Here is a 215,092-nt window from a genome sequence, read left to right as displayed (position 1 = left end):
TAGCCACTGGACCGCCAGGAAAGTCCTAAGAGTAGAAGCCTTCCTAAAAGATCTACAGTTGATAGGCAGCTAAATGTTAACCAATGTTAAATTATCCTTTCCCAATTACACTAGATTTGAGAGATTAAAATAGGCCTCCCCCAACATTTTCCCATCATCATTGTCCATGTGAGGTAGCCGATGTGGTCCTGCCCTCCACCTAGGTATGCCCCCATCGCTCAGCCTTACCTTTTGCTGTCCCTCTCCCCCTTCGTCCCTTTCTTCTTGGTGACACCCACCCCCAGGCCTCCAAGAGTACATGCCCCTGGTCCTGCAGTGTACCCTTAAGGTGTCTCTTGGAAGAGCTTCGCTTACTGGCTGCCCAGAGCTACCGCTCCATCGCTTCCCACCCGCTTGGTGCCACGTCACTTAAGTCTTTTCTCCTTCCTTACCCTTGTATGTAATGTTCCTTCCATACCCGCATCAAGCCTGCTGACTTTTCTCCCACCATCTCTGTAGCAATCTCTCTATGACGTCCAGTGCCAGTTGGATGACAGTAAACCTAACTGTCCCCGGGGGAGGGGACCGAGGCCTTTCAGTGCCTACTCTTTTCTCCTCCAAAAGCCACACTTTACAGTGACTTTCTGGAGAGAGAGCTCCGTCACTGATATATTTGCCAGTTTCCTACTGGCAAAGAGACAGCAAAGTGCCTTCTGATCGAACAGGTATAATATGCAAAGGTCCAGAGGATGGAAGAAGCTGGTTACTTTTGAGGAACTGAAAGACTAGAGAGCCAGATTCATGAGAAAGAGATGGACTGGGACTTCCCTGGTGGTCCAGTGGTTAAGACTTCACCTTCTAAGGCAGGCGGTGCAGGTTCGATCCCTGGTCAGGGAACTAAGATTCCACCTGCCTTGCGACCAAAAAACCAAAACATAAAGCAGAGCAATATTGTAAAAATTTTAATTAAGACTTTTAAAAAGGTCCACATCAAAAAAAAAAAAAAAAAATCCAAGGAGTAGGGCTGATTATCAGACTCAAGGATGCTTGAGAATCACCTGGAGAGTTTTAAAGCAAATGTTTCAGATCCTACCATGAGAGTCAGTGCTTAGAGGGCTGGTGGGCCCTAGAGTCTGCATTTTCCCCAAATATCCTCAGAGATTAGGGGACTCCCAGGCCACCCCTGGAGAAGCACTGGTCCAGCCCAGTTGTTTGACGCCCTGGCTGCACAATGGAATCGTTTTGGGAGATTTATAAGATGCTGGCGTTTACGCCCTGCCCTCTGAGGATCTGATATAATTGATCTGATGGGCAGGCAGGGCAGCTGTATATTTAAAAGATGTCCAGATGGCTTTTATTGGCAGTCAAGTTTGAGGACTGATGGGCTACCGCATCTTTAAAAAGCAGAGAGACCAATAAAAAGGAGCAATGGTTAGAAACAGGGAGTGAGGGAAGGAAAGTGTTTTAAGGACAAACCCTGCTTTCTTCACAATTTAACCATCCAGCCAACAAGCATTTGCCTGTTTGGGTATCTATTGTTTGGGTAACAATCGTGGTGCCACAAGTCCCCAACTCAGTATTTGCAGCCAAAGCATCAGAACCTGGGATGGAGTTCTCTGCCTTCAAGCCTCAAATCTCCTTCAGTGACTCCCGAATGGCATCATCTTTCCTCCCCTTCAGAAACACAGGGGGCTGGATACACCAGCCCTTTGTGTAAATTATAAAACCTTCGCTCTGCATGAATAAACATGAGAGAGGGTGCGTGGAGGGAAAAAACATTTATCAATTATGTGTCTTCCAAACCTCCTAAGATTATGCAGCTTTAATGGCTGAATGATTTTGAAAGGAAAACTTGTAAATTGAGCTGCACCTGAACTCATGATAAAATGCCATGAAATTAATTGACTCTCTCAGTGATTACCTAACAGGACGCCTGAGCTGCATATCCAAATCCAGGCCAGGCTGGATCATGGTTGTTATTGTCGTCGTTCAGTCGTGTCCAACTCCTTACAACCCCATGGACTGTAGCCCTCCAGGCTCCTCTGTCTGTGGGATTCTCCAGGCAAGAATACTGGAGTGGGTGGCCATTCCCTACTCCAGAGACCTTCCTGACCCAGGTATCAAACCTGCACCTCTTTCATCTCCTGCATTGGCAGGTGGATTTTCTACCACTGAACCTCCAGGGAAGCCCCCAAAACAGAAGTTTACAGCTCTTGAAGAAACACTTGCTGTATTATTTTTGCCATCTAGTGTTCCAAATTGACTCAAGAGTAAATATACAAATTAGCTGGGCCCCAGGGGGCATGATTCATTGAAATCAATCCCCCAGGACCAGATTGGCTTCTGGGGCTGTGTCTCATCCTTTCTTTGGGAGCAGCAAAAGGTGAGGACAGTTGTCCCCAAGGTCACCATGACCTGGATAAAGCTCTGGGCAGAGAACACTTTGGCCCCTATCAGCTCCCTTCCTGACTTACCTTTTTCTTGATGATTGGGACATACTGAACACCCGTTTTGCCAGTCACTTTCAGATGAGATACCTCTGAATTCCCACAATAGTCCTCAGAGATAGCTTATCATTAACCTCATTTTTCTGAAGGGGAAACTGCACCTCTGAGAAGCTAAGAGATTTGTCTGTGAGCTAGGGTGGATGGAGTCCTCCTGATAAAGCTGTTGTGTTTTCACTCTCTCTTTCTGTCTGTCTCTCTCGCTCTTCATTCAATATATTTAAGAGTTAAGTCAGGAAATTTGAGGAATTTTGGCTGTACACAATTGTGTAACTACCACTATAATCAAAACACAGAATTTTCCCACTACTCCAAAAAGTTCTCATGTACCTCTTCATAGGTTAATCACTTCCTTCCTAGTCTCAACACCTGGCAACAACTAACCTATTTTCTGTATCTGCAGTTTTGCCTTTTATGGTGTCATATAGATAGATGTCGGAGAAGGCAATGGCACCCCACTCCAGTACTTTTGCCTAGAAAATCCCATGGACGGAGGAGCCTGGTAGGCTGCAGTCCATGGGGTCACTAGAGTCGGACACGACTGAACGACTTCACTTTCACTTTTCACTTTCATGCGTTGGAGAAGGAAATGGCAACCCACTCCAGTGTTCTTGCCTGGAGAATCCCAGGGACAGGGAAACTTGGTGGGCTGCCATCTCTGGGGTCGCACGGAGTTGGACACGACTGAAGCGACTTAGCAGCAGCAGCAGCATAGATAGATGTCCAGGGCTTTCTCAGGTGGCGCTAGCGGTAAAGAACCCACCTGCCAATGCAGGAGACATAAGAGACCTGGGTTTGACCCCTGGGTCAGGAGGATCCCCTGGAGGAGGGCATGGCAACTCATTCCAGGATTCCAACCCATTCCAGTAGCACCCATAGATGTCCAGAGTATATAAATACCTCCTACGAATCAGTGATAAGACAAACTATCCGATTAAAAATCTGGCAAACAATTGGAATGCACGTGCACACGCACACACACATATAATTATGGCCAATAAGCACAGAAAAGTTTCTCAACATTATCAGTCTTAGAAATTTAATTTAAAGCCCAAACTAGACACCACCGTGCACTTACTAGAATGGCTAAAATGAAAAAGGCTGCATCAAATAACAAGGATAGAGACCAACTAGAACTCTGACACATGGTGGTGGTTATTGTTCAGTCACTCAGTCACGTCTGACTCTTTAAGACCCCATGGACTGTAGCCTGCAAGGCTCCTCTGTCCACAGGGATTCTCCAGGCAAGAATACTGGAGTGGGTTGCCATTTCCATCTCTAGGGGATCTTCCTGACCCAGGGATCGAACCCAGTTCTCCTGCATTGCAGAGGGATTCTTTACCACTGAGCCACCTGGGAAGTCCAATATATGGTTGGGGGCATGTAAAATGATACAACCATTGAAAAAAGACAGTGGAGTTTCTTGTAAAACTAAGCATCTCTGACCTAGCAGTTCCCTTCCCAAATATTTATGCAAGAGAAACAAAAACATTAGTCCATCAAAAAAGCTCTGTGCAGGTATATTCATAGCAACTCTATCCATAGTAGTCCCCAGCTGAAAACATCTCAGATGTTCATTAGTAGGAAAATGGATAAGCAGTGTTATATTACTCAGCAATAAATAGCAATGAATTGCTCGCATATGCAGCAACATGAAAGAATTTTTTAAATACCCTGAGTGAAGAAAGTTTAACCCAGAAGAGTACATGCCACGTGATGTAGACTGAATGTTTGTGTCCCTGCCCCCGACCTGCCCCTCATTTACTTGTTGAAACCTAAGCTCCAGTGTGATGGTATTTGGATGTGGGGGTCTTTAGGAGATGATTAAGTCATGATGGTGGAGCCCCCATAAATGGGGTTAGTGCCCTTATAAAAGAGACCCCAGAGAGCTCTCCATCTTTCTTTCTGCCACAGAAGGATACAGCAAGAAGGGGGCCAGGAAGCAGATCCTCATCAGACATTGACTCTGTGCCTTGATCTTGGATTCCCACTCTCCAGAACTGTGAGAAAGTGTTTATTGTTTAAGCCACCTAGTCCATGGTATTTTCTTTTCAGTAGCCCAAAGAAACTAGGACAACATATGATTCTTTGAAGTTCTAGATCAGGCAAAATTAATCAGAGCAGCTATTGTTGGGGTGGGGGGTAGTAATTCATTGGAAGGAATATGCAAAATTTTTCTGAAGTCATGAAAATTTTCTATACCAGACAGAAGTGTGGGTTACTCAAGGTATGTGTTTTTTGGAAGCTCTAACTATATACTTAATATCTGTATTTCATTGTATGTACCCCAATTTTTAAAAGACATTGCCCACTGCTGTCTAGGACAGTTTATAATGGCTACTGGTCTGTAGGAGACAAAAAAGTAACTAGACCAGGAGTAAATAAGGCAGTGACTAAGTCATGTCACATGACTGATTACTGGATCTTTGAAGGTCACAGTGTTACCATGGCATAGAGACTCTGAAAACCGCTGTGAGACCTTTGGAAGCCCAGGGGTTTCTTGAAGACTTGTGCAAAGCAGAGAGGAGTGAGCAAAGAGAAAGAAAGACAGAAAAAGAAAACAAAAGGCTTCCAAATGAGTTTAGAAACCCAGGTTCCAAAACACAGAAGAAATCAAATGCTAAGGGAGGCAGCCAATAAAACCAAAGTCCAGAGCATAAAATCATCCCCAATACAATTAAACTTCTAGAGCAGCCTGGAACAGACTTAAAGATAAGTATTCTGACGATTCTCAGCAAGAGCTCTGAAGAAACAGTATTCATAAAAAATCGAACAATAAAATATTTTTTATTAGCATATAGTTGCTTTACATCGTTGAGTCAGTTTCTGCTGTACAGCAAAGTGAGTCAGCCACACACGTACATGTCGCCCCTCTTCCTTGGATTTCCTTCCCATTTTGGTCACCACGGAACACGGAGTAGAGTTCCCTGAGCTATACAGTCTCATCAGTTACCTCATTACTTATCTACTTTATTTATCTGTTTCATACACAGTATCAATAGTGTGTATATGCCAATCCCAATCCATCCGTCCTACCCCTCCTTCCCCCTTGGTATCCATCCATTTGTACTGTATGTCTGTGTCTCTATTTCCGCTTTACAAGTAAGTTTATCTTTACCATTTTTCTAGATTCCACATATATGTTTCAATGTGTGACATTTGTTTTCCTCTTTCTGTCTTACTTCAGCCTGTATGACTCTAGGTTCATCCACATCTCTGCAAATGGCACAATTCCATTCCTTTTTATGGCTGAGTAATATTCTGTGATGTATATGCACATCACAGCTTCTTTATTCATTCCTCTGTTGATGGACATTTAGGTTGCTTCCATGACCTGGTTACTGAACAATAAAATATTTTAAGTGATACTTTAAAATGCAGATGTAAAAACAACATGGATAAATGTGAAAAAGAGCCAGTTGCAAAACTTGGAAAATACTTACATAGCTATTGACATTTTTAAAAAACCCACCTCAATTGAGTATGAGTCTAAACAAGACACAGAGCATGGATTATTGTATTTGAAGATAATGCTAAGAAATGAACCCAGACCTCAGCATGCCAAGACAAAGATGATGGTTTGGGGGCTTCCTTGGTGGCTCAGCTGGTAAAGAATCTGCTTGCAATGCGGGAGAGCTAGGTTCAATCCCTGAGTTGGGAAGATCCCCTGGAGAAGGGAATGGCTACCCGCTCCAGTAGTCGGGCCTGGAGAATTCCATGGACTGTATAGTCCATGGGGTCGCAAAGAGTCAGACACAACTGAGCGACTTTCACGCTCACACACTTTAAAAGCATGAAAGGCCATGGATCTCCAAAGGGAAATACTATAACCTTCCATACAAGTGCTTCTTCTCAGTCATAAATTTGAAAAACTCACCTTCGGTGTTTTCGCCTAGGTTGAAAATATTGAAAAAGACAAAAGCGAGGGAGGACCTCCTTAGTATTCCACAGGGGACCCCCCCCAGCATGGGCTGTGATCCAGGGATCAATACTCTATGGCTATGGTTCTTCAACAAAGCAGACACGTTTCCGCCACATTACGGTCTTTTGTGTTCTTGGCTCATCTCCCCTGAAGAGTTGAAGACTTTCTGGATAGTTTACACGGAGAATAACAACTCAGCGTACTTTCTCTTTGAGGGTGGAAATGGAAGTGAGGTCGATTGATCACAGAAACAAGAGGGAACAGGCCATTACAGTTTAACCAGTGTGTAAAGAAGGCTCTTGTGTAACCAGCTATCTGGACCCTTCTCTTCGGAGAGTTTGGTTTTATAGCGAGTTGCTGTGGGGATGAAGCTTTATAGCTTGGGAGTCCTTGTCGCCACTGTCCTGTTCTGTGGGGAGCATGCCTTCGCCTTTCAGAGGTAATCCGCTGGGCTCCTAGGTGGTGGTGGGTTGTTTTCCCCATTTGCTTGACCCTCCTGGAATCTAGTCAGTGCCCTGGGCTAGGGAGCAAAACATTCGAGTCTGAAGGTCACCTCTTCCTGAAACTTTCCATATGTTGCTCTTCCAAATTGTAGATTTCAGTACAATAAGGCTCTCACTAGATCTAGGGTCTTTTTTTTCTTTTCTGGCTCTAGTTTTATTACTGAGAAAACTCTGAATGATATGTATATTCAGCAGCTATGCAAATTAAAGAAATTGAGTCTTCTGATTTTTTTTAAGTATTTAACTACTTGTACCTTAACACTTCACATGATTTATATTGTTCTTGTCTCCACATATATGATGTGTTGACTGCGGATGATTTATTTATTTTCGTACATGGAACCTGGGAGGGGAAGAGGGTAAAGTTATCGCACTGGAGGTCTGGGCTGTGCGTGGGTGTTCAGCATGGAACACGAAAGGAAGAACAGGTGTGGCATAAGAACACATGTGTGAACATATCTAGTTCTTATTTTGCTTGGCAGAGTGATTCCCTTAGGACTTTCTACTATAAACCACTCGAAAGTACTCTAGCATATATAAACATGATGTAAATACTTCTGAGGCTAGACACACTATTGTTATTAACTAGTCAGTTTTTAAGCTTTTCTTTTTTTTTTTTTTTAAATTTTTATTTTTTTACAAATAAAAATTTCTAAAAATAAACCCTCCTCCCTCCTCCCTCTCCATACCATCCCTCTGAGTCGTTCCAGTGCACCAGCCCCAAGCATCCAGCATCGTGCATTGAACCTGGACTGGCATCTCGTTTCATACATGACATTTCACATGTTTCAATGCCATTCTCCCAAATCTTCCCACCCTCTCCCTCTCCCACAGAGTCCATAAGCCTGTTCTATACATCAGTGTCTCTTTTGCTGTCTCGTATACAGGGTTATCGTTACCACCTTTCTAAATTCCATATATATGCGTTAGTATACTGTATTGGTGTTTGTCCTTCTGGCTTACTTCACTCTGTATAATAGGCTCCAGTTTCATCCACCTCATTAGAACTGATTCAAATGTATTCTTTTTAATGGCTGAGTAATACTCCATTGTGTATATGTACCACAGCTTTCTTATCCATTCATCTGCTGATGGACATCTAGGTTGCTTCCATTTCCTGTCTATTATAAACAGTGCTGCGATGAACATTGGGGTACACGTGTCTCTTTCCCTTCTGGTTTCCTCAGTGTGTATGCCCAGCAGTGGGATTGCTGGATCATAAGGCAGTTCTATTTCCAGTTTTTTAAGGAATCTCCACACTGTTCTCCATAGTGGCTGTACTAGTTTGCATTCCCACAAATCAAAACCACTATGAGATACCATTTCACAACAGTCAGAATGGCTGCGATCCAAAAGTCTACAAATAATAAATGCTGGAGAGGGTGTGGAGTTTTTAAGCTTTTCAAAATTGATATTATTTCCTTTGGAATTATCTTTTTAAATTTTTCATTTATTTTTTTAGTTGGTAGACAATTGCTTTACAATTTTGTGTTGTTCCTGCTATACAACAACAGGAATCAATCATAATTAAATATGTGTGTGTGTGTGTGTGTGTGTATCCCTGCCTTCCTCAGCCTCCCCTCTTCCCCTCAACACACCCCTCTAGGTCATCACAGAATGCCAGGCTGGGCTCCCTATGTTATTTAGCAACTTCCCACTATCTATCTTACACATAATAGTGTATATATGTTAATGATTGGAGAAGGCAATGGCTTAGCAGCAGCAGCAGCAGCATGTTAATGATACTCTCTCAATTCATCTGACCCTCACCTTCCCCTGCTGTGTCTGCTAAGTCTGTTCTCTGCTAGGTTCATCAGTACTGTTTTCTAGATTCCATATGCATGTGTTAACATACAATACTTGTTTCTTTCTTTCTGATTTACTTCACTCTGTATAAGAGGTTCTAGGTTCATCTGCTTCACTACAACTGACTCAAATCTGTCCCCTTTTATAACTGAGTAATACTCCATTATTTAAGTGTGCCACAACTTCTTTATCCATTCATCTGTCAATGGATATCTAGGTTGCTTCCGTATCTTGGCTACTGTAAATATCACTGCAATAAACATTGGGGTATATGTGTCTTTTAGAATTGTGGTTTTCTCAGGGTATATGCCCAGTAGTAGAATTGCTGGTGGAGAAAGCAATGGCACCCCACTCCAGTACTCTTGCCTGGAAAATCCCATGGACGGAGGAGCCTGGTAGGCTGCAGTCCATGGGGTCACTGAGGGTCCGATACGACTGAGCGACTTCACTTTCACTTTTCACTTTCATGCATTGGAGAAGGAAATGGCAACCCACTCCAGTGTTCTTGCCTGGAGAATCCCAGGGACGGGGAGCCTGGTGGGCTGCCGTCTATGGGGTCGCACAGAGTTGGATACGACTGAGGCGACTTAGCAGCAGCAGCAGCAGCAGAGTTGCTGAGTCATAGAGCAGGACAGAACTGAACCGACTGAGCATGAACGTATAGTAGATCTATTCCTAGTTTTTAAAGAAATCTCCATAATGGCTGTATCAGTTTACATTCCTACCAACAATGCAAGACGGTCCCCTTTTCTTCACATCCTCTCCAGCATTTATTGTTTGTAGATTTTTTTTGATGATGCCCATTCTGATTGGTGTGAGGTGATACTTCATTATAGTTTTGATTTGCATTTCTCTATTAATGAGCAATGTTGAGCATCTTTTCATGTATTTATTGGCCATCTCTATGTCTTCTTTGGAGAAATGTCTGTTTAGGTCTTCTGCCCATTTTTCAATGGGGTTTATTTTTCTGATCACCAAGTGTCAAGTAACAAATTCCACCACCAAAGAAGGATTGTTAAGAAATTGACACAGAAGTCAAATTGCTAGGGTAATTGGTTCCTTATATCTCTATGTAGTATCAAGAAATGAGATGGCTATGATTTCTAAGGTTCTTGCTAGTTTGAATATTGAATTACTTGGGTAAAGGATATAGTTTATCCAGGTAATTGGATATTACTTGGGTAAAGGAGAGGGATAGAAGAACTGCTATCAACACATCCAACCTGGATACTGTAGGCAACGGCAGCATCATTCCCAGAGAGGGAAAGGGGAGGAAGTGCACGAGGATTTAGCTTCTGTGTTGTCCCAGGCACTAGGATAGGCCCTTGGGAATGTTATCCTGTTAAACCCCCCAAATCCTCCACTCCAGGGATAGTTTCCCTGACATTCTACAGAGGAGGAAAATAGGCCTCCTGGGAGAAGAACATTGGCCCCATATCAAGCAATAAACGTACAGTTTGGACTCAATCCCATTTTTTCATCATTTCAACTCTTTTTACTGCGTAGCACTGCCTCTAAAAATTACAGAAATTAGGAAGAGAGCCAATTTGAAGAGGTCAGATTTAGTCACAGTGAGACGGCACAGACGGCTGGTCTGGAAGGTAGCCTGGGAGACGGGCTAGTGTTGGGGGTCTACTGCAGCAGGTATGAGGGTGACCTCAGGGCTTCTCAGGTGGCTCAGACAGTAAAGAATCTGCCTGAAATGAAGGAGACCTAGGTTCAATCTCTGAGTCAGGAAGATCCTCTGGAGAAGGGAATGGCAACCCACTCCAGGATTCCTGCCTGGAGAATCCCATGGACAGAGGAACCTGGTGGACTATAGTCCATGGGGAAAGAATGGACATGACTGAGTGACTAACCCTTTCACTTCACTTCACACTTTTAGCCCAGCCCAGCCCCGCCTAGGACAAGCATCATCACCGCTGGCTGTGGCAGAGTTTGGTGGGCTCACCTACAGACCCCCATCTGTAGCCTAGAGTGAACTTAACTCCTTGGTAAGACAGCCATTAGCAAGATATACCAAAGCTTGAGCATGTTTTTACAAAATGAGTAAGTTTATAATAGTTCAGTAGGACTAAATATTAAAGAAATACACTGAAAGAAAGTAGTAAATGAATGAGGAAAATTCCCTCATACATGGCTGTTCTTACTTTTTTTTTTTTTGCTTTGGTTTGGTCAGAAAATTTGTTCAGGTTTTCCTATAAGATGTTTTTAAAAAATCCAAACAAAGCTTATGGCCAACCATATACTTTAACATCTGATTGGTTGTTGGTCAGTCCCTAGGTTGTGTCTGACTCTGTAACCCCATGGACTGCAGCAAGCCAGCCTTCCCTGTCCTTCACCATCTCCCAGAGTTTGCTTAAACTCATGTCCATTGAGTCGGGAACGCCATCCATCCATCTCATCCTCTGTCATCCCCTTCTCCTCCTGCCTTCAATCTTTCCCAGCATCAGGGCCTTTTCCAATGAGTCGACTCTGCACACCAGGTGGCCAAAGTATTGGAGCTTCAGCATCAGTCCTTCCAGTGAATATTCAGGACTGATTTCCTTTAGGATTGACTGGTTTTATCCTCTTGCTGTCCAAGGGACTCTCAAGAGTGTGATTGATACTTATGCTTGAAAAGAGGGAAGAGACTATGACTATATCTTAATCAAATTATATTATATTGACAACACTGAATATTTTGTGCCTACCATGCAGGTCCCCAAGTATTGGGGGAGGGAGGAACTGCAGCTTTGTAGGCAGATGCGTATCTGATTCTTGGGTTCCATTCCTCCACTAGAAATGAAATCACAAATCTTGATTCTGAGTAAAAATAATTTTTTTTACCAAATGTTTCTGAGCATCACTCTTCCAGGAATTGTCTATTACTGAAGCTAAAAGAAAAATCTAATTTTATTCAGGGTGACAGACTTGGATGAATTATTTCTGGGGGTAAAATATATAACACCTCCTAAAAAGAGCTAGAGGTCTGGCTTTTTTCTAAACCTGCTCTTTGTTATCGTTTTCTTGGCATGATCATTTTCCTAATAATGCTTAGTGTTCAGGCAATGTCTGAGTGGCTGATTTGTAGGTGTGTTTTGATAAATCTCATCAGTGAAATGCTCTGGAACGGAAACAAAAAAAGTTTTAAAGGCATAAATACCATATGCCAAAGAGAAAGGCAGCCAAAAAAAAAAAAAAAAAAAGGTCTCCATATTCACTTGCTTTTAAAGGCCAAACACTATAAAGGGTAAAAATAAAATACTAGCAAGAATCTTGTAAACAGTCGTTAATTGCATTGTGTTCTGATTACCTAAGTGCAGGCAGTCAGCTGAGGCTATTTATCTGGAAAGAGGAAATGAAAAGAAGTAGGAAGAAAAGAAGGACAACGAATTGGAGAGTGAAGAAGGGTTGAGGATTAGAGGGCTTTTGAATTATTAATAGACGAGAGGAAGTGTTCCTTCTGTTGACTTCATATACTATCTGCCACCTGGAGACCAGCTTGTTCTCTTTCACTTAGCTCCCACTGATATATTATTTTCATCTTAGAGAACAGGGCACTAGTAGCTTTAAAATGCTGTAATGCAGAAAACAAAATTGCAGCCTTGGGCTATGTTCTGCTGTTCAGAGGCATCTCACCAGCTTTTTAAATTACAAAACAATCTTTCAGAGCTAAGGCAAGTGTGAACCATCCCTGTAAACCATACACAGGACAGACCTTGAGCAGCATAATCATATTCTTAGAGGGGACTCAGCAGTTCAGTTCAGTTCAATTCAGTCACTCCATGTGTCCGACTCTTTGCGACTCCATGGACTGCAGCACACCAGGCTTCCCTGTCCATCACCAACTCCCAGAGCCTGCTCAAACTCATGTCCATTGAGTCCGCGATGCCATCCAACCATCTCATCCTCTGTCATCCCTTCTCCTGCCTTCAATCTTTCCCAGCATCAGGGTCTTTTCCAAGGAGTCAGTTCTTCACATCAGGTGGCCAAGTATTGGAGTTTCAGCTTCAGCATCAGCCCTTCCAATGAATATTCAGGACTGATTTCCTTTAGGATGGACTGGTTGGATCTCCCTGAAGTCCAAGGGACTCTCAAGAGTCTTCTCCAACACCACAGTTCAAAAGCATCAATTCGTCAGCGCTCAGCTTTCTTTATAGTCCAACTCTCACATCCATACATGACTACTGGAAAAACCATAGCTTTGACTAGATGGACCTTTGTTGGCAAAGTAATGTCTCTGCTTTGTAATATGCTATCTAGGTTGGTCATAGCTTTTCTTCCAGGGAGCAAGAGTCTTTTAATTTCATGGCTGCAGTCACCCTCTGCAGTGATTTTGGAGCCCCCCAAAATAAAGTCTGTTACTGTTTCCATTGTTTCCCCATCTATTTGCCATGAAAGGATGGGACTGGATGCCATGATCTTAGTTTTCTGAATGTTGAGCTTTAAGCCAACTTTTTCACTCTCCTATTTCACTTTCATCAAGAGGCTCTTTAGTTCTTCTTCACTTTCTGCCTTAAGGGTGGTGTCATCTGCTTATCTGAGGTTATTGATATTTCTCCCAGCAATCTTGATTCCAGCTTGTGCTTCATCTAGCCCAGCATTTCGCGTGATGTACTCTGCATATAAGTTAAATAAGCAGGGTGACAATATACAGCCTTGAGGTACTCCTTTCCCAGTTTGGAACCAGTCTGTTGTTCCATGAACAGTTGAAAAAGCAGGAAATGTTGCCGAGGTATTAAAACTCAGGAGCTGGAAGGTTGAGTTTCAACCTCAGGACTGCTACTTGTCATGAGCAATTTGAGTTGTCTTTGAGCCTTGGTTTAAAGTGACCTGCTGTTTCACTGTGCTTGTATTTTTCACTCTATTTTTGATGCAAGCCTTCCCCCACCACCAAATAATTATTGCTTAAATCCTGTAACTCTATCCCTTCAGAGATGTCATCAAAACATATCTTTATTTTTCATCTCCCATTCCCCCCAACATATTCTACACGGCAGAGTAACCTTTCCCTGCCCTTCCATGGAAAGTTAGAAAATTCTATGGCTTTTTAGCCCTCTCTTAATTATCGACTGGGAGATTTTTGCAGAAATGCACACCTATGGTGATTTTTCTTTTGGCCAGCCAAAAATTAATTCTGTTAATCTACTAACACTTTGCAGGTTATTACATTCAATAGTTATGCCTGACACACCTGTGGTGTCTAATTTTTGTGAAATATTGTCTTCAATCCACTCTTCCATAGAAGTAAAGGAGCATTCTTCAGCACTGTGAGCTTCATTTTCACTTTCTTTATCAGAATCAGTCACTAAGGTTTTTTGTCTTTTTGTGGTCTAATATTCACATTGTCTGAATCAGAACTATCTTCTGAAGAATTATCATCTTCATTAGTATACATGTTGCTTGGACAATCAGAGAAAGGATATGCATAAAATTCACCAAAAAATTCTTCTTCACTTAAAATTTCACAATGTGTCATTTTTGAAATTTTTTCACTTATAATATACACTGTGTGTGTTATTGGCTCAGTCATGTCTGACTTTTTGCAACCCCATGGACTGAAGTGCACCAGGCTTCTCTGTCCATGGGATTTTCCAGGCAAGAATACTGGAGTGGATTCCCATTTCCTTCTCCGGGGGATCTTCCCAACGCAGGGATCAAACCCTTGTCTGCTGCACTGCAGGTAGATTCTTTACCATCTGAGCCACCAGGGATACAAGGTTGGAACAAAAACCTAACATAGCAAAATGTGAATGGGAACAATAATCCTAAATTCTGTAATGAACCCTTGATTAATCTTCAGCTCTAACACCTTCGCATGGTGATGTTAATTGTATCACCCTCTACAGGATAAAGTTACCTGTTTCTAGTCAGTTGTGATTCCATCTTCAATTCTAAGAATCTCGCTTTTACCTCCAGATTCTTGCCGCTGTAAGATCTCGCCACTCCTTTAGGTTGGCACTATTGGATGGCATCTGAGCAAAAACTGCATCCCATGAAGTGATTTTTCTTTGGATTTTATTTACCAACCTGGACCCTTTTGGCTCAGCAGTAAAGAATCCACCTGCAGTGCAGGAGAAGCAGGAGATGTGGGTTCGATCCCTGGGTCTGGAAGATCCCCTGGAGGAGAGCATGGTAACCCACTCCAATATTCTTACGTGGAGAATCTCATGGACAGAGCAGCCTGGAGGGCTATGGTCCATGGGGTCAGAAAGAGTAGGACATGATTGAATCAACTGAGCACGCACACATAGACAACTGGAGGCCAGCCTTTGCAGGTTTAGCTTTTCTCAGATTTAGCTTTCTCAGGCACCAGTCCTTCTGTCTATAAACTTGAGGGCTGGCCCATCATCCTCCCTACTAGGCTGAGTTGAAGGAAGTAACACCCCCAAACTTTATCCCTTTGGAAGAGTGGGAATTGAGAGAATCGCAGCAACTTGTTGCAAAGAATGTCAACTTAAAAATAAATGCACAATGTGAGAGTCTCGAGTTAAGTTTTTTGGGGGGCACAATGAGGACTGCAGCCCAGGACACAGCACCCCAGAGACCTCTGAGAAACTGCTCCAAATAGGTGGGGTGGGGGGTAGGGGGTGGAGTTCAGTGTATCTGTGATTTTTGGTGAAGTGGAAATACATGCAATCAGGCACATATTTTTTCCAGATTTCTGCTGGTTTTGTGAAGCCTTTGCTAGTCATGAGGAGCAGCTGTTGCCATGAAAGATTTTGATGCTTTTTTAGATATGAGGAGATACAAGAACTGGGCTCTTAAATCTGGTCTGGAGAACGTCTAACCATCTGAAGACCTGTCCTGACCATTTTTCCAGTTTGCCTCATTTCTCCTCTCCACCCTGAACTCCCTTCGCAGGGGTTGAAGGTCAGCAGCACCTGATTTCATGCTTATAGAAGTAGATGGCAAGCACCCTTGGCAAGTGCCAATTTGTAGTTGACAGAACTATTTTCACAAATCCTCCTCCTCTCTCCCCTATGACCACTTTTCCTGGTCTCTAAGTAAGGGGGCACAGAGCCAGGAAATGGATTTTCAAAAATGGAAGGCTCGACATAAGGTGCTCTCATTACTAAATGAGACGAAAGGCCCCCATCTTGAAGTCTGGCTGAACAGGAAGTCTGGCTGGGTCAGGAAGCTCTTTCCCTGCTCTGGTTCCTGTTGCCAATGATGAACCTGAGTTTGATGCAAGCAAGACAGGCCTTTATTCAATGGTCAGAGGATGGAGAAAGAGAACTCAAACTCCAAAGGTACTTTCTCTCTCAAGGGAGGGGAGTACGGGAATTTAAGGGTTAAGAGGCAGCCTGGTCATTAGGGCTCAAGGAAGTGGGCGGAGAATTCCCTGGGTGGAGAATTCCCTGGGTGGAGAATTCCAGTGCCAGCCCTCCTGCAATCTAATACTCCTTTGAACCCAGCAAGAATTGTGCCAGCAGAGTACAAAGACCCCCTTCCAGCAGAGATCTAAGCATGGTGATGAAGCAAAGTTAACTCCAGGACTTTATCTGCGTGGGCGTGTTCTTGTGGTCAAGTCAGAGCTAGTTGGAAGTGGTTGACCCTTGTATGTCTCAAAACACAGCTGCAAAGCACCTCTGCCTAACTCCAGTACTTCTGAAACAAACTCAGAGAGAAATCAAGGCCAGGACAGCCTTTAGCCTATTTTGCCTTCTATCTAGGATCTGGCCTGTTCAGTCTGGTTTTGTTGTGGGCCTCCCTAGCGTCCTGTTGACAAAACCCAGCTAGACTGTCTGGTTAAGACCAGTTTCTGTGCCTGGGGCCTGGGCTACATAGCATCTGACTGACCCCATCTCATTATTTGATTCTGCTACATTGCCCTTTGGTCAAACTGGAGATAGGAAGAGTCCAGCTCACCACAACTGGAACTTGGATGTATTGTTATATTAGTGGTATTATGGTAATTACATATTAATGGATGGTGTTACATATTAATGGTAAATTTATACCCCCATCATTGTACTCCTCCACATTTTTTATTTTTCCTTTTGTTGACTCATTTTAGTACTTTCTTGTCCCTTAATACATTTAAAAATGCCCAAGCATCTTATCTTCTAGTCAACACAAAATTTCCTTTACATGGAACTGCAATTCAACCTCTGTTCGAATAATGAAGAGCTCGTTGTTTTGTAAGGCATTGTATTTCATTGTTAGGTTAACTTGTAAGGAATTTCATTTTAAAATTTAGAAGTAAATTCTAAAAGTATAATGATTTAATTATACAAATCCTCACATCCTGTTTTTAATTGAAGTATAGTTGATTTTACAATATTGTGTTAATTTTGGATGTATAGCAAAGTGATTCAGTTATACATTACATATTTTTCAGATTCCTAGTTTATAGGTTATGACAAGACATTGGATATAGTTCTCTGTGCTATGCACTAAATCCTTGTTGTTTATTTGTTTTATATGCAGCAGTGTGTATCTGTTTATTCCATACTCCTAATTTATCCCTCCTCCCACCCGTCCCCCTTTGGTAACCATAAGGGACGGTTAACAAAGGGAAAACAAAACCCCCTTTGTTTTCCGTCTGTGAGTCTGTTTCTGCTTTGCAAATAAATTCATTTGCGTTATTTTTTAGATTCCACATATAAATGATATCATATTCCCTGTCTGACTTATTTCACTCAGTATGATAATCTCTATGTCAATCCATGTTGGTGTAAATGGCAATATTTCATTCTTTCTGTATTACTGAGTAATATTCCTTTGTGTGTGTATGTTGTTTGTTGTTTAGTCGCTAAGTCGTGTTGGACTCTTTGAGACGGCATGGACTATAGCCCGCCAGGCACCTCTGGCTATGTGATTTCCCAGGCAAGAATACTGGAATAGGTTGCCATTTCTTCCTCCAGGGGATCTTCCCAACCCAGAGATTGAACCCACATCTCCTGTGTCTCCTGCATTGGCAGGCAGATTCTTTACTGCTGAGCCACCAGGGAGGGAAGCCAGTGTGTGTGTGTGTGTGTATCACATGTTCTTTATCTATCTGGTGATGCACACTTAGGTTGCTTCCATATCTTAGCTTAGTGCTGCTATGAACATTGTAATACATATATCTCTTTTCAAATTAGACTTTTCATCTTTTCCGGTTATATGCATAGGAGTGGAAATCTTGAATCATATAATACTTCTATTTTCAGTTTGTAAAAGAACTTCCATACTATTTTCCTTCATGGCTGCACCAATTTACGTTCCCACCAAGAGTGCAGGAGGGCTCCCTTTTCTCCATACCTTCTCCAGCATTTGTTTATAGACTTTACCATGAGAGCCATCAGACAGGTGTGAAGTGATGACTCACTGTAGTTTTGCTTTTCATTTTTTAAATAATGAGCAATGCTGAGTGTTGAAGAAAAATTAATCTCTTTGATCTAAGAAAGAAACAAAAAATTTTATTTGAGCCAAGTTGAGTATTATAACCTAGGAAGAGCATCTCAGAGAGCTTGGAGGATGGTCCATCTGTTAGAAGTTAAGGCACGGTTATATTAAATATAAGTTTCTTTTGAGATAGAGGGTTGACTATTAAATGACATATTACTGACAGTTTACAAAATCCAGATCTATGCATCATCGTAACCCTTATAAGATCAAGAAGGAGTGTTATCTTTTAAGGAGTTGTCTTACTGATGTTAGGAGTATATTGCTCTTTAGACAGGCATGTCTCCTGATTGGGGGTAATTCAGATGAAAGGTATGGGGGAGAGAGGAGGCCAAAGAACAGAGAAAATTTTTATGTTTAAATTTTTCCTGTCCTGCCATAAAAAATTAATTTTATTTCACATGAGTATCTTTTCCTGTGCCTGTTGGCCATCTGTATGTCTCCTTTGGAGAAATGTCTATTCAGGTCTTCTGCTCACTTTTTGATTGGGTTGTTTGGTTTTTTTTATATCAAGCTATATGAGCTGTTTGTATGTTTTATAAATTAACCCCTTGTCTGTTGCAATTTTTGCATGTATTTTCTCCTAGTCGGTAGGGTGTCTTTTCATCTTTTCATATAGTATTGTCTGAAGTCTGAGAGGATTGTGCCTCCAACTTTGTTCTTTTTCCTCAGGACATATCCCTACTTTTTTATGAAAGTGAAAGTTGCTCAGTCATGTCCGACTCTTTGTCACCCCATGGACTATACAGTCCATGAAATTCTCTAGGCCAGAATACTGGAGTGGGTAGCCTTTCCCTTCTCCAGGGGATCTTCCCAACCAGGAATCGAACCAAGGCCTCCAGCATTGCAGGCGGATTTTTTACCAGCTGAGCAACAAGGGAAGCCCACTTCTTTATACTTCACTTCAAAAGAAATCTTTGATTTGGTCACTTTTTTGTTCAAACTTCCAAAATGGTACCCAGGATTTAAGACCTTCAGTGATCAGATCCTAGGCTGCCCATTTATCCTGGTTATATTTCCTGGTATATCCCAACGTGCGCCCCATATTCCTGCCCTCCTGGGTCACATGCCGTTCCTTGAACTCTGATTTTGTTTCCACTTACGCACCAGCACTTAACACCATTTCATCTCCAGTTCACTTGCCAAAATTCCATCTGTCTTAGTGTTAGGCCATTCACTGCCCATTCACCAGTCAAATCCTACCTATTTCAAAAGTCCAGCTCAGAATGTCTCCATCCTCTGACTACCCCAGGCAACAGTAACTTCGGATGTTACATTCTTATAGCAGAGTATTGATACCATTTGTATAGCAATTTTTCATGTTTTATCTCGCACAGTAGGCATTTGTACTTCTGTGGGTTAGTTTCCCCAGGAAGCAGGCTCTGAGATAGAGATTAGCATGTAGGGAATTTACTGGAATAGGATCTCAGGGGCAACATGTGTGGAGGAATAAAGGAAGGAGATACGAGCTGAGGAGGAATTGAACTGTGATGCAGTCTTAACAAGGGCCTCAGCTGTGCCTTCATGACAGATTCTTAAAGACATCAACCGTAAAGATGTCAGGATGGTTGGTCTAATGAGAACCTACTGTGTAACACAGGGAACTACTCGGTGGTCTCTGGTGACCTACATGGAAAGGAAATCCAAAAAAAAAGAGGGGTATATGTGTACATAATAGCTGATTCACTTTGCTGTACAGGAGAAAATAACACAGTATTGTAAAGCGAATAGACTCCAATAAGAAAAGGAAAAAAAAAAAAAAAACCCACCTCCGCATGCGTAACTATTCCTCTTTCCCAGTGGGCAGAGTGACCTGAGTAAACAGCCATAGCTTTCTTTCGGAAAGGACTGAGGAAGCACGTTCTCTCTACCGCAGCAGGTCTTTCTTTGTGGGGACCTGACTCCTCCCTCAGGCAAGAGATCCTGGGCTAAGAAGTGGCCCAGGCCTGGGAGCTGGACAGTGGATTGAGCGTTTTGACTAGTTCAACTGTCCTTAGCCACTGACACCCTCCCTGACTTCTTTCGACTGTAAAGATTGAGCAATACCTTTGTTGGCTGCCCTCTTTCTTGCCCCTAAGAACTCTGTGTTCTCTTAACTAATTCCAGTTTTCTGAGGGTCACGTCCCTCTGGGTACCACTCTGACCTTGCTGCTTTTTATAATAATTGTGTCCAGCGTGTTACAGCCGGTTAAGCACTGCCACCTGGCTTCAAAGCAAAGCAATCTCATCATCCCCGTTGCTATCAGGACTTCTCTCTGTAGTGTCATCTCTGACCATCAGCCTTCAGCGTCTACTCCTACCTCCCCCGACTGGTTTCCAAACTAATAACTAGGGTTAAGTCATGACAGATCTGGGTGTCCAAGTGCTGAGTGTGTTAATAAGAGAAAAGATCTCTGTCCCTAAAGGGCTGCATTTGCCCATGATACTAGATTTGACATTCTAGTTAGAGCCTTGGGACGTGGTGCTAACGTGACCAGGATGACTCTTGGAAGCTTGGAGAAAATAATGGCCTGCTCTAAGTGAACCAGGAATGTCAGAACTATTGTGGCAGATGTTGAAAAGGGGGATCAAAATGTTCCTAGGGCATGGGACTTCCCTGGTGGTCCAGCAGCTAGGACTCCGTGTTCCCAATGTAAGGGGGCCCGGGTTCCATCCCTGGTCAGGAAACTAGATCCCACGTGCCATAACTAAAGATCCGGCATGCCGCATTGAAGGCTGAAGATCCCATGTGCTGCAGCAAAGACTCAGTGCAGCCAAATAAATAAATACTAAAAAAAATTCCAAGGGCAGGATATGCCAGAATAAAAGTACTATGGAAGGCTAGGAAAGTCACCAGTAACTATGTTCCAGTGATGAGCCAGAGACATTTGAAAACAATAAAGAATGTGCTTGTGAGAGGGCCACCAGCATTGTTAAGAAGCTTGGTAGTGTTTTTTTTCACAGCCAGAGTAACTTTTTTAATGTAGTTTCCCCCTGATTAAAAAATAAAGAGTTCTTTTTGGTTAGAGAAGTAAACAATATGGAAAATTATACAATTAGGAAGAAAAACACTGAAATTTCATCACCCTGAGAAGATATCACATTCTGGTGATTGTTCTTTCATGCATTTCTCTATACATTTATGTGAAAGCAAAAGTCACTCAAAAAGTCATGTCCGACTCTTTGCGACCCCATGGACTGTACAGTCCATGGAATTCTCCAAGCCAGAATATTGGAGTTCCCTTCTCCAGGGGATCTTCCCAACCCGGGGATGGAACGCAGGTCTTCTGCATTGCGGGTGGATTCTTTACCAGCTGAGCCATCAGGGAAGCCCAAGAATACTGGTGTGGGTAGCCTATCCCTTCTCCAGCAGATCTTCCCAACCCAAGAAAGGGTCAAACCAGGGTCTCCTGCATTGCAGGTGGATTCCTTACCAGCTGAGCTACCAGGATACCTGTGTACAATTTCACATTAGTTGAGTATCATCTCTCATGTGGAAGTATGGAGACCTTTCTTTTAATAACAATTTTTATTTGCTCCCTCTACTTACCTACCTAGTCCAATGATGGTGGTCATTCCCCACCATCCAAATCAACATTAACAATGGGCTGTCCATTTGTTTAGAACTTTTCTCCTGTTTTCAACACTTAATAATTTTCTTTTTGCTTTCCAACTTATTATTTTACAAAAATGGGATAATATTTAATACAATTCTCCACTTATTTCTTTCTTCGGTCTCTTAATAAATAACGTAAATCTCCCTTAGGTTAACTGTTCTATTTATTTAATTTAATTTATTTATTTGGCCATGCCATGGAGCATGCAGGATCTTAGTTCCCCTACCAGGAATCGAACCTGTGCCCCCTGCATTGGGAATGCAGAGTCTTAACCACTGGACTATCAGGGAAATCCCTTAAGTTAACTATTTTAAATTGACTCTTTCTTAATAACAGCAACAAAACATTCTAGAATGTGGAGACACCACCAACATTTAAAAATTCACTTACTGATAAGTGCTTGTGTGGTTTCTGGACTTCCCAGGTGGCACAAGTAGTAAAGAATCCACCTGCCAAAGCAGAAGACTCAAGAGACGCAGGTTCAATCCCTGGGTCGATAAGATTCCCCTGGAGTAGAAAATGGCAACCCACTCCAGTATTCTTGCCTGGAAAATTCCATGCACAGAGGAACTGGTGGGCTACAGTTAATGGGGTCTCAAAGGGTTGCACATGATGGAGCACTCATATATGTGGTTCCCAGTTATTGTTACTATGAATCATCCTGCAACACATATCCTTGGACATACACCCTTAATCACTGGTTGAAGAGTTTATGCTTAAATTGTACCAATAATTGACACAAAACCTCTGAATTTATTGTTTCTGTGAGCTCCTCTTTATCTCTTTTGATAATCAAGTCTCCATAGATTTATTTCTAGAATTTAGAATCCTTTAATCAGGCTTTTCAAAATAAACCATCCTCCACCCTGTTGTCAAAATTAGTCTTACAAATCACATGTCACATGATATCAGTTTCCTAACTCCTAATTGCCTACAAGATAAAGGCTAAATTTCTCACTGTGCATTGGAAAACTTCTCTAGGGGAGAATGAACGTCAGTTTCCAAATTCACTTCTGTTTGGCTACCATTATTCTCTTGCCCTAAACACTTAAATCCTACACTTGGCAAGAATAAACATCTTTCCATCTCCCAAACAATGCCCTTTTGTCTTCTGCCAGCCTGCCTTTCAACTGCTAACTTACCCAGTTGCCTCTTCCATGGAGCCTTTCCTAATAGTGACAAGCAGAAGTTATCGTAACCTTTTGAGCTTCTAGAGTTCCTGATACACGTTTTTGTTTTAATTTTTAATTAAAATTTTATCTGAAATATTTTTAGAGTTACAGAAAGGTTGCAAAGATATTAGAGAGTTTTTGTATATACTGCACCAAGTTTCACCTAATGTTAGCATTTTATATCATCATGGTATTATTTGTCAAAACTTGGAAACCAACATGGGTACTCTACTATTAACTAAACTGCATGCTTTATTTAGATTTCACCAGTTTCTCCACTGTTCTGTTCCAGGACCCCATACAGGAAATTGTGTTTCATCATGTTTTATATGTTCAATTTCTTGAGTGCATTGTTTTACATGTGTGTGTATATGTATGCACACATATATATTAGTTTTCAGGTAGGAGGAAGGGTAAACTTGGTTCCTATTTCTCCACCTAGAGTGAAGCAAAATCTAGCTTATTTAAAAATCTATGGTGAGATCCTCTTTTATTTCAATATTTTGTTTCCTTTTCGTAATTACCTAGAATCCCTTCCCTATATAATTTATCTTATTTTCATTTTTTACATAACCTCAAAATCCTGTGTGTGTTTTTCTCCCAGGGGCCAGGTTTTATCTGCTCTTCCTAGAACCTCCAGGCAAGTTCAAATTCTGCAGAATGTTACTACAACATACAAGGTAATTTCTCCATCATTTATCTTCATATTTCGTATCTTCGTATTAAGTTTATGAAAGAATGGTGTGCCCTGTTTTCGCCTATGTGTTGTCTGACTTGTATATATACAGTTGGTATATACCCCTCTTCTTGTAATTTTCTCTTCTTTCCCCTAATCACTTGATTCCCCAAATAACACTTTGTTCATTTGTGCTATTAACTTTACAGCCAGTTAAAATAATAGTGACTTGTGATTGAAAGTGCAAACTCACAAAGATGCTACAATAACAGAAGTCAATAGATGTTATAGCAAACACCGTCTTCCAACAACACAAGAGAAGACTCTACACATGGACATCACCAGATGGTCAACACCAAAATCAGATTGATTATATTCTTTGCAGCCAAAGATGGAGAAGCTCTATACAGTCAGAAAAAACAAGACCAGGAGCTGACTGTGGCTCAGATCATGAGTTCCTTATGGCCAAATTCAGACTTAAACTGAAGAAAGTGGGAAAAACCATTAGACCATTCAAGTATGACCTAAATCAAATCCCTTATGACTATACAGTGGAAGTGAGAAATAGATTTAAGAGACTAGATCTGATAGACAGAGTGTCTGATGAAATATGGACAGAGGTTTGTGACATTGTACAGCAGATAGGGATCAAGACCATCCCCAAGAAAAAGAAATGCAAAAAAGCAAAATGGCTGTCTGGGGAGGCCTTACAAATAGCTATGAAAAGAAGAGAAGTGAAAAGCAAAGGAGAAAAGGAAAGGTATACCCATCTGAATGCAGAGTTCCAAAGAATAGCAAGGAGAGATAAGAAAGCCTTCCTCAATGATCAGTGCAAAGAAATAGAGGAAATCTACAATGGGACAGACTAGAGATCTCTTCAAGAAAATTAGAGATACCAAGGGAACATTTCATGCAAAGATGGGCTCAATAAAGGACAGAAATGGTAGGGACCTGACAGAAGCAGAAGATATCAAGAAGAGGTGGCAAAAATATACAGAAGAACTGTACAAAAAAGAGCTTCATGACCAAGATAATCACGATGGTGTGTCACCTAGAGCTAGACATCCTGGAATGTGAAGTCAAGTGGGCCTTAGGAAGCATCACTACAAACAAAGCTAGTGGAGGTGATGGAATTCCAGTTGAGCTATTTCAAATCCTGAAAGATGATGCTGTGAAAGTGCTGCACACAATATGTCAGCAAATTTGGAATACTCAGCAGTGGCCACAGGACTGGAAAAGGTCAGTTTTCATTCCAATCCCAAAGAAAGGCAATGCCAAAGAATGCTCAAACTACCACACAATTGTACTCATCTCACACGCTAGTAAAGTAATGCTCAAAATTCTCCAAGCCAGGCTTCAGCAACACATGAACTGTGAACTTCCAGATGTTCAAGCTGGTTTTAGAAAAGGCAGAGGAACCAGAGATCAAATTGCCAACATCTGCTGGATCATCAAAAAAGCAAGAGAGTTCCAGAAAGACATCTATTTCTGCTTTATTGACTATGCCAAAACCTTTGACTGTGTGGATCACAATAAACTATGGAAAATTCTGAAACAGATGGGAATACCAGACCACCTGACCTGTGTCTTGAGAAACCTGTAGGCAGGTCAGGAAGCAACAGTTAGAACTGGACATGGAACAACAGACTGGTTCCAAATAGGAAAAGGAGTACGTCAAGGCTGTATATTGTCACCCTGCTTATTTAACTTATATGCAGAGTACATCATGAGAAACGCTGGGCTGGAAGAAGCACAAGCTGGAATCAAGATTGCTGGGAGAAATATCAATAACCTCAGATATGCAGATGACACCACCCTTATAGCAGAAAGTGAAGAGGAACTAAAGAGCCTCTTGATGAAAGTGAAAGTGGAGAGTGAAAAAGTTGGCTTAAAGCTCAACATTCAGAAAACGAAGATCATGGCATCTGGTCCCATCACTTCATGGGAAATAGATGGGGAAACAGTGGAAACAGTGGCTGGCTTTATTTTATGGGCTCCAGAATCACTGCAGATGGTGACTGCAGCCATAAAATTAAAAGACGCTTACTCCTTAGAAGGAAAGTTATGACCAACCTAGACAGCATATTAAAAAGCAGAGACATTATTTTGTCAACAAAGGTCCGTCTAGTCAAGGCTATGGCTTTTCCAGTGGTCATGTATGGATGTGAGAGTTGGACTGTGAAAAAGGCTGAGCGCCGAAGAATTGATGCTTTTGAACTGTGGTGTTGGAGAAGACTCTTGAAAGTCCCTTGGACTGCAAGGACATCCAACCAGTCCATCCTAAAGGAATTCAGTCCTGAATATTCATTGGAAGGACAGATGCTGAAGCTGAAATCCCAATACTTTGGCCACCTGATGTGAAGAGCTGACTCCTTGGAAAAGACCCTGATGCTGGGAAGGATTGAAGGCAGGAGGAGAAGGGGACAACAGAGGATGAGATGGTTGGATGGCATCGCCGACTCAATGGACATGAGTTTGAGTAAACTCCAGGAGTTGGTGATTGACAGGGAGGCCTAGTGTGGTGTGGTCCATGGGGTGACAAAGAGTCGGACATGACTGAGCGACTGAACTGAACTAAACTGAATAGGTGTTTGTTTAAAAAATTTAGCTAAAGTGTAAGCATAAAAACACAGAAGAAAACTGGCTAACATTTTCATGCCTGGAACTGAACTCCCCTGAATGTAGAAAACTGTTAAGAATTACAAAATATCATGATAAAAAAAATTGCTGGCTCCATGGATATCGGGCTAAGGTTTTCTGAGAAGATTAGAGATATAAGAGACTTGTTATGGGGTCTGCTTGTGAAGGATGAAGAAGGAGCTGGAGATGGCGGGGAGCACCCGCAGACCATTGAGCAGCCGCCACTGTGCAAAAAGGAGGGTCATGCCTGGACAACCTCTAGACTGCAAGACAATCCCGATGAAAGTTTGACTGGACCACGTAAGTCCTTAAGACAACGTCAACTGCAAGAGGAAACCCTAATCTGGCAGGAATGGGCCTGCGAAATTATGCCTGCAGTATGCCATCATTGACTGGCTGCAGCCCTGGAGCCGTGCAACCTCAGCCTGTAGGGGATATAGACGGACAGCAGCACACAGGGTCAGAGAACTAGGCATTTCCCAGCAGAAGAGCGGCCGCTGTGTTTCCACAGCCGCCACACTGCAGGCAGAGGAAGCACTGCCAGAGGAAGCATCACAGATTCAGCATTTAGGTCTTGTTTGGCCACTATTTGGCCTGTGATTTTTAGACGACTTAGCTTGGAGCCTTAATTTCTTCATCTGAACAATCAAAATAATAACTGCTGCCTTGATTATGGCAAAGAATTAGTAAAAAGATCATAGGCAATGGGTGTGAAAGTGCTTTGAAAAAGCACAGTAAAGCCAGAAAAAACAAAAAACCAAAAAACTCAAAACTGTAAATATTATGGAAAGGTTTTGCCCAAAGGCCGCAATTAGATTAAAGGAAAGAAACACCAATGTGATGTTAGAATCAAGGATATGGGATTTTTATTAAAGAAAAGCGCCATTAATCAACTTTCTTTCCAGACCAACTTTCATTTCTCTTTAAACATCTGACATACACCTCCAGTCCTACAGTTGGACTCTAAATATTCATGCGTTCATTTATCAGTTCATTGCCTCAGCAAATATTTATTGAGTACCTAGTAAATGCCAGGCCCTCATTAGCCACTGGGGTTACAGAATAAAAGAAGCCCCGTACAGAATAAATGTTTACACTACCACATGTGTGAATGGGATTGGTGACTGTGAGTGGACCAGTGACCAGAAATTATTTTTTCATTTCCTTTATAGATACTCTTTTATGGCGTTAGCTACAGATGAGAACCATGTGAAAAACTGTCTTTATCAATTTTCCTTCTTGAAACTGCAGATTGTTCTCTGGCAGCCAGTAGCAGCTGAATATATTGTGAAGGGATACGAAGTCCATTTTTTTGTGAATGCATCTGATGTAAGCAATGTGAAAGCCCATTTAAATGCGAGCAGAATTCCATTCAGGTAGGCTTAATTCCATATTTATTGAGTAACTATTATAAGCACTAGGAAATGGAAACCTGCTCCAGAATTCTTGCCTGAAAAATTCCATGGACAGAGGAGGCTGGTGGGCTACAGTCCATGGAGTCACCAAGAGTCAGACACGACTAGCACCTGAGCATACAGACATTATAAGCACCTGTGATGCATTTGGGGCTTCCCAGGGGGCACAGTGGTAAAGAAACCTGCCAATGCAAGAGACTCAGGTTTGACTGCTGGATCAGGACGATCCCCTGACACAGGAAATGGCACCCCACTCCAGTATTCTTGCCTGGAAAATTCCATGGACTGAGGAGCCTGGTGGGCTACAGTTCGTGGGGCTGCAAAGAGTTGGACATGACTGAGCAACTGAGCATACACACACGCAACACACACCGTGCATTTGCTAGTGGATGGTCTCATTGCTTCCTAGAAAAATGTATAGTTACATTAAGCATGCCACATGGAAAGCCCAAGAGGCTGGCTCCATGACCTTGAATGAGTGGTTTACTGCTCAAGACCTTGGTCCCTTGTCTGAAATGGACTGTTAGACTCAGTGATCTGTGGAGCCTCTTATGGTTTCTCCCAGTTCCTTCTTAAAATTCCTCTACTCTGTTCCTGGACTTAGGAAGCAAAATGTCATTCACTTTAGTAGGCTTTGTGATATCACTTAAAAAAGCAGCTGCTAAAGGGAATTTTGCTTCAAGAGGTCAGCAAGCATTCTGGAATGTCTGGCTCTAAACTAAAATATGCATTAGGTATGCTTTCTGTTCAAAGCCCATGCCTTCTTCCTTTTAGAGTCTCCTGTCCATATCTCCTTTCGCATCCATTACCCAAGCATCAGTGTTTTCCTGCCGCCCTAGCACTTCCTGGATGCCAAGCAATCTTTGGATAACGTATTATGATTATTATAATAACATGTTATTAGTATCTGATGCCTTTCAGGAAAGGTACTGAGCTTTTCTATACATTGTATCTTTTAACCCTTATTAAACCCTGTGAGGTAGATACTATCCTCACTGTGTGTAAGAAAAAATGTTTCAGATTTACAAAGGAATTTCTCAAGGTCAACCAGCTAGAATGTGGCACATCCAGGACTCTAACTCAGAACTTTCTGATGTCAAAGTCTTGGCTTTTACCTGTTGGTCTAAACAAAAGTCTGAGCCACCAGGGAAGCCCCTGGAGAAGGGAATGGCTACTCACTCCCCTATTCTTGGCTGGAGAATTCCATGCAAGAGAATTCCTCTTCCATGGAGTCACAAAGAGTTGGACACGACTGAACAACTAACTCTAAATAAAAGTACAGAAAGCTTTATTAGAATGGCAGCTAACTTTTTCTTGTTCATTCCAGGTGACAGAATGGCTCAATTTCGTCTTAGTTAAAATGTTTGTGCCTAAGTTAACTGTGTGACCCCTTGCAAGAGGAATTAAATGAGATCACTTTCCTATACCTTCCTTATTCCTGTGTTCATTTAAAAGGCATTAATAAGTCACCATCAAGAAATGTTGATAATGTTGGAGAAAGGGTCAGGTTTTGAAGGCCCTGAAAGCATACTCTACAGGAGCCACTGTCTCTTCAGCGCCCATGCGGCTCTATGCAGAGGGCTTGTGAATTTCAGCCCGTCATGCTAGTGGTGTTTTCACCTTGAGCTTGCTAGATTTCTTAGTGACTTTCCCCCCACACTTGCCTGTTGTGTCTGCGATGGGCCACGAGGGAAAATTAGAGCCCTGTTTGGAAACCAGCTCATACTCTTGTTTCATCACCCAGGGTCCTGGTGGAAAATGTGGAAGATCTTATCCGGCAGCAGACTTCCAATGACACCATCAGCCCCCGGGCATCCTCCTCCTACTATGAACAGTATCACTCACTAAATGAGGTAAGTTGTCAACGTTTCTCTCCAAACTGCCTGTTTTCATTGAATGAGCATTGCCATTTCAGCCATGGGAAATTATTAGAGAATCATAATTAGTGGAAGAGGGTGAAAAAAAATCACTATTAGATTGATTATACAGAGGTAATTGGTCCTTTTGTAGACATCTTGCCTGGAAAGATTGCATCATATTTTGGACTTTGCCCCTCTAAGCAGGCTATTTGTCCATAGCTAAGAATATCTCTGATTGTCAGGAGTAACACTACATTCTAAGGAACAACAGAAAATTAAAAAATAAGACCTTTTTATTGAAACTGCCACACACACAAAAAATAGCACTCCAGCCATTATCCTAAATGAATTCTTACCGAATAACTGCCACATTATCTCACTGAATTAAAGGAATTTATTCACTTATATTTAGGATGCAAAAGTGTTTAAGTGTATTTTATTCTTTTCAGAAGGAACCTGTTTAAAATACTAATAGTAATAGTAATGATTATGATGATGCCTGTATTTTAATATTTAAGAAATTGGTTTCTTTTCCTCTTAGTACTTACGGGTTCCAATTTTCCTAGAGGAAACCTAAGCTTGATACCATGTTCAGTTGACCTCAATAAGCTTTCACATCATACTTTAAGAGCCATTTCCCTGTATTTGTTCCCGTAAAGGCTAAACCCCTTTCTTTTCAATATAATACTCTCCAAGTAGTACAAAATCCCTTGATACCTTTTATTCTTTCATAGGAGTACTGCTATATTCCTTAATAGAAGTTGTGTTTTTTTTTTTTTTTTTATCATTTTTGGCTAGGCGCCCAGAAACTGTTAAGAACCATATCCATACTTTTGTGACATCTAACACTTAAATAATAAGCATCAATTTTCTATTTAATCTTCAAACGCATCTGTTCCTTTCCAGTTAGTTAAACCAGAACTCAGTCTTCCCTAGTGGCGCAGATGGTAAAGAATCTGCCTTCAATGCAGGAGAACTGGGTTCGATCCCTGGGTCGAGAAGATCCCCTGGAGAAGGGAATGGCTACCCACTCCAGTTTTCTTGCCTGGAGAATTCCAGAGACAGAGGAGCTGTCAGGCTACAGTCCATGGGGTCGCAAAGAGTCGGACATGACTGAGTGACTAACACTTTCTTTCAAACCAGAGATCAGCAGGCTTCTAGGACTGATGTGCCGGGCTGGTGGACGGGGATCTTAACATTTCAGCCCTCTCCTTTCTCTCTCCTACCTTGACTTTGTCTGTTCCACCTAAACTATCTCCATCCAGCCGCCTACATCAGCCCTGCATGAGTAACCTTGAGGCCTGGAGTTGAGAGGTTGGGTAGGCAGGATTTACAAGTGGAGAAGGTGACAGTGTCACTGCTGTGTTGGGTTTGGTGGGAAGAATGAGATGCCTTAAACAGAAGTATTTAAAATATGTTGCTGGGTTTTTCCTGGCAGACCAGGAAAAATTCCTTGCGTTAAGTGCCAAGGGCCTAGGTTCAATCCATGGTCAGGGAATTAAGATCCCACAAGCTGTGTAGTGCAGCCTAACTAAATAAACAAAGGATTTGAACATTTAAAAAGAGTATTTTTGGGGGTATATTTTAAATATTTTGTTCAAAGAGGTTATTTTTTTTTTTCTTATCCTCTCCCCAGGAAAGAGTTGGAAAGACATGGGAGGAAAACAGTATTAGTTAGCCACAGTAGTAGTAGTTAGTCACTCAGTCTTGTTCGACTCTTTGTAACCCATGGACTGTAGCCCGCCAGGCTCCTCCATCCATGGGATTCTGTAGGCAAGAATACTGGAGTGGGTTGTCATTCCCTTCTCCAGGGCAACTTCTTGACCCAAGGATTGAGCCTGGGTCTCCTGCGTTGCAGGCAGATTCTTTACCACCTGAGCTACAGTCTGTTGTAACAAAGTGCCATTTATTGAGTGGCTTAGACAACAGAAATTTATTCTCTCACAGTTGTGGAGGTTGGAAGTCCAAGAACAAGGTGTCAGGAGAGCTGGTTTGTTCTGAGACATCTCTCCTTGGCTTGTGGATGGCCACCTCCTCACATGGCCTTTTCTTAGTGTGCGCACATCCCTGAAGTCTCGCTGACCATTGTAGTCTCCACTTCCTATTAGAATCCCAGTCGGGTTGGGTTGGGGCCCACACTGACACTTCAGTGCAACTTAATTACCACTTTAAAGGCCCTGTCTCCAAATACAGTCATGTTCTAAGGTATTGGGGATTAATATACACATTTGAGGGGGAACACAATTCATTTCATCACAATGACATTTCAGAAAACAGTTTGGACATCTTCATCCTTCCCATCCTGAATCTTTTCTAAGAGGTTTGTAGCAATTGCGGCAATCTTTCTCCCCCAAATTCTGCCTTTCTTCCCCTTCAGCTCTGCTCTTCAGTCCGCATTCATGTTCACTTGGAGAGCAAAAGGGGTTTCTTTTGTCATTGACTCTCACTAGGAAATTTTAAGTAAGCTACAGTAGGCGAGAAAAACAAATGACCAAAAAACACGTCTTAAAACAAATGGCAAAAGAAGAGCATTATTCAAAGGATGTAACCTTGATTACTGCAGATTAGATTTAAAGTTTTCTATAAAGCTGCCTTACTATAATTAATATAATACAGCCTCCCTTGTTGGAGGAAATCTACTGAACTGTCAGTGCTGTAACACAAAATAGGTGGATGGAGCAGTTCTCTTAGATGTGTGCGTGCCTTAGAAGAGTAGCACAGTAAACAGAGGAAATCACAGATGGTTAAATTTTCAACACCACAGACACTGACAGCATTGGTACTTGGCAGAAGGTAGACCTTCCAGAAGCATCTTAATTCCTCGCACAGAACAACCCATCACACATACCACTCGCCCTAGTTACGCTCCTGTAAGAAGACCCAAGGATAAATGGTACTCCTCTTCCCTTCAGCTAGGACTGCTATTTGAAATTACCTTCAGCAAATTTCCTAGAAATGAGGCCAAGGGTTGGCTATTTCCATTACAAAAGGTGTAAACATTTTTAAATGGCCCCTGAGAAGTTGGTCTACTTTAAAACACGATCAGGCTCCACCACTCAACACCTGCTTTGAAGTGGGGGCTAGCCTAAAGTCAGGACTAGAAATTTATTTGTTTGTTTCCTTCTACTATAATCTTGTCAGAATCGCAAACCACTAGACTTCCACCTAGGAGAGAGTTTTAGAATCAAACTCCTTCCCTGGATAGAAGAGATTCTTTTTTCCTGCAGACTGTTCTCCCCTTTGCTTCTCATCATTTCACACCCCTTGTTGTGAGTCCATAAGTCTCCACTGGGAAAAAAAAGGCAGCTCCATTTATCCTGTGCAAAGACAGTGCCCGGGACTTCCTTAGGTTACCCTTGAAAAGTGAATATTTTTTTAAAATCTCATATAAAAATGAACTCTTGAATGGTAAATAGGATTTCATACACAGAGGTGAGGATTCGACATTATCAGCCTTTAAAAATAACTTAAGGAGTTATCCTTTAAAGATGATCTTTCCCTACTTTGTCATAAGTTTCTTAGTACATTTCCACTTTCCCTAAACCTTGATACTTCTCAAAAGTTTAATTTTATTGATTTTCCTAAGCAGCAGAAGAAACACTCTGCCTCAAGTGTTTTAGTTCCTCTTTATCTCCACAAAATTTTTTCTAGAGGGATAACCCTTCCTGGAAGAATTTGTCTGTTTCCTTTGTCAGGGAAATGCTTTGAACTTGCTCTGTGACCACTGGTTTCTGCTTTGATAGATCTATTCTTGGATAGAAGTTATGACTGAGCGGTATCCTGATATGGTTGAAAAAATCCACATTGGATCCTCATACGAGAAGTACCCACTTTATGTTTTAAAGGTATGGGAAGAGTCGTTGATTTTTCAACTTTGGGGAGGTATTAATTCTCCAGTGGTGCTTGTTATTACTTGGATTTTCTTTTGAGTTCTGGAAATATGTGTATTACAAATGATCCTCAACTTTAATATCCAGATCTTCAGTGATTGGTGATTACCTTTAAGTTGTTTTCCTTTGCTACTACAGTGTTGACCTAAGAGTAGTAACCTCAGTTTTAGAATCTACTCTGTGACATAGATAAGTCATTTAACCTTTCTGGGTTTCAATGCCTACCTTCATAAAACAAGGAGAGTGGTCTGGATTATCTTTCAAGTCCTCTTTTATTTATACCACCACAACCACCACCCTCAGCACCACCACTGACTGACTGACTTAGGCCAAAAAAAAGGAAAGGGATCTGTTTTGAATAAACATTGACATTACTATAGTTTTTAGAACCAAAGGAGTTGAACAACAGGAACTAGGAAAGAATAGGAACCAGAGCAATGCTGGGACTCTTGGCAGTAGGGCTGATATGACCGTTTCTGCTTCAGTTACCATCTGTTTGGTTATTTATTCTCAGTTGAACAAACTGGTCTTAGTAAAGTCAGTGAATTGGGCCACAGGAAGAATATTGGGAACCATGAAACCAAACTGATTTCTGCCTGTTCATTTCTAATTCTGCAGTTCTGTTGCTATTTTTAAAACCACTCTTTCTCCTAAAAAAAAAAAAAAAATTAAAAAGAAGGTCTGAAAAAATTTAATTATTGGAGAAATACATTCGATTTAGTAAAATTTCATTCACACATGGTTTCCTCACATGTTCTAAACTGTGATAGGTGAGGCTCTTTGATTGTCCAAAGATAAGATTTGGAGTCAGGATTTCTGGGTTTTAATCTGTTCTGACAAGAGCTTGCAGTACAAAGTCAGACCCTAGGCAACATTGGGTTCTCTTGGCAGCTGAGTTAGTCTACTGGGCTGGATCCATGTAAACATGGCATACCCACCTATGACATTTACTTTTTGCCCTGTTGTATGTACTGTTTGGAACTTGTGTTTCTGGGACCTGATATACATGTTGGAAAACCATGCTTCCTGCAAGCTTTAGTCCCAGTCTCAATCAAGGATGTGCACATCATGGGAGTCCCTAGGGTTCCTCAGTGTCAGAATGGGTACCAAGAGAATTTGCTCAGCCACAGTTAAACAGAAGGTCGAATAAAGCAACTAGTCAAAACAACTCAGGATTGTCTTTTAAGTTGAGGAGATTAAATCAGTTGGGAAATTCTCTTTGTACAATTTGATCCTTTGTGGCCAAAGCTTTCCACACTTGCCTTTTTGTTGGACATCAGTAACTTCAGGTTTGTTAAGAAGAAAACTCCCTGAGTGGTATAGATGGCAATTTAAAAATGGAACCCTCTCTTTTTCTTGCTTTGGAATTCCAACCCCACATATTTCTTTGATTTTGCAACACTCTTCTCCCTTCCCTCCATACTCTAAAATTGTGTAATATTTAAAAGTAGATGAATGATGATTCATTTTATATAGAGGTGTTTGTGAGAATTCTTCTAAAGTCATCAAAGGCTATCATTGAAGACAAGTTGGTAGTTCTTATTCCAGAAAGTTGGCGGCTTACACTAGTACCCTAGATGGTAAATCAGAATAAGGTCTCTGTCCCCAGACCTGTTGATAATAAATTGATGTCAAGTTAGATGTGTGTTTATTTTTGTGTGAAATAAGGAAATGATCTACACGTTAAATAAAAGTGTGCACCCTGGGAAAATGGTGAGGGAGTCCAAGGTTGTCTTGGGCACCACTAACTTCCCTCTCCCAAGCCTTTCTTTGTGCCCACTTCCCACAGAGAGCTGCCCACCCAACACAGGCTCATTTCATTCTAACTGCAGTGTGAAGATATGGCCTGAAGCACTAGTTCTTGGGTCTCTACTTCTGCAATTTCTCATGTAGCTCTGGTATCATCGGGTATTTGTTTAGGAATAAAAAGAATTTTAAACCAAGAATTTTCCAAGGAATGAAGAGAATAGGGGATATTTCATAGATTTGCTAAAAGGATGAAATCGAAGCCCTGGTATTCAGGAAGTTATTATCCTAAAGCTGCTTCTTACTTGTTTTTTGATTTTCTCTGAGCAGGTTTCTAAAAAAGAACAAAGGGCCAAAAATGCCATGTGGATTGACTGTGGAATCCACGCCAGAGAGTGGATCTCTCCTGCTTTCTGCTTGTGGTTCGTGGGCTCTGTAAGTATTCACATTCTCTGAAAGCCCAGAGCTTCTCAGGATGTGGCCTCAGACCACTTGCAGTAGATTCAACTGGCCTGTTTATTAGATGCGTTTTCCTAGGTCACCTCCTAGAATTCTCAGCTTGAAATCTCTGGGGGTGAGACTTGGGAATCTACAATGATCTCATGCTTCTTAGGTGACTTTCATGCATATTGAGAACCATGAATTTAAGCATTTAAATTACCCTAAAGATTATCTGCCTTATCTTTTCTACATTTCCAGCTGGTACTAAACACTGGCTTCCCCAGTGGCTCAGATGGTAAAGGATCTGCCTGAAATGTGAGAGGCCTGGGTTCGATCCCTGGGTTGGGAAGGTCCCCTGGAGAAGGGCATGGCAACCCACTCCAGTATTCTTGCCTGGAGAATCCTCGTGGACAGTGGAGCTGGTGAGTTACAGTCCATGGGGTCACAAAGAGTTGGACACGACTGAGTGACTAAGCACACAAACACTGGAGGGCTTCCCCGGTGGCTAATATGGTAAAAGAATCGGCCTGTAATGCAGGACACCTGGGTTTGATCCCTCGGTTGAGAAGATCACCTGGAGAAGAGAATGTCTACCCACTTCAGTATTCTTGCCCAAAGAATTCCATGGACAGAGAGAGCCTGGCAGGGTACAGTCCATGGGGTCGCAACTAGTTGGACATGACTGAGTAACTAACACACTTTTCAAACACTGCAACATAATTAAGAAATAGTATCAGGAAATGGCAACCCACTCCAGTATTCTTGCCTAGAAAATCCCATGGACAGAGGAGCCTGGAAGCATACAGTCCATGGGGTTGCAAAGAGTTGGACGTGACTGAGCGACTGAGCATACACACCTGCAGTTGTAATACATTTACTAACTAAAAGAAAGAACTGAAGCAATTGTCTAAATTGAGTCCCAATTAATTTTTTTCTTTTGCTTTGAATTATCCAGGTATCTTTTGCCATATTCTGCTCTTAGAAATTGAACATAAAGTACCCCATTGCAGAGCAGATTATATATTTTTTCCATATATTGTAGTAGGTACTTTTGTCCCTAAAGAAGGCCTTGTAATAAAAAAAATCCATGTATGAGACAAAGAGTATGTCATAATAGTAAAAATTATAATGACTGTAAATCTATATAACAAATGAAAACAGTAAAAGTCACTTTTCTGTTCCCTATAACTATATTTTTTGGCCCACTTAATCAGTGCTCAACATCCGCTTCCTGCATTGGAAATTTAAATTAATGTTGCAGGTTTAAACTGAAATACAACTCTGGGGTCCAGAGAGGACTTAAACAGTACCTACTATTGGGTTAAATAGGTTCTTACCATTGGATAAGGTCTAAATTATTCATCCACACACTAAGACTTGGATAGCTCTTTGTTGTATTTTTAATGGTCATGAGCACGATAGCTTATTTCAGAATCTTCCATTCAAAATGTCTTATATGCTTTTATGTACAGATTTATTCTTTGTCGAATGGTTATTGGTTAACTTATTGGCAGGCATTGTTATTCTTGTCTAGGATTATAAGAAAGACAAAGCTTCAGTGTCCCCCAGGCAAAGAGAGCTGAGCGATCGTCTGTCACGGGATGGGAATTAGTCAAGCCTTTATCTCCTGCCCTCTAATTGCTCACTCGCTCTTGTGCTCTCTCCTCTGCCACCCTTGCTCCTCATCTTTATTCTTGTTTTTTGCTTTTTTAACTGCAAGACAGTGGTTTCAGTTATATTACTTATCTTTCTGGTGAATCATTCCATCAACGAACATTTATGTGTTGTCTTTGTATGTCAGACATTATTTCTGTAGCGATCATCCTCACTGAGTGATTCATTCACTAGATATAGAACCATAACTGTAAATATATTTATAGATTACTGTGAAAACTCATCAGAAAACATATGCTTGGAGAGCTCCGTGATACACAGATTAAATTCATAGTAAAGAATTAGATTCATGAACATGTTCAACTTAGTTGAAAATGTTATTTTTAAAAATCATGTCTTTCAACACAGTTAAAATACACCAAGTCAGAATTTTAAGGCTTATAGAGAGAGATTACATGACTTCAGGATCATGATTAAATATCTAGATGGCATACTTTTGAAGTATAAATAACTGGATAAATGGCAGATATGAAAATATTTTTATAAATAACAACATCATTCACAAAGTTAATTAAGAATATTGATTTCGCCCTGGTAGCTCAGATGGTAAAGCATCTGCCTACAATGCAGGAGACCTGGGTTCAATCCCTGGGTCGGGAAGATCCCCTGGAGAAGGAAATGGCAACCCACTCCAGTACCTTTGCCTGGAAAATTCCATGGATGGAGGAGCCTGGTAGGCTTCAGTCCATGGGATTGCAAAGATTTGGACACGACTGAGCAACTTCACTGGTTCACTATCCCTCCTTGTTTTATATTTTATTTATTTTAGGTAGGATTTTTTCAGCGAAATATATGACTTTATCCATTTGGTTTTTATTTATTTAAAAATATTTTGATTATGTATTTATTTGGCTGCGTTGGGTCTTAGTCGCTGCACTTGGAATCTTAAGTTTTGGTGTGCAGGATTTTTTTTTTTTTTCTTTTCAGTTGTGGCAGGTCAACTCTTAGTTGCAGCATGTGGAATCTAGTTTCCTAGCCAGGGATCAAACCTGGGCCCCCTACATTTAAAGTGTAGAGTCTTGGTTGGTGGACAACTAGGGAAGCCCCTCCAACCACTTTTTCTTATTGAAGCATAGTTGGTTTACAATGTTGTGTTAGTTTCAGGTACACAGAAAAGTGAATCAGTTTTATATACTTTTTTTCAGATTATTTTCCCTTATAGATTATTAGAAAATATTGAGTATAGTTTCCTGTGCTATACAGTAGATCTTTGTTATCTATTTTATATATAGTAGTGTTCAGAGAAGGCAATGGTACTCCACTCCAGTACTCTTGCCTGGAAAATCCCATGGATGGAGGAGCCTGGTAGTCTGCAGTCCACGGGGTCGCTAAGAGTCGGACACAACTGAGCGACTTCACTTTCACTTTTCACTTTCATGCATTGGAGAAGGAAATGGCAACCCACTCCAGTGTTCTTGCCTGGAGAATCCCAGGGACGGGGAAGCCTGGTGGGCTGCCATCTATGGGGTCGTACAGAGTCGGACACGACTGAAGAGACTTAGCAGCAGCAGCAGCAGCAGCAGCAGTGTGTATATGTTAATCCCAAACTGCTAATTTGTTCCTCCCCCACTTCCCATTTGGTAACCATTAGTTTATTTTCTATGTCTCTGTATGTAACCCTACCTTTAATCCCCACATGCCTGAAGGAAACACAGGTTGCCCCATTACCAAGTTCCCTTGGCCAATCAGAAAAATACCCCAGGTCCTGAGGATCCTGAAACGTTACCTGACTAATCCATTCAGGTCATCCTTCCACTGGGGCCCACATCTCCACTTACAGGCGTTAAGAAGTCTCCTCATTGCAGTTTCTCTCTACTCTCCCTTTCCTCATCCGTTCCTCTGAGGTCCTGGTTTCATTCTGTTGTTGCTCCACAGATTGTCACCGATTCCCACTTGCTCTGGACTGTCATCTTCTTTAATCGAAGACCTGAAGAGGCTCTCCATCAGTCCAGATGGTGCCTTTGTGCATAATCAAAAGGGGGCATGCACTGCTGAAACAATCATCTCCCCATATGCCAAAAAAAAAAAAAGAATCTGGACTCCTATCTCACACCATATGCAAATATTGACTAAAAGTGGATCAGACACCTAAGTTTAAAAGCTACAATTACAAAAATCTTAGAAGAAAATTTAGAAGTAGTGAATCTTTGTAATTTTGGATTAGGCAACGAACTATTAGATCTGACACCAAGAGCATAGCAACCAAAGAAAAAAGAGATAAATGAGACTCTATCAAAATTTGGGAGAATGGCATAAAAACCTTTCTGCTTTTCAAAGGACACTATCCAGAAAGCTAAAAGACAACTCACAAAATGGGAGAAAATCTTTGCAAATTATAGATGATGAGGGACTCATATCCAAAATATATAAATAAATTTAACAAATAAACAATGCAAAGATAAATAATCTAGTTTTTAAATGGGCAAAATATCTGAAAAGACAATTCTCAGAGAAGATATACAAATAGTCAATAAGCATATGAAAAGATGCTCAACAGCATTAGTCATTAGGGAAATGTGAGTCAAAACCACAGAGATACATACCACTTCCTACCCAATGAAGTGAAGTGAAGTAAAAGTCGCTCAGTTGTGTCCAACTCTTTGCGACTTCATGGACCATACAGTCCATGGAATTCTCCAGGCCAGAATACTGGAGTGGGTAGCTGTTCCCTTCTCCAGGGGATCTTCCCAACCCACGGATTGAACCCAGGCCTCCTCCATTGCAGGCGGATTCTTTACCAGCTGAGCCACAAGGGAAGCCCTCCTACCCAATAGGATGACAAAAATTTTTAAATAGCAAATAACAAATATTGGTAAGAGTGTGGAAAAACTGGAACTCTTATCCATTGCTGTTGGGATCATAAAATGGTGCAACCATGTTAGAAAACAGTTTGACAGTTCCTCGAAAGTTTGAGCATAGAGTTTCCATTTGACCCAGCAATTCCGCTCAGGTATATAGCCAAGAGACTTGAACACATATGTTTACAAATGTTCATAGCAACAGTATTCATAAGTCCCAAACTGGAAACAGGGACTTCCCTGGCAGTCCAGTGCTTAAGAGTCCATGCTTCTAAAGCAGGGGGCACCATTCAATCCCTGGTTGGGGAAATAAGATCCCATATGCTGCATGCTGCAGCCAAAAAATTGAAAAAAAAAAAAAAGTGGAAACAATCCAAATGTCCATCAGTTTATGAGTGGACAAATAAAATGTGGCATATCCTTATAATGGAATACCATTCAGCAACGAGAAGGAATGAAGTACTGATTCAGGCTATAACATGGATGAATCTTGAAAACATTTTGCTAAGTGATAGAAGTCAGACAGAAAAGGCCATATATTTGATTATTCCACTTACATGAAAGGTCTAGAATGGGCAAATGCACAGAGACAGAAAGTTGATTAATGGTTGCCAGAGGCTGGGGGAAGAGAAGGGAGAAAGGGGTAACTCCTAAGGGAGTTTTTTGTATTGATGGGGATTGTGAGAGCTGGACTGTAAAGAAGGCAGAATGCCAAAGAATTGATGATTTAGAACTGTGGTGCTGGAGAAGACTCCTGAAAGTCCCTCGGACAGCAAGGAGATCAAACCAGTCAATAAGATTGGGGAGATCAAGGGAGATCAACCTGAATATTCACTGGAAGGACTGATGCTGAAGCTGAAGTTCCGGTATTTTGGTCATCTGATGCGGACAGAGTACTCACTGGAAAAATCCCTAATGCTGGGAAAGATTAAGGGCAGAAGGAGAAGAGGGCATCAGAGGATGAGATGGCTGGACAGCATCACCGATGTAATGATCATGAACTTGGGCAAACTCTGGTAGATGGTGAGGGACAGGGAGGTCTGGCGTGCTGCCGTCCATGGGGTCACAGAGTCGGACACGACTGGGTGACCGAACAACAGCAACATTGATGGGGGTGGTGATGAAAATATTGTATAATTGGACAGCGGTGATGGTTGCTTAATTCTGTGAAATATAAAACCCGCTGAACTATGCACTTTAAAATGCTGAATTTTCCGGTATATGAATAATGTCTCAATAAATTGCTAAAAAATAATAGGTCCCCCTTCCTCTGGGATTCCAGCTGCAGCCCCACATGATGCTGTATTTCAGCTCTCACTCACCCTTTCTGTTTGGAGCCCTGCTTATTAAACAAATTTCCGGGCTAATATTTGATCTTCTCTCAGAGACTAACTTTTTGCTGAAAGACTTCCATCCAACCATTGCTAAAGTAGGAAGGAAATAAGGAGAATGAAAAAGACAAAGAAACTGACCATGACATACCTATTAAAAGTCCAGCAATCGCTGTAGAAATAAAAATGATACTTTCTCATTTTAAAGAAAATAAGATCTCCCAATTTTTTTCTGATAATGAATGCGACATTATTATTGAAAAAAATGACTCTAACATAAATTTACTGATTTATAGCATAAAAATGATTTCACTAGTTGCTCAACTACTTAAAGTATTACTTCTTTCGTTCTATAAAATTGCTTCCTTTTCATTAAGCTTTTCTTTCTGACCTATAGTGGGCCAAAAATTAACTTGTACTTTTTCTTTCCTTTCTCCCATATTTAGTAAGCGGTTCAGTTCAGTTCAGTTCAGTCACTCAGTCGTGTCCGACTCCTTGCGACCCGATGAATCTCAGCATGCCAGGCCTCCCTATCCATCACCATCTCCCGGAGTTCACTCAAACTCACACCCATCGAGTTGGTGATGCCATCCAGCCATCTCATCCTCTGTCGGCCCCTTCTCCTCCTGCCCCCAATCCCTCCCAGCATCAGAGTCTTTTCCAATGAGTCAACTCTTGGCATGAGGTGGAGTTTCAGCTTTAGCATCATTCCTTGCAAAGAACACCCAGGATTGATCTCCTTCAGAATGGACTGGTTGGATCTCCTTGCAGTCCAAGGGACTCTCAAGAATCCTCTCCAACACCACAGTTCAAAAGCATCAATTCTTCTGTGCTCAGCCTTCTTCACAGTCCAACTCTCACATCCATTACATGACCACTGGAAAAACCACAGCCTTGACTAGACGGACCTTTGTTGGCAAAGTAATGTCTCTGCTTTTCAATATGCTATCTAGGTTGGTTATAACTTTTCTTCCAAGGAGTAAGTGTCTTTTAATTTTATGGCTGCAATCACCATCTGCAGTGATTTTTGAGCCCAAGAAAATAAAGTCTGACACTGTTTCCCCATCTATTTCCCATGAAGTGATGGGACCAGATGCCATGATCTTCGTTTTCTGAATGTTGAGCTTTAAGCCAACTTTTTCCCTCTCCTCTTTCACTTTCATCAAGAGGCTTTTTAGTTCCTCTTCACTTTCTGCCATAAGGGTGGTGTCATCTGCATATCTGAGGTTATTAATATTTCTCCCATATCTGAGGTTATTAATATTTCTCCCGGGAATCTTGATTCCAGCTTGTGCTTCTTCCAGTCCAGCGTTTCTCATGATGTACTCTGCATATAAGTTAAATAAGTAGGGTGACAATATACAGCCTTGACATACTCCTTTCCCTATTTGGAAGTAGTCTGTTGTTCCATGTCCAGTTCTAACTGTTGCTTCCTGACCTGCATATAGGTTTCTCAAGAGGCAGGTCAGGTGGTCTGGTATTCCCATCTCTTTCAGAATTTTCCACAGTTTATTGTGATCCACACAGTCAAAGTCTTTGGCGTAGTCAATAAAACAGAAATAGATGTTTTTCTGGAACTCTCTTGCTTTTTAGATGATTACCTATGGCAAATAATATAAATTTGACTATTATGGTTGTTCTAGGGAGATAAGGATATAGTATTTTAAATATTTAAAGAAAAATGGTAACATTTAGCTATAGCAAATGTAAGATTTAGAAGACATTTTTCTTGGATATTAGCCCCTTATTGATCATATCATTTGCAAATATTTTCTCACATTCAGTAGGTTGTCTTCTTATTTTGTTGATGGTTTCCTTTGTGGGTGTATGTGAACCTGTATTATACACCTGTAACTTATATAAAATTGTACAGCAAATATACTTCAATTTTTTAAAAAGACATTTTTCTTCTATCAATAATGAAAAATGTTTCTTAACAAACTCTTTTGAGTAAGTTTAAATCAGCAAAAAATTGTGAACTAATTCACGAATTTAAATGTAGCAATGTAACCACAAATGAAGAATTCATGCCAAAGCTTTGTTGTTGTTTAGTCACTAAGTTGTGTTCGACTCTTTTGGGACCCCATGGACTGTAGCCCACCAGGCTCTTCTGTCCATGTGATTTCCCAGGCAAGAATACTAAAGTAGGCTGCCATACCCTTCTCCAGGGGATCTTCTCAGCCCAGTCATCTAACGCTCCTGCGTCTCCTGCATTAGCCATGCAGGTTCTTTACCTCTAAGTCACCAGATGAAGTCATTTAACTACCTGAAATTTGTCTTTGTGGTTCTCCTGCATCTATAGTCAGTCATTTGGGGATTAACTTCTTAGTCACTGGAATGTGGATGTCCTTGGATCATGTGAAAATATGCGACCCTAGCTGGGTATGAATCTAAAGCACAGAAGAGCAGTGTCAGATAATGTCTGATAGGAAACTCATAATCAGTACCTAGGAAAAGCTACCACCTACTTTAAAGCCAAATGACTGAATGCTTGGGAAATACACTCAATTCTAGCAAACATTTAGCTCACGACTTATAAGACAATGCAGAAAATATTATCTAGACATGTCTGGGAATGAGACAAGGTTAGTTTAAGTGGTGACTGATACAGATTATTATAAAAAGAGTAGAAATATATCTAGGTTTTGTTTCCTTAAATCTTTGTGGTGGGCTTTATGTATTAATAAAGAATTCTGTTTCTTGAAGGAAGTTTTAGAAAACATACAGTTCTGTCTTCTGACTCCATTAAATAGGAGGACCAGTTGTCCCATGTCCAGGACATTCACCATCACTTGTCAGCGTAGTCAGAGAAGGCAATGGCACCCCACTCCAGTACTCTTGCCTGGAAAATCCCATGGACAGAGGAGCCTGGTAGGCTGCAGTCCATGGGGTCGCTAAGAGTCGGACACGACTGAGTGACTTAGTAGTAGTAGTAGTCAGCATAGTACCCTAAGTCTAGACTTTCCAAAAAATTAAGACTCTTCCTGAAAGTTAAATCTGCAAATCTAAATGTCAAATTAAAAAAAAAAACAAACAACCATAGACCAAGTTTAGTGGATGTTAGCTAGATGGATATTAACTAGACTTATTGCGGTGATTCCTTCACTATATATACAAATATTGAATCATTAGGTAATACACCTAAACCTAATATAGTTGACCCTTAAACATGCAGTGGTTAGGCGCACCCACCCTCCATACACTCAAAAATCCTCACATAAGTTTATGTGTGTTTATAAGTAGACCCTCCATCTGTGCACAGTTCTGCCTATGTGAATTCAATGAACTGCAGATCGTGTAGTTCTCTAGTACTTAATATTGAAAAAAAAGTCTACAAGTGGACCCACACAGTTCAAACCTGTGTTGTTCCAGGATTATGTGTCAATTATATCTCAATTAAAAAAAAGAAACAGTCTAAGTTTAGAAGGAGGTAAATGATACGTTATCAAATATACTTGGTTTAATCCGTAGGTAACTTATTACTACGGGAAAGAAAAGATGCATACCAATCTTCTGAAGCACATGGATTTCTATATTATGCCAGTGGTTAATGTGGATGGTTATGACTACACATGGAAAAAGGTAGGTGAAGGCAAAGAAAACAAAACACACTCCTTTAGAGCATACAGGATACACAGACAGAATTATTCATAGAATCCTGGATCCCAGCATAATGGTTTTATTATGAAAAAAAATTGTTTAATTCATTATGGGAAAGTTCAAACATATATGAGTGGAAATAATTGTATGGTAAACTCTGATGTGCTTATCACACAGCCAATCAATTCATGGCCAATCTTTTTTCACCTGTATCCCCAACTCCCTTCTATCTTACCCATATCCTTTTGAAGCAAATCTCAGATATCATTTCATCAATGAATATTTCAGGATGCATCTAACTGAGGTTTTAAAAAATAGCAATACAATTATACCTAAAAGTGAACAATAATTATTTACTATCATAAAATTTCTAATCAGTATTTAAATTTCCTATCATACCACAGCTTTTTAAAAATGTTCATTTCCTTGGTGCAGGATCCAAATAAGGTTGATATATTGTGATTGCTTTATAACCTTTATTTTTATTTTAATCCATAGATTCTCTCCCCATATCTCTTTTTCTCTATTTCCCTGCAACTTGTTTCACTGAAGAAGAGAGTTTCCTGCCTGGATTTACTCATCGTGTTGCCGTGTTGTAGTTTAACACATTCCTTTGTCCTCTGTATTTTCTGAAACTTGATATTTGGATTCTGGAAGATTAATAAGATGTAGGTTTGGCTTTTTTGGCAAGGCTACTTCATCGTAATGGGGTGTTTTCCCAGCAAGAGTGGCGCAGGTCTGGTTTTATCTCTTTTTTGATGTTAGCCGCCTTGATACATGGTGCCCCCATCCGTTCATTCTTACTAGTTGTTTGGATGGTATTTTGATTTATAAAAATCATGAATTGCAAGAATTAGAACGGCATTCTAATGGAATGTGCATCAGAACAGAATTGCACGCTAATCAATGTGCAAATTTAATCCTAGTACGCTTTAACTCAATCATGAACATATGTAGGAGTATATTGGTCAGTCTTGTCTACACTGGAAACCGTTTTAATCCAACAGCATCATGATTCACGTAAAATTACTCAAGCAATATGAAGTACGGCCCTTTCTACTTTAATGAGGAGCACATAAAACTCTGGCCTGTACACTTCTGCAAACTTCTTGCTTGAGTTTATTAATAGGTGTGTGTGTGTCCAAGTGCAGGCATATAAAAACTTCAATTTCCTGACTTGTGAATGTTGGTTGAAATAAATTAATTCTTGTGTGTAAAAAAAAAAGAAAAAGAGTACATTGTAAAGAACTAAACTCTAATAATAATTTTTTATTAAAAAAATTTTTAATTATAAAAACAGTCAAACATATATGAAAAACATACTTGAATAGCACATTTGAACACTCAGGGGAATGGGCATAATTGCTGTGATTAGAAACATAAGGAATTATACAGGAATTATTTTATGTAGTGGTTAATTTAAGCAGAAGAGACAGGAATGGTGAAGGAGATTGATGAAAAATCTCAGGGAAGCTGAATACTGTGAACAAAAGTTTTTAGGTAGGAATGAGCAAACCCTGAACTAAGTAAATGGGAAATACCTTGTATAGTATCTAACATAAAATTGGAGTTCAATAAATGGTCACATTTATGGATTGCTATTACAATAAATGTATGCCTTCACTGGACTCCCAGTGGAGTTCAGCCACGCTTTAGATAGTCTTACTCTGCAACCGTCCTTTGTATCTTAACTCTGCCAACTAACTCCTGAAGTATGAGAACCCAGTTTCCTCAGAGCAGCTGTTGCTGCCAGACTCACAGGCCTGGGGTTGGAAACAGACCGGGAGGCTGGGCAGAAGGGTCGGTGGAATAGGGGAAGGGTGCCATGGCATCCGGGAGGCTGGGCAGAAGGGTTGGTGGAATAGGGGGAAGGGTGCCATGGCATCCCAACCCGGAACTCAAACAAAGTCTATGCAACTGTTTACAAGACTAAATTCCCAGATTACTCCAAGAACCCAATGGGCTATTTTTGCTTTACATTTAGAAACCGGAGTTGAATCACTACAATCACAGGCACCACCAAACTAGAGGTATTTTCACATCTCTGCTTCCTGTAGGTTTTAAGTGAATGTTGGATTCAATCTAAAAAGAGCGCTGAAACTCATGATTCAACAACATTGTATTATCATCATCAAACTTGCTAAAAGACTTGATCTTAATCGTTTTCACCACAAAAAAGAGAGAATTAATGTGACAGGTTAGAAGTGCTAATTATCCCAATAGTAGTAATCATAATATGTAAATAAATCAAATGAACATGTTGAACATCTTTAATTTATACAATGTTGTATGTCAAATACATTTCAATTAAAAAAAAAAGAAACTCATGACTCATAGTTTTGAGTTGAAACACCAAGTTATTTTACTTTTCTTAGAACGACAGAAGATAGAAAATGGCAATGCATAAAATTAAAGGGAACGAGACCTAACAAGAAGGCCAGTAAGCAGCCTACAAAAACCAGCTGACATTTTTTTTTTTTGGTAGGTCAAAGCTCATCAAATATCACCATTTCATTTGATTCAAGTTTGAGTGAACCCAATTAAGACCTGAATAGAACAGGGGCCATGCAAGAAGTACTGTGAAGACAGTGACCGGTGAAGAGATGGGGTTAAAGGAGAGAAACACAACGCTGGCCACTTTGTCATCAAAAGTGGCGTCTTTTCTAAACCACAAACATGGGTGCTCTGGTAATCTGTGTTTTGTTTATTTAGGATCGAATGTGGAGAAAGAATCGTTCTTTACATGAAAAAAATGCTTGTGTCGGAACAGACCTGAACAGGAACTTTGCCTCCAAACACTGGTGTGGTAGGTTGTTTGCTTAAACTCTAGCAACATCTCTTCATTTAAAAGGCAATATTCCTAAAAACCCATTGCTGCTGCTGCTGCTGCTAAGTCACTTTAGTCGTGTTCGACTCTGTGCGACCCCAGAGACAGAAGCCCACCGGATTCCCCCATCCCTGGGATTCTCCAGGCAAGAACACTAGAGTGGGTTGCCATTTCCTTCTCCAATGCATGAAAGTGAAAAGTGAAAGTGAAGTCACTCAGTTGTGTCCGACTCTTTGCAACCCCATGGACTACAGCCTACCATTAATTCAAGCTAATTAGAGGGGAGGACTATCTGAATCAGGAAATAATTGAAATAAGAAACTTTTTGCTTAATGCAATGATGTGAAGGTTGGCTAAAATCAGCAGAACATCCTTAACCTGTGCTCCCTGTTTTAATAGCCATGTCTTTAAAAGAAGCCAGTTGGACCAGTTCTGTAAGGTTCTTTCTAGCTTCAAAGTTCTAAAATTCTTTTTCTCTAGAATCATAAGGGATTGACCGCTAAATTTCCTACTTTCATAAACAAATAGCTTTCATTATGGGGATATCAAAGACAAGAGCTGGATAGGTACCTCTCGTTTTCAATTGTTTAGGAAAATATTTACTTCTATAGTGTTGCAAAACCTTTGTTTGTTTGTTTGGCTTGTGAAATCTTAGTTTTCCCGACGAGGACTAGGGATCAGACCTGTACCCCCTGCAGTGGAAGTGCAGAGTCCTAACCATTGGATGGCCAGGGAAGTCCCCAAACATTTTGTGTTCCCTCTTACCATTCACTTTCTTAAGTTCTTTCTTTCATGAATATCATAAACAGAAACTTGTGTTCAGCACAGTAGGAATTCCTTGTTCCTTGATTCAAATGAGTTACAGTACTCAGTGAACACTGACTTGGGCTTTCAAGGATATTGTCTGCTCTCAGGGAGGTAGGTGTTAGTTCGCCCACCCTCCAAGGATATTTCATAGTTGCTACATTTGGGAAACAACTACAAAGCTAAACAATGAGCTGGAGTCATCTATATTTTTGAAAGTGGGAGCATGTGGCTCTATGAGGACACCATAGAGGGAGCAAAGCTGTTGAAGCCACGCAAATAGCCTCTTCTTCCCATTCCTTTACCGTACGCAGTCATAGCCACATGATCCTCTGTATTTCCTTTAGAAAAGAAGTGCTGCCTGCTAAGCTGCTTCAGTCGTGTCTGACTCTCTGCAACCTCACGGACTGTAGCCCACCAGGCTCCTCTGTCCATGGGATTCTCCAGGAAAGCATCCTGGAGTGGGTTGCCATTTCCTCTTCCAGGGGATCTTCCGGACTCAGGGATTGAACCCATGTCTTTTATGTCTCCTGCATTGACAGGTGGGTTCTTTACCACTAGTGCCGCCTGGGAAGCCCAGGTGAAAACTCATAATTTCATCATTGTCACAATGTATCGGGTTGGCCAAAACCTTCATTCCAGTAAGAGCTTAAGGACAAACCTGAATGAACTTTTTGGCCAACCTAATAGATACAAAAACTTCACAATAGAGTACTTTTTTCTTGATTTCCTCTTCCCTCTTCAGTCAGAAACTCCATGAGAGTAAGGACGATTATCCATTACCTAGCTCGGTACCTGGCACGTAGAGCAGGTCTCAGAAAGTTATTCAAATGAGTCTGTGCATTCTAAGAAAGCCACAGACATAGTAAGAAAACACAGGAAATAATAGCTGATCCTGCCTCAGGCTCAAGGGAATCATTTAGTGGTTTCTTTGTAAAAGCCATCATTAAGATTGTCCAATAAAAGTGCCCACCGAAGCATAAAGACCCCCATGGGCAGTAATAACTGGGGAGGGAGTCAGAGAAGCAGCAGCTAATTATCAAAGGCCTCTGAATAAACAGAGCTGACAGTTGCTAAGTGGTGAGTAGTTTATATACTTCATCCCCTGGGTTTCATTATCTACACATCATTGATGAAGAAACCCAGACTTGAAAAGGTTAAGTCCCTTGCTCAAGAGCACAGAGCTAGGAGGCGGCAGAGCTAAGATATAAAGCCAGGCTGCCTGGCTTCAAATTTGCTGAAATTCTTCTGAGTCTGACAATCACTCTTCAGATATAAGTTCCTTTTTGAAACTCCTTTTATCTGCAAGCTTTTTTTGTTTGTTTGTTTTTTACTACTCTATTTTACCTAATGTTTTTTATGGTGAAATTAATGTTACCTAATTTGAATAACCAAGTAGTCAAAATATCTTCTGTTATTGTCATCAAAAAATATCTCAGACCCCTGATTAGGCCTGCGGTTGTATTATTATATGTCACAAGAGTTAAAAGCAGGAACAGAAGCAGCAGTAATATATTATACATAAGAGAGATTTCCAAATTAAAAAAAAACAGTAAGGAACTCTTTTTTTTTTTTTTTTTTTTTTTGCTGAGTGCCCCAGAATCTCTTCAGTACTTTATGAGCAAGACAGTGAGAAAAAAAGAATGAAATTTTATCTCTTCCTTGTCCCTACAACTATTAATAGAATGTGTCTTTATAATTGGAGAAGGCGATGGCACCCCACTCCAGTACTCTTGCCTGGAAAATCCCATGGATGGAGGAGCCTGGTGGGCTGCAGTCCATGGGGTCGCTAAGAGTCGGACACAACTGAGCGACTTCACTTTCACTTTTCACTTTCATGCATTGGAGAAGGAAATGGCAACCCACTCCAGTGTTCTTGCCTGGAGAATCCCAGGGATGGCGGAGCCTGGTGGGCTGCCATCTATGGGGTTGCACAGAGTCGGACTTGACTAAAGTGACTTAGCAGCAGCAGCAGCAGCCTTTATAATACTTTGTAAAGAATCTGAAACAGCACCTCACTTAGGAACAGGAAATGATAATATCAAGCCTATTTATTATTTTTTTAAATTTTTTATTCTTTTTTATATTTAACTGAAGGATAGTTGCTTAACAGTATTGTGTTGGTTTCTGTGAAACAACAACATGAATCAGCCACAGGTATATATGTCCCCTCCCTCTTGAACCTCCCTCCCACCCTCCTCCCCATCCCACCCCTCTAGGTTGTTACAGAGCCCCGTTGTGAGTTCCCTGAGTCATACAGCAAATTCCCATGAGCTATCTATTTCGCATATGATAATGTAGGTTTCCAAGCTACTCTCTCCATACATCCCACCCTCTCCCTCCTCCTACCCCAATCGTGTCCTAAAGTCTGTTGTCTATATCTATGTCTCCATCACTGTCCTGCAAAGCCTACTTACTCATTTTATGTTCATTTTACCTTTCCTCTGCATTAAAATTGTGTGTATGTGTGAGCTGGAAAAAGAGGTCAGTTCAGTCAGTCAGTTCATTCACTTGGTCGTGTCCGACTCTTTGTGACCCCATGAATCGCAGCATGCCAGGCCTCCCTATCCATCACAAACTCCCAGAGTTTACCTGAACTCTTGTCCATTGAGTCAGTGATGCCATCCAGCCATCTCATCCTCTGTCGTCTCCTTCTCCTCCTGCCCCCAATCCCTCACAGCATCAGAGTCTTTTCCAATGAGTCAACTCTTTGCATGAGGTGGCCAAAGTACTGGAGTTTCAGCTTTAGCATCAGTCCTTCCAGTGAACACCCAGGACGTATCTCCTTTAGAATGGACTGGTTGGATCTCCTTGCAGTCCAAGGGACTCTCAAGAGTCTTCTCTAGTTCAAAAGCATCAATTCTTCGGTGCTCAGCTTTCTTCACAGTCCAACTCTCACATCCATACATGACTACTGGAAAAACCATAGCCTTGACTAGACGAACCTTTGTTGCCAAAGTAATGTCTCTGCTTTTGAATATGGAGTCTAGGTTGGTCATAACTTTCCTTCCAAGGAGTAAGCGTCTTTTAATTTCATGGCTGCAGTCACCATCTGCAGTGATTTTGGAGCCCAAGAAAATAAAGTCTGACACTGTTTCCCCATCTATTTGCCATGAAGTGATGGGACCAGATGCCATGATTTTAGTTTTCTGAATGTTGAGCTTTAAGCCAACTTTTTCACTCTCCTCTTTCACTTTCATCAAGAGGCTTTTTAGTTCCTCTTCACTTTCTGCCATAAGGGTGGTGTCTTCTGCATATCTGAGGTTATTGATATTTCTCCCAGCAATCTTGATTCCAGCTTGTGCTTCTTCCAGCCCAGAATTTCTCATGATGTACTCTGCATAGAAGTTAAATAAGCAGGGTGACAATATAGCCAATCTGATTACACAGACCACAGCCTTGTCTAACTCAGTGAAACTAAGCCATGCCATGTGGGGCCACCCAAGACGGATGGGTCATGGTGGAGAGGTCTGACAGAATGTGGCCCATTGGAGAAGGTAATGGCAAACCACTTCAGTATTTTTTCCTTGAGAACTCGATGAACAGTATGAAAAGGCAAAATGATAGGATACTGAAAGAGGAACTCCCCAGGTCAGTAAGTGCCCAATATGCTACTAGAGATCAGCAGAGAAATAACTCCAGAAAAGAATGAAGGGATGGAGGGAAAGCAAAAACAATACTCAGTTGTGGATGTGACCGGTGATAGAAGCAAGGTCCGATGCTGTAAAGAGCAATATTGCATAGGAACCTGGAATGTAAGGTCCATGAATCAAGGCAAATTGGAAGTGGTCAAACAGGAGATGGCAAGAGTGAATGTCAACATTCTAGGAATTAGCAAACTAAAATGGACCGGAATGGGTGAATTTAATTCAGGTGACCATTATATCTACTACTGCGGGCTGGAATCCCTCAGAAGAAATGGAGTAGCCATCATGGTCAACAAAAGAGTCTGAAATGCAGTACTTGGATGCAATCTCAAAAACGACAGAATGATCTCTGTTCCTTTCCAAGGCAAACCATTCAATATCACAGTAATCCAAGCCTATGCCCCAACCAGCAACGCTGACGAAGCTGAAGTTGAATGGTTCTATGAAGACCTACAAGACCTTTTAGAACTAACACCCAAAAAAGATGTCCTTTTCATTATAGGGGACTGGAATGCAAAAGTAGGAAGTCAAGAAACACCCGGAGTAACAGGCAAATTTGGCCTTGGAGTATGGAAATAGAGGTAGGGATATCTTAGTCTGCTTGGGCTGCCATAACAAAATATTACAGGGTGGAAGGCTCAAACAAGAGAAATGTATTTCTTGTAGTTCTGGGGGTTGTAAGTCCAAGATCAAGGTTATCAGCAGGGTGGGTTTCTCTTGCGGCTTCTCTCCGTGGTGTGCAGATGGCTGCATTCCTGCTGTGTCCTTACACAGCCTTTTCACTGTGTGCATACAGCCCTGGTGTTCCTTTCTTCTTATAAGGACACCAGGTATAGTGGATCAGGGCCTTACTTTATGACTTTATCACCTCCTTTAAGGCCCTATCTCCAGATATAACACATGATGTCTTATGGCTTCAGCACAGGAATTGGGGGTAGAGTGGGGCTTCCCGGGCGGTGCTAGTGGTACAGAACCTGCCTGCCAAAGCAGGAGTAGTGAGAGACTTGGGTTTGATCCCTGGGTCACGAAGATCCCCCAGAGGGGGGCATGACTACCCACTCCAGTATTCTTGACTAGAGAATCCCATGGACAGAAGAGCCTGGTGGGCCACAGTCTATAGGGTCACAGAGTCTGACATGATTGAAGCGATTTAGCACACATACAGGGGAAAGAAGAATTCAGTCTCCAACAGGGGGTATTTGTGAGGACCTCTGGTCTCAAACTTCTTTTAACAAGTTTTTTGAAACGTGAAGTTAAACTACAAGGTTTTGCAACTGGTGTGAGATAGAAAGTATTTCATTTCTTTTCCTAGAGACCATATGGTCTTTTAATTTTTCTAATCATAGTAAAACATATATAACATAAAATTTTGCCACTTCTACCATTAAAAACTATAGTTTAGTGACTTTGACTGCATTCCCAATCTTTTGCAACCATGACCAACATCCATTCCCCAAATTTTTAATCATCCCAGACAGAAATTCTAAAACAGTTAAGCAATAGCTTCTTGTTCTCTACCCATAGGAGCCCCTGGTGGTTTCTAACTGACTTTTTGTATCAATGAGTTTGCTGTTCCAGGTATTTTTTGATCCCACTTTTTATAGATCAAAGAATGATTGAACATGAAGGGACCTGGAAGACCAAGCACCTCTTGGTACAGATGAAGCATTTGGGCTGAGAGCGATGCAGTGGCTTGTCCATATTAACATCCCTATTTAAAGGCAAAAAAGAATCTGAAAAACAGATTGACTCTAGATGACTCTTTCGAACAAAAGTTTGAAATCTCTAGAATGACAGTCATAAAATGAGAATCTGAGGTGACACTGTTCATTACAGTAGCCTCTAGCCACATGTGGCCATGGAACACTGGAAATGTGGCTTGTCCAAACTGAGACATGCAATGAAGGTGAAATATACACCAGACTCTTTGAATGAAAAAGTAACACAAAATATCTCACAAGTAATTTTTATGTTGATTACATTTGAAATGATAAACTTGTACCTATGGGGTTAAATAAAAGTATTCAAAGGTAACTAAACTATCAAATATGGTTTGTCCAATGACATTATTTATTAAAAACTAACAAAAATATATGGAAAGACCTGAGCACAACATTTCCTTGGGTGCTGGGTTGGGGGGGCGGAATGTTTAACAAACATTAAGTTTGTTTCTGTTGCAATAAAAGGAAGAAAATGAAGCAAGCTTAAGTAAGAAAGGCAGACTCTGTAAGGATAATGGAGTAGCCCATGGAACCCAAGGACCAGGATTCAGGCAGACTTTGGAAACAGACTGAAACTGGGCCTGGAGCACCTTAGGGGACTCAGTGGGTCCTTTCTCTGCTCATCTCATCTCTGCAATGCACACTGGCCTGCTCTGTGTCCCAATCCATGTGATGATGACGACAATGATGATAAACAACAGTTACTGAACACTCCGTATATACCAGGCACTGCGCAAAGCATTTTATGATTTTTCCATTTAATAGATAAAAGAAATTAAAGTATAGATAGGTTTGTAAAAAATCAATATCGCTTTGCCTCTTAGGGCATGTACAAGAATTCTACTCTTTCTCACCTATTTGAAAAGACTGTGACACTGGGAAATATTGAGGGCTGGAGGAGAAGGGGATGACAGAGGATGAGATGGTTGCATGGCATCACCGTCTCAATGGACATGGGTTTGGGTAGACTCCAGGAGTTGGTGATGGACAGGAAGGCCTGGCGTGCTGCGGTTCATGGGGTCACAAAGAGTCAGACACAACTGAGCGACTGAACTAAACTGAACTGAACTAGAAGACTGATGGAAATACAAGTGAGGGATAAACAGCTTAATGGCCAAAATAGAAGATTAGAATTTTTTTTGTTCTTGTTACTGTTGAGTCTTAACAATTAGCAGTGCCTTATGGAGTAAATGGCATTTTAAAAATAAAACCAAAAAATATATATTTGAAATGAAAAGTTCTAACTTGTTAGAAGTTGATGGTGCCAAATACCCATGTTGTGCCAAAAGTGGCTTTTTTTTTTTTTTTTTTAAACGTAAAGCATCCATTGAATTAAAAGAATTTGTCTTGCTTGGCTGCTTCAGAAAGCCAGAGAACATATGGGCAGTCAGATTTCCTGTGGGGCTAAGTAAGTTCTCTTGATGTTACATAGAATGGAAATTCCTGACAGTCCTTATAATGAAAGTCTAAAAGTGGTGTTCAATTTAAGGCCTCATCTTTAATTACCATTATTCTTTTCTATAAAGACTAATTTGGACAACTTTTGACTCATAGGTTAAAAAAAAAAAAATCACCCAAGCCAGATAACTATTAAATAGCAATGCCAAGATTGAAATCAAGTGATAAGCTGATTAACAGTATGCTCCATAGCATCTACTGTAAACAATGGTCACCACCCCTAATGCCCAATTTGCATCTCCTAAAATAACAGCCTTTGCTTCATAGATTTGCTGTGAAGATTGAATGAGATATCCCTATAAGTTTTAGCAGAGTTCCTGACATACAACTTGTGTTCTTTGCAAGCCAGCTGGCACTGTTATTGTTATCTTCTTTGTTTTCAAGAGAGCAGCTTAAAACTAGAAACTGCATTTCCACTTCAAGCTATCGGTGGAGGATTCTGATTGGCAGAACACAAGTGAAGGAGGCAATTTGAGGCTAATAAACTGTTTCTAGAAGAGATAATCTTTGGGGACAGAGGTGGCTCCCTGGGCCCCAACCCTTGACTTAGGTACAGAAAAGTGTTAAGAGTCAGGCTGCCATCTAAAATGACGTTTACTCTAATTTCTCAAAGGAATAGACGTGCATTATTCTGGCACCAAATATTGCCATCCCATTTTATTTACTAATCTTTTTAGCAGGTTAGAAGAAGCACTGAAAGCAGACCTGAGTTCCCAAATGAGACTTTTCTATTGTGGGCTATATTGTGGGTGATCTTTAAACTACACATATCTGGCTTTCCCCGTGGCTCAGCAATAAGGAATTTGCCTGCAGCGCAGGAGACGCAAGACACATAGTAGGTTCGATCCCTGGGTCGGGAAGATCCCCTGGAGAAGGAAAAGGCAATCCACTCCAGTATTCTTGCGTGAAAAATCCCATGGACAGAGGAGCTTATAGTCCAAAGTGTCTCAAAGAGTCTGACTCAACTGAGCACAAGAACAACCAAACTATACACTTCAGAAAAACCAACCTTACAATGATTAGAGATCTTTCTCATGTAACCACACATTCAGAGGCAGAGGTGGCATTTCTGACATTCTCACAGCCACTTTCTTGAGGCTGCAACATAGCTGCAAGATAGCAAGATAGGCCATAACTGGTGGATTGTTTGCTATGAGGGCATATAAATTTTGAATTCAAAATAAACACAGACAACATTTTAAAAAATAATTATTTATTTATTTGGCTGCACTGGGTCTTCGTTGTCTCATGAAGGATCTTCAGTCTTCACTGTGGTATGTGGTTTCTTTGTTTTTCCTTTTTTTTAGTTTCAGTATGTGAACTCTTAGTTGCTGCTTGTGGGATCTAGTTCCCTGACCAGGGACTGAACTCCAGTCCCCCTGCATTGGGAGTACAGATCATCGATGACATTGTCACAAACATGTTTAGAGCGCTCAACTAAATCTGTTTATCTAAAAATGTTACTCCCTAGATATTAGGAGAATACACTGCCAGGGAGATCATAAATAGGATGTGTGAAAGTTGCTCAGTCGTGTCCGACTCTTTGCGACCCCATGGACTGTAGTCTACCACACTCCTCTGTCCGTGGGATTTTCCAGGCAGGGGTTCTGGAGTGGGTTGCCAATAGGACATGTAGCCCCTTATAATTCCACTCCATCGATTTCACTCCAGGAGAGGGTGCCTCAAGTTCCTCGTGCTCAGAAATCTACTGTGGAACTTACCCTGAGTCGGAACCAGAAGTGAAGGCGGTGGCTGATTTCTTGAGAAGAAATATCAAGCACATTAAAGCTTACATCAGCATGCATTCCTACTCCCAGAAGATAGTGTTTCCATATTCCTACAGCCGAAGCAGAAGCAAAGACCACGAGGAGCTGGTAAGTGCTGCTTAATTCATCTTTTGTTAGCATTTCATAAGTAAAATAATACTTAGTTCAAGAATCGAAAACTGTGGGGGAAACTATTCTCCCATAGAGTACGAAGGGGGACAGATGTTTTCTATCTTGATCTAACTCTTTTGAGAGTCACCCTGGGCCAGGGTTCATTGAGAGATTGTGAAGGACTGAGCCTTCCTCTGAGGACATGAACTTCTGTCCAGCAGAGGGGCTACCTAGGAAAGCGTCAGACAAGCTCTTGGGATGTCAGGAGGGAACCAGTCCACCTTGACCTGACCTGCATATGAAGCCAAGGACAAGACTTTCTGAAATTAATGGTCTGTTTGTGGTGACTAGTTTTCTATGGCAAGCCTGCCACAGGTCAAGTCTTAGCACAGTACTTACTGATCTGATATTAGCATTGGGAATTGCTTTTACACTGACCTCCCTTACTTGCAGGGATTTGGTCCTATTAAAAGCAACTCCAATTTCAGCATTGAGGCAAGACCATCCCTCCTTTTGTGGAATGCAGTGGATGGTACAGTGAGTTCAAAGAGGACTCACACAGCCTGCTAGTCCCTCAACCACTCTTTAGTCACAGATATTCTATGCTTGGGTAAGATGACAAAAGATGAGGATGCAAAGGTTCTTGATGGATTGTGATTAGGTTTGAGCAAATCATCACCCCAGATGCTCTCTAGTCAATGGAGGTGCTGTGGCAACATTCCAGTTCTTGCCCAAGTTCTGATCTTTATGTAGTGGTTTATTTCTCATTGACTTGTTTTGTCCTGGTTCTCTTAACAGAATAAACTATAGCCATGTTAGGGGCTAGCAATTCCTGATGACAAATGTAAAGTTCTTTGCAGTTGCTAAAAATAACTCCTTTAGAACAGAAACATACTTGATACTTCAGTTCAGTTCAGTCGCTCAGTCGTGTCTGACTTTTTGTGACCCCATGAATCGCAGCACGCCAGGCCTCCCTGTCCATCACCAACTCCCGGAGTTCACTCAGACTCATGTCCATTGAGTCAGGGATGCCATCCAGCCATCTCATCCTCTGTCGTCCCCTTCTCCTCCTGCCCACAATCCCTCCCAGCATCAGAGTCTTTTCCAATGAGTCAACTCTTCGCATGAGGTGGCCAAAGTACTGGAGTTTCAGCTTTAGCATCATTCCTTCCAGAGAAATCCCAGGGCTGATCTTCAGAATGGACTGGTTGGATCTCTTTGCAGTCCAAGGGACTCTCAAGAGTCTTCTCCAACACCACAGTTCAAAAGCATCAATTATTTGGCACTCAGCCTTCTTCACAGTCCAACTCTCACATCCATACATGACCACAGGAAAAACCATAGCCTTGACTAGATGGACCTTTGTTGGCAAAGTAATGTCTCTGCTTTTGAATATTCTTAGGATTCCTTTTTCTTCTCAAGGGGAAATTTTTAAGGAAAGCTCCTTGATTGGTGATTGGAGAAGTGAGAGGGTATTTATCATGATCTGTAAATAGATTTAATGTGATTTTGAGTTATTTTTGGACTGCTGTTTGATAACTCAACAAGTGTTTGTTGAGTTATTATGTGTAAAATACTGTGTTTGATGGGCACTGAAAGAAGCACTGGGTAGGGCCCTGCCCTTTAAGAGAATATTATATGGTTACAGAGCTCATGCATTAGCAAATGTTACAGATTGCTATACTCTAAGGCAGTGGTCCCCAACCTTTTTGGCACCAGGGATCGGTGGGTGGGGATAGTTTTGGGGTGATTCAAGCCTGTTATGCCGCTGCTGATCTGACAGGAGGTGGAGCTTAGGCTGTAATGCGAGTAATGGGGAGCAGCTGTACATACAGATGAAATTTCACTAGCCTGCCTGCCGCTCGCCTCCTGCTGTGTGGCCTGGCTCTACTCTGTGATCCGGAGGTTGGTGACCCTGCTCTATAGTATGAAAAGTGGAAGTGTTAGTTACTCAGTCGTCTTTGACTCTTGGCGACCCCATGGACTGTGGTCCTCCAGGCTCTTCTGTCCATAGAATTCTCCAGCCAAGAATACTGGGAAGGAGAGCCATTCCCTTCTTCAAGGGAGTAACTGTTAAATAAGTGGCACAGATGGTACAACTCCCTTCTGACTGGGATAGCTAAGGGTGGCCTTATTAATTCATTCAGAGGGAAACAGATAAGTGAGGGGATAAAGTCTCCACCTTGAGGACTTATAATGGCATCTGGTCCCATCACTTCATAGCAAATAGCTGGGGAAACAGTGGAAACAGTGGTTGACTTTATTTTTGGGGGCTCCAAAATCACTGCAGATGGTGATTGCAGCCATGAAAAAGATGCTTACTCCTTGGAAGGAAAGATATGACCAACGTAGATAGCGTATTAAAAAGCAGAGACATTACTTTGTCAACAAAGGTCCATCTAGTCAAGGCTATGATTTTTCCAGTAGTCATGTATGGATGTGAGAGTTGGACTGTAAAGAAAGCTGAGTGCCAAATAATTGATGCTTTTGAACTGTGGTGTTGGCAAAGACTCTTGAGAGTCCCTTGGATGGCAAGGAGATCCAATCAGTCCATTCTAAAGATCAGTCCTGGGTGTTCATTGGAAGGATTGATGTAGAAGCTGAAACTCTAATACTTTGGCCACCTGATGCGAAGAGCTGACTCATTTGAAAAGACCCTGATGCTGGGAAAGATTGAGGGCAGAAGGAAAAGGGGACGACAGAGGACGAGATGGTTGGATGGCATCACCTACTCAATGGACATGGGTTTGAGTAAACTCTGGGAGTTGGTGATGGACAGGGAGGCCTGGCGTGCTGCGGTTCATGGGGTCCCAAAGAGTTGGACACGACTGAGTGACTGAACTGAACAGAACTGAAGATGTAACGTACTGTAAAGAAGAAGGAATGGTAAAGTGCTAGTGAAGTCAAGGACCAGGTACGGTTTCAGACAATATTGAAAGATAGGATTTCTGTAAGTAGACAGGGAAGCGAAGACATTCTAAGCAGAGGCCATAGCTTCCCCACAGGAATTACGTTCAGGGAAATGTAGGGGCAAGAAAAGGAAGTTGATCCCTCAGAAAGCAGATGAGGTCCATTTGTGAAGAACAGTTAGCTTGTTTGAATGTCAGAATAAATTTACATTTTATTCTGTAGGTCATGTGGTTCCATTAAAACTTATTTTGAGCAGGGGGTGACACAGCATCATATCCACTGATATTCCTCGGGGTCATTCAAAGGAGTGACAGTAAATACTATAATGTTAGTGCCAGTTTCAGGAAAGATCTGCATAAGCTAGAAACAAAAATAACGGAGCAGGGAATTTAGTTACCATCTTGCTGCACTCCAGGGATATAATATTTTTTATTTGATGAGTCTTTGCACATTTTACACACAAAAAGAAATAGAGTGTGTGAGAAGGATGAGGAGGGAATCATCCATACCTAAGATGTGCATGTTGTTTAGAGAAGCTGAGTTTAAAGCTCGGTGATAATTTTGCCTAGTTGTTTGTCTTTGAAATATAGTTATACTTTGTCTTACAGTATAACTTTGTTATGCATGCTTTGTTTTACAAAATAAATGAATTCCTTAAAAAGGCATGTTAGAATTCTTTTTTCTTCAAATTAAATAAGAATTTCATTATATTGGAAGAATCTGTGTTTTTAGCCACCCAACTGTGATTTCCATAAAGAGAGAAACATTTTTAAAAGTTAATTTATTCTTTTCAATTTACCTTTTGGATAAATGCAGATTTTCATTGTACCATTTTCCCTCAGCTTTATTGAGATATAAGTGACTTTTAATTTTGTGTAAATTTAAAGTGTACAGTGTGATTATCTTATACATATATATATTGTGAAATGATTACAATAAAGTTAATTAATATATTCATCACCTCACATAATTCTTTTTTCTTTTGTGGTGAGAACCCTTAATATCTATTCTCTTAGCAGCTTTTAAGTATATAAAATAGTATTGTTAACTAGAGTCATCAGACTGTATTTTAGATCCTTAGAAATTATTCACCATATAACTGGAAGTTTGTATCCTTTGACCAGTATCTCCATTTTCTTCCTACCTCCACCCCAGCCCCTGACAACAACCATTCTGCTATTTCTTCATATCTACAGCCTGATTCAACTACTATATGATTTTTTTTTTAGAAACTTGTACCTGTCTTGTTTTAAAGCTGCACATTAACTGAAATTCCATATTCTGTTGATTTCAGTCTCTAGTGGCCAGAGAAGCAGTCTTCGCTATGGAGAATATTCATAGAAATATCAGATACACACATGGCAGTGGTTCAGAAAGTTTATGTAAGTATTTCTTCTTCAGATCTTGGGGGACTGTGAGGTACTAAGAAATTTGTGTTTGGTTTTTCTGTGTGGATTTAATTTTTCTAAGCAGAATCTTTTAAAACATGGTCACATGTAAAACAATTGGATTATAACAACTGGAGATGGAAGAATAATAGCTATGACATTGTTGAACAAAGCTACATTAATATACATACTAAAAAGGAACCAAAATGATACTTAAGAAATTATGCTCTTTCCTATAGAGTAGGGATTATAGAATTGGTATCACATTAGTTGACTGAAGCAGAAAAGGTCATACAAGTTCAAAAGAATGTTTAAGATGTCCAAGGCCACCATGTAAGGTTGTGCAGGTTGAACACTGTAGAAATCTAGGCATGCCATTTACATTAGGTGTTTTTAACTGACAACCTGTGTCCAAGAGTATACTCATGGCATGCTGGAGTTGAACATCCTTTGTTTATATCACACTGATGAGAACATGTATGTGGCAAGTTCTTAACAAATATCTTAATCTCTGCCGGGAGGTATTTATTGAGGGATTCCTTTGTATCCACAGAGGGAATAACAAACAATTTAGCTCTTTTTGAAACTGGAGGGGTTTCAACAGGAGAAGAGAAAACAGAAAATAAGCATGTAAGAAGCCATCAGCAAACTATAATCCACAGGCCAAATCTAGCCCACTGCTTGTTTTTGGATAGCTTGTAAGCTAAGAATGGGTTTTTCCATTTCTTAAATGGTTGAAGAAAACCAAAAGAAGAATAAGATTTTGTGACATGTGAAAAGTACATAAAATTCAATGTCCACAAATAGTTTTATTCGAGCATACCACACTCATTCATTTGCATATTGTCTATATAACTTTCATGACAGTGGAATTGAGTAGCTGTGTCATAGACTATGTGGCCCTCAAAGCCTAAAATATTAATTATCTGGTTCTTTACAGAAGAAGCTTGCCAATCTCTGATGTAAACAATTAAATAGTAAAATATAATCCCATTGATAATGAAGAACATAAAATAAGCATATTTGTTGTTCAGTCGCTCAGTCATGTCCAACTCTTTGTGACCCCATGGACTGCAGCACACCAGGCCTCCCTATCCATCACCAACTCTCAGAGCTTACTCAAACTCATGTCCATTGAGTCAGTGATGCCATCCAACCATCTCATCCCCTGTCATCCCCTTCCCCTCCTGCCTTCAATCTTTCCCAGCATCAGGGTCTTTTCCAATGAGTAAGTTCTTCACATCATTGGAGCTTCAGCATCAGTCCTTCCAATGAATATTCAGGGTTGATTTCTTTTAGGATCTACTGTTTTGATCTCCTTGCAGTCCAAGGGACTCTCAAGAGTCTTCTAAATAACTGTAAAGGTTTGAAAATGACTGCCAGAGAGAGAGGCAACTTAGCCCAGGTGGCCTGGGAAGATCTTTCTCGGTAGGTGACGTGTCTGTGAGACCTACCCTGCAAGTGGCTGCCAAACAAAGGTGTAGGGAAGATACAGGGAGTGGGAATGGCATGTGAAAAGGCTTTGAGATGATATACTTGAAGTCCCAGAATTTCTTTCAACTGGAATGATCTACAGGGGGGTGAAAACATTCATACTGAATAAATTACCTGAGTACATGAGGCTTTATTACCAGAAAGTTCAGAATCTTCCTCTTCCTCCTCAGTCATTCCAGACAATCTCAGTACAAACTGAGGCCAGACTGGTCCACATGGTATTTCTGTCTCTTGCTGTCACAGTCTGTCTCTGCCTTTGCTGACCTAGGTCCTTGCTCTGGGCCACAGCTTCCTTTCACAAATCACCCCTTTCTTGATTCCCATCGTCTTCTCTACTATTGTTCCTTCAGGGCTGGAGGAACTTGTAGACAAACATCCTGTTTTGATGAAATAATTCCATCTTCATGCATGCATTCATTCAATACAAATCTGTGTGTATGTGTAAGTATAAAAATATAGTTGGAAGAATAAATGCCAGATATTAATAATAACTATTAGAAACATTTGCTGAATGAGTAACTTAACTAATGCACTGTTGATTAATATTTTTCAGCACTTCAGTAAAGACTTGTGTAATTAATTCAAGTACAGGTATTAGAAAGAAGAAAAGTGGTCACTTTGCTTATTATATGATTGTCTACCTAGAAAACAGTAGGAAATCAACCAAAAATATTATTAACATTCCAAGAGTTGAGTAAGATGACTGACTATGAACTGCTGCTGCTGCTGTTGCTAAGTCACTTCAGTCGTGTCTGACTCTGTGTTACCCCATAGACGGCAGCCCACCAGGCTCCCCCGTCCCTGGGATTCTCCAGGCAAGAACACTGGAGTGGGTTGCCATTTCCTTCTCCAATGAATGAAAGTGAAAAGTGAAAGTGAAGTCGCCCAGTGGAGTCTGACTCTTCGCGACCCCATGGACTGCAGCCCATCAGGCTCCTCCGTCCATGGGATTCTCCAGGCAAGAGTACTGGAGTGGGGTGCATATTCAAATGCAGAGACATTACTTTGCCAACAAAGGTTCGTCTAGTCAAGGCTATGGTTTTTCCAGTAGTCATGTAAGGATGTGAGAGTTGGACTGTGAAGAAAGCTGAGTGCCAAAGAACTGATGCTTTTGAACTGTGGTGTTGGAGAAGATTCTTGAGAGTCCCTTGGACTACAAGGAGATCCTACCAATCCATTCTAAAGGAGATCAGCGCTGGGATTTCTTTGGAAGGACTGATGCTAAAGCTGAAACTCCAGTAGTTTGGCCACCTCATGCGAAGAGTTGACTCATTGGAAAAGACTCTGATGCTGGGAGGGATTGTGGGCAGGAGGAGAAGGGGACGACAGAGGATGAGATGGCTGGATGGCATCACCGACTCGATGGATGTGAGTTTGAGTGAACTCCAGGAGATGGTGATGGACAGGGAGGCCTAGCATGCTGCGATTCATGGGGTGGCAAAGAGTCAGACAGGACTGAGTGACTGAACTGAACTGAATACAAACAGCTGCTCAGGATAGATTATGTTTAGAAATGTTACTGAACCGCTTGCACAGAATGATCTTATTTATGTAGGAAAAAATTATGTTCAAGTATGCACTGAAAAAGAAAGCACTAGAATATAAACGGTGATCATCAGTTCTTGGTAGGGTTACATGGATAATTTTTCTTTTCTTCCTTAAACTGCTTTCCTTCAATCTCTACTTTCTTCCAGAAACTTATATAATAATCAGAAAAAAAGCAAGGCTATTTTCATTTTTAGAAAAAAAAATCCACCTTATTAGTTAACTCGAAACATCTGTATTTCAGAAAGTAATTTCTTTTTTTTCCTTTTTGTAGATCTAGCTCCTGGAGGTTCAGACGACTGGATCTATGACTTGGGCATCAAATATTCGTTTACATTTGAACTTCGAGATAAAGGCAAATATGGATTCTTGCTGCCAGAGAGTTACATCAGACCCACGTGTTCAGAAGCTCTAGTTGCTGTCGCTAAAATAGCTTCGCATGTCGTCAAGAATGTTTAATGCCCTTGATTTTTTCACTCTGTTCCCATATTTTAATTTACTGATTTCAGCCAAACCATTGTACCCATTTCTTTTTGAGTTTTATCAGTAGTTTTGATCAAAGGTTTTCTCATTCTTTGGTTTTGTCAAAGAACAAAATAAACGGTACCTTGAAATTAACGCCGACCAGGGTTTACATTTTTCTTTTTTTTAATTTGTGAGAGGCTAGGTACTGGGTTTTTCTTGATCCGTGACATTTGACTAGCCATCTCAAGCAATTTCAGTAACTAACTTCATGCAGATCATTGTATCCTAAACAAGGAAAGAAGGTTGTTAGAAGTACAGTCAAGGTTTCTGCTCCCAATTTACAGTAAATTTCTGCTGGCTCCTTTAAAGACGCAGTCGTGCTTGCCTTTTGCTCCACAGTAATAGGCGACAGCTGTTACTGTCTGAGAAGTCAGAGGGGCATGAAAAACAACACAAATACCGCTCGTCTCTCCAGTTCAGCTGCTCAATAAAAACTTTGAGGGAAATGAATGGCTGCAGTTATTTCGACAACAAATGTGCCATTCTGCACATTTACAATAGCCGTTTATTGTAAGAAATTATGTAATAAAAGGAGAAAGCTCTTCCTCTTAAATTCACTTTAAAAGTGGGAGTTTCTGCTCTCCCGGATTCCTGGTTTCTTCTCCAGGGTTTTCAGGTAAAGTACAGATTTGTAGCACAGATTTGTTGATTTCACCGAACGCCTCGGGGCCGACGTCACGCCAGGGAGGCGTGTCCACAAGGGAGGCGGAGCCTGCGCTCTGACGACTAATCTGGAGGCCGGAAGTTGCCTCGGTCTTCTGAGGAACAGGGCAAACTCTTGACTTCCGGTGGCGTTTTGAGGCCTGACAGTGTTTTCCTTGTCTTTTCTTACTCCCCAGTCTCTTTCTTTCTTTCTTTTTTTTCCCTACGTCCCAGGCTGGCTCGACCCTGGCAAAGCGGCGAGCAGGCTCTGCTTCCCAGCCGTCCCGGAGTCCCTCGCTAGCCGAGGGCCTGTTCCCGGGGGCCGCGCGCGCACCTCCTTCTCGCCGTCGTCTCCCCGGGGCCGGGCGCGGGGACAGAGTCGCCTCCCCCGCTCCTCGGAGCTGAGGCGGCCGTGCCACCTCCGAACTGCGCTTGCGAAAGAAGCTCGGGGAGGAGGTAAGCTTGAATCCTGTGAATTGGTGTGGGTACCGGGGGGGAAGGGGTTGGTTGGACGCGCCCAGGATGGGGAGGCCCAACCGGTCCTCCATCCTGCTTGGGTCACGCCGGGCGTTTCATCCCTCCGTGAGCGTCCCACCCTTAACTCTGCAGAAGACCCTTGTGCTAGTGCCGGGTTTCTCGCTGTCATCCTGAGGGGGCAAGTGAATTCAGACGGAAAACTTTGCTAGGTCACTACCATTTAATGTGAGCCTGGGAGCTCTTGCGTGGTATTCTCATTTGTGTGAGATGGAAGGGTGCCGGAATATGGTCACGCATTCCCCAGACCTCTTAGGGAAAGGTGTTTTTACTTTTGGTTATATTTGGGCTTGCTTATTTCCCGGCAGTGATACCGACTCAATGTTCTCGGAGTTAAGGAGTGCTACTTTGTCTTCATAGTCCCTCGGTAGTTACTTTTGGCAGCTATCTGTCAGAAACCAGGAAAGGCGGGATGAAAGGCGAGGCTCATGTTTTGGCATCAGCTCTTTCTAAACAGGTGCACACAATTTATGTGGCTGGAACTTTGAGTTGATGAGACCGATGCTGTCGCTAGGATATTGGTTGTGGAGCCTAGGGTCAAACCACTGGGTTATATTCTGAGATTTTCAGATCATTTGAACTGCTTTGAAAATTGTGGGCGTGCTCACCCTCTTTAGGTTTTTTATTTGTTTTTGAAGAAATAATTTTAAAAGTCTGGAAGGATCTTCACACCTCAAGTTTTCAAAGTTTTGCCAGACATACTGTTGAAGTAAACCCAGATGCTTATGCAGGACAGTTCATTCGTGTGTGGTGCCGGCTACCGGGGTCTCCTGCAGTGTTTCAATTTACTGACTTTAGAATCTACGCGTCAATATTTTGGACAGTTTTGTGGACATATCTCTTGATTTTCGAATAATTGAGAATTTAATGAAGTATTTAGATGATAACGACAATTTCAACAGGAGACTAAGAATGTAGATGCTGGGATGTAGCGATTTGTGTCTGCAGAAATAGTTGTGAAAATTTTGTGAAAAATATTGTGACATTAAGACTGGGGGGATCTGGGAGGATCTAGTTTTGTCAAATGCACGCCTCTTTCTCGCCTCCGAACTATTGGTGTTTTGAAATGAACATTGCGGATTTTAAGATATGCACGTTTATCTGATTTGCATATTTGTAAATGAAAACTAAAATCCCACAGGTGGATGCTGTTTTAATTTTTGTACAAGTTATTGAAAATTTAACAGTCTGGTGTTAATTTGTATTGTAATATGCACTGACATTTACTTATAGAAAGCAGTTGTTTAGCATATTTATTTACAGAATTGGTTTTCAGTGTTAGTCTTTCCTACCCGCTCCCATCCCCGCCCCCCACCTTGCTCTCCTTTTCCTGTAGAGTTGAGTTGGAGCTATTTCAGCAGGTATTTAGTAGCAGTTGAAATGTTAACTGGTTGGTTTACAAAGTGTCTTTTATTCTTTGTTTTGGTAGTTTTGTTTGTTTGTATTTCACTTTATAGTAGTTGCCAGCATGGGATACTCTCCCTACATAGTCTTTTTAACAAAATGTGTCTTCCACACAGCACTAGTATGCTTGCATAGTCAGTTTAGATCTGACAATTCTGTTCAGAATTTGCTTTTATTAAGTTGTTTTAGTCTATCCACATATAAGCAATCTGCAAGATCGTTTGTGAAAATTCTTTTATTCTAAAATTCTGAAGGAAAAACTCACAGTATGCATCAAATAAACTTTTTTCTTTCAAAACTGAGACATAAATATGATGAGATCTTTAACACTTTTAGAGTGCCAGTGGATAGGGATTTATTCTCCTACCAGTTGGTACCAGGAATTCTGTAGCTGTAATTGCTTAGTTATTTGACAGTTTCCTAATATGTGCTTCTGATCCAGATTGAAGTGTTTTCATGCTTTCATTTATGCTAGTGGAGGATGAGATCTCAAAGATGTAATTGTGGATTGAAGTGAGACTACTAGAACTAATGTTTTATTGAAAGGTTTTGGTTATCAGGCTTCAGAAATAATTGTTTAAAAAGAGGCCCATTTGTGTTTTTCTTTTCACAAATATTTTTGTAATATGAAGCTATGAATACATTGTGATATTTGTAAGTTTCCGGGGGAAGGAAGACATTTCCCATTTATTAAGACTTTTTGTTGTGTCTTAATAGATTCAAACTTTGTGGCCATGTTTTCCAGTTTTTTGTTTTTTGGCCACACCTCGTGGCTTGCTTGATCATAGTTCCCTAGCCAGGAATTGAACCTGGGTCCCTAGCAGTGAAAACGCTGGGTCCTAACCACTGCACCACCAGGGAATTACCCTTATTTTCTTTTTCAATTGAAAAAATATTAAAGCTTCTGATATTTATTTCTCTGCAAATGGAGAGAAAAATATGAGAATTACTCAATGGACTTTCATCAGTGGCACTGTTAATGCTGGTGTTTGGTAAAGGCATGATAATGTGAGTGGGAGGGTGATGCCAACTTTAAAGAATAAATTGAAAACTGAGGGGAGGCCTTCAAAGTCTCTGAGATAGGGAAGACTTTATTTACATTTTAATCATATTTCTAATTTTTCCCATATACGTTGAAGCATTTACTTATTGAAGTCTGTTCATATATTAATTGAAAGAATTTTCCCCTTCTCAGTCAAATCTACATTTTATTCTTTTGTGGTTTGTCTTTCTCTTTGTGCCAAATCTTTAGATTAAAAATTCTAATTCTCACATTATATGCAACCTAATTTTTAATTAATATATATGAGCAAATGCTTTTCTGTTGTACTGTAGATTGTGTATATTTAGATAAATAGGATTTAAAATTATTTTATATTTTTAATGCAAGCTTAAGGCATTTTATCTGTACAAAAATCATAAATGCTTCATAGTAATATTTAGATAATTTGTTGACTACTGATAAAAGTTCCTAGATAGATGATCAGAAAAATTTCTCTATCAATTAAAAAACTTCAATTTCTACTTTTTCCCCCGCAGGGTTTTGTTTTTTTTCTGTCTAGGACCTCCCTGTAACCTAGACCTGTTTCTGAAACTCAGTGTTATTTTAGGTCATGTTTTGGTACTGTTGACTCTCTGAGAGAAGTGACTATGTCTTTACTTTGTTGCTCATCTTCCCTAAGTTGGAAGACTCAACAATAGCAGAAGTAGAATTCTTGGGATAATCACCCTATAGGTGAATCTTGTAGTACTCCATGTCTCTGGTGAAAGCTACTTTGTTTCTATGGGAAGAAACTTTTACAGTCAAGAATACAAAGGAGGGGTAAGGTTGGATCATTAGTCCTCACTACATTGTCTGTTGCAGTCCAAACCCCTTGAAGACTTCAAAGCTTGTGTTAGGGATGGATCTAACACGGGAGAAAAGCTGTGGGACCATGCTTCCCAGCAGTAGGTCAGAGAAGGAGAGGGTCCTGATCCAGCTAACAGGTTATAGGCAGGGAAGAGAGGCAGTTAATATCTGGAGCCCTCAGAAAGACAAGAAAAGAGATAATTGATGACCAGTGTTTCATGTATACTAAGAAATAGCTTGTTACCCCAATTGTGGAAAACACTACTGTTGATTTTTTTTTTTTTTTTTTTTTGAGGAGGGAAGACGTGTTGGAAGTGGGGTCTGGTTGGGGATAGAGGTTTGGGGGGCAGACATGATCATTTCCTTTGATACTGGAAGGAAAAATGTAAAGTTAGGGTTAGTCATCTTGATGCAGCGTGGTGGGATAGTGTGCCTACTCCCAAGTTGCAGATAACTAGAAATAGCTAATCAACTTTTAGAACACATTCATTTTTAAGTTACTAATGTTTTTCAATTAGTGAATGTGAATTTCAGTGTATGCCTATATATTTTTATAGTAACAGATGATGAAATTTAAAAAATTTATCTTGTTACATATTTCTTATTGAATCTCAGTTATAAATTATAAAAAAGTTGTTTTTCTCAGTTAATCAAAGCTCTGCATTTTCTAGATCTTTTTCAACTTCATTTATCACTTATCTTGGCTTTTAGTTCTTTAGTAAGTCAAATGTGTGTATGGAATTTACCCACCTTTTCCTTTATAAATTCACATTAGGACTGAGAATGAGCTCAGGAAAAGTTAAATCAAAGATGATAATATTCACTGTTGTGTGGAGGCTGAAGAACATTTGATACATAAGTGATTTTATGTTGAACAGATTCTTGTTCACTTACGGATGCTTTACATAATTTTTTAAAATTTGTAATTTAAAGTTACTTTCTAACTTTTTTGAATCACTAAAAATAGATTCTAACCCTAATGTTTACAGTGTATATTAGAAAATAATCATACATATTTCCATTTTAAAACTACCATATTGTATCATATCATATATTTTTCTTTCGGTTCATTACCTGTTAGTTTGTCAACTGTTGTCCTTAATCTTTGGACATTTTTAAAATGTGACTTGACAAGAAGTATCTAACTGGACCAAACATTGTTTGTAATTTTTTTTTATAAGTTTTGATTCTGTACTACCATGATTTAACTTCCTTGCAAGTCATGGGACCTTACTTTGACATCACAGTAACAAACGTTGTAAACTTTATAGAGACCAGTTCTTTACCAAATGGAGTTTTTACTTCTTTAGCTGACATCATTCATTCTAGTAGCATTTGACTACTAACAAAATTTCAACTAATGTTTAGTGTATAAATGTGATATGATTGGTTCCTTTTCTTTTTCTTAGGCGTTTCTTGCCCATCTAGATTATTCTAGGTCTAGAATTTAAGATTGTTTTCTAACATTTATCATAGTGCTTTTATCTGATATTTTCATTTCCAGTTGAATCACCTGATTGTATGTTTTAGTTTCTAATGTTTTATTTGCTTTTGTAAAATATTTTCATAATTTCTTTTCTTGTTACTAATAATGGTAAAATAGCCTGTTTATTTCTTTTAGCACCTTTGGCTTTTATGTCAGTGCAGTATAGATTATCAAAACATCTCCACTGTTTCTAGTTGTTCATTCAGCCTGTCCTATTTTGAAAGAAAGTCATTTTATCAATATTGAAGGTTTTTTCTGTTTTTTGTAATACTGCAAAAGAATATTCCTGATTATACTGTTCATCTTTGGCTTGTGTAAAACAAAGAAAATACTTAAAAATTTCTCCCAGGCTGATTTTTGGAATGTACCTGATGTTATCACTTAAGTTGTATAAAACACAATTTCTACTCTAAAATTGAAAGAAATTTTTGGCATAGCTTTCTTTTCCAGTAGACCAGTTGATGAAGAATGATAGCACACTTTTTCTTTAAAAGATAATTACTAAATTTTGAAACAGCTTTTATAAGGAACTTAGAAACTTTTTCATAGTGTGTTCTGAAATTGAATGTACTGTGGAAACTGTGTGAGTGGAATATTATTCATTCTGTAGAAGAGGTAAAATTCTAGCTCCAAAGAATCAAAGTCCTAATAAATTCATTAACAAGGTGTGTCTTAGAAGATAGTTTCTTCTGTTCCTCTGTTTACTTGTGACCTCTTCTATGTCTTTTTTCCTTCTGAGAAAAATCCCTTGTAATTTTATAGTGTTATTTACCATCTTATTTACTTGTAAGTTATTGGCTCAGATATTTAAAACTAAACAATTTTACAGTTTGCCTCTCTCTTTTTTGGTTAAAGTAGTACAAAATGTCAAAAATTAGAAGGAAGGTCACTGTGGAAAATACCAAGACCATATCTGATAGCACATCCCGAAGACCCAGTGTATTTGAAAGGCTTGGACCCAGCACTGGCAGTACAGCAGAGGTGAGTTGTCACTAGCATAGTCACAGGGGTTCTCTTGAATTACTGTTCTTCAGATCCTTATTTATATCACAAAAGTGAATAGGATGTTGTAGGAATATTGGTTAAATGTGTTTCATAGCAAAGGAGTGAGATGGGCATTAGGGTTTATAGGCCTCTTTTTCCTGATGTTTTCATTATTTGGGGAGTAATGTATCTCAGGTTAGCTGGATTTTTGATAGCATTTATTTTAATTTTGTCCCACTAGCATTTTTTTTCCAGAAATAAATATGACTAAATATGAAATTCACATAGTAATATCTGTCTCTTAGACACAGTGCCGTAACTGGCTGAAGACTGGCAACTGCCTCTATGGAAACACATGTAGATTCGTACATGGCCCTTCACCCCGTGGTAAAGGTTATAGCAGCAATTATAGAAGGTAAATTGAGAACTTTGAATTGTTCCTATGCTATTAGAAGATGGCTGTTGTAATTTTTTTTTTTTTGGCTTTTGTAATTTATCTAATATAAAATTTGAAATACTGCTATATATTTGGTCAGGTTTTCTATTTTGGTGGTAGTCTTATCAGTAGTCAAGATTGACAAGATTATTTTACTTGTTAATTTCAAGATTAATAAAAATGTTTGCTTTAAAATTTATTTGCTTAAAAATTTGTTTTTGTAATATGTGTATGGCTTATTTTCATGCCCTGCTCCCCAGTTATATATGTTAAAATGCTGTTTAAGATGGCAGAATTTCATGGATTTGTTTTTAGTGAGGAGAGACTACTTTCAACTCTTGAAATAGTAAAATTTAAATGGAATATAATTTTTAGCTTTTTAAGATGTTCAAAATTCAAAACTTCATTGCAAAAAATAATATAATGCAAGCTTCATAGGTTAAAATACATTTGCCAAATCTCTTATCACAATATACTGAGGTAGATGAAAGTATGTATTTATATGTGGATAAGTATACTACCTATTTAGAATGTCATTTTGCCTTTAATAAAGGCATGGCTAAATTAGACCTTCCTAATAAAAAATCTTTTATTTTTCTTTCGGCTCCCTCATGATGATTTTGTTACGGTGTTTAAAGATGTCACATACATAAAGATTGTCACAAGAGTTTAAATTTAAACCAATTTAAACTCGATTGGTAAACAACTAATTTACCTAGTCTTAAAATTGGATGTGCTGATTGCTTTGGTTTCAGCATCAGTATAAAAACTGCACATTAACCTTTGGAGGTGTGTTTTTTAATTGGGTGAATTTTTGTGTATGTGTACTGAGTTTGAAGTTTAATACAATTTAAAATTCACCATAACATTAGCTGATTTTCTGTTCCCTTAAATGTACATTTTAGTTTACTTGTGATGCTGAATACTCTGTTTTATTTGTATTTAGATTATCATCTGTCCTTTCTGTCAATGTGGGAAAATTAATCTTTATAAGTTTAATATGTATAAGTAAATACATACCTGGGGAAACTGTTACAGTAATTTTAATGTCTTGCTTATATTACTGTATTTTTAGTACATGCTTTATTTCATCTTTGACTTTTATTATCAACTTACTCAGAATTTTTATACAAGTGGTTGTAAGGAAAATGGGCACAGAAATTTGTCTAAAATGGAAAAAAGTAGTGTCATTACTAGATATAGAATAAAGGATTTCTGTTATAATTTTGCTATTTTGTGCATTTTTCCCCTGATAACTTTCTTTCTATTTGTGTATTTTCCCTTTTTTTGTAAGGAAGGAAGAAAAATATAGTTCATAATGTGATTCAAAGATGAAAAGAAAAGCATTGTGTTTCAGAAATACTTGTTTAGTCACAAATGATTTAAGGCACTGAGCATTTACTATATGTGGAGAATTCTGTTAGGTACTATTTAGGATAGAAACAAGTTATCATAAACTGTCTTATTATATAAAGGAAACTAGGGTACATAAAATTGACATGTGCATCATAATTATAATTTAAAGCAGTTAAGTGCTGGTTCTTAATAAGAAATTCCATTTACCAGTTCAGCTTTAACTGTTAAAACATTTAATATAGATCTATATAATGTGCATGTAAATGTAAATGTTAGGAGATCCCTTAAAAAGAATTGACTAAAATTATTTTTTCACTAACCATGTGATTTGTATTAGTGATTGATAAAGGAGTTGATTGATCAACTATTACTTGAAATAGATGTGAATATTTATGTAATTTGTTTATATCTTTTAAAAATATTATATACAGTATTCTTTGGTGGCTAAAGAGGGCCATAGCATTTCTTAATAATTCTTGCCCTCTTTTACTGGTGCTCTAGGAATATTTTTTAAGGCAGTATGTTTTCTGTCTCTACTTTTGTTTTTCTTCTTAGTGATGGTGTGAAAATGATTGAACAGCCATTTATCAAATGGCTAGTATAAATTATGAAGCTTTACCAGTATTGAATATTAATATGTGTATTTTCCCTAAATAAAACCAGTCCATAGCAAAGTATAAAAAGTATAAAATTCAAATCTTACTTTGAATTTTTCAACTGCTTTTTATTCTGAAATAATTTCAAATTTAAGAACAATTAAGAATAACATTAATTAACATTAACATTAAATAACATTAAAAATATAGGAATATTTGCTTTGATTCTTGAGATGCATAAAATATTTTCATAGTTGATGTTGCATCCAGCCACATACATGTGTAAATAATATTGTTGTTTCTAGATTAATTTTGCTGTTTGCTTTCAAATATAACTAGTATATTTGTGTGATTAATAGGAAAACAAACTGTTAATGACAACTTCCTTTCTCTCAGCTCATGTATAGTTCCTTATTACTATCACCAGCACCTGCCACCCCATGGAATTTTAATGTATGCATTTTGATTGGTATTGGGAGAAAACTTGTAAGTGATGCTCATATTTTTTATATATTAATGTTTAAGCTGAAATTTACTTTTCTGAACTTTAGTAGTCATGGATAGTAGAAAAATTAGAGTTTTGTAGGGTTGTTTCTATAAATATATTCCTATGAAATGTTATATAAATACAGATTTTTGTTATTTTGTTTTTTTGTTTTGTTTTTGTTTTTTTGGTTTAAAGGTCACCAGAAAGACCTACAGGGGATCTTAGAGAAAGAATGAAGAACAAGCGCCAAGATGTGGACTCTGAGTCCCAGAAACGAAATACAGAGGAGTCATCCTCACCTGTTAGGGTAGGAATGAATTTCCTGAAACAAAGTTAAATTTTAGCAGTGATTTATTATATATGTTCTATTTTAAATATTAGCTTATGTGCTAAATATATGGTAAGTGTGTAATATTACATTATAATGTTCTATTTGGATAATGTAGTTTAGAGGAAAAAAGTCCTCTGGGAAAATTCATAATTTCACCATTTTAGTTCTTGGTTAAGATGATGGGAACTGGTTGGCAGAGCGCCAGCTGCACCTCATAGGATTTCTGTACCTTGGTGGACATCATGAATATCTAAATGTATTCTTAAGTTTTCAGAATGTAGCCAGCCATCAATTCCTGCCTACTTCCAAGAAAGACTGAAAAGGCTTGCAGTAAAACACTTTTAAATTAAAACAATGAAGGCAAGGCATGGTGGTGGCAGAAACTGAACTATGATCACAGAATTTAGTGTGAATTTCCTGCCAGTGAAATGAAAAGAGAGCACAGTTTATGATGTAGTTTATTGATTAAAAGAAAATACAGATATTTGTCAGGAATGGAAATTTCCCAGAAGTAAATATTTTTAAAAGAAATATATCATGCTCTTGTGTGTGCATTTGAAACAAATTTATAGAGATACAGTTCACCCATTTAAAGTGTACACTTGGGTAGTTTTTCATAAATTCATAAGAGTCCTATATCCATTACCACAGTCAGTTTTAGAACAATTTCATCACCCCAGAAAGAAAACCCCATACCCTTTAGTGATCATTTCCCTGGCCCCTCAACTGACCACCAGCCTTAGGCAACCACTGTTCCAGTTAGACTGTCACATAGATGTGCCTGTTCTGGTTATTTCATATAGAGTCATACTGTATGTGGGGTTTTTGGTAACTGGCTTCTTTGACTTAGCATAGTGTTTTCAAGGTTCATGTCAGCTTATGGGATGTAGCAGTATTTCATTCTTTGTTTTTGCCAAACAACGTTCCATTGTATTGATACATCACGTTCTGTGTATCCATTCATTCAGTTCAGTTCAGTTCAGTTGCTCAGTCGTGTCCGACTCTTTGCGACCCCATGAATGGCAGCATGCCAGGCCTCCCTGTCCATCACCAACTCCTGGAGTTCACTCAGACTCACATCCATCGAGTCAGTGATGCCATCCAGCCATCTCATCCTCTGTCGTCCCCTTCTCCTCCTGCTGCCAGTCCCTCCCAGCATCAGAGTCTTTTCCAGTGAGTCAACTCTTCTCATGAGGTGGTCAAAGTACTGGAGTTTCAGCTTTAGAATCGTTCCTTCCAAAGAAATCCCAGGACTGATCTCCTTCAGAATGGACTGGTTGGATCTCCTTGAGGTCCAAGGGACTCTCAAGAGTCTTCTCCAACACCACAGTTCAAAAGCATCAGTTCTTTGGCGCTCAGCCTTCTTCACAGTCCAACTCTCACATCCATACATGACCACTGGAAAAACCACAGCCTTGACTAGACGGACCTTTGTTGGCAAAGTAATGTCTTTGCTTTTCAGTATGCTATCTAGGTTGGTCATAACTTTCCTTCCAAGGAGTAAGCATCTTTTAATTTCATGGCTGCAGTCACCATCTGCAGTGATTTTGGAGCCTAAAAATATAAAGTCTGACCCTGTTTTCACTGTTTCCCCATCTATTTCCCATGAAGTGATGGGACTAGATGCCATGATCTTCGTTTTCTGAATGTTGAGCTTTAAGCCAACTTTTTCACTCTCCACTTTCACTTTCATCAAGAGGCTTTTTAGTTCCTCTTCACTTTTTGCCATAAGGGTGGTGTCATCTGCATATCTGAGGTTATTGATACTTCTCCCAGCAATCTTGATTCCAGCTTGTGCTTCTTCCGGCCCAGCGTTTCTCATGATGTACTCTGCATATAAGTTAAAAAAACAGGGTGACAATATACAGCCTTGACATACTCCTTTTCCTATTTGGAACCAGTCTGTTGTTCCATGTCCAGTTCTAACTGTTGCTTCTGACCTGCATACAGATTTCTCAAGAGGCAGGTCAGGTGGTCTGGTATTCCATCTCTTTCAGAATTTTCCACAGTTTATTGTGATCCACACAGTCAAAGGCTTTGGCATAGTCAATAAAGCAGAAATAGATGTTTTTCTGGAACACTCTTCCTTTTTCCATGATCTAACGGATGTTGGCAATTTGATCTCTGGTTCCTCTGCCTTTTCTAAAACCAGCTTGAACATCAGGAAGTTCACCATTCAAGTATTGCTGAAGCCTGGCTTGGAGAGTTTTGAGCATTATTTTACTAGCGTGTGAGATGAGTGCATGTGAGGTTGGTGAATATTTGGGTTATTTCTGCATTTTGGCTGTTACGAATAACGCTGTTATGAACATTGGTATACAGGTTTTTGCGTGGCCATGTGTTTTCATTTCTCTTGAGTTTATGTGTGGGAGTGAGATTGCTGAGTCATATGGTAACTATATTTAATCTTTCAAGGAATTGCTGGGATGTTTTCCAAAGCAGCTGCACTATTTAAAATCCTTAGAGTAGTGTGTGAGATTTCTAATACTCCACATCCTTGCCAACATTTGTTATCCTACTTTTTGATATAGCTGTTTTATTGGTAATGTCATGTGGTTTTGACTTACTTTTCTCTGATTGCTAGTGATGTTGAGTATCTTCTTGTGTGCTTATTGGCCATTTGTTTATCTTCTTTGGAGAAATGTTCAGATCCTGGGTCCATTTTTAGATTGGGTTATCTTTTTATTGTTGATTTGTAAGAATTCTTTATGTATTTTGGATCCAAGTCCCTTATATATACAGTTGGCAGAAATATTCTTCTATGGATTGTGTTTTCATGTTCTTGATGGTGTCCTTTAAAACACAAATGTTTTTAATTTGATGAAATCCAGTTTATATTTTTGTTGTTACTTCTGCTTTTGGTGTCATATTTAAGAAACTGTTGTCTGATTCAAGATCAGAAAGATTTATGCTTGTTTTCTTCAAAGAATCTTAGAGCTTTAGTTCTTGCATTTAAATCTTTGACCCATTTTGAGTTAATTTTTAATGGGTTGACCAAAAAGTTCGTTCAGGTTTTTCCAGAGGTGTTATGGAAAAACACAAGCTTACTTTTTGGCCAGTCCTTTTTTTATGGTGTGAGAGAAGGGCTCAACCTCATTCTTTTGCATGTGGATATCTGGTTGTCTCATTATAGCCTTTTTATGAAAGTTACTGAATTGTTTGAGCAACAACCTCTTTGATAGTTTTAGAAATATAGAAGCTTTCTTATGGCTGTTTTGATCCTGAAAAAAAAAGCTGTGTCACAATTTTATATTGTAGCTTGTAAAGACTTATCTTTGGGGACTTGAATACAGTCTTAAGTATGTAGTTTTCTAATGTCTGATGTGATATGTTAAGCCCTTTTAGAAATCTCACATGGTAGTTCTCGGCTGGTGATATGTATCAGAATTCTTTTGGAGGAGAGATGGTCTCTTTCAAAACACACATGCAGATACTCTACCCTTTTTTTTTTTTTTTTTGATACTCTACCCTTAATCTACTGAATCAGAATTTCTGGGTAGGAGCTGAGCAAGCATGTGTATTACATATTTAAGGGACTTGGATCCAAAATATATAAAGAATAATGAAATGTATCAGGATAATGAGTGGACACCGTGGTTTGCTGGTAAATGTTTGACAACCACTCAGAAAAAAAAAATTGTAGGATTTACCAGTTTCTTTGGTGTACATACTCCCATCATGGTTAGTTTCAAGCTACTAAAATGGTATCACTGAGTACAGAGTTGGAAAGTGTGGGAATACACACACACACACACACACACACACACACAAAACCACAAAAGAAACTATAGTAAAATATTTAGAAAGTGAGTTTTGAGTAATTATTGCCTTTGTTTTTAATATTACTTAATTGTTAGTTTATATGATTTAATTTTTAATTACAGCTTGTGCATTTTCTAAAAATTTAACAGTTGCCTCTTATGAATCAGTGTGAGCTGGCTCTAGCATACCATTAGCTGGATTGTACTTAATGTAAAAGGCAGACATCTAGAATTCATATTCTGAACACATTACTTTAGGAATTATTATTTAATGCTACTGTCATTTTTCTTATCTGTAAAACGGAGGTGATATCCATATTATTGTGTTACTGTGAAGAAAATATATGTAAATCAAGTAACATGACTGACTATGATGACAGCTTAATAAATGGTATGTTCTTGTATAAGAATAGCTCCTTAGGTTTTTCTCTCTATTATAGTTTGAGGCTGTTAATAGAAGATGAATATAGACATTGAAGATTTAGGTTTTTAACAGATACCTAAATGTAAGTAGTTATTGATCATAAAAGTTTATATGTTCATATCATTTTAGTAGACAGCAAAGTTGCTATTTTGTTAAGAAATTCAAAGCCTGATTCTCCCTTTTCCTTGATGAGAAAGCCCTCAAAGACACTGAGCTTCATGTACACCTAAGGGATAAAGTCTCAAGATTCACAAGTAGTCAGGTTTTAGGGAATTCATTATTCAAATTTAGAGAAAACTGTTAATAAGTTAGGATGCCAGGTATTAATTATATTGAGTTACATATCTGGCATGAAAACAGGTGTTGATCATTTCTGTGATACATTCCCTATTGTAACATGTATGACTCTTGATCTTCACGTGATGAATTTCTGTGGGCAAATCAGATGTAGTTTAGGTGGGGGCAACTATAGCAGATAACATAGCGTAACTAAGATAGCATGTGTGTGGTTTTCCACAAACTAACTGTGAGTCCACTGTTTCTCTGTCACTGGTCTCAACTCCAATGTGTCTGAATTAGGAGGTTGACACACCCTGATTTTGTGGAGAGACAAATTCATAGACTCTAATTCTATAGAGTGTGGTAGTGTTAGAAAGATGAGCAAAGCTCACAATGGAGGGGAAAAAATAACTGCCCGGGGAAGCAGAGTACACTTCAGAGAGAAGTGACATTTGCAATGGGTATTGAAGAATAGATGGAGGGGAGAGGTGAAAGTCTAGGAAGAGGAAGAAAACCAACACGTTATAACAATATGGGGTTTTAGAGGACTGGTGTGTTTGAGAACCTGTGAAACTGAATTGCATGCGTATGTGAGATGAGGGCTGACGAGATCTATCTTGTTTACCAATTCTCCTCCATACCCTGGAACTAGTAAGGTCACTTATTAAATGAATGAAAAGTCATTCTAATGTGTAGCCAGTGTTGAGAACTCCTGATGACCTAAAATGTAGCTAGTCTAAATTGAGATATGCTGTTAAGTATAAAAAACATACTGAATTTCAAAGACTTAGTATGAAAAGAAAGTCAAATATCTTGTTAATAACTTTTATGTTGGTTGTGTGTTGGCAGTATTTTGGACATATTGGCTGGTCTGGGTGATCTAAACCAAACTTGATATAATGGAACTGAATTTAACATGGTGAGAGGCTTATACGAGATAGAGCAGGTAGGATTTGATGACTAACAGAATGAGTGGAAGGAAGCTGTTAAGTGTAACTACAGGCTTTCCATGCCATTAACCAAGATGGAAATGAGAGAAAATTGCTTTCTGGCTCTTTTGTACACTCTGCTCATAGCATCATGGACAACTATTTTTTGACACTGTTTTCTGTATTTGCGCAGACACTGTTATGTGATTTTAGAACATTTATGAAATAATATGTGTATTCTTACGGTGCTGGAAACTTTCACCCAATCTGTACAGCTTTCCAGATGCCGTAGTTGAATTGTGTTTTCTCTAACAGAGGTTTGTTATTTTATGTAATTCGAAAACAAAGATAAATAGCTTTGAAAGCCAAATTCTGTTGTAGAGTCAGGAGGAATATTTAAGCATTTGTTGATGATTAAGGCATGCATTGAGAACTGATTTCTAACGTGAAGTTTTCTATCTCTGGGATCTGTACCTCCCAGAATGTATACAGAATCATTAGTTTTGCTTCATAGTCCCCCACACAGTTCATTCCTGTTCCCCATTGCCATCCCCTCATCACCTAAAAAAATTTCCTTCTTGTTTTTCTGCATCTTGGTGCATCTGCCTAGATGAAAAAGAAGTCGCACTGACTAAGGAAGAGCATAAGACTAGATCTGTTACAAAAAGCTGACTCATGTAGTGGAGGACTTTGAGTCACAAAGGGTAATTAAAGTTTTATATCTATTCTTAAGTAAGTGTCTTGGCCTTGCTTTTCATCTTTAGAATAAAGATACCTGCACCAATATGTCACAAGTTATAGTGAGAACATAACTATAACTGCATATATGTGAAAGTTCTTTGGAATTTACATACATGTGAAAATTCTCTGGAAAGAATAAAGCACAGTAAATGTAAAACAGGAAGAGTAGAGAGTCATCAAATTAAAAATTTGAGAAGTGAATCTATAGGATTAAGTAGAATGGGTGAGTAGTCTTATTTATTTCAAAGGAAAAGGTTTAGAAGAGAAGGATAAGGGTATAAGTGGAAATACAGTATAAACCACCTGGAGCCTCTTGATGAAAGTGAAAGAGGAGAGTGAAAAAGTTGGCTTAAAACTCAACATTCAAAAAACTTTAAAATCATGGCATCTGGTCCCATCACTTCATGGCAAATAGATGGGGAAACAATGAAGCAGTGAGAGACTTTATTTGGGGTGGGGTGGGGGGCTCCAGAATCACTGCAGATGGTGATTGCAGCCATGAAATAGACTCTTGCCCCTTGGAAGGAAAGTTATGACCAACCTAGACAGCATATTAAAAAGCAGAGACATTACTTTGCCGACAAAGGTCTGTCTAGTCAAGGCTATGGTTTTTCCAGTGATCATGTATAGATGTGAGAGTTGGACTATAAAGAAAGCTGAGCGCCAAAGAACTGATGCTTTTGAACTGTGGTGTTGGAGAAGACTCTTGAGAGTCCCTTGGACTGCAAGGAGATCCAACCAGTCCATCCTAAAGGAAATTGGTCCTGAATATTCATTGGAAGAATTGATGCTGAAGCTGAAGCTCCAATACTTTGGCCACCTGATGCAAAGAACTGATTCATTTGAAAAGACCCTGATGCTGGGAAAGACTGAAGGTAGGAGGAGAAGGGGATGACAGAGGATGAGATGGTTGGATGACATCACGGACTCAATGGACATGAGTTGGAGCAAGCTCCAGGAATTGCTGATGGACAGGGAGGCCTGGCTGCAGTCCATGGGGTCACAAAGAGTCAGACAATACTGAGCAGCTGAACTGAAGACTTTGATAATGTATAGTACAGGAATGATTATGGTAATTTTTAAGTGTAGATAAAAACGTTTATTTTATATAAAAAATTAGTATGTTTTTTAGTCTTGCATGATCTGCAAATACTTCTTTGATAGCATTAAAAGGAGTTCCAGTTAGCAAACCTTGGTGTAAAACAACCATTTGTTTTGTTCATGTATTCTGTCAGGAAATCAGAAAGGATACAGTAAGCATGACTTACCTCTTCCTTTATGTCTGTAACCTCAGTAAAGTACTAGAATGCTGGAGGTGGGAGTCATTTGGAAGTTTCTGTACCCACATGTCTGGTTGTGGATGCTGGTAGTCAGCTGGTGTCTTTAGTTTCCATGTGGGCCTATTTGTATTGGTAGCACAGGGTTTTTCGCTGATGGCTGCTGCTGCTACTGCTGCTAAGTCACTTCAGTCTTGTCCGACTCTGTGCGACCCCAGAGACGGCAGCCCACCAGGCTCCCCCGTCCCTGGGATTCTCCAGGCAAGAGCACTGGAGTGGGTTTTCATTTCCTTCTCCAGTGCATGAAAGTGAAAAGTGAAAGTGAAGTCGCTCAGTCGTGTCTGACCCTCAGCGACCCCATGGACTGCAGCCTTCCAGGCTCCTCATCCATGGGGTTTTCCAGGCAAGAGTACTGGAGTGGGGTGCCATTGCCCTCTCTGATGGCTAGGAGAGAGCAAAAATCTGGGTGCTAGGTGTGCTTGTTCCTGCTGGATTGGTCTTCCTTTTAGGCCCTCTCAGCTGACAGAGCAAAGAAATACATGTGTGTATACTAACTGATTTATATCCATATATCTATAAATATTACTAGTAACAGTCTTTATCTGTATTGAGCTAAACATGAGTTCTTATTGATGTCTCTGACTTAATCTAAGACTGCTCAGATCAGAGATCAGATCAGATCAGTCGCTCAGTCATGTCAGGCTCTTTGCTACCCCATGAATTGCAGCACGCCAGGCCTCCCTGTCCATCACCAACTCCCGGAGTTCACTCAGACTCATGTCCATCGAGTCAGCGATGCCATCCAGCCATCTCATCCTCTGTCGTCCCCTTCTCCTCCTGCCCCCAATCCCTCCCAGCATCCCAGTCTTTTCCAATGAGTCAACTCTTCTCATGAGGTGGCCAAAGTACTGGAGTTTCAGCTTTAGCATCATTCCCTCCAAAGAAATCCCAGGGCTGATCTCCTTCAGAATGGACTGGTTGGATCTCCTTGCAGTCCAAGGGACTCTCAAGAGTCTTCTCCAACACCACAGTTCAAAAGCATCAATTCTTGGGTGCTCAGCCTTCTTCACAGTCCAAAAGACTGCTACTATTCTTTTATTCTTTTTTTTTTTTTGCTCAAATGTTCCTTCCTTAGCTTGTGGGAGGTCTTGGTATTAGATCCTGAGCTCTTAAAAAGTTTGCTGTGAATAATTTGCAAAGAATAAAATGTATTTATTTAAAGTGTACCATTTGAGTCTTGTCAAATGTACACAGCTGTATAACCACCACCACAGTCAAGATATGAGCATTTCCATCAACTCCAGAACCTATCTTCATGTCCTTTTAGAGTCAGTTTCCTCCCAAACCAGGCTCCTGACAACCTCTGGTCTCTCATTATATGGAGTCAGATGTTATATATTCTTGTATCTTGGTTCCTTTAGCATAATACTTTCGAAATGCAGCCATGTTGTAGTTTGTGTCAACAGTTTATTCCTTTTATTGTGGACTGGTGTCCTATTATACGGATGTAATGGGACAAATGGATAAACAGAATTTGTTTATCCATTCCCCAGTTGATGGATACTTAAGAGTTGTTTTCTAGTTTTTGGCTATTATGAATAAAGCTTCTATTAACATTTGTGTACAGGTCTTTGTGTGGATGTATGTTTTCTGTGGGTAAATACCTAAAAGTGGAATTGCTGAGTCTTACGTCATGTGTACTTTTAGCTTTATAAGAAACTGCCAGATAGTTTTCCCTAATGGTTATTTCATTTTACATCTCAGCCCGTAGTGTATGGGAGTTTCAGTTGCTCTACATTTTGGCCAACACTTGACATTGTTCTGCTAGGTATCTAGTGGTTTTAATCTGCATTTCTCTGTGTTTAGTGATGTTGAGCATCTTTTCATGTGTTTATTGCCTTTTTTTTGGTGAAGTGTCTGTTTCCATCTTTTGCTTATAAGTTGTGCTGTTTGTCTTATACAGATTTATGGTTCTTATATGTTTTGAATAACACCAGTCATATGGAAGATATATGTACTGCAAATATATTTCCTGGTACGTGTGTGTGTATGTGCACTCAGTTGTGTCTGACTCTCTGCCTGACTCCACCACTAGGCTCCTCTGTCCATGGAATTTTCCAGACAAGAATACTGCAGCAGGTTGCTGTATCTTTCTCCAGGGGATCTTCCTTACTCAGGGGTGGAACTCAAGTCTCTTGTGTCTTCTGCATTAGCAGGCGGGTTCTTTCCCAGCTGAGCAACCAAGGGAGCTGTTTCCCAGTATTGTGACTTGGTTTTTCATTTCCTTGGTCGTGTCTTTTAAGATATCTTTTAATTTTGATGAAGTCCAATTATTAATATATCCTGCCGTATATTGACACAGCTTCAGTAGTCCTTGATAGTTTCTTTGTTTCTGTTAAGATGTTTGCAGCTCATTTTGTGTATTTTATACCCTCTGTTCAGTCAGCCATTTTCCCCTATAGTCCAGGTTCTTTTATTGGGGGACGGTATTTCAGGACCACTACTTGGAAACCACTAACTTAGTCATTTTTTAGGACTTTTCATTGCATTTCAACTGAGAAGTACAAAAGTACAAGTACTTTTTAAAAGTACTCTTTAAAAACTTGCAAACAAGCACAAATTCAAATAATTCAAATTTAGAATTGAAAGGCTTTTACCTAATTCTTTGATTTTATAGTTGTATCACTTTTGTGCTAAAGATTTTAGTCGCTGCTGACATTCATTTGCATTATCTTACTTTTTAATAGTTACAGAATAATTAACAATAGTGTTACTAATAATACGATTACTTAGAACAGTTTAAGATCTTTGTAGTTCTTAGACTATAACCCATGGGGGAAATATCTGTGAAATTGATGTTAGGGATGCTGTGCTTAGTCACTCAGTAGTGTCTGACTCTTTGCGACCCCATGGACTGTAGCCTGATAAGGCTCCTCTGTCCATGGGAATTTTTCTGGCAAGAATACTGGAGTGGGTTGCCATGTCCTCCTCCAGGGGATCTTCCCAACCCAGGTATCCAACCCAGGTCTTTCGCATTGCAGGCAGATTCTTTACCATCTGAATCACCAGGAAAGCCTAAGAATACTGGTGTGGGTAGCCTATCCCTTCTCCAGGGGATCTTCCTGCCCCATGAATTTGTTAGGGATAGATAGTCAGATTATTGTATTTTTAAAAAATTAATTTTCATTAACTTACAGTGTGTTTCTGCTGTACAGCAAAGTGCAAATTATTGTATTTTAAGTCACTTGAGCAGTCTGTGTGGTTAAACCACAAATATGATGTGGTTGAGTTGATTCATTACAGTTTGATTTTAGTTTTAGGGTTTTTTTAAATTTTGTTAAATATGTAGAACATTTCCGTGGTTTCAAAGTTATGAGACTGATTCCTACTGCTCTAATGAGGACCTCATGGTTTCACAGTTAAATCTACAGAATGGGTTACATTCAGAAAAATCTACCTTTTATCTTCTTGATCTCTCTACTTGTTTCTCTATAGGTAACCTAGAAACTAAATGATTGGATTATCCTGCCACTTCAGTATACCAACATACATACACACACATATACCTGACTATTTGCAAGTGACATGGTAGTATATATAGAAAACCCTAAAGATCCATCAGAAAGCCGTTAGAACTAATGAACAAATTCAGTAAAGTTGCAGGATATGAGTATACAGAAATCTGTAGCATTTCTATACACTAATGATCTATTAGAGAAATTAAAAACCTATTTACAGCTGGATCACAAAGATTAAAATACATAGAAATAAATCTAACCAGGGAAGTAAAAGATCTATACACTGAAAACTGTTAAGACATTGATGAAAGGAATTGAAGACAACACAAATGGAAAGATACATTGTACTCATGGATTGGAAGAATTAGTATTCTTAAAATACCTGTGCTATTCAAAGCAACCCACAGATTTGTTGATTCTTTCTACATAGACAGTCATGTCATCTGTGAACAAAGACACATATTTTTTCCTTCTCAATCTGTATACTTTCTTTCTTTTATTGCATTAGCTAGGACTTCCATTATGATGGGGAAAAGACATGGTGAGAGAAACATGTTAGCAATCCTACTGGAAGAAAACTTCTCACCATTAAATATAATGGTAACTGTAGGCTCTGTATAGATGTTCTTTATCAAGTTGAAGAAGTTCCCTTTTTAGTTTGCTAAGGATTTTTAATCACAAATGTGAGTGTTGCATTTTGTCAAATACCTTTTATGTTTATTGATATGATCATGTCATCTTTTCTTTTCTTTCTTATTAGTCTGTTAATGTGATGGATTACCTTGATTGATTTTTGAATGTTGAACCACCCTTGCATATCTGGTATAAATCTCACTTGGTTGTGGTGTATAATTATTTTTACATGTTGTTGGATTTTATTTGCTTATATTTTGCTAATATGTTTAGGGTTTTTACATTGATGTCCATGAGAAATAATTGTGTGTTTTTGTTGTTGTTGTTGTTATGTCTTCATCTGGTTTTGGTATCAAATACTTAGATACTAATGCTATCCTTAGAATAATTCAGAAAGTATTCCCTTTGCTTCTGTCTTCTGGAAGAGATTGTAGAGAATTGGTATAATTTCTTTCTTAAATGCTTGATGGAATTCACACATGAATCCGTATGGGTTTGGTGCTTTAGGTTTTGAAAGATTTACTATTAACTCAGTTTCTTTAATAGATATAATTCTGTTCAGATTGTTTATGGTTGACGTGTGTGTTTTGGCAGATTATGTCTTTCAAGTAATTAGTCCATTTCGTCTAGGTTATCAGATTTGTGGGCATAGCATTGTTTATAGTATTGCTTTATTCTTTAAATATCCTTGGAATCTGTATTGATGTCTCTTTTTGTTTCTGATGTTGGTAATTTTTCTCTTCTTTTTTTCTTAGCTTGTATAGAAACTTGGATCTTTTCAAAGAAATGACTTTGGTTGATTTTTTTTTTCCCCATTGATTTCCTATATTCATTGTTACTGATTTTTGCTCTACTTGTTGTTTTTCTTCTACTTTAGATTTCAGTTGCTCTTTTTCTAGTTTTCTAAGGTAGAAACTTAGATTATTGATTTTAGAACTTTCTTCATTTCTACTATATGAATTCAATGCTATAAATTTCTCTCAACAGTTTTCACTTCATTACACAAATTTAGAGAAATTGAATTGTATTTTCATTTAGTTTGAAATATTTTGAATTTTCTCTTGAGATTTCTTCTTTGACCCATGTGTTAAGTAGAAGTATTTTATTTAATCTCCACATATTTTGGAATTATCCAGCCATCTTCCTGTTATTGATTTCAAGTTTAATTCCATTGTGGTTTGAGATTAGACATTATATGATTTTTATTCTTTTAAAAGTTTGTTTTATGGTCCAGAATGTGGCCCACATTGGCGAGTATTCTTTGTGAGCTTGAGAAGAGTGTGTATTCTACTGAAGTTGCTTTACAGTGTTGTTTCAGTTTCTGCTGTACAGCAAAATGAATTAGCTGTATATATGAGAGTGAAAGTTGCTGAGTCACCTCTGACTCTGTGTGATCCCACCCATGGACTATATAGTCCATGGAATTCTCCAAGTGAGAATACTGGAGTGGGTAGCCATTTATTCCCTTCTCCAAGGGATCTTCCCAACCCAGGGATCAAACCCAGGTCTCCTGCGTTGCGGGTGGATTCTTTACCAGCTGAGCCACCGGGGAAGCCTGTACATATATCCCCTCTTTTTTTGGATTTCCATCCTGTTTAGGTTACCAGAGCATTGAGTAGAGGTGCCTGTGCTACACAGGAGGTTCTCATTAGTTATCTATTTTATACATAGTAGTTGCTCTAATAATATCTTAAGTGGTATTGTGATTTTCTGCTCTTGAAAGATTTGGTAGAATTCCTATGTGAAACCACCTGAGTCTGGTACTATTGTATGAAGAAGTTCTTTATTTTTAAGAATTTATTTTTCCAATGGAAATGAATAGACTTTTGGTCTTTCAGTCAGTTTTGTTAAATATTTTTTTTAGAAAATTGTGTATTTTGAATAGACTTTTAAACTAGTTTGCATAGAGTTGTGTGAAGTCACATTTTTCCTTTTTCTCTGTTCTAATAACTGTTTTCACATTGTCAGAGGATTTTGAATACTTGTTATTTTCTCCCTGTTTTCTTCATTAGGTTAGTCAGTAGTTTATTTTCAGAGTAAGCTTTTGGATTTATATATTGTTTCTCTTTCATGGCTGCAGTCACCATCTACAGTGATTTTGGAGCCCAGAAAAATAAAGTTAGCCACTGTTTCCCCATCTATTTGCCATGAAGTGATGGGACCGGGTGCCATAATCTTCGTTTTCTGAATGTTGAGCTTTAAGCCAACTTTTTCACTCTCCTCTTTCACTTTGATCAAGAGGCTCTTTAGTTCTTCTTCACTTTCTGCCATACGGGTGGTGTCATCTGCATATCTGAGGTTATTGGTATTTCTCCCGGCAGTCTTGATTGCAGCTTTGTGCTTCCTCCAGCCCAGTATTTCTCATAATGTACTCTGCATATAAATTAAATAGGCAGGGTGACAATATACAGCCTTGACATACTCCTTTTCCTATTTGGAACCAGTCTGTTGTTCCACGTCCAGTTCTAACTGTTGCTTCCTGACCTGCATACAGGTTTCTCAAGAGGCAAGTCAGGTGGTCTGGGATTCCCATCTCTTTCAGAATTTTCCACAGTTTATTGTGATCCACACAGTCCAAGGCTTTGGCATAGTCAATAAAGCAGAAATAGATGTTTTTCTGGAACTCTCTTGCTTTTTTGATGATCCAGCAGATGTTGGCAATTTGATCTCTGGTTCCTCTGCCTTTTCTAAAACCAGCTTGAACATCTGGAAGTTCACGGTTCACGTATTGCTGAAGCCTGGCTTGGAGAATTTTAAGCATCACTTTGCTAGCATGTGATATGAGTGCAATTGTGTGGTAGTTTGAGCTACCACGTCCAAGGTCAGGGGCAGCGGCCTAGAGGAGCTACCCGATGCCTGAGGTCACAGGCAGCGGCTGAGAGGATGACTAGAAGGCTTGTATAAGAGTCCTGATGGGGGCACTGGTGGTGGGGAAAACTGGGTCTTGTTCTGATGGGCAGGGCCATACTCAGTAAAAGCTGTGACAAACCTAGACAACATATTAAAAAGCAGAGACATTACTTTACCAACAAAGGTCTGTATAATCAAAGCTATGGTTTTTCCAGTAGTCATCTATGGATGTGAGAGTTGGATCATAAAGAAAGCTGAGTGCCGAAAAATTGATGCTTTTGAACTGTGGTGTTGGAGAAGATTCTTGAGAGTCCCTTGGACAGCAGGAAGATAAACCAGTCAGTCCTAAGGGAAATCAGTCCTGAATATTCATTGGAAGGACTGATCCTGAAGCTGAAACTCAATACTTCGGCCACCTGATGTGAAGAACTGACTCATTGGAGAAGACTCTGATGCTGGAAAAGACTGAAGGCAGGAGGAGAAGCGGATGACAGAGGATGAGATGCTTGGATGGCATCACCAACTCGGTGGACATGAGTTTGAGTAGGCTGTGGGAGTTGGTGATGGACAGGGAAGCCTGGTGTGCTGCATCCATGGGGTTGCAGAGTCAGATGACTGAGCCACTGAACTGAACTGATGGGTGAGACTGTGCTCCCTTCCTGTTAGTTGTTTAGCCTGAGGTGACCCAGCCCTGGGGTCTAGAGGCTCTGTGTTAGGGTTGATGGCCACCTCCAAGAGGATTATGCAAAGGGGCCCCTTCCAGAACTGCTGCCAGTGCCCCAGTCCTTGTGGTGAGCACCTACCGATGCACGCCTCCACAGGAGACCCTCCAGGACTAGCAGGTAGATCTGGTTCAGCCTCTTGTGGGATCACTGCTCCTTTCATCTGGGTCTTGATGCACACAGGATTTTGTTTGTGCTGCCCTCCAAGAGTAGAGTCTCTGTTTTCCCCAGTACTGTGGAAATCCTGTAAGCACATTCCACTGACCTTCAAAGTCAAGATTCCCTGGAGATTCCCTGTCCTTTTGCCAGATCCCCAGGCTGGGAAGCCTGACATGGGGCTCAGAACCTTGACAACAGTGGGAAAATTTCTTAGGTATTATCGTTCTCCAGATTGTGGGTTGCCCACCCGGTGTGTATGGGATTTTATCATGTCGGTGCCCCTCCTACCATCTCATTGTAGCTTCTTTGTCTTTAGACTTGATAGACTTTGGGGTATCATTTTTTGGAGGGTTCCAGCATCCTCCTGTCAATGGTTGTTCAACAGCTTGCTGTGATTTTGGTCCTCTCACAGGGGGATATAAGCGTACATCGTTCTACTCTGCTATCTTGAACTGGAACACTGAGGATGCCTTTTAAAGTATCTTAGTAGCAGTGTGTTTCTATCTAGTTCTCTCCCTGTCCCTGTTTGTGCTGTTCAGTGCAATATTATTAGGTACATAGTTACAAAGATATTAATAATTGTCCTCTCCCGTTTGTATTTTTAAAATGTGGTGTTTGAAGATGACCTGATCTTTGTTATCTGTTGAATGTTTTTTGAAGTTTATAATCTTATTTATTTGTGACTCTGCTTATTCTGAGACAAGCTAGGTTTTCTTTTTCTTCATAAAAGAAAACCTCTGATAACCCTATTATGGGATTTTTCTTCAGTATAGTACAAATAAAATATAGTTTCCTAAGTATAGATCTAAATTTCTTTGCTGTCCATATTTCTATAATGTTGAAATAATCCAAAATTTCACATCTGTGAATCATTTTAAAATTTCAAAATGTCAGTTATGTGTATCCTAAAAGGCATATAGTGAGCTAAGTTGTTGGGCTTGTGTTCAGGCCAGAAGCCACAATGAAGCATTGTTCATTTAAGTTTTCAGCCTTGGTCAAAAGTGTCCCAACTGAAAAGGTTTGAAAACCTTAGGGTGAGAACCATAATCTCCAAACAGAGAATTGGTGAGTTGGAAAGTGGTGTTGAAGAGTTTATCCAGAATGTAGCCTATAAAGACAAGGTTATAAAAAATATATAAGAAATTCATAATTGTGGGTGAAAAACTTAGTAAATCTAATGTACATCTAATTGGAATCCTTGGGGGAGGGGAATAGAATATGGGAAAGGCAGTGTTGAAAGAAATAGTGGCTGAGAATTTTCCATAATTGATGAGACATATGCCTGCAGATACAGAAAGCACAATACATATCATCAAGTAGAGTATTAAAACTGCAGAACATGAGAGGCATAGAGAAAATATTGGAAACACCCAAAGATAAAAGGCAGATCTTTCTACAAAGGGATGATGGGCAACATCAGTAACAACAATAGAAGCCAAAATACAGTGGAATGATATTTTCAAAGCTGAGATGAATATGTGAACCCATAGTTATTTGCCCAGAAAAACTGTTTTTCAAGAATGAAGATATAATAAAGAAAATTTTTGGTAAAATTGAGGGTGTTGATTACTAGGAAACTTTGATTACATAATTTCTAAAAGGATATACATCAGGAAGATGGAAAATGACCTTAGAATGAGGGTCCGAAATGCATTAGTAAAGGTGAACAAAGAAAATCTTCAGTAGGTTGGAAAGTATATTTTTTTACTTTTATGGCCTCTGCGGTTGTCAGAAGTGTTGTGGTCAGTCCATCAGTCATGTCCGACTCTTTGCAACCCCATAAACTTCTGCAGCACGCCAGACTTCCCTGTCCTTCACCATCTCCTGGAGTTTGCTTAAACTCATGCCCATTGAGTCAGGGGTGCCATCCAACCATCTTACTCTCTTACTTCTCTTCCTGCCTTCAATCTTTCCCAGCATCAGGGTCTTTTCCAGTGAGTCAGCTGTTTGCATCAGGTGGCCAAAGTATTGGAGCTTCAGCTTCAACATCAGTCCTTCAATGAATATTCAGGGTTGATTTCCTTTAGGATTGACTGGTTTTATCTCCTTGCAGTCCAAGGACTCTCAAGAGTCCTCTCAAAAGTGTTGTATTGTACAGTACTTTGAGGAAGTAAAGTGTAGTTCCAAAGGTATAGTGTAAATTACTTTGAACTTCCCAGAATCCATTCGCTTTTTCGTTTTGAAGCTGCATTGCTATTTGGGGAATTGACCCCAGATTCACTGCTGGACCCTCATTGGTCATGGCACCCCACTCCAGCACTCTTGCCTGGAAAATCCCATGGATGGAGGAGCCTGGTGGGCTGCTAGTCCATGGGGTCGCTAAGAGTTGGACACAACTGAGCGACTTCACTTTGACTTTTCACTTTCACACACTGGAGAAGGAAATGGCACCCACTCCAGTGTTCTTGCCTGGAGAATCCCAGGGACGGGGGAGCCTGGTGGGATGCCGTCTGTGGGGTTGCACAGAGTCGGACATGACTAAAGCGACTTAGCAGCAGTAGCAGCAGTCATAACAATCCCATTCTCCTTGCTAATTCAGTTGACTTAGGAACCAGGCCTAATTGATTTAGCTGGTGGCTGTTATCTTTATTAATTATTGATTCAGATGTGGCCATGTGACTGAAGTTGGCTTATTTAGACTAAAAGAAAACATTATTTTTTGATTGGAGAAAGGCGCATACTGGGTGAATCTAGATTGCTTGTCCTTGTGGTAAAAGAAATGTGCCTTCATGTGAAGTCAACAATAGGAATAGCAGTGTTGTGAGAAAGGAGAAAAACAGTAAGAAAATTTGATCTCCAATGATTTCACTGTATTACTACTTTACCCAGCCCTGAAGTTTACCCTATTTCTAGGCTTCATTTTGATGGGGCTTCCGTGGTAACTCAGTGGGTTAAGAATCTGCCTGCAATGCAGGAGACCTGTGTTCAATCCCTGGATTGGGAAGATACCCTGGAGAGGGAGATGGCAAGCTATATACAGTCCATGGAGTTGCAAAGAGTTGGACACGACTGTGCAACACACAGGCTTCATTATATGTGAAATTGTAGTTTACATTTATATAGCTTTTAAAATTATAATTTATTTAAACTCCACCCAAAACACCTCTCCCTCCTCCAAACACCTTTCCCCCAAAAAACAAGTTCATTAACACAAGAATAATTTCGATTCTGTACTGGGAGAGGTAGAAGCTATATACTCAATGCTACTCTGGCAAGACTAAATTAATTTTAGTTATCACATTTTATTGAAGCAACATTGCAAGATTAGTGTGTCAGAGAAAATGAGAGAGTAGTAAAGGGTATGAAAATATGAAATGTTAATATATGATCAGTGTGAAGAGTACTTTTGTCCTGATATAAGAAGATATTGAAAAGATTTAGTACTAGTATTCCACTTTCTAGTAATGTGGAAGAATTACTAGATTTTACATGATTTAGATGTCAAATCATGTAAATTGATTTTTTACATGATTGTAGAGGTCAAAAGTAGTTCCAATCAGTAGACATTCTGGAGAGGTAGCAATATAAGAAAGTTGTGATCTGTATATGAAATAATTTTCTAATGTTTAGAACTGTCTAAAAATGGGAGCAATGCAGTAGTGGAGAACTATCAGTGGAGACCTTGGGAGTAACTTTTTTCCCCTGAAATTCTTATAATAGAAAACTTGTACAACTACACAAAATTTAGGAAAAAATTTTCTACATGGGGTATGAGGTTGGATTATGTTCCTTCAAGGACCCCTATTATTTTATTATTATGGTTGCTAATCACTTATTATATTAGTAATATTGTCTTTCTGTTCTTCTAGCCTCAATACTTCTTTTCAAATCATAATCTTGTTAATGGCTCCTTACTAGCTAGAAATAAAATTTGTAATAAATATAATCTGTCCATACATACAATGTTTAAGAACTAAATATGAGTGATATAAAGTAGAAATAAAGTGAAAGTAAAAGTTCACAATTATTTACTGCATTTCTGAAACGTAAAAGACTTTTACTAAAAGAAACATTTTTCCTAAGTTAGGTAAAGACTTATTTGGCAACAAAACCAGATCTTAATTGTTAAGAAGCTTATTATATAGCCTTTATCCAGTTGGTGAATTCATATATTTTGCTGCAAAAATAACAGAATGTTTGATCACAGGTTGCTGCTCCAGACCCTGTTGGCATTGTTACTTAGTATATTTTGAAATCCAAATAATTCTGAATTCATAAAATATCTCATCTCATAGGTATTGGCTAAAATATTGTGGTTCTTTAACAAATATTTCAGCATGTACATGTTCCAGAATGATTAATTTAGAATACATAATAATCAAATGGTTGTACTTGTAATTTGTATTTAAGAGTAGCAAGATGACAAACCATTCTATTCAAGAAATACAAGAAGTTGTAGAGCAAACCATTCTGTACTACATGAGACAAGCAATGGCAGACCCCTTACATTTGAATATGACAAGAGGAGAGAAATAATTTTATTTTACAAGGAATAACATGCCTAATAAGTTATACACTGTTGTTTGAAGAGGAAAAAATGAGGAAATACAACATTTTAAAAGATGACCTGAGCCTTAGGTATTATCAAAATTGTTTCCTCTGTTATGATTTGAGGTGTGCTTAATCCATCAGTCATTTCCAACTCTTTGCCACCGCATGGACTGTATCCCACCAGGCTCCTCTGTCCATAGGATTTTGATTTGAGGTGAGATAGTGACAAAGTTTTAGGCAAAAGCATATCTCCTAACTTGAAATTCCACCACATATTGAAGCCTACCCTAGTACTTAATAACAGTTATATATGATCTTTGGAGACAGTATTAGAGTCATACTGGAAAACAATAGGCAATGCAAAAATTGTATAATTTCAATATGTAGGGTAAATGTTATTAAATATTTACATAAATATATTTATATACACACATTTGTATGTGGGTTTAATTCACAGAACATTCAAAAGTTGCATGGCATATAGAATAATTCTTCATTAATATTCCACAATATATTTTAAGAGTAAAAATAGATGGTGTTCCTTTTTCTCCTTTTATCTCATGTACAGATAGGACTGCATTTATTTTTTCCTTTTCTTTTTTTGATCTTTCACCATTTTGTCGTGACTGGTTCTGTTATATAGTCTTTTAATATTTGTCAGCCTCTGTTGTATCAGCAACTATATATGTCATTTAGCAAGTAATACTTAAAACATGACTTCCTACTTAAATAAATAAAATTTAGGGGCACTAGAGTTCTTTAAAAAGAAGACAAAGAAAAGTTAATTTGTGTTGTAGGCAGCCAAATTTTATGTCTGGTAATGCCCGGAAAGAATTTACAGCACTTAATATCCTTGTGTATTAGTGTCTTTCATAGTCAAGATTTAGTCTTAATAAAAGTGAGACACTGTGATGGGAAGGTGAGAATTCCATGACACAGGTTATGTTTTCTTTCCACTTAGTAAAATGTGGTTTCAAGTTTTCATCTTAAATAATAGGATATTTCATTAAATTTTACAAGCTGAATTACTATTATCCTGCTTTGTGTGTAGGCTACTGTTATACCTGGAATAAAATGTTAAACTTTTTCGCTTTGCGGCTGCAATATAAAGATAACTTTTCTAAATATTGTAGTTACTACACCAAAATAGGGAAAATCCCCTCTTTTAAGGCATTTATAAAATTATTAGATGACTTTGGATTTACCTTTAGGTGTCTTTAAATGCTCGTTTGTTAGTAATATATAACACGTCCTGGATCAGCAGTTATTTTTGAGACTCTACTGTGAACAGTGTAACCTTTTTCTAGTTGTTTTAAAATATAATCACAGTTCCTCCTGTTGTATTTTATCTGTTTTAAACTTTACCCCTGTAATGTTCATATAGAAACTGAATATGTAGTATACTACCAAATGCATATTAAAGTATTTGATTTTCATTGTATCTTTTAAAAACCATACATTTGCTGTTTTTTAGTAAAATAGATAATAGTACAGTCTTTTCATTGTGATGATACTCTAGAATTTGTTACTTCCTCCACTTAGTGGATGAGTGTTTGCAAAAATGATTCTTTAATGAAACAAAGATGAAGTTAGAAATATTCTGCATTATAGTAACTACCTCTTGTAGTTTGTATAAATGTAATAACCCATATGTATATATGTATGTACTTTTTAGAAAGAATCTTCAAGAGGGAGACATAGGGAAAAGGAAGACATAAAAATCACTAAGGAGAGAACTCCAGAAAGTGAAGAAGAAAATGTAGAATGGGAAACTAATAGAGATGGTGAGTTTCAAAAATCTTTGCTTATATAGTCAGTGTATTGATTGTTCACTTTGTAGGTTTTTCTGTGGGGTTCAAAACACTTTCTAGCTGTGATCTCCCTGTTGTTTCAGAATCTAATTGACTTGTGTGTCTTACTGAGTTATAAGGCAGGAAATAGCATGTAGCTGAATAAAAGCCAAGAAAGCTGTTCTCTCTAGAACTTACCTGTTAAGCATCATGCTACTTTGAAATTTATTGCACTTGTCAATCTTTAAGTTTCTCAGTATCAAGGTTTAAGAGAATTGAAATTTATGTTTATTGTTTTCCATAAAATATTAAAAGTGAGATTTTTAAACCTTAAAGACCTAGGAAGATTATTTGCAAGAAATTGTTGGATTTCATCTTTCAAGAAAGTGATATCAGATGATAACGGGGGGATTTGTTCATGGAAAATTAGGAAAATCACCTTTAAGTCATTGTCTTTTGACAAATAAGCATTTGTTTTCCACCCCATGAGTGTTCTGCCTTCTCTTCTGTGATCTAGAAGTTGAGCACTATAGTCTCACACTACCAAATACAGAGAGAGGGAACTCACATCTGTAGTTACACTGAGCATTTTAATATGATTTATATAATTATTTTAGTAATTCAGCTTTGTTACTCTACTGTAGTTGACAAAACTAAAGACTTTAGAATGTAACTTGCTTCCTCATCAGATAGCCAAAAACTTAGTCCAGGGGCTAGGAAATTATAGCTTGTGGACCAACCACCTGTTTTTGCAGTAGAATTTTATTGGAGAACAGCCATGTCCGTTGGTTACGTATTTTCTGTGACTGCTTTTGAGCTGCAGTAGATGAGTTGAATATGTGTGACAGCCAAGAGACTGCAAACCTAAACTATTTACTATAATATTTAAGAAATATCCCTGAAAACTTATAGACTAATACTTGAAAAGTACCTTAAGAGTTCAGTTCAATTGCTCAGTCGAGTCCGACTCTTTGCAACCCCATGAAATGCAGCACGGCAGGCCTCCCTGTCCATCACCAACTCCCGGAGTCCAGCCAAACCCATGTCCATCGAGTCGGTGATGCCATCCAACCATCTCATCCTCTGTCATCCCCTTCTCTTTCTGCCCTCAATCCCTCCCAGCATCAGGATCTTTTCCAATGAGTCAGCTCTTCGCATCAAGCCAAAGTACTGGAGTTTCAGCTTCAACATCAGTCCTTCCAATGAACATCCAGGACTGATCTCCTTTAGGATGGACTGGGTGGATCTCCTTGCAGTCCAAGGGACTCTCAAGAGTCTTCTCCAACACCACAGTTCAAGAGCATCAATTCTTTGGTGCTCAGCTTTCTTCACAGTCCAACTCTTACATCCATACATGACCACTGGAAAAACCATAGCCTTGACTAGACGGACCTTTGTTGGCAAAGTAATGTCTCTGCTTTTTAATATGCTATCTAGGTTGGTCATAACTTTCCTTCGAAGGAGTAAGCATCTTTTAATTTCATAGCTGCAGTCACCATCTGCAGTGATTTTGGAGCCCAGGAAAATAAAGTCAGCCACTGTTTCCCCATCTGTTTGCCATGAAGTGATGGGACCGGATGCCATAATCTTAGTTTTCTGAATGTTGAGCTTTAAGCCAACTTTTTCACTCTCCTCTTTCACTTTGATCAAGAGGCTCTTTAGTTCTTCTTCATTTTCTGCCATAAGGGTGGTGTCATCTGCATATCTGAGGTTATTGATATTTCTCCCTGCAATCTTGATTCCAGCTTGTGCTTCCTCCAGCCCAGCGTTTCTCATGATGTACTCTGCATGTAAGTTAAATAAATAAGCAGGGTGACAGTATACAGCCTTGACGTACTCCTTTTCCTATTTGGAACCAGTCTGTTGTTCCATGTCCAGTTCTAACTATTGCTTCCTAACCTGCATACAGGTTTCTCAAGAGGCAAGTCAGGTGGTCTGGGATTCCCATCTCTTTCAGAATTTTCCACAGTTTATTGTGATCCACACAGTCCAAGGCTTTGGCATAGTCAATAAAGCAGAAATAGATGTTTTACTGGAACTCTCTTGCTTTTTTGATGATCCAGCGGATGTTGGCAATTTGATCTCTGGTTCCTCTGCCTTTTCTAAAACCAGCTTGAACATCTGGAAGTTCACGGTTCACGTATTGCTGAAGCCTGGCTTGGAGAATTTTGAGCATTACTTTGCTAGAGTGTGAGATGAGTGCAATTGTGCAATAGTTTGAGCATTCTTTGGCATTGCCTTTCTTTGGGATTGGAATGAAAACTGACCTTTTCCAGTCCTGTGGCCACTGCTGAGTTTTCCAAATTTGCTGACATATTGAGTGCAACACTTTCACATCATCATCTTTTAGGATTTAAAATAGCTCAGCTGGAATTTCATCACCTCCACTAGCTCCAGCAATTTGAACATTAGTACTTTTTAAGGAAATCCATTTCATCTTTATACAGTATTGTCTGTTAAAAAGTTGCTTCTAAGAATAGGAAACTTCTCTATTAGTTCATTGGGATTTCAAAAGTAACAGTAATACCTCCTACAGAATAGCAGTAAATATTCCAAACCTTGACTGTTCAAAAATGGCTTTTTCTAAATTCTAAGGGATTAACGCTTAAGATTTTCCTTCTCATTTTAATTATTTTTTTGAAAAAAGCATTCTGAAATACATTGGATACTTATTTTTAAAAATAGAAACTTCTGTATTTCCATTACAGTAGTACATCCTAATTGTTGAATATTTTAATGGTTCAGAAAAGCCTAGGTCAGTTTGCTCCTTTTTTCATAGTAGCTCTTTCGAACCCTATCCTTAAATCTCCACCCTTCCAAGCCCTTTCTCCTGCTTGCTATTTATAACACACAAATAATGTAACTCTTTATCCACAGACTCTCTTAGCTTCCTGCCAGCACATCTGTAAACTAGTTTTTATTCACTAAAGTTTTTAAATTTCCTTCGTGTTCTTAATAAGAGGCTTAATATAGGTTAGAGTCCCCTGATTTCCTTCCACCTCTGCAATCTTATTCATTTATCTTACATTCTGTTTTTTAGCTTTAAGATCCATCTTGGCACATTTTCTCTTTTCACCATATTATTTTTAGTCATTTCCTTGTTTATTCCCACTTTACAGCTAAATTGTACCTTTTCACTTCATGTTTATTCCGTCTTCTGATGCGCATCTTCACTAAAACTGCTCTTTAAGGTCACAGTAACCTCCTTTTTACTAAATAAATGAAGACATACTTGTCCCTCTCTCCTGTAATCTTCCTGCAGCATGTGACACATCCCATAACCTTTCTTCTTGAAACACTTTCCCCTTGGCATCCATATGTCACTCGTGGGGTTTTCTGTCTTCCTCTTCAAACTCTGGCCTTCCAGAGGCCCCTTGTGTGCTATCTATCCCTTCCCAACGCTTTGCTCTAGACTCATCTTTAAAAAAACTAAACTGATTTTTACTGCAAGAGCCTTTTATATGTAAAATTCTTTTAAAAGGTGAGTAAATGTCTTTTATAGTACTTTTACATACAAAATATTCACATGGCTGTTTCTTAGGTTTTCTTTTGATTTTAAAACTCATAGGTTCTGATTATTATAAATCGCTGTGGTTTAAAAGTTTCTGTCAGCAGATGAATGGATAAGAAAGCTATGGTACATATACACAATGGAGTATTACTCAGCCATTAAAAAGAATACATTTGAAGCAGTTCTAATGAGGTGGATGAAACTGGAGCCTATTATACAGAGTGAAGTAAGCCAGAAAGAAAAACACCAATATAGTATACTAATGCATATATATGGAATTTAGAAAGATGGTAACAATAACCCTGTGTACGAGACAGCAAAAGAAACACTGATGTATAGAACAGTCTTATGGACTCTGTGGGAGAGGGAGAGGGTGGGAAGATTTGGGAGAATGGCATTGAAACATGTAAAATATCATGTATGAAACGAGTTGCCAGTCCAGGTTCAATGCATGATATTGGATGCTTGGGGCTAGTGCACTGGGACGACCCAGAGGGATGGTATGGGGAGGGAGGAGGGAGGAGGGTTCAGGATGGGGAACACATGTATACCTGTGGCGGATTCATTTTGATATTTGGCAAAACTAATACAATTTTGTAAAGTTTAAAAATAAAATAAATAAATAAAAGTTTCTGTTTGAAGAAATGTTGAAGCATAGAGTTAGAGAGTGGACTGACCTCATTTAATGTGCTTACCTTCTGCATTTTCAATCTAAATAGCAATTTTAGCTAGACTCAGAAGAAGTTTGGTCTGTATGAGTAGTTCCCAAACATTTTGGTCTCAGGACACTTGTTGCTCTTTTTAAGGACCCTGGAGGGCTTTTCTTGTTGTGGATTATCTGCTTCAGTAGTTTCCATTTTAGAAGTTAGTGGTTAAGAAGTTTACTTTAAGAAGTTAGAATGATTTGGAAAAACATTTAAAACATTGCCACCTCCTCCAATTTTTATTTTTGCTTTGCAAAGCATGGCTGTTTTCCATAAAACTGACAGTAGTAAATCTAGCATACAGTTTTATGGAAAACAGCCATGCTTTGCAAAGCAAAAATAAAAATTGGAGGAGGTGGCAATGTTTTAAATGTTTTTGCAAATCGTTTTAACTTCTTAAAGTAAACTTCTTAACCACCTTAATGAAAGATACCTAGATTTTTGTGTCTTCTTCTGGATTCAGTCTGTTAATGATATCACATATCATGTGACACCTGGAAAATGCCACAATATACTCTAGAGATTGAGTGGACCAGGCAAATAGTGTAGAATTATGGAAATACTTTTGATCTTCTGGAACTCCAGAAATTGTCTTGGGGATCTCAGGGAGTCCTCATACTGCTCTTTGAGACCCACTTGTCTTTAGAAGCTGCTTTAAAAATTTTTAATTGTTTCCCCTTCCCACTTTCCAAAACTTTTTTCCCCCTCACTTTCAGTTTTTCTCTCCAGATGAAATCATGCTCCCAGGGCATCATTAACATCTACATATTAATGACTCCAATATGTAGAGCTCTTAATTGAGGCATTACCAATTAGATATCTCTACCTGAGTTCCATATCTTAAAGGCACCAGTTTTCCTACTGGTTTCCCGAAAGTCTAAAGGTCATTATTGAGAGTCCTTCTGATCAACCCAGACACTTAAGATAAATCTAAACATTTCTATCTGTTGAGTGTCTTTCAAAACCACCTGTTTCTCTAAATTATTAGTACTAATATTCTAGTTCTTAAGATACTTATTTGTTGGCTATAAGTGTGTTTTACAAATAATTCTCTAACCTCATGCGTTGAGGTTAGTCTTGTCTTCTAAATCATTCTCCACTTGAACCCCAGACTAATCTTCACAAAAGATTTCTTTTTATTAAAGTATAATAATAACTTTCAGAAGAGTACATGATTCATGTGTACAACTTACTGAATTTTCACCAATAGAACAGGCTTGTGTAAGCAGCACACATCAATACATATAAAATTACTCATATCCCATAAGCCCCTTCGTACTCCCTTTTTTCAGTCACTACTTTCCCAGCCTCCACCTCCTGAAGGTACTTGCTGTCTTGATTTTTACTACCATGGGTTAGTTTTGTCTGTTTTTGAAGTCTACATAAATGAAATCTTTAGCATGTACTCTTTCTATACTTAGCCAAAACTATATGTTTGTGAGATTTTTGAACATAGTTATAGTTCATTAATTCTTATTGGTATATAGTAGTTCATTGTATGAGTATACCATAACTTATTCATTTTTCTGTCAATAAACATTTGGTTAATTTCTAGTTTGGGGCTATTTTGAATAAGTTGCTACTCCTAATCATACCTTTGATAAACATGTACTCATTTCTCTTGAGTTTATGTTTGGGAGTAGGATTGTTGGGCCATTGAGTCTACATATGTTCATCTTCAGTAGATAATGTCAAGTCAAAAATAGTTCTCCTTTCTATGGTATTTTTTGCCTTTTTCATCATAATCATTCTAGAGATAGGTGGTTGTTTCTTACTATGGTGATTTTAGTGTACATTTCCCTAATGAGTAATAAGTTGACAGTTTTCTCACATTTACTGGCCACTGTACCACCTGTTTTGTAAACTCTATAGACTTTTGCCTACTTCTTTATTGTTACTGCTTTTTTTGATTGTTGAATTTTCTTTATATTGGAGAAGGAAATGGCAACCCACTCCAGTATTCTTGCTTGGAGAATCCCATGGACAGAGGAGCCTGGCAGGCTACAGTCCATAGGGTCACGAAGAGTCGGACATGACTGAGGCACACAGCACGTTGTTTATATAGTCTGAATATGAAATCTCTTAATCAGTATACATATTATACATATCTTCTCTCACTCTGTGAGTTAGAGTGAACTTCTAAAAGAATAAATTAGTTCATTTCACTCCCCTGTTTAAAATTCTCTGATTTCCCATTGCCTACAGGATCAAATATAGATTCTTATGTACCTGTAAAACTTTTCATCATCCCAGTTGTTTTATGTATTTCCAGCTCCCATTCCCCAAGTGGTTATTTTTTGTTTGGTTCTCTAAACTTACCATATTTGTTTACTACAAAATACAATGCAGTAATATAAAAAGCAAAAGTACCATTGTAGTAGAAGAGAAAATGTATGAACATATTTAGGAAATCTTGGAGGTATGTACATTCTCCTAAAATAAGCATAAAATGCAGAATCCATAAAATATTTGATTGTATAAGGATTTAAAATTTTGTATCTAACTAAACATAGACGTCATCTATTAAAAATAGATCACAAAAGAAAATATTTGACATGTCATGTGTAGGCATATAGTAAAAACACTGTATTAACATATAATGAACTTCCACAAATACATGAGGGCAAAAAATAAAAAAATTGAATATGTGATTCATAGTGGAAATAGAAATGGCCAGTAAATGCTCAGCTTTACTATAGGGAAATACTGGTGAAAATAGATAACATTCTTCACCCATCATACTGGAAGAAGTGAGAGATAATTAAGTTAATTAAATTAAAATAATTTAATAATAAATTAAAATAATTAAAATAAAAATGAAAATAATTTTTAAATAATAAAAAAATATTATCTCACTAATATTATCAAGTGGAAGCTTACTTTGGTAAATCTGTTTCTGAGTATGAAAGTGGGGTCTCTTAGTCATGTCCGACTCTTTGTGACCCCATGGACTATAGCCCACCAGGCTTCTATGTCCATGGAATTCTCCGGGCAAGAATACTGGATTGGGTTGCCATTCCCTTCTCCAGGGGATCATCCTGACCCAGGGATTGAACTGAGGTCTCCTATATTGCAGATAGATTCTTTACCATCTAAGCCACCAGGGAAGCCCCCAAAATTTCTGAGTATAGTTTGGCAATATTATAAAAATATAATATAAATTATATTAATATAAATATTAATATAATCAAATTCTGAGTATATCTGGCAATATACTACTATTTGGCAATAGTATAGTTTGTCAGGAAAAAAAAATATATTGTTTGCCAAACAAACAAGTATAGTTTGGCAAATTAAAAATTACACTTACTCCAGCAAATTTAATTCAAGAAATATGTTCTGAAAAGACAATATTTGCACTTGTAAACCAAAGTAGGTATCACAATGTTCAATGAAGTCTTGTTTATAATAGCAAAATATTGAAAACAAACTAATTGTCAGAAGGAAAATGGTTAAATAAACTATGATATGTTCATATCATGAAATGTGTCGCAGATGTTAAAATGAAGTTGTTTGACCTTGTGTATGACATGGAGAGATCTTTCTGTACGGCAGTGTAGAAGACTATAAATTTAAAGCTTTATTTTTATATCTATTATTAGTTGCAATAGATTTCTAAAAGTAAAATTGTGATATTAAAGGGTATGAATGTTCTTAAGGCTTTTATTCATGGCTATCAAATTATTGTCCAGGCTGGATGTATTAGTTTACATTGCTACCTCCAGAGAATGAACATGGCTTTTATCTGTACCTTTGCCAGTACCAAATATTACCATTAAGGGGGGAAAATGGCTCTTTAGTACATAAAAAAGACTTATTTTTCTATCATCTGCATTTCTTTTTATGAATTGCCTGTTCATGTCCTTTGACCATTTTCCCTTTTAATTAGTAGGAATTCTTTATATATAAAGAATGTCAGTGATGTCCATATTTTTGTGCTTTAAGCAATCAAGTAGGACTCCTTTATCTTTGTTTTTAGTTCTTCATTGTATTTATTTACCCCAGGTTAAGAAATGATGATCTTAAGTGCTAAAAGTGTGACTTGAGAAGGCTCTTCAGTTTGTAAGTGGTCAGTCCCAATGTGGTCAGGTGTTAGGATACCAGTCAGTGAAATTTCCTCCTCTAGGCTTGTTGACATTAATGACAAAGAGATAACAGTGCCAGTTGGCTCTGAAGACATCTATATGCATTTGTAATGAAATAGTCTGTACGTCACTCTTCCTTGTTTTCCCCTCTTTAATCTTCATATTCTTTTCTTTGAAAGGGTAAATAGAAATAGATACATGGTATCAGATCTATTGAAGAGATGGACAGTTCTAATCTAAGGAACTGCTACAAACCACTTACAGTGAAAATGTTATAGATCATTCAGAAATGAGCTCATGTACACATTAGTATTAAAGTTACTTTTAGTAATGATATTAATTTAAAAACAAAACTACAGAAACAGGATTGTACATTTAATATAACCTTAATACTAATGAGTCTTTAAGAAAAGCAGGGAGATAATGAATCACATCATTTACAGTATGAAATATTAAAGGTTTTGGTAGCCTTAATACTTAGAATTTGTAGCTGAGTATTTTAATTATATCTTTTAAAAATTCCATCGAACCAAAAACCCAACCCCCAAACAACCCAAAATGACTTACAGAAAACTAGGAACCTTAAGACTGGTTTTTCATAAAGAAATTAGCTATATCAATTTTAAGTGTTTATAGAAACAGTATGCTACTGTGCTTAATCACTCGGTCGTGTCTGACTCTCTGTCACCCCATGGACTGTAGCCCGCCAGGTTCCTCTGTCCATGGGGATTCTCTCAGCAAGAATACTGGAGTGGATTGCCATGCCCTCCTCCAGGTAGAAACAGTATATTTTTTCTTTATTTTTTAGAAGTGTGTTACTCTTATTAAAGAATCTATGATTTTAATTTGTATAAAAAATAGTTGAAAAAATTGCTATAATTTTTGGTATAGATAACTATAATAGTTTTTGAAAAGTAATGGAATTTTTATTTTAAAGATTCTGACAACGGAGATATTAATTATGATTATGTTCATGAGTTGTCATTGGAAATGAAGCGTCAAAAGATACAGAGGGAATTAATGAAGCTGGAACAAGAAAACATGGAGAAAAGAGAAGAAATTATTATTAAAAAAGAGGTATGCTATTTATTGAAATATGTTAGTAATTAACATCAACATGGATATTGATTGGAGAACTCATTAACTGCTTGCTACATCTAAAATTGTATTGGGATATTGATACTTATACGTGTTAATCAATTAATCTTCACATTACTCTATTAGATAAATAGGGCATATTTTTAATATTAAACAGATAAACAAAACTAAGTTTCTGTTGCCTGGAGTCACCAACTAATGTGAAATGGAACTTGAATCTATATACACCTGATTTTTAGGCCCATGTTATCTCTATAGTGGAGAAGGCAATGGCACCCCACTCCAGTACTCTTGGCTGGAAAATCCCATGGACGGAGGAGCCTGGTAGGCTGCAGTCGTCCATGGGGTCGAGAAGAGTCGGACACGACTGAGCGACTTCACTTTCACTTTTCCCTTTCATGCATTGGAGAAGGAAATGGCAACCCACTCCAGTGTTCTGGCCTGGAGAATCCTAGGGACGGGGGAGCCTGGTGGGCTGCAGATCATGGGGTCGCACAGAGTCGGACACGACTGAAGCGACTTAGCAGTATCTCTATAGAGTACTTGTTTCTTTTCTAAAGAGTAGAAAGAGATAAAATATATTTGAATATAATTTGTGATTTTTCTGAGGAGATTTTGAAATTTCATAATTTTAGTTTGCTTTATTGATACTCATGTTAATAGCTGTGTGGCAGATATAGAAGGGGCTGGAGAACCTGATGCCCCCAGGTGCTGAGCAGAGTTTTGTTTTAGACTGTCTGTGATGAACTTGAACATCCTGCCCCAGCCATGCCAGCTCCAGTCAGTCCTCTCTGCAACCCTGCTGTCGCTTCCCTGTTAACAGTCATAAGCTCCAAATAATAGCCTACAAACTGCCTATGACTTCCCTGGTGGCTCAGATGGTAAAGAGTTTGCCTGCGGTGCAGGAGACCTGGGTTCAGTCCCTGGGTCAGGAAGATCCCCTGGAGAAGGAAATGGCAACCCACTCCAGGATTCTTGCCTGGAGAATCCCATGGACAGAGGAGCCTGGTGGGTTACAGTCCACGGGGTCACAAAGAGTCAGACATGACTGAGCAACTTCACTTTGACTTTTGATATTAATGTTGGGGCAGTTAGGGTATTGGTTAACAGTATAGGTTTAGAAGCCAGGCTGATAGTAATGTCTGGTGGCTGTCATAACACTTAATGTTTTATCTGAAGTTTGTTGTTGTTGCTTTTTGTCTGATTGAAGCAACCATGATTGGTATACTTTCTGACTTACTGAATTCTTTTGAAAGGTTTCACCAGAAGTGGTTAGATCAAAGTTGTCTCCGTCACCTTCTCTAAGAAAGTCTAGCAAATCTCCAAAGAGAAAATCAAGCCCTAAGTCATCATCTTCAACTAGCAAGAAAGACAGGAAGACAACTGCAGTTTCCTCTCCATTGTTGGACCAGCAGAGGTCAGTAGGGTGATAAATAGTGCCAGAATAAAATAGCTTTTTCTGACATGATATTCAGAAGAATTACTTAGTAGATTACAAAAGGATACTTTTAAATACATTGAGCATTTCATATAAGCTTTTTTCTTAAAAAAGTATGGAAAGTTTCCACTTAAAATTATAGAGAACGATGAAACAAAGATCTGTGTCATACCTATATATGCTTCAGAACATTTTTTCCCCAAAAAACTAAGCAGGTGTATTTCCTGTCCTTCCCTCTTGAATTTGTTGTTTATGATACTTGTGCATGTGTGTTTATACTTCCATATCGTATTATCTTACAGTATATAATATTTTCATTTATTTAGTCTTAATATAGATATAACTTTTCTTCTGCAATTTACTGTTTTACTTAGCTTTTTTTTTTTTGCAGTTTTTTACATTTACCTATGTTGATATATATATAGCCATAGTTCTTGCATATTAATATATATATTTACTTTTTTGTTATTGAACATTTACGTCATTTCCAGGTTTTAGTTATTACAAATTATGCACAGTGAACAACATTCTTCTGTCTCCTGGTGTATGAAGCAGTATGAATGCATTTTTTAGAATTGTTGTAGTAGCCAGTTGAAAGAATAAGGATAGAAATAAATTATACTGGAGGGTTGAAAATAAGGCAGGAGATAGTTTTCCATATAGTGTCATCTGTACTCTTTAAATTTGATTTCAATTAAAGGGCATACAGTAACTTATTATTTAAGAACAAGGCTAAACCTTTTCTCAATATTTGACCAGTTGGTAGATGTCTGTATGATCCTATAATGAAATTTATATTCTAGTTTCTGGAGGCTTTAACCCTATTCTAGACTTCATTTACTTCTTGCCTAGTTTATTATTAATATATCATCCTACAAACTATATTTACTTTATCTAGGGTCCATTCCTTCACACATGTAAACATATTCATTCAGCTGCCATAACCGTTCACTTTACAAATGTTGTAAGAGTTATCTTAAAAGAAAAATTCCTATTAATTTATTACGCCATTGAAAAACTCAGTAGTTTTCCATTCTGTTGAATGAAATTCAGATTTTTTAGAAGGGAATTCATACATTGATCTTCTCAGTCTTGTCCATATTTTTGTCCAATGTTCCTCCTACACTCGTCATCTTTAGTCCTTCAGTGTCTAGCTCAAATTCTGTCTTTCCATTAAGATTTCACATTTCTCCTTACTGAACATAATTTCTGCTCCCTTTGTATATCTATCAGATTTTATTTATACCTTTTGCATAATACTAGCTGCTATTTCTATTATTATATTTTAGCTGTGGCATACATGTTTTACAACTTCTATTAAACTTAAGCTCCCTGAAGACTGGCATCTTGATGGTTCACTATTCTGTCTTTCATAGTACCTACTCTTCAAAGAGCTTTGTGCTGTAATAAGACACTTTGTAAAGCAGGCTTAATTCTCTCCTTTGCTCCTGGAATTGAGTAAAGGGATATGAAAGAAGTCAAACTACAGAGTGATACTATTTAACCCACCTGCTCTTTTTCCTTTTAACTAACCAATTATATAAATTCCCCTAATTCCATTTATTTCCCCCCCAAAACCCAGCATGCCAGAAATACTCCTTTTTATTTTCTTATCCGTGTTTATGAAATCTTCAGTATTTAATCTCTTCATAGAAAGTTTTGATACCTATTTAGTTGAAGGGTTAGTTTCATTCTGTTTTTCCTATAGTCTTCTCTAACACTCTTATTGGTGATTCACTTATCCTTTCAATATTGAGCATGAATTATTGGGGGCTGCCCAGGTGACATTAGTGGTAAAGAACCCGCCTGCCAATGCAGGAGACTTAAGAGACGCAGGTTCAATCCCCGGGTTGGGAAGATCCCTGGAGAAGGAAATGGCAATCCACTCCAGTGTTCTTGCCTAGAGAAGCCCATAGACAGAAGAGCCTAGCAAGCTGCAGTCCATGGGGTCACAAAGAGTCAGACATCACTGAAGCAACTTAGCATGCACACATGAATAATTATATTGATTTAACTATTATATTTCTGTATTATGTGATCCTGAGTTTAAGATGCATCATTAATTTAATAATAGAAACAGAAGGATCTGAAAAACAGTACATTGAAGATACAAAGAAAACACTGAGTTGGATATAGCACTTCTGTAGTCATGCAGTTTAAATTGCCTAGTGTGTGTCAGATCATCAACTTATAGTTTCATTGTGGATCATATGATAAACTGTTTGAAGACATTCAACAACAAATAATGATTAGAATTTCAGTTAAAATTCAGTGGAATATTGCAACCAATGCCAGTAAGTAAACCGAGGGGGAAATCAGGTAAACTAACTCCTTGGTTTTACGTGGTTATCATATTGAAGGGGCAGAGATAATCACAGACAAATTAAGACTCACACTTCTCCCTGAAAGTTAGCAGTTTTCTGTGACATTTGTTGTGAGAGATAGTCTGATACTAAGCTTTATGCTAAGATGATACATGAAGTATGTCAAAAGCTATTCAAAAGAATTAAGTTTTGGGGAGAGAGAGAGAGAGAGAGAGGCTCTAAAAAGTGGTGGAAGTAGATAATTGAGCTCTGTGCCACAAATAGGAAGTGGGCTCTGTGCCCCTAAAAGGACGATCATTTGACTTAAAAAAATGTTGAAAGATCTTGCTGACTGCAGAGTGCACAAGACCAATTTTGGCCCATTCTGTTGGAAGACACTTGTAAACTCTTATCTGTAACACAACTGTTTCCCAACTATTGAATACATATATTTTTTAAGTTATTTGAAGAAATTCTGCACTTGAATGAGTGTAATGGCATAATCTTGGTTGTTATGATAGCTTACTCCCAGAATGTGAATTTATTTATTTTTTTTTTAAATTAAAAGTTTATTTGGAGTTAGTTGAACAGAAATAAAAATTTCAACATTTTCCAATTATAGTTCTACTGTTACTTTTATTTATTTATTTTTTTAATTTTATTTTATTTTTAAACTTTTAACACAACCAGAAGTTTATTTCTCACTCAAGTAAGAAATGGGTGTTTCTGATTAAGAGGTGACTCTCCTATACATGGATATTGAGTAACTAAGCTCCTGACTGTGGCTTCACTATCCTATATTATTGGGATCAAAAAATGAAATATGCAAAGAAAAAAAGAGTATTGTACTTATTTAGTTATATAGTCTATAATTACCTGGAATATGAGAGGCTTTTTTATTAATTAGGCCTGGAAGTGGTATACATCACTTCTTCTTATGTTCTTTTGGCCAGAACTTGGTCATTTGGTCACATCTAACTTTATAAATGTCTAGAGTATTGTTCAACAGTATGGCCAGGACAAAAGTTCAGTAAATACCTAGTTAGTCTCTGTCACAGGCAGTAATGTGAAAATACAGTTTGTGTCAAGAATTCCTCTATCATTTTGAAATGATAATGGTTAAAAATGGCTTTTTAGTAATTTTGATACTATCTGTACCAACTGTTGATTAGTGTGTCATTTTTTTAATTGGAAGACAATTACTTTACAATGTTTCAGTTTTTGCTATACCACAACTGCTGCTGCTGCTAAGTCATGTCCGACTCTGTGCGACCCCATAGACAGCAGCCCACCAGGCTCCCCCGTCCCTGGGATTCTCCAGGCAGGAACACTGGAGTGGGGTGCCATTTCTTTCTCCAGTGCATGAAAGTGAAAAGTGAAAGTGAAGTCGCTCAGTCGTATCTGACTCTTCGAGACCCCGTGGACTGCAGCGCACCAGGCTCCTCCATCCATGGGATTCTCCAGGCAAGAGTACTGGAGTGGGGTGCCATTGCCTTCTCCAATACAACAACTAGAGTCAGCTATAAGTATACATGTCCCCTTCCTCTTCTGCTTCCCTCCCCCACCCCCAGTGTGTCTTTTAAATGGAAAAGACATTTATCACTTATCTGTTAAATACATTAAAAGTTTCAGTCATCTCATAAATATGCAGTGAGATAATGTAGCTAATAATGGTTTTTGGCAGAAGACGAAGATGAAAAGCAGATTTGGTCATATTTTAATAATTTCTGACTTGCTAGATGGTTTACCCTGTCTGTGATAATAAGTAGGGAGAAAGACTAAGGCAAATTTTCTGAATGCCCACTCTGAGTCAGTTGCCTTTTTTTATCTGTTTTTAGTCTCATCAGCAATTTTGAGGAAGATACTACCGGTAACTTTTTAATTTAGCTAAGGAATCTTGGGCTAGAGAACTCTAGGTCACAGGTAGTAAGTTCTGGGATTTTGGCTTAGGTCATCATTTATAAGTATCAATAGGTACTGAAATAAATAGCTAGTGAAAACTTTCCAGATATCTGAAAAGAAAGGACTCCTTTAAAACTCAGTACCAGACTGACCATCCATGTTTCAGAAAATAGGAATGAATTTAGACAATAAATTCATTCAAAATTTTAGTATGATTTGAGAGGATATTGCATTGATCTGTTGAGAGCAGTTGATCGTGAAAAAATTAAAGCAGTCTGTGAACAAGGATATTTTGGAATGAAAATGATTTTTGTACTGGGAATAGCAGAATAATGAGATTGCCAAATTTAGAAATAAAAGAAAACTTACTGAATTTGAAAACACATTTAAGATACTGGAAAGCAAAGGGAGAGATGGGAATAATGAAAAATAATGGAGAAGTGGCCTAGGAGATATGCAGTAACTGCAATAAAGCACACTAGAGAGACCTAGTGAGACCATAGGTCTTTTTAGGAGGTCCTATGTCCTATGGAGAACGGATGAAATAAGAATAGGAAAAACAGTGAGCAAAACACTTAAGGTTTCAGATTGAAACAGCACATTGAGTACTGGAAAAATTTAAAAAAGAAAACCTAGATTTATCTTGATGAAAATTTTAATTTCCAAGGAATAATGTATTACAAGCATACCAACAGCAAAGCTGAAAAACCTGCATAGGAAAAGTAATTGACTCTTTGGACTTTTCATCCAAAACACTAAATGCTGCAAGATACTGTAACAGTATTTATAGAGCTCTGAGGGAAAAGGATATCATTCTGAAATGCTCTAGTATTCAGTCAAACCACTGTCAAGGTATGAAGACAGACAATTTGTAATGTGTAAGGGCTCAGAGTTATAGCACTTAGTTCCAGATGGAGTAAAACCATGAAAGACAAAATTCTAAAATTTAAAAGATCATCTCTGTAGTCTAAGAGTTGGAAAAGGTTTAAATGAATATTTAAGATACAAAACAAAGATTTAAATAAATATTTACTAATAATGCTTAGGGTTTCATTTATACTTGATGTCCTTTATAATGCTGAAAACATGGAAGCCACCTAAAAACCTTATAAATGTGAAATTGTTGAAAGAAGTTATAGAGCATATCTATTAAGGGAATTCTGTACAGTCCATAAGAATAATTATAGGAATCCACTTTTTGTTATAGAAATGTACCAATACTGTATTTAGTACAGACAATTTTTAAAAAACATTGCATTATGACTGTGCATATGGGGGTGGGCAGGGAGGAAAAAAGGAAAAGAGACAGAAAAAGTGTGGACGTTTATCCATGGTGTTACTATTGGCTGTCCTTGGGTAATGGAATTGTAGGTGATTTTTACTTTTCTATCTACTTTTTTATAATCTTAAAATTTTTTCAGTTTTTTTTAAATGACATTTTCTTTCCTGAATCTCTTCCTATTCCACCTCTTTCTTTTCTCTGAAATCTACCTTTTAAAATTATATAGTAAGCACTGTTAATGAAATAGGTAGCAAGTAAATCTTTCCTCATTTCTCTGTTTTTTTTTGTTGTTGTTGGGGGGGGGATATTGATTACTAGTATATAAAATAGTAAATGGCAAGTTACTGAAAGGAGTGCTAACCATTCTTTAATCATGCTTTGTTAAAAACAAAAAACAAAAAACACCTTATTTCACCTTCTAAAAGTCTTTAGACTTCTGACAGCTTTGTGTTAACTTTAGGAATTCAAAAAGCAACCAAAGTAAGAAGAAAGGACCTCGAACTCCTAGCCCTCCCCCTCCTATACAGGAAGATATTGCTCTGGGGAAAAAATACAAAGAAAAATATAAATTGAAAGACAGGATAGAGGAAAAACCAAGAGATGGAAAGGACAGAGGACGAGATTTTGAAAGACAAAGAGAAAAAAGAGACAAGCCGAGGTAAGTGGGATTTTTAATAATCTTACTTTCTTAAAATCTGTAATACTATTCAGAAGCTTTCAGGCATTACTATCCTGGATTTTTTAGTGTTTTTTAAACTCTACCTAATAATTACCATATTGAAGTATGACTACTTCAATAAATGTTAATAACATAACAAATCATTATTACCTAAGAAACATAAAATTTCTAATTTTACCCACTTTTAAATGTGCAGTTCAGTATTGTTCTATATATGCGTGTGTGTATATATATATTTTTTTTTTCCACAGTGTCATGAAACAGATTTCCAAAACTTTTATCTTGCAAATCTGAAACTCTGTACCCCTAAAACAACCTATCCCCGACTCCCCAGTCCCTAGTAACCACTATTCTGTCTGTTTCTGTGAATTTGACTCCTTTAGCTACCTCATAAATGGAATCACTTTGTCTCTTTGCGACTGGCTTATTTTACTTAGCATTAGGTCTTCAAGGTTTACCCACGCTGTGCACATAACAGGATTGCTTTCCTTTTTAAGGGTGGATAATATTCCATCACCGATATGCCACATTTTGTTTATCCATTCATTTGTCAGTGAACATACAGGCTGCTTCCACCTCTTGGCGATTGTGAATAGTGCTGTTATGAATATGGGTATGTAAACATCTCTTTAAGACCCTTCTTTCAGTTCTTTTGGACATAGACTCAGAAATGGGATTTCCAGATCATATGGTAGTTTCGTTTCATTTTTAATTTTTGGAGAAACTTTCATAACTGTTTTCCATACCAGCTGCACCACTTTACAGTCCTGTTAAGAGGGTTACAGAGTTTGAGTTTCTCCACATCCTCATCAACACTTGTTGTTTTCTGTGTTTTGGATAGCAGTCATCCTGACTGGTGTGAGATGATACTGTGACTTTGATTTGTATTTTGCTAATGATTGGTGATATGGAGCATCTTTTCTTTGCCTGCCACTTGTATGTCATCTTTGGAGTGATGTCTATTTAAAGTCCTTTATGCATTTTTAAATTGAGTTAATTTGATTCTTCTTGTTGAATTATAGAAATCCATTATTCTGGATGTTAACTCCCTATCAAGTACATGATTTACAGGTATTTTCTCCCTTTTCATACGTGGCCTATTCATTCCTTTGATGGTGTTTTTTGATGCGCAGAAGTTGTTAAAGTATGATATGTCCTGTTTGTTGATTTTGGTTTTGTTGCCTGTGCTTTTGATATGAGAACTAAGAAATCATTGCCAACTCCAGTGTCATGAAGACTTTCCTCTATGTTTTCTTGTAGGAGTTTTATAGTTTTAGACCATACATCTAAATCTTCAATACCTTTTAAGTTAATTTTTTGTGTATGGTGTAAGATAAGCTTCCAACTTCATTTTTTGTGTGTAGAAAAGCACACTTCCCAGCACTGTTTTTTGAAGGAACTTTTCCTTTCCCCATTGAGTGTTTTTGGCGCCCTTAAAGATCATTTGACCATATATATGGAAGGAAGGATTTCTGGGCTCTCTGTTTTACTCTGTTGGTCTTCTTGTCTGTTTTTGTGCGAGTACCACATTGTGATTACCTTAGATGAAAGTGAAAGAGGAGAGTGAAAAAGTTGGCTTAAAACTCAACATTCAGAAAACTAAGATCATAGCATCCAGTCCCATCACTTCATGGCAAATAGATGGGGAAACAGTGGAAACAGTGACAGACTTTATTTTCTTGGGCTCCAAAATCACTGCAGATGGTGACTGCAGCCATGAAATTAAAAGACACTTGCTCCCTGGAAGAAAAGCTATGTCCAACCTAGATAGCATATTCAAAAGCAGAGACATTACTTTGCCAACAAAGGTCTGTCTAGTCAGAGCTATGGTTTTTCCAGTAGTCATGTATGGATATGAGAGTTGGACTATAAAGAAAGCTGAATGCCGAACAATTGATGCTTTTGAATTGTGGTGTTGGAGAAGCCTCTTGAAAGTCCCTTGGATGGCAAGGAGATCCAGTCCAGTCAATCCTAAAGGAAATTAGTCCTAAATATTCACTGGAAGGACTGATGCTGAAGGTGAAACTCTGATACTTTGGCCACCTGATGCGAAAAAGCAACTCTTTGGAAAAGACCCTGATGCTGGGAAAGGTTGAAGGTGGGAAGAGAAGAGGACGACAGAGTATGAGATGGTTGGATGGCATCACCTACTCAAGAGTTTGAGTAAGCTCCGGGAATTGGTTGATGGACAGGGAAACCTGACATGCTGCATTCCATGGGGTCTCAAAGAGCCGGACACAACTGAGTGACTGAACTGATAATACTGAACTGCACTGATTTTGAAATCAGGAGCATGAATCCTCTGACTGTTATTTTTGAAATGATTTTGTCTATTTGGAATCCCTTGAAATTGCATGTAAATTTTGGGGTGGTTTTTTAATCCTCTGCAAAAACTACCTTTAGGATTTTGACAGGGATTGTATTAAATTTGTAAATCACTTTGGACAGTATGGACCTCTTAACCATATTAAATCTTCCAGTCCGTGAGCATGGAACGTCATTCTGGTTATTTGTGTCTAACATAGTTTTGTAGTTTTCAGTATACAAGTCTTTGACCCCTTTGGTTAGGCTTATTCCTAAGTATTTTTTATGTTGTGTTTTTTGTGTTTTCTATTGTAGATGGAATTATTTTTTAAATTTCCTTTTCAAATTGTTTGTTGTTACTGTGTAGAAACACAAGTGATCTTGTGTGTTGATTTTGCATCCTCCAACTTTGTTGAACTTGTTTATTCTAGCAATGTGAAATTTGTAGTGTTTTCTAAATATAAGATCGTGCCATCGGCAGGTAGAGATTTTATTTTTTTCTTTCCAATTTGGATGCCTTTACAAATTTTTTCTTAGCTGATTGTCCTGACTAGAACTTCGAGTACTGAGTTACATAGAAGTGGTGAAAGTGGGCATCTTTGCCTTGTACCTTAGAGAAAAGTTTTCAGTCTTTCACCATTGAGAGGGATGTTTGCTGTGGATTTTTCATAAACAGCCTGTGTTATATTGAGATCATTCAGGATAAATTATCCACTCAGTAAGCAGTTAATACAACTTTATAATATGTAAGTTCAATAAAACCCATCCTTTTCCCCAAAATAGATTTTGGTGATACGCTTAACCACCCCCCCCCCCCCCCCCGCCACCACTTTTTTTGTCTTTGTGAGAGATCATCTTGTCTAACTCATTTAGGTGAAATTTTTTTTTTTTTCTTTCTGTCCCCCCTCCGGTGACTTGAAAGAACCAGAATGATTGTGTCAGCTGTTGTAGGATCTAGCAACATTATGTCTTAGTGGAGCAATAGGAATTGGTTAACTGGAACATCCATAATTCTTGAACATATTTTCCTAAAATATACTCTTTATCTTACTCAGTCTGATAGGTTAGTTTTTGAAAATGACATGTAAATCAGGTATAAATCATGTTAAATGTTCTTGCTGAAGTCTTTATTCTTCTCTAATGATTCTTAGTGCTGTTATTTTGTTATTTTGACCCAGAAATCTGTTGTGAGAGGTGATTCTTATGTCCCTGGGGTAGTTTGCCATTCCATGTTTTTCTCCTTGACTGTCTGTATCAGAAGTAATAAGATATGTCTAGGACTCACCTGTTGCTCTCTGTATGGAAAACTCTGAATTTGGTTTATTTCTTCTGTGTAAGGAAACTAAGCAGCAGATTACTGAAGGGCTGCACAGGTACCCTGTTGGCACTGGAGTCCTAAAGCCTGAAACCCCTAAAGGGGTCCAGTTTGACTTTGGTGTTCGACAAGGTTGAAAGGGCCCGCTTTGAGTTAGGAGAAACTGATTTGATTAATAGGTTTTTGTTTATTTTTAAGGCAGATTTGTTAACTTATCTCCATTCAGTTGAGCTCAGTTGTGTCCAAATCTTTGTGACCCCATGAACTGCAGCTTGCCAGGCTTCCCTGTCCATCACCAACTCCTGAAGCTTGCTCAAACTCATGTCCATCCAGTTGGTGATGCCTTCCAACCATCTCATCCTCTGTCGTCCCCTTCTCCTCCTGTGTTCAATCTTTCCCAGCATCAGGGTCTTTTCCAATAAGTCAGTTCTTCACATCAGGTGGCCAAAGTATTGGAGTTTCAGCTTCAGCATCAGTCCTTCCAATGAATATTCAGGACTGATTTCTTTTAGGATGTTCTGGTTGGATCTCCTTGCAGTCCAAGGGACTCTCAAGAATCTTCTCCAACACCACAGTTCAAAAGCATCAATTCTTCGGTGCTCAGCTTTCTTCACAGTCCAACTCTCACATCCAAACATGACTACTGGAAAAACCATAACTTTGACTAGATAGACCTTTGTCAGCAAAGTATCATCTCTGCTTTTTAATATGCTGTCTAGGTTGGTCATAGCTTTCTTCCAAGGAGCAAGTGTCTTTTAATTTCATGGCTGCAGTCACCACCATCTGCAGTGATTTTGGAGCCCAAAAAAATCCTGTCACTGTTTGCATTGTTTCCCCATCTATTTGCCATCAAATGATGGAACTGGATGCCATGATCTTAATTTTCTGAATATTGAATTTTAAGCCAACTTTTTCACTCTCCTCTTTCACTTTTATAAGGAATTTATTAATTCTAAAGCCAAACCATGTATTTAAGAATCTTTGTCATTGCTTTCAGATTCTGGGATATATGGTTGAAGATTAGTATCTAAATTCCTTTTGGAGACAATTGTACTTTAAAATTAATTTAGTTGTTATAATGGGCTTATTGGGAGTGTTTTGGTTATCAGAATGTGCTGGGCTTAAGTGAAAGTATGCTGATACATTTATTCATTCAATTGTTACTGACTTCCTAGTGTGTGGGGTGTGGGGGGGACACTGTTTTAAAAGATAGTGATGCACCAGTGAACTAAAATGTTAGCCAAAGCTTTGTTACCACAGGTGGAAGTAATATAGTAATCATGTATGTGTAAAATAACATCTTTGCATGTATAGGGTTTTTTGTTTTTTTCCTTTCAAGTAAAGAAGACTTACTAGGCCTATTGGATTTAGGGGATCACTTACATTTCTTAAAGGGTGGTCCAAATGTATGTGCCTACATGTGAGACAGATGATGCCACAAAGCCACACGATTCTATGACTTTGAAGTCCTTCTCCCTGTCTTCTGTGTCTCAGTTAGTTCTTCAACTTTCTATATCAAGGGCGACTGACCTGGATTTTAGGGTCTGATTTGTGAGTTAGAATTTGCCTGTGTGTGTTTTGGTGAGGGGGAGTATGTCCATAGCCTTCTAAAAGTTTTTTAGAATTATTAATCATTCTTTAGACCTTTGGCACTACTGGCATCGAGAATTCAAGTGCTTTCCTCCTAAATCTTTATTGTCCATGTCAAACTTAAGAATATACTCTGTTCCCAGAATAGTTTGTTAATTTGAATAACACTAAATTCTGTCATGTAGTTGTTTTTGAAGCAAATAATGTCCATGAAAATATTCTATACACTTTGCTGAATCTCAAATGTGAGGCAGTATATTAGTGTAGTTTAGGAACAAGGGATTAAGCAAACACAAAATCCTTTTGGATAGTAGTTAACCAGAAAAGTTAGCTAATTATTGCATATAGTTCATTCTGCTGGTTAAATACAGTTTTAGGATGGTTAATATGCTTTAATCAGAATACTAGGTTGCAGAATTTTATGGTTTAATAAGATAATATAAAGAGCATAGTAAGTTTTTTTATCACTTTATTGTAATTAACCTGAATATGTCTTGATAGAAATATAAATGCCTGTATGAGTCTTACCCAGATATTTTAAAGACAGGTGTGATCATTCAGAATTTGTTGACTGACATCACCTTACTAGAATAAACAGCTTACCACCAAACTGATAGTCTTATTTTCTTTCAGTGATTGTGCACATCGGAATAATTAAAATCAGAATGTTTCAGACCTTTGACAAAGACTGTTACATATTGGATTAATTCTTTGGTTTATTCAGCATCTTATTTATTAAGTATCTGCCATTCATAGTGTGGACTGGTGAATCTTATTCTGTGTCCATTAAGGACAGGTCAGGGAGGAATCCATGGGTGCACTCAATAAGCATTTCTATAAAATGAACTGATAGGTTTCTTGAGTAAGTGTATGCTAATGTTACTCAGTTATATAGAGAGAATGGAAAAATGTTACAGTAACATTATTATGGAGCATTTCACACACACAAAAGTAGACAGTAGTATAATGATCCTCATATCCATAGTTTCATTTGTACCCCTGTCTTCTTCCCCACTCCAGTGCTATTTTGAAGCAAACCCCAGACAACTTCCTGGAGAAGGAAATGGCAACCCACTCCAATATTCTTGCCTCGAGAATCCCATGGACAGAGGAGCCTGCAGGCTACAGTCTATGGGGTCACAAGAGTCAGACACGAATTAGTGACTAAACCAAACCAACAGACATCTTCAGTTCAGTTCAGTCGCTCAGTCGTGTCTGACTGTTTGCGACCCCGTGGATGGCAGCACGCCAGGCCTCCCTGTCCATCACCAACTCCCAGAGCTTGCTCAAAGTCATGTCCATCAAGTCAGTGATGCCATCCAACCATCTTATCTTCTGTCATTCCTTTCTTCTCCTGCCTTCAATCTTTCCCAGCATCAGGGTCTTCTCCAATGAGTCAGTTCTTTGCATCAGGTGGCCAAAGTATTGGAGCTTCAGCTTCAGCATCAGCCCTTCCAATAAACATTCAGAGTTGATTTCCTCTAGGATGGACTGGTTGGATCTCCTTGCAGTCCAAGGGACTCTCAAGAGTCTTCTCCAACATCACAGTTCAAAAGCATCAATTCTTCGGTGCTCAGCTTTCTTTATAGTCCAACTCTCACATCCAGACATGACTACTGGAAAAACCATAGCTTTGACTAGACGGACCTTTGTCAGCAAAGTATCATCTCTGCTTTGTAATATGCTGTCTAGGTTGGTCATAGCTTTTCTTCCAGGGAGCAAGTGTCTTTTAATTTCATGGCTGCAGTCACCATCTGCAGTGATTTTGGAGCCCAAGAAAATAAAGTCTGTCACTGTTTCCATTGTTTCCCCATCTATTTGCCATGAAGTGATGGGACCAGATGCCATGATCTTCGTTTTTTGAATGTTGAGTTTTAAGCCAACGTTTTTACTCTCCACTTTCACTTTCATAAAGAGGCTCTTTAGTTCCTCTTCACTTTCTGCCATAAGGGTGGTGTCATCTGCATATCTGAGGTTATTGATATTTCTCCCTGCAATCTTGATTCCAGCTTGTGCTTCCTCCAGCCCAGCATTTCTCATGATGTAATCTGCATATGAGTTAAATAATCAGGGTGACAATATACAGCCTTGACGTACTCCTTTTCCTATTAGGAACCAGTCTGTTGTTCCATGTCCAGTTCTAACTGTTGCTTCCTGACCTGCATACAGATTTCTCCAGAGGCAGGTCAGGTGGTCTGGTACTCCCATCTCTTTGAGAATTTTCTAGAGTTTGTTGTGGTCCACACAGTCAAAGGCTTTGGCATAGTCAGTAAAGCAGAAATAGATGTTTTTCTGGAACTCTATTGCTTTTTTGATGATCCAGACATCTTACTTTATTTCATTTGCATATATTTTAGTATATATCACCAAAAAGAAAGATACTTAAAAATATATAGTCACTGTACGCACATACGCAATCACCAGAAATATAACCGAATCACTTTGCTGTACACCAGAAACTCACACAATGTTGTAAATGAACCGTACTCCCAAAAAAGAAAAAGCCAGTATCACATCTATAAGGTAAAAAGGAGTGTAATATAAATTTAAAATTCAAACTTTAAAATCATTGGTGAATTTGTAATATCTTCCTAATTAGTGGACTTTAGCACAAATAATATCATGAAGGATATGCAAACCTTTTAATAGTAATATGGAACCTTAGTATTTAGGTAGGGAATTGATTGAGTTGGTGTCTTTTTTTCTGCATTTATTTGAGCCTTGTCTGTAGACCTAAAAAGTATTTTTAGGTGCATAATTTAGGCTAGGGATATAAAATTAAGACACTTAAATAAATATAGCTCAACATAATTATATGCTAAATTCATAATTGTTGTTTAGTCACTAAGTTGTAGCTGACTCTTGGAATTCCATTGACTATAGCCTGCCAGGCTCTTGTGTCCATGGGATTTTTTAGCCACGAACACTAGAGTGAGTTGCCATTTCCTTCTTCCCGGGATCTTCCCAACCCAGAGTTTGAACCATGTCTTCTGTGTCTCTTGCATTGGCAGGCAAATTTTTTACAACTGCACCACTTGGAAGCCCCTATTCATGGTAACCTTGTGTTAAAATGAAATTATTTTATAAATATCAAAATAACTGCATTGAGGGGGGCAAAATCTTTTATATTTAGTCCAGTTGATCAAGGCTTGGGCTCTCTTTTATAGGTGTGATATTGAAAAAATTTGTTGAACCAAAAGAGAAGCTTGTATTTTGCAGCCAAAATCTAGAATGGTATTTATGTTCCAGAAGTTGTGCTCTCAACCCTTTGTCTATGATGTTTAGAGACTAAAGAAGAAAATTGTTTTTCAGGGAGGTTTTCAGTAGCATTAAGTAGTTGCAAAGTTTAGCCCTATTTAATGATTGATCCAATCAGAAATGCATAAAATAGCATATAGAGGCTGAAAATTCAACCCAGTAAATATGTGGGACTGTGTTGTATGTAGTGAGATTAATGAAATAACAGATAACCAGCCACACTATCGAAATCTATTGCTGGCTATGGTTCGATTCTGTCTGGTGGTATTTTTTTTTTTTTTTTTACTGACAGTTAAATGACCTGTCATTGGATAGAACTCCCGAGACAGTGGCAGGGATTTCAAGAATCTCCCTAATTTGACATACAGTTTGTTGGCCTGAGCTGAAAACATTGTGAGTCTGAGTAGTTGGTCTAGGGACTTGAAAACCATTCTTTACCTCTCTCTCCCCCAAGACTGGATTGCTTGCTGTTTCTTGGCAGGGGCTGATCCTCTATCTCTTCACCACTCCATCCTATTTCAGGAGAAAGGGATAACTTTAACTTGATGCGCCAAATAGAAGATAGGAGCCAGTTGTCTTAAATTTGTGTTATGCTGGTGTGCATTGTTTCTGGGCTTTATTACATTTTAACTACCAGCTGTCTTACTCTTCAGTTCAGTTCAGTTGCTCAGTCGTGTCCGACTTTTTGTGACCCCATGAACTGCAGCACGCCAGGTCTCCCTGTATAACACCAACTCCTGGAGGCTACCCAAACTCGTGTCCATTGAGTCGGTGATGCCATCCAACCGTCTCATCCTCGGTCGTCCCCTTCTCCGCCTGCCTTCAATCTTTCCCAGCATCAGGGTCTTTTCAAAAGAGTCACCTCTTCGCATCAGGTGGCCAAAGTATTGGGGTTTCAGCTTCAACATCAGTCCTTCCAATGAACACTCAGGACTGATCTCATTTAGAATAGACTGGTTGGATTTCCTTGCAGTCCAAGAGCTTGGGAACAGTCTCTTCATGTGCTAGGGATGCTGAATATTTTCTTCTGACTTTTGATCACAGTGATGGGTACAATTTTTAGTTCACTCTAGTCATGTAAGTCTCTTGAGCCAGATTCTGAAAAATCACTTTATTTAAATGGCACCTAATTCTGGGCTTGAATATGGTTGAAGGGTGTGCTGATAATAAGTCTTAACATTCTTCTTTATTCTTTAATTGAGGTTTTTTAAATAATTCATTTCTACATAAATACAAAAATGAAATTGAACCACAGTTATTAGTACTTGGACAGAGGAGCCTGGCGGGCTATAGTCCATAGGGTTGCAAAGAGTCAGGTGCAACTGAGCGACTAAGCACATACTCTACAAAAATGTTGAATCACTATGTGTACACCTGAAACTTACAATAAAGAAGGCTCCTCTGTCCATGGAATTTTCCCAGCAAGAATACTGGAGTGGGTTGCCATTTCCTTCTCCAGGGGATTTTCCCAAGCCAGGGATCAAACTGAGGTCTCCCACATTGCAGGCAGATTCTTTACCATCTGAGCCACCAGGGAAGCCCCTGTTTATATAGAGTCCGTTTAGAGCTATTATAAAATATTGGCTATATTCCCTGTGCTGTACAATAAATCCTTGTAGCTTATTTTATACCTAGTAGTGACTTACTTTTTAAAATAAGTTTCTTGTGTAAACAATAAAGCCTAAATATTTCTATGTGTGAAATGTGTACCATTTTGTGTTCTATTTTACCACTGAAAGGAGAGTTGCTTTTGATAGTGTCCATAGTTCATTTAGTGTTTTTTAAGTGTGCTTTTTTGCATGATGATTTTAAAGGTTGAATTATGAATTTTAGCTCTGATAGCTTACAGTGAACAGTTAGATTTGTGATCGCCAAAGAAGATTTAGCTTCGGGACCAGGAGCCAGGCTTGATCACTCAAGAGCTTTTGTGTAGCAGAGTTTTATTAAAGTGAAAAAGGGACAGAGAAAGCTTCTGACACCAACATCAGAGGGGGATGGACAGTGCCCCCTGCTAGTCTTAGCAAAGGGAGCTATATACTTTTGTAATTGGTTATTACAGTAAATCAAAAGAATGTTTAAAGGTTGTAAAGGCCTTATCAGACCCACCCCCATAATACACATTTTAAAGTAACGGAATTAGAACTAACAATAAAAAGATTTTATAAGACCCACTCCCACAATATACATTTTAAGATGACAGGATTAGTCAGAAGGTTCTCAAGAAGGAGAAACATGTCCTCAAGCAGGTTATGTTCAGTTCAATTCAGTTCAGTTCAGTCACTCAGTCCTGTCTGACTCTGTGATTCCATGGACTGCAGCACACCAGGCTTCCCTGTCCATTACCAGTTCCCGAGCTTGCTCAAATTCATGTCCATTGAATCGGTGATACATTGTTGTTATATAATCCTTAGTACAGAATTTAAGCTGAGTTGTTTTCTTGTGTAATCATCAGCTCTGGGCTTAAAGAAAAAAACATGTGTCCTTTTCTTTTCCTCCTCCCCCTCCTCCTCCTCCTCCTCAGGGACCCCGGACTTCTTATCAACCTAAGAATTGACTCTCTTAGTTACATTATATAAGCATATTTTCATATTTGAGACATAGAAACCATTTATTGAGAAAAATTGGTGTTACAAATTTTAAGAAAGTCTGGAGTAAACATATCGGTTTGTAGGTGGAATTACTTGCATCTCAAATGAAAGGAACTTTCATTTTAAATTGCATAAATTTTCATATCTTTTCCTCAAGTATACCCTGAATATTCTCATTCCATGTTGTGTCGTAATTATAGCAGCGTTAAAAAGCTTTTGAATGGCATCAACTCAAGCTAAAGATTAGCTTTCCTTGTGTTTTATAAATCACAGTGCACTTGCTGACAGTCTACAGTTTTCTGTTTTAAGGTATTGAGGCTTCTGTTTGTGCAATAAGCTTTCCTTTGTTCTTTATTTGAGTGTCAAATGTCACCTCTTTTTTCCCTTCTGATAGGAAATCATTCAGTTTTAGAGTGTACTCAGTTAAGTTCTATTCAGTTGCTCAGTCATGTTCAACTCTTTGAGACCCCATGGAATGCAGCACGCCAGGCCTCCCTGTCATCGCCAACTTGCTTGCTCAAACTCATGTCCATCCAGTTCGTGATGCCATCCAACCATTTCATCATCTGTCATCACCTTCTCCTCCTGCCTTCAGTCTTTCCCAGCATTGGAGTCTTCTCCAGTGAGTCAGTTCTTCACATCAAGTGGCCAAAGTATTGGAGTTTCAGCTTCAGCATCAGTCCTTCCAGTGATTATTTGGGACTGATTTCTTTTAGGATCAACTGGTTGGATCTCCATGCAGTCCAAGGGACTCTCAAGAGTCTTCTCCAACACCACAGTTCAAAAGCACCAATTCTTCGGTGCTCAGCTTTCTTTATAGTCCAACTCTCACATCCAGACATGACTACTGGAAAAACTGTACCTTTGACTAGACAGACCTTTGTTGGCAGAGTAATGTCTCTGCTTTGTAATATGCTGTCTAGGTTAGTCATAACTTTTCTTCTAGGGAGCAAGTGTCTTTTAATTTCATGGCTGCAGTCACCATCTGCAGTGATTTTGGAGCCCAAGAAAATAAAGCCAGCCACTGTTTCCACTGTTTCCCCATCTATTTCCCATGAAGTGATGGGACCAGATGACATGATCTTAGTTTTCTGAATGTTGAGTTTTAAGCCAACGTTTTTACTCTCCTCTTTCACTTTCATCAAGAGGCTCTTTAGTTCTTCTTCACTTTCTGCCATAAGGGTGATGTCATCTGCATATCTGAGATTATTGATATTTCTCCCAGCAATCTTGATTTCAGCTTGTGCTTCCTCCAGCCCAGCATTTTTCATAATGTACTCTGCATATGAGTTAAATAAACAGAGTGACAGTATACAGCCTTGACATACTCCTTTTCCGATTTGGAACCAGTCTGTTGTTCCATGCCCAGTTCTAACTGTTGCTTCCTGACCTGCATACAGATTTCTCCAGAGGCAGGTCAGGTGGTCTGGTATTCCCATCTCTGTGAGAATTTTCTAGAGTTCGTTGTGGTCCACACAGTCAAAGGCTTTGGCATAGTCAATAAAACAGAAATAGATGTTTTTCTAGAACTTGCTTGCTTTTTCGATGATGTTGGCAATTTGATCTCTGGTTCCTCTGCCTTTTCTAAAACCAGCTTGAACATATGGAAGTTCACGGTTCACATATTGCTGAAGCCTGGCTTGGAGAATTTTTAGCATTACTTTACCAGCGTATGAGATGAGTGCAGTTGTGTGGTAGTTTGAGCATTCTTTGGCATTACCTTTCTTTGGGATTGGAATGAAAACTGACCTTTTCTAGTCCTGTGGCCACTGCTGAGTTTTCCAAATTTGGTGACATACTGAGTGCAGCATTTTCACATCATCATCTTTTAGGATTTGAAATAGCGCAACTGGAATTCCATCACTTCCACTAGCTTTGTTCATAGCCTTCACATTGCAGGATGTGTGGCTCTAGATGAGTGATCACACCATCATGGTTATCTGGGTCTTGAAGATCTTTTTTGTATAGTTCTTCTGAGTATTCTTGCCACCTCTTCTTTCTATCTTCTGCTTCTGTTAGGTCCATACCATTTCTGTCCTTTATCGAGCCCATCTTTGCATGAAATGTTCCCTTGGTATCTCTGCTTTTCTTGAAGAGATCTCTAGTCTTTCCCATTTTATTGTTTTCCTCTATTTCTTTGCGTTGATCACTGAGGGAGACTTTCTTATCTCTCCTTGCTTTCTTTGGAACTCTGCATTCAAATGGGTATGGCTTTCCTTTCCTCCTTTGCCTTTAGCTTCTCTTCTTTTCTCAGCTATTTGTAAGGCCTCTTCAGACTGCCTTTTTGCATTTCTTTTTCTTGGGGATGGTCTTGATCACTGCCTCCTATACAATGGCCTGAACCTCCATCCATAATTCTTCAGGAACTAGAGTGTACTAGTTAATGTGAAATGTATTTTACTACATCCCTGCAATATTCTAGAAGCCTAATTGCTAATAGTTTAGGTCAGATTTCAAAACTGTTTTATAACCTAGAGTCACGTCTTTTATATATGCAGAATGAACATAGGTGTGGGACCAATTAGGCTTATATCCATAATTTGACTCATCTTGTTTTGGTAATAGATCCTCTCTGTCTTTTCACTATTTTTCAGTCTTCAGACTTAAAAAAAAAATAGTAACAGAAAAAAATGTAAAAATGCTGTGATTTTTACATAATATCATAGACTGGGTAACTTAAACAACAGGCATTTATTTCTCACAGACCTGGTTTCTGGGTAGTCCAAGGTCAAGGTGCTAGCAGATTTGGCTCCTGGTGAAGGCCTTCTTCCTGGTTTGTAGGTGGCTGTCTTCTCACTGTGTCCTCATTTACAGGGGAGAGAGAACTCTGTAGTCTCTCTCTTTGTCCTCTTATGTGGACACTATCCCCTTATGGGAGCCTCATCCTCAGGACTTCATTTAAACCTAATTATTCCCAAAGGCCCTGCCTCCAAATAGCATCACATTGGAGGTTAAGGCCTCAAACATATAAATTTGGAGTAGGAGGGGGAGGGGACGCAAACATTCATTTGATAACAGATGATTTAATCAACAAACTCCCCTCTCCCTGCCCAAAAGGATAAGTAGAAAAATATGGTTAAAATGCTGAACATAACTTGACAACACATTGGTGTTCAGTCCTTAATATGATAGCTTGATTATCTAAGCTTGAACTGAAGTTTTTCTTCCATTTTTGTGTGGATCACAACAAATTGGAAAATTTGTAAAAAGATGGGAATATCAGACCACCTTACCTGTCTCCTGAGAAACCTGTATCTGGGTAAAGAAGCAGCAGTGAGAACTGGACATGGAACAACTGACTGGTTCAAAATTGGGAAAGGAATATGACAAAGATGTATATTGTCACCCTGCTTATTTAATTTATATGCAGAGTACATCATGTGAAATCCTGGGCTAGATGAATCACAAGCTGGAATCAGTATCACAGGGAGAAATATCAATAAGCTCAGATTTACAGATGATACCACTCTAATGGCAGAAAGTGAAGAGGAACTAAAGAGTCTCATGATGAGTGTGAAAGAGGAAAGTGAAAAAGCTGGCATGAAACTCAACATTCCAAAAACTAAGATCGTGGCATCCATTCCCATCACTTCATGACAGTTAGAAGGGGAAAAAGTGTAAGCAGTGACAGATTTTCTTGAGTTCTGAAATCACTGTTAATGGTGACTACAACCATGAAATTAAAAGATGCTTGCTCCTTTGAAGGAATGCTATGACCAGCCTAGACAGTGTATTAAAAAACAGAGACATCACTTTGCCAACAGAGGTCTGTGTTGTCAAAGCTGTGGTTTTTCAGGTAGTCCCATTTGGAAGTGAAAGTTGGACCATAAACAATGCCTAGTGTGTAAGAATTGTTGCTTTTGAATTGTGGTGTTGGAGCAAACTGTTTAGAGTCCCTTGGACTGCAAGGAGATCAAACCTAAAGGAAATTCACCCTGAATATTCATTGGAAGGACTAATGTTGAAGCTGAAGCTCCAATACTTTGGCCACCTGATGTGAAGAGCTGACTCATTGGAAAAGTCCTCGACGGTGGGAAAGATAGAAGGCAAAAGAGAAAGAAGCAACAGAGGATGAGATGGGTAGACAGCATTACCAGCTCAGTGAACACGAGCTTGAACAAATTCAGGAAGAGAATGGAGGACAGAGGAGCCTAGCATGCTGTAGTTCATTGGGTCACAAAGAGACATGTCCTAATACCTGAACAACAGCAACAGTAGACACCAAATTTGAACAGAGATGTGATTAGACTGTAATGTGTTTTTTAAAAGACTGTATTGTGAACTGTTTAAGTTTGTGAACAAATCACCAAAAGGAGTTGCAGACATTCCTGAAACAATTTGAGTTTATCTCAGAAATAAACTCAAAGTTAAGCAAAATGTCAGTTCAGTGGAGAGCTACATTGTTTATTTTTTCAATTTAGGTGTTTCCAAATTGATCAGAACCTAAGGAAATTGAATTTGGAAAGCACCAAACAATAGTCAAATTAGAATGAGAATTTCTCAGTCCTGCAATAATTTTTCTGTTCAGTATATGAGTAGCCTTTGGTCATAAATGGTTTTCCAGATTTGGCTAAGACTCATGGAGCATTTCTGCTCATACCTGTTAGTAAATATATTCCAGTTTAGAGTCAGTTTAACTCTGGTGGTTTATGTCTTATTTTTTGTATATAAGGAAAGAATAACAGTTTTTATTAAAAGTATGAAAGTTTTGTAATCATAAATAGCTAGAATGTTTAGATAAGTGTGGTGTTCTAGTTAGCTGATATTTATTGATTGTTGTTGTTTTACTGTCAACTTTTATCCAAAAAGTGTTTCTGTTCGCTCAACTCATTATTTTACAAAATCCTTTCCAATGTATTAGACCACTTTCCTGGCTCAGCAACATGTATTTCATAGATTTAAACCTTTTATTGATAAAAGTTCTACTAAGGCATCATTTATAAACAACATAGTTTAGGGCAAGGATTCTCCAGAAGGTTTGATTTTACCTGCCTGGAGACATTTGGAGCTATATGAAGTAATTTTTACTGGTATGAATGGGGGTGGGAGTCAGATGGTACTGGCTTCTATGGGTAGGGGCCAGGGATGATCTCAACATCCTCCAATGTACAGGATAGCCCCCAGCACAAAGAAGCACTGCATACAAAATGCCAGTAGTTCCAAGATTGAGAAATCTTGGTTTAATAACTTTGTCAGCATTGCAGAAGTTAAAAAATACTCATCATAGACACTGAAGTTAATTCCATAATATGTTAACAGGAACTCATAATTTTTTTGAGCAACCATGTAGCCTTGAAATGATTGCTTTGAGAAATATGATATTTATCTCAGTATGTGGTATCTCAGTATGTGATGTCTGGAATGCTGTTTTTTTAAATGTTAGTCATGTTTCTTTTCAGTTAATGTGCAAATGCATGTGTTCTAGCTCTCCGTCACACTTAACTTTTGCATATTCATTGTAGACAGAGCCCAGGACCTAACAAATCGTAGGAGTGATTCAGATGTGCTTCATGTGTTTTTAAGTTATTTCTCTGGCAGCAGTCAAGCAACATGATTTGAAGGGAGTAGAGGGAGCCTTAGTTAAACCAAAGCTTATGAACTAAATCTCAATTTGTACTGCCCAAGAGTGAAAGGTAGGTTATTTAAGATAAAGACAGTATAGGCAGTATGTCCTGTCCTTAACCCTAGTGTTCTTTCCCCATCCTACATGTCAGCCCAGGCAGTCAAACTTTATGTTTGGTATAGCTGGTGATAGCTTTTCGTTTCTCCCACAACCCTGAATTATAGGCATTCTCACAGCCAGTAATATCTATCTAGATCTCACTGGTATGTTTTCTCTTTAGTTCTTTGTGGATTCTGTCCTCTAAGTACCCATTCACACTGTCAGAGATCATCTCTGGTTAAGAGTGAATTCCGTACTTTATGTGATAATAAGAACCGTTTGTGATCAGGGAGAATGTTACCTGGAAAAAGGAAGTGTGCCTTGGAGCCAAAGCTCAGGAGGTCAATATGTGTCTCATCTAGAACTGTTGCCTCAAACTGACTTAAAAATCAACCTGTTAATGATTTACATCATTTTGAATTAAAATTATTATTCACACTTTTAGCTTTAACTTTTATATTCAGGGTTTTGTTGTTGTTTTAAAAGACTTTCCTTTGGTGGAAAGTGAAGGCTCTTGAACCCAGTTTTTTATTGTTTCTCTTTACAGATCCACTTCCCCAGCAGGACAACATCATTCTCCAATATCTTCTAGACATCACTCATCTTCCTCACAGTCAGGATCGTCGATTCAAAGACATTCTCCTTCTCCTCGCCGAAAAAGAACTCCTTCACCGTCTTATCAGAGGACAATAACTCCACCTTTACGCCGCTCTGCTTCTCCCTATCCTTCACATTCTCTGGCTTCTCCTCAGAGAAAGCAAAGCCCTCCAAGACATCGCTCTCCAGTGAGAGAGAAGGGGAGGCACGATCATGAGCGAGCTTCACAGTCTCACGATCGGCGTCATGAAAGGAGGGAAGGTAAATACTCGGCAGTGTTGTGGGTTTTTTAGAGTTCTTTTATGTGAGTGGATATTTTCTTTATTAAAAAATCGGACATTCAGATTTATTGTTAGAATAAGGGATAGAAGAGAACTGTGTTATATACTACATTTTCTGTAACACGTGGATCAGAGCTCTTTAGGGCAATAGGAGGTGCTTAAGGACATGGAAATGTAAGCTATAGATATATGTAATTGGGCATTTATTTTATATTAAGTTGTTGCTTTCTTTCGGTACATTGTTTTACTTGAGTAGTCTCAAGTTCTAGAAATTTGGGACTATATGGTTCTTAAGAGTGTCCGTCTAATTGCTTAGTTAATTCTTTAAAAACAACAGAAGAGGTTAAAAGAAAAGCAACAAACCAGGGAGCAGAGTTGGAACATATCAGAGATGTCTTAACAAAGAGGTGTGGGCTGGGGGAATGTTCAGCAGGTCCATGGGAACCAAGTGATCAATTTTCCAGGTCTAACTCAACAAAGAAGTAAGCAAGACAGTTTTTAGATTCCTGAGCATTACATTAACTTTGAATTTGCTATTCCGTCTTCAAGCTGAGATTGAAGTAGTACAGTTGAAGCAGTACAATTGAATCACTCTCATCTCTTTCTGTAATTCTTGTCTAAGCTTCTTGTTGTTTATTTAACTTAGCAAGCCTTTTTCCTAAAATCTTCTAAGTTAGTTTTTTTTAACATAAAGAATACTCAGGAAATATGTGCTTACTTGCAACAGCATTTCTATTTAATGTGCGCTTTTAAAGTCTCTGTATCACATAGCATCTCCTATGAAACATGTTGAACTTATTCTCCAGTCAACAGTGCAAGAAATAATTATTTTTTTTCTAGAAATGATGGATGCATAGATAGGGACTAGACAGGGCATGTATTTTAGAGAATTATTGCTTGTATACATGATTTTGGAACCAGATCAGCACAGCAGTATATATAAAACATTGGTAAGTGGGGAAAATGCTCTTAGACCTATCAACAACTAAGGTTGACTGGGAATATGGTATATTTTTAGTGACTACTTATTGAATGAAAACTCTTAATTATTTCAAAATACTATTTATTAAACACAGTTTCCTTAATGAAAGGGAAATTTAGTATGCAGTTGATTCTTACAAGAATGCTTTGTTTTGTGGTAAGGGAGTTTTATGGTATATGAATCCTTTTAATAATAAATCATACACTTTTTGATTGTTTGTAAGGAGGATGTTTCTTTAATCTTCCGAAAGTCATTTTTTGAAATAAGAATAATTTTAGTGAAAGGATGGGAAGGAAGGTAAGGAGCAAATACAGGAACTGAGTGTCTTTGGTAAAGACAGCTGGGGGCATCATAAAAGAGAACCTAGTGCGAAGTGATCAAATTTCTAGGCACACTTGGTATTGGAGGAGGACTTGAAGTCATAGATGTAGTCAAAAAAAATTGAGACATTGTCAGATTCTTGCCTAGGGCTTCTATCCTTAGGTGGCGTTTATGGATGTAGGCAGAGGAGATAAGTTATTGATGAGGATCTTGTGGATACTAGACAGGGAAAGTCTACGGACCTACCCATAGGTCCTAGGCTACTATAAAATGGCTAAAATAGCGTCAGATCTTGTGGTTGTTCCAGAGTATAAGAGTAATTTACAAAGGAATCTGATTAAAAAAAAAGTACAGGGGTTGTTCTTTGAGGGTCTCTCGTTAATTCTTTCAGTTCTTTTCAATTTATGCTGTCATCAATTTATGTTTCTCTAGATGTCTCTAAAGAATAGTTTCTAATCTTTGCAAATTCCCACCATGTATGGGGCTGACTAAACCACTTAAGCTCTTGACCTCTGTTCCTTCATGTATACAGTGATGAGTTTGAATTAAATAACTATTGAGGTTCATTCCAGCTTTTTTAAAAGTGAAGTTGTTTTTTAAAGTTTTCCCATGAAATGTTAGAAAGTGCTTTAAGTAGAAAAAGCTTTAGAGATGGGAGTGTGAGTCCATTAAATAGCTTAAAAAAAAAAACAGAGAGAGAGAGAGAGAAAGGGTGAATAGCAGTATCTCTTTGCCACCAGCTTACTAAGTACAGGTTACTCTCAAGTGCTTAAGCACATTGGAGGTCATGTGTGAACTAGTCTGGCCTAATACTTAGTAGAGATGAGTTAAAGTCACTTGTACCTTTGAATCTCAAAGTGATTTCTAAAAGTAATCCATCATTGATAGGATTGATAGGAGATCAGCTTACTTGTTTCAGATCTTACGTATGGGTATGTTGATACCAGAATATCTTGTTCAATCAAGACAAATAATCCAGGTGTTAATAAAATTACCTTTGGAATTTTAGCTTACAGATAGGTTTAATTTTCTTATTTGCCCATGTTTTCTCCTTTTAGTTTTTGTAAAGAACATGAATTACCATTGTAATAAAAATTTTAAAGCTGTGTATTGAATACATTGTCTAGTTTCCTACAGTTTTGTGAAAGGAATTACAGTGTATTTCCTAAATTATGTTTACAGAGACTAGAGGTAAAAGGGACAGAGAAAAGGACACAAGAGAAGAACGAGAGTATGAACAGGATCAGAGCTCTTCTCGAGACCACAGGGATGACCGAGAACCTCGAGATGGGCGGGATCGGAGAGATGCCAGAGATACTAGAGACCGAAGGGAACTAAGGGACTCTAGAGATGTTCGGGACTCCAGAGAGATGAGAGATTATAGCAGAGATAACAAAGAGAGCCGAGACCCCAGGGATTCTCGGTCTACTCGTGATGCCCACGACTACAGGGACCGTGAAAGTCGAGATGCTCATCGAAAGGAGGACGCCTATCAGGAAGAATCCCGAAGTTATGGCAGAAACCATCTGAGGGAAGAAAGTTCTCGCGCTGAAATAAGGAATGACTCCAGAAATGAGTCTCGAAGTGAGATTAGAAATGACCGGATGGGCAGAAGTAGAGGAAGAGCTCCAGAGATGCCTGAAAAGGGTAAGGTGTTTGACTTGTCAGTGAACTGTATCTTGTATGTTCATACAGAAATTATGAAATCTCCTAAGATTTATTTCTGACATTCATTATCACTTTGTCAAAGTAATTTTCAATTAATTGCATTTATCATCTTCTCTATAAATTCTGAGTAGGAATTATTAGCTAAAATTGCAGAAGATAAACGGGGCCTGACTTAGGGACCCCTCCCCCCACCCCCCCAATTGAATTATGTCCAGTCATGGCTACCATCTTGGTTAATGTGGAACACTAAGAAAATTGCTATCAGGAAAAAAAAATCAAAAAGAAGTAATTTCTAATAAATAGGTAAATATATGATAAAATGATCATTAAAATGGAACTTAAAACGATAGACTTTCAAAGTTGGTGGTGTCAGAAATGACTGACTCATGTGTTCTTCAGTACTTGTGCTTGCTTCAAAGCCACCTCAAAACATCCCATGTCAGAATCTTGAGCCATTTTTCCTTACCTTCCTCTAAAAAGAATTTGGCATCACCATTATCATCAATAACCACCTACCTAAGTGAATTTGACTATCTCCACACTTCCTGGACTGGGTCAACTTTGACATCTCTCTTCCTCCACCCACTTTGCTCCCCTCCCCAAAACACTGCTGCAGAGTTCTGACCATTCTTACTCTTTCTATAGGCCTGTTGGTTTATTATAGTTTCACAGTAAGATGAAGGCCCGCCACCTTCTCCTTCATAGTTGTCTTGGCTTTTCTTAACCTTTTGCTTTTTCATATATATTTTTTTATATAAATTAATTTATTTTAATTGGAGTCTAATTACTTTACAGTATTGTAGTGGTTTTGCCATACACTGACGTGAATCTGCCACGGGTGTACATGTGTTCCCCATCCTGAACCCCCCTCCCACCTCCCTCCCCATCCCGTCCCCCTGTTTCATGCATCGAACCTGGACTGGTGATCCGTTTCACATCTGATAATATACATGTTTCAATGCCATTCTCCCAAATCATCCCACCCTCGCCCTCTCCCACAGAGTCCAAAAGACTGTTCTATGCATCTGTGTCTGTTTTGCTGTCTCATATACAGGGTTATCGTTACCATCTTTCTAAATTCCATATATATGCATTAGTATACTGTATTGGTGTTTTCCTTTCTGGCTTACTTCAGTCTGTATAATAGGCTCCAGTTTCATCCACCTCATTAGAACTGATTCAAATGTATTCTTTTTAATGGCTGAGTAATACTCCATCGTGTATATGTACCACAGCTTTCTTATCCATTCGTCTGCTGATGGACATCTAGGTTGCTTCCATGTCCTGGCTATTATAAACAGTGCTGCGATGAACAGTGGGGTACACGTGTCTCTTTCAGTTCTGGTTTGCTTGGTGGGTATGCCCAGCAGTGGGATTGCTGGGTCGAATGGCAGTTCTATTTCCAGTTTTTTAAGGACTCTCTACACTGTTCTTCATAGAGGCTATACTAGTTTGCATTCCCACCAACAGTGTAAGAGGGTTCACTTTTCTCCACACCCTCTCCAGCATTTATTGTTTGTAGACTTTTGGATCGCAGCCATTCTGACTGGCATGAAATGGTACCTCATAGTGGTTTTGATTTGCATTTCTCTAATAATGAGTGATGTTGAGCATCTTTTCATGTGTTTTGTTAGCCATCTGTATGTCTTCTTTGGAGAAATGTCTATTTAGTTCTTTGGCCCATTTTTTGATTGGGTCGTTTATTTTTCTGGAATTGAGTTGCAGGAGTTGCTTGTATATTTTTGCGATTAATTCTTTGTCAGTTGCTTCGTTTGCTATTATTTTCTGCCATTCTGAAGGCTGTCTTTTAAAAATGAATTTTTTTAAAGCTTCATGAAAAAACTGTTGGGTTTTTACTTCAAATACATTAAATTTATTGATTAGTAACTTTTTCTATTAAGGTCCTGTGCATGTTTTATTCCTGGGTAACTTCTATTTTTGTTGCCATTGTAAATGGTATTTTTTAAAAAAATTCTCTTTTTTTTAAAACATTTATTTTATTTGGCTTTATAAAATTTAAAATTTTGTTATGCATTGATATATATGTACCAAAAAACTCACACTGAATGGTAATTATAGGGTATTAGCTAGAAACAGCAGAGTATTATAAATTCTCACTGTTTAAACAATAGACTTTCATTTATGTCAAAATTATCCTAACCCAAACTCTAGTGAAATAAAAACAAAAGAATAGATTATAGGTGGAATTTTAGCACCATGGTATATATTTTCATTAGCAGCAGCCTCAACATTTTCTTTTTTTAAAGAACTCTATTTAAAATCACATGTGTATCAGCACGTGGATGGATACCAAGCAGATGCTTCTGGGTTTCTGTTCTGGAGGCCCCACAGGGTAGATTTGCTTTTATTTAGAAATTTACAAAAAGTTAATACCTGATTGATGCCAAATCAGTGACAAGTTTGAAGTCCTTAACAACATTTTGCCTTAGAGTTTACAAATGATATATAAGGCATTATGATAATTTTCTGTGACCCAGGTCATGAGTCTTGTGGCTTCAACCTATATGTTAACTGTAACAAGATCACCTTAATTTTAGCCCCAGCCAGTATACCAATAACGAATCAAGTCTCCCACTTGACTTTTAAACTACTTTGTGTGTGTGTGTGTGTGTGTGTGTGTGTGTTAGTCTCTTAGTTGTGTCTGACTGTGTGTGACCCCATGGACTGTAGCCCACCAGGCTCTTCTGTCCCTGAAATTCTCCAGGCAAGAATACTGGATCGGGTTGCCATCCCTTCTCCAGGGGTCTTCCCAACCCAGGGATTGAACCCTCATCTCCCACATTGCAGGTAGATTCTTTTCTATCTGAGCCTCAAGGGAAGCCCCAAATAAGGCATTACTCAGGGCATTATAGAGTAAACAGAAGGAGAAATAAACCAAGATTCCATTAATTCTCAAATTCCATACGTTCTTTCTGTTGGATATAGCTTTGGCTTTAGAAAAGGAAGGTACAGGGCAGGAGAAACTCAAACACTTTGATGCCTCTTGTCTCTCTCTTCCATAGGGATGTAGTTATTTTGGTCAAAAGTGAAAGTGAAGTCACTCAGTCATGTCCGACTCTTTGCGACCCCATGGACTGTAACCTACCAGGCTCCTCCATCCATGGGATTTTTGGGTTGCCATTTTCTTCAGAAGATTCTCTTTTTAATAATGTGTTCACATGGTGCAGAATTTCAGAGCTATGAAAAGATACATAGTGAAAGCCTCCCCTCTGTTCCTGACCTGGTCCTAGCCAATTTTGTATGTAACCAGCTGAAGAACATGCTATACAAGCAAATATGTATGTTTATTCACTTTCTCTTCTGGTTTTACAAATATAATTTTTAAGAATTTTTTATTAAAAAAAAAACAACTATATATTCTGTACACTGCTGTTTTCCCTTTAAAATATCTTAGAGATAGTTACATATAAGTCAGCTTGGTAAACAGCCACATCCTCCTTTTGGTGCATAGTGTATATTGTAGGGTATGCCGTAAGTTATTGAATCCTTTATGTTTGAGCTTCCCAGGAGGCGTTAGTGGTAAAGAACTCACCTCCAGTTTAGGAAACTTGAGAGACACGGGTTCGATCCCTGGGTTGAGAAAATCCCCTGGAGTGGGGCATGGCAAACCACTCCAGTATTCTGTCTGTAGAGTCTCATGGACAGAGGAGCCTGGCAGGCTATGGTCCTTAGGATTGCAAAGAGTTGAACTTCACTGAAGTGACTGTTTTTTTTTTTTTGGTTTTTAATAGTGCTTAAGTAAATGCATACAGGCACACCAAATGATATATTTTAAAACATTTTCTGATGCTTATTGCTGGTGTATGGAATGATAATTAAATTTTTTATATTCATCTTACATTATGATGTTGCTGTATTTTCTTGGTAGATATAATTAGATTCTCTTAAACATTTACATCTGGGAATAGACATATTTGGCTCTTCTTTCTGAGTAATATTTATTTGTTGTCAGTAACCTGCTGAGCAGCTATTTCAACGCACTGTTGACTACAAGTGGTATAATGGGCTTCTTTGCTTTGTTTCATATTTTAAGGAATTATTGCTGACATTTCACCATTAAGCATGGTGTTTGTAGATTTTTGTTGTTTGTTTAGTTGCTAAGTTGTGTCCAACTCTTTGCAATTCCGTGGACTGTAGCCCACCAGGCTCCTCTGTTAGTGGGGTTTCCTTTTCCCAGATAAGTATACTGAAGTGGGTTGCCATTTCCTTATCCAGGGAATCTTCCCAACCCAGGAATCAAACCCTAGTCTTCTCCCTTGGCAGGGGAGTTCTTTTCCACTTGCAGATGCTTTTTATTGTGTTTAGGGTGTGTGCATGTGTGCCAAGTCGCTTCAGTTGTGTCCGACTCCTTGCAGTCTCAGGGGTTATAGCCAGCCAGATTCCTCTGTCCATGGAATTCTCCAGGCAAGAATCCTGGAGTGGATTGCCATGCCCTCCTCCAGGGGATCTTCCCGACCCAGGGATGGAACCCGTGTCTCCTGCGGCTCCTGCGTTGTCAGGAGGTTTCTTACAGCTAAGCTACCAGCAAAGGGAATCTCCTATTTTCCTAACTTAGCCGGCAGCTTCTGTCATGCCTGTTTTTTTGTATCTTGAGAAGATCATATAGTCATTCTCTTTTACCTTGTTACTTATGTTAATTTTTTTTTTTAATTTACAACTATTCTTCTAAATAGGTTTTCCTGGTGGCTCAGATGGTAGAGAAACCACCTGCAATGCAGGAGACCACCTTTAACTGAGGTTCAAAGAAGAGCTAATAGCTTGAAGCTACAGCAGCAGGGCTTCTTTGGTGGCTCAGTGGTAAAGAATCAGCCCGCAAATGCAGGAGATGAGGGTTTAATCCCCGGGTCGGGAAGATCCCCTGGAGTAGGAAGTGGCAACCCGCTCCAGTATTCTTGCCTGGAGAATCCCATGGACGGAGGAGCCTGGTGGACTGCAGTCCATGGGATTGCGAAGAGTCGGATACAATTGAGCGACTAACACTTTCACTGTCAGAATTATTCTTGCATTTCTAAAATAAATTTATATTTCATTTCTTTTAAAAGTTCGAAAATAGGTTTGTTAAAATTTAATTTTGAAATAAAAAAATCTTTTTCTATAATTGAGGTTGGTATATAATCACTGTATGAGTGTAAATATTTAGCAACTTACTCTTCAGAAAGAAAGCCCTGGCTTGTAGCTAATGCCAGTTTCCATAGTATAAATTACTCCTACCATAGCAGATTTTGAGCTGCTAACAAGGCCACTCAGTGTGAAGATGAGAAGAGAAGCACACTGGTGGCTCTTTGGAGCCAGCATACCATTGCATAGGTTTTAGTTTTTAATATTGTCTTTGTTTGGTTTGGAGATCAAAATGTGTTGGAAAGTGTTGCTTCTGTTTTTTCTCTTTTCTAAAAGAGAACAGTTTGTGTATAAATGAGCATTTATCTGTTCTTTGACAGTCTGATTATATTTATATGTTCTAAACACTTTCTGAAGTTTGGTATGGTTTTTTTCTTTGACTCATGAGTTGTGTAGAAATAGGATTTTAAATTTCCAGTCATGCTTTTTAAAATAAATCCCCTACCCTCAATTTTAATTGTTATTGGAGGAGACTGTTTGAACTCAGTTTTTTGGCATTTTTTTGTTGTTGTTAGGACTTATTTTGTGGCTTGTCAGTCAGTTTTCATGTATTCTGCATGTGCTTTTAATGGTTGCAAAGTATGTAAAGTGTGTCTCTGAAGTTAGGTGTGTTAATCATGCTTTCAAAACTGCATTTCATTTTCTTTCTAGTCTGCTTTTTCTATCATTACAGAGATGTGAGCCGAATCTTCCATTATTACTTTGAATTTGTTGATTTTTGTATGATTTGATCAATTTTTGCTTTGAATATTTTGAGGCTTTGCTCATAGGCACATGTAAGGCAAATTATTCCTTTTATTGTTACAGAATGATCCTGTTCATCCTAAATGTTATCTTTTTGTCTAAAAAAGATTATCCCACTCACAGATTTCTTTTGGTTAGTATTTGTATGATATAGCTTATTCTATCCTTTCAATCTTTCTGTCTTAGCATATAGTTAGATATATGTTTGAGCCCCTCATGGCTCAGAGAGTAAAGAGTCTGCCTGCAGTGTGGGAGACCTGGGTTTGATCCCTATGTCAGGAAGATCCTCTGAAAAAGGAAATGGCAACCCACTCCAGTATTCTTGCCTGGAGAATACTTCTCATGGACATGGGGTCGCAAAGAGTCAGACACAACTGAGTGACTTTACTTTCACTTTCAGACATTTGTTCGGTCTTCCCATTGTGTTCTCCTTGATTCTTAACTTTCAGGTTTTCCATCTCTGTTTCTCTCTTTCATTTTCTGAGTTGTATCCTCAGACATGACTTTTTTTTTAACCAGTTTTCTCTTAGCATCTATCTGACATTTACCTTTTCATTCCTTGATGTTATATGTAGCTCATTTGTAGTCTTTTTTAAATTTCTTTCTCTAGTCTTTAATTATTAAAATAGTCTTTATAGATATTTTGATTATTAAAACATCACAATTAAAGCATTTAGAATTATACTATAATTCTTTCAGTGCTCAAAACCTGTTACCTGTAAGATGTGTGTGTAGCTCTATGCAATTTTTTTTAAATCACTTTACTGAGGTATGATTGACATACAGAAATCTATACACAGTTAATATATACAGCTTAATAAGCTTGGAGATAAGTGTATACCCTTGAAACCACCACCGAAATCTGTGCCATTAACATGTGAAAGTTTCCTCTCTATTGTTATTTGTGTGTGTGTGTGATGAGAATGTTATTGATATAAGATCTGTCCTCTTACCAGATTTTTGAGTTTCCAGTACAGTATTATCGACTGTAGACACCATGCTGTACAGTAGGTCTCTGTGACTTACTCATCTTATACAACTGAAATTTTGTACCCCTTGACTAGTCCTCCATGTTCCCCCTCTGACCAGCCCCTTGGTAAAACCATTCTACTCTCTGATTCAATGAGTGTGACTATTTTAGTTTCCACATGTAAGTGGTATCATGTAGCATTTGTCCTTCTGTGTCTGACTTATCTCACTTAGCAAAATGTCTTCCATGTTGTTGCAAATGGCAGGACTGTGTTCTTTTTAAAGGGTGAATAATCCTTTATAGGGCTTCCCAGGTGACTCAGGGGTAAAGAATCCACCTGCCAATGCAGAAAACGCAGTTTCCATCCCTGGGTCGGGAAGATCACTCAGAGAAGGAAATGGCAACCCACTCCATATTCTTGCCTGGGAAATCCCATGGACAGAGGAGCCTGCTAGGCTCTATTCCATGGAGTTGCAAAAGAGTCAGACACCACTTTGTGACTAAAAACAACAAAGAGAAATCCATTATATATATATATATATCTGTTGTTGTTCAGTCGCTGAGTCACATCTGACTCTTTGCGACCCCATGAACTGCAATGCGCCAGGTTTCACCGTCTCTTGGAGTTTGCTCAAACTCATGTCCATTGAGTCAGTGGTGCCATCCAGCCATCTTTTCCTGTCATCCCCTTCTCCTCCTGCCTTCAGTCTTTCGCAGCATCAAGGTCTTTTCCAGTGAGTCGGCTCTTCACATCAGGTGGCCAAAGTATTCTATGTATATACGACATTTTTTCCCCATTCATCTGTCATTGGGCATATAGGTGGTTTCTGTCTTGGCTGTTGTGAATAATGTTGCAGTGAACCTGGGAATACAGATATGGGAATACAGATACCTCTTTCAGATCCTAATTTCAGTTTCTCTGGCTCTGTACCCGGAAGTGGAACTGGTGGATCAGATAGTAGTTCTGAAATTTTTTTATGAACTTCCATACTATTCAGTATTTTCCATAGTGACTCTGTAGTCTTGCATTACCATCACCACAATCAGGATCCTCAACTGTATCATCATGGGACTCCCTTTGTTATCCCTTTGTTGGCACATTCAGACCCCCTCCCCTGTCCTTGACCCCTGGCCACCACTAATATGTCTATCATCTTGTAATTATTATTTCACAAGTATTACATAAACTGAATCCTGCTGTGTGTATCCTATTGAGATTGGCTTTTTCACTAGCAGAATTTCCTTAAGTTTCCAAGTAATTGCATGTATCAGTAGTTTGTAACTTATAATATTCTATGATCTGGATGTACCACAGTTTGTTTAGCCTTTCACCATTTGAAAGACATTTGGGTACTTTACGGTTGGGGCTATAATAAAGCAACTGTGAACATTCATTTCCCAATTTTTTTAATGAAAATTTTCAGGTATCACCTACTGTCAACAAAGTACCTTGGTTCTATATTAGAATGTTTTCACTATAAAGTGTAGTCAATGTGATATATCCATAATTCATATTTTAAATGTTTTTATGGTATTTCTGTAATTTAGATATGCATTAATAGTTTTTATTTTTTGTTTCATTGTTTTTGGCTTAGTTGAAATGAGTCTGTTTGCTTTATGATTTCATTATGTGTCCCTTTCTTTTATAGGAAGGGAAAACGAGGACTTAAGCTTACTCAAGTCAGTCATTAGACATTTTGAGTATTCTAATCCAGCATATAATATCGTTTTCAACGTTATCACACTTTCAAATATAAAAACTCATCAAAAAGAACCCAACAACAACAACCCACACATATTTATATGTTTTGGGGGAGGAAGGATTGTGACTTACAACTTGTTGAATGAAGTGTACGTGTTAAATATTTGTGTGAATATTCTTTGTTTAGGAAGTCGAGGCACAAGAGGTTCTCAGATTGATAGTCACAGTAGTAGTAGCAACTATCATGACAGCTGGGAGACGCGAAGCAGCTATCCTGAAAGAGACAGATACCCTGAGAGAGAGAACAGAGAGCAAGCAAGAGATTCTTCATTTGAGAGAAGACACGGGGAGAGAGACCGTCGCGACAACAGAGAGAGAGGTTTGTTAACTGAGATACTATTAAATAGTCACCAACAGTGATTGGGAGAATTGTAGTTTTTTCCAACCATTATCAGTTTACTTTTTAACATAAAATATCTTTTAAGTCTTTTGTTCGTTGGCACATTTTAAACTATTTATTCATATAATCTTTTTTTACTTAGTTTAGTAGAGATTATCTAAATAACTGGCTACCAGTACTCACTTGGTAACAGAGCAGGTACTGAATTAGTAGGTACTTGTATACTGCAAGAGTTGAGGTGCCTTGCTGTATGCCTCTTACCTTAACCAAACAGCTCACAGTGTTTTAAAGAACATAGGTGCTTGGGTGCCATTTCAGGTATTTCTGATTCAGGAGATAGCGTCTCATCTGAGTGTCCTGAGCACTCACTCACTCACTAGCTGTGATACACAGACTTGTAAGGACCGCCAGGGAGGGACAAGACAAAGGCAGTGATGATAGGGTTAGGGGCTGCCTGGAGAAATAGTTTATTCGTGTTCCTTCCTGAGAATATGTAATACTTAGTTTAGCTAACTTTATATTCTTGTATATGTTAAGCTAAGCTAAAACATTTTCTGTTATTCTACTAGAAGACCTCTTAAATCAGTATTGAAGCAAGATACTAGAAAGCAGTTTAGAAGGGTTATAAGTACTTTCTTAAACAAGCTTTTATTGTCAGTATGTGTTAGGCCTTTGAGCATTTGTGACCTTATGAAGGTCTTACTAACTTTGCCTAGTTACTAAAGTAAGGTTTGCTATAATGCTGAAGTTAACATCATATAAAACTTGGAGTAGGGGACTGAGTGTTGATGCTTCAGAGTGGGCTGCATTATATATGAGGCAACATTCATCTTGATATGGGTAGGAATAAGAGGAGAGCAAAGACAGTAAGAAACCTTGTACTTTTGAGAGCATAGATGAGATCAGAGACATAGATGCGCGCTGCTGAGTTGAGTTTGTTATAGCAAGCCTAATACGTTTGGGTTGAAAGATGTGTATGATTTCCTTAGTTACAGATGAGGCTGGAGTTGATACGATCTGTGTTAATGCCTGAAATGATTTCTTCCCAAACACTGATTCACCAGTCTTTATTTTCTTTAATCTAACACTGTGTTCTGGTAATGCTTTTTTAATATCTTATTTATTTTTCTTTTTTTCTAGTTTGATGTCCCTCTCAGATTTTTCTCATCTCATGCCTGAATTCAGTATAACATTTGGTTTCAGCCTTATTTAGTTCAACCACATATGTATTGAGTTACCAAGAACTTTGAAAGTTGCTCTTTATATACTCTCTGGCTTAATATTTTTTTACAGTATTAAGTCAGAAAATGTATGTTTTAAATCCTTTTATCTTTCAATATTTGTGAGCGTAGGTATAATAAGGAAATCTGTGTTTATAATTTAGGAGACTTGGGCCAAGAGAAGGGTAATGATTCTTTTCATTGTCAGAGAATAAAGTTCTAAAGCTAAAATTCAAACTATAGGTTTTCTGACTACATGTCCTGTTGTTTCTATTTTACTTTACTGTAACTACCTCAGTAAATATCACTTGTACAATTGAAATATACTTTTGATTATAAATTCTACAAATGATTAAGGAGTACAACCACACTTTGCCGGGTTTTTGGAGTACAACAGTTCTTGCACTTGTAGAACTTTATAAAAGGGACAGTATGCCTCCTGAAGAAAGAAATGATTGGTGGATGCTATGAAGGAAACACACAAGAGATCCAGATAGAAATAAAGGATGAGTGGGACCTACTTTCCTTAAATAGTGTGCTTATGAAAAATTTTGAGATGACATATATGCAGAGTCATAAATGCAAGGAAAGAAGCTAGCATTATAGGTATTGAGGGTAGAAACATTATATGGAGAGAAAAGAATATGTGCCAGTTCTCTGAGATGGGAAATAACTTCATGTGTCCTAGAATTTGGAAGATGATCAGTGTGACTAGAGTACAGTGAGCAAAGGGAGATGGGTAGAGGTCAGAGGTAGAGATGTGCTCAGGACCTTGTTCTTGTGCTCAGGAATTTAAATCTTCTCATGTTCTTCACAGGCTGATTAGGGTAGATAACCAGATATGATAAATACTGCTACTGTGTGAAGTTCTGTGAGAAGACAGATGCACACAGAATTCTGAGGCAATCCACAAAAGCATCCTGAAGAAGAGACATCTGAATTAGGGCCTGAGGGATGAATAGGAGTTGGCTAGAAGGAGCCATGAAAGAAACACTGTCAGGTAGAGAGTCTAGCATGTGTAGACACACAGGACTGGAAAAAAAATATGCTTTGGAGAGTAAAGAATCATGAGGTTGGAGCAGAGGTGTGCTACAATTGGAAGGAAAGGAAAGAAGCTAGGAAAAAGGATGGGTGAGAGACCATAGACCATGTTGTAAATAGCCTAATAAGTCAGGCTAAAAAATTTGGATTTAATTGCCTTTTTCACTGCCTATAATAAGTGCTTTTAAACAGCCTTTTTTTTTTTTTTTTTTAAGCAGTTGGGGAAAAAAAATAGTTTTCATCAATTAAAAATAAAAACATTAGAGAGTCTACAAAAAGACCAAAGACAACATTAGACCCCTGATAATATGGGCATCCAAGAAGAACTGACCAAAGTCTAAGTTAATAATATGAATTGTAGGAATTGAGAGAGGAAATGGAAAAAAGAAATATTTTGAGAGTGAAATTTATGGTACTTGAATACAGTGGGACTTGGACAACTCAGAATGGGTTTCATGAGTGGGCATGCCATTCATTAAAGTAAGGAAGTATATGAAGAGAGGTGTACCTTTGAAAAACACATTTTTGGGGAAGGATACAGAAGATGAGATGTATTAAGTGATGTTCCTTTTCATTTTCTTTGAAGTGTGGAACTTTGTCAGCGTGGTTGGGAAGATAAGTTTTCATTTGTCAGAAAAAGCTTGCCTGAGTAAAGCAGTCTATTTCCTAACATTGCTATAATCAGAAATTTCAAGTATGAATTGCTATAAATTACAGTATTGAATTTGTTTCAGGTTGTTTTGTAAGCTTTGTGACGTTAGTATGACCCCCAAACCAGGAATTCAGACAAAGACATGAGTATATAGCTTTCCAGGAACTAGAGTATAGTACATGGAACCATTTTAAATTTAAATTGATTTCAGCAAAAAAAAAAAAAAAAAAGAGGGGGGCTGGGTGTAAGGGAACTGACTTCTAGTCCTGAGAGCCTCATGTATTTACCATCTCTGTGACTTTGATAAATCAACTTTTGGACCATAAATTCTAAGAAGAACAGGAGGAAAGGAGGGGTGGACAGAGTTTAGTTTTCTTTCAGTTTTAAGTTTTAAAATTCTGTGAACTTTCATAGCTTGATATATAAAGAATAAGCATGGATAATTCTGATTTCTTTTACCTGTGATAAGAAAGGAAATTCAATATTACTATATTGGCCCCTTCCCTACAGATATCCTAAAATTATTCTGATTAATAAGTTGATGCTAGAGATTTCATGTACCAACCCTGTTGGCCATATTGTTTTGGACCTTTATGACTAACTAGTAAACATTACTTTGTAGTGTGAAAATAGAGACATCGTAGTAGCCTAGATCCAGGCACAGTGACCTGCTTTTCAAACATGGCTATCTCTGTGGAAAGGTTCATGCCATTTTCTTAGACATTTTTTGATCCCAGACTAATTTTTTGCTCAATTGGGCATATTGGGCAGCATGCATTCAGTCTGTGTTTATATGATTCGTGTATTAAAATATATATATATATAAATTTGATGAGGTTATCATCATTTAGCATTTTAAGAAAACAGCTCTTCATCTGAGTAATTATATGATTAAAGTTTTCAGTTTATTAGTATTTATAAATATAGATCACTAATATGAAACACTTTTTATATTTATTTCAAGATGGCTAAGCATCAGTACCCTTATATTCTATTTTATGATAAATTGACATCACAGCAACAATTACTGACAGATGTTTTGTTCTTCTATATTTTCCTCACATAGTAGCTACACTTTGTGTATATATTTTCGGCCTGAAATTAGAGGTGTGACTTACGAGGGAAATTTTTTTTTTCCTTCAGCTCCTATGTTCTACACCTCCTGCTGCCCCTATCCTTTGCCACCAGTGTTCTCAGGCCCTGCTGGGGGGACAGAGAAGATCAGAGGTGAAGGGTAGAGATGGCAGAAAATGGGGTTGGAGCAGTGGGCTGGAGGCAGGGTAGGGAGCATGCAGAGAAAGATGAAAGGCGGATCAGCGGGAGGTGGGAGCGGGGTTGATGGGAGCAGAAAACGCGGTAGTTAGAGGGCAAATAAAGTTGACCTTTAAGAAAAGAATACTTTTAAACATCTAGTGGTGATTATTTGGATGATTAAAAGTAAATATAGTACCTGATTTATATTTGTTGCCAGTGTGACCCTATACACAGATAAAGTTTAAGATTTGCCATACTGTCTTAACAATAGCTTTAATCTGTCAAATTAATCACTGATGAAACTTGATTTTCATTGTAGATCAAAGACCAAGCTCACCAATTCGACATCAGGGAAGGAATGACGAGCTTGAGCGTGAGGAACGAAGAGAGGAACGAAGAGTAGACAGAACGGATGATAGAAGAGACGAAAGGGCTAGGGAGAGAGACCGGGAACGGGAGCGCGAGCGGGAGAGGGAGCGCGAGCGGGAGAGGGACCGGGAGAGAGAGAAAGAGAGAGAACTGGAAAGAGAGCGGGCGGCGCGGGAGCGCGAGCGCGAGAGAGAAAGAGAGAAGGAGAGAGACCGGGAGCGAGAGCGTGACCGGGAGCACGACAGAGAGAGGGAGAGAGAGAGGGAGCGCGAGCGGGAGAAAGAGCGGGAGCGCGAGCGCGAAGAGAGGGAGCGGGAGCGTGAGCGGGAGAGGGAGCGCGAACGCGAGCGCGAGCGGGAGAGAGCGAGGGAGAGGGAGCGCGAGCGCGAGCGCCAGAGGGAGTGGGAAGACAAGGAGAAAGCTCGCGAGGACCGCAGGGAAAAGCGGGAAGATCTGCGAGAAGACCGGAACCCCAGAGACGGCCACGAGGAGAGAAAGTCCAAGTAAGTGACCTCGAGCCAGACTTGTACATTTTAGTGGAGGAATTCAGAAAGTTCCTTACATTAAGTTTCTCAGCGGCACCTAATACCCTGTTCATTCTCTTTCCTCTCCGCATTTTCGTGTATCTCAGCTTTATTTTCTATATTTGGCATGCAACATCTTTTGAATTGTTGACGGAAAAAAGTAACAGTTTTCCCATTATTTTATTTCTGTATCCAACAGATACAGTTAATAATTTTTGTTTACTGTTTGATTGCAGCCATTTTTGATGGCACATTGGTTTGACTGCTGGAGACTTGTTTTTAACAGGAATCCAACCTAACAGTGGTAGAACCAGTGGATTTGTATCCCATCCCTTCATATCCACTGTATAACAAGTTAATAGAGTTGGCTTGTCACCAGGACATAATGCTTGTCCCGTTCCTGATAGTCCTTTATGAGTTTGGTGTACTTAGAAGTTTAGAATCACCGCTGGCAGGCTACAGAAGCATTCATAATGTCTTAGAACTGAGGAACTTCTGGAACCACCAAAGAAGAGAGAGAGAGAGAGGTCCTCTCTGGACTGTGGAGTTATAGTTGTTTTGTTTAGTATGGGCTTCCCAGGTGGAAGAGTGGTAAAGAACCTGCCTGCCAAGCAAGAAACGTGAGTTAGATCCCTGGGTTGGGAAGATCCCCTGGAGAAGGAAATGGCAACCCACTCCAGTATTCTTGCCTGAGAAATCCCATGGACAGAGGAGCCTGGTGGACTACAGTCCATGGCATTGCAAAGGTTCAGTTCAGTTCAGTCGCTCAGTCGTGTCCAACTCTTTGCAACCCCATGAACTGCAGCACACCAGGCCTCCCTGTCCATCACCAACTCCCGGAGTTCACCCAAACCCATGTCCATCGAGTCGGTGATGCCATCCAGCCATCTCATCCTCTGTCGTCCCCTTCTCCTCCTGCCCCCAATCCCTCCCAGCATCAGAGTCTTTTCCAGTGAGTCAACTCTTTGCATGAGGTGGCCAAAGTACTGGAGTTTCAGCTTTAGCATCAGTCCTTCCAGTGAACACCCAGGGCTGATCTCCTTCAGAATGGACTGGTTGGATCTCCTTGCAGTCCAAGGGACTCTCAAGAGTCTTCTCCAACACCACAGTTCAAAAGCATCAATTCTTCGCGCTCAGCTTTCTTCACAGTCCAACTCTCACATCCATACATGACTACTGGAAAAACCATAGCCTTGACTAGACGAACCTTTGTTGGCAAAGTAATGTCTCTGCATTTGAATATGCTATCTAGGTTGGTCATAACTGTCCTAGGGAGTAAGCATCTTTTAATTTCATGGTTGCAGTCACCATCTGCAGTGATTTGGGAGCCCAAAAAAATAAAGTCTGACACTGTTTCCACTATTTCCCCATCTATTTCCCATGAAGTGATGGGACCAGAAGCCATGATCTTAGTTTTCTGAATGTTGAGCTTTAAGCCAACTTTTTCCCTCTCCTCTTTCACTTTCATCAAGAGGCTTTTTAGTTCCTCTTCACTTTTTGCCATAAGGGTGGTGTCATCTGCATATCTGAGGTTACTGATATTTCTCCCAGCAATCTTGATTCCAGCTTGTGCTTCTTTCAGCCCAGTGTTTCTCATGATGTACTCTGCATAGAAGTTAAATAAGCAGGGTGACAATATACAGCCTTGATGTACTCCTTTTCCTATTTGGAGACCTAGATGTGTTGTTATTATATACCGAGGACATTTTCCCTTTCCTTTTCTCTCTTACTCTTTTTTTTTTTAATACCAAAAAACTTATTGCTCAGATATGTGGGAAGTCCAGGGTTTTTATTTGTTCTGATGTGATTATACTCAGATTCTCAAAGCATCAAGAATGGTATTTCTGCACTATTTTCTTATGTGTTAGTTTTAGACTTAGAAAGCTTTTCCCCAAATGACGGCTAGGATGACCCCAGGGTTATACCTGTCAGCTCAGTTAAAGCCTTCATTTGAGGAGTAAACAAGAGAGCTAAGCCAGTCACTATAGCCACAAGAATCCCAGACTCTGATTGGTCAGTTTTGAGGTTTTACAGACCTAAAACCAAACATCCAAATTAAAGGCCTTTTTTTTTCTTTTAATGCCAACTAGAATAGAGGATGCAGTTAAATTTGTTAAGACAAACTGAAAATCATTTATATAGCTTCAGTTTCTTTGCCCCTACTTCTAGCTCATTTGCCTCATGGTGAATACACTCTCTGCTTTAGGCATTTGCATCATTGCTGTTATGGATTTTGGTTATAAACAAACAACATACCACAGAAATGGAGGCTTCTTCCATTAGGTCTTGCCTTCCCTTCAGTCTGCAGCGGTGGTTTTCTATAGTTCACTCTCTGGCTTCCCTCACTCTGCATTAAAAGAAAATATCTCACATTAAACATAAAATTCAGATACTACCTTTAACACATGTAGAGCAAAATATGTATTATTTCTCTTTACTCTGGCCTCTTTAACTCTCTGTCTTCTAAGATTAAAATTCTGAAATATTTGTTATTTGTTTTTTAGTCCTATGCTTTGATTATATTTTCATGCTTCTAATCTCAATGTACAGTAGCCAGAATTTCTTGGAGCTTGTTGTGGTTAAATATTCCAAGCATTGACAAGCGCCCCAGAAATTTAGTAGTCAGCTGCTCAATAAAGTAACTTGGTATATGAGATAAATATCTTGATGTTTTTATCTATTGTTATCTCAGTATATTGTCATGGTGGAAGTTTAAAACCACCACCATTTATTTGGTCATGATTCTGTGGGTTGGCAGTTTGACTCAGCTCAGCAGAGTGGCTCTTCTGCTGGTCTCATGTAGGATCACTCTGTTTCTCCAGTCAATCTAGCAGGTCAGCTAGGTCTGAATGACCCCAAATGGCCTTCCTCACATGTCTGGCGATGTGCTGGTTGGTGCTGGTTGTTGCTTAGGGCATCTTGACCTCTTTCCCTCTAATACTCTAAACTCTGTTTTTGCATATGATAATAGATACATACCAAGAAGGCAAAAGCAGAAGCTGAAAGGCCTCTTGAATCCTAAATCTCCAGACTTACACGGTGTCATTTTCACCACATCCTCTTGTCATATATAGTAAGTCACTGGGTTAGCCCAGATTCAGAGGATGGGGAAATAGGCTACCTGATGATGGCAGGAGCTTTAGATAAGGAATTGTTACAAGCTTGGGCCTGCAGGCGTCATACTACATCTGGGGCCTCATTTTCTACCTGGTTGCTCATCTGTATAAATGAGCCATCAAGAAGGTACATGTGCTACAGTGTTACTCAACTTCTGGTCATAGTATTTATAAACAGTGTTTGTTTAAAAAAAAAAAAAAGGTGGTCAAAATTCAGTGAAAATATAGGAAAACACTAGAATAACGTAAGTATCCAGAGATACAGAGAACACTAGTCATCTAAAGTTTAAAGAGTAAGAAATAGTGAACATATGAATTATTTTATTAATTTGTCATTAAGTAGATGATTTAGTTCTAAGAGGTGAGTTAGAACCAGTTTTTCCTAGTGTGCCCACAACATGACAGGCACTGGGCTTATGACATAACAAATGTATTCCTCACTGCAGTTTTATGAGATGGACCCCCATTTTTCACCTATATTCAGATGAAAAAGCTAAGAATGACTTCAAGGAATTTACCTAAAATTGCATAATAAGTAACATGACTAAAAGTTGAACTCAAGTCTTATTTGACCACAAAGCCAATACTAGGTTTTCTCATTTGTCTTTCCAACGAAAGGTATTTCTATATCATAAAACAGTAAAACTGATGAATAAGTTTTAGTAGAGTTGAATCCTCTGCTGTGTCACCACTTTACAGTAATTAAACTGGGCGAATTTCAGTGAGCGATTCTACATGTATGGTAAAAAAAAAAAAAGCAGAGATGGCACCATGTATTTTAAGTCCACAATCATTAAGTCTCAACAAATGAAGAATTTTGTTAAAGATGCTAAATAAATGCCCTTTGTATGATACAGATAGCTCTGATAGTATTGTTATCCTGCAGTTATATCTTATAGTTATAGTAAAAAATAATAGTAAAAAACAAGGAAATCTTTTTCATCCCCTGGAATCTTACAAATTATGTTTGTCTGATTTAGGAAGCGCTATAGAAATGAAGGGAGTCCTAGCCCTCGGCAGTCACCTAAGCGCCGGCGAGAGCATTCTCCTGACAGTGATGCCTACAACAGTGGAGATGATAAAAGTAAGCAGAATCTGTGTTCCCTGTTTCTAGAGTCAGACTCATTTGTAACCATGAGACAATTCTTTTACATCAATAGGAAATGATGAATTAAGATTTAAAATTTTTACTTGCTCTACTGCTTCTGAATATATCACATTGCGACTAAAAAAGTATGTGTTCGAAATATATAGTCATTTTACCACAGTGGCACTTGTCATTTCCCACTAGTTGTAGTAAAGCTGTACTTCGGTTTTTACTGAAATTATTGTTATTTTTACACTTAAAATGAAAAGGGAGCCTCTGGTTTGTTATTTATAGGTAACATGCAGTATTGTTAACATGATGAAAGTCTGATGACTTTTATCTTTTGGTCTAGATGAAAAACATAGACTCTTGAGCCAGGTTGTTCGACCTCAAGAATCACGTTCTCTTAGTCCATCACACCTTACAGAAGACAGGCAGGGTAGATGGAGAGAAGACGATCGTAAACCAGAAAGAAAAGAAAGTTCAAGGCGCTATGAAGAGCAGGATTTCAAAGAGAAAGTTTCTTCTGTAGATAAGCAGAGAGAACAAACAGAAATCACAGAGAGCTCCAGAACTCGTTCACAAGACCTGACAGGACACCACCCATCCGAAGATCGAGACACCTCTGATGGAGCTTATGAGGAGAGCAAGAGAAAAGCAAAGATTCAAAAGAAACCTATTAAGAGAAAGAAGGATGATGATGTTGGAATGGGGAGGGGTAACACAGAGATAGCGTCTGAAGATGGTCAAGTATTTTCACCAAAAAAAGGACAGAAGAAGAAAAGTGTTGAAAAGAAGCGTAAGCGGTCCAGAGGTGATTCTGACATCTCTGATGAAGAAACGGTGCAGCAGAGTAAGAAGAAAAGAGGCCCGAGGACTCCGCCTATCACAGCCAAAGAGGAGCCGGCTGACATGCCCAGTGATAAGGATGGCGCTCTGGAGGACCCTCAGAAGAAAGAGGATACAGCGTTCAGTGACTGGTCTGATGAGGACGTGCCTGACCGCACGGACCTGACGGAGCCAGAGCACGCCGCCACTGCCACCACCCCTGGAAGGACCCCTTCGCCGTCTTCTCTCCCTCCTCCACCGCCTCCTTTGGCTGCTACCGCGGCCACCCCTGCCACAGCCTTCAGCACATCGACCACCACCATTTCCACCTCCGCCCTCCCCACCACCAATACATCTTTTACCAGTGAAGACTCCCATAGGAAGTGCCACAGAACACGGGCGGAAAAGGTAGAGGCGCCTCATGTTACTATAGAAGACGCACCACATCGCAAGCCAGTGGATCAGAAGCGGAGCAGCAGCCTCGGCAGCAACCGGAGCAATCGCAGTCACACGTCTGGCCGTCTGCGCTCCCCATCCAACGACTCTGCTCATCGAAGTGGGGATGACCAGAACGGTCGAAAGAGAGTGCTGCATAGCGGCTCAAGAGACAGAGAAAAAACTAAAAGTCTGGAAATCACAGGAGAGAGAAAATCCAGAATTGATCAGCTAAAGCGTGGAGAACCTAGTCGAAGTACTTCCTCAGGTAATAAAAACAAATTATAACCTAACCAGTGTTTCTTATGTGAGTATATTTTGTACATTTTTATGTTTTGTTCGAATTATAATTTTAAAGTAAATGCTAAGTTGTTTATACACTGCCTTAAATTTTTCAAGGAGCTTAAAAAGCTTAGCCATCCCACCATGATGTTACCTATTATCACATTAATACCAATAGAGTAGAGGTACATTCAGTGATGTCACTCAGTTTAACACCAGCATATTAGTAGTATATCTTGGTGGAAAGCACTTACATGTTAAGGGTCTCTCTATTGATGCCTAAAAATTTTAACCTTCTGGTTCTGCTGCTTGCAACCAATGCTTTTTCTCTGTTGACTGCGTAAATAAGGTAGGGGGAGAGGAGGAAGTACATAATGAAATGATCAGTTCTGTTAATGCTTACTTATTTTTACATACTTATTTCTTTAAAGATCTTTTGTGGTTATAGTGGAAATAAACAAGGAAACAAACATGCCTTTTGCATATTTGACACTACTGAAGAGTGGTGGATGTCTTTCTTTGAGATGGATTTTTCCCTTAAGATGAGTTCTTTGGATAATTTAAAATAAGTACAGAAAAAGAGAAATTGTAAGTTTTAAAAGACCTTGTATTAAAGCGTTTTATTTCTGTTTTATCATGTGTTAAGTCTTTGTATATGGTTCATTGATTTTAGATCGCCAGGATTCAAGAAGCCATAGTTCCAGAAGAAGTTCTCCTGAGTCAGATCGACAGGTCCATTCAAGATCGGGGTCGTTTGACAGCAGAGAGAGGCTTCAAGAGCGCGACCGTTATGAGCACGAGAGAGAGCGGGAGCGAGAAAGGAGGGACGTCCGGCAGAGAGACTGGGAGCGGGATGCCGATAAAGATTGGCCCCGGAATAGGGACCGGGATCGACTGCGGGAACGGGAGAGGGAACGGGACAAAAGGAGAGACTTGGACAGGGAGAGGGAGAGACTACTCTCCGATGCCCTGGAAAGGGACCGGGAAAGGGACAGGGACAGAACGTTTGAGGGTTCTCAAGTAGAGTCTGTGAAACGCAGTGAAGTCAAACTGGAGAGTGAGCATGACAGAGACCTAGAAGGCAGTTCCCGAGACTCTGGAGCTTTGGATAAAGAAAGGCTGGATAAAGATCTGGGATCTGTGCAGGGATTTGAAGATACAAGTAGAGCTGAGAGGACTGAGAGTGTGGAAGGTGAGTGTCACTCCTTTCCGTCTCTTTCACTGCCCCGTTTCTTCTCAGATCTCATAGGAAACCAGCACTTCCCTTTTGAAGGGTCATCTGATAAGATTATTGACTCCATTGTTTTAGGGAAAATAGATTTTATAAGGAAAAGGCCTATGATACTTAAAAAACTTGTTCCTCTTGTTAGTACTTTTAAGGTAGACTTGGTTCTAATAAGCCTAAATGAGATAAAATTATAGTCATCCTTCAGTCTCTCAGATTCTGCAGGAGTGGGTTCCAGAGCCTGCCACAGGTAGTAAAATCTGAGGATGCTCAGGTCCCTTATTAAAACTGACTCCCAGCTCCTAGAATGAGGGACTCTGAGAAGGCCACGTACACCCTTTTACCCAGTCAGAGCCAGCCTCCGCTGTGTGGCCCTCCGTTGTCCATCCTTCACCCCCAGCCTGCTGTACAAAGTGACTCACCTCTGTGTTCTCTGGATGGTCTCCCTCCTCAAGCCTTCTCTGAGTCTGCTCTTCCCATTGCCTGACAGACCTTTTCCCTTCTATCTTTTCTTACTCAAACAGCAAGTCCCAGTTTATGCATTATTTCCTCTGTGAAACCGTCTCTGCTAAAGGTGCTCTTTAAAATTGCCAAAGCACCTTGTTTATACATCTTTAATAGCATCTCTGCACCATATTGTAAATTATTTTTCCATGGTTCTCTCCCCGTTATATTGTACTCCTTTGTTAGGCACCATAGGTTTTTATTTCTTTATCTTCGAGCCGCTAGCAAGGACACAATAAATAGCTGATGCATGAAAATCTGTCCTGCCTGTCCATACCTGTCCTACGTCTTATTCTGTGGTGAATTATAGCCCAGGGTAACAACAGTAATGGCCTTCCCTGAGAATGCTCCTGGAAATTCTGCCTCCATGAACTGTCCAGTTCTGATACCAGTGCTTATGTGCCCTTTCCACTTCAAGCCCCCAAGAAACTTCTCGGATGCTTAGTACATGAGCAGTAATATTTTACATTCCTTTTATTTGCTGTATTGTTGTACTAGTCCCAGAATAAAGTTGTTCACATTCTTTTAAAACTATAAACATCCTTGTATCTTTTGGTTATTTGGTTAGATATATTTCAGTACACCAAACTGTTAACATATTTTTTCTACTTGACAAAAACGTTTCTACCTCGTGGTCGTCACAATCATTTTTATCTAAAATTTGAATTTCAGTAGCATCAATTTGTCAGCCATAGTACTATTGGAGGTACAACCTTGGGGTATAATTGAATGTAATTTGAATTAATCATTATAATCACTCTCCTGTGACTAGAATTTGTGCCCTTCATCCCTAAAATATACCATTCATTGTTTGTGATCATGGATAATGTGGCATGGAGATTTAGAAGTGAAATGAAAAACTTTACCCACTTAAAGTAGGACAGTTTGATAAGCTTGAAAAGTTAAAAACCCTTTTATTTGCATTTATGTTTAGATGTATATTTGTATAATGAAGTTAAAATTGTTTAGAAGTGAATTGGTGGGGGTATGAGGAGATTAGTACAGAATTTAATACAGTAGAAAATTATTAGAAATGACTAGAAACATCCCATAGTTTATTTGCTGCAAGTTTATATCTATAAAGGATACTGTTGCATTTTGAAACCTAGTGTTGTAAACTCAGTAAAGTATATGGATAGAACCTGCTTAGAAATCTTAAATGTACTGTGTAGTACTGTGATAATTGAAGTTTACAAGTAACTCACCAAGAGACAAAGCTTTAGTGTAGGTAGTTGAGACAAGTTGGTAAATAAAGAAATGGAAGATACACTAGTGGTTAATAACAAAAATACTTTAAAATTATATTACAGCAATCTTTTAAAATTGCATTTATTAATTAAAGGAAAACATTGGCATAGGGAAGATGATTGGGAGATCGGTGGTGGAGGGGGATGGGGATTAATGGCACTTACATTTCTACCTCTCCACTGTAGAGTTAGGTCTTCATATCATGAATAAAATATTATGAGCTAAGACTTAAACTTCGAATTAATTCTAGTAATTAGTTTGCAAGCTTTTAAAAATTGAATTAATTTTGATAAATTAATGCATCCTTTTGAAATTAGTAGATTTTCTGAATCAGTTTTATTAAAGTTAACTAGTATTAATGTTAGTGGTAGATTTTATTTCTCATATTTTAATTGTATTCTTATAACCTATTTTAATATTGCTGTCCATACTGTGTTCTTGTCATTAAAACTAAATTAATTCATTTTTAAGTTTTCTTTTGAAATTATCAAGTGTTTTGAATAATTAAGAAAAGTAGTTTTAAATTAAAAAATGCTTCTCAATTTTTTAGTGTGCCCAGCCTCTCCTCTTTGGTTTCACTTAGATGTCCCTTTCTTTTAATGCTCTCTTTGGCATGAAATTAATTTTTCTGTTTAGCAGGAGACGACGAATCCAAGCTAGATGATGCACATTCATTGGGATCTGGTGCTGGAGAAGGATACGAGCCAATTAGTGATGATGAACTAGATGAAATTCTGGCAGGTGATGCTGAAAAGCGGGAGGACCAACAGGATGAAGAGAAGATGCCAGGTAATCATTGCAGAGGTGGTTAAACATAAAAGGTATTTAATTAAGATATTGAGGTATTCTTTGTTTCCTTTCATGCTGTAAGAATTGATAAAACACAGAATCTTCCCAGTTGTGTTTTAATTAACATTGAAAGGCCAATAAAGTGAAAATTATAGTTATTATGCTCTGTTCATTTTTAAATAGACATTGCTTATAAATTGAAAAGGGCAGTATCTAAAATAGCACAAGTGTAAGATTTCCTTTCCAGAGTTTGATTCCTATTGTAGGACCTGGAATTTAAAACAGATGGTAGGTATATGGTACAGAGCTTCACAGCTGTGTTCCACAAACTGTTGAAATGACCATTCAGAAACTTAGTAACTTGAGGTTGTATTTGAACACTATTTCTATACTTCTCTTGATTTTCCAAATTCAGTAATATTTTCACTTACAGTGTTTTATTCATTGCCAGAGCTTACTCCAGTGACTACACCATGAATCAACAACCTTTATTGTTCTTGTTGAATCATCCCAATTAGTCTAATTGTTACTAACAATTTATCATAGTAAGGGTTTTGGGGTATGTAGAATATTAAATCTTTATTTTGACTTAATTTGCTCTTGTATTTTACAGTTTTTTATACTAATGTATAATGTATGTATGTTATCTTTATTATTATCAGCTATTAGGTGTTTCTGAATAGAACATTATTTTGTTAATTTCCTAAACTGTTCCTTGTCAGTGGATAGATGATTCTCAATTTTAATTATAGCCACTGCCTGATTCTTAAAGTTTTCATAATGAATTATTTGTTTTTTAAAAAGTAGTGTCTGTGTATTTGTCTGTTTGTGCATGTACACATTCAAACTAAATACATTCCTAGATTTAATTAACCCTTGGATGATTCTGGTACCAAGTTTCAAAATGTCAGACCTAGTCTTAGTGAAATAGTGGAATTCTTTCATTGAGACTCTCTCAAGCAATTTAAAGGCATTATTTGTAGGAATGGGTTTGCTTAGGTGCTTGTTTGCTTGCGTTTTGTTTGTTTTGGATTTTTCTTTATTGAAGTATAATTGACATAAATTACGTTAATTTCAGGTGCACAACATAGTGATTAGACATTTGTATATACATCGCAACATGATCACCACATTGTCTAGTTACCTTGACATGGTATCATCTACCGCCATGCAAAGTTACATAGTTTTTTTCCTTGTGATGAGAACTTTTCATACTTTCTAGCAACTTTTAGGAGAAGGCAATGGCACCCCACTCCAGTACTCTGGCCTGGAAAATCCCATGGATGGAGGAGCCTGGTAGGCTGCAGTCCATGGGGTCGCTAAGAGTCGGACACGACTGAGCAACTTCACTTTCACTTTTCACTTTCATGCATTGGAGAAGGAAAAGGCAACCCACTCCAGTGTTCTTGCCTGGAGAGTCCCAGGGACGGGGGAGCCTGGTGGGCTGCCATCTATGGGGTCGCACAGAGTCGGACACAACTGAAGTGACTTAGCAGCAGCAGCAACTTTTCATGTTGGAATACAATGTTGTTGACTAGAGTCACCACACACTACATTGCATTGCCGTGATTTATTTATCGTTGCAAGTTTGTACCTCTTGATACCCTTCACACATTTTGTCTGACCTTTGGATCCCTCCCCCTCTGGAAACCACCAATCTCTATATCTATGAGTTTGGATTTCTTTTTATTTGTTTGATTCTTTTAGATTCCACATATAAAAGAAATGCAGGTGGGTGGGAGCACTTGCCTATGACCTCTTTACTATTTTCCTTTGGTGAGGAAGTTTATTTGTAAAATTTCTTAGACTCTAAATACTAGTTTTTATAGAAAATCTTTTTAAGAATATGCCTTTTTTAATTTAAATTACTTATCATTTGCTTTCCTGTGTCTTGCAATCTGTATTTCTCCCTGGATAACAGGAATGGTATTTCTTGGTGTAAGAAAATTCTGTAACTTTTTGTAGATCCGCTAGATGTGATAGACGTGGATTGGTCTGGTCTTATGCCAAAGCATCCAAAAGAGCCACGAGAGCCTGGAGCCGCGCTCTTAAAATTCACACCTGGAGCTGTTATGCTGCGAGTTGGCATTTCTAAAAAGTTGGCTGGTCCTGAGCTCTTTACGAAAGTCAAGGAAACATGTCAGAGACTTTTAGAAAAGCCCAAAGGTAATTCCATCCCAGTTTAAGTGTGTAATGTCTAATATAAATATAAAGATGCCTTTGAAAAGGATTCTGTTCTGTTCTCATGTAGCAGTTATGATATAAGAATTTTTTTTTAAGAATCACTTATTTTCATTATTTAATCCTCATGGTCAAAGTTTGTTTTATTTTGAGAGAAATTTAAACCTACAGATGAGTTGTAAACATAGCGCAATGATCTTTCTGCATCACAATTACTTTTTAACAGGTAAGTGTGAAAGTGCTCAGTGGTTTGCCCAGGGCCAAATGAGGTAGATCTTAGGAAAGTGAACTTAGATATTTCTCATATCTAAGCAGATTGATAATCTTGGCAGGGCTTTCCCCTGGGAAATGGAGAATTTTGCTCAAATGCAGATGTTTAGATTGAGACTTACAAAGTGCTTAAGAACTCAGTCTGTGAACCAGATGGCCTGGATTCCAATAGGTACACCACTTAATAGCTATAGGCAATCTATATGTTACTGTCACCATCTGCAAACTGGGAGAAATTATACTGCCAAGTCACCTGATTGTTAGGAGGAGCAAATGAGTTATCACAAGTAAAACACTTAGAATAGTTTCTGACATGCAGTGATGCCTAGTAAATATTACTACTGCTGTTTAGTTTGAAAGTATTTTATCACATTGATTTTAGACAGTGAAAACAGCTACAGCTTTTTATTATTCCAGAACATTTTTAGTTTGTAGAATTTTTTTTTCCTCCTGTTATCTGAAACCTACCTCACGGTGTTTTGGCAGCTTATTGGGCTTCCCTGGTAGCTTGGCTGGTAAAGAATCCACCTGCAATGCAGGAGACCCCAATTTGATTCCTGGGCCAAGAAGTTCCCCTGGAGAAGGGATAGGCTACCCACTCCAGTATTCTTGGGCTTCCCTGGTGGCTCAGATGGTAAAGAATGCACCTACAATGCAGGAGACCTAGTTTCAGTCCCTGGGTTGGGAAGATCCCCTGTGTTTTGGCAGCTTATTAATACTTTATTAATGGGGAAGAGGAATGTGAAAAGGATAGGGGGTAAAAGATGAAAGCAGTAAGATTATTTAATGTTTTATCATGTTCATGAGAGTGAAAAAGTTTGAGGTAAAAGAATTGAGCTTTTTACTAATATAAAATTGGAAAATGTTTGTTTTATGTTTCATGAATACATGTTCTCTCCAGCTGTTAGCATAAGCAGAAACTGTCTTGATTTTAATACGGCCCAATATACATAGACCATAAATTATAAGTGAATATGTGTTAATCTGACAAATGACCACTGTCTTAAGTTCTTGCCCATTCTTTCCCCCTTGTTTGATTGGCTCTGTGATCTTAAGCATGTAACTCCCGTGGGCATAAAATGATGTAGTGAAATCCCTAAGGTCTTATCCATATCTGCAGCTATTTGCTTCTGTGACTTTTGTTAATGGCATTTCAAGTTAAAATCTGTTGCATAGTTAGCAAAATTAGACTATAGTTTGTCCCTAATGATCACTTAAACAATGAAAATATACACTGTGAAGAAGGATTTGATTTTTCCTTACCAAGTAGTCCAGGCTTCCCTGGTGGCTCAAGACAGTAAAGAATCTGCCTGCAATGTGGGAGACCCAGGTTCGATTCCTAAGTCAGGAAGATCCCCTGGAGAAGGAAATGGCAACCCACTCCAGTGTTCTTGCCTGGAAAATCCCATGGGCAGAGAAGCCTGGTGGACTACAGTCCATGGGGTCTCAAAGAGTCGGACACGACTGAACGACTAACACTTTACCAAGTAGTCCTGTTTTTTGGTGGTGAGTAGCTTTATTAGACAACTAATATATGATACTGAATAGAAGTTCTCTAAGGAATAGGACTGTATTTACTGCTATATCCAGTGTCTGATGATCTGTACTACTAATTTTGCCATTGCCTTGAGTAGTATGTGACACATAGTATTTGATAAATATTTGTGAAATAACTGATAGTGATTTTTTTTTCTAATCCATTTTGTCTGTTTCTGTGTCCCAATACTGAAGAAAGTATATCCCTACTCAGTATGTAATTTTTTAATTGGAGTATAATTGCGTTACAATTTTGTGTTAGCTTCTGCTGTGCAGTGAAGTGAATCAGCTATATGTATACATATGTCCCCTCCCTCTTGGACGTCCCTCCCACCACCTCCGCCGCCCCCCACACCCCGATCCCACCCTCTAGGTCCTCACTGAGCTGGGCTTCTTGTGCTGTACAGCGCTTCCCAGTAGCTATTTTACACACAGCAGTGTGTATATGTCACTCCTAATTTCCCAGGATATGTTTTAAATTCTAAAGGCTTAAAGCAGAAAACTTGCATGTGTACTAAAATCTAAATTTCTTTTGTCTTAGGTTTTTTGATTATAGTATGATTAAGTACTTTTGAACTAAACTTTCCCAGTTATTTTAGTTTCTTTGGTTTACTTGCACTTAGGTTTAATCTTCTCGAGTCATTTGGTACTGGTCAGTTTAGATCCAGGAAGGGACTAAGGCTAGCCATGTTACACTTTCCAGTGATGTTTGCAAGTGTGTTTTGTACTTTATAAAAGTAATTTGTCCTAATGAGCAGTTTTCAAGGAAGTGCTTGGACTAAATGCAGGTTTCTTTCTTTGTAGTTACAGCAGAATGGTTGTTAATGTTTGTTTTTTTAAATAGTGTGCATTATATGGCTGTGTCATCGGCTCAAACACTGCTTTGTGTGAATCACGTGAGGAAGTGCCTTTTCCCAAGGTAACCTAGTTCCAACTGTGGAGAGTCTGTAGATCTAGTGGGAAGACGCTCCCACTGTATTTTAAAAAGCTCTGCAGATGATTCAGATAGACATCAGAGTTTGTGAACTATTTTTGAGTTTTTATTTACATTTTTGCTTTTTATCATCAACTATATTACATAAGACAACTTTTTTCTTAACTAAATATCTTATCTCACTGTTTATGCCTAGCAGTTCAGGAAATGAAATATATAATGCAAGTCCATCAATTTTTAGTCACATGTGTCCATTTTGTTTTTATCTGGTGGTTCTTTACTCTTTTCCTTGCTAGCAGTAACCTGTTTGATCGTGTTGTTATAGAAACACTACCCAGTACCATTTTGCACTCTTGACCAGCTCTTAGAGTGCTAGCTTTGAAGTTACTATTCTTACTCTTTTCAATTATTGACTGGTCCTATTTTCTGAATTTTTCTTTCCTTTTTGTCTACTTTTAACAGATTTTCTCCTCACCTTGCAAGCTGTAACTTACAGTGATTTTAATTTGATACCTTGTCCCTGGTTTTTATAGTGACCGAATATTGGATAAAATTTGTAGATCTAAACACCTCATCACTTTCCTAACGGAGATTTTCGGGGATCACACTGTAGTCACATTATTATAGCAAGATTCAAATGTAGTAAAGTCCTGAACCTAAAACTTTTAGTGGTTGATGGTAAGCAATATATTGAATTTGACTTTACTAATTAACTTGAACTTTTCTTCTCATAGTTCAGTTCAGTCGCTCAGTCGTGTCCGACTCTTTGCAGCCCCATGAATCGCAGCACGCCAGGCCTCCCTGTCCATCACCAACCCCCGGAGTTCACTCAGACTCACGTCCATCGAGTCAGTGATGCCATCCAGCCATCTCATCCTCTGTCGTCCCCTTCTCCTCCTGCCCCCAATCCCTCCCAGCATCAGAGTCTTTTCCAATGAGTCAACTCTTCGCATGAGGTGGCCAAAGTACTGGAGTTTCAGCTTTAGCATCATTCCTTCCAAAGAAATCCCAGGACTGATCTCCTTTAGAATGGACTGGTTGGATCTCCTTGCAGTCCAAGGGACTCTCAAGAGTCTTCTCCAACACCACAGTTCAAAAGCATCAAGTCTTCGGGACTCAGCCTTCTTCACAGTCCGACTCTCACATCCACACATGACCACAGGAAAAACCATAGCCTTGACTAGACGGACCTTTGTTGGCAAAGTAATGTCTCTGCTTTTGAATATGCTGTCTAGGTTGGACATAACTTTCCTTCCAAGGAGTAAGCGTCTTTTAATTTCATGGCTGCAGTCACCATCTGCAGTGATTTTGGAGCCCCAAAAAATAAAGTCTTACACTGTTTCCAGTTTCCCCATCTATTTCCCATGAAGTGATGGGACCGGATGCCATGATCTTCGTTTTCTGAATGTTGAGCTTTAAGCCAGCCTTTTCACTTTCCACTTTCACTTTCATCAAGAGGCTTTTGAGTTCCTCTTCACTTTCTTCCATAAGGGTGGTGTCATCTGCATATCTGAGGTTATTGATATTTCTCCCGGCAATCTTGATTCTAGCTTGTGCTTCTTCCAGTCCAGCGTTTCTCATGATGTACTGTGTATATAACCCATGTCTAAATTCTGTCTCTCCATTTTGCTTTTCTTATATCTTAAAAAAAGTGACTATCAGAATATTTATTTTTGTTTGAGACTAGCAGTAAAACTAGGCTTCCCTGGTGGCTCAGTGGTAAAGAATCTGCCTGCAATTCAGGAGATCCAGGTTTGATCCCTGGGTCAGGAAGAGCTCCCGGAAGAGGGCATGGCAACCCACTCCAGTATTTTTACCTGGAGAATCCCCATGGACAGAGGAGTCTGGAGGGCTGCAGTCCATGGGGTCGGTCACACAGAGTTGCACATGACAGAAGCAACTAAGCAGCAGCAGCAGCAAAGCTATATGCTGGCGTTCTCTCACAGAGCGCAGGTCACATTTAATATTACAAAATAATTTTCACCAATGTTGGGGAAGTGAGGCGAAGTCACTCAGTTGTGTCCGACTCTTTGCGATCCCATGGACTGTCACCTACCAGGCTCCTCTGTCCATGGGATTCTCCAGGCAAGAATACTGGAGTGGGTTGCCATTTCCTTTTGCAGGAGATCTTTTCAACCCAGGGATTGAACCCAGGTCTCCCACATTATAGGCAGATGCTTTACCATCTGAGCCACCAAGGAAGTCAATGTTGGTAACTTCGATAATATATAGACTTTGTGGACTATTCATCCAAGCAGTTAACACTTCTGTTTTCAGAAGCCTTAATGTGTGTTCTTTTTTTGAAAGATACAGACAGTCTCTTTGAACATGAACTCGGGGCTCTCAACATGGCTGCATTACTACGAAAAGAGGAAAGAGCAAATCTGCTTAGTAATCTTGGACCATGTTGTAAAGCATTATGCTTCAGACGGGATTCTGCAATCCGAAAGCAGCTTGTTAAAAATGAGAAGGTACTGTTATTTCCTTAGAAAAATCGGAAAGTGTTGAGTCGTATGGACATATTTTTCATTTGATTGCTTTACAGTGAGGTTCAGGTCTCATTATCTGTTTTTATGCATTGGTTTCCCAGTCATATACACATGTAAGAGAAAAAATTTTATTAGAATTTATAATACCTTTTATTTTACTTTAATACTGTTGAAGAACATTTGTTTTGAATAGCAAATTGTTAGAGGCTTAAAGAAAATTTAAAATATTCCTGTGAAATACTTTTCATTTGTAAAGTTTCTTTCAGTAATAAAATATACTAGAAATTTATTTAAATTGAAGATAAAGGAAAAACATTTCCCAGATAAAGAGTGGTAAGGAGATTTTATTACTATATAGAGCATGTTTATATATATAGTGTTTATGAAAATATACCAAGTTGAAGAGAGGAAACAAATAGAAGTGATTATGTGTAAGCATTTACTTGAGCAGAATAAAGGGACTTGAAACCCAGCTATTTTCTGTTTGATTCAGGTAAGGAACCCCAGTTGAGAGGCTGTATGGTTTGCAGTATCATCAGACTCCTGCTCCCTTTTTATAAAAAATATTTTGTAACATTTCCTGGTTCCTTCTCTAATGTGCCATAGTACCCTTCAAAAATTATGATGCCCAAAAACACCCCTGCAAATTTCTTATTGAGAACCATTGTTCAGAACCTTGTAAATCCTTCCAGTTCAGGGTAGACCATGGATATGACATTATCAAAGTTCTGTTATGGTTTGGCCCTTGTATCATTGGTTATAAGGGCTTAGAGTTGGGAAGACGGTGGAGTACAGAGGGAAAACAAAGGAAGGTTTTGTTTTTTTTGAATGATGAAATTTCTCTATTCTATTCTGATTGTGGTCATGGTTTCTTAACTATAAACATGAGTTAAAAACTCATAGAACTGTATACATAAAAAGCTAGTTTTAGTGTATCACAACTTAAAAAAAAATCTTTTTTTGTAATGCAAATGTGACCAAGGCATCATTGTTCCTTTAAGGATTCTAGAAGAGAAATAGCAGAATGCTGGAAATAGCAAATCTTACCTTATTTCATTATTCATGGTTGGAGAATGTTAAACAAAATTTCACGACAGTAACTTTCAAAACTTCTAAGATAGTTTTGCTGCTGCTGCTGCTAAGTCGCTTCAGTCGTGTCCGACTCTGTGCGACCCCATAGACCGCAGCCCACCAGGCTCCACCGTCCCTGGGATTCTCCAGGCAAGAACACTGGAGTGGGTTGCCATTTCCTTCTCCAGTGCATGAAAGTGAAAAAATAAAGTGAAGTCGCTCAGTCGTATCCGACTCCTAGCGACCCCATGGATTGCAGCCTACCAGGCTCCTCCATCCATGGGATTTTCCAGGCAAGAGTACTGGAGTGGGGTGCCATTGCCTTCTCCTCTAAGATAGCTTTAGGTTCCAATAATAGAGGTCTACCTCTTAGAACAAAGGAGATGGTAGTTTCGCAGTAGATGGCGTGGATCAGCTGTCTTTGGAGAATTTGTTCAGTTCTAGAGCCTGCATCTTATGGCACATTAGCAGACCAGTAAGGAGTGTGGAATGTTCGGTGCCCTGTGAAAGTAAGATGGAATTAGTGTGGAACTTCATACAATGTGCCATGTGTTTTTGTTGTTTTGTTTTGTCATTGGAAACAGTGAAGTGAAAGCTACTTGATTACCTGTCAGGGATTGTCAAGAAGATTGCTTTCTTTTGTAAGATTCCTTGAGTCTGAAAACAGCATTACTTAATTTTGCTTTTAAATATCCAGTACAGCCCATGTGGCGCTACTAGTAAAGAACTTGCCTGCCAATGCAGGAGATGTTTGATCCCTGGGTTGGGAATGCCCCCTGGAGGAGGGCATGGCTACCCACTCCAGTATTGTTGCCTGGAGAATCCCATGGTCAGAGGTGCTTGGCAGGCTACAGCCCATGGGGTCACAAAGAGTCTGACACGACTAAAGCGACTGAGCATGTACACACAGCTAACTTAATACCTATCGCAAACTGATTTTTCTTATAACTGATTTTTGTTAGCAGTTAAACCTGTCTTTTCTACTGTTACCTAATCTACATCTTTTTAAACTTTTTCTCCAAATAGGGCACCGTAAAACAAGCTTATACAAACGCTCCAGTGGTAGACAATGAACTGTTACGACTGAGTCTTCGATTATTTAAGCGAAAGACGATGTGCCAAGCCCCAGGACCTGAAAAGACTGAAGATGATAAACTTTCACAGTCCGGTATCCAACAGGAACTCTGTGTGTCTTAAGACTGAAGTCCAGGTACATTTTTGGTACTATTTTCCTTCAGCAGTGTGTATTCTTTTTCAAAGTTCTTTGGTTTGACAAGCATTATTAGTGACAAAGACAGAAAAGACTTACCAGCCATGCTAAAATAGTGATGAACTTTTTTAATAAAGTTTAAAGACACTAGTTTGGCGAGCTTAAGATTTTACATAAATTTTTACACTGTCCAAAATAATGTGAAAGCATCTAGATTGAGTTGTAATTTATTCTATACCTTTTGGTAAAACTGAAGCTTTTGAAAACAGTCATCCTTACGCTTCTAGCCTACACAGATTTTTTTATGAAATGGAGCCAGAGCCACTGACTTATGTACTGGATCATCCTTACAGAAACTGCGATTTTCTCCAGAAACAGTGTGTTCACTGAATAAACACACACACACCATGCACCACCGTGATGCACAGGACACAGAGGGGTGCTACTGTGTGTAGGCTGGCCTCCTGCAGGAGCAAGCCACAGTCCTGTTTTCTGAAATTCTAAGTAGAACTACTTAATGACTCTTCAGTTTGTTAAAATATATGTGCATTGTTACAATGTATATTGGATATATTTCAATTCTCAATGGTTTTGTTTGTTATCAGAGATTGTCAACTTTTTATTTTTAATAAATGTACCTTCCCTTTCCTTGTTCTAGATTTACTTTGCTCATTAATCTTATTCCTGATGTTCAAAAACATTTGTCATCAACATTATATGTTTCGTACTTAACATATTTTACTGCTTGAGTTATTGGACAGCTGTAAATAATGTGATAAGAGTTGAGGATGTACTTTAAGTATAGCTCAGTAATACTTGAAACAAACCATACTTTTCAGAACTGTAACCTTTGATTATATTAATCTGCCTCTAACCTATAATATATAAACAATTTACTTTTTATAAGTTACAGTATATCTGCTTTATTTTGTATGTACATACTTAACTCATGAAGTGGACTCCTAGAAGTATCTGAAATGGACTCCAAAGTGCAGAATTTGTGGGCAGACAGTAAAAATAATGAAGGAAACCAATCAAAATTGTAATTTTCCAATTGCCTTTCACAGGTTTTTGTTAAAACTGTAATTCTACGTTAGCTGTCTCAGTAGTTTTGTACCTTGTCTCTGTGGGTAATATACTGTAACAGGGTGAAAGTTTATATTCAGGAACATATATTGTAGTCATTGTGCACTTAATTTTTATAAAATACTTAACCAGAAAAGGAAGTAGTCATATTTCCAAATGACCTGGAAAGCATGTATAAGAAAACTGCAAGTAGCGAAGCAAAAACCAAAAAGGTAAGCAAAAAGATTTTTCAGGTGTCTGTTTCTTCTTACCAATTGGTAAATCTTTTGAATAAGGAAAAAATGTAAAATTCTTTAATGACCTGGAGAATGAATACCCTTTAGAAAATTACCTTCTGTTTTAGTGGATAATAGTGTTCTCTGTAGCATAAAGATTTAAAGTCCTAGATTCTCTGAGTTCAAAGACATGTGGAGTATAACAAAAGTTATGGTTATCCTGTTCTGTCCATTGACTTTTAGGAATATTTCTTTACAGAATGAAAACTATACAGGTAGATTTGCCATTTAGTCAAATCTGTTGCCTTTTTAGTTTGAATATGTTAAGTTGTAAAAGAAAAATTTTAAACTCTTTCTTTGCTTAATCACAGTACTCAGAGCTTTATGCTCCCAATGGGAATGCAGTGTTAAGTCTCATAAACATTCTATGTATTGCTAATCATATACCCATAAAATTTTTCTAAAGTGAATTTTTGTTGGATTTTCCATAAAATTTCTTGGACCAGTATTTGTGGAAACATCTTTTGATCTATAAACTATTTGTTAGTAAAGTCTTCTGTCTTGTAACTGATGAAGTTTGTCCTCTTGTCACAACTGGACTCTAGCTGCTTGCAATAAGGAGTTGTCCAGCTAGAGAAGAGGCAAGACTATGTGTGCAATCCACAGTAAATAAAATGACAGTTAACAGATACTTACATTCTGTTGAATCAGTTGGTTTCTTTTGCGAAGGACAGATTTCCTATTTTGTAAAGTCTTGTACTAACTTTTTCATTAAAAAATTCTCACCATACTCAAGTAGTACCTTAATATGTTAAAATCTGACCTGTCACTTCTCTTTATTCTGATCAGTAACTGCAGGTTATCTTTCCCATTCTTCCCCATGACCACTTGTGACTTATCTCTATTAATCTGAGAATTTGTGGCATCAGCAGAACATACTCTGTTATTCCTTACTGTTCAGTTGGGCAAAGATTAAGGTAAACAGTATCTATAGTGTCAGTGATGCTTTCAATTTGTTATTTTAAAAGGATATGGGTTCCAGCTCAAGATAACAGTTTCCTCTGAAAAAAAGAAAAAACAGCATTAGCCGAGAGATTCCTACAAGGAAAAACCCATTTCTAAGCTGGTAGAGGCTGAGACAAAAATCTCACCATCAACTCCACTCTCAGTGTGGAGACCCACAATCAGGAGGGAAATTGCAACCCTGCATTCTCCCTGAGGCGTGAAGAGTTTGAACTCCACATCTTGCATCCCAACTTCTAAGACCTGCCCTGGAGAGACAACGCCCCTAAACAACAACATAAATTATGAGACCCACACTGAGACACCATGTAATTAAGGTTCAGGTTAAAGACCAAGAGAGTATCTTATCGGCAGCAAGGAAAAAACCACTTGATACTTAATAAAGGAAACCCTATACGACTATTAGCAGACTTCATCAACTGGAACTTTACATCCGAGAAGGAAGTGAGTGGGATGAGATATTCAAAGTGCTGAAAGGAAAAAAAACTTCGAACCAAGAATTCTCTGCCTGGCAAAGTTAATGGAGAGACTAAGACTTTCCTAGACAGGAAACACTCGGAGAAGGCAATGGCATCCCACTCTAGTACTCTTGCCTGGAAAATCCCATGGATGGAGGAGCCTGGTGGGCTGCAGTCCATGGGGTCACTAAGAGTTGGACATGACTGAGCGACTTCACTTTCACTTTTCACTTTCATGCATTGGAGAAGGAAATGGCAACGCACTCCAGTGTTCTTGCCTGGAGAATCCCAGAGACAGGGGAACCTGGTGGGCTGCCGTCTATGGGGTTGCACAGAGTCGGACATGACTGAAGCGACACAGCAGCAGCAGTAGCAGACAGGAAACACTAATGTGGTTAATCACCACTGGTCTCAGCTTTACAAGAAATGTTAAATGGACTTTAAGCTGAAATGAAAGCACTATTAACAAGAAAAGCAAAGTATAAATCTCTGGTAAAAGTAAATATATAGTAGAATTCAGAAAAAGCTAATGTAACAGTAATGGGTTAAGTCCTTATAAGGCTAGTGTGCAGGTTAAAAGACAAAATTAGTAAAAATAACTTCTGCCATAATGATTTGTTAATGTTTGTTAATAAAAAGGTACAAATTTTAACATTTATAAATAAATTTTAAAATGGGATTACAGTGTAGAATTGTAATTACCATTAGCTTGAGCTCATACTTGTCATCAACTTAAAATAGACTGTAATAAATAAGTTGTTTTATGTAAGCATCATGGTACCACAAAGCAAAAACTATAAAAGATACACAAAAGATAGAAAAATCTAAGCATACCCACTACAGAAAATCAAATCACAAAGAGATCAAAAGGAAAAAAAGGAATTACAAAGTAGCCAGAAAACAACAAAATGATAATAAGTACATAAGGCGATGGCACCCCACTCCAGTACTCTTGCCTGGAAAATCCCATGGACGGAGGAGCCTGGTAGGCTGCAGTCCATGGGGTCGCTAAGAGTCGGACACGACTGAGCGACTTCACTTTGACTTTTCACTTTCACGCATTGGAGAGGGAAAAGGCAACCCACTCCAGTGTTCTTGCCTTGAGAATCCCCGGGACGGGGGAGCCTGGTGGGCTGCCGTCTATGGGTCTCACAAGGTCGGACACGACTGAAGTGACTTAGCAGTAGCAGTACCAATAATTATATGTAACGAGACTACATTCTCAAATCAAAAGACATCAAGTGGCTGAATGGATTTAAAAACCAAGACCTAGCTATAGTCTGCCTATAAGAGATTCACTTCAAATCTATGGACACAGACTGAAAGCAAAGGAATAGCAAAAGATATTCCTTGCAGATGGAAACCAAAAGAAAGTTGGAGTAGCAATACTTATATCAAACAAAATAGACTTTTAAGACAAAAACTGTAGTAAGAAGCAAAGAAGGTCATTGTATAATGATAAAGAGGTCAACCTGACAAGAGGATGTAACATTTTATAATATTTACATACCTTACATAGGAGCACCTGCTGCTGCTGCTAAGTCGCTTGAGTTGTGTCCGACTCTGTGCAACCCCATAGACGGCAGCTCACCAGGCTCCCCCATCCCTGGGATTCTCCAGGCAAGAATACTGGAGTGGGTTGCCATTTCTTTCTCCAATGCATGAAAGTGAAAAGTGAAAGGGAAGTTGCTCAGTCGTGTCAGACTCTTCTCGACCCCATGGACTGCAGCTTACCAGGCTCCTCCGTCCGTGGGACCTCCAGGCAAGATAAAGCTAATATTAATAAACCTACAAAGAAATTGACAGTAATAGTAGGTGACTTTAATATTCCATTTTCATCATGGATAGATCATTCAGATAAAAATTAATGAGGCAATATTTGCCTTAAAAGGACATGTTGTACCAAGTGGACTTAGAAGAAAAATACAGAATATTCCACTCAAAGTAACATTCTTCTTAAGCACACATGGAATACGTTGCTGCTACTGCTGCTAAGTCGCTTGAGTCGTGTCCAACTCTGTGCGACCCCATAAACAGCAGCTCACCAGGCTCCCCTGTCCCTGGGATTCTCCAGGCAAGAATACTGGAGTGGGTTGCCATTTCCTTCTCCATATATTAGGACACAAAAAAATAATAAGTTTAAGAGCAAAACAGTATCAGTCATTTTTTCTGAGCACAATAGTATGACTAGAAGTCAATTACAAGAAAACTGGAAAATTCGCAAGTATTTGGAGGCTACTTCAGTGGGTCAAAGAAGAAATCAAAAGAGAAATTTTAGAAGCTTTGAGACAGAGTGGTTCAGAGACATGCCAAAGATGTGTCAGTTGGCTCGTCAGGAGCTCAGAGCACAGGATAGGAAACTTCAGCTTTTTGCTTCTGAAAAAAGTTATGGCTTCTAGGTCAGATTTTCCTCCTGACATTAATGTACATTAGATATATCTGTTAGCTAGGTAGATAGCAAACTATCTACTTACCTATCTACTTCTCCAATTAGGAAAATGGAATGGGAAAAATTATTTACAATGTGACTCATCAATGGCTTAATTTCTAAAATAAACAAATAGCTCATACAGCTCAACAAAAAACCCCAAACAACTCAACCCAAAAATGGACAGAAGCTCTGAATAGACATTTCTCCAAAGAAGAGATACAGATGACCAAGAGGCACATGAAAAGATGTTCAGCATTGCTAATTAATAGAGAAATGCAAATCAAAACTACAATGAGATACGTTTAAAAGTCTACAAACAATATATGCTGAAGGGGGTGTGAAGAAAAGAGAACCCTTCTACCTGTTGGTGGGAATATAAATTGGTGTGACTGTATGGAAGACAGTATGGAAGTTTCTCAGAAAACTAAAAATAGAATTACCATATGATCCAGCAATCCCACTCCTAGGCATCAGTTCAGTTCAGTTCAGTTGCTCAGTCATGTCCGACTCTTTTCGACCCCATGAATTGCAGCACACAAGGCCTCCCTGTCCATCACCAACTCCCAGAGTTCACTCAAACTCACGTCCATCGAATCAGTGATGCCATCCAGCCATCTCATCCTCTGTCGTCCCCTTCTCCTCCTGCCCCCAATCCCTCCCAGCATCAGAGTCTTTTCCAGTGAGTCAACTCTTCCCAAGAGGTGGCCAGAGTACTGGAGTTTCAGCTTTAGCATCAGTCCTTCCAATGAACACCTAGGACTGATCTCCTTTAGGATGGACTGGTTGGATCTTTCAGTCCAAGGGACTCTCAAGAGTCTTCTCCAACACCACAGTTCAAAAGCATCAAGTCTTTGGCACTCAGCTTTCTTCACAGTCCAACTCTCACATCCATACATGACCACAGGAAAAACCATAGTCTTGACTAGACGGACCTTTGTTGGCAAAGTAATGTCTCTGCTTTTGAATATGCTGTCTAGGTTAGTCATAACTTTCCTTCCAAGGAGTAAGCATCTTTTAATTTCATGGCTGCAGTTACCATCTGCAGTGATTTTGGAGCCCAGAAAAATAAAGTCAGCCACTGTTTCCCCATCTATTTCCCATGAAGTGATGGGACCAGAAGCCATGATCTTAGTTTTCTGAATGTTGAGCTTTAAGCCAACTTTTTCCCTCTCCTCTTTCACTTTCATCAAGAGGCTTTTTAGTTCCTCTTCACTTTTTGCCATAAGGGTGGTGTCATCTGCATATCTGAGGTTATTGATAATTCTCCCGGCAATCTTGATTCCAGCTTGTGCTTCTTTCAGCCCAGCCTTTCTCATGATGTACTCTGCATAGAAGTTAAATAATCAGGGTGACAATATACAGCCTTGACATGCTCCTTTTCCTATTTGGAACCTGTCTGTTGTTCCATGTCCAGTTCTAACTGTTGCTTCCTGACCTGCATACAGGTTTCTCAAGAGGCAGGTCAGGTGGTCTGGGATTCCCATCTCTTGAAGAATTTTCCATAGTTCATTGTGATGCACACAGTCAAAGGCTTTGGCATAATCAATAAAGCAGAAATAGATGTTTTTCTGGAACTCTCTTGCTTTTTCTATGATCCAGCATATGTTGACAATTTGATCTCTGGTTTCTCTGCCTTTTCTAAAGCCAGCTTGAACATCTGGAAGTTCACAGTTCACGTACTGCTGAAGCCTGGCTTGGAGAATTTTGAGCATTACTTTACTAGCATGTGAAATGAGTGCAATTGTGCAGTAGTTTCAGCATTCTTTGCTGTTGCCTTTCTTTGGGATTGGAATGAAAACTGACCTTTTTCAGTCCTGTGGCCACTGCTGAGTTTTCCAAAGTTGCTGGCATATTGAGTGCAGCACTTTCACTGCATCATCTTTTAGGATTTGAAAGAGCTCAACTGGAATTCCATCACCTTCACTAGCTTTGTTCATAGTGATGCTTTCTAAGGCCCACTTCACATTCCAGGATGTCTGGCTCTAGGTGAGTGATCACACCATCATGATTATCTGGGTCATGAAGATCTTTTTTGTACAGTTCTTCTGTGTATTCTTGCCACCTCTTCTTAATATCTTCTGCTTCTGTTAGGGATATACCATTTCTGTCCTTTATCAAGCCTATCTTTGCATGAAATGTTCCCTTGGTATCTCTAATTTTCTTGAAGAGATCTCTAGTCTTTCCCATTCTGTTGTTTTCCTCTGTTTCTTTGCATTGATTGCTGAGAAAGGCTTTCTTATCTCTTCTTGCTATTCTTTGGAACTCTGCATTCAGATGCTTAAATTTTTCCTTTTCTCCTTTGCTTTTCGCTTCTCTTCTTTTCACAGCTATTTGTAAGGCCTCCCCAGACAGCCATTTTGCTTTTTTGCATTTCTTTTCCATGGGGATGGTCTTGATCCCTGTCTCCTGTACAATGTCACGAACCTCCGTCCGTAGTTCATCAGGCAGTCTATCTATCAGATCTAGTCCCTTAAATCTATTTCTCACTTCCACTGTATAATCATAAGGGATTTGATTTAGGTCATACCTGAATAGTCTAGTGGTTTTCCCTACTTTCTTCAATTTAAGTCTGAATTTGGCAATAAGGCATACATCCATGCAAAAACTAATTCAAAAAGATACATGTATCCCTGCGTTCATAGCAGCACTATTCACAATAGCCAAGACACAGAAACAAGCTGCATGTCCCTCGCCAGATGAATGAATAAAAAAGATGTCCATATATGCGATGGAATACTACTCAGTCATAAAAAAAAATGAAACAGTGCCATTTGCAGCAACATGGATGAACCTAGAAATTATATACTAAGTGAAGTCATAAAGAAAGATACTGAATGGTATCACTTATATGTGGAATCTAAAATAGGACACCAATCTATCAGTGAAACAAATAGAGTCACAGACATAGAGAATAGACTTATGGTTGCCAAGGGGAAAGGGGTTGGAGGAAGGATGGAGTGGGAGATTGGGGTGAACAGAGGCAAGCTTTATATATAGGAGGATAAAAAAGATCCAGCTCTGTCACACACACAACTATATTCCATGTCCAATGATAAACCAGGATGGAAAAGAATATTTTTTTAAAGTATATATAACTGAATGACTTTAATTATCTAAGCCAACTATACTTCAATTTTAAAATAAAATAATTATGGGAACTCCCTGAACATGGACTGGACTTGACTCAAAACAAATGGAGAAACATGAATGGTAAAGGTGAGTGACTCTACGCCTAGGTCATAAAAGACACAATAGTTTCTTATTTGCTCTCTTAGATCACTTACTCTGAGGAAGCCAGCTGCCATGTTATGAAAACATTTCAAACCATTTTGCAGAGAAGTCCATATGGAGAAACCCAGGCTTTGTGTCACCAGCCAGTTGAGTACACCATCTTGGAAACATCCTCCAGCCCCAGTCAAGCCTTCAAGCCTTCTTTATAGTTCCTTGGCTTAGTTTAATGCTGTTTTCACTGAATTTGTTCCTCATCAGAAGAGGTAAAAGATGTGCCATTTAAATCACAGTTTAAACATTTGTGTATTATTCTCAATATAAGCTATACCTAGAGCTAGCTGGGATTTGAAGATTACTAGAATACATTTTGCAGATCCTTCAAGCTGTATCCTTTAATCATTCCAGATAAATCTGTCAGCAGAATCCTTCTGTAGGTACATCTATATCCAAGAAAACTTTGGACCAGATAACAAAGGTCTGTTCCAATTAAATGAGGTAAGCATGTAAAACTGCTGTGTAAATTGTAATCTACTCTACAAATACAAGATACCTGCAGCTCTCCTTTTCATCTGACCAGTTCTTTGTAATGTTAATGGGCTGAATTTCGTCCCTCTGTCAAGTTGGTATGTTGAAATCCCAACCCCCAATACCAATGAACAAATACATCAGAAGGTAACATATTTGGAGATGTGGTCTTTAAAGAGGTGATTAAGTTATGATGAAACAGGATGGGCCCCTAATCCAATATGACTGTTGTTGCCCTTATACGAAAAGGAAGAGACACCAGGAGTAGTGTGTATGCCTGAAAGAGGCAGCAAGAGAGAGAACCATCTGCACACCAAGGAGAGAGGAAATCGCCCTGTCGGCACCTTGGTCTTGGATTTGCAGCCTCCAGAACTGTGAGAAAATAAATTTCTGTTTTACAGCCAGTCTGTGATGTCATGTTATGGCAGCCCTAGCAAATGGATACAGAGGGTCACTTCACTTCATCCATCCTGTACGTCCTCACAGCCATAGTCCAAGTATAGGTCCACAGCATTATTGTTAAAATACTCAATGTATTTTTTATTAAGCATTGCAAATTGCATCCAATAACTGTTAAGTATACCCCCAACAATCTACTAATTAATCAAGCCCAACAATAGTTCATTCTTGCAAAACCAATAAGTTAGGGCAAAACACCCTACAGTTTATACAAGACAGCTCCTAGCACTTGCAGGCAGGGAGTGGGGAATTCCACCTTATTTAGTGCATCATAATAAGCATCAGATGGCATCCCTAATAGCTCAGCGGTAAAGAATCCCCCTGCAGTGTAGGAGAAACAGGAGATGAGGGTTCGATCTCTGGGTCAGGAAGATCCCCTGGAGGAGAAAATAGCAACCCACTCCAGTCTCCTTGCTTGGGAAATCCCATAGACAGGGAAGCCTGGTGGGTTATAGTCCGTGGGGTTGCAAAGAGTCAAATGTGACCAAGTGCACATGTGTGCACAAGAAGCATCAGGAGAACTGTACGGAAAGGGATATGAATGATGGTTCTGATTTTAAAGCCCATTATGTTTGGAAACGAAACAAAAACTTCTAAATGACAGAGAAACATCCATTAATACTAAATCCTAGGTCTCATTTCTTGATTTGGACCATGCTGCTTAATATTCAGACACCCTATCTTAGCCCCAGCTTCCTCATCCATTCTCCATGCTGCCATCAGAATAAGTTACTCTAAAATACAGATGTTATCGACTTGTTTTTCTGGCTGGGGCCTTGCCACTGTCAAGTAATAAGCTTAAGTGAGTCACTTAATCTCTCTTAAGCATCACTTTCTCAATCTATAAAGTAAGGAAGTTGGGTTGTAGACTGTTTTAAGTTTCCAGGACTTTCTCTGTCACTCCTCCACTTAGAAATCTGTGAACAGTTCCTGTTTTCCATAGAACAAAATTCAAATACATAGTTGGTTTGTGAAGGCCCTTCACAGTCTCTCCCCAATCCACCTTCTAGCTGCATCTCCCTCCCATCACGATTTTTCTTTCACACCCAGTGGACCTCAAGTGACTCCATGTGCTTGCTCATCCTCTGTGAGACTACTGCTGCTAAGTCGCTTCAGTCGTGTCCGACTCTGTGCGACCCCATAGACGGCAGCCCACCAGGCTCCGCTGTCCCTGGGATTCTCCAGGCAAGAACACTGGAGTGGGTTGCCATTTCCTTCTCCAGTGCATGAAAGTGAAAAGTGAAAATGAAATCGCTCAGTCGTGTCTGACTCTTAGCGACCCCATGGACTGCAGCCCACCAGGCTCCTCCATCCATGGGATTTTCCAGGCAAGAGTACTGGAGTGGGGTGCCATTGCCTTAGCATCGTGGCTATTGTATCTTGCCTACTTTTGTGTGTCTGATATAGGACACTGACAGGGTTCAGAACAAGCTACCCCCAAATATGCCCCCTTGGTGTATTAACTATTTTAAGCTGAAGGAATTTGAGAAAAACAGCAGAAGCAGAAAGATCTCTGACTTTCTCCCACTCCCTTTCCCGTGAAACAGGTCACAAGACCCTCGTGTGAGAGGTGCCCTCCCTATCTCCAAGATGGTGAGATATGGAGAAGCATCTATGCAAGCAGGTCTTGCAAAGCTTTCACCAGTTTCTTACATTTAGGTCCTAGTCCCTTTGTCCTGTTGTATTTCTCCACAACTTTCCACTCAAACCTAGTAGAAAAACTTGAGTGTACCTGCTGCTTCAAGTCACTTTCTTATGTAAGCTCCTGTGTTGCATACATTTATATTAAATAAATCTGAATGCTTTTCTCCTGTTAATCTGTTTAATTTTCAGACCCAGCTAGGGATCCTAAGAGGGTTGAGGGAAACTTTTTCTCCCCTACGGCCAGACATGTAAATACTTTATTAATAAATGTTGATGTTTGCCATTTCCTCCTTGAATACACCTGCCTGCTTACACTCCAGTGCCTCCTTTATTATTAAATTGGTGTTTATCCTTTAGATACAGTTAAATGCCACCTGGTGAATTTTTTCTTTTCCTGTTTCCAGTCAAACATTCTCTCCTCTCTGCACTTTCTGTCTGTCACGGCACATCTCTTCTGTACATTATCACAGTCCCTGTTATGTCACTCCTGTAGTTAACATTCTCGCTGGTGGGATGCATGTCCAGATTGTTTTCCAAATTAGGAACAGCTTGTATTCAAACACCATTTGTAACTGTACCTTTTAGTCCCCGTTTCCATCTCATTCTAGTGGTTTTTTTTACTTGAACACAGTGTTAATTTAACAAGAAGGCCATTAGACTGACGAGGCTGTAATGCCTTAGCAGCTTATGTAAGCCACCTGAAACCGCAGCCCAAAATGCTTCACGGTTAAGAAATCAAAGTCTAAGGACATACCATGTGCTGTCACTTACACGTGGAATCTAGACTGTGACACAGATGAACTTATAGACAAAACAAACAGACTCACAGAGAGAGCAGACTTGTGGGTGCCATCGGGGAGGGGACGTGGGAGAGGGATGGATTAGAGGTTTGGGGTTAGCAGAGGCAAACTTACACATAGGGTGGATAAAAACAAGGTCCTGCTGCATAGCACAGGGAACTGTAGTCAGTATCCTGTGATAAACCATAATGGAAAAGAATATAGAAAAAGAATGTATCTACATGTAACTAAGGATTCCCAGGTGGCCAATGGTAAAGAATCTGACTTCCAGTGCAAGAGATTCGGTTCAATCCCTGGGTCGGGAAGATCCCCTGGAGGAGGGCATGGCAACCCACTCCAGTGTTGTTGCTGGAGAATCCCATGGACAGAGGAGCCTGGTGGGCTACAGTCTGGGGTTGCAGTCAGATGTGACTGAACACACACACACACACGAATAACTGTTATCACTGCTACACAGCAGAAATTAACACATTGTAAATCAATATTTCAATAAAATTAAATTTTTATAAAATATCAAAAAAAAAAAAAACAACCCCAAACTTAAGGATAACCAATCACAAACAGCCAACGAACATTTCCCAAATGAGGCAGCTGCTTAAGCTACAGCCCATCAAATCATTTCCTTGCTTTGCTTCACCCTCTTCTCTATAAAAGTCACGTCACAGCTCCCCTTGGAGAAGGGGGCTCCTAATCACTTCCGGTTTGGTGCTGCCCATTTGAAACTCTTAAGAATTTTTAAAAACTGGGCTTCCCTGGTGACTCAGATGGTAAAGACTCTGCCTGCAATGCAGGAGATACTGGTTGATCCCTGCTGCTGCTAGGTTGCTTCAGTCGTGTCTGACTCTGTGCGACCCCATAGATGGCAGCCCACCAGGCTCTTTCCCTGGGATTCTCTAGGCAAGAATGCTGGAGCCCTGGGTTGGGAAGAATTCCCTGGAGAAGGGAGCGGCCACCCACTCCAGTATTCTTGGCCTGGAGAATTCCTTGGACAGAGGAGCCTGGCGGGCTACAATCTGTGGGGTCGCAAAGAGCTGAACACTGACTGACTAACACTACTACTACTTTAGTAGAATTACAATGCTGTGTTAATTATTGCTGTACCGTAAAGTGACTCAGTTACATGCATTCTTTTTCATATCCTTTTCCATTATGATTTATCACAGGGTATTGACAATAGTACCCCGTGCTATATAAAAGGACCTTGTTGTTTGTCCATCCGATGTATAATAGTTTGCATCTGCCAGTCCCAGATTTCCTGTTCATCCCTCCAGCCCCTCGGCAACCACTAATCTAGTCCCTATGTCCCTGATTCTGTTTCTGAATCTCTTTTAAGATTAACATGCTTTAGTTTTATCTTTTAACAATAGAGAATACAAGTGTTTACTGAATCCAGGCATGGGAGGAGCTAAAACTTTTCTACTCTGTCTTACAATTTGTGGAGAGTTTTTTCCTTTGGATTTATTCCTCTAAGTAAGGACAGGAGTTTTGTGATAAAACCATTATAAATGGTCAGATTTTAGCTGAGTTCACTTAAAATTGCCATCCTTTTAGTGTAGCTTTTTTTTTTTTTCATATTAACATGCAAATACAGGTCATGGAGATTTCTTAGGCCTCATTAAATTGTACTCTGTAGTTCCCAGACTTTAGTTCTCTGCATTATTTTTTCCACGGCAGTTTCATCTGTAAGTGATGGGGGGAGGACAAAATGATTAAAATAACAATTATTTTTTTAATGAAAACTAGAGGTTTTACATTGGTGGCAGCAATCTTGTCTCGATTATGATCTTCATTCTTGCTCTGTCTCAGGCCCCCCATGGATAAATGCCAATTCTTTCCATCTGCATTGCTGTCTCATGCAAAGTATTTATAAATTCATTACAACTGTTCCAAACTATCAAGGGCAATTAAATGCAGCAATAAACTTTGTCAATACTGTTACTATGGTTAACCAGCTGCCTAGAACATTCACCACCATGGATTTAGGTTCTGGAAGTTAACTAGCAAACCTGGTAACAACCACTGGTGAGGAGCCTTGAAGAGATGATTGTTTAATTAATCTTTGAATTGTGTTAATGAAAATGTTAAATAGGTTCATCCTTGAATTGGATGGTTCAGAGAGAATGTGAATTCCCTAAGGGGCAAATGTGGACAGGTTTCCTATTAAAGTCAGGCATCCAACCAAGAAGCTCTTTTAGTCATTTTGAAGTTAAAAGGGCTAGTGGATAATTTCATAATAAGTCGATGACATTTCTAGTGGCTACATATAAGATTATTACCATCTCGCCGGAAGATCTTTGTTCCTTTGGAAAAGAATCTCATATTACAATTCTTAAATAGATACTGGCTTTTATTTTCCATCAGACTCCACAGGATACAACATAAATTAAACTTGGGGCACTTATCTTCAACAAGCAGACTTAGCAGGGATGGGAAATAGCACATGCCAGTGGTGTCACTGTTCAGTCAAGAATCTGTTAGGTTAGGGGAAATTCTATGCAGAACTTCATATAATTAAAGCAGAGGAAGCTGGTTTGTTTTTTAATTGAGAGAGACCTGTTTACTGGGCATTGGTCTGTCACGTGGGGTCCATGTATGGGGAGGAGTGGCCCTGTGGGTCAGGGCTTGTACCCGTGCCCATGCACACTGGTATCTAGTGTTGCACGGGCTTTCCTTCCCATTCAGAACGTGAACTAAACCAGTCATTAATGGAAACATGAAAGGCCCTGCCCCCAGGGGTGGGTGTGCGCAGGGAAGGAGACTTTAGCAGCACAGGTGAGGTAGGGGTGCCTATTTTTGAAGTGGCTGACAATTGCTAGGCATTAACTCCTTTCTGCCGTTCCCCCCACCCACACTCCAAAAACCATCTGTGTGGAAATTTCTTTCCTCTTTGTGTGGGAAGAGAAAATTCCTCTGTTGATGATACCGAGGATGGGTAGGAGGTACTTCCATGATCTTGAACATGTTTGGTATGCATAAGTTGAGAATTGTTTCAATTATGAAAATGTTTCTTCCTGCTGTTGGTACATAATGTAGAGTAAGCCTTTTGGGTATTTTAACTGTGAAGAGCTTAAATACTGGGAATTGAAATGAACCTGCTGAGTGTAAGTAATAACAGCCTTTAATGACTAAGAGTGAGTTCATAAAATATAAGTTTAAATAAGAACTCTCTAAGTGCATACATACTTTAAGCTGTAGATAGCTTAAGCTGGTTTAAGACTTCTTCATTTGAAAACAGTTTTTAAAACATTGAAAATGGGGAACTAAAAACCTATTGAATCAGAAAGACTTCAACCTAATCTTAATCACAAGCAGGCTGAACTTCTATTTTTATTTGAATTAAAATCCCAAATGCCAGAGGCTTTCTGGATAACACTGAAATGTAACATCAGTGTTTCATAACTCATAGTATTGTCCTAATCCTGGTATACTTTGTCCTAGATGTATATCCTTTCTAGGACTTAGCATTATGATGTATTCAAATAGATCAGAGAAGTGAAAGTTAACTACCGGAGTCAGCTGTTTTTCTTTCTCACATTCCTATCATTTACATAATTCTTGGTATTCCGTTGACAATGTTGAACCAAGCTTTGTCCTGTGGGCCCCAGAAATGGCTTTCTGCAAAGACCCACCGTTCCCCACAAACTTAAATAGACTCGTGGATGACCCGCTTGTCTATCCATGACGAGGCTAGACCTAGACCCTCCAGATTCCCACTCTCTGTCTCATAAGTGATCAGCTGAACTGTAAGCTGAACTGTTGGTCCCCATGGCCAATTAGCACTACACATCCACTAATTTAACCTAACGAAACTTCAATCAGGCTTTCTTTCCCCTCCCCACAAACCCCTGGGTCTTGACCTTCATCTTGAAGAACAGGGAGCCATCCCTCCTTACACACCCTCATGAGAATCGCCTACCTTGCCTGCAGAGACGAACAGTCCCTGATCAGCACTCCAGTCGCACCACCCATTCATCCCCAGTGCTCATTCTTGTCCTCTCCAGCCCTGTTTCTTGTCCCATCAAAGAAAAGCCCTCTTCTGGGGCCTTCCCTGGTCCTGTGGCTAAGACTCCATGCTCCCAATGCAGGGGGGCCCTGAGTTTAATCCTTGGTCAAGGAACTAGATCCCACATGAAAGTGGTAATGCCAAAAAAAAAAAAAAAAGTGGTAACCTCTTTGAGAAATAGAGGCTTGAATACAATGAAATTAGGTGATTTGGGCAAAAATATTTCATGGGTGGTGGTGTGTACTTCCAAAAGGAACATGTACTATCTGCTTATGTTTTGGTTTGTGATAATACTAGGCATTGACTATTATTATCTATATCCATTACTTTATTACATGTTGAAAATATACTGATATAATTACATTCCATCATTCTCCATTTATAAGTTGGAAGCCTTTCATAAGGAGAAGCTTTCCTTATCAATTGTTTGATTACAATAAGATATAATTCATATGGGTAAAAAGATAAGCACTTATAGTTTCCTTCTATTCACCAGTCACCACCACCCCTCAAAAGTAACTGAGTGGTTTTTTTTAATTGAAGTACTGTTGAGTCGATTTACAATGTTGTGTTAGTTTCTGCTGTACAGCTAAGTGATTCAGTTATATATTATATATATATACATATATATGTATTGTTTTTCATTATGGCTTATTACTGGATATTGAATATAGTTCTCTGTGCTATACAGTAGAACATTTTTGTTTATCCATTCTATATATAATAGCTTACATCTGAGGGTTTTTAAAATATAATCAAATACTCATGCATTTACACATCTGATCTGACTAAATCCAATGGAGTTACTATTCCTGTTGATGTGCAGTTAGACCCATCTGGATGAAGGGAACCTTTTGCAAAATGACTACTAAACTTTTTTGACGACTCCATTCTTTTTTTAAGTTTCCCTAGTTTCTAGTATAAGATGTTTCCCGATTATTTTGTACATTTCTTGCCATTTTTGGAGAATCAGCCATTTCTCCAAACGTCCATCTTTCTTTTAATGAGGGTGGTATCTAAAGACCAAGATCTTGCCTCTAGGCCCTTTCAGTAGAGAGATCTAGGAAATACATATACTTCTTTGGAAAGATGAAATACATTTTATGAGTTTACACTTAGAACTGATGCTCACAATTCAATTCACAACTACAAAGTTTCCACTTAATCTTTTCTATCTTACATCAGTATCGTTTTTCTTTCATATTAAAAATTCTGCTTTCTCCCACTGCAGCCACTTTTATTCAATATATTATTGAAAGTCCTAGCAAGAACAATTAGGAAAGAGAAATAAAAGGCATCCAAATTGGAATGGAAAAAGTAAAACTGTTTGCAGATGACATGGTAGTATATATAGAAAACACTAAAGATGCTGCCAAAGAAGCTGTTAGACCTAATAAACACGTTCAGTAAAGTTGCAGGATACAAAATCAAGGCACAAAAGTCAGTTGCATTTATATATAATAACAACCTATCAGATACAGAGTTTTTAAAAATCCCATTTATAAGTGAAAAAGAATAAAATAAGGAATCCCTTGGCAGTCCAGTGGTTAGCACTCCATGCTTCCTCTGCAGAGGACACATTCAATCCTTGGTTGGGGAACTTAGATCCTGCAAGTTGCATAGTGTGTCCAAAAAAAAAATACCTACAAATAAATTTAACTGAGGAGGTGAAAGACCTATGCACTAAAGACTGTTAAGATATGGATGAAATTGAAGACAAAAATGGAAATATAGTCCATGCTCAAGGATTGGAAAAATTAATATTGTTAAAATGTCCATTCTATGCAGTTCCTCTCCAAATACCAACGGCATTTTCCACAGAAATACAACAAACTCTTAAAGTGTGTATGGAATCACAAAGACCGTTAAAAATCAAAGGGATCTTGAGAATGAAGAACAAAGCTATAGGCATCACACCTCCCGATTTCAAACTACATTATAAAACTCCAGTAATCAAAACACTCATGGTTTTGATTATCGGCATAACACACACACATAGGTCTATGGGACAGAATAAAGAGCTCAAAAATAAACCCATGCATACAGTCAATAAATTTACAAGAAATAAGATTATACAGTGGGGAAAGGATAATGGGTTAAAAGACTTAAATGTGAACCTTGAAACCATAAAACTCAGAAAAAGAAACCCAGTGGCCAAGCTTCTTGATGTGAGTCTTGGCAACTATCTTTTAGATTTGACATCAGAAACAAAGGCAATAAAAGCAATAATAAGTGAATCTGCATCAAACTAAAAGGCTCTGTGCAGCAAAGGAAACCATCAACAAAGTGAAAATGCAACTCATCAACTGGGAGAAAATATTTGTAAATCATATATCTGATAAGGGGTTAATATCAAAAATACAAATTATATAAATCAATGGCAAAAAAAACCCTAAATAGGTTTAAAATGGGCAGAAGATTTGAATAGACATTCTTTTCCAAAGAAGATATGCAAATTGCCAACAGATACATGAAAAGATGCTCAAGATCATTATTCACCCAGGAAAATGCAAATCAAAATCATAATGAGATATCATGTCACACCTGTTAGAATGGCTATTATAAGAAAAACCAGAAATAACAAATGTTGGCTACAGTTTAGAGAAAAGGAAGCCCTTTCTCACTGTTAGTGGGAAGGTAAGCTGGTGCAGCCACTACAGAAAATAGTATGGAGTTTTCTCAAAATACTAAAAAGTATCAATATCATATGATCCAGCAATTTCACTTCTGGGTATTTGCTGCTGCTGCTGCTTCTAAGTCGCTTCAGTCGTGTCCGACTCTGTGCAACCCCATAGACAGCAGCCCACCAGGCTCCCCTTCCCTGGGATTCTCCAGGCAAGAACACTGGAGTGGGTTGCCATTTCCTTCTCCAATGCGTGAAAGTGAAAAGTGAAAGCGAAGTTGCTCAGTCGTGTCAGACTCTTCGAGACTCTATGGACCACAGCCTACCATGGTCCTCCATCCACAGGATTCTCCAGGCAAGAGTACTGGAGTGGGGTGCCATTGCCTTCTCCTGGGTATTTATCTGAAGGAAATGAAATCACTATCTTGAAAAGATATCTGTAATCCCCTGTTCATTCTAGCATTATTTATAAGAGCCAAGACATGGAAACAACCAAAGTGTCCATCCGTAGTCAAAGAAAGTGTAGTATATGTAACACAACTATTATTCAGACATTAAAAAGGAAGCCCTATTATTTGCAAAAACACAAATAAACATTGAGGGCCTTATGGTAAATGAATATTTCGCATAAAAGGCAAATACCATATAATCTCACTTACGTGTGAAATCTTTAGAAACTCGTTAAAGCAGACCAAAAAAAACTCAGATACAGAGAACAGATTGCTGGTTGCCAGAGGCAGGGTGTAGGTAGAGGTAGGCAAGATGAGAGAAAGTGGTTCAAAGGCACAGACTTTCAGTTTTAAGATAAATAAGCCCCAAGGACACACAGCATGGGAACCGCAGTTAACAATACTATAGTGTATATTTGAAAGTTGCTGAAGAGAGTAGATCTTTAAAATTCTCACCACACACAAAGTTGTAACTGTGTGGTGATCAATGTTAACTAAACTTACTGTAGTAGTAATTTCACTATATATACAGCTGAAGCTAATACAATGTTATTTGCCTGTTGTGCTCAGTCACTCAGTTGTGTCTGAGTCTACAATCGTATGAACTATAGCCCGCCAGGCTCCGCTGTCCATGGGATTTCCCAGACAAGAATTCTGGAGTGGATTGCCACTTCCTTCTCCAGGGCATCTTCCCAGTCTTCCCAACCCAGGGATCGAACTCTTGTCTCTCACGTCTCCTGCACTGGCAGGTGGCACCGTGGCACCACTAGTGCCACCTGGGAAGCCTGTTATATCTGAATAAAAAAAATTCTGCTTCTCAACATCAGCATAACTAGTCATTTACTCCCTGCCCTCAGTAGCTAATGTAGTACCTCAGAATATTGATACAAACACTGCTGTGCTTAGTCACTCAGTCATGTACAACTCTGAGACCTCATGGGCTGTAGCCCGCCAGGCTCCTCTGTCCATGGGCTTCTCCAGGCAAGAATACTGGAGTGGGTTGCCATGCCCTCCCTCCTCCAGGGAATTTTCCCTTTTCCCAACCCAGGGATCAAACGCAGGTCTCCCGCATTGTAAGTGGATTCTTTACCATCTGAACTGCCAGGGAAGCCCAAGAATACTATACTGTCCAATAGCCATTATGTTGGACAGCTGAAACTAATACGATGTTATTTGCCTGTTGTGCTCAGTCACTCAGTTGTGTCTGAGTCTACAATCCTATGAACTGTGGCCTTTCTCCAGGGGATCTTCCTGATCCAAGGATTGAACCCGAGTCTCCTGCGTTGCAGGCAGATTCTTTACCAGCTGAGCTACCAGGGAAGCCCCACAAACACTTACTACATGATTGCTAAAATAGGTTTGCATTTTTTTCAGTTTTCATCCTTTTATTTTTAACCTATCTGAATCTTTGTTTTAAAAGCAATTTTTAAATACAGCCTAATTTAAAAATTTTGCTTTGTTAGTCAGTCTGAAAAGTGAAAGTGGCTCAGTTGTATCTGGCTCTTCGTGAGCCCATGGACTATACAGTCCATGGAATTCTCAAGGCCAGAATACTGGAATGGGTAGCCTTTCCCTTCTCTAGGGAATCTTCCCAAGCCAGGGATTGAACACAGGTCTTCTGCATTGCGGGCAGATTCTTTATCAGCTGGGCCACAAGAGAAGCCCAAGAATACTGGAGTTGGTAGCCTATCCCTTCTCCAGGGGATCTTCCCGACCAGGAATCGAACCAGGGTCTCCTGCATTGCAGGTGGATTCTTTACCAACTGAGGTATCAGGGAAGCCCATCTGAAGGCCTTTTTTATTTTTATTGGTAAATCAAGCTCATTAACTTTTGGATAATATATTTTGCCTCATATTCTTCGGTTATGTAAACTCCTGTCTTATTCGCTGTGTTTAGGAAGGTTTGTGTTTTTGTCCTTTAAATGAACGCTTCTTTTTCATACCCTTATTCCACTTTTTTGGATACCATCAATCTTTTTTTTTTTTGGCAGTACTGGGTTTTCATTGCTACACGCAGGCTTTCTCTAGTGCAGCGAGTGGGACCACTCTCTAGCTGCACCGCCCGGGCTTCTTGTTGCAGCGGCCTCTCTTGTTGGGAACACAGGCTCTGGGGTGCACAGGCTCAGCAGTTGTTGTGCATGGGCCCAGTCGCCCTGTGGCAAGTTGAATCTTCCTGGACTAGGGATCAGACCCGTGTCTCCTGCAGTGGCCAGCGGAGTCCTAACCACTGGACCACCAGGGAAGTCCATATTCTTTGCTTTGAGCAATCTTGACAGTAGCAAGTAACTTCTTTCCCTATCATTCAGCATTTAATTTGAAAATTATGTTTATTCACAATAAATATTACAAAGTCATCAGTTAGCTTTTCTACTTTCCATATGCTGTCCATGTTCTCTATATATTGATGGTTGTGCTCCACACAGTGTCAACTCCTAGTTCTTCGTACACCATCTCCCATATTTCTATCATTTAGTATTAGTTCTATGCATTAATATTTCCCATCAGTCCTTATGCCCATGTCTCATTCATCATTTTAGTTGGTTCAAGCTTGTTCTCAAAAAGATTCCTCATGGGAATGATATTCCCTAGATTCTAATATTGGAGAAGCCAATGGCACCCCACTCCAGTACTCTTGCCTGGAAAATCCCATGGACGGAGGAGCCTGGCAGGCTGCAATCCATGGGGTCGCTAACAGTCGGGCACGATTGAGCGACTTCACTTTCACTTCTCACTTTCATACATTGGAGAAGGAAATGGCAACCCACTCCAGTATTCTTGCCTGGAGAATCCCAGGGACGGGGGAGCCTGGTGGGCTGCCATCTATGGGGTCGCACAGAGTTGGACACAACTGAAGCGACTCAGCAGCAGTAGCAGCAGCAGCAGATTCTAATATATTCATAACAACATGTCTGTGGACATTCTTCTTGAAAGCCAGTTTGTCTCAGTTTACAGTGCTTGCCTTGCATTTTCTGTTTTACATTTGCTACCCCTTACCTTATGGTGTAAAACATTGTAGTTCAAAAGTCTGACATTAATGTTAAGTTTTGTCCCTTAAAAGTAACTTGATTGCCAGTCTCTGGTCAGTATGTAATTTTGAAAATGACACTCTGTCTCTGCAAGCTTGAGAGATGGGTTAAACCCTCCCTCCTCTGAATTACAGCTGCTGTGACCTCTGCTGAGTTAATAACCTTCTTATGCCCCAGCTGCAAAGTGGGGATGGCAGTAAGATGATTCTGAGGACTCTTTGTAAAGGACCCCAGGAAGCCTGTTGTGCTGACAGGTTCCCTCTGAAGAGGACAGCTCTTTCTGTCAAGTTTTAAAACTTAAGACCAAAGTTTTTGGCGCCACCGACAAATCATAGTCAATAGTGACTCATATTTCAGTAACTTTATAAAATGCTTTTGTGACTGGAAGCAACTTAAAGAGAAATTAGCTTAATATTGAAGAAAAATGGTGTATCTTCCTTTCTGTTATAGTCCTTGTATTTCAATAGGATTTTTTTTTTTTTTTTTTTTGGCATTGCTTCTTTCAACTCTTGCCCTTCTCCACATTCTGAAAAGACTCCCAATTAGTGCAGTCCCTTGAGTTCTTTAAATAATACTGATCAAATGATCAATATTTAGCCAGCTTTATCAGTTCTTTGGGGCAGACCCATTAACTAATGAAAATATCCTGTTAGCATGAAGGGTGGCCTAACAGTCACAAGAAATTTGTTTGCTAGATTCTATCTCTCACGCACAATTTCTTACCAGTTATCTAAATTTCCAATCAACAAAGCACTCTGCTGGATGTTCCCTAAGGATGCATTTCTATTATTCAGAACAAGAATAATCTCAAACTGTGTTTCTGATGAGCAGGGTTTATTCTGCAATGGGCTGACACACACAGTGATAAGCATCTGGGAACTCATAGCGTCACTGATAGCTTGACATCGCTTCAGAGCTTCTGCAGCTAACAGTCTGATGAACAAGTTTTAACCTTGGAGATCTAAGCTGGAAAAGGGGAAAGTTCCTAACCTTGGATGGATGAAGCAGCCCCTCCCTGACTCCCAGTTGTCTTTCTCACTTTATATGAACTCTTAAAAGTTCTCACTGGGGAACTTCCCTGGTGGTCCAGTGGGAAAAGAATCTGCCTTGCAGTGCAGGAGATGTGGGTTCAATCCCTGGTCAGGGAACTAAGACCCCACATGCCAAGGAGCAACTAAGCCCGTGTGCCACAACTAGAGGGTCCATGTGCCACAACAAAATGTACATGACAGAACTAAGACTCGGTGCGTCCAAAGGAATAAATACTAAAAAATTAAATTAAAAAATTCTCACTGCAACTAATCTTTTGAACAAGCGGCGCAATGATTGGGCCCAGGTGTTGCAGATATACTCTGCCAATCGCCTTTTTCATGCAGGAGTAAACGCACACTTCCCTGTCTGCTTGTGAGCACAGCATACACGGGACACCCATGGTTTTGGTGAGCAGGACCTCTGCCTCCCCTTTAATTATCGAAGGAGCACTGCTGGGTGTACTGCTCTGTCAAACACCGCTGACCTGTGTTTTACATACACATCTTATAAGCGGGCTTCCCTGGTAGCCCAGTGGTAAAGAATCTGCCTGCCAATGCAGGAGAGGCAGGTTCAATCCCTGGGTGGGAAAGATTCCCTGGAGGAGGGCATGGCAACCCGCTCTGGTATTCTTGCCTGGAAAATCCCAGGAACAGAGGAGCCCGGCAGGTTATAGTCCATGGGGTCACAAAAGAGTTGGACATTCCGTGTATGGTTGGTTCCTTTGCTTGTCATATGAAGCATCTTACATTAAGTGACCCCAGCAAAGGAGCTTTTTGTCGCAAATGGAATGAACCCTGAGGACAAGAGAGCCTCACACTCTCCCACTGGGTTAGCCTCCTAGCTCCTTCACCTCCAGGGCTTCCCTGCTGGCTCAAAGGGAAGAATCCACCTACTAATACAGGAGACCTAGGTTTGATCCCTGGGTCGGGAAGATCCCCTGGAGAAACAAATGGCAACCCACTCCAGTATTCTTGCCTGGAGAATCTCATGGAAAGATAAGCCTGGCAGGCTACAGTCCATGGGGTTGCAAAGAATTGAACACGACAGAGAGACTAACACTTTCCTACACCTCCAGAAAGGCCAGCATGTGTGATTTTGGCATTTTCCCTTATCTCCAGCTCTTGTCTAACTCTTCATGGAATTCTTTATCCTCGATTCTCATGCTGAGGGACTGCGTGGTGTTTGTGACACTGCTGAACACAGTCAGTGTCATCAGAACGAAGTCCTGCTCCTGGCAGTGCAGTCGTGGGCCGGTGGGTCTGGGTTGCCACCTAGGGACAGCCAGCCTCCTCCAGCTGGCAATGACCAGCCCTTCCCTGACCACCTCCCTGACCAGGAGAGCTGGTCTCTCATTGTGGTGTTGTTTTTTTTATTTTAAATTTATTTTTAATTGAAGGATCATCACTTTACAGAATTGTGTTGGTTTCTGCCAAACGTCAGCATGAACCAGTCATAGGTATAGCTATGTCCCCTCTCTCCCTGTCCCACCTTCTAGGTTTTTATGGAGACCTGGTTTGAATTCCCTGAGTCATAACAGCAAACTCCCATTGGCTGTCTATGTTACATATGTCATCGTGGTTTCATCCCTGTGTGAGATACACTAGGGGAAGCCTTGAGTGCTTGACTTCTGCCTTTTTCCCAGAGGAGAAATGAGAGAAGAGAACAAAGCTGGAGGGGCTTCTGTGGGGAGCTGGGAAGAGGGGAAACTGAAGAGATGGGTTAGGAGGTAAGGAGGAGAGAATAACAAGGAGTCAGAGAGAGGACGATGGGAAGGGGGGGACCTCACATGGCGTGAGCGCAGAATGAGGCGAGACCGTGTGGTCTCTGGACAGCAGCGTGCCCTGGCTGGTTAAGTCAGCAGAGCTATTTAATTCCATTTTAGGGTAAAAAAAACAAGCCAAGATTCTAATTCACTGTATTAAACTGTATTGCAGAGAAGGAAATGGCAACCCACTCCAGTATTCTTGCCTAGAGAATTCCGTGGACAGAGGAGCCTGGTGGGCTGCTATTCATAGGGTCGCACAGAGTCGGACATGACTGAAGTGACTTAGCATGCATGCATGCATTGGAGAAGGAAATGGCAACCCGCTCCGGTGTTCTTGCCTGGAGAATCCCAGGGACGGAGGAGCCTGCTGGGCTGCCGTCTAAGGGGTCGCACAGAGTCGGACATGACTGAAGCGACTTAGCAGCAGCAGCAAACTGTATTGAGGAAGGGGCTCTGGAATCCAGACTCCTCATCTATGGCGGTGTCAGGAGGGGCCCTTTAACCCAAGACTCTGCCAAAGCTTCTCAAAAGCCTCTGCAGGCACCTGCTGGGGTAGAACAACAAGAAGCCAGCCTCTCTTTATGTCTGGAGGCGGTGACAGCGAGCTACCTTATGTGACCCTCGTGAATAAGCCTGAAGAGTGCAATGGCACTTCTGAGTTTTTCAGGCTTCGTTGTCATTCCTGGTAAAGTGGAGGCTGTCCTTCCCTGGCATGCAGAATTTTGGGGTGGGGCTGACTGTGAAGTTGCAAAACAAACAAACAATCCAGGGGCTTCCTGAGACTCCAGGGACAGTCCCCAACCTCCTCTTTCTGATGCTTGAAGTTAGGAGCCCCTGTCAGTATAAACCACTGCGGTCCTGAACATGCCCTGTGGAGTAGCTGCCTGAGTCGGCGGTCGGGGAGGGGTTGTACCACTGACGTTGTACACCCTGGAATACTAGTGAGAACAGGGCCCAGGGTCCCCAGGGGGCTTGCTGTCATCTGCACACAACCAACCTTCCTTTCAGCCATGCCCCCTTTTCCATTTTCACGATGAGAACTTGAATGTCCTTTCTGGGACTTGGATGATATCCCCTCCTGCCTTCTCAGGAAACTTCCACGGCTGAACAGTCCCCTTCTCCTCAAACCTCCAACACCCCTGTATCTTCCCCGCACCCTCAAGGTCAGCTGATGAGCATATCTTGGTCCGTTTCGGCTGCCATAAGAAATTCCCATAGACTGGGTGGTTTAAACAACAGAACCTTGTCACCTCACAGCTCGGGGCTGGGGGGCCCCAGATCAGGGCAGCAGTGGATCCAGAGTCTGTGCTGAGCATCCACTTCCTGGTTTGCAGATGGCCATCTCCTCCTTTTGCCTTCACGTGGTGGGAAGGAGGGGAGAGGGGGGATGAGTGGGGAGAGAGGGTGCGCACACACAAGCTCTCACCCCTCTTCTTATAAGGCCACTAATCACATTCATGGGGGCCCCATCTTCCTAACCTAATCATTTGCCTCAATACCATCCCCTAGGGCGTTAGGTTTCAACATATGCATTTGGGGAGGACACACACACTCAGGCCATAACAGCTTGCCTCCCATTTTATCAAGAAGACAGGAGTAAAAAACACAAGAATGTCCACTATTCTCCCACAGACTGTTATCGCTGTTCGCCTAGATTTATACAGTAGCTTCCTTGTCTTTTGTTTGCCCAAGAACACTCACGCCCCACCAGAATAATTCTTTGCACACAATTCTGAAGTCCTTTCCTGCCTGAAACTCTCCATGGTTCTATGCAGCCATCAGGATAAGCTCACTGTTTGACATCACGTCCTAGGTCCTCACACTCTGCCCCTTTGGGGTCTTGCACACAGGTTTTCCTTCTGGCCTTTCCTCTGCTCAACCTTCAGATGCTACATGTGGCCCCTTTCACAGCCCTGTGTGGTTCCCCACATGCTGCTCCTGTGCCTGACATCACTTCTTCCCCCTTTACTCTGCATGTGTGCTCAGTCATGTCTGATTCTTTGTGACTCCATAGACGGTAGCCCTCCAAAAATGCAATTTTTTGAGGCAAGAATACTGGAGTGGGTTGCCATTTCCTACACCACAAGATCTTCCCGACTCAGGGGTTGAATTCATGTCTCTTGCATCTCTTGCATTGGCAGGTGGATTCTTTATCACTGCGCCATGTGGGGAGCCCTTTTACTCTAAATAATGATTATTTTTCAAAATGCACCACATCCAAGAAATCTCCTGGGATCACTATCTCTGACCAATTTTTCAGATGGCAACTTCCTGTGCTGTTGGAGCATCTGTGACATTTGGGACATTATTTGACTCAAATGTGTGAGGATGAGCAATGAAGCATGGAGGGCCCATGAGCTGGGTAAAGATATATGTGTGATCAGCTAGAGGAGGGGTCTTGGTAGCATGTAAGCAGCTCACAACAGCTGCTGCACCACCCCTTGGGTGAGTGCAGAGATGAAGAGGATAAGAATGGTGTTCTTGGGGAGTTTGAAGGCAGTGGACACCATAAACTGGGTTTTGAAAGATTCCTGAGAACCAAAGAACCAGTGACCAAAGGCACAGCGAATATGAACCACTGTCTCGTGCCCAGTGAGGAAAGTCTTCCTGAGCCAACATCCCAAAGGGAAGCTGGATAAACAGCTCCCACAAGGAAATATTCCCTGGCTGGTGGGAGCCAGTCTCCAGGCCTTTGTTTCCCAGAGGACCTGAGGGACCTTCTGGAGAAGACCTTTGATTTAGAAATAATTTAAGATACAAAAGAAGTTGCCAAAAAAAAAAAAAAAAAAAAGCATCAGGAGTTCCTATGTACCCTTCCCCAAGCTTCTTTCCAGTGATAACATTTTATGCAACCACAGTCCACTTCCACAACTAGGAAACTGCCACTGGTACAATACTGTTAATTAAACTACAGGTCTCAGATGGCTACAGGCACATGAAAAGACATTCAACATCAGTAATTATTAGAAAAATGCAAATCAAAACTACAACAAGGTATCACCTCACACCAGTCAGAATGCCCATCATTAAAAAGGTCTACAAATAAACGCTGGGGAGGGTGTGGAGAAAAGGGAACCCTCCCACATGGTTGGTGGGAACGTAAATTGGTGCAGCCAGTATGGAAAACAGTATGGAGAGTCCTCAGAAAACTGAATATAGAGTTGCCATATGATCCAGCGATCCCACGCCTGGGTATATGTCCAGACAAACTATAATTCAAAAAGATGCACGGGCCCCTGTGTTTATAGCAGCAGTATTCACAACAGCCAAGACGCAGAAACCTAAAGGCCCATTTACAGATGAGTGGACAAGGAATACATGTATGTGTATCAATACAATGGAGCACAACTCATATAGAAGAGGAGGGAAACAACGCCAGTTCCGACGACACGGATGGACCTAGAGATTACCATAGTACTAAGTGGAATAAGTCAGAAAGACAAATGCCATGCGATATCACTTACATGTGGAAACATAAACTATGTCATAAAATCTACGAAACAGAGACAGAGAACAGACTTGTGGTTGCCAAGGGGGAGGGAGGCTGGGGATTCGCAGATGCAGATGGTTATATATAGAACAGATAAACAATGAGACCCTACTGTATGGCACAGGGAACGCTATTCAATATTCTGTGGGAAATTTTTATGAAAAAGAACGTATACGTACATATAACTGAATCACTTTGCTGTGCAGCATAAATTAATGCAACACCGAAAATCAACTATATTCAAGAAAACAATTTGTTTAAAAAAAGAAACTGTTTCAAGATTTACGGACAAGGGCAGGGGAGAGGAAGGAGGGGGTGAGATGAATGGAGAGAGCAGCATTGAAGCGTCTACACCACCATATGGAAAACAGATAGCCAACGGGAATTCGCTGTGTGACTCAGGGAACCCTAACCGGGGCTCTGTAACAACCTAGAGGGCTGGGGTGGGGTGGGAGGTGGGGTGGACGTTCAAGAGGGAGGGGACATAGGTACACCTATGGCTGATTCATGTTGATGTATGGCAGAAATCAATATTGTAAAGCAATCATCAATCAATTAAAAATAAATATAATTTTTAAAAAGAAACTTTCATTTGGTTTTACCAGCTTTAATATGCACACGTGTGTGTATATGCACAAGCGCGTGGTGCCACAGAATGACAGCACACGCATAGATCTGAATGGCCCGTTACGACGTGGAACCGTGATGAGACACTACTGCAACGTCAGTGTTGAATGTCAGTCCTGAAACCGATCCTGACAAACCAGTAAGACTGGGTCCCTCCTCTGCTGCGCCTCCCTCTTGGCCAGCAAGGAACTTGAGGCAGCATCTGGCAGTGGAGAAGGGAGGACTATGTCCAACAAATACCAGGAAACACCTGTCACGGTGGCTGTAAAACAGGGGTGCAAATGCCCAAAGCAAAGCCACAATTTGGAGAGTCTGGTGACTGCTGTTCAGTAGAGAAAACGTCTCATCACCGCTGGTGAAGGCAGGCACGGTGACCCCAGACCGTCTGGTGAGGTCATCTCACCAGCAGGCTCTGCAGCTGGAGGGCACGAGGGCCACCAAGGTGCTGGCGGGCACCACTTCCCCCTCCCCGTCTGGACTTGGGAGGAGCTCTCAGGACACTTGGGATGACCTACCAGCGTCTGTGTCCCTTCCCTCCATCACGCCCCCCAGGGAGTGACCAAATTATAAGAAATGACAGCATTTCATAAAAAATGACAGCATCACCAACTCAACAGACATGAATTTGAGTGAACTCCAGGAGACGGTGACAGGCAGGGAAGCCTGGTGTGCTGCAGTCCATGGGGCCGCCGAGAGTCGGACACGACTGAGCGACTGAACGACAAAGTGCCGACGTGAAAGTGAACGTTGGGGTGTTCTCTGGAGCTTTGCCTGACTCCCTGTCGTCTGCTGAGAGCTTCCCCCTCAGGAAGTTAAAAGCCCCAGAGGTCTTTCTTTTGTGAAAGAAACTGTATTTGCCCCAAAGTACTGGTAAAGTATAATCGTTTTCTTTCACAAAAATTGGTTGAAAACCCCAGGCCAAACTAGGGCATTGCAGAGAAACATCTAAAGAAAAGAAAGCCCAAGAGGTTAGATGAGAAGTGATTTCATGGTGGGAGGGGGGCACCGCTTGCCAAGGATCGTGGGGGAACAGGCAGTCAAGGTCACAGCTCCTCCCGGGTCCCATCCCAAGGCGTGGCCGTGGCTGACCCTGAACAGGCTGGACAGGCAGACGCGAGGGGGTGGCCCAGAGTGGCCCTGTGGGGTCTCCTCTCCTTGGCGACAAGGGGGACACTCCCTCTGTTCTCAGCGTGGTGTCCTCCCCTAACTCCTCAAGGACTTGGGGGGCCTGCGTCACACGAGCTGAGTTCAGGGGCTCCTCATGTGGACCCACTAGGTACCAGCTTGGTTGCAGCCACGACGCTTTTCTAGGGCTTCTGGTCTAAGGAGGAATCTGCCTTGATTTTTTTCTCCCAGAGATTTGGGGCTCAAAACACTTCCATTTCCCAGAGCACGGGTCTGGGAGATTCCTTCGATGGTTAAAACATCAGCTCTCTAAAGACATCACCTGCCACTGTAAATGCCGTAGCTGCCATCCAGTAGGCTCTGAGGAGGGAGACAGAGGCGGGAACAGGTATTTGTTACAACCTCGCTGTGTGTCAGACATCGAGGCAGATGCAGCACATGTTAGAGCATGAAGTTCTCATAAAACTGTGTCAACAAAAAACAATCAGTCGATCCAAGAAAGAAATGGAAAATTTTATTTGAGCCAAACTGAGACTTATAAGCCAGAATCAGCCTCTCAGAAAGATCCAGGAATAGTTCTACCCATTAGAGGTCAAAGCACACTTATGTAAATTTTGGAGACAGACGCCTGTACATCAAATGATGTGTTATTGACTGTTTATACAGTCTAGTGAGTAGTGGGTCATGGGTCACTGTGGCTTCTTACAGGATTAAGAAAGAATTATCTTTTAATGAGTTGTCTTGTTGATGCTAAGGGAATGTTGCTCTTTATGGATGAGCAGGTATTTCTGCCAATGGGGAGGGCTGGTCAATGCATAAGGCAGATACCCAGTGCACGGTAAGGGGTGAAAGAGGTCATCAAAGGGCAGAGGAAAAATGTTATGTTTAAATTTGTCTTGCCTTGCTATAAAATATGGATTTTATTCCACCGCTGCAATGTGGGCTCTCGCCCCCGTTTTCTACCATGCAAATGGAGGTGGTTTGCTTGGTAGACCATCCCGGATAGAAGGCTGAAACGCAGCTTGAACCTGGCTCAGCTTGCCTCTAGGTCTGCCTGCTGTCCGCTGCCCGGACACAGCTCTCAGGAAGTCATTTCAGGTCATCAGATGGGAAAGGCAGGTGTCAGACCCAGCGAGGCAGCGAGGCTCCCTCATACCACAGCTTTCAATTTTTCCAATGCTCTCGTACGTTTCCTTTCTAGAGCCCTTAGCAGTGTGCGCCCAGGCTAAGGGCAATCGGATGTGTTCAGGTGCTCTGCTCAGGCCTTGATCCAAACCAGAGAAGCCTCCTTTCAGCCTCACTGTGTCCCAGGAGCCCCTCCCTTCTCTCCCAGTCCTCTCCTCCAAGTGCTCAGATTTCCAGCGACCTTCAGGTGTGATATATTGAACACCTCTGAAGGATATTCCCATTGACATTGAGCATGCCGCGGTGTGGAGCTCAGCAATAAAAAGGGGAAATTAACGGGCGTTTAAATTCTGAAATTAATGATGAGAGGTCAGAGATTTCCGAACATCTGTTTCCAGCATTTTCAAGGGGCCTTCAATTTCCAGGCAGCATTGAGCCATGTGATTATCGCAGTTGCTGGTGACTCCCCACCGTGCTGTGTCCAGGAGCTGGGAGTGGACAGTGTGACCCAGACACCACGCTCACGTGCTTTGTGGCCCGCCTGGAGCCGTGTGCCCACCGAGATGCAGGGTCCCAGCCCCGAGTCCAGATATCCCTAAGTGTCAGAGTTCTGGAAACTCAGGATTCAGAAAAGAAGTCCTTGTGCCAAAGGAGGGGACCTAACGAGGTTGCACCATCCATAGGGCATCCGACAAGGCTGTTGAGTATTTACAATGTGGCCAGCCTGAACTCAGGTGCACTGTGAGTATAAAATGCACACTGGATTTCAAAGGCTTAGTATGAAGATGAGTAATTACCTTTTATGTTGATTGTGTTGGTGAAATGGTAATATTTTGGCCAAACTGGGTTAAAGAAAATATATTATTAAAGTCAGTTTCATGCAAACTATTATGTATAGAATGGATGAACAAGGTCCTACTGAATAGCACAGGGAACAATATTCAATACTCTGTATAAACCAAAATGGAAATATGAAAAAGAATATATATATAACTGAATTACTTTGATGCACAGCAAAAATTAACACAACATTGAAAATCAACTATCAGTTCAGTTCAGTGGCTCAGTTGTGTCCGACTCTTTGCAAGCCCATGAATCGCAGCACGCCAGGCCTCCCTGTCCATCACCAACTCCCGGAGTTCACTCAGACTCACGTCCATCGAGTCAGTGATGCCATCCAGCCATCTCATCCTCTGTCGTCCCCTTCTCCTCCTGCCCCCAATCCCTCCCAGCATCAGAGTCTTTTCCAATGAGTCAACTCTTCACATGAGGTGGCCAAAGTACTGGAGTTTCAGCTTCAGCATCAGTCCTTCCAAAGAAATCCCAGCGCTGATCTCTTTCAGAATGGACTGCTTGGATCTCCTTGCAATCCAAGGGACTCTCAAGAGTCTTCTCCAACACCACAGTTCAAAAGCATCAATTCTTTGGCGCTCAGCCTTCTTCACAGTCTAACTAACATCCATACATAACCACAGGAAAAACCATAGCCTTGACCAGACAGACCTTTTTTGGCAAAGTAATGTCTCTGCTTTTCAATATGCTATCTAGGTTGGTCATAACTTTCCTTCCAAGGAGTAAGTGTCTTTTAATTTCATGGCTGCAGTCACCATCTGCAGTGATTTGGGAGCCCAAAAAAATAAAGTCTGACACCGTTTCCACTGTTTCCCCATCTATTTCCCATGAAGTGATGGGACCGGATGCCATGATCTTCGTTTTCTGAATGTTGAGCTTTAAGCCAACTTTTTCACTCCACTTTCACTTTCATCAAGAGGCTTTTGAGTTCCTCTTCACTTTCTGCCATAAGGGTGGTGTCATCTGCTATACTTGAATAAAATAAACTTGGAAAAAGTCAACATTAACTGCTTCATTCTCCCTTTTTTTCAATATTGTTACAACAATTTAAAACTACATTGTGTGACTCACACTTCGGTAAGACACTAGTGCTCTGGAATTTCTGTAGCTTGGTGTTTCTTAGGTGATGGGAGGCTGTTATCACTCGTGGAAGGTCTTGTGGAAATTTTGGAGAGTTCTTTGGGGTCACACTGCCTAGGAGAGATGCTCCAGACATATAACATGTTGGATGTGAGGAACATGGTTAGTCCCACAGTTATCAGAACAGTCCAATGCAACTGAAAAGTTGTCCATGACGTGCATCATTGAGTGTCCCATCAGATGTGAAACAGATGAAAAATTGGTTATAATGAACGCCTAGACCAAACTCCATTTTACATGTAAGCACAGTTTTTGTTTTCTGTGTTTTTTTGCACCAACTAAGATTTCCAAGGACACAGCTACTGTGTAAGTCAAAGAAATGGTGCACTTTGTGTCATCTGGAACATACCAAACATCGTTCACTGCTTTAGAAATTCCCAGCAGTGTTGGCAACACAGCTCATGGTGTCTGAGTTGCCAACACGATCATCACCTTCCACTGTCATTCCACCGGGAGGTGTAATATTCTGCCTACTTCATCGGATCTTCTAGTGTAGTCGTGCTTGAGCACTTGTAAATGGAAATGCAGTCCATTTTACTTAAACTACTTTCCCTTAGAACTTTCCTGGCGGTCCAGTGGTTAAGACTCCATGTTCGCAAGGCAGGAAGCATGGATCTGATCCCTGACTGGGGAACTAAGACCCCCACGTGCTGCACAGCATGGCCAAAAAAAGAAAACAAAAACCAAATACCAAAAAAAAAAAAACAAGCAAAAAAATCTCAAACTGTTTTCCCTTGGCTTCTTCTATATTACAATTAGGACTTTATATTGTTTTTTTTAAATTATACATGTAGATAAATTACAACTGAAAAGAGCTTTCATACAATTTAAAAACAAAACAGAAAATGGCATATTGCATCTGATAGAATTACAAACCCTCAGGCTTCCCTGGTGATCCAGTGGTTAAGAATCCACCTGCCAATGCAGGGGACACAGGTTTGATCTCTGGTCCAGAAAGATCCTACATGCCTCAGAGCAACTAAACCCAAGAGCCAAAACTACTGAAGCCCATGTACCATAGCAAGAGAAGTCACTGTAATGAGAAGACCAGGCACGGCAATGAAGAGCAGCCCCTGCTCACCACGACTAGAGAAATCACGTGCACAGCAACGAAAACCCAGCACAGCAAAGGAAAAAAAATTACAAACTATCACTCAAACCTAGTCATGCCTCTCTTGACTCAGAAGAGTTGAGTCTTTGCCCCTTCAACACCTTCTCATTCTTTAGGTTTCAGATGAAGTGGCCCTTCCTCCAAACAGCACCAAATATCACCGCACGCTGCTTCCCCTCACCCCATCCTTCATCACGTGGACATTTCTGCCTGTGTAATTATCTTCCTTCCTGGACTGTGGGCTCCAAGACAGTAGGTTATGCACATTTGATCCATTGTCTACATCCCATTCCCAGCTCACGGCTGAGCACACTAGTACATGCCCAATACTTGGTGAATAAATGAACAAAGATGAGGATGAGTTGGGATCTAGAGATCCACGAGGGTGAATGGGAGTGAGGGCCAGCAGCAGGGAAGAAATGGTTGATGATGCACAATCCAGTGCCTTGGATGCTGGTAAATGGGGGAGCCCACGATGCCTAGAGCAATGAATGCACTTTTCAATCAGGTAGATGTGGGTCTGAGCCCCAGTTTTGCCTTGCACTTCCTTGATCATCTTAGGAGTTGACCTATCAAAGGGTGAAGAGGGTACTTCCCTCATTTGTCGGGAGACTTAACTGAGAACTGCTTGGAAAGCGCTTACTGCCATGTCCAGCAAATAATAAGAGCGCCATACATATTCTTGTTATTAAAACTCTTCATAGAGATTGGGTGTGACTGTAACAGAGGCCCTGGTTGGCCCAGTGTCAGCACCCACCCCCACGTGTAGGGAACTCCTACAGTTCAAGGGCCAAAAAACAAAAACAAGAACACATGACCTGATTCTAAAATGGGCAAGGGAACTGAATAGATATTCTCCCAAGACGGCACATAAACGACCAGTAGGTATGAAAAAGGTACTCAAAATCAGTAATCGTTAGGGAAATATAAATCACAATGAGATTTCACCTCAACAAATTAGGATGGATACACACACATATTTTATATAAATATTTATATATATATTACATATATATTATATATATATATTACACACACATCTAGCCATCATCTGAGCCTTCAGTGAGTCATGATTTTCTTGCAATAATAAAGATCACTGATCACAGATCACCATAACAAATATAATAATGGAAAAGTTTGAAATATTACAAGAATTACCAAAAATGTGACATCAAGAGAGGAAGTAAGCAAATACTGTTGAAAAAATGGTACCAATAGATTTGCTCAATGCAGGGTAGCCAAAAACCTTCAATCTGTTTAAAAAAAAATACAACATCTGCAAAGTGAGATAAAGCAAAGCTCAATAAAAACGAAGTCTGTCTGTAGAACTGCCATATGACCCAGCAATCCCAATTTCTGGGTATATACCCAGTGAGTATATTGGTATACTCTGGATACTGTGCTTTGCTTCATTGCTTTGCTTGGAATTGAAACCAAGATCTTAAAGCTATATCTACACTCCCATATTCCTTGCAGCACTGTTCACAATAGCCAAGATGCGGAAGCAACCTAAATGTCCACCGATAGATGAATGGGTAAAGAAAATGTGGTATATTCTTAAAATAGAATATTTTTCAGCCATAAAGAAGAAAATCCTCCTTTTGCAACTTCATGGATGAATCTAGAGGATAATATGCCAAGTGAAATCCACCAGACATGAAAAGGAAAAATGCTACATGACACCACTTGCATGAGAAATCTAACATACTCCAACTCAGAGAAGAATTTGGTTGTCAGGGGCTGGGGGGAGGGGGAAACAGAAGTATCAGTTGAAGGGTACAAAGTTTCATTTATGCGAGATAAGTCTTAGAGATCTCCACCTCCACCTAGAGCTAACAATACTGGATTGCATACTTAGTAGATCTTATGTTAAGTGTTCTAATCACACACAAATAATGAGGTGGGAAGACACTTTTGGGAGTGATGGACATACTCACCGCACAGGTTGTGTGGTTGTGATAGCTTCACGGGTGATAGACACACTCATCACACAATTGTGTGATGGCCTCATGGGTGTACACTTATCTCTGAACTTATCAGGTTGTATACATTAAAACTGCAGCTTTTAGAATATCCACATACCTCAATAAAATAGTTATATGAGAAAAAAAAATAACAAAGATCAGTTGACTAAAAAGATATTAACCTCATCCAAAAAACGCCCTCACAGAAACACTAGGAATAACATTTGGCAAATATCCAGGCACCCTGAGGCCCAGGTCAGGCTGACACCTAGAACCAACCATCACAGTTCATGTAAAGTCGTCCCCACTAAACTGAGTTCTTGGAGAACTGGTTCCTGGGGTAGCAAAGAGTCAGACACAACTTAGTGACTAAACAACAACCAGTGTCTTCAATCTCCGAATGTCAAGATGGAGCCCAGACAATACCACCTACTGACCCCGTGGACAGTGGTTCTGGCCCTGATCCGAGAACTTGAATTTCTAGGTAATAAAATGCTACCTCCTCGTGGATACTCAGTTTTATAAGTCTTCCTTCATCCAAAAGTCATTAATTCTTAGGTCTAAAAGGAAGCCTTGAACTGTTCATGCTGAAATGTGAGCCCATTAAATTTTGTATAATCTTCAATATGGGAAAAGGGATAGCTTACCATGGTGTCTCAGTATTGTAACAGCATCACCCCAGGAAGAGCAGGGCCATCTTCCCTGTTCAGCCTCCGCTTGTGCATTCAAGATCACCATGCCTTCCTCATGGAGGAAAGTTATCTCATGACACATTTCTACCAAGAAAGGGACTAAGATTTCTTGAAGGATACTATGTGCTACATACTGTATGTATATTATCTAACTTGATCATCACCACAGCCATAAGTAGTACTCTTTACTCTGACAAAGAATTTCAGAGAATTACTTAATTTATAGGTAAGTGGCACCAAATGTTGTCTATTATATGGTGGGAATGGTCCCTGAATCCAGTTTTACCTGGTTCTGTAGCTTCTAGTCTTGCCAGGACTCCACACTGTCCCCCTTACAGGCAGTACAACTGCTCTTGTCATCCATGGAAATAAGAAGGGTTGCCTGGAAAGAGCCCGAGGACTCTCTCTGGGCGGCCTATGATGAGCCAGCAGTTATCAGAGGCTAAAGGAGTACATCAAGGCTGTATATTGTCACCCTGCTTATTTAACTTACATGCAGAGTACGTCATGCAAAATGCTGGGCTGGATGAAGCACAAGCCAGAATCAAGATTGCTGGGAGAAATATCAACAACCTCAGATATGCAGATGATTCCCCCCTTATGGCAGAAAGTGAAGAGGAACTAAAGAGCCTCTTGATGAAGGTGAAAGAGGAGAGTGGAAAATCTGGCTTAAAACTCAACATTCAAAAAACTAAGATCATGGGTTGGATGCCATCATTTCATGGCAAATAAATGGGGGAAAATGGAAACAGTGACAGACTTTATTTTCTTAGGCTCCAAAATCACTGCAGATGGTGACTGCAGCCACAAAATTAAGACACTTGCTCCTTGGAAGGAAAGCTCTGACAAACCTAGACAGTGTATTAAAAAGCAGAGACAGTACTTTGCCAACAAAGGTCCATATTGTCAAAGCTGTGGTTTTTCTACTAGTCATGTATGGATGGAGAACTGGACCATAAAGAAGGCTGAATGGCAAAGAATTAATGCTTTTGAACTGTAGGACCAGAGAAAACTCTTGAGAGTCCCTTGGACAGCAAGGAGATCAAACCAGTCAATCCTAAAGGAAATCAACCCTGAATAGTCATTGAAAGGATTGATGCTGAAATTGAAGTTCCAATCCTTTGGCTACCTGATGCAAAGAGCCAGCTCATTGGAAAAGACCCTGATACTGGGAAAGATTAAAGGCAAGAGGCAAAGGGGACAACAGAGGATGAGACGGATGACATCACTGACTGAATGGACATGAGTTTGAGCAAACTCCGGGAGATGGAAGGACAGGGAAGCCTGGTGTGCTGCAGTCCATGGGGTCACAGAGTCAGACACGACTTGTGACTGAACAGCAACAACACCCTCTTTCCCTAGCAGATGGACAGAGCCAAGCTCCCCCAAGGTATCCAGCTGTGGGCAGCCGACTTTCCCAAGCATGGCTGCAAACAGCTGGCACCAAAGCTAAGATCATTTGCTGCCCAAACATAGACTGGTTTTGCTCTGAGCTTCAACTCCACCCTTAGGCTTATTCTAATGAAAAGGGAGCTGGTGGGACTTCCCTGGTGGTCCAGTGGTTAGGACTTGGTCTTCCAATGCAGGGAGTGTGGGTTCAATCCCTTGCTGGGGAGCAAGATCCCACATGCTCTGTAGCCAAAAAAAAAAAACCCAACCCAAAACATAAAACAGAAGCAATATTGTAACAAGTTCTGTAAAGACTGTAAAACAATGGTCCACATTAAAAAAAAAAAAAAAAAGCACGTTAGTGGAAGGAGTCTCCTCTGCTGGCGAGCATACCTGCACACCCGCCTCCCAGCACCTCACCCCGGGCAGGGGTGCACGACTGTTGGCCCTTCCAGTGGCAGTTCTGTCTGTACCAGTGAGGCTTCCGGATGTGTACTTGACGCTGCTGGCTCAGCCTCATCACCCCACAGTCCCTCACTTTTCAGTGACACTTTACAGTTGACTTTCAAATCCATTTCTGGTCTCATCGGCTAAATCAGGAGCTGGCAAACTGCCCCCCACCTCCCACCAATGGACCACATCCTGCCTATTTTTGTTCCTGGAACTCACCCCACCCTCTTCTCCCACGTTTTGTCTATGGCTGTTTTCCCCAAAATGGCACAGTTGAGTAGTCGCTGCAGAGACCATTATGCAAAGCTTAGGCTAGTTGCTAGGAGGCCCTTCACAGAAAAGCTTTGCCAGCCCTGCTATGAACAGTCCCAGGAGGCCAATGCAATTACTATCGTTATTTCCAAGTGACAGGTTGGGGGGGGGGGGCGGGAAAACCTGGGATGAAAGCAAGTGGCTCAGAAATGTTTTCTTAAGGATACAGAACTGGTTGGCAGAGCCTAATGGAAAGCCAGATGCTTTTGTTCCACATAAAGATTCACATCGAAGACATCCGGATACAATTGAGGCTCAAGCCACAGGGTAGTTCTTTGAGCAAGTCTTTCCGGCTAAGTGACATTGTCTTGGTGGAAAGAAAGGCAAGTTTGTTCTTAAAACATGTCAGACAGTGAACACGGAGCCTGTAGCTGTTGGGACCCAGCCCTGAGCTCAAGGCCTGCAGGGACTGAAATATCAGCCAGAAGGGCCTAGAGTATTCACAGTTGATATATTTATTATTATTATTATTTTTGGCTACACTATGTGATTTACAGGATCTTAGTTCCCCGACTAGGGATTGAACCCACGTCCTTAGCAGTAAGACCATGGAGTCCTAACCACTGAACCACCAGGGAATTCCCCAGAGTTGACATTTTATTAACTTTTTATCTTCTGATTGAAAAAGCAAACAAAAGTCTTGCAAGCCATAGGTATGTGAGAAATAAATGGGAAAAGATACACGTAGGAAAGGAAGCTGTAAGCTCTTCCGGTGTCACCAGGGAAGCAGACTTTCAGGGAGTGGTGTTTCTCCTGTAAGATTCTCTCCTCCCTCTCACCCCGTCCCTCACTGTGAACAGTGTTTGACTGACAGTCAGGGCCAGAGTCCTGGCAAAGGAAGTGACAACCCACTCTAGTATTTTTGCCTGGGAAATCCCATGGACAGAGCAGCCTGGAAGGCTACAGTCCATGGGGTCACTAAAGAGTGGGACATGACTCAGTGACTAAACAACAGCAGAGTCAGAGTCACCACTTCCCCATGCTGTCTAGGACTAGAGATGCTTCTCCTAGGCGCTGCTGGTGCTGACTGGTGTGTAAGAACCTGTCATTTCCTAATGGTGTTTAGTGGCAGGCAGATGCCATCTCCTTGGGGCTTTACCCAGAACAGTGTCACTTCCTCCGTCCTCCTGGGCTGATTAGAATAATCTGGGAATGATGGTGAAGGGTGGAGGGGGCCCACAGGAAATTTTGTTCTTGATCCTAGAAACCAAGAGTCTGTGGAGCTCTGAGCAGGCAAACCCAATACTCTGTCGAGGCAAACATTTAAAGCAGGAATGCCACGGGAGAGGAAAAAAAAAAAAAGCTGGCTGGCCTAGGTTAGAGGTTGAGGACAACCAGGAAGGGAGAAGGGAGGAGGTGGCTGACAGTAGTCAACCCTCCTGGGCCAGTTGAGTGGTCACGTCTGTAAATGGTGCTTCCTGGATTGTGCAGTGCACACCGTTAGCAACCATACTTGGCAGCTCTGAGAAGCACCACCTTTGCTCAAAGCCTTCCAGAAATACCTTTGGAAATAGAAGGTTGAGTCAAGCTTAGTGAGAGAGAATACACACATGCATACATACACATATGCATGGATCTTTTGTAAATATGTGTGAAAGGAACAGAATAAAAATAAAATGAGCAACTCCAGGCTCTTTGTACTGAGCTGCATTATTAATCATCAAGGCTGGGAGACAGTGAAATAAAGGTTTTAAGAAGTCACTTTCCAAGAGCAGGTCAAAGGTGAGGAACAAGAAAAAGGCCAGTTTGAGACTCAGGTTTCTCCCTGGGACCAATGGTTCCTCTTCTCGCAACAAGAAGCTCAAACCAGCCAGCCCCACTCTTTGCCTCCACATCAATATTTTCCATCAATTTCCTTCCCGTACCCTAAAAAACAAGATGCTATCAGCTGTAGCCAAGTTCACATGGACATTAAGGAAATTAAGCCTCAGACTTGCTGGAAGACCTGAGGGCAGTAGTTCTCAATGTTCCCTGTGCTCAGAATGTCCTGGAGAGGTTGGGAACACCTCGATGAGGGCGCTCCAAGCTCCGACTTTCAGATTCAGTCGTTCTACAGGTGGCGCCCAAGAATTTTGCATTTCTAATATATTCCCAGGTCAGGGTGATGCTACAGGGAGCACACTTTGGGAAGTACTGGATGACAGACTAGTCAGTTTAAAGCACAGGCTTGGCAGTCAGACGGCCTGTGCGCGAGTCCTGGTCCTGTCTTTCACCACCTCTGTGACCTGGAGCAAGGTGCTTACACTCTTCACATCTATTTCATCAGCGTCAATGTGGTGTTTTGGCAGGGATTAAGTTAATTAATAATCTATGCAAAGATTCCCAACCCACAGAATGCTGTGAGTGAGCCACTGCCTATCTCTGCCTCATTTAAAAAGGAGAAAGGGGATTTCCCGGTGGTCCAGGGGTTAAGAATCCACCTGCCAGTGAAGTGGGGACATGGGTTTGATCCCTGGTCTGGGAAGATTCCACCTGCCACGGGACAACTCACTCCTCTGTGTGCTGCTGCTAAAGCCTGCGTGCCCGAGTCCATGCTCTTCAACGAGAAGCCACTGCAGTGGGAGGCCCACACACCGCAACTAAAGAGTGGCCCCTGCTCGCTGCAACTAGAGAAAGCCCACCACAGCAACAAGACCCAGTGCAGCCAAAAATAAATAATTTTTTTAAAGGAATAATTTTTTTTTTAAATAAAGAGGGGACAGGAAGAAGAGGAGGGGCAGGAGGGCAGACAGGAAGGGCCAGGGGGTGGCCTGGGACCTTCGGCCCTGTCTGCACGGTGGCTTGGGCTGTCTCGGCCACCACCACCCATTTCCTGCCCGAAAGCTGCCCTCAGACAGTGAAGGTGCTACCTTCCCAACGCCAGGAGAACGGGAAGAGGAGCGAACGGGCCTGACACCTTACCCACAAGGCACGGCCTCCCCTGCCCACGTGGCGTGGTCTTCACCACCCCAGGCTGTCAGATTGCAGAAACCTGAGGTTCAGAAAAGTCGGGTGACACCCTGGCGTCAGGAAGCAGTGGCCCTGCTGGGGGGGAGGAGGGGGACCTTACTGCACAACCGGCCAATATCTCAGTTAGACCCCCTTCCTTTTCTCTTTCCTTCCAAAGCCAAGGGTCAGGGTCAGGGTTCAAGGGCTCTTCCTGGGAGAGGGCCCTGGCAGGATGGCAAAGGGTGACGCTCCGTTCGGCAGGCGGTTAGGACCTCCCAAGACAGCGCGGGGAAGCCCCCTCCCCAAAGAGGCGAAGGAGACAAGCGTAGAGCGAGCCCCTGTCCCTCAGCGCGCCCTGATGAGACAGGCCAACTTCACAAAGCGGCGGCACAAGGCGGCAGGGCCGGCCGGAGGGCAGTCGCTCGGCCCCGGGGCGGGGGAGCCACGCAGGGGTTTGCGCCGGTGTTTGGAAAGAGAAGGGTGGGGTGGTAGCTGCGGGCTGGAGGTGCCAGAGTGTCTCAGGCTGGAGCCCCCTGCCCTGGGCCGCCCTCAGGCTGTGGAAGGCTGCCCCACTAAGGTGTGTGTGCGTGTGGAGATGGGCAGGGAGGCGGCAGCAGAGCCCGGAACCTTCCTCCTCAGCCCCGCCCAGTCTGTCAGGGACTCTTCCGGCCCCTCAGCTCGGCCCCAGGCTTCCGTCCTCACTTCCGTCTACCCCCTGACTTCCTGTCTCACCATTGCCGGGACCCACGCTGCTGCCCCTGCGAACGCCTGGCATTTGACCTCCCCGCCCATGAACTGGTGCGAGGACAGCCCTGGTGCCTACTGGGCTGGAGGTCAGATAGGCCAGCTTCCAGGCTCACTCTTTCCTCATCTTTGCTTGCTGCACCCTGCGCGAGGGAATGTCAGGGAGGTCCTGAAAAATTCCCCAAGTCCTAGGACACCTGCCACCTCTTTGTCCTGACCTATGGCCTCTCTGTTCCAGGAAAGGTGTCATTTTCTTTCTGATCTAATTTCAAACCAAGCAACAACCATCATCAGAGGGACTTGAAATGCTTGAAGCCACGTACACTGTTATTGTGAATCTCTCTCTGACCCAGTCAACCCAAAGTATTATTCCAAGGAACGCTGTAAATTGCAGCTAGGTGACAGCTAAATACAACACAAACAAGTCATAAACCTCATAAGCTCAGTGAGAATGACAGAAACAGGCTGAAAAATTAATATGTCACACACATATCTCTTGCCTTGTCTCTTTTTTTCTGATTTAACCACACTTATCGGCACTAGATAATCTTAAGCCACAAAATTGTCCTTTTGGGATTGTAAATGTCTTTTGAAGTGAGCGTTTCCACACCAAACTCCCCTGACGTATCAGAAGAGTTTGAAGGAGTTTCATGATGTGATCTGAAAGGTGCTAAAAGGCAGCCTCGGATCCCAGAACTTCTTCCTTGCCACAACGCCTGAAATTCCCACAGTTACAGGGATGTGGTATTGAGTTCAGAAGTCGTCTGCTAAAAGTCAAGTCCATTACTCAAAACAGACCTTTGGGCTAACACAGTCCTCTCTCCTCGCTTTCACTTCTTCCTTCTTAAAATATTATTGGGTGACCATCTGTATCTCAAGGGCTGTTAACTAAGGCCTGCCCTTCAGTGGTTTCCTGATATGCTCTGTCACTTCAGTGCATGTATTGCAGACACACGGCCCTCTAGAGAGGCCTCTAGCTCCCATTGTATTTTCAAGGCAGTCCATGACTCCCCAAAGAGTGTGTGTGTTGTGTGCGTGCTAAGTTGCTTCAGCCATGTCCAACTCTTTGTGACCCCACAAACTGGAAATCACTTTGGAAAACTGCTCAGGAGCATCCAGTAAAGTCAAACATATAGTTACCCTACAATCCTGAAAAGTGAAAAGGTTAGTCACTCGGTTAGTGAAACAGTTGGTCTGACTCTTAGCAACCCCATGGACTGTAGCCTGTCAGGCTTCTCTGCCCATGGGAGTCTCCAGGCAAGAATACTGGAGTAGGTTGCCGTTTCTTTCTCCAGGGGATCTTCCTGACCCAGGAATTGAACCCAGGTCTCTTGCATTGCATGCAGATACTTTCCCATCTGAGCCACCAGGGAAGCCCATATAATATAGCTACATAATTTATTACATGTATACAGCATGACAGGTACTCTGCTTAGCACTACTTCCATTATCTTATTTAATCCATACAACATAAGATCTATTACTCCCCCATTTTACAGATGGTGAAACTGAGGCTAAAAGTGATTGGTTACCTTGGTAAAGTCATCCAGGTAATAAAGAGTCAAACTGGATAGTCTTACTCTAGAATCCATGCTTTTGACCAATGTGTCAATATTTCTGAAACATGAGTGGGTCTCACAATCACCTAGAGAGTCTAGGAGGCACTCAGATATCAGGGCTCCACTATAGAGTTACTGATTAAGTAGCTTTGTAGTGGGGCCCAAGAACTGGCATTTCTAACAAATTCCCAGATGCTGCTGCTGGCCTGGGGACCCCTTGCCATATGGTGAGTCTCCTTCTCTTACAAAGACCCCTAAAATGTTTTCATAATATTTATAAACTTAAGAAGACATTTGTATGTTAATTTCTCAAAGCAGATCCTTAAAGTTGTATAAGTCCCACCTCCCCCACCACCAAAGACTTAAGGTGCCCCAGACCCTGGTGTCTTCCTTCAGTCACATGGCTCCCGATTTTATCTCAGACCTGTAACCTCAGGTTACAGTCCATCCCCGGGAGCAGGAGTCACCCCCAGTCGCGGAGGCTAGGATTTCGCCAAGTTCTTCAGTCTGTCAGAGTCTATCTGCGACCATGATCTGTCTGCAGGTTTCAGATAAAGAGGGGATGAAAGTAGTTTAATGTATTCAAGTGACCGTCTTAGCCATCCAGCCACCCTGGCAAGCGTGGGGGTCTTAAGAATGCTGCCAGTGTCCCTGAAGAAGGGAGGGGAGACAGGGAGGCCCCTGGACCAGGGAGAGAAGCCCTTCCTTAGTACAGGATGGTGAGGAGGGAGCGGGGCCCTGCACGCCGGTTGCTTCAAATCTTCCCCTGGGAAGAGCTCAACACCACCCCACAAGTCAGTGCGCATGGCATTTAGGAAGTAGGGAAAAAAAGGGGAGAAATAAAAGCCTGACTGGACCTCTCCACAGCGACTCAGGCCTGGAAGATCCCCCAGGAACCTGGCTACCCCCACCCCTTCTCCACCGTGCAGCATGCTCTCTTCCAGCACTGGCCAACACAAACACAATACTGTCCCAACAGATGTAATTTTACATTTCCTCGTAGCCCCATTAAAAAGGCTGGAAACAAGGCCAAATCAACTTGAAATAATAAACTTAATCCAATATATTCAAATTTTGATCACATCAACATAATATAAAAACCATTCATGAGAGCTTTCACGCTTTCTCCTAAGTAGGGAGGGAAATCTGGCATCTTTATACTCAGAGCACATCTCCATTCACATGCAAGGTGTTCAACAGATGACGTGAAATGTGGTTCTAACAAAACAACAAGGCTGTGTTTAATGGGAAAATATTTAATGTTGGTCCCATTTTAAAATTTGTATCGAAATAAGTTAAATTAAAACTTCAGATCCTCAGTTGAACCAGCAGTATTTCAAGTGTTCCACACACACATGTAGGTAGCATTGGGACAGACTGACATCCTGGGCCTTCTGGAAATCTATACGGAGTACAGGAGGATTTCCATCCCTGAAATAGTGTTAGTAGTGGTACTAGCTGTCTCGATATATCACAGGAAAGAGAGAGGGAGGGATTTTGGAAAAAAGCAAAAGGAGAAACTTCAAGATGGTTAGGACTCCTATTATAGAATCTCTTATCTCTGAAATAACTCATTTTTAGCAGTAATTACCACATCAATCCTAAAGGAAATCAACCCTGAATATTCACTGGAAGGACTGATGCTGAAGCTGAACCTCCAATACTTTGGCCACCTGATGCAAAGAGCTGACTCATTGGATAAAGACCCTGATGCTGGGAAAGACTGAAGTCAGGAGGAGGAGACGACAGGAGATGAGATGGCATCACCGACTTGATGGACATGAGTTTGAGCAAGCTCTGAGAGTTGGTGACGGACAGGGAAGCCTGGCATGCTGCAGTCTGTGGGGCTGCAGAGTTGGACATGACTTAGCAACTGAACAATTAACTACCACCACATTAATACGTTTCGTGATGGGTTGTTTTGAATCCAACTCCTCTGCTCTCAGCTCCATAAGAACAGGAACTATATCTCTTACTCACTGTTATATCCAGTTACCATCTCTCTCAGTAGTGTTGAAAGAATAAATGAATCACACTGAATCTCTGCAGGACAGGTAATGTGTGTGATTCTGCCCGTGCAGAGGCAAATCAGTCTAAACAGAAGTGATCATCTGAGCAAGACTTGTCGAGTCAGCACAGAGCCTACCATTTAGCTAAAAGTCAACTACCAGCACTTCCCTGGGGACTCAGTGGCAAAGAATCTGCTTGCCAGTGCAGGAGACATGGGTTGGAACCTGGTTAGGGAGGATCCCACATGCCATGGGACAAATAAGCCCATGGGCCACAACTACTGAGCCTGTGCTCTAGAGCCCAGTAACTGCAATCCCGAGCCCATGTGCTTCAACTACTGAAGCCGGTGCACCCTGGAGCCGATGCTCTGCAATGAGAAGCTCGAGCACAGCAACTGGAGAGTGGCCACCTGCTTGCTGCAGCTAGAGAGAGGCACATGCAGCAGTGAAGACCCAGCAGAGCCAAAAATTAATTACATAAAAAACAAAAACTACCAAATTGGGCTGAATGCCTCCATTTCACAGGTGAACTAGTTTGAGGTGTGATGATACGTGATGTCCTGAATCCCTGTAGAACCTGACAAGCTCCCATCACACATGACCTGAAACCACCCTCCTTCCCACTCAGATCCTGTTTTCTGGGTTCCTCGTTTTATTTCCTGCAGTTCCAGGGAAATTGGAGCCAAGCAGTTCAGACTGTTGCTGAGCAATGGGGAGGATTGGAATTTTTAGGGCAAGTGACAGAAACTGAACCCTGACTTCCTTAAGCAGAAAGGAGAACTCATTGCAGAAGTCTTGGGCCTGCAGGGGACCCTGGACAAGATAGGACTAGGGTCGGGACAGCTGGAACCAGGCCGGCCACACTGTGTCCGCCCCTCTCCCCTCTCCCCACCCCCACCCCTTCCACACCAGCTTCCTCTCCGTTCGGAGACATGTGTCAGTAAACGCCACGTTACCAAACTTCAGAGCTTCAATCTCAACCACCAGCAGGAGTTTGGCACAACTGCTGAATCCAAATTCGAGAAGCCCACTTGGGGGCCTCTTTGGCCTGGCTTGCCCAGGTGTCCTGCCCTGGATAAATCAACATGGCCAGGCCTGGGAATTCACAGTACATACTCCAGCGTCAATGGCACCCCACTCCAGTCCTCTTGCCTGGAAAATCCCATGGACGGAGGAGCCTGGTAGGCTGCAGTCCATGAGGTCGCTAAGAGTCGG

The 215,092-nt window shown here is 39.9% G+C and overlaps 2 protein-coding genes across 24 annotated transcripts; both read left to right on the top strand.

Moving 5' to 3' along the window:
* Positions 1-6,704: 6,704 nt before the first annotated feature.
* Positions 6,705-65,216, top strand: CPB2 (carboxypeptidase B2). 2 transcript variants are annotated; one of them, XM_086328945.1, is made up of 11 exons: positions 6,705-6,844; positions 23,462-23,537; positions 27,425-27,549; positions 29,333-29,441; positions 33,191-33,292; positions 35,414-35,518; positions 44,799-44,909; positions 47,640-47,733; positions 57,056-57,258; positions 61,466-61,553; positions 64,873-65,216. In XM_086328945.1, the coding sequence occupies exons 1-11, from the start codon at positions 6,771-6,773 to the stop codon at positions 65,055-65,057; spliced, it is 1,272 nt and encodes a 423-aa protein (XP_086185071.1). In that variant the 5' UTR covers positions 6,705-6,770; the 3' UTR covers positions 65,058-65,216. The 2 variants fall into 2 exon arrangements, with proteins under 2 accessions (XP_086185071.1, XP_086185072.1); XM_086328946.1 differs by lacking the exon at positions 27,425-27,549 and having other exon boundaries at positions 6,709-6,844.
* A 659-nt stretch (positions 65,217-65,875) lies between these two features.
* On the top strand, positions 65,876-169,586 carry ZC3H13 (zinc finger CCCH-type containing 13). 22 transcript variants are annotated; one of them, XM_086328921.1, is made up of 21 exons: positions 65,876-66,221; positions 71,894-72,019; positions 72,328-72,437; positions 75,093-75,204; positions 96,688-96,796; positions 106,040-106,179; positions 107,457-107,617; positions 113,586-113,783; positions 131,069-131,379; positions 133,885-134,349; positions 143,113-143,304; positions 147,382-147,465; positions 147,812-148,364; positions 152,482-152,585; positions 152,941-154,119; positions 154,807-155,325; positions 157,750-157,899; positions 159,865-160,065; positions 165,128-165,291; positions 167,407-167,590; positions 167,878-169,586. In XM_086328921.1, exons 2-20 carry the CDS (start codon positions 71,903-71,905, stop codon positions 167,575-167,577), a joined length of 5,040 nt encoding a protein of 1,679 aa, XP_086185047.1. In that variant the 5' UTR covers positions 65,876-66,221; positions 71,894-71,902; the 3' UTR covers positions 167,578-167,590; positions 167,878-169,586. The 22 variants fall into 22 exon arrangements, with proteins under 22 accessions (XP_086185047.1, XP_086185044.1, XP_086185043.1 ...); XM_086328918.1 differs by having other exon boundaries at positions 157,747-157,899; XM_086328917.1 differs by having other exon boundaries at positions 71,897-72,019; positions 157,747-157,899; positions 167,407-169,586.
* The last annotated feature ends 45,506 nt before the right edge of the window (positions 169,587-215,092 follow it).

The sequence above is a fragment of the Bos grunniens genome, chromosome 12 (genome assembly GCF_055505025.1).
Source record: "Bos grunniens cultivar Pamir isolate PY7600 chromosome 12, Bosgru_T2T1.0, whole genome shotgun sequence".
Classification (NCBI taxonomy): domain Eukaryota; kingdom Metazoa; phylum Chordata; class Mammalia; order Artiodactyla; family Bovidae; genus Bos; species Bos grunniens.
Note: the sequence above shows the minus strand (reverse complement) of the source record. Positions and strands in the feature narration are given on the sequence as shown.

What these genes read in the sequence shown, in the direction of transcription:
- CPB2 (XM_086328945.1), top strand. Translation starts at nt 6,771, where the DNA reads ATGAAGCTTTATAGCTTGGGAGTCCTTGTCGCCACTGTCCTGTTCTGT. An exon ending in CATGCCTTCGCCTTTCAGAG is followed by an intron (nt 6,845 to 23,461) that starts GTAATCCGCTGG and finishes TTTTTCTCCCAG; the next exon opens with GGGCCAGGTTTTATCTGCTC. An exon ending in ATGACTACACATGGAAAAAG is followed by an intron (nt 44,910 to 47,639) that starts GTAGGTGAAGGC and finishes TTGTTTATTTAG; the next exon opens with GATCGAATGTGGAGAAAGAA.
- ZC3H13 (XM_086328917.1), top strand. Translation starts at nt 71,903, where the DNA reads ATGTCAAAAATTAGAAGGAAGGTCACTGTGGAAAATACCAAGACCATA. An exon ending in GAAAAAAGAGACAAGCCGAG is followed by an intron (nt 113,784 to 131,068) that starts GTAAGTGGGATT and finishes TTCTCTTTACAG; the next exon opens with ATCCACTTCCCCAGCAGGAC. An exon ending in CACGAGGAGAGAAAGTCCAA is followed by an intron (nt 148,365 to 152,481) that starts GTAAGTGACCTC and finishes TGTCTGATTTAG; the next exon opens with GAAGCGCTATAGAAATGAAG.